General features: G+C 38.5%; 43 protein-coding genes, 4 long non-coding RNA genes, 2 other non-coding genes and 3 pseudogenes across 81 annotated transcripts in view; 26 read left to right on the forward strand and 26 right to left on the reverse strand.

Moving 5' to 3' along the window:
* Nucleotides 1–3,083: 3,083 nt before the first annotated feature.
* On the forward strand, nt 3,084–6,323 carry LOC137748226 (putative protein phosphatase 2C 27). The gene is made up of 4 exons (XM_068488340.2): nt 3,084–3,528; nt 4,475–4,672; nt 4,800–5,011; nt 5,359–6,323. The coding sequence occupies exons 1-4, from the start codon at nt 3,331–3,333 to the stop codon at nt 5,918–5,920; spliced, it is 1,170 nt and encodes a 389-aa protein (XP_068344441.2). The 5' UTR covers nt 3,084–3,330; the 3' UTR covers nt 5,921–6,323.
* A 273-nt stretch (nt 6,324–6,596) lies between these two features.
* LOC148698883 (protein ROLLING AND ERECT LEAF 2-like) lies at nt 6,597–7,872 on the reverse strand. Its single transcript, XM_088679320.1, has 2 exons — nt 7,713–7,872; nt 6,597–7,600 (listed from the first exon to the last, which is right to left on the reverse strand). Exons 1-2 carry the CDS (start codon nt 7,870–7,872, stop codon nt 6,597–6,599), a joined length of 1,164 nt encoding a protein of 387 aa, XP_088535446.1.
* A 1,737-nt stretch (nt 7,873–9,609) lies between these two features.
* LOC137749092 (U6 spliceosomal RNA) lies at nt 9,610–9,714 on the forward strand. The gene has a single exon (XR_015960266.1). It is a non-coding gene; the product is annotated as a U6 spliceosomal RNA (small nuclear RNA).
* A 2,060-nt stretch (nt 9,715–11,774) lies between these two features.
* Nucleotides 11,775–15,217, forward strand: LOC137746509 (uncharacterized). Of its 4 annotated transcripts, none has more exons than XR_015960211.1 (4): nt 11,775–13,445; nt 13,544–13,677; nt 14,414–14,545; nt 14,723–15,217. It is a non-coding gene; the product is annotated as an uncharacterized LOC137746509 (long non-coding RNA). The 4 variants fall into 4 exon arrangements; XR_015960213.1 differs by having other exon boundaries at nt 11,775–13,134; nt 13,400–13,445; nt 13,544–14,545; XR_015960212.1 differs by having other exon boundaries at nt 11,775–12,789; nt 12,936–13,445; nt 13,544–14,545.
* A 528-nt stretch (nt 15,218–15,745) lies between these two features.
* LOC137748904 (EG45-like domain containing protein) lies at nt 15,746–17,585 on the reverse strand. Its single transcript, XM_068489097.2, has 3 exons — nt 17,371–17,585; nt 16,098–16,374; nt 15,746–15,942 (listed from the first exon to the last, which is right to left on the reverse strand). The coding sequence occupies exons 1-3, from the start codon at nt 17,486–17,488 to the stop codon at nt 15,936–15,938; spliced, it is 402 nt and encodes a 133-aa protein (XP_068345198.2). The 5' UTR covers nt 17,489–17,585; the 3' UTR covers nt 15,746–15,935.
* Nucleotides 17,586–26,852: 9,267 nt separating this feature from the next.
* On the reverse strand, nt 26,853–30,850 carry G3PP5 (Major facilitator superfamily protein). 2 transcript variants are annotated; one of them, XM_088690103.1, is made up of 3 exons: nt 29,482–30,850; nt 28,747–29,331; nt 26,853–28,608 (listed from the first exon to the last, which is right to left on the reverse strand). In XM_088690103.1, exons 1-2 carry the CDS (start codon nt 30,467–30,469, stop codon nt 28,781–28,783), a joined length of 1,539 nt encoding a protein of 512 aa, XP_088546229.1. In that variant the 5' UTR covers nt 30,470–30,850; the 3' UTR covers nt 26,853–28,608; nt 28,747–28,780. The 2 variants fall into 2 exon arrangements, with proteins under 2 accessions (XP_088546229.1, XP_068305573.2); XM_068449472.2 differs by lacking the exon at nt 26,853–28,608 and having other exon boundaries at nt 28,670–29,331; nt 29,482–30,607.
* A 214-nt stretch (nt 30,851–31,064) lies between these two features.
* LOC137747321 (110 kDa U5 small nuclear ribonucleoprotein component CLO-like) lies at nt 31,065–36,143 on the reverse strand. The gene is made up of 11 exons (XM_068487414.2): nt 35,990–36,143; nt 34,846–35,596; nt 34,612–34,680; nt 33,323–34,519; nt 33,106–33,204; nt 32,864–33,022; nt 32,504–32,589; nt 32,227–32,425; nt 31,953–32,063; nt 31,616–31,822; nt 31,065–31,482 (listed from the first exon to the last, which is right to left on the reverse strand). Exons 2-11 carry the CDS (start codon nt 35,584–35,586, stop codon nt 31,384–31,386), a joined length of 2,967 nt encoding a protein of 988 aa, XP_068343515.2. The 5' UTR covers nt 35,587–35,596; nt 35,990–36,143; the 3' UTR covers nt 31,065–31,383.
* Nucleotides 36,144–44,217: 8,074 nt separating this feature from the next.
* Nucleotides 44,218–48,613, forward strand: LOC137747366 (uncharacterized). 2 transcript variants are annotated; one of them, XM_068487463.2, is made up of 6 exons: nt 44,218–44,554; nt 46,079–47,059; nt 47,358–47,531; nt 47,809–47,951; nt 48,068–48,178; nt 48,285–48,613. In XM_068487463.2, the coding sequence occupies exons 1-6, from the start codon at nt 44,432–44,434 to the stop codon at nt 48,364–48,366; spliced, it is 1,614 nt and encodes a 537-aa protein (XP_068343564.2). In that variant the 5' UTR covers nt 44,218–44,431; the 3' UTR covers nt 48,367–48,613. The 2 variants fall into 2 exon arrangements, with proteins under 2 accessions (XP_068343564.2, XP_068343565.2); XM_068487464.2 differs by lacking the exon at nt 47,358–47,531.
* A 606-nt stretch (nt 48,614–49,219) lies between these two features.
* Nucleotides 49,220–52,045, reverse strand: LOC137747478 (uncharacterized). The gene is made up of 5 exons (XM_068487593.2): nt 51,061–52,045; nt 50,184–50,963; nt 50,004–50,083; nt 49,832–49,903; nt 49,220–49,749 (listed from the first exon to the last, which is right to left on the reverse strand). Exons 1-5 carry the CDS (start codon nt 51,385–51,387, stop codon nt 49,401–49,403), a joined length of 1,608 nt encoding a protein of 535 aa, XP_068343694.2. The 5' UTR covers nt 51,388–52,045; the 3' UTR covers nt 49,220–49,400.
* Nucleotides 52,046–53,982: 1,937 nt separating this feature from the next.
* On the reverse strand, nt 53,983–55,759 carry LOC137748213 (uncharacterized). The gene is made up of 4 exons (XM_068488325.2): nt 55,532–55,759; nt 55,148–55,433; nt 54,747–54,862; nt 53,983–54,462 (listed from the first exon to the last, which is right to left on the reverse strand). The coding sequence occupies exons 2-4, from the start codon at nt 55,307–55,309 to the stop codon at nt 54,138–54,140; spliced, it is 603 nt and encodes a 200-aa protein (XP_068344426.2). The 5' UTR covers nt 55,310–55,433; nt 55,532–55,759; the 3' UTR covers nt 53,983–54,137.
* Nucleotides 55,760–57,502: 1,743 nt separating this feature from the next.
* LOC137746852 (uncharacterized) lies at nt 57,503–58,407 on the forward strand. Its single transcript, XM_068486863.2, has one exon. The coding sequence runs from the start codon at nt 57,511–57,513 to the stop codon at nt 58,039–58,041; it is 531 nt and encodes a 176-aa protein (XP_068342964.2). The 5' UTR covers nt 57,503–57,510; the 3' UTR covers nt 58,042–58,407.
* Nucleotides 58,408–65,205: 6,798 nt separating this feature from the next.
* LOC137748475 (RAF-like serine/threonine-protein kinase 20) lies at nt 65,206–71,327 on the forward strand. 2 transcript variants are annotated; one of them, XM_068488633.2, is made up of 11 exons: nt 65,206–65,573; nt 65,893–67,775; nt 67,866–69,009; nt 69,098–69,285; nt 69,411–69,482; nt 69,560–69,712; nt 69,812–69,975; nt 70,043–70,190; nt 70,417–70,539; nt 70,654–70,741; nt 70,852–71,327. In XM_068488633.2, the coding sequence occupies exons 2-11, from the start codon at nt 65,895–65,897 to the stop codon at nt 71,049–71,051; spliced, it is 4,161 nt and encodes a 1,386-aa protein (XP_068344734.2). In that variant the 5' UTR covers nt 65,206–65,573; nt 65,893–65,894; the 3' UTR covers nt 71,052–71,327. The 2 variants fall into 2 exon arrangements, with proteins under 2 accessions (XP_068344734.2, XP_068344733.2); XM_068488632.2 differs by having other exon boundaries at nt 65,277–65,573; nt 65,893–69,009.
* Nucleotides 71,328–73,752: 2,425 nt separating this feature from the next.
* On the reverse strand, nt 73,753–76,938 carry LOC137747076 (homeobox protein knotted-1-like 3). 2 transcript variants are annotated; one of them, XM_068487084.2, is made up of 6 exons: nt 76,107–76,938; nt 75,449–75,569; nt 74,655–74,845; nt 74,444–74,575; nt 74,212–74,348; nt 73,753–74,105 (listed from the first exon to the last, which is right to left on the reverse strand). In XM_068487084.2, exons 1-6 carry the CDS (start codon nt 76,602–76,604, stop codon nt 74,102–74,104), a joined length of 1,083 nt encoding a protein of 360 aa, XP_068343185.2. In that variant the 5' UTR covers nt 76,605–76,938; the 3' UTR covers nt 73,753–74,101. The 2 variants fall into 2 exon arrangements, with proteins under 2 accessions (XP_068343185.2, XP_068343184.2); XM_068487083.2 differs by having other exon boundaries at nt 73,753–74,113; nt 76,107–76,804.
* A 3,741-nt stretch (nt 76,939–80,679) lies between these two features.
* Nucleotides 80,680–81,715, reverse strand: LOC137748518 (peptidyl-prolyl cis-trans isomerase CYP28, chloroplastic pseudogene; annotated as a pseudogene).
* Nucleotides 81,716–82,315: 600 nt separating this feature from the next.
* On the reverse strand, nt 82,316–84,570 carry LOC148698884 (uncharacterized). 2 transcript variants are annotated; one of them, XR_015960215.1, is made up of 3 exons: nt 84,029–84,570; nt 83,127–83,250; nt 82,316–82,877 (listed from the first exon to the last, which is right to left on the reverse strand). It is a non-coding gene; the product is annotated as an uncharacterized LOC148698884 (long non-coding RNA). The 2 variants fall into 2 exon arrangements; XR_015960214.1 differs by having other exon boundaries at nt 83,127–83,255.
* Nucleotides 82,829–84,799, forward strand: LOC148698885 (uncharacterized). Its single transcript, XR_015960216.1, has 2 exons — nt 82,829–82,966; nt 83,100–84,799. It is a non-coding gene; the product is annotated as an uncharacterized LOC148698885 (long non-coding RNA).
* Nucleotides 84,800–89,563: 4,764 nt separating this feature from the next.
* LOC137746850 (uncharacterized) lies at nt 89,564–90,515 on the reverse strand. Its single transcript, XM_088690106.1, has one exon. The coding sequence runs from the start codon at nt 90,124–90,126 to the stop codon at nt 89,725–89,727; it is 402 nt and encodes a 133-aa protein (XP_088546232.1). The 5' UTR covers nt 90,127–90,515; the 3' UTR covers nt 89,564–89,724.
* A 4,218-nt stretch (nt 90,516–94,733) lies between these two features.
* LOC137747198 (uncharacterized) lies at nt 94,734–99,032 on the forward strand. 2 transcript variants are annotated; one of them, XM_068487255.2, is made up of 8 exons: nt 94,734–95,124; nt 95,320–95,450; nt 96,034–96,991; nt 97,429–97,520; nt 97,637–97,711; nt 97,856–97,917; nt 97,989–98,058; nt 98,240–99,032. In XM_068487255.2, the coding sequence occupies exons 1-8, from the start codon at nt 94,935–94,937 to the stop codon at nt 98,954–98,956; spliced, it is 2,295 nt and encodes a 764-aa protein (XP_068343356.2). In that variant the 5' UTR covers nt 94,734–94,934; the 3' UTR covers nt 98,957–99,032. The 2 variants fall into 2 exon arrangements, with proteins under 2 accessions (XP_068343356.2, XP_088546233.1); XM_088690107.1 differs by having other exon boundaries at nt 94,763–95,124; nt 96,034–96,964.
* An 824-nt stretch (nt 99,033–99,856) lies between these two features.
* On the forward strand, nt 99,857–102,627 carry LOC137747087 (transmembrane 9 superfamily member 11 pseudogene; annotated as a pseudogene). Its single transcript, XR_015960217.1, has 2 exons — nt 99,857–100,245; nt 100,461–102,627. The product of XR_015960217.1 is annotated as a transmembrane 9 superfamily member 11 pseudogene (transcript).
* Nucleotides 102,628–103,633: 1,006 nt separating this feature from the next.
* Nucleotides 103,634–108,402, forward strand: LOC137747071 (adenylate kinase family protein). Its single transcript, XM_068487077.2, has 19 exons — nt 103,634–103,933; nt 104,029–104,130; nt 104,397–104,525; nt 104,611–104,745; nt 105,093–105,239; nt 105,366–105,440; nt 105,546–105,639; nt 105,914–105,951; nt 106,063–106,191; nt 106,296–106,331; nt 106,399–106,479; nt 106,562–106,700; nt 106,863–106,942; nt 107,068–107,133; nt 107,261–107,290; nt 107,365–107,474; nt 107,743–107,880; nt 107,982–108,011; nt 108,099–108,402. The coding sequence occupies exons 1-19, from the start codon at nt 103,745–103,747 to the stop codon at nt 108,121–108,123; spliced, it is 1,773 nt and encodes a 590-aa protein (XP_068343178.2). The 5' UTR covers nt 103,634–103,744; the 3' UTR covers nt 108,124–108,402.
* Nucleotides 108,403–111,516: 3,114 nt separating this feature from the next.
* LOC137747072 (sugar transport protein 7) lies at nt 111,517–114,452 on the forward strand. Its single transcript, XM_068487078.2, has 4 exons — nt 111,517–112,127; nt 112,759–113,078; nt 113,169–113,795; nt 113,889–114,452. The coding sequence occupies exons 1-4, from the start codon at nt 111,983–111,985 to the stop codon at nt 114,351–114,353; spliced, it is 1,557 nt and encodes a 518-aa protein (XP_068343179.2). The 5' UTR covers nt 111,517–111,982; the 3' UTR covers nt 114,354–114,452.
* Nucleotides 114,453–116,261: 1,809 nt separating this feature from the next.
* Nucleotides 116,262–117,381, reverse strand: LOC137747073 (uncharacterized). The gene has a single exon (XM_068487079.2). It carries the CDS (start codon nt 117,262–117,264, stop codon nt 116,641–116,643), a length of 624 nt encoding a protein of 207 aa, XP_068343180.2. The 5' UTR covers nt 117,265–117,381; the 3' UTR covers nt 116,262–116,640.
* Nucleotides 117,382–118,424: 1,043 nt separating this feature from the next.
* Nucleotides 118,425–120,696, forward strand: LOC137748544 (small ribosomal subunit protein bS6m). 2 transcript variants are annotated; one of them, XM_068488712.2, is made up of 3 exons: nt 118,425–118,648; nt 118,877–119,080; nt 120,108–120,696. In XM_068488712.2, the coding sequence occupies exons 2-3, from the start codon at nt 118,898–118,900 to the stop codon at nt 120,375–120,377; spliced, it is 453 nt and encodes a 150-aa protein (XP_068344813.2). In that variant the 5' UTR covers nt 118,425–118,648; nt 118,877–118,897; the 3' UTR covers nt 120,378–120,696. The 2 variants fall into 2 exon arrangements, with proteins under 2 accessions (XP_068344813.2, XP_088546235.1); XM_088690109.1 differs by having other exon boundaries at nt 118,607–118,739.
* Nucleotides 120,697–124,924: 4,228 nt separating this feature from the next.
* On the forward strand, nt 124,925–128,435 carry LOC137748691 (uncharacterized). Its single transcript, XM_068488866.2, has 2 exons — nt 124,925–127,637; nt 127,860–128,435. Exons 1-2 carry the CDS (start codon nt 125,084–125,086, stop codon nt 128,192–128,194), a joined length of 2,889 nt encoding a protein of 962 aa, XP_068344967.2. The 5' UTR covers nt 124,925–125,083; the 3' UTR covers nt 128,195–128,435.
* Nucleotides 128,436–128,817: 382 nt separating this feature from the next.
* Nucleotides 128,818–133,826, forward strand: LOC137748915 (DNA replication licensing factor MCM5). The gene is made up of 18 exons (XM_068489107.2): nt 128,818–129,283; nt 129,388–129,531; nt 129,733–129,912; nt 130,016–130,114; nt 130,203–130,339; nt 130,437–130,542; nt 130,747–130,878; nt 130,950–131,027; nt 131,213–131,317; nt 131,461–131,552; nt 131,634–131,766; nt 131,859–131,954; nt 132,138–132,232; nt 132,331–132,421; nt 132,618–132,727; nt 132,842–132,971; nt 133,122–133,223; nt 133,502–133,826. The coding sequence occupies exons 1-18, from the start codon at nt 128,996–128,998 to the stop codon at nt 133,583–133,585; spliced, it is 2,202 nt and encodes a 733-aa protein (XP_068345208.2). The 5' UTR covers nt 128,818–128,995; the 3' UTR covers nt 133,586–133,826.
* LOC137748916 (uncharacterized) lies at nt 132,263–132,610 on the reverse strand. Its single transcript, XR_011070128.2, has 2 exons — nt 132,470–132,610; nt 132,263–132,391 (listed from the first exon to the last, which is right to left on the reverse strand). It is a non-coding gene; the product is annotated as an uncharacterized LOC137748916 (long non-coding RNA).
* A 323-nt stretch (nt 133,827–134,149) lies between the features above and the next one.
* Nucleotides 134,150–136,728, forward strand: LOC137748914 (FAD-dependent oxidoreductase family protein). Its single transcript, XM_068489106.2, has 6 exons — nt 134,150–134,605; nt 135,142–135,193; nt 135,288–135,434; nt 135,541–135,652; nt 136,016–136,142; nt 136,242–136,728. The coding sequence occupies exons 1-6, from the start codon at nt 134,220–134,222 to the stop codon at nt 136,696–136,698; spliced, it is 1,281 nt and encodes a 426-aa protein (XP_068345207.2). The 5' UTR covers nt 134,150–134,219; the 3' UTR covers nt 136,699–136,728.
* An 81-nt stretch (nt 136,729–136,809) lies between these two features.
* LOC137748913 (DNA damage-binding protein cmr1) lies at nt 136,810–139,303 on the reverse strand. The gene is made up of 5 exons (XM_068489105.2): nt 139,097–139,303; nt 138,235–138,943; nt 137,503–137,903; nt 137,267–137,365; nt 136,810–137,163 (listed from the first exon to the last, which is right to left on the reverse strand). Exons 1-5 carry the CDS (start codon nt 139,225–139,227, stop codon nt 136,950–136,952), a joined length of 1,554 nt encoding a protein of 517 aa, XP_068345206.2. The 5' UTR covers nt 139,228–139,303; the 3' UTR covers nt 136,810–136,949.
* Nucleotides 139,304–150,920: 11,617 nt separating this feature from the next.
* On the reverse strand, nt 150,921–155,916 carry LOC137748910 (ATPase 8, plasma membrane-type). Of its 2 annotated transcripts, none has more exons than XM_068489103.2 (13): nt 155,648–155,916; nt 155,303–155,521; nt 154,723–155,175; nt 154,229–154,555; nt 153,953–154,072; nt 153,739–153,861; nt 153,511–153,615; nt 153,096–153,405; nt 152,490–153,004; nt 152,217–152,390; nt 151,881–152,063; nt 151,609–151,778; nt 150,921–151,240 (listed from the first exon to the last, which is right to left on the reverse strand). In XM_068489103.2, the coding sequence occupies exons 1-13, from the start codon at nt 155,693–155,695 to the stop codon at nt 151,144–151,146; spliced, it is 2,844 nt and encodes a 947-aa protein (XP_068345204.1). In that variant the 5' UTR covers nt 155,696–155,916; the 3' UTR covers nt 150,921–151,143. The 2 variants fall into 2 exon arrangements, 1 of the variants encoding a protein (XP_068345204.1); XR_011070127.2 differs by having other exon boundaries at nt 151,100–151,240; nt 151,486–151,778.
* A 2,137-nt stretch (nt 155,917–158,053) lies between these two features.
* Nucleotides 158,054–158,738, reverse strand: LOC137747585 (large ribosomal subunit protein eL39z/eL39x). The gene is made up of 3 exons (XM_068487717.2): nt 158,619–158,738; nt 158,430–158,533; nt 158,054–158,313 (listed from the first exon to the last, which is right to left on the reverse strand). The coding sequence occupies exons 1-3, from the start codon at nt 158,619–158,621 to the stop codon at nt 158,265–158,267; spliced, it is 156 nt and encodes a 51-aa protein (XP_068343818.1). The 5' UTR covers nt 158,622–158,738; the 3' UTR covers nt 158,054–158,264.
* A 1,173-nt stretch (nt 158,739–159,911) lies between these two features.
* On the forward strand, nt 159,912–168,606 carry LOC137748911 (uncharacterized). Its single transcript, XR_015960218.1, has 9 exons — nt 159,912–160,023; nt 160,276–161,490; nt 166,295–166,446; nt 166,573–166,704; nt 166,823–166,962; nt 167,108–167,318; nt 167,482–167,719; nt 167,797–167,947; nt 168,024–168,606. It is a non-coding gene; the product is annotated as an uncharacterized LOC137748911 (transcript).
* On the forward strand, nt 168,407–173,731 carry LOC137746849 (class V chitinase-like; annotated as a pseudogene).
* On the reverse strand, nt 173,459–177,975 carry LOC137748337 (cysteine-rich receptor-like protein kinase 7). 3 transcript variants are annotated; one of them, XM_068488479.2, is made up of 8 exons: nt 176,749–177,974; nt 176,492–176,623; nt 176,275–176,414; nt 175,929–176,139; nt 175,547–175,784; nt 175,319–175,469; nt 174,912–175,241; nt 173,459–174,047 (listed from the first exon to the last, which is right to left on the reverse strand). In XM_068488479.2, the coding sequence occupies exons 1-7, from the start codon at nt 177,899–177,901 to the stop codon at nt 174,933–174,935; spliced, it is 2,334 nt and encodes a 777-aa protein (XP_068344580.2). In that variant the 5' UTR covers nt 177,902–177,974; the 3' UTR covers nt 173,459–174,047; nt 174,912–174,932. The 3 variants fall into 3 exon arrangements, with proteins under 3 accessions (XP_068344580.2, XP_068344578.2, XP_088546237.1); XM_068488477.2 differs by having other exon boundaries at nt 174,884–175,241; XM_088690111.1 differs by lacking the exon at nt 173,459–174,047 and having other exon boundaries at nt 174,774–175,241; nt 176,749–177,975.
* Nucleotides 177,976–179,453: 1,478 nt separating this feature from the next.
* LOC137748735 (class V chitinase) lies at nt 179,454–181,159 on the reverse strand. Its single transcript, XM_068488914.2, has 2 exons — nt 179,969–181,159; nt 179,454–179,638 (listed from the first exon to the last, which is right to left on the reverse strand). The coding sequence occupies exons 1-2, from the start codon at nt 181,053–181,055 to the stop codon at nt 179,619–179,621; spliced, it is 1,107 nt and encodes a 368-aa protein (XP_068345015.2). The 5' UTR covers nt 181,056–181,159; the 3' UTR covers nt 179,454–179,618.
* Nucleotides 181,160–184,921: 3,762 nt separating this feature from the next.
* On the forward strand, nt 184,922–187,724 carry LOC137748621 (Calcineurin-like metallo-phosphoesterase superfamily protein). 4 transcript variants are annotated; one of them, XM_068488788.2, is made up of 9 exons: nt 184,924–185,096; nt 185,201–185,251; nt 185,460–185,481; nt 185,795–185,909; nt 186,157–186,189; nt 186,341–186,466; nt 186,710–186,816; nt 186,912–186,983; nt 187,206–187,724. In XM_068488788.2, exons 1-9 carry the CDS (start codon nt 185,043–185,045, stop codon nt 187,547–187,549), a joined length of 924 nt encoding a protein of 307 aa, XP_068344889.2. In that variant the 5' UTR covers nt 184,924–185,042; the 3' UTR covers nt 187,550–187,724. The 4 variants fall into 4 exon arrangements, with proteins under 4 accessions (XP_068344891.2, XP_068344889.2, XP_088546239.1 ...); XM_068488790.2 differs by lacking the exon at nt 186,157–186,189 and having other exon boundaries at nt 184,922–185,096; XM_088690112.1 differs by lacking the exons at nt 184,924–185,096; nt 185,201–185,251; nt 185,460–185,481 and having other exon boundaries at nt 185,525–185,909.
* Nucleotides 187,725–191,318: 3,594 nt separating this feature from the next.
* Nucleotides 191,319–194,697, forward strand: LOC137747570 (uncharacterized). Its single transcript, XM_068487699.2, has 5 exons — nt 191,319–192,121; nt 193,026–193,062; nt 193,187–193,423; nt 193,517–193,564; nt 194,075–194,697. Exons 1-5 carry the CDS (start codon nt 191,823–191,825, stop codon nt 194,339–194,341), a joined length of 888 nt encoding a protein of 295 aa, XP_068343800.2. The 5' UTR covers nt 191,319–191,822; the 3' UTR covers nt 194,342–194,697.
* A 307-nt stretch (nt 194,698–195,004) lies between these two features.
* LOC137747569 (calmodulin-binding protein 60 E) lies at nt 195,005–198,938 on the reverse strand. The gene is made up of 7 exons (XM_068487698.2): nt 198,391–198,938; nt 197,577–197,652; nt 197,330–197,388; nt 196,639–197,132; nt 196,313–196,473; nt 196,027–196,230; nt 195,005–195,942 (listed from the first exon to the last, which is right to left on the reverse strand). The coding sequence occupies exons 1-7, from the start codon at nt 198,498–198,500 to the stop codon at nt 195,211–195,213; spliced, it is 1,836 nt and encodes a 611-aa protein (XP_068343799.2). The 5' UTR covers nt 198,501–198,938; the 3' UTR covers nt 195,005–195,210.
* Nucleotides 198,939–200,231: 1,293 nt separating this feature from the next.
* LOC137748221 (uncharacterized) lies at nt 200,232–202,243 on the reverse strand. The gene is made up of 3 exons (XM_068488333.2): nt 201,984–202,243; nt 200,926–200,949; nt 200,232–200,807 (listed from the first exon to the last, which is right to left on the reverse strand). Exons 1-3 carry the CDS (start codon nt 202,174–202,176, stop codon nt 200,506–200,508), a joined length of 519 nt encoding a protein of 172 aa, XP_068344434.2. The 5' UTR covers nt 202,177–202,243; the 3' UTR covers nt 200,232–200,505.
* Nucleotides 202,244–205,165: 2,922 nt separating this feature from the next.
* LOC137746987 (temperature-induced lipocalin-1-like) lies at nt 205,166–206,601 on the forward strand. The gene is made up of 2 exons (XM_068486990.2): nt 205,166–205,686; nt 206,154–206,601. The coding sequence occupies exons 1-2, from the start codon at nt 205,309–205,311 to the stop codon at nt 206,325–206,327; spliced, it is 552 nt and encodes a 183-aa protein (XP_068343091.2). The 5' UTR covers nt 205,166–205,308; the 3' UTR covers nt 206,328–206,601.
* Nucleotides 206,602–207,167: 566 nt separating this feature from the next.
* LOC137746986 (VAMP-like protein YKT61) lies at nt 207,168–210,111 on the reverse strand. Its single transcript, XM_068486989.2, has 6 exons — nt 209,723–210,111; nt 209,229–209,326; nt 208,612–208,716; nt 208,383–208,448; nt 207,956–208,042; nt 207,168–207,503 (listed from the first exon to the last, which is right to left on the reverse strand). The coding sequence occupies exons 1-6, from the start codon at nt 209,913–209,915 to the stop codon at nt 207,453–207,455; spliced, it is 600 nt and encodes a 199-aa protein (XP_068343090.1). The 5' UTR covers nt 209,916–210,111; the 3' UTR covers nt 207,168–207,452.
* A 2,157-nt stretch (nt 210,112–212,268) lies between these two features.
* LOC137748962 (glycerophosphodiester phosphodiesterase GDPDL7-like) lies at nt 212,269–216,246 on the forward strand. The gene is made up of 10 exons (XM_088690114.1): nt 212,269–212,462; nt 212,721–212,860; nt 212,998–213,294; nt 213,382–213,491; nt 213,599–214,100; nt 214,188–214,229; nt 214,333–214,614; nt 214,807–214,949; nt 215,059–215,542; nt 215,763–216,246. Exons 2-10 carry the CDS (start codon nt 212,731–212,733, stop codon nt 216,116–216,118), a joined length of 2,346 nt encoding a protein of 781 aa, XP_088546240.1. The 5' UTR covers nt 212,269–212,462; nt 212,721–212,730; the 3' UTR covers nt 216,119–216,246.
* A 1,555-nt stretch (nt 216,247–217,801) lies between these two features.
* Nucleotides 217,802–219,734, reverse strand: LOC137748731 (ABC transporter I family member 1). 6 transcript variants are annotated; one of them, XM_068488906.2, is made up of 2 exons: nt 219,583–219,734; nt 217,802–218,777 (listed from the first exon to the last, which is right to left on the reverse strand). In XM_068488906.2, the coding sequence occupies exon 2, from the start codon at nt 218,611–218,613 to the stop codon at nt 217,927–217,929; it is 687 nt and encodes a 228-aa protein (XP_068345007.1). In that variant the 5' UTR covers nt 218,614–218,777; nt 219,583–219,734; the 3' UTR covers nt 217,802–217,926. The 6 variants fall into 6 exon arrangements, with proteins under 6 accessions (XP_068345007.1, XP_068345010.1, XP_088546242.1 ...); XM_068488909.2 differs by having other exon boundaries at nt 217,802–218,760; nt 219,583–219,729; XM_088690116.1 differs by having other exon boundaries at nt 217,802–218,760; nt 219,561–219,721.
* Nucleotides 219,735–220,656: 922 nt separating this feature from the next.
* On the reverse strand, nt 220,657–223,812 carry LOC137748248 (uncharacterized). Its single transcript, XM_068488368.2, has 9 exons — nt 223,321–223,812; nt 222,377–222,460; nt 222,116–222,150; nt 221,892–222,003; nt 221,687–221,772; nt 221,337–221,448; nt 221,094–221,224; nt 220,969–221,017; nt 220,657–220,881 (listed from the first exon to the last, which is right to left on the reverse strand). The coding sequence occupies exons 1-9, from the start codon at nt 223,519–223,521 to the stop codon at nt 220,804–220,806; spliced, it is 888 nt and encodes a 295-aa protein (XP_068344469.2). The 5' UTR covers nt 223,522–223,812; the 3' UTR covers nt 220,657–220,803.
* An 810-nt stretch (nt 223,813–224,622) lies between these two features.
* LOC137747242 (FIP1[V]-like protein) lies at nt 224,623–232,771 on the reverse strand. 2 transcript variants are annotated; one of them, XM_068487314.2, is made up of 10 exons: nt 231,785–232,771; nt 230,182–230,438; nt 229,819–229,945; nt 229,675–229,743; nt 229,408–229,548; nt 229,080–229,181; nt 228,688–228,974; nt 226,651–228,298; nt 225,283–225,940; nt 224,623–225,015 (listed from the first exon to the last, which is right to left on the reverse strand). In XM_068487314.2, exons 1-9 carry the CDS (start codon nt 232,631–232,633, stop codon nt 225,305–225,307), a joined length of 4,116 nt encoding a protein of 1,371 aa, XP_068343415.2. In that variant the 5' UTR covers nt 232,634–232,771; the 3' UTR covers nt 224,623–225,015; nt 225,283–225,304. The 2 variants fall into 2 exon arrangements, with proteins under 2 accessions (XP_068343415.2, XP_068343414.2); XM_068487313.2 differs by having other exon boundaries at nt 224,623–225,940.
* A 1,760-nt stretch (nt 232,772–234,531) lies between these two features.
* LOC137747653 (uncharacterized) lies at nt 234,532–237,248 on the forward strand. Its single transcript, XM_068487795.2, has 8 exons — nt 234,532–234,748; nt 235,091–235,179; nt 235,564–235,627; nt 236,112–236,189; nt 236,310–236,386; nt 236,493–236,559; nt 236,644–236,751; nt 236,831–237,248. The coding sequence occupies exons 1-8, from the start codon at nt 234,677–234,679 to the stop codon at nt 236,858–236,860; spliced, it is 585 nt and encodes a 194-aa protein (XP_068343896.1). The 5' UTR covers nt 234,532–234,676; the 3' UTR covers nt 236,861–237,248.
* Nucleotides 237,249–237,775: 527 nt separating this feature from the next.
* Nucleotides 237,776–239,189, reverse strand: LOC137747651 (putative CCR4-associated factor 1 homolog 7). The gene is made up of 2 exons (XM_068487794.2): nt 238,855–239,189; nt 237,776–238,714 (listed from the first exon to the last, which is right to left on the reverse strand). The coding sequence occupies exon 2, from the start codon at nt 238,707–238,709 to the stop codon at nt 237,822–237,824; it is 888 nt and encodes a 295-aa protein (XP_068343895.1). The 5' UTR covers nt 238,710–238,714; nt 238,855–239,189; the 3' UTR covers nt 237,776–237,821.
* An 842-nt stretch (nt 239,190–240,031) lies between these two features.
* LOC137747596 (uncharacterized) lies at nt 240,032–242,038 on the reverse strand. 8 transcript variants are annotated; one of them, XR_015960221.1, is made up of 3 exons: nt 240,890–242,038; nt 240,644–240,709; nt 240,032–240,464 (listed from the first exon to the last, which is right to left on the reverse strand). XR_015960221.1 is itself a non-coding variant. In XM_068487733.2 (3 exons), the coding sequence occupies exon 1, from the start codon at nt 242,036–242,038 to the stop codon at nt 240,896–240,898; it is 1,143 nt and encodes a 380-aa protein (XP_068343834.2). In that variant the 3' UTR covers nt 240,032–240,464; nt 240,679–240,709; nt 240,890–240,895. The 8 variants fall into 8 exon arrangements, 5 of the variants coding, with proteins under 5 accessions (XP_068343834.2, XP_088546243.1, XP_088546246.1 ...); XR_015960223.1 differs by having other exon boundaries at nt 240,032–240,467; XR_015960222.1 differs by having other exon boundaries at nt 240,597–240,709.
* A 188-nt stretch (nt 242,039–242,226) lies between these two features.
* On the forward strand, nt 242,227–244,347 carry LOC137747597 (small ribosomal subunit protein eS12). The gene is made up of 5 exons (XM_068487734.2): nt 242,227–242,359; nt 242,685–242,720; nt 243,328–243,628; nt 243,766–243,831; nt 244,129–244,347. Exons 2-5 carry the CDS (start codon nt 242,713–242,715, stop codon nt 244,186–244,188), a joined length of 435 nt encoding a protein of 144 aa, XP_068343835.1. The 5' UTR covers nt 242,227–242,359; nt 242,685–242,712; the 3' UTR covers nt 244,189–244,347.
* A 724-nt stretch (nt 244,348–245,071) lies between these two features.
* Nucleotides 245,072–247,670, forward strand: LOC137747389 (small ribosomal subunit protein eS12). Its single transcript, XM_068487494.2, has 5 exons — nt 245,072–245,207; nt 245,642–245,676; nt 246,320–246,620; nt 247,073–247,138; nt 247,384–247,670. The coding sequence occupies exons 2-5, from the start codon at nt 245,669–245,671 to the stop codon at nt 247,441–247,443; spliced, it is 435 nt and encodes a 144-aa protein (XP_068343595.1). The 5' UTR covers nt 245,072–245,207; nt 245,642–245,668; the 3' UTR covers nt 247,444–247,670.
* Nucleotides 247,671–251,851: 4,181 nt separating this feature from the next.
* On the forward strand, nt 251,852–255,576 carry LOC137747556 (NADP-dependent glyceraldehyde-3-phosphate dehydrogenase). Its single transcript, XM_068487686.2, has 9 exons — nt 251,852–252,325; nt 252,751–252,944; nt 253,251–253,379; nt 253,487–253,606; nt 253,903–254,039; nt 254,125–254,280; nt 254,384–254,762; nt 254,843–254,959; nt 255,127–255,576. Exons 1-9 carry the CDS (start codon nt 252,181–252,183, stop codon nt 255,238–255,240), a joined length of 1,491 nt encoding a protein of 496 aa, XP_068343787.1. The 5' UTR covers nt 251,852–252,180; the 3' UTR covers nt 255,241–255,576.
* A 4,956-nt stretch (nt 255,577–260,532) lies between these two features.
* Nucleotides 260,533–265,201, forward strand: LOC137747273 (bHLH transcription factor RHL1). The gene is made up of 7 exons (XM_088690121.1): nt 260,533–261,274; nt 261,384–261,485; nt 261,575–261,730; nt 262,008–262,073; nt 263,166–263,231; nt 263,445–263,513; nt 264,335–265,201. The coding sequence occupies exons 1-7, from the start codon at nt 260,732–260,734 to the stop codon at nt 264,737–264,739; spliced, it is 1,407 nt and encodes a 468-aa protein (XP_088546247.1). The 5' UTR covers nt 260,533–260,731; the 3' UTR covers nt 264,740–265,201.
* Nucleotides 265,202–269,476: 4,275 nt separating this feature from the next.
* The window catches only part of LOC137748945 (uncharacterized), a 1,617-nt gene continuing 450 nt past the window's right edge, over nt 269,477–270,643 (reverse strand). The window contains exons 3-4 of one of the 3 annotated variants that reach the window (XM_068489134.2): nt 270,461–270,536; nt 269,477–270,076 (exon numbers count right to left, since the gene is read on the reverse strand). In XM_068489134.2, the coding sequence (XP_068345235.1) occupies nt 270,069–270,076; nt 270,461–270,536 (84 nt within the window). In that variant the 3' untranslated portion in view covers nt 269,477–270,068. Of the gene's footprint in view, nt 270,077–270,182; nt 270,537–270,643 lie in introns of those variants that run through there. The other 2 variants (XM_088690122.1, XM_068489133.2) reach the window with 2 other exon arrangements.

Consider the following 270,643-nt stretch of genomic DNA (forward strand, 5'->3'; position numbering starts at 1 on the left):
AGAAAAAACTGGGAAAAGTGGGAAGAATAACAAGAAGAAGAAGAAGACGGGATGGGTGTCAGTAATTTTTGTTGTCTCACCATCAATGAATGTAAAAGTTTTCGGTTTAGGGTTTAGGGAAGTCAAAAATTTAAAACCAAATTATTATTTTATAATAAAAATTAATAAAATTTTAATAAAATTGACTAGGCTATTTTTTATTAGGGGTGGAGATGTTTTGGTCTATTACTGTTCACTGCGGTCTATTACTGTTTACTTGAGTGAATAAATAAGCTGGGTGTTAATGCAAAGTCTTTAGGAGTGGAATTACTCTTAGCAATAGCTTGTTTGAGGGACTGGAAATAATTGACAGTGAATTTACACCCGCAGTGTAATTATTGTGAAAAAGGAAATTACTTTAAAATGTAAAAAATATGGTGATGGTGGATAAGTTGTACAGAAGTGGATGGTATTGTCGCAACTAGCAAGCAACCCTTCGTAGAGGCAAAAGGCAAAAGCACGAAAGACTTCTACAGCCGGATGCTATGGTTAGCGGTATTTCAAGTTAATTATTTATTATTATGTGAAAAATTGTTAAAATGTATCATGATTTGTGAATGCTCTAATTGTGTAGTTCTCACTTCTAAATGCATGTAAGTTTCACTTCGTTTCTATATAGTTCTACATACAACTGTGATTACTTTTTTCTCGATATATATCAGTTCTCGTGATGAGAAATATATAAAGAATCTGTATATCCCGATTACATTCAAAAATCTATAATTTAAGCCTTACCAATTTGCCATGGTGAAAGTGGAAAGCAGAAGAAAAAAAATCCATTGTCATTGTCTGGCATTATCATTTCCTTTTAATGAATATGTCCTTTAGTTTCACTTTCAAACTTTTTTGGAGCAATTGTTGTCAAATTAAATTAAACTACCTTCCTAATATAACTTGTCTTTTAACTTATTAGGCCTCACATAACTTGCCATTTAACTTATTAGGCTTTGGACAAATCTTATGGATTTGAAAATAATTGTTGGGGCAGTAGAATTCCTCCCTCATATTCTAAGGCTTGATGGACAAGTGTAGGAAAATTCAGGTGGAAGATTAAATATTTTTTGGTTAAGTATATATGTGTTAACTTAATCAAGCCGACTACTCTTTTATCTTATGTGTTATGGAAAGTTATGCAATGAAACAAAACTCAACATAGGTGGTGCTATCTACAAACCTTTTTTTACCTTCTGCACATTTCTCTTAATTTTCAGCTATCAGATTTAATGAATTGAAGAGAATTAAATGACAGAAACTAACAAGGAGGGTGTAGAAGGTAAAAAGGATGAAACAAAACCCATCATATATAAGAGGTGGTGCCATCCACACACCTCATTTACCTTCAACATATTTCTTTCAATTTTTAGCCGTTAGATTTAATAAATTGAAGATAATAAAATGACATAAATTAACATAATGTGTGTTGAAAGTAAAAAAAGAAGTGTGTGGATAACATCATCATGTATATAAGAGGTGGTGCTATCCACACACCTCATTTACCTTCAGCACATTTCTTTCAATTTTTAGCCGTTAGATTTAATAAATTGAAGAGAATAAAATGACATAAATTAACATAACATAATGTGTGTTGAAAGAAAAAAAAGAAGTGTGTGGATAACATCATCATGTATAGTTGCTTATATCTTGTAAGTCTATTCCAAATCCCATACTTGGAGATTTTTTGTTCTATTTTTGCCCAAACATTTCTTTCATTTTTAACTTCTTTTCTCGTTTAGTCACTTAGTTTAAATTTAGTTATACTTTTTTGTATTTGTAAGCATGTGGTTTTGACTTCAACTTCTGTAGATAATAACTTTAATTACAAAATTATAGATGGTTTATTGTGTAGCTTATCTATTTATTACCGCGGTCAATGGTAATTTTTTTTTAATTCTAACAAGAAACAAAACTTCCTTTTTTTAGTGTATAAATAAGGAAATTGTCTACCGACCAAAACAACAAGGAATTTGTCTTATTTTTTATATTCTGATATATGTTTTTTTATCAAAAATATCCCACAGCTGTGCGTGATGTAAGCATAATTCTTTTTAATGTTTTATATTTATTTTTTATCATCCATTGTGAAATATATTTGGTCATTGCACTTAAAATTGTATATTCTCACGCATCTAATAATATATTGTCAAAAAGGGACGATTAAGACTGTGATTTTTGGCTAATGGTGGTTACGACCAAATTAATTAATTAATTAGTTATTAGTGGTTAAGACATTTTCAATTGGGGCATTTAATCAAATGACAATTTAGATTTAATAAAAGCAAAATAAAGGCAGCTTTTAGATATTTTCAAGGACATTTCTTCTGGGAAATTTGAGCATAGTTTTAGGTCTCTCTAAAATATCGAGGAAAAAAAATGGTATCTTTAAATTTTTGAGATTTTATAAAATAAAAATGTTGATTTTAACAAAGCTATTAAAAAACAAAAATGCATGAAATACAATGGCATTTTAGAGTGCCTTGGTCAACATCTGTTCACTCTTTCAGAGTCTCGAAGACTTCCTAAAATATTTTAGCCTCTCTTTGGCCCTTATTGTATGATTTATCAACACTAGGAATTGAATTCATGACGTGTCTTGTGGAAGATGAACTTGTAATTCGTCCCCAACCTAAAAACATTTTAATAATAAAATGTGCACCGAAAAACTTCAAAAAATTTAACGAGTGTACCAACTAATTGAAGATAACTCATAATATTTGATACTGTATAGTAAAATCAGTTGAACGCCTATTATTATTGTAATTATTAATTTTAAGGGAATAATTCATTTTAACTCCAAATCTAGATAGCTTTTGGACCGCTTGAAGTTTCGAATTGAAACTTTCCTCACTTTACATGGTTTAGATAAATTTCTATATATTATTCAATTATTTGTTAAAAAAAATAAAAAGAATGAAATGCAATGTAATTTTTTAAAATAAAATGAAAATTTTTATTTACCAATAAAAAAAATATAAACATAAAACATTTGAACAATGAAAATAGGAAAAGGATATAATAATATCACAAGAACCCAACAAACTGGTTTCCAGCCACGCTTTCACAGAAAAATCTGGTATTCCTCTCTCTCTCTCTCTCTCTCTCTCTCTCTCTCTCCTCTCTGAGACTACAACAACTACCATAACCAGAGGCCCCTATTTGCCACTCACATATTCTCAGAATCTTCTCACCAGTCACCCACAAATCTATATTTTTCTTCCCTCTCTGTTTCTTACTACTTTCGGATTCCCTCAGCAACTCAGCAACACCGCCATTAACAATTTCATCAGCAGCATCATGTGCCTGATAGACGCAGAACAGCTCGGTCAAGAAATGGGGAACATGGAGAATAATAACAACATCGATTCCAATGACAATAACAACAAGCAGTGGTCTCAGCAATTCGACCACCGGACGGAGGAGGAGAATTTGGACCGGGAAACTCCTGCTGTGATGAGCTCAAGTCCTCAGAAGAACATGATAAATTCGTTTCAAGTAAGAATTCTTGTCCTTTGGCTGCTTAAATATATTGGGCTTGTCTCAAGTTTGAAACTTTTAGGACCCCTTTGGCTAAGCTTGAGTGTTGAATTGATTTGAAGTATAAACTTTTGTCCTTTGACTGGTTGGTTTTATTGGGTTCGTCTCAATTTTGTAACTTTTTAGGACCCATTTGGTAAAATTTGAGTCCAGTATTCAGAAAACCCTGTTGAATTCATTTGAAAGTGAAGCTTCTTGTTCGTTGACTGCTTTTCTCTGTTGGGTTTGTCTCAATTTTGAAACTTTTTAGGACCTTTTGTTTGAAATTGAGTTCTGGATCTTTGTTTTCTTATGGGATTGATGATTGGAAGTAATTTTTACCCTTGATTATTTACTTAAGCTTTCAGTTAATTTTTTTTATCCTTGCATTGCTCCCATTAATTTTCCTGTAGTCATTAGTTTGTACTGCTGCTGTGCTGCATCTTAAACGAAATTTTTGTGCCTGAAGCCTTGAACCAACCCAATTTAGTAAATTTCACATCTGTGTTTCGCTTTCATTGATCCTGAGGCGATTCCTTTGCAGAAGTTATGTATTTCCTTATTGTGCTCTGTGCAGCTGAATGCTTATGATTAAAGCTCTTCCTTTCAAAGATTCCTTGGATTGTGGAATATGGAGGGGAATTGATGCTTGTTATGTGTTGACAGAATTTATATTTCACAGCCTTAGACTTTGCTTTAGTAGATTTTCATTTCCCATCCTTTTGTTGGCATCCCGTCGGCGTTGATGTTTAGGTGCTATGTCAACTTTTGTGCATTGATTTTGTGGTTGGAGAGCATTTTCCATGTGAAACTGTGCATATGATACTTGGTGAAACTTTAGTTTCCAAAAATTTGTTTCCTTAATCTTTTTACTTGCATTCCTTCACATTCTGATTTGAGTTCGTTCACGTTGGCTGCCTTTTAGCTTGAAAGCATAGGCGAGGATACAGTGATTGCAGACAGAAAGCAGAGCCTGTTCAACTTTGTTCCTGCCCTTAGGTCAGGAGAGTGGTCTGATATTGGGGGTCGAACCCATATGGAGGATACTCATATATGCATTGGTGACTTAGCTAAGCAGTTTGGTTATAATCTACTCGGTGGGGAAGCTATCTCTTTCTATGGTGTAAGTTTTTCTCGCTCCCTTCCTTTTACAACAATTCAAACCATCCCAATGAAAGCTCATACAGAACGGTTCTGACTTCTGTTTTTTCTCCAATCTTAATGATGTAAATGGAAATTTGAATAAACAGGTATTTGATGGCCATGGAGGAAAGGATGCAGCACACTTTGTTCGTGACAATTTACCAAGAGTCATTGTTGAGGATGCTGACTTTCCTTTAGAACTTGAAAAGGTGATAACAAGGTCATTTATGGAGACAGATGCTGCGTTTGCAAAGACGTGTTCTCTTGAGGCTTCCCGTGCTTCTGGCACAACTGCACTCACTGCAATGATATTTGGGAGGTAAGGAACTCTTTCTTGCGGTATAGGTTGGTTATTATTTATAATCATGGTGTTATATTACAAGTGGTGTCTTGGATAATCTGTCACTGCAAGTCTTGGTCATCAGGTTAAAGAGTAAGAGAAAAAACTTCATAGGCCCATTCATTCGGTGTTATGTGGAAAAATGAATTGTGTCTGTTGAATGAGCAAAACATAAAATAAAAATAGTATCCATGCCCTATATCTCCCCACTCGAGTTCTGGTATTACCCTGTCAAGCCCCGTTCTTGAGACCGCTTAGTTTTTTATCTATTAGACCTTTTGCGTGCCAATTAGCCTGTTTCACAGTGATATTATTATTTTGAACAGATCTTTGCTTGTGGCAAATGCGGGAGATTGCCGGGCTGTATTATCGCGATGTGGAGTGGCTGTAGAAATGTCAAGGGATCATAGGCCATGTTGTACAAAAGAAAGAACGCGGGTTGAGTCCTTGGGTGGATATATTGATGATGGTTTTCTAAATGGTGAGTTAGGTGTGACCCGTGCATTAGGTAATTGGCATCTTGAAGGACTGAAGGACATGGGTGAAAGTGGCGGACCCTTGAGCGCTGAGCCAGAACTTAAACTGATGACACTGAGCAAAGACGATGAGTTTTTGATAATTGGCAGTGATGGGATATGGGAAATGTTCACCAGCCAAAACGCTGTTGATTTCGCTCGAAGGAGACTGCAAGAGCACAATGATGTGAAGTTGTGCTGCAAGCAAATAGTAGAGGAGGCAATAAAGCGGGGAGCAACGGACAATTTGACGCTTGTCATGGTAAGTTTCCACTTGGAGCCACCTCCACATGTGGTGGTAGAGAGACCTCGAGTCAGACGAAGCATTTCTGCCGAGGGACTTCAGAATCTCAAATTCTTCTTAGACAGATAGAATCACTCGTTTATTTGTCGATAATTCCCTGATGGGCAACCGGTCAGCAATAATACAGCCAATGGACCAGAGTTCGCCCTATGTATATACATTCATCCAAAATCCGGTGCTCGAATCTGTTCCAGAGAACAAGGATACAGAAGATGTTTGTATTATCGAGTTTTGGAATAAATACTTGTACCCTATTGGCGAACGATAGAGTTCGAAAGCTTATTCAAGGAAAGAACGCATTGAATATCCGAGGTATTCAGGCTTGTCGGATATTCGGAGAGATTGTTCTGTTATTGTACCTTTAGTTTTTCAAGTCGTGTACATAAATTTTATCTGTTAGAACTCAAAATTTGTAATTGTTAAGGTTACTGTTATTCGAACAAGAGTACATAATTATGTACTTTAAAAGAAACCCAACATTCCTGAAGTTGCCTAACATTCTGAAAACCTAGTACGCATCCTTTTCATCTGTCGATCGCCTTCACCTGAGTCCTGCTTGCATTTTTGCTTGGACGACCAGACTTTTTTTGTAGCAGGCTCTGAAAACAAATCGGCCATGGGGTCGAAAAACTCAGCCATGGAACCGAAAACTTTAGAAAACCGTGTCTGAAATCCATTCACAGCGATATCCCGCGTCTTCTGCGTAATAGTATGAAGTTTCTTCTTCTCAATCCGCATCTGTTCCTTAAGGTCTGTTTCCTGCCAAAAAACTCTCCCTCCCGAGTCTTCTGGCAAGCTTGTCAACCTCCCTCTTTTGTCGGCGCTCCTTATGTTGTTGATCCCTCAGGGCCCGGACATCTTTCACGAAGCTTTTGATGGCACAAGTCACTGCTTGATATGGCAGCTTATCTAGGCCATTTGACCAATGCCGACAGATTGCAAGCGATGACAGGTTAACCCCCTTCGATTTTAACTTGCTTTCAGTTTCAACATCATCCAACTTAGCTAGCCAGCGGTCTAGAGCTTTGACGTACGCCTTTTGCGAATAAACATACGAAGCAAAGCGTGTACGCCAATTTAGAAGTTCCTTTTCGAGCTTCCGAGTAGCAACCTGGTTCGAGTCATTGCAGAGCGTTCTATTGGACGGACATTTGAGAAAGTTCACTTCGGACATTATTCTCTTTTGGGTTTCCAGAAATTCAGACATTTTCTTCGAGTTGCTCATTATGCTGCTGCAATACAAGATTTCAATCTCGTATATTTTGGTGTCTAGTTCTTCCGATTTTCGGTTATAAATTCTCTCGGCTTCCTCTATTACCTTCTGCTCGCTGTAGAGGTTTTTCTCCAAAGCATATAGCTTTCCTAGCGTTAACGAATGGCTTGGAGTTCCATTGTCATCGAGGAAACTAATATCTAAACGAGCCCGTGTTGAAGAACTTCTTAAGCTAGATTCACGTAGACTTTTATGAGAAGAAGACCAAGACAATGTAGATGAGATGGAGCGCCTCCGCGTCATTGAACGGAGATTACCTTTAATTTCCTCGGCTGCAGATTCCACCTGAGCCATGCCGGTCTCTAACATCCTCGAAACGTGCAAACTAGAATCATACGCCAGACGGGAGTAGTCTTCTACATCTTTCAATGCTTCCAACAGTTCTTTCTCTCTACCCTTTTCATTACTTATCTTCACCTCCTCTTTTCTATCACCGTCACCATCGGAGCAATCGGAATCTCCCCGTGGTGACTGCACTGTTTGATCCACCTCCTCTTATTCCTCATCTGTCTCAGCACAGTGTGAATTTTCCTGCAGCTCATTTCCTCTGGCTGCATTTTTAAGAGTGCGTAGAAACTTCGAAAGAACGGCTTTCTATAAACAACTTTATAGCCTCCGCTACTTCAAGGAGCGCGAGAATATGCTCGCGCTGTGTATCCGCAAACGCGTACCTGTTCATCTTCACTGATTTCATCAAGTCCTTTCTATTCGCATTGTCTTGCTTACTCTTCGAGCCAGCCGAACCCATGTCTCGACTTACAAGTTGAATTCCTCTCGACTTGCAAGTTTTTCGCGGCCGGGAAATTAAGAGCTCGAGAAACTGTTGGTGTTGTTTGTGTTTGTTCATGGTGGCGGGAGGGAGGGTGTTGATTTATAGTAGTGCGTAGAAATCCATGTCTAAACAGGTAATTGACATGGTTTTCCCATCAAAAAGGGTAATTTCTTACTCTTTTTTAGTAATCCCACGGCAAGTAGGGAAACTATTTCCCTTTTCTTTTTTTTTTTCCTTGGCCTGAAGGGAAAAGTGCTTGCGCGGGCAAAGAACAGGAAACGGGGGCCGAAACCATGTCATTTTACCGTCACTAAAAAGAAATTGACGACATGCCATGTTTGTGCTCGGTTTTAAATCACTCAACATAGAAGACCGAGAAGGTCTCACACTCCAACATTCTTAAATCTTCAAACTTTGAAAGAGTCATTTGGAGTTTAAGATCCTTCACTTGTTTGTCATGTAGAATTCTGAGTTTGTCCCATACTTGTTTTGTGGTGGTGCAATAACGCATATGTGCAAACTGATTTGGTGAGATGGCCAAGACAATAGTATTATGTGCCTTTCTATTAGCCATGGCTGAAGAAATCTCCCCTTGAGTCCAATTGCTTTTAGCCCTAATCACAAATTCTCCATCAACAATCCTCGAATGAGCTTATCAACAACATTCAGATCATGTGCTTCCATAAAGATTTGAAACTTCTCACTCCCCGAAGCATAGTTTGTTCCATCAAAGAACAGAGGAGAGTTGCAAGATCCAGCAACGCGGTCACGGTCCATGGTGAGACTTCACCCAATATTAGTAACACCGAGAGACCACTCTACGTATATCTAGAGCAAGGTTCTGATAACACTTGAAATTGGTATCAGGTGGAATATCCTGCAATTAAAAATCTATATATGTGCTTGTCTAACTAGTCAACAACACCAGTCAACTAAGATCAGATATGTTAGTTTACTAACAGCAAAAGTAGTTAGATATGTTAGTTTACCAACACCAGAAGTAGTCAATTTAAAGTTTGGTTTACTGAAGTGTTCCTGGTTAACTAAGATCCAGTTTAATGCACATTTTAACTCTAACAAGCTTAGTTTCATGGACTTATATATTTGCAAATAACGATGAACATATATCACATGTAAAGAGTAAGATATGTAAACTAGAAAAGCAATAAACTGCATAAGGAGTTTTTGGCTAGAAAAACCCACCTCTGGCTTAAAAAACTGAGGACTCTCAATTAAGTCTAATTCACTATTGCAAATAAGGTTCTTACAAAGTACAACACAAAGCTCAATTCCAAGACTAATCTACGAAGCAACTTTACCTTTATGCAACCTTACTTTGCTCGAGAAGAGGATTCCTTCGGTCTTCAAGAAGTAAAGCTTCTCTTGAGCTCTTCATCTTGTGGTACCAAAATCAAATCAACCAAAATGCAAATGATGTTATGATGGGGCTGATGTAGATCTGGATTCATTGACCAGTTAATTTCTTCAGTTAAATACTTGAAGGAAGAAACTGACATGAATAAAAAAGAGGTTAGTTTAAATATTTGAAAATTGAAAAACTTGACCACAAACTTAAAACAAAATCACAAAGACAATGCTACCCTAATATGCAACAATTTGGGTATTTAGTGCATGAATGTGATTTTATGGCTAAGGTTTCTAATGAAGAACACAAGAGGCAGCTCAAAGCTAAAACACACTATCTTCTGGAAATGCAAATCACCTAGCCAAAAAGAAAAATTGGAACGATGCAGAGAAGATTAGCACGGCCCCTGCGCAAGGATGACACACATGAATCCAAAAATGGTCCAAATTTTAGCTAATCTAACAAAATCTATCGTTTGACAAAAAAAAAACCCTAGATTTAGCTTTTAAAGAGGGTTGAGTTTCAAACAAGAAAGGGGACCAAACAACCACATGTTATGTGCAAAAGCAATCTGGAAAGATCTAGGGTCAAAAATCCACTCTCGGGAAAAAGTTGACAGATGGTCCATGTGGGTTGTCTTAAAGTGTTTGCCCATTTCGTGTGAAAGCAGCGAGAAGTATTGACGAGATAGAACCACTAGACATAATGAATTGGAAATATTAGCATGAAATGCATATGTATGAACAAACCTTTGATGTAAAAGTTAAGCTCTTGAGAAAAATATTTCCAACGGTAATATCCCAAAAATGACATTTGAACCCTAAATCTATCTAGAGTATGTGTAGTACAACTTACAAGATTTGACAAGAAAAGCCAAACAATAATTCTAGACTTCACAATAAGACTCTTTACAAATTAAAAAGGAAAGAGATTGAGTTTCATTACCCTTGAAGCTCATCCTTGATTACACAAGGCATTCACCCAAGTAGAAGGCCTTCAAGTTCACTCCAAGATACTGATGCTTCATGTGTTTGTGTTATTCTCTTCTTGGATGGTTTCTTCTTTACTTCCCCTGACTTCTTGAGGATGTGAGGAAAGGATCTCCAAAAGCACCAAAAGTTTGGTGCCTTTAAGTCTCCACACCAAGAATATATGATGAAGAAAAGATAGATGAACTAAGGAATGATCTGATGCTAGTAAACCATCCTAAGTATGGGCGACCTCTTTGTAGAGAGAGAGAGAGAGACAGAGAGAGAGAATGTTTCACTTTTTGCCTTAAAGAAACCTTAAAGAGGATATGGCTATAAAGTTGTTTTTATACCATCTCACAAGTCAATGGAAAACTTGTAATAAGCCAACTATCATCCTCGGTTTTAGCTTAGTTATTGGGTTAATTTCCATTTAATTTTTAGTTGTCAAACAACTTAAACTCAATATGACTTGTGGACCAAAACCCTTTTAGGCCATGAACCCCAAAACTAACATAAAGCCCAATACAAAAGTTTTCATATGATTAATTAACAAATTAATTAATCATGACCATGCTCAAATAAACTATTTAATTGTTTATCCATTTCATTTATATTTCCTCACATTCATCCTTACCCAGTGTAGATCCATTGGGTTCCAATTATCGAGGCATTAGGCGATTGTTACTCTTAACGATCGATTGTGAATTGCAACCACATTTCAATTCTCTCTTTGAAGAAGATTAGTGATTGCTAATCTTCAGGACTTCCACAAACCATAAATGACACCTAATAGTATGTTGCGGCTACCCAAGCTAAGTAAAAATGGTTGGAGAACCTATCCAGTTACAACTATAAAGCTATACAGTTATTCTCTAATTCAATACTCTTGATCACATTGTTTAAATGATAGATTGTTTCAAGTCTACTATCAAATGTGATACTTCTCTATAAGGTTATCTTGAATATGATTTGGAATATACTTCCTACGTCATATTCATATGTTTTGGCCAAAGACTCTTTAATCATATCTTAGAGTATTCCCCTTCCACCATGGAATGTTAGAGATCCCTTGTCATACATTCACATATCTACATGACTAGGTAGCTGGACCTCAACAATGTCGTGGATACCCTCAGTGGAATGCCTTTGACATAGTCAAATGTCAAGGACCTAACCACTAGTAAACTATGATCCATCAAGTCAAATGACTAATTTTCATTATTGTAACTTATGAGTTCTTACATGATATGTATTTTAGAGCTCGCTTTTGATCATTGTTCAGTGGACTCAACAACCTTTTGAGCACCTATGTATTTGCCTCAATGTCCAACATTAAATGACTTGAGATTAGTCATACTCCTGCTTGAGTTAACATTACACATACTAACCTAAGCAGATTGCCAATGCCTAATTGACAATTCTATGGCTAGGAACGTTTTAAGAATGAACATAAGAGAAAGGTCTTGTTGATCTAACTTACTTAGATCACTTATTTCTTAAGTTGATTACATTCCTTGGATTCTATTATTGATTGTACACATGATACTATAAATAGTGATTAGGAGGCCGAAGGAGTAAACCTCCCTCGGTGGCTTTATGGGTTAGGAGGTTGAATGAGTAAACTTCCCTCATTGGCTTTATGGGTTAGGAGGTCAAAAGAGTAAACTTCCTCTACAATGACGCCCTGGTTATCTCTTCCAATTGGCTCATGCCATAGTCAATAGAAGAATGGTGGACATTGGCAGTGTAGTCAACATTCTTCAAACTTAATGTACCACGACCAAGTTTAACTTGTGGTAAAAACTATTCAATTACCACAACCAAGTTTAACTCATGGTAGATAACATTAATGTATCACGGTCAAATTTTGAACCGTTATTAAAAGCGAATAATCTACAACGGACATTTAAATCCGTGATAGAATATCATAATTACCATGATATATGCTTGTAGTGGTTACTTCAAACTACCGCATCGTCTTTTGTGAATTCACCACACCTTTGGCCCGTAGTGGATGTTTTTATGTTCATAATTGAAAACATTTGGAAGAGGTGGGAGACTAAAAATTTAGAGGTCTGCCAAAATTTTGGCATAGCGCCCAAAATCTCAACTCCCTATTTTCAAAGAGAGCGCGTTAGCTCTCCCTCCTTTTCATTTCTCTCTCGCAGCTTCTCTGCTTTTCCTCTTCAGAAATTTCCAAACGCCTCCACCTCTGCATACCCAATCCGATTTGGGTTCGGATTCATATGGGAATTGGTATGATGCAGGTCTCGATGCGGGTATGGTGACGGTGTTTATGCTTACGAAGGTGATAAGGTGGAGCCATATGGAGCTCGCGGCACCGCACCTAAGTCGTCAAGTTCGACTTTGTTCGATGATTACGGGAGGTCGATCAGTGTCCCATCTGGGAAAACTACACCGGCAAGCTCGAACAAGATCGTCCGCGCAGTACCCAAGGCCGATACGCAAGAAGACGCGAAGAGTGGGGTGCAAAAGTTTCGGGTCAAGCTGTTGGCTGAAAGTGGAGGGCAGAGCGCTGTGGATGTCCTTTGCCAGGTATGAACAAGGAGATACTGTGTTCTATATAAGTAAAATTTTAACTTTAATTAGAAGCATATAACTTGTTAGTTTCTATTGTGTTTATTGTGATTGGATTTTCACATTGTTAATTTTCACTTGTGATTGTGTTGTTGTGGGAACAGATTAGTTCTGCTATGTCGTTCACTGTGATTTCAACAACTTAAGTTTGTAGCTTAGGTTACAACTGTAATTGGGAGCCTTGGCAGAAGAGATCATGTTTTCACATAACTGTTACTCTAAAGAAATGGCAAATAGGGACTCGATGCTACTTAGAATTAGAGCACTATGGCCTCTTAGTCTATGTTGGAATGGATTACCAAGGTAAGAGTTATAAAAACACCGCCTTGGACTCACCTATTTTTGAAATGCATATTATCATGCAGCTGTTTCTGGTATTCCTCGAGATGATCATCTTTATGTTGGTTTAAAGTATGGATAGTGTTTAGAATGCCATCCATTGCTCTTGTTTAGTTCCTTCCCCCTGCTTTCTTTCAAATCTTTCCTATTGATTTGTTAAGATTTGCCGATACTAAATTCTATATCATATTGGTTTGGATGATATTCGTATGCTTGATCCTGCTACCAGTCGGACGTTGAGAATATATCCCCTTGACAACGTTACAAGATGTGATGTAAGTTCATTTTACTTTAGCATCAAGTTCGTTAAGGAACTTTTAATTTATGTATTGAGGTAAAAGTAATTTGTATGTTTATTTTTCTTCTCATGCAGAAAACTGACTCATCTACCTTCGCCTTTTGGTCAAAGAGCTCTGTGGATATTGAGCCAAGGCGTATTAGATTGCAGTCAAATACTTACACTGCCAACACCTTTGGGATACAGTGACTGCTACAACTGTACAACAGGTTGGAAACTTGGGAATTCTGCCTTTCCCCTTGTCCTAAAAAAAATAATGGTCCCCCTTATTTATTGACAACATGTGATTAATTAGGGCCTAGGTGATGTTTTCCTTATTTCTGCTCCTGTTATTTGACATGTTGTCATGTAGTAAGTATAAACATTGATACTTGTTTTGAGATGTATGTGATGCTTTGGTTCTATGTGAAAATTACTGAAGGTGGGCTAGATTAATCATTTTGTGTTTCAGTTATATTTGTGTTCATTTTGAGTAGGGTGCTAAACTACAGGGATTGACTTATGTGTCTGAACTTTTAAACTCAGGCCTGTATTTCATATTGATCAAATAGGCATGAGTAGTGTGCTTACATGAGGGGTAGTGTTTTGTTGTGAAGGAACGCCATCTGATTTCTCTGTGCAAAAGGGCATGAATATAAAATGTATTCCTTCAATGCATAATCTCTAATGAACTCTCTATCATTCATTTTGCGAACTTACTGACATTTGTTATCAACGTTTGTTTGGCCCTCTTATTTTGAAAATAGAACTATGAGCTTACCGTGTGTTTATGCTGACATTATGATTGGATGGTTATGTCTTTATTAAATTATATGCTTTTATTGAAGATCTGAATGATGCATAATATGGTCATGTTTATGTCCACAAGACTGTTTAATCTTATCACAAAGATTTTGAATGTTGATTATTTTTAGTGATGTATTGTTCTTACCCCTTGTTACTCAGCTTAAGGAAATGGGTGGATGAATCAGGCCAACGGAATTGGTAAGGCCAAGCGAACAGTCTACAGAGAGAAAGAAAGGATTAACCGATTGGATGAACATTATAAAACCGGGAAATGTGGAGAAATATCATTGGGTAATATTAACTTGCCTTCCACTTTTGTTCATTTCAATAGAATGATATAAACGTGGTAGTGCTCTATATGTCTCCATGTACACCTTTCAATAGAGGATATGGTTGTTGCAGTTCTTTTGGGAAATAATAAAATAATCTTGTTCTACTCTTTCTTATTTTGTTACTGTTGTTTTTTAGGTCCCCGATGAGGCAGTTACAAAATGCACAGCCTATGGGTCAGATTTTGGGGCTTTATGTCCACAAAACTAATTTTGTTTAACTTGTCTCGATGTCTTCAACTGAAGAAATAGAATCAACAAATCCTGAGGTGAAAGTTCATCACATGATGTTTGGTCTTGATTGTTGGAAAGTTTGGGTAAATGTTGTCAGAGTAGAGAATATATCTTTGTACCGCCCTACAAGTGAATTTTGTGTCCTGGAGGATGCTATATCTAGTACAATTGCTTGGCCATCAAATTACGTCCGCGTTGGAGAGTAATTTTAGTTCGTACTTAATTAGACTAGAAAATGGTACTTTGGCACTACATGGATAGTACTTTATGACTTCTGTTGTTTATGTATTCATTAGGCACTACATGGATAGTACTTTATGACTTCCATTGTTTATATATTCATTTGGAAACTCAAGTATTTTTAAATTATGTTATAATATTATCAAGTATTTTTTATGTAGTTATTATATTTTAGTAAATATGCAATTTTGTACTAAAATATATAAATACAAATATATTTGTTAAATAGTTTTATTTTTTTTTAATTTTGGAAAATAATTTATAATGGGCATTAGCTGTGGTCAATTAGTAATCGACAACGGCCATAGCATGTGGTGTTAGATCTCAATCTATCACGGGTACAATCCGTGGTTATTTTGCATTTGACAACGGGCATAGCCCGTGGTAGAAGCTGAGACTTTTTGTCACATCTAGAATACTAGCGGGACATAATATTCATGGTGGATTGCAATTAATTACAGGCATTCACCGTGCAAGACGAGCTTTTTTCTTCTAATGAAGTAAAAAAATTAAGTATAAGGAGCTAAAGTCATATTTTAATTATCAAATACATATATTTAAATAATGCTATACATACAACCGAAAAGTGAAAATGGTATATCACAATTAAAAATGCATGTGTGGGTAGTTCTACTTTATATATATATATATATATATATTCGAGAAAGTGCATGTAGATGTTGTACAATAAAAAACAATATTTAAACTCTTTATTTGAATATATAAACACGCATTTATTCATAACATCAGCTCATCACGACTGAAATTGTGAAACACAATTACTTAATAGGTTTTATTACAAGTGGTCCTTGGAGCATATGATATAACCTTCTTAGTCTACATGACTACTTTATTCATTCTTGGATAGCGTGCTTGCTTCAAACCCTGCATACTCACCACAAAACCGAGACGAAATAAAATTTCAATTCATACTCTGAGGTTAATTATGATGAATTTTATTAACTAAAGGGAAAAAAAAAAATTATATAGATTGGTGTGTGTATATATATATACACACACACACGTGTGCGCACGCTTACTGGGTATAACGAATCTTGATTTTTCCGGCGTTGGGGTCAGCAATTGCAGCAAAGGCTTCTTGAAAGAGATCCATGGTTCCTCGGCATCCGGGAGGACAGTAATCCACAATTTTAACGACAACGCTATTCCCCTTGCAAGGCTGTGGCACACCTTGGTTGGTGGCTCCGATGCATGTCACACTGTAGCGTCTTCCACACGCAGCTCTGTTGCCCCAAATGGCATCGCTTGCTGCCGCTATCATCACTCCATCATTTTGGTATCCGTTGCACGAGGATGCTGCACGTCCACCAAACAATACATGCATAATTAAGGGCATGCATATATGTTGCCAGTTTTGGCATATAAAAATGAATATGAAATGATCTCCTAAGCACAATCAATAATAAACGAGTTGGGTTAGTGCCAAACTCGGTAACCCAAATTTTGACACGATCAACACGTTTACTAGTATTATATGCAGAACCTGATTCACTTCTCCAAATATTAGTATGCAATGTATGACATTTATGTAATTATGAAGCTAAATTTTTTAATGGTTTTTTTAAGGGTTCTTGATCAAGTTAAATGTGATTTTAGAATTAACATGAATAAGTAGATTTAGATAAATAAAAATAAAGATACAGAAAATTAGTCATAGGTTTACATGTCACAAGACAAGATATATGGGTAAGGTTAACCTAAACATCACAACATATTTACAAACGAGTTGAGTCCTTCGACACGAGTAGTTGAATAAGCCGGGTTAATTAACATTGATTATTTATTTACACGATTACAAAATGATATGACTACATATACACAAAAGGTAAATTATTCTTACCATCTATTTCTATCATCTCTCTAAATGTGATGGGATCTACATTTGTTAATGCGGCCTACCTCTATTAGAGTAATACAAATAGATTGTAAATGTAGCACTACTCAAAATTTGAACTCTTCTATACATACATATATCTATGTACCAAAATGTTTGTTGAGCATAAGATGTTTATGGTTCTAGACAGACTAGAATATAATTTTATCTTATTCTTAGACCCTAAAAATTGTACGTTATTTCAGATTGATCGGTTTAAAGATAAGAACGAGCTCCGAAGGCCAACTGGTACATACATAAGAATTAATACCAATAGGAGCATCGACATCGTAAGTTATGTACGAGCCACCAATTCTCCTCACCATGGCAAAACTAGCAGTGTACAGAACACCAATTTCTCAATGAGGAACTAATTTAGATTGTGATCATACATTGAAAATGGTAAAATATATACTTACGAACATAAGGAGGTGTATAATAAGTGGCTGTTCCCTCGTCTGCGTATGCTGCGAAGGGAAGGCATATAAACATAGCCACCACGGCCACCACAATGAGAACTCGCGTCTCCATTCCCATTTTGTCTCCTATAAAACAACTTGCTAGTATACTTTGTTTCCAGTGCAGTACTTTGTAGGGCAAAATTAAAGGCGTCTGATCTGGTTTCTGTGGGAAAAAACGCAAATGCTTTTCTCCATTTTATAGTGGAAACATGGAAAGTCAATCGTCATATGCATCAGTCAATCGATTCGATCGAGAATGTCGCTCATTTTCCTCGTTCCCATTGAAATAGGCCACGTCAAGGCCCTCTCTTCCTCCAAATTTCCAGAGAGAAAAAGTTGGCTGGCGGTGGGAAGGCGGTTGCCATCGAATTGGGTCGGGTGATGTGGTTTTGAATTTCATTTTTTGTTTTCTGTAGGAAAATAGTTGAAAAAAAATGTATCAAGGACATTCTAGGAATAATCGTGGGTGTAAAAAGAGTATTATGTGTTTTTAACTTTTTTATGATGGATGAGAATACGAGGTGGGTGAAAAGATAGCATTGAGGGGTGGGTGTAGTAGCACTCAAAATAAAACCCAAATTTGAAATAAACTGTCATGTAAACAAATAAATACTTATATATTTTCAAAAAGTTTATAATTGTGCCACAACACCCTAATTATGTTGATGAATTTAATTATTCACCATAATTATAACAAATAAGTGCTTTATTATTACAAAAGTATCTACTTTATACTTGTCTTACCATCATCTGTTTCATTTCTTATATTTGTTTGACAATCATTGTAGGTAAATTATTTTGCATGTATACATTAGGAATATTTTGTTGTTATTATATATGTGTGAAATAAATTACCTATATTTTTAAGTAGAATATAGGTAATTAATTAACTTTGAATCAATTGACTAAAAACATCCTTTTATTTTGTGGGTAAATAATTTTGCATATATTATTACATGTACTAGGCACATTTGTTATTATTATGTGCTGTTTGCAATCAATCAACATTCATTTATTTTGTAGGTAAATTACAAAAGTATCTACTTTATACTTGTCTTATCATCATTTGTTCCATTTCTTATATTTCTTTGACAATCATTGTAGGTAAATTATTTTGCATGTATACATTAGGCACATTTTGTTATTATTATATCTGTGTGAAATAAATTACCTATATTTTTAAGTAGAATATAGGTAATTAATTAACTTTGAATCAATTGACTAAAACATCCTTTTATTTTGTAGGTAAATTATTTTGCATGTATTATTACATATACTAGGCACATTTGTTATTATTATGTGTTGTTTGCAATCAATCAGCATTCATTTATTCTGTAGGTAAATTATTTTGCATGTATTATTACATATGTTAGGCACATTTTGATATTATTATATATATATATATATATATATGTATGCAAATAACTTAATTAACTTTTGAATCAAACAATATTTATTTATTCTGTAGGTAAATTATTTTGCACGTATTATTTTACCTAGAACTTATATTGTTATTTTATATATGTAAAACATTGGTAATTTTGAATAAAATAACATTTGTGTATTTGTGAAAAATACTAATTTACCTGTTACAATTATTTGAAAAGGAAAAATAATGCTCATTTTTACATAAATGTGAAAACAACTAAATAAGGAATCGAAACTCTAATATCATGTAATTTTTGTTATTAATATGCATTGAAATCATGACACTAAAATTTTTCTTTTCCAAATCTGCATAAACATTTCAAAACATTTAATTGTATGAAATAATATAAAACAAATGTAGATAACAGGTAATAGACCCAAAGTCAATGATATTAGGGGTAATTTAGACATCCAAAAATACCAATTTTTGCCAAGTCATACTTAATTATGGATATTTCTTAGTTGGAGCCTAGCCATTGGATTTTTTTAGAAAAATTTATAATTATGGATTTTAGTTAATGAAAATTGAATTCTAAGAGGTATACTCATATTTTCAGTTGATTGTTTGATACACCAAAATTGTAGTATGAAAGGTCTGCAAGGGCTCATAACATGAACAATGCTTGCATCTCCACACTACCTTTTCCACCCGCTTAACAACTAAACAATTTCAAATTTGATTGTTTTTTCTACACATACACACGATATTTAATAAACGATTATGAAAATAAATAGTATAATTATGAAATTTCTACCGTGTAAATATACATGTATCACAAGTAGGCAAATAAGGTGGTGCATCCATACGATGTACGCAAATATTATCTCCGTGACACTTCTCATATAAAAAAATTATAAACGGTAATTTTCCGCTTAATATTGTTATTTGTATCAAATTAATCAATTATATTTTTACTGTTGCACAGAGGTGAGATTCAACTAAAATTGGTTACGAATAAACACATATTTTTTCCTCTCAATACTCATTTAGTAACTATATATGTTTGCCCGTAGTTTAATATTCGTTTCAATTGAGGCATAGCAATTAAATAAGATAAATGAAGAAGAAATGTTTCACACAGGTGTTAACTGCTGGTTGCAACCATAAGTGGTGGAGAGTTTTTTTGTCAAACCACTGATTTTTGGGTTCAAACTTCTCTCCCTTTAAAGTCTAACTTAGTGTCGTAACATTAATTGTAGTAAAACTAAAAATAAAAAATAAACCATTAATTGCAAGCGGACCAAATTGGTGAATAATTTCTTTCTAATAATAATCTACTTTAAATTAATTTGAATGGTCAAGAGGAGACTCAAACTCAATATATAAGAAGAGTATTCCAACTTTTGGTGATGTGGCTACGTACCCTAACTTCTACTGTAATATAATAGCTAACACTGCATTGGACATAACTTGGCTGCTAAAAAAATCAGCAGCAGCTCTTGCTACTCACCAATAGTAGATGGACAAGTGTCCAATTTATGATTTAAAAATTAATTACTTAAACACGTGTCTATCTATGATTGGTGAGCAGCAGAAGCTCTGTTCCACTGCACTAGCATTGCGTGTGAATTTTATGACCAGAAGTTTGTCAGGATTATCCTCAATACAAGTGGACTTGTTGATTTGAACTATTCTTATCTTTATATATAAAGTCAATGGCCTAATAAATAGTGTTTTGTTGTGTCACAAGCTTCATTAAAAATAATTGGACAAAAATGTCTCTCAAACAAAAAATTTGAAAAGCAACCCAAAATAATGCGTCAAATGTGGTAGGAGTATTTTCGTCATTTTAACAGTGTTTTTTAATAATTAATTTTTTTGTGCAGTTTTTTTTTTAGTAATTGGTACCTCACAATAGGCTAGCAATAATATGATTTAATCAGTTGTTCATTAAATATTATTTTCTCTATTTTCAAACACGTTCAAAATATTTTAAGAGGTGTGTAATGCCGGTTATAAAAAAAGGTCTTTCGCACACAGATAATAATGTGACTAAATTAGTTGTCAAATGATTGTTTTTTTTTTTTTTGAACAAATGATATTATCTACACTAAGAGAGATAGGGGTGGGCTTAGCCTTACAATGGGCTAACAATAATGTGATTCAATCAATTGTTTACTAAATATTATTTTCTCTATTCTTAATATAAATTCAATAGAGATCAATTTTATTATGTGGATTCAGTTGCTTTAATTGGTTTATAAGGGGTTTCTTCTAGCATGATCTAAGATTATTCATTTACTTCAAATATTTGACTTTTCTTTTGTCAATTTACTCATGTAAATACATTTAAAATATGTAAGTCACACGTAGCACTCCGTAATTCAAAAAATATCTTCTGCATGAGCATATGCGCGTGCATAAATGCCAGTGGGTTATATAAAGCAGTTGCTACTGCTCGTACGTAGCGCACTGTTTGGAAACCGACGTGTTTGTTCAGTAAACAAAGCAACTTATCTTCATTAGACACAACCCAATTGAAATGGTACTTTGATATTATTTCCTCTTAAAAACTAACTTGGAGGATAACTTGAAAAATTAAATACAGTCTTTAAATCTCACCATGTATGCTATCTTCAGTTCTCCAACACTGATATTTTTTTTTTCTTTTAGGAGAAGAAAGACAATGAGATTTAAAAGAAAAAAAAACCTTGATCATCAACTCATTGTCTTTCTTCTCCTAAAAGAAAAAAAAAAAATATCAGTGTTGGAGAACTGAAGATAGCATACATGATGAGACTTAAAGATTGTATTTAATTTTTCAAGTTATCCTCCAAGTTAGTTTTTAAGAGGAAATAATATCAAAGTACCATTTCAATTGGGTTGTGTCTAATGAAGATAAGTTGCTTTGTTTACTGAACAAACACGTCGGTTTCCAAACAGTGCGCGTCTCTTCTTTACCAAAGGTAGGCCACCCTCTCTAGAATGTTAAATACAACTCATTAGTAAATGCTAACACCCAGATATCATTTAGGGAAATTTATTAATAATAGTGTATTAAATGTACTGAAATTTCTCTTATATATTATTATAATAACGAAAAAAATAGTTTATTCATCTTCATTAGTATGTGAAGTTCTATTTTCGAATATCTTGAATGATGAGTTCGATACTGAATTATTCTTTCATTTTATTTGTTAATAGAATTATAGTATTAGTGGGTTAGATAATTAGTAATTATTTGCCCACCCTTTAATTATATAATACCATTGTATAAAAAATATCTAAATAAATAAACACCGGAAAGCAAGACTGATTAGAGAGTCAAATTTGCATCACTCGGTCATTTACCTGGAATCCGCTTGCTACTTAGTTATATATTAAAGGAAAAATTAGTATCCGGTCTCTAGTTATTAATGCTCATTGACTAAAACCTTATTAGTTTTCAAATTTTGATCCAAGTTCCTAGCATTAAAGTAATAATGAATTTACATGTCAGTTACATAATTTTTTAAAATAAAAATTAATAATTAATTTAGAATTTTAATACTTACACATTTATTAAACGTCTAACTAATTTGCAATTCAAAACATTTCCAAAATAAATAAATAAAATTAGAATAAGTTTATACCCATTAGCTTTTTTAAAAAAATGTTTTCAATTTTTTAATCTTATATGTACTCATTCATGTAATTTTTTCAAAATTTTAATCTTAAAATGTACTCATTTTTAAATATTTTATATTTTAATATTTTTAATCCCACAAATTATGATTTTTTATTTAAAATCTCACTAATATAAACAACTATAAATTTCATTTTTCAATTTAAAAAATACAGTAACATACATAGAAATAAATTATCACCGTAATTTCAAGGACTTCAATTAAAAGTTGAAAACCAACAAGATTTCAGTCAAAAAATATTCATAGTTAGGAACCGCATTCAAAGTCTCCTTATATTAAACATCATTCAGCATGTGAGGGAGACTTTGATTTCTTTTGGTGTTCGTCCTTTATCTCCAAATCTGCTCACCACCACTGATTTTGTTTGCCCATTTGAATTTTCTAGGGAAGAAAAGGGCACTAGAGGGAGACTTGAGGTGACTGCTCTACAAGAGAACGCCATAGCTAAGCACATCCCATTAGAGATCCACCTTTTTCTGATTAATTAACTAGCAATACTGAAACTCATCTAAAAGTGATAGATTGGGTGATAAGCATCACCATCACTTAGTCTGTCCTTTCCTTTGGATCTATAGCGGGATGTCCTTATCTATGGCGTTTTCTACTAGAGCAGTCACCTCAAATCTCCCTCCAGTGCCCTTTTCTTCCCCAGAAAATGGGCAAACAAAACCAGTGTTTTCCTTTGGATCTATAGCGGGATGTCCTTAGCTATGGTGTTCTCTACTAGAGTAGTCACCTCAAGTCAAGTCTCCCTCCAGTGCCCTTTTCTTCCCTAGAAAATGGGCAAACAAAACCAGTGCCCTTTTCTTCCCTAGAAAATGGGCAAACAAAACCAGTGGTGGTGAGCAAATTTTGGAGATAAAGGACGAACACCAAAAGAAAACAAAGTCTCCCTCACATGCTGAATGATGTTTAATATATAATTAAGTAGCAAGTGGATTCCAGGTAAATGACTGAGTGATGCAAATTTGACTCTCTCATCAGTCTTCCTTGCCGGTGTTTATTTATTTAGATATTTTATATACAATGGTATTATATAATTAAAAGGTGAGACATAATTACCAACTATCTAACCTTCTAATGCTATAATTCTATTAAAAAATAAAATGAAAAAATAATTCGAACTTATCGTTCACGATATTCGAAACTGGAACTTCACATACTAATGAAGATGAATAAACTATGTTTTCGTTCTCTGTAATAATATATAGGGTAAAGTACAAAAAACTATCTCAACTATTGGCGTCACGACACTTTCATACCTCATCTTTTAAAATTGACAATGTCATATCTCATCTTACGAATTTGTTTCAATGTCATACCTTCCGTTAGCTTGGCCGTTTATTTCTCAGTTAAATGCTGATGTGTTTTGATCCGGGACCCATTTTTTATTAAAAAATTATTAAAAACTAAAAAAAATCATTTAATATTTTTTAAATATTAAAATAAAAAAAAAGTTATTTGAAAAAAAAAAAAAAAAAAAAAAAAATACCAACATCACAACATCAGTCGTCCCCTTCCCCCCTTCTTTCTCTTCTCCCATCTTCATCTTCTTCCCTCTTTCTGCAATTGCAACCCAGAAAAAAAGAAGAGAGAAAAAAAAAATCAATTTGTTTTCCCCGTTCTCCACCCCCTCTTCTACCCACACCCACTAAAAAAAATCATTTAATATTTTTTAAATATTAAAATAAAAAAAAAAGTTATTTGAAAAAAAAAAAAAAAAAAAAACCAACATCACAACATCAGTCGTCCCTTTCCCCCCTTCTTTCTCTTCCCTCATCTTCATCTTCTTCCCTCTTTCTGCAATTGCAACCCAGAAAAAAAGAAGAGATAAAAAAAAAAAATCAATTTGTTTTCCCCGTTCCCCACCCCCTCTTCTACCCACACCCACTCTCCGCACCCAACCTCTCCACCTTCGCACCCAACCTCACACCCATTACCTACAACCCATAAAAAAAAAAAAAAAAAAAACCAGATCCGAACAAACTGGGTTTTGTTTTTTTGTTTTTTTTTCTTTCTTCCTTCTCTCTTCTTCTTCTTGTTTTTCTTTTGCGTAGGGTGGGTGGGTTTTTTTGTTTGGGGGGGGGGGGGGAGAGTTTCCCTTTTTTTTGTTTTTTTGGTTTTTTCCTTCTTCTTCTTCTTCCTCCTTCGGGTTGGGTTGGGGTTGGTTTTTTTTTTTTTTTTTTCGCTTCCTTCTCTCTTCTTCTTCTTCTTTTCTTTTTTGCAGATGGGTTTTTTTTTTTTTTTTGGGGGGGGGGGGGAGAGTTTCCCTTTTTTTTGTTTTTTTTGTTTTTTCCTTCTTCTTCCTCCTTCGGGTTGGGTTGGGGTTGGTTTTTTTTTTTTTTTTCGCTTCCTTCTCTCTTCTTCTTCTTCTTTTCTTTTTTGCAGATGAGTTTTTTTTTTTTTTGGGGGGGGGGGGGGGAGAGGATGAGAGTTTCTCAATTTTTTTTTTTTTTTTTCCTTCTTCTTCTTCCTCCTCCTTCTTTTTGGGTTGCAGGGGGTTGGGTTTGTGGTGGGGGAGAGGGGACGAACTGGGTTTGGTTTGGGGTTTTTTTTTTTTTTTTTTTCCTCTTCTTCTTCCTCTTCTTCCTGGATTGCAGGAAGATGGTGAAGAGAGAGAGGAGGGAGGGACGAAAAGGAGAGGTTTATTTTTTATTTTTGTATGTACTTTTTTTTTATTATTTTACTATTTAAACAATATTAAATGATTTTTTTTGTTTTTAATAATATTTTATTAGTTTTTTAATAAAAAAAATGGGTCCCGGATCAAGCCACGTCATCATTTAACTGAAAAATAAACGGCCAAACTAACGGAAGCTATAACATTGACACAATTTCTAAAGATAAGGTATGACATTGTCAATTTTAAAAGATGAGGTATGAAAGTATCGTGACACCAATAGTTGAGGTAGTTTTTTGTACTTTATCCTAATATATAAGAGAAATTTCAGTACATTTAATAAACTATTATCAGTTAATTTCCTTACCTGGGAGTTTGCATTTACTAATGAATTGTATTTAATTTTCTAGAGAGGGTGGCCTACCTCCTTTTTTTTTTTTTTTTTTTTTTTTAAAGTACAATATATATTAAGCAACAAAGAATACGTACATATTGAGGATAGTGTGCTCAATGAGCCTCGATAAAAACCTTAACGGGGCTTTCAACCTAATCTAAAGAAAAGAACGTCCCACACAAACTAGAAACCTATCCTCACATGAACAATAACCAAACAAAATTACAAACCCTTCTCAACTAAAATGTCCTGTATCAAATCCGATGGCTCCTCGAACCACACCACCTCCTAAGGACTACTAAGGCCCATCCGAGCAAGTGGATGCGCTGCCGTGTTTCCTTCTCGCTGAACATGACTGACCATCGAGTTTGACAATCCTGCAAGAAAACACCGCAAATCGTTGACTATAGGCCCTAAGGGGGAAGAATCATCCCCTTGTCCCTTCAAAGCAGCCATCACCAAGCTAGCATCACCTTCAAAAATAATTTGACAAACCTCCGGCCAACAATGATGTACCAGCAACACCGCCTGACGTGCAGCCAAGAACTCCGTGTGAATTGCAGAGGCTGGTCTCGCAATGGGACCTGCACCGCTGCCATGAAGTCCCCCAAATGATTTCATATCACAATCCCGAATCCCTCCCCCTCCCCCCTCCCACCTGGCCCCCCAACCCCACACCACCCCCCCGGGGGCCGGGGACCATTCTGATTCCAAGCCCCATCAAAGTTACATTTGAGCCAACCCTCCCGAGGTTTGCGCCACTTCTGAATCTCTCGATTAACCTTCTGCCCACCAGTCTTATTCCACTTGTGAAACTTATGCATCCATCCCTCGGTTCTAATCACAATATCATGAGGTGGTAACAAAATGGGTTATTACAAAGATTTACCTTCAAGCAAAATTACATTTGATTTACAAGAGGAGATCTTTGAAAATGAGGTCTTAGCCGGCCATGATTCGTCGTTATCTTAAGAAGAATGGACGCACTGACATATTTCTTAAACAATAATGTGTGACTTTTAAGTGGACAATTTCACCTTTTGTTTTCATGTCAAACCAACTTGCCTCACATATATGGTTCCGCTGTTAAACGTATTTTCTTCCATTGGTTCTCAACAATGCTTTTAGGTTGCACCAGGGAAAATCTATTTAACGATGGGAATCATCTGAATCAGTTCTTGGATGATGATCCAACAATATCTCATTCATGATTTGGATAGTTATTAAGATAATGGGATAACCGAGTTGAGTTCATGAATTAAACGAGGTCGGGTTAATTACACTTTAACAGATACCTTTTTGACTTAATGAATCTATTAACAATTCCCGCTGCATGTGCTATATCAGCACGAATACACACCAAAGCATACATTAATCCTCCAACCAAATTAGCATATGGAATACCATCCATCTTTATCTTTTCTTCATTAGTTTTGGGACATTGTTGACTGCTCAACTTGAAGTGAGCACATAATGGAGCTCCTACAGGCTTAGTGTCTTTTGTTACTCCAAACTTTTGTAACAACTTCTCAAGATATTGCTTTTGAGACAAACACACCAAACCTTTTTGTCTATCCCTTGTGATCTTCATTCCCAATATTTTCTTAGCTTCACCGAGATCCTTCATTTCGAACTCCCTCCTCATTTGCTCCTTCAACCCTTCTATCTTTGAAATATTGCTTGAGGCTATGAGCATGTCATCCACATAGATTAACAAGTACACGAATGAACCATCTTTCAACTTCTTGTGGTAAACACAATGATCATAATGATTTCTTGTATAGTCTTGACCCTTCATAAACTTGTCAAATTTTAAATACCACTGCCTGGGCAACTGTTTTAAACCATTAAGAGATTTTCTGAGCTTACAAACTAATCTTTCTTTGCCCTTCACTTGATACCTCTCGAGTTGTCTCATATAAATCTCTTCATCCAAATTACCATGAAGTAATGCAGTCTTCACGTCTAGTTGTATCGATTCAAGGTTGATGCTTCAAACCATAAAGAGATTTTCTGAGCTTACAAACCAATCTTTCTTTGCCCTTCACTTGATACCCTTCAGATTGTCTCATATAAATCTCTTCATCCAAATTACCATGAAGGAATGTAGTCTTCACGTCTAGTTGTACAAATTCAAGGTTGAATTGTGCAATTAGGGCAATCAATATTCGAATGGAGAAGTGCTTAACCACATGAGAAAAAATCTCATTATAATATATTCCCTCTTTCTGAGCATATCCTCTAGCCACTAGCCTAGCTTTAAATCTTATCAAGCTCTTGTCATTCACTCCATCCTTCTTTGCATAAACCCATTTGCAGCCAATTGCTTTCCTTCCTCTAGGCAGCTCCACCAATTCCCAAGTCTTATTCTTGTGAAGGGAGAGCATTTCATCGTCCATTGCATCATGCCATTTACTCTCTTCTTCACTATTTACTGCTTCTTCAAAATTAGTGGGAATTTCGGCCTCCATTACTGGCAATGCATATACCATGCAGGCCATACAATCTTTACATCTCGCAGGTAAGGATGTCTCTTTTTCCCTTCCTTTTGGCTATGCAATCATCTTGTTTCTTTAATTCTTCTGATGGTGTTTCTTCTTCGTGATCACTCTCTTCATATTCAAGTTGATCACCTTGCCTTTCTTCTTCCACAGCTTCCTTACTTGGCTGTGAATTCACAATTACTTGTTCCCCAAACTCCACCATCTGAACATCTTCCTTCAATTTCATATGACTTTCATCGAATGTCACATCTCTACTTACTATAATCTTGTTCAACTCGGGACACCAAAGTCTGAAGCCTTTCTCACCACTATTAAGTCCCATAAAGACAACTTTCTTGGCTTATAGATCCAGTTTGTTTTCCTTCACATGAAAGTAGGCATTGCATCCAAACACTCGTAGCTTATTGTAGTCCCGAGCTGGTTCTCTAGACCACACTTCAATGGGTGTTATACCCTCCAATGCTGTCGATGGTAGTCGATTAAGCACATGACATGCATAGCTCAAAGCTTCTGCCCAAAATCTCTTTGGCAGCTTAGCTTGAGATAGCATGCAATGAACTTTCTCGAGCAAGGTCCTATTTAGTCTCTCTGCAATCCTATTCTGCTGTGGAGTATGTCTAACACTGAAATGCCGAGTAGCTAATCAAACATCTAATCTAACAAAATTTATCGTTTGACAAAAAAAAAGAAAAGAATAATGAATGTGGAACAAAATAATGAGATACAAAAAACGTAGAGAAATGGATCTGCCTAAAATCTACTTCGGTGGTATGACAAGAAATTAGAAAATCTCAATCACTGTGTGCCTCCTATGCGGCTATATAAAGACCATTTTCCCTCATTCAATTTCCCTTTAATCTCGGTTCTCGCAATCCGAATCAAAAACAAAGTTGCACAGAAAATAGCAAGAATCAGCATAACAAACACGTTGTTCCACCCCGTCGTGGAGATATACCCGGCCAAAAGCGGGCCAAGAGCTGCCCCAACAGAACCTGTTCCGTCTATGATTGCAGTTACAGTGGCTAATGCTCGGGAATTTCCTTTGATCGTGGTCTGCGTACCAAGATCAGCAGCAACGGCTGTTGTAATGAGTGAGTAAGGGCCATTCACCAGCAATCCCGAAAGAAACATCAAAACAATGTTGGCGACCATCGATAGGCTTCCATAAAGCCGGTAGAGTACAAGGGCTGGAACCGAAAGTAACAAAAACGCGATTGAGGTTACAGCTCTAGCTTCGATCATATCAGATATCAATCCTGCTAAAATTCCACCAAAGACTCCTCCAATATCAAATATGGCTGAAAGGTTCCCGGCAGTTTTGTGTGACAAATGCACGCCGGCAACAGCTGCAAGGTGAAACAAAACTCATAATGAATACAAGAAGATTAACGAAGGTGGTCGCTTAAAACTAAAGCATGAAACCCTACAATAATCACAAGACTACCCCAAGAATTCAATTGCAAAATCATGTATACAAATCTAAAAGGAGGAAGTACCTGTGTGCCTTATGTAAAAGGGCAACCAGTAAAGGAAAGTGTAAGACACAAGCTTTGAAAAGAAGAGGCAGAAAGCAAATGGCGCCACACCCGGTAACCTCCATGCCTCTAGAAACCCAACTGCAGCCAAAGAACCTATGTCTGCATCGGCATCTGCATTCTCTGTTCCAAAATCTGCAGTCTCTGATCCAAGAAGCCCTGCTTCCTCTGATTCAACTTTCCTCTCCAAATTCTCCACGCCATTAACTTCCACATTCATCTGAATCTCCTTCACCGGAGACTCAAACCCCAAGTCTTCTGGACACGCAGGAAGAAACAAAAACACTACAATCCCAACCAAAATCACCAAAACCCCGGGCACCACAAAGGACCAACCCCATCCGAATTCCAAGACCCCGGATGCCACAACCGACCCAATGATGTTTCCAACTGAGGTATGCGAGCTCCAGACCCCCATGATCAACCCCCTCTTCCCTTTCTCAAACCAGTTTCCCACTATAGCCACCACACAGGGCCACCCAATCGACTGAACCAATCCACAAAGAAGTTGAACCGCCATAAAGTACCCCAATACATGAACATCAAACCAATATCCTAACCCGAAAAATATCGTTAAAATGCCACTACACATCATCCCAAACACAAGAAACAACCTCAAATCAATCCGATCACCGACATGCCCTGCAAAGTACATTCCAATCGAATACGCGGAAAGAAACGCAAGATCAAGCTCTCCTAGCCGGTGGGTGCCCCGGGGACCATCAAAGGGAGCCCACCCCGTGTCGACAGAGCTCGAATTGGCCTGAACTGTGGGCCCAAGCACGCTCTTGACAATGCTTGGGGGCTTTCTGGAGGCATGGAAGGAAGCATAGGCGAGGAAGGTGATGATTAGGACTGAAATTTGGTGGAAAGCTAGAGTTTTGTGTGGGGGTTTGAGATTTGGTAAAAAATTGAGAGCTGGAGCTAGGGTTAGGGTTTCGGATCGCATTTTGTATCTGATCCCAAAATATTGCTCCACAGAAATGCTCAGATTATACAGTAACTATACTTATAAAAAAAAATGGTGGATCCATAAAGATGGAATCTTTAATGCACGGAAAATTCAGTGGCTGCAAAGAATGGAAAAATGTATAAAACCCCTAATTTTACCTGATTTTTCCGATCAAATCTCTGTTTGTGCAGAGGGGGAAATGGGGACGAAGCTAGGGTTAGGGTTTTGGGATTGCCTCTGTGAGATCCGGTATCGAAATTTGTAAAGAAATCTCTGTACAAAATCATAAAGAGTAAAATAATAAGGATTTCGGATTTGTGTTGAAATTTGAAGGAGGAAGGCCTGAGATTCAAAGATCGGGGCTTTCCTGGGGACGTCAGGTCTAAGAAAACCCCAAGTTTACCTAATAAATTATTAAATTAAATTTTGAATTAAAAAATTAAATGGAGTGAAAGAGAAAAGTCAAAATCGTGGAAATGGAAGATCTTGATGACAATGTCAGTACTCGAAGTTAGTCGCACATTATCATACGTAAACATAAAAACACGTAATAATACATAATTAGCTTAAAACGCATGATGATGTAAACAAGTTTCTTTCGTAGAAAAACGGGATAAAACATGTATAAATTAGAGAGAACAATATCATCAGATAACATTACAATTTAGAAATTCTCACACCAATTTTTGTATGAAGTTAGGAAGGATTTGACGAATATCGGATACAACGGTCGCAAGGGTATTGGACATCAAAAAGTTACAACAGCTAAATTTACTCTTGCATTCAAAATTGTAACTTGTAAGCTCAACACTACAACTACTTCTACTGGTTTTCATCCAAATAAAATCGCGTACAATTTCGTTCCTCAACTTTGGACATGTGGACAAGGTATTGTGAAGACCCCGCCACGATCATATCATTTGCAGATGAAGATCAGCTGCCTGCTGAGCCAGCTCCACCATCATAGCCTCGTCGAAGAATTTGTTGATGCTCACATCCTCGCTCATTCCCTGCAAAATTCAACAAAACAAAACTCAGCCATGTAACGAGGCAGCAGCGCATAGTTTGGAAAAAATTTAGCACGTGATTCAAACTATTCTCGAGGTACCAAAAGTGGAAGGGAGAGCAGACGGAATGTTTTACCTTTCTACGTCTTGTCTTGACCATAAACTCGCGGGCCAGATGCTGAATCGGGGCAGGTTCAAGGGGTCGCAGAATGATGCTCTTATCAAGTGGATCCCCAGGGACTATAGCCCAGTGATCGAACACAGAGAGGCAGAAAGCCTGTCCTTGGGTATGGTACCTCAAATCAGTTTCAAAGCCAAAAGATTCGATCACCGGTAAGAATGCCTGAAATTCAATGGACGAGAAAAATAAATGAAATCAATATTATGACTGCACAGTCTTCACTCCCATGATAAAAACCAAGACCAGTATAATGCAATTGAAACTCCACAAAAATAAAGTTAATCCAACAAACCTTGACGATATAAGCAGGGGTCCCAGGTTGAGGAACATCAGCTGTAACGTGTCCACGCCTGCGAGATAGAACAGTGTAGATCGCAGAAATACAGTCGATAGGTGTTTGTATCTGAAACAACAGCATCAGACATAAATTAGAAAATCAAAGTGCAGAGCCACTCATTGAAGTGAGGGGATTCATTCATAAAGCAATCTAAGTTCCTGAGGACTTGTATACAACCCTTATTGAAAATCAATCTCATTATGTGTTAAGTGAAGGAGCAAGGATTTACCTCCACATAATATACTGGCTCCATAAGACGCGGTGTTGCCATCAGGAAAGATGAATAGGCCACACGTCGAGATGTGGGAATGATCTGGCCAGATCCACGATGCAGTGGCTCTTGGGCAATCCTTGCATCCACAATTTTGAACTTGACATTTCTGATTGGTTCATCACAAAGGGGTCCTTCTCGAGCACCCCACTGAAACCTGGGCAAAATAACATTATAGTGAGCAGTAAACTGAAACAACAAATAGGGGAAAAGGACAAGAATTCAAATAAAATACCCTTGAACAATTGAATCCTTCACAGCATTCAGCAAGCTTTTGTCGACTTCAGTGGAAAGTGTGTCATCTAATAGAATGTTAGGTCCCTGCAAATATACCTTTTTGTCAAACAAAAGCACTAGGTCTGGAACGTATAGCTAAAATTTGAAGAAAGGCAGAGGGAGGGAGAGATGAATAAAAGAAAGTTATATAGAAGATATATAAAGCTATGTTTTGATTTCGCAATGTGATTTGCAATCCGCTGGTTGGGGCGGGGCTAGATGAAGTTATGTTTATACTATATTAGGATTAAAACAGAACCAAGGACAGCAAAAACACTTCGTAAACAAAACAACGTGCTGCCTGTAGCAGGTGTATTACCTGCTTATCAGGGCCAAATGCCCATATGGACCGTGCAGCAAGAACATCCCACTCATATCTAGTCTGGAAAAAATTGCCAATATCCTTCCGAGACCAATCAATGCTTACAACACCATTCTCAATGTCCTCAGCAAGTCCTCTCTCCAATGGCTCTGCAATCTACAAAAGGACAAAGGTTTTTAGCACGTCATAATTTAAAAACTGAATCACATAAAATTTCTGAAAATTAGGTTGCTTCTTACCATAGTTATTTTATTCTTCTTATTGGGTGTTTCAGCAAAACATTTCATTGACGACGACTCCACCACTGTTTCACAAAATGAAACAACAGGATCCGCAACCTACAAACAAACGCATATCCATCAAGAAAAAAAATTCTTGACATCCCTAAGAGGTGGAAAAATTGCGTTGAAAGAAAAAATTGTGAAGAGAGGATGAGAACTTGGAGCAATCAATTACCTTGACTTCTACTTCCGAATATAACTCTCTAAGATCCTTCATTATTGAATCCAAGTAGAGTTCTCCTGTACCTAATATCGTGTGCTCCCCAGACTCCTCAACTTTAGTGATTGCAAGAGGATAACTCTTGCTTATCTTTCTTAGTCCCTCCACCATCTTTGGCAGCTCACTTGGATTTAGTGGCTCAGTTGCTGTTTTCACAACTGGCAGAGTATTGAACTGAAGAGGACGGAAGATGTACACATCCTCATCGTAACATTCATTACAGATGGTGGCAGTTTTCATTATAGAAGCATCCACACCTTCAATAAGAACCCAAGTACCAGGAGGAGCCTCGGCTATTGGTATCCTGTCTCGAGCTTGATAAAGCCATAACTTAGTCACCTCTTTTACTGTCATGTCCTCCTCATCCTCCGGTGAATAGCCTTCTCCCAATACCCGTACAGTCTGCCCTGTCTGAATCTTGCCACTATAAACCCTACCAAATGCATCAAACACACTACAGTCGGACTTGGGATACAATTTTGTCACATTGACCATCAAAGGACCATCAGGATCACAATCTTTCATCGCCTTGTAAATCAAAGAGTCTTTTGGTCCAGTATATATATGGTCTACTTTCCTTGTTGCGGCACCTTTAGGAGAAGGTATATGTTGAACCAGCATATCAGTAAAGCCTGAGGCATATCCAAAAACTGAGCTACAAGCCAACCTCAGCAGAGGTCTAACATTCAACTTGTAAGCTGCATTGCTGAGGGTGACACCAAATTCAGCAAGAGTTGCCTCCACACTCTTTTTATGTTCCCCAATCACCTGGCTATAAATTTTATACAGGGGTTCGAGCACAAACTCGACAAATGACCTTTCGCCTCCACTGGCAGGGGGTTTTTTCCTAAAACTCCTGTCATCTGGATGATAGTACATATCTCCCCAAAGACGAGAGGCAAACTTATCTACATCCGTATTATCAGCCCCATGGAGTTTAAGATATAGCTTTGCAAACGATTGCAATGTGAATGACCATCCTGCGGTAGCACTTGCAAAGCAAACATTTCCTGCAACAGGGTCAATAATTTGTACACTGCCAGCAGTTGATGAGGCCGCAGTTATGTTGGTATTAATGACGTCCAAAGTATGCCTTATCTTGAAGTACGCATCTCTTGGGGGCAATTTGAGTTCAGTTATCAATCTGTCAACCTTTGACATGAAAATTCATGTTGGTACTAATAACAATATAATTAATGGGTTCATGAGAAATAAAGAAGCCCTGAAATAAGAGGAAATCTTACCTTGTTGATTACAACCACAATTGGTAGGCGCTCTTGGATTGCATGGCGTATAGCCCTCTCGGTATTTACCTGCCAATCAAAATCATAAAATTTTCTAAGCAAGGGGAATATCATACCCATTCTGACATTCTTCTACAGATGAGGCAGTGATACATGACAATATCAAGTATAACAAAGGGCACAACATCATATTGCATATTCATTATTCAATGAAACAAAAGATGAGTTGCTCACCATCATTCCTTCGGCAGCATCCACAATCAAGACAACACCATCGGCAAGCCTAAGGGCTGCAGTCATTTCATCAGAGAAATTGACATGACCAGGCGTATCCATGATGTTGCACAAATACGATTTACACTTGCTATCCTCGAGTACAAGGGACATAGGAACTGTCTTAATGGATATCCTCCTCTCTTGTTCATCAATCCTTGTATCCGTGTACCTCATGTGCTTATCGCTATTTGAATCAAAAGTAGACATATGGTGAGTCTGCTCCACCAACATATCCATGAACACTGTCTTCCCGTGCTGCAAGTGCCCCACAAGTGCTACATTCCTAACCAGAGAAGGGTTCGACATAAGTCCCAAAAGGAACTGGTTCGACACGTAGGTGGAAGAATCCTTGACACCAACCTCAAACTTGACATTCCTAACAGGCTTAATAATGGGTTGTTCCAGAGGCTGTGCATCTTCATCCATAACCAATGTCTCAACATCTTCACCATAGACCTCTTCTGCGGTTGGATAATACTTTTTATCCTCAGCAAGGACAACCTGGTTGTCCATATCGACATCATTGGAGGCAGTCAGCCACCCATTGGGACCAGCAGCTGCATCATCGCCGTCCGATGCATCCCTATCCTCTTGCCTATCGGGCAGCTCCTCATCCTCGTCCTCTCTATCACTCTCTTGATCAGACTCGATTTCCGGGCCTATGTAATTCCCAAACTCATCGTACAGACTGTCATCCATCCTACCAAATCTGCTATTTCAAAAAATCTATTACTTCACTAAAACACTAACTAATTCACTTAAATCAAGTGGATTCCAACTAAATTCGATACAGGAACAAGTTGGTCATGTTAGTTTTCTCAAAGTAACACAAAAATCAAAACTTCGTTCAAATTTTGGATATCTGGCAACAAGGTTTAAACTTTGAATGCAATTTAACACTAATTAAGCCACTGAAATGAAATGGGTTCCAACCAAAACCCGAAAAGAAACAAATGGTCGATGCTCTCGATTTTCTCTAAGTTACAAAGAATTAAATTTGTTTCCAGATTTTGAAAATCTTGCAGCAGGGTTTGAATATAACTACACAAAAATATACACATATTCGTAAGTGAAAGATGCGAAGCAGAGAAAGGACCGTTACCTATAACGCTTCAAGGGCAGAGCCCAGAGAGAGAGAGAGAGAGAGAGAGAGAGAGAGGGGTTTATCGAGGGGTTTCTGGGCGGTGTGCGAATAGCGGAACTTCGTCTCTTTTATTTCACTTCTGTGTTTTGTTGGTGCTTTGGTCTTTTAACTGGACTGGGCCCTATTTTGTGATGATATGATTTGGGCTTCATTGTTTTGGGCTCTTTTTTATTTAGGCCTTTTTGGGACTAGGTCGATAGAGAGAGATCAAAGTCCAAGTCAATAGAATTGTTAATTTAAGGATATTAAAATTTGGGCGCCCGAATGGTTCATTTACGCGAAACCGATTTGGTTAGTCAAAAATACTTGAAAGTGTTTTTTGATCATATAAGTGTTTGTTAAAGGTTAATGCTTTCGGAAATGAATTATCTCCAAATCCCTTCCATTTAATCATTCTCATCAAATAATATGGGTCATTAAAATTTGATATAACGGCTAAAAATATAGATCCACTATAAAAGTTATAATAACTTTAACCGTTAGATCAAATTTCAAGGGTCCAGATTGTTTGATGATGGGATTAGGTGAAAGGGATTCGGAGAGAATTTATTTCCAATGCTTTCGATAGAAGCTACACTTAATATTACAGTTTAATGGTATTATTCTTTACTTTGAAGTAGAGATTTTAGCTTCGATTCTCGTCAAATGCGAATTTGAATTACATTATTGCTAGTCGATTATGAAACTTAACTCATTCTTCCATTCCTTATTATAGATATTAAGGTTTGTTCAAATAAAAAGAAAATGCTTTCTATAGAAGCAGTTCGAAACCGAAATTGGAGTTGAACTTTGAGTAACATGAAAAGAACTTACATGCCATGCCACTAAGCTGCGAAATTGACGTTATATCAAACTATTCATGCAATGTTATATGACCAAGTTAAAATATATAATGGTGCATCTTAGGATTGAAATAACATCTTCTTATTATTTGATTGCATGTAAATTTCTCTCCTCAAATACGAGTGGATATTCTTAGTGCATCAAATTGTTTCGAGTAATTTTTACCTATCAATATAATCCAATCAATTCATTAAGAATGATCAAAGATGTATTATTATAATATGGAGCTGCATTTTATTGATATCATAATACGCAGCATATTCAACATAGTACCATTACGGACAGATACATGATCCTCTCCAGCTGAGCTGAGCTAGTCTGGTGGTGATCTTGAACATGATTAGTAAACTAATTAACTAGAAAACATGATTAGCACATATTAAACCACAAGTAGTACACCAGAAAGTTCTTGGTCAAGATCATTAGTTAGCACTTAGCAGCGACCACCCGGTCCACCTCCACACCCGTGTCCGTGATGCCCTGGTCCTCCCGGACCGCCTGGAGGTCCATGGCCGTGAGGGCCGGGACCTGGAGGGCCGCCAGGTGGTGGCGGACCATGGTGAGGTGGCCCGTGGTGCGGTGGTCCGTGGTCATGCGGTGGCGGAGGGCCTGGAGGTTGGTGCATCTTCGACAATCTTCTTAATTTGCAGCAGTTACACAGATACTTGTAATTCTTCGATCTAGCTACTCTCTTGTTTTTAATTGATGCGGCGAATCTGTTGAAGAAAGTAGTGGGATTTTATAGTGCAATGGTGTCGGTGCAAAAAGCAAAAGATCAACGTCCACGTACATTATCTTCACTTTCTTGCTGGTAGCCACATTTCTTCGTCGCGACAGGCGCCACAAAAAAAATAAAAGATCTTTCATATTTTATATGAAATGTTATCCATCTAAAAGAACAATGATAAAAGTGGTGGGATCGATATTCTTTTTTATTTTCTGGTCGGTGATATGTTGCAAGTTAAACATGTGTATCACGCAGAGAAGATTTTTGTTTCTGTCTTGTTTCATTCTGTGTGGTCATTCTTCTGAATTAGGGCAACCACAAGATTCATAAGCCCACATCAACAAGTCGAGAAACAGATTTTATGTTACGAGTTTGTGGTTAGGCCATATTTGAATTTTTTGTTCTTTTGGACGAATTTAAAAAAAAAAAATCTAATTTTTTTTTTCTACAAATACCTACACCATTCCTACAACATTGAAAGCTGAAGATAAAAAGTGTCACGTAGATAAGAATTCTATCTAAAATTTGCACAACCAATTATATCTCCACACGTGGCACTCGACATCTTATCCGAAAAATTATTAAGTTTACGTAAAGATAAGAAATTTGGATAGTTACTCACTTTAGCGACACGTGTCACTCGAAATCTATCTGAAAAATTATTGAGATTACATAAAAATAAGAAATCTGGAGAGTCACTTACGCTAGTGACACATGTCACTCGAAATTCTATCAAAAAAAATTATTGAGATTAGAAATCCGGAGGCTTATTCATTTTGCGACAAGTGACTGAAAATATGTCCGAAAACCTTATTTTAATATGGTAGTTTAATTTAATTAACCATATTAATTTAATTAAAATAATAAATTATGTTTGACCTATGACCTTTGGCCCCTTTTGTTGGAGATGGTTTTTTTTTCAAAAGGGCCTATGGCCCTTTGGCTCTCTTTGTTGGAGATGATATAATATATGGTCTAATATGATTTATTAAAATATTATTTATTGCAAGGCTATAGGGCTAAAGGGAGCCATTTGGCCATGTGGCGTTATATTCATATAATACAATAAGAGTGATGTTATTCCTACCCCAATGTCTTGTCTTTCCACCCACCTTTTAATGATTTTTTTAATTACAAATTTGTCCATTTACAAAAAGACTGATAAGGATATTAATTATCTTGTTTTGCTTAATTAAAAAAAAAAAAAAAAGTTGGGTATGAGAGACGATTTGTCTACCTTAAACCCTAACTCATATTTTCATCTCCTTTCATTCAGAGAAAGTAAATAAATAGCAATGGACTTAGAAGATAACTTTTTCATTGAACAGGCGGAAGATAATGCTTCTACAGAAGAGGTAGAAGATTATGTTTCTATTGAAAATGTCGAAAAATAATTTGTGTGTAGGTCATTTGAATTTATCCATCGTATTTTAAAATTTTTCGTTGTCGAATTCTTTTGAATTTGGATACCTTTGTGGTTTCCATGTGAATTTGCAGACCTTAGTAATTTTCATTTACATATTATTTGTTATATATTTTAAGAGACAATTTTATAATTTCATATGTATGTATATGTCACATCCCCGCCCGGGCTGGACCACTTCCCGGGCCCGACTCCACTACCGTAGCACGATATTGTCCGCTTTGGGCTTACCATTCTCTCACGGTTTTGTTTTTGGGAACTCACGAGCAACTTCCCAGTGGGTCACCCATCATGGGATTGCTCTAGCCTCCTTCTCGCTTAACTTCGGAGTTCCTACGGAATCCGAAGCCAGTGAGCTCCCAAAAGGCCTCGTGCTAGGTAAGGATGAAAATATACATATAAGGATCACACCCCTGGGCGATGTAGGATGTCACAATCCACCCCCCTTAGGGCCCCGACGTCATCGTCGGCACACTTCCGGCCAGGGATTGGCTTTGATACCAATTGTCACATCCCCGCCCGGGCTGGACCACTTCCCAGGCCCGACTCCACTACCGTAGCACGATATTGTCCGCTTTGGGCTTACCATTCCCTCACGGTTTTGTTTTTGGGAACTCACGAGCAACTTCCCCCCTTAGGGGCCCGACGTCCTCGTCGGCACACTTCCGGCCAGGGATTGGCTCTGATACCAAATGTCACATCCCGGCCCGGGACGCACCACTTCCCGGGCCCGCTCCACCACCGTAGCACGATATTGTCCGCTTTGGGCCCCGACCACGCCATCACGGTTTTGTTTCTGGGAACTCACACGAGAACTTCCCGATGGGTCACCCATCCTGGGAATGCTCTCGCGCGCTACTCGCTTAACTTCGGAGTTCCCATGGAACCCGAAGCCAGTGAACTCCCAAAAGGCCTCGTGCTAGGTAGGGATGGGAATATACATTTAAGGATCACACCCCTGGGCGATGTGGGATGTCACATATATATTAAAGGTTATTTTGGGAATAATAGTAGGTGAAAAAATAGCATTTAATTTTTAAACTTTTTAAAGTGGGTGAGATTATAATATGAGTGGAAAAATAAGACAATGAAATGAATCTAATAGTTTTCTACATACATTTTTTATTTAACGTTGTATTATTAGCGCGGTTGTATTATTAGTGTGGATTACGCACTGACGATATGCGCATATTTCATTTGTTCTCCTACATCAGAAAAGTTAATTGTAGTGATGATGTATATGTTAATTTTATTTGTTTCTTTACACTGATCATACTTCAGAAGCTAGCTTTTGCAGCAATTAAATTAGACATTTCTCAATTAACAGATCGAATTAAAGACCAAAAATTATCCATGACCTGCTGCACGTCGGGTTTTTAGTTAGTTGCAGCATATTTGTTTGTAATTAGATTTGCATCTTAATTCAAACATGAAAGGAATGGAAATTTTGCATCTTAAACCACACTTTGATCAGCAGCTCAGTGCGTGCCAAATTAACTAATTAATTAAGAGGAAATTAAAACCACAAACCCATCTTATTAATTTACATAATCATGCATACTTTTTGGGTACACGAAGTCATCATTCATTAAAAATGCATGATCATGAGAGGACTCACCGACTTAGGTAAAACTAGAAATTACATTACAATACACCATACATCTACATACATGCATGCAAGCATATATATTCATCATACGATGGATGATGATTCATGGGTGGTGATGACCAGGACCATGATGGGGATCATGATGTGGCTTGTGTGGTTCAGGAGGGCCATGGGGAGGGCCAGGGGGAGGTGCGTGAGGTCCACCGCCTGGCTGAGGAGGAGGAGGAGCATGGGGTTGCGGCGGAGGAGGCTCAGGATGAGGTGGTCCGTGACCATGGCCCGGTGGTGGTGGATGGTCAGGCATGTTTCTCAGTCGATCTTCTTTTTTTTCTTAGTTCCCTGCAACCATAAAAGTAGAAATATTGTTCTGAAGTGTGTCAGAACTCGACGATTATGTAGATTTTATAGGAGTGGATAAAGCATTAAAGTTAGTTCTGTAACTTTTGTATAATATATTTTAATTGGCCTTTTTGTTAATGGGGTGCAGAACTACGTGGAGAAAGGATAGAAAGCTATGTAGATACAGACATGGTGTTTCTTCTGTACAGGTAAAACGTGTCCATCATATGCACCAACTGCTAGTCACACCCGTCGATCCATGGTTGTCTTGCTGGTAGTTGAATACCTACAATTCAACTCAATATTTATCTGCCGATACCTTGATCAAGTATTCAAACACACCACAATTAAAGGGACTTGTATTGTCTATTCTCTTCATCTCATACATTTCTCTTCCTCTCTTATTTATGATTATGGTTAAGTTATGTTAACATTTTATATTGATTTTTTATAGAAATAATAAAACAAAAAACGATGAGAATATAAAATGTTAATGTGGCTTAACCGCGACCACAGAAATAGGAGGAAATAGAAATAGTATGAGATGAAAAGGGCCGACAATCCAGGTCCCAATTAAAATGCTGCCATTTTTCTCTACCTCCAATTTATAATTAAATAGAGATAATCATGTCTTGACACATTTGAAATTATCGATTTTCTCTGTCAAATGAGAAGAACTTTCCCAAAACATGTATAGCTTTTTGTATATCTTTCTAGTAAATTGTAGTTAATATGTCAAATTTTAGTAGAATATAAGGGCCATGTTCCATAATTATCCTCGTGATGGGAATAATTTTGTCTTTCACATCTTAGTTAAAAAAACTATGTTGCATTCCTTGTCAGATAAAAAAAAACTTTCATGAAACGTATACGATCTTTCTCTAAGTTTCACATATGGAAGATGGAGGTCAATTTTTAGTAAAATATAAGGCCCATAAGTTTCATAATTATCTTTGTGATGATAATAACTTTGCCTCACATCTCAAGTATACCAATGTAACCAATCACCACTACAAATTTCATGGCTTCATTGTACTCGTATATATACCAAACACGTAACCCTATCTTATCATAGGAGTAAATACTATATTTATCAAATTTTTTTTATACAATAGTGTCATCTACATACTCATTCTTTCTTCTCACACACTCCTCTTAATTTTCGGTCGGAAACGATATGAATTGAAGAAGACGAGTGACTAAAAATTAACAAGAATATGTGAGAGATAAAAATGAGTGTGCGAATAACACTGTAGATCCCATATTTATTAAAAATATTATACACATGTAGATAAAAAATATGATAAGCCTAACATTTTTCCTATTAGAGCATTTCCATCCCTAATAAATTTGCTAGCCCAAAGCATTTCCATCCCTAACAAATGTGCTAGTCCAAAATCTATTTTTAAGTTCACCCACCCCACCCCCCCCCCCCCCCCCCCCCAAAAAAAAAACCCACTTCACCCACCCAATAGGCTAGCCCAAAGTGGAGGCCATCTTTGAGGCCACACATAATGGACTGAGCAATAGACCGGCCTACATGACGCCAGACTGATGTCAGACATGTGAATTTCTTTTTTTTGACTGCTGGCGTGTGGGATACACAGGCGCGCGTTCCAGCATTAAAAAAATGTCAGAATCTTACCATGGGCCATGTGTCCACTTCTGGGCTATTGGATTTCCTTTTTTTTTTTGAGATCCAACAGTCCAGATTAATTAACTTAATAAAAAATTATAAAAAAATTGTTTAAAAATAGAGAAAAAAATAAAAGATTACACACACACACACACACAACTAACCATCTTTCAAAATTGTACTTTCGAAAAATGACACGAAATGTGACAAGATTGGTTTAAAATTATATCCGAAATTAAAAATAAAACTATTTTTTATTTTTTTATAAAAAAATAATAATAATATTTTAATACGAATTGACTAAATTATTGCCCAGCTCATTTTTTAGGATGGATGCACTTGACTAATTACTGTTCATTGGAGTAAGTTACTATTCATTTAGGTGGATTAAATGAACTTTAAGTCAGCTCATTTTTTAAAGGTGGAGTTGCTCTTAACTTTGTTTTATACTAAATACATTGGGCCGAAACTTGATGATCCAGGCCCATATATTTGATGGGTCGGTCAAGCCTGGTCCAATGTAGAAACTAGGGATGGGCAATGGTTATGGCGGACGGGTAATTGCGATTATTTACCCATAACTGCTTATACTCATACATGCATAACCATTTACCTGTTGAGTAATTGCCTGAACGGTTATACCCATACCTATAACCGTTTATAAACGGTTAACCATACTCATAACCGCGTACGCATTTAGCCGTAACCGTATACTCGTTTATCCATACCTGTTTACCTGTTTGTCCATTTTTTAACCCATTTACCCCTTTTTGCGCCTATTTACATTTTTTTTTATAACTGTAACTGTATACAACTACAATAATTGAAATAATAAAGCCAAACAACAGTTGTAATCAATCAAGGTAATATAATATATTTGCTAAAATTCATGTAGGTTCGACATATTTTTCTTCTATACTCAAGCAAGTATTCAATTATGACATCCATATGATTACAAAGTAAAGCTTCTAAAAACTCATGGTAGTCATTATCTTGAATACTAGATGATCAAAGCACCAAAATATTTCAAAACTATACACTTACGAACACTAATGCTTTAAGCACATTCAATCACAAAATCTCATCGACTCGTTCTCACCAAAAAAGGCCTACAAAAGAAATGTATAAATTGAATTAGTATCCCAAAAGAAATGTTTTTAACCAGAGGTGTTGGCATGTAGGAGGAAATATGTATGAAGGATAAAAAAGGACATCTAGAAGAGAACGCATTAAGGTATAACTAGTGAATGTGACCTCAGATTATACATCGTATTCGTACCACAGGTCCAATACCGGTTCCCATGGCAGCAATGTAAAAGTGAATTAAACATACCAGTCAGATTCATCACGTAGCTACTATGATGCACATCACCATTATACGAACAGGTTACAGTCTTACAAATTAGGTTTTTTGTTTTTTATTTTATTTTATATATCTATTAAAATAAACGAGTAAATGGGTAATTGTTATAACCGAGGTTCATACCTATAACCGTTTATTTAAATTTTACGGATAAACGATTATACTCATAACCATTTAATTATCTAAACAGTTACCTATAACCGTTATCGTGAACTTTAAATAAATGGATAACTGCGGTTACCTATAACTAATGGGTATTTGCCCATACCAGGAGAAACCACTTGTTCACAAAGAAAATTGAATTTGAAATAAAAAAGGAAAAATGGAAAGCCCTCTCTCTCTCAGCTGGTTTGCTTCAATTATCATCATTCATCACCAACTCTGAAGCGCTCTCTCTCCTCTCTCTTTCTCTCTCTCTCTCTCTCTCTCTCTCTCTCTCTCCCCTCTCTCTCTCTCTAAAATGGGTTCGAGCAGCAGTCGACTGGGCTCGCGCCCATCTCGGGCCCGAGTCGATCGCACCGCCAGTCGTTCCATACTCTCCTCTTTCGTCTGTGGTGGCTCCTCTGCACGTGCTACTCACGAGGTACCCTTTTCTTCATCGTCCTCCACTAAAATCGATGCCTTCAATTCAATCGTCAATGCCCATTTTTGTATTTCTCATACTTTTTACATTTTTGGATGCAAAATTCGATTTTTACTGGTTTTGGATGATTTGGGATTTGATCATTTGGTGCAAATTAGAAGAATTTTAAGCTTTTTTCATTAAATTAATTTTCTTTTGGGTTTGATTTTCCTCAATTCAAGTTACAATCCAATAAAAATCTATGGGATTTGTCCAGCTGATGCAGAAAATTGGCCCTGTGCTCGGTAATATCATAATGATTCAGTTACTTTGAATTTTCGTTATAATTTCCCTGCAATTGTGAATATTGTATTCGTATTTTAAAACTGCTAATTATGTGACCGTGTTGTTGAAAAAAGTTTGGGGATTTAATTAATGGGGACATTGAATTGACAGTTCGAGTTATGTTTGTTTTAATGTATACATTTGTTCAAGTCCAGTATAACAATCGTGAATGAGGAAAAAGGATTTAACTTTGTTTTTGGGGTCTGAACTATGTTGTTTGATTTTTTAATGTTTTTGAATGTGAACTTTAATGATGATCCCCGATGAGTGGTTGGTAGGATGCTCAGGGAAATGGTTGGATAGAGTTTGATTACTATCGTAGAACTTGAAGGTCAAGGTTCTTAATGGTGCGGAGAAATGATCACATAGTCTTTAGCGCAACTTATGTTCTTGAGCTGGGAATCAGTCATGATGCTGATGTAGTAGTGTGAAGTGGTTGGTAAAAATGTTTCTGTGTATATATACACCCATTCTCGGGAGACAGAGAAGATTTAGAAAAGTTTGGATGAGTAACGATATTTTGCTAGAGTATAAGAATATAATTGTGTGCAAGTCTATTATTGTTCATGGGAGTCCTCATGATGAACGTATTAGGAATCTTCTGGAGAAGTCGAGACAACCTTAATATATTATTTCCATGAAGTCATGAAGCAGAAATTTTGCTTGGTGTTGGTTTGAAGTTGAGATACCTAGCATTAGTCTATTTAGCATATAACTGAAATTATTTATTCCTGTGTTACTTGTGTTCATTTGGGAGTAAATGCACATCTCTTCTGATGGACAGTATAGAAAAGTAAGTTTAATACTTTTTTGGTGGCCAAAGAACTGTGGTGGTACGTAGTTGTATTGATGCCTTGATAGTGTATTTTGACCTTTTCTACCAATACCCTACAAATTTCGTGAATCATTTTTTACTTGGTAGTTATAGTCATATAGATTACATAAGGAGACTGATTTGCTTCATGCCTTGATAGTGTATTTTGACCTTTTCTACCAATACCCTTCATCGTGAATCATTTTGTACTTGGTAGTTATAGTCATATAGATTGCATAAGGAGACTGATTTGCTTCATGCCTTGATAGTGTATTTTGACCTTTTCTACCAATACCCTTCAAATTTCATGAATCATTTTGTACTTGGTAGTTATAGTCATATAGATTACATAAGGAGACTGATTTGCTTCAGTACTCTTCCTGCAGATGGAAGATCACGCACCTGAGTGTCTTGTGAAATATGCAGAGCAATCTGATCTTAATATCAATCAAGTCCGGAACTCTGGAGAAGGAACCTCGTTAGTCTCCAGTAGTGGACAACAGTTCACCTGCCCCATTATTGAAATTGGATCATCATCTGAGAGCACTGTTGAAGAAGGATTAAGCAGTGTTGACACAAGTAACCAGGGGAAGTGCTTGTCCAAAAGTAAAGAACTAATACCTCATCAGGTAAGTGCCGATTATACTCACGATCAGTCTTGTAGGGATAATAGTACTACCGCTAGTACTTTGTTTAGACAAGAACAATCTTCAGAAACAGTCTCTTTGAATGGTTCTGCTAATGTGGATTCAGTCAATGGCATTGACATTTCAGCAGACAAGAATGTATCTGAGAGCTGTCCCGAGGTTATGCGTCCAAGTAGTTCATCTCCACAAGGGATTTGGAATTCCCGTTCTCAGGAAGTGTCTGTTGAGAATCATGTGGCTGACGTAAGGGGTGTACAGGGTTTTAATGCTGATACTGATTCTGCTAATGTTTCTGAAACTCCGTCATCTTTCGACTCACTTGGAAATGATTCCCTTCGGGAGGCAATGCCTTCTGGTTTAGGATTCCTTGTGTCCAATAGGGAACAAGGCCAGGAAGATGGAAGCGTACTTCATGTTGATGTTATGAGCATTTCTTCCAACTTATTGAGGAGTAGCAATGCTGATGCAAGTAATCGTGAGGCTAGAAGGAATGGTAGGCGACTGTTCTGGGATGCATTTTCAAGGCGCAGCCCCAGGAGGTTTATTGATTCACCAACCATTCTTTTCTCTACTGATGATACTGAGGATATGGGATTTCATGACAGATGGCTGCTTGGTTTGAGTGGTGATTTCTTTGATGATGAAATTGGAGTTGATTCTGGTCACCGGGCCAATAGAATTCCCAACTCGAGTGAACGACGGCGACATTCTAGATCTGAGGTGATAGTTTTTAATATTAAGAAATATTATGATGTTTCAGTTACATGGCTTAACTTGGATCTTAAAAAATGAGTTTTTTCATTTGGGAGAGTATGGGGGGGCTTAACCTTATTTTGGATATACGTATGTTCATTTACATGGTTTACAAATATATCATTCATCAAAGGTACTTTTATACTTTATGAAGTGTTATATCCAGATGTTTTACGGGCCAGAGAAATCCGTAAACTGTAGCAGCTTTATTTTTTGAGTCCCACTAGTAATTTTCATTGATTTGCATCTGTATGACCCTTTGTAGGTCTGGGAAAGACTTCGTGTTGGCCTTGATGATAATGGCCAGCGTAATACCTCTTGTCCCACAGGAATCCACCCTCGTGGCATGTGCTCATGTGGCTCATTCTTGATGGCTGAAGAGTCTAGTACTCGGGCAAGTATATCAAGAATTGTCATGCTCGCAGAAGCTCTATTTGAGGTCATTTTCTTTCTGAACTCTTGCATATGTCTTAAGTTAGGAGGGTATTTATGCAACTTAATTAAATCAGGGATGATTTTAGTATATTCTTCTTCTTGAGGTCTCTTTGAGGGCTTTGGCTGCATGTTTACCAATCTAGGTTGAACGGCTGTGATTTGGTTTCCGCAGTTTTTATCTATGTTTGAGGGTTAAGCTTAGGGGCAGATATTACACAACAGATTACTGTGTACCTTATGAATGTATCAAACCTAATTTTGTTGTAATGTGCGATGTGCAGGTTTTGGATGAAATTCACCGCCAACCTGTGTCACTTTCACTATCGATGGTCTCAGCTCCTGCTCCAGCATCTCTTGTTGATGGTTTTCCTCTTAAAAGTCACACAAAGGTTGACAAATCAAAGTCCAGGGATGACGTTGAACAGTAAGTTTTACTTAATTTAAGTCATGCGTCATGCCTGCTTTCTCATGGCCTTAAATGATTTCATCATTAGGGAGCATAATGAATTTGTTTGATCATGGTGAGTTAATAATTGATAGGTGTTACATATGCCTCGCTGAGTACGAGGAAGGGGACAAAATTCGAGTTCTTCCCTGCCATCACGAGTATCACATGTCATGCGTTGATAAGTGGCTCAAAGAGATACACGGGTATTGTCATTGCCATCCTCTGTTTCCCCCCACCCTTCATGATTGTCCTTCATTTCCCCATGTATTTTTTCTCACCGAAAATCTCTCTGTTCATTCCTACTTACAGAGTTTGCCCGCTTTGCCGAGGAGATGTTCGTGAGGGTTTCACCGACTGTTCTGTCTCTAACTCGGAGATATCTTCTCTGTGATTTAATTGTACATACTACACAGTAATGTATATAGTTAAAGACGGTTCTTCGCGTCTACCACGACATGTTTTGGTCCCCCAATACTAACTTGTATCTGAATTTTTCCGAATCCACGATATTGTAGCGTCTGCCGTCCTTGCTGCGGATTTATAGTACTCTTATAGGGATTGAAAAAACGAGATACTTACATATCAATGTGCATGTATTGGCATCTTCATCTCAACAAAGAGGCTTCAAATATAGCAAACCCTAGAATTTTCGTTTTTGTTGGTTATGTGTTTTTTCTTTTTTTATTTGACAAACGCCAGCGTTAGGAAGTTACATTGTTAATTGTTAAGGGCGAGGGGGATCGGTGGGGATTGAAACCCAATGATAGCTATAATGTCTTGAAGTTCTTCTTTAATCCGCACCAAGGTGTATAAGCATGATTGCTTTTCACCATTGCGGTGAAGCGTCATCTGCTTTTTCTTTTATCTTTTTCAAATAGTGGGTTTCTTGCTGGAATTATTGGTAACGGACCTCCCATTATTGCTCAAAAGCTTGCAGATTCCTTTGCCTTTACTTGAACGTCTTTAAGAAATCTTGCTAGTTTTGTTGTCAAAGTATAGTATCTTGTTAGAAAGACGACTCAGGTTCAGGTTTCTACAAAAGATTCCTCCCGCTGCCGAATTTTCGATTTTTAACTTGATTTCCAATCCAATTCCGCCACTTCGCCTGCATCGCAAGTAACCCTAACTCCTGATGATCATGTTGTATGTTTCGATTGATTTGTCTCTTGTATTACACGCATGTTGGATGTTTGCATGAAAGCCCTTAGAGGATTTCAAATAGTGAGTGAGAAGAACTAAGAAAATAAAAAACAAGGAGCGAATCGAATTTCGAAACATTGAAGGAGATAACACATTGCCTACATTTACAAATCAAACATAAAGTTTGAATGCTTGGAAGAACAGAGTTCTTCTCTCATAGTTCATACAACATATTAAGCGATCTCTCAATCAAAATACATATTAAGCAATTACTCAAAAAATGCATTAGTAGCCGTGCCCCGGGATCCAAAAGGGATTCTGGTTCTGGTTCTGCTCTTGTGTATAAGCTGCCGGTTTCGATCTCAGCTTCCTAGGGGTGGTTTGAATGTGATCATCACAGAATGGATTGGTTTCATGGAACTTTGAAGTATAATTGTGGTTGTTGTCTCGCGGCGGAGCAAAGAGATTCGGGTGACAATTCTCCTCGTCATCTTGGAATGCAGTCCATCGCGCTGAGTGGATACCGTGTTTCTCTCTTGCCGCATTTCTCAAGCTCTCCATCTCCCCAACATGCTCCTTGAACTCTTTCCTCACCACATCTAGAACAACTTCTCCATACCGATCGCACCACGACCTAAAAACGAAACAAAAATCAATGACAAATAAGAGAGAAAATACGTAGAGGCGATGGTTTTAGGTAGAGAAGATTTGCTCACTTGGGAAAGAACTTCTTCAGATCAGCCTTGTCCACTGGAAGCCTCGTCGAAATTGCTTCAATTTGTTCATTCCTGAGCAAATTACAAGAATCAAACTCATATATTTTCGATACAAAAAGATTGCTTTTCGATACCAATGTACATGTTAAGAAAGTCTCATCGAAAGGCCTACGTAAATCGAAGATTTGGATTTGAAGCGCAAAGCTCTGACTGAATTCTTGACAGCTCCTTCTTTATCTTCTCCCCTAGAACCTTCAGATCATACACAAAGAAAAAAAAACAACCTTCAATTTCGGATCAAGCTTCAAATATTAGCCAGCAAATTACGAAATTAAATCAAACAGTTTTGAACCTTGTCAATGAAGAAATCGGAAGGAGAACCATCCGAAAGCAGCCTCCTTTTTATGAGCTTAGTGTCTGGCCCTTCACCCATGGGGATTGGAACAAGCTTCAAGTGAGCCTCACTATTCGATCTTTCGTGTAGCGGCAGCGGAGTTGTCTCGTCCTCCGAGTCATTCCTCTTCCATTTCTTGAATCCATCAAAACCCCATTGTTTTTTCGCCGATTTCGAAGGTGTTTGTTCATTTTCGTGGGCATGATCCCCCTGACCCTCTTTCTGTTCTCTCTGAAACAGACTCCTAAACGGTTTCCTCCTTGTTCGATCTGCGCTGCCGCTCTCTTTCACTGGCAACTGTGGCAAGCTTTCCGGCATAAGAATCGACGATTGATCTCCTCCTTGATGCTTAGAAGAGCTGGAAGAAGAGAATTTTGACGAATCAGGCAAATCGAATATGCTTTTTTCTCCCCTGTTTTTCCCATGTTTGTAAGGTGATACAAATCCCAACACCGAAGCTGCCCCTTTGATTTGTTTCACTGCCGAGCTGTGTTTCAATTTGTTCCTCGAATTCGAACCCTCTTTTTCCTTCGTTAGCAAGCATTTCTCATCCTTCAAGTCAATTTCCGACCACTGCTCTTGATCTGTATTCTCTTTCGGTTCCTTCGCTGGCAGCGACCCTGAAGCGATTATATCTTTGGCCTCGATCTCAGCTCCCTGTGCCTCTAATCGCTGCAGCAACGGCCTTTTCGAAGAATGGTACTCGTCTTCCGATATGCATTTCGCATACAAGAGCTCCTAAACATTGTTGGTTACTCAGAAAACCAAGAAACAAAATCCAATCGAAATAAAAAAAAAACAGGGAAAGAGCTGAGATTGCAGACTGGTATTTTACCTGCAAGAACAGCAACTTGTCTCTCAGAATAACCGGCTGTTCATGCTCCGCCACCTGAGAGGCAATGAGGGTTTCGAGCAAATGCAATCGGAAAGCGGACACCTCGGTCTCAGCCAAGATGCCTTCTTTGTGAAGACCCATCAAGTTCAGAATCTGGTGGAAAGAGTCCTGCTGCCACTTGAGGTTATCCGACTGCAGCTTCGAAAGCCTCTGCTCCGCCGCAGGCAACCGCCGCTTCTTGAAGCTGAAGGGAAGAATGGACTTGCACAGGGAGGTCATGGAGTCGTGGATTGTGGAGTAGTATGCGGGCGCGTATGAATATACCATTTTTTAAATTCTGGGTCCTTGATTTGAATTGCCAAGTGGGTTTAACAGAGATCGAATTCGAGAAGTTGCCAGAGCTTTGGATTTGGATTTGGTTTTGTGGGTGTTTTTCGAAAAGTGAAGGGAGATTTCTGGGAGTTGCGGTATGTGAAGAAGATTAATGGTGGGTTGAAGGTCGATTGCAGATTTGAAATTTGGGAGACGGGAAAACGGTCACTAGGAAACTAGCCGTTGCGGGAAGAGTCTAAAATGGTAAAATTCGCAAGGTGCCAAAACAATGAAAATAATTGGTCCACCGAACGGCGTCGTTCGCTGCCTTCCCCTTGGCAATTTTTTTTTTTTCGATTTATTTTATGAACCTATTTATACATACGCGAATGCTAGAGCATAGATAAATAGTCAAGAACTAAGGCTAAATTCTCATCCCACACAAGATGGATATTTATAAAATAAAGAAATATGAATTCCCACATTGTGTTAAAATCGTCAAAACCGTCTCAAGCTCTTATCGCATCAGGAAACATGTACTAAAACATGAAGGGGCACAAAATAGTAATCGGGAGTGGGCTGAAAAATTAAGTTTTATAGAACCATGTTTTTTTTTTTCACACAGTAACCTTTCGCTGTAAAACTTGTATAGTTTTCAAAATTCATAATGCTCGTAATTTCGGGTCAATTTCAATCACGATATTATCTTAACCTTAACATAAAGAATCCTTATTCGTGTCACTCATCCTTTCCGAGTTATGTCTTAGTCACATGTCACATTGAAAACTTTGAAACGTTTTGGACCCTTGCGTCACTCGCTTCAATCGATCAACGAATAATTAATCAGTTTATCTTGATCCTTGCCTAATCATCTCTCGATCTATATAATCAAGACAGAGATAAATTAGCTAAATTGGATCCACTCTTTAGTGACCTCCAGCTAGCCTGAAGTGACACAAAAACAAGGATTAGGGTAGGAAAAAAAATGAAAAAGAAGATTTCTCCTAAATTAGGATAAAATCCAAGTTAGCATGCTTCATCTTTTATAGGGGAAAATGACATTCCATCTTCAAGGATAAAATCCAAGAAGATTTCAGTCATGTTGGAGAGAACCGAATCTTTTATTTGATTTATTCTTAACTTATTACTCCATTTTTATGGCAGACTTGTTTAATGAAAATGACTCGGATTTTGTCCACCCAACAGCTAATCAAAACAGGATGAAGTAAGGCTACAAGTCTCATTTTCGATTCTTAGGTTTACGTTTGTATCCCATTTACTACGCTCGCACTGCGTCAAACAAGCTGTCATTTTTTGCCCTTATCCTCTATTTCACCCAAACTCACTAACTTCACTCAACTTCCATCCTCGTTCTTCAATCTCTGAAGGCTCAAGCACCACCATCGATAAGACCCACCCACCAAAAAAAAAAACTTAAGCAAGAACACCACACCAAACTTATATAACCTCACTTAGTAACAAAAAAACTCATGGATCCGCCACTGCCTATCTTTTTCGCGACTTAAGTTGTTATGATCTCACCATGATCTCCCTTAATTGGAATCGAGATTGGTATTAACATTTGATTAGTGCAAGAACAAATGATTTCCGCTAAACAAGAAAAAGGTCGACCAAGACAGCAAAGACTGTCCTATAATTCACCTGTTCTTGTCCCACCCGTCACATGAGTGGAGCCTTTTCTCTCATGTGGTATTCAATTTCAAGGTGGGGAGGTTGGATGGATAGATAGTGATATGTAGTGCAATTACATTCATTCACAAAAGGGATTGCACCTCTTAAAAATTTGTATTGGAGATCACATGTTGGTTCAATTATTTGGAAATCATTGTAAATTTTGGAATAATGCTCAACTCTTTACCGTAATTAAAGAGTTATTCCTTATGTAGACTATGACATATACTAAAGTGACTTGTAAGAATAAAAACTGAAAAAGTTCGTTTATAAAAGTCAGACTGTGATTTGTTTGCTATGAGAAACGCTACACATAACGAGTCAAGCATTTTTTCGAAAGATTTGTGGAAGAGATTTGACGCAACACGAGCATATAAAGATTACAAACGTAAATCCTGAAGAACAAAGGTTTTTGGAAACCATCATAGATGGACAAAATTGAAAGGTTGTTTGATTATTTCTTGAATTGATACGTTACATTGGGAGCCAAATGGCTTAAAAAGACACAAACACAACCCCTTAGGAAGCTCAGGGTCTTAGTAAATTAAACGACATGAATGAATCCGGACAAAATTTGAAAAGTTTGACATTTATTAGACTTTAAAAATGTTGTTCGGGGAGTTTAAACAACCTTGAATGGCCTTAAACACTACGGGCTCATATTATAACCATAAGTCTTGTTCTTCTTGCGATTCTCCTCAAAAATCACACATTACGCTCAATTCTAGCACGAAAATATTTTTTGTTACTTTTTATGTTGCCATGTTGATATAGCCCGACTTTAATTCTTCCTTCCAAACTCCTCAACATTTTATTTTCTTGATATTTTTTCGTCGGAATTCTTGTCCTACATCAAGATTAATGTGTGGAATTATAATCTCCCACTAATTTGCATAAACTATTTACTCACACAAAGACTACTTGGCAACTATTCACTTTAACAAAAACATATGGTAACCAAACAATTAATACCACAAAGTTAATTGTTCAAACTTCAAACCAACTCTACAACTGCAACTGCAAGCTCAATCTGTATTTTTCAATTTGCATTTACCAAATTACCAATACAATTACTAGGAGATAATCTCCGTTCTGCAACATGGGCAATGGGCATTGTTGTGAAGCCATGGAACCATGCAACCAGAGTGGAACCTATGGGCACAGGGCAGGTGCACCAGGGCCTCACCTGGCCTGAGTCTCTCCAGGCAGACTGCACATTCATCCTGGTCCGATGACTTCCAGGTCAGCTTTGACCAGCTAAACTTCTTTGACCCACTTGTACTACTACTACTACTCTTGTTTGATCCGTAAACTTCTTTCTGCAACTCCCCAAGCACCACAGATGATCTTCCTCCTCCATCCACACATTTCAGTCCCTTGTTACCACCATTAGTATGCCTAAATTTATCACAAATATAACAAAACACATAGTTAAAACATATCGAAAATCGAGAGACAAAAATAAACAGGTATTGCAGAAGGAGAAAGAGTGAGAGGAAATTTATTCTCCTCGCGTATGTTAATGCAAGAACCATTATTGTTAAGAAATTTTATGTGCATGAAGGAACAATTGTTTCTTCGATATTGTCAAGAACGCATCAATAACATGGATATCGAGGCATTATTGATGTGTCAGCAACAATTTGTTTCATAGCCGGACCACATATTGGTAAATTAATTACCTTTTGGGTTGTGGTTTTCTTTGTGTTCTCAGTCTTTCATCTAATCTCCCCTTGGCTTCTCTGGCTTCCACTCCCAGCTTCTCATCCATGTGTGCTTGGTTCAGTATGCTTCTTTGCTATTGTGTCCAATAAATTAATACTGTTATTAATGATTCGAACATGCAAATTGAAACAATGATCATGAAAAATAATCCATACAACAGGAGAAAATTATATTTGCTTGTAATTTAATCGGTAGGATAGCGATTTTCACACTCCAGTTTCTCGTTTCTCCTTCTGTGCTCTCTTCTTCTTTTCCTCGATTGATTCTTGTTTGATTCATTCATTTTCGAGGGTAAGAAAAATCGGATGCTTCCAAGAAAATAAGAGCGCGAAAAACACTTAGAGAGCGGTAGAATTACCAGTGAAGAGGTGGAGGTGTGGTGAGAATCATGGTTGCTAGCATACAAACAGAAAGAAGACCGCCTGGTGCTGCCATGGATGCCGCCGACACACGGTGACTCTCCGCTCTGATGGACTCGTCTCCTCCGAGCGCATTCCACACCAGGAAGCATTCCAGCCATTAATTTCAACCTCCAAATTACAACAACTCAAAACCCGACAAAGAAAACGAGTGTAGCTCTATATACATGTATATATTTCTCTTATAAATGATCCAGTTTTTCCACCATGAAAAGCTGCTTGGTCCTGAAATTTTTTCCAAAGAAATGAAGAAGAAGAAGAAGATGGAAGTTAAACAATAAGATGGAAACAAAATATGGTGGCAGACAAACAGGGGTCCATACCATTGATGGTTGTATATACAATCTGCATCAATCATCTTCATCTCTCTCCTCTCAATTATGTATGAGTGAAAACCGTTAAAGTTTCAAAGACGGTTCAACGGCTTACTACTGGTAAAACAAAAATAAGTAGTGTTTACTGCAGTCAGGTTTTCGATGTGGGACTATATTCTTCGACGAAAATGAGCAAAAGAAAAGTAAAAGATGAGGAGACAAAACAAAACAAAGAAAAGGTGGGATGGAAAGGTTGAGGGAGTTTCAGTGCTACTTAACCGAAAGGTTCAACCAAGTACAATAGGTGTGCGTCGAATGAGACAGTGGTGCTGCGTGTTGCTAAGAACTGAAAACCTGGCACTTATTAAGGGACAAGGGTGAGCCACGTGATCAACCAAATCTCTTCTTGTAATATTTCCTTGGGCTTTCTAGTAACTAAAATGTCTTTTCTTGGCTGCACCAAGTGAATCGTTTTGTTGAGTACTTCACTTCTTCTGTGTTTTTGTTTAGGTAAGGAGAAGGGTAGTGAATTTGCACTTTCTTTTATGCACTCTTTCAATGAATCAAGTAGAATTTTGGGGGGGGGGGGGGGGGGGGGGGGCGGCGGGGGAGGTGGGGTGTGTGAAGTTTGGCTTCAATGAAACAGGTGTTTTAACTATTAAATTTTATTTCATAAATGTGAGTAGAGCCTCTCACAAGTAAACGGGCTGCATTATATGAAGCTACTAAATTTTATTTCATAAATGTGAGCAAAGCAGTCTGATCAGCTAGATGGTCAGACACTCTCACAAGTGAACGAGCTGCATTATATAAAGGTATTATCGGGTCTCATGTAAGTCCAAACCCTAATTCACGTGGTTTCATTCATTGTGATAGTGAAACGTCTTTGTCCTCATAACCTGAAAGTCAATTCGATTGTACACACAAATAACGTCTTACCCCACATATAAAATCGACTCTTTAAAGAAATTATATCATAAATGATCAAATTTATCAATAAATAATATCAAAATTGAATAGAAGTGAATCTTTTTCAAAGTTAAAAACAAGACATAATGTGTAGAGAATCACAAATGTCAGGAGTGAGTATATTTTCTCTCAATAAACAAAACAAACGTATCAACCCCAACCCCAATTCTACAATATTTTATTACACAAAGGATATGGACAAAGATCTTATCATGTGAGGAGGAACACACCAAGGGTTCTATGGATCATACAAACTAATATTAAAAGACACTTATTTTTATCTTTCTTATGCTTTTTTTAACCTTCAGCTATCAGATCGAATGAATTAAAGAAGATTAATGAGCAAAAATTCAAATGGATTGCATATACTCAAATCTTCCTTTTTTTGGTCCAGCAGTGTGATATTCTAAACTAATCTTAACTTATAATAACGAAAATTCGAACTCAAGTACCAAAAAAAAAAAAAACATTGTCCTAATCAACTCGCTTAACGCAAGTGGCCCTTTACCACAATAATAAAAATGTGTTGAGCCCTTACATGACGGCATGTATTTGAACCCCGTCAATAAATAATCTAACAAAATCTATCATTTAACAAAAAAAAAAACAAAATCAACTCGCTTAACCACATTGGCACCAAATCTCATCTCATAATCACGTAGTTTTCTTGATTGGGCAACAAGAAAAACTAATCACATCACCATAAAATCTATGCTATGTTCAAGCCCACATTCCAATTTTGTATTCGAGCCCAGCCCATATGTCATGCAAACGGACCACAATATTAACCTTCAAATTCTGGCCCAACATGGTTTTCAGAAATATCGAAAGAAAAAAAAAGACCCTAAAAAGCGATAATCTCTGAACAAAGTCAAATGACCAGAAACCCCAAAAGCATCCCATGAAATCTGGAAACCTACGTGTCCTCATCCGTCATTGCACCTTCCGCACGGGGCCTCCTAAATAAAAGCACAAATACCACCACCACGGCCCCTCACCTCTCCACACGAATCAAAATAATGGAGAACCACCACGAACCCTGCTCCCCAAACTCCCTCAAACAAAAGCTCCGCTCCTCCCTCTGCATCATCCCATGCTTCCCTACTCCTAAAGCTCACCACCACCGCGCCCTCACGGCGCCTCCCACTCCGCATGAGGCTGATAATGTCAGCCTCGTGCAAACCTCCTCATTCTCCCCTAATCCTCGGTCCTCGCGGTCTAGGCATCATCACCACCCCCAACACCATTACAACCACCACCACCACAACAATCATTACGAGTTTGCAGAATTGAAAGACAAGTGCAGAAATTGGATTGGGCGCATGCATGGACGTGGCAATGGCCATGGCCGCGCGGGGCGGAGGCATCATTCAGCCGATTTCAAATATGACGCACTCAGCTACGCCCTCAACTTTGATCACGAGGAGTCCAACCTCGAGGATGACCCGCTCTTGGGATTCTCCTCCCGATTGCCGCATTCGCCGCCTCGAACATCGCAGGACTCTGTGGCTTCTCCGCCTGCGTCCAAGGAGATAACTGCCTACAGCTAGCTTATGATCCAAAGGCAACACCTCAGCAATTAATCGGTTCTTAATAATTAATTAATCATTAGGCTTCGTAATACACATAAACGTAAATATGGTTTGTTAATTAATTTTCATGGGGGTGTACATATATATTGGCACGGTTACTAATGTTGCTATGTTTTTTTAACTTCAATTTATTTTTCTGCAAACTTTTTTCTTTTGCGAACGATCAGTTCTGAATTAGGTTAAATCTGTAGTTTATATTTTGACTGGGAAATTTGGGAATGAATGCTTGCTGTCAAGTGTGTGTGTATATATATTGGGAATAACTTAATTATATATCACTGGATCATCACAAAATTTCAAATCATAAAGAAATTTAATAGAATCTGAATGAGTTTGCATGATTAATTTCGTCCCATCAATTCGATTTGCAGAAGTTCCCAGCTTGTATAGTTAATTACAATTGCAATTCGCATGTACCTTCTGTATTGCTCAATTTTAACGCATTAATGCATGCATGCACGCGTACGTAGTCGACCCAGGCCCAGTTTTGATACGGTAAATAGTGAATGAAGAAGACGACCACACTACGAGGGGGCGTAAGTAGTGAATGAAGATGACGATGCCCATACTACAAGGGGCAAATCCAATGAAGGAGAGGGGGCACATGAGTAGTTTAAATGGCTAATTCCCATACTGTAAATTATTACATGGCATATGGCGGGTCCAAAAATGTTAAATGGTTCATGCCCATACTCTAAATTGTCTTGTATTTAAAATAAATAATAAATAATAAATAAAGAAAAAAAGAAGAAGAAGATGGCCTTTCCTGGATGGTTAACAACATTGTAAAGAAATAAAGCAATGGTTTTTATGGGATCGATATGTTATTTTAAACTAATTTAAATTGTGAGGATAAATATATTTAACTTAAGTGCCTAACATCATAGGAGAGCACATCCGTTCTTGTTAATGTTGCTACTCTCTCACGTCTGCAAGAACTCGTGATACTTTGACAGCAAATAATTAAGCAATTCCTGCAGCTGTAAAACAAGAAGCACGCACCATGAGGTAGATGATGTCAAACAACTAAAGAGCTAGCTAGTAGCTACTTCGATTTTGTCCCGGCCAAATATGTGGCAGTTCATTAGATCATGACCTTCCTAAATATTCCTAACCTAGTAATTAAACATGAAAAATGCTAAGGAGATTTTCTCTCAAAGTGGGATTAATTCTTGATGAAATCTCTGTCATTTCACGGTTAACAATTTAATTAACTTTAATTTTTATGCTAACATTATAAAACATTGTATCAAAAACATGAGATGACATATAGTTAACAGAGAATTTCACTTTTGAGAGTTTCCTTAGCATTTCTCATTAAACATATAAATAGCAATTAGTTAATTAAATTAAACATATAAATAGCAATTAGTTAATTAAATGCACTTGCACTTTGTTGATCCTTCTTCTACGTTTGTTGTAATATTGAACATCATCGGATTCATCAACATGAGATTAACTAGATAGCTAGGAGCCTAGGATTGGTCAAATGTACAGATTAGGAGAAATCTATGCTAGCTTAATTACTGTTTACACTACTGATTAGTTTGCTAATTATGTTCTGAATTCTCCCACAGAGGAACAATATGATACTCTCTACGCTGCAGCCAATAGGGCATATTGCGCGCGCGCGCACACATGTTATAAATAAAACAATGCAAGTTGAGGTCTACTTTCCATCTCACGCAATCCCACAATTAATCAATTATTTTCTCAAGAACTGTTAGAATTAGTCGCGTTTAATTATCCGTCTTTATAAACATGAATGACAAGAATCAATCTGCATAAAACCGACAAAGCATGGCCGACCAGGACCAATTAGCCCATGCAAACACGACTGATTCTGGAACTCATTTTCTTCGCTACGTACATATCGTTGTCACACCTCTATTATCTATAGCAAAATGATTAGGGTGTTCAATGTTGGATAATGGCCAAATGTTTCCTTGTTTTGTGGCTTGTTTTGTAGCTTAAATTGCTCCATGTTTTGTGGCTTTTTCAAAGCCATGTTTTGTGGTTTTTTCAAAGCCATGTTTTGTGGCTTTTTCAAAGCCATGTTTTGTGGGAGAAAGCTTGGATTAAGAAAAACATAAAAAGAGAGCATTTGGCAAAACAAGGATACGGATGAGAGAAGGAGAGCATCCAAAGAGATGGTGTGAGCATTTGGCTCTACCATGGACATGGGTTGAGAGAAAATCAAGAGAGCTAGAGTGAAAAGTATTCTAGTGAAAGAACTCTTGGGGTAGAGTGAGGCTCTTGGGAAAATTCTGTGAGTGGGTGTACAAGGGTTATGGGATTGGGTTATGTCGATTTAACTCATGTGTAACTTGTACTGTTTTTCTCATAGTGAAGAGCAATATCTCTCTGAGGACGTAGGCAGGTTTTTGCCGAACCTCGTAAATTTCTCGGTGTCTTTATTTCTTGTATTTTAAACTATTCAACTGTGTGTGATTTTGGTGAGGTTGTAATCTGAATCTCGGTTCCGCACTAACGAACGGGCCAAGGCACAACAATTGGTATCAGAGCATCGTTGGGGGCTTTGGTTCGTGGGAGGTCCAGATTTGTTGTTCACCATGGAATTTTCAGTTGAGCAGTTTAAAGGGAGAGGCGGTTTTGCTCTTGGTAAAGGAGAGTAATGGAAGCCTGAAGAAATGGAAGCCGTGTTTATGGATGCTTGGATCAACTGCGAAAGTTGATGTTGAGGAAGAAGACAAAGGCCTCTTTCTTCTTACCTCACTTTCATATTTGTACGAGAACCTTGTGAAACTTTACTGCAAGGAAAGAAACAGTAAGTTTGGAGCAGGTGCAAGCTTCTTTGGTGTGGAATGATACACACAAGAGACCATGGATGATGGTGGGCACAAGACTGCTTAAGCTATTCAAGGTTGAAATCGTGGAAGAAAATTGGAAAGAGGATCTGAGAGAGACAGCAGGTTCGAATCCGGTTCCGGAGGCAAGGGTCCACAGTGCTACGGGTGCAAGGCCGGGTTAGCAAGTTTGTGGTGGAAGACTTTGAGTATGCCCTCTAGGTACTCGAAGAAACACTTCTCTTGGTGATGTTTAGTCTCAAGTGTTGCAGGGGTTTTGCAGCAGGTGGAGCTATGGGATTCACAGGGGATGAGAAGGTCCTGAGGTAGGAGGAAGTGTGAGGAATGTTTGTCTGGCTCGACGGTTGTTGCTGGAAATGGGTGCACTGACAAGTTTCCAGGTTGCAGACAATGAAGAGGAGGAAAACCTGCTGGAGGAGATGAGGATGTGTTGAGATCCTGTCTGAAGCTAAATGGTGATTTTTAGCTTGCAACAGCTGCACATGCATTGGCAGTAACTGAATCGGAACAGGACCAACGAGGTTGATTCAGAGTGTGCATGCTGGTACATAAGGCCAATGGACTTTGGTACAATTTGGCCAAGGTGGAGATTGTTGGATAATGGCCAAATGTTTCCTTGTTTTGTGGCTTAAATTGCTCCATGTTTTGTGGCTTTTTCAAAGCCATGTTTTGTGGTTTTTTCAAAGTCATGTTTTGTGGCTTTTTCAAAGCCATGTTTTGTGGGAGAAGGCTTGGATTAAGAAAAACATAAAAAGAGAGCATTTGGCAAAACAAGGATACGGATGAGAGAAGGAGAGCATCCAAAGAGATGGTGTGAGCATTTGGCTCTACCATGGACATGGGTTGAGAGAAAATCAAGAGAGCTAGAGTGAAAAGTATTCTAGTGAAAGAACTCTTGGGGTAGAGTGAGGCTCTTGGGAAAATTCTGTGAGTGGGTGTACAAGGGTTATGGGATTGGGTTATGTCGATTTAACTCATGTGTAACTTGTACTGTTTTTCTCATAGTGAAGAGTAATATCTCTCCGAGGACGTAGGCAGGTTTTTGCCGAACCTCGTAAATTTCTCGGTGTCTTTATTTCTTGTATTTTAAACTATTCAACTGTGTGTGATTTTGGTGAGGTTGTAATCTGAATCTCGGTTCCGCACTAACGAACGGGCCAAGGCACAACATTTCAAACATGGAAGGATACAAATACTCAAAAATGTAGGGTTTCACGTCCTTGTTGCTTATTGGAGCAACGACAACTTAACAGGTGTAGGATTATCTACTTGCTAAAGACGAACGATCGAGCCAAGTACTATACAGATCTCTTTCTTTTACCTGACTTTCAGTGCGCATAGATATACTAGAATCACATAAGCATGATGTAATATCGATTGGTTAGTCGGTGTACTTTTATAATACCGACATGAATTTGTTTGACTAATATCGTTAATTTGGTGCTGAGCCTTTCGGTGTAAAGTACTTAGATGAAAAATGTCTAGGTCCAGAATAATAAGGCTACGTTGCGCGAAAAGTTACCAACGCATACTGCCGCTTGATAGGTTTGGAATATCGTTACATCGGTGCTCATGTTGTTAGAAAAGTTAATTTGGTTTTTTATTAATATGTAAGGGTATATTCAATGGATTCAATGGCGGATTTAAGATTCTAACTTCGGGTGGTCCTAATCAATGAACATTAGGCGCTAGTCTAGAGGTGGGCCAAGACCTCCTATGCGCTTAGATGGAGTATAGGCAAAGACATAGGTAGTTTAGGTGGATTTAAGTAAAATTACAACATATTATACAAGTGCCTATTTACACTTAAAAAATATGTACTTGTGTTGAGAATTTAAGGTTTATTATTCAATATATAACATACAAAATATCAGAATTTTTGCTTTAGTAATGAATTTGATGGTAAGAGATGAAAGTGATAGGGACTACGAGTTCATAGTACATTACAAAATACTTTTCAAAAGTTGTATGAATTTATAGAGAACTTTTAAAAGTAACGGTGTTAAAGATATGATATAAAAATATTTGTTGAGTGATGCACCATCCGTTTGCTAATTAAAATGCTAGGGTTGCACAACTTGATGGGACAACAATTAAAAAAAAATGAATGTTGGTCACTTGGGAAATGGAGAGAAAATTCATTCTTCTTCATTGTAACCAAGGTCCAAGCAGAGCCACCGTGGTCTTCTGTTTTTCACTACACGCTCACACCGTTGGGTAGTCTTTAGAGATTCTCATAGGCACTTTTTTGGACGTTCGGGTGGTCTCAGGACCACCCGGGTCCAAGAGTGGATCCGTCCTTATATTTAATATTTTATTAATTCTTGAAACCTGTTTGGTGTAAGTTTCTTCAGTTTCATAGAAATTGCCTTCCTTCCAATCAAACCACATAACACTCAATATGGTAAACAAGTTTGTGAGTTGTGAGACACAAAGCCGTAACTCAAAATGCTTAACTTTTTCACATTCATTATTTACCCAAAATATATCTTACTTTCTTGAATTTTAGTCAACCTTAAAAAGAATAATGAAACCGCGTATGGAAGTTTAATTCACTTTTTGTTTTAATATCAAGCAAAGGATTTGGCGGATCTCATCCAAACAAGTAAAAGACTTGCTGATGTTAGTTTCCATATTATTCTCTCTTTCCTTTTCTTATAAAGATTTATTCCTCTTTGATGTCGAACTTTTTATACCTTTAAAAAATTATAAAAAACAAGGAAAATATATCTCATATCCTCCCAGTTTTGAGAATTGAAAATCTCTCGGAATCTTTGCGTTAGAAAGCCAAGGATTAAGAGATTTGGGTTGTTAGTATTAGACATTCAGACGCTTTATTTGTGTGCAGAGTTAATTTGATGAGTTAATAAGGGTTTAAAATGATTAGTTCTATTTCTTAGAATTTATACTCTCGGACAGAGAAATTCAGAGGATCGCAATTCCAGTTTTGATCATGTGTCATCACCCACCGATTCGGTGAAAGTCGAAAATGTCCTTCAAACGGTCGATATGAATCCAGAAAAATATAGTGAACCAAGAATAATCCAATTATTGTGAAGTTGCCCTATTCAGACCAGGAAAGAAGTTAGCAATTTCGGGATAAATACAAAAGTTACGGTAAGTTATAGTATACAACAATATGGCATGCATTAACTTAATTATTTCTTACTGTAAATACTTTAGTTCATAAGCATTACGGTAAGTTCTATCGTCCAATGTAGACGTACATTTTTTCTTTTAATAATTTACTCTTAAGTATGAATAGTTACTTAAACAAGTCTAGGCATTTTTTTCATAATTTTCAACCGTCTATGAATCATTAGAATAATGGCTTGTCATCCAGAGCCTAGACAAGACCTTGATAGCACTAGGCGGAATTTTTAAAACTGTGGTAATGCTTTAACATAAACTCATAACTTATGTTTATCTTTTTTTAATTTTCTGATGGCATGTGTTTAATATTCATTACTTTTTGTATTAACAAAAAATTAAATAAAATTGAACGATTGAGACCTAATTAGTAAAACAATCATGATTTATATTGACCATGATCATGCGATCAAAGTAATTAAAGATTGATCACGAACAAAAATAAGAAGTTAAGGCTTTAATTAAGTTGTGATTAAAATAGCATGAGCAGTTAAAAAAGTAAAGTAGATACGAAATTACTACCAACAATTCTATCATAAAGTATTACTTAAATAATATTTTGCATAATATAATTTAATGTAGTATTTGAAGGACCTTCCAGTATTTTAGTTTTGTATTTGTCTTCTCCTACCTTGCCACAATGTCGAGAAATTTTTCGGTCTACCGAATACATAGTTTGGTACATCAAGTCTTATTATATTAGTAGTTAAATTATTTTTAAATATTTAATTATTTGTATTATAATACTTGATATACCAGTTTATATTCTTGACATATTAAAAAATTCTTGACAAGGCCATTAAATTCAAAATATCGAGATAATATATAGAAAAAAAAAAAAATATATATATATATATATATATATAAGTCTTTAACGGAAGGATTCCCATGACATTCTCTTAACCGTTAGATTTGGCTTTAATGAAACTTGTGATTGAGGTTATGTGGTCTGTGATTTAATCTCAACCACATAATTTCATTAAAATCAAATCTAATAGTCAAGAGGATATTCCCATTTTTTTTTTTTAAATGAGAATCCCTACCCTTAAAGGGTCTATATATTATTTGTATATGTCACTATCTCAAACAAAGTACTCCTATGTTCCCAACAACACATAATACTACACTTTTTTACTGATAGATCATAATCTTGCATGAAACATTCCACGTGGCTTCCCCCGTCACCTTCTCTCTTCTCCCTTCTCCAAAGACTTCAAACCAAAAACCAAAAATTTTCTCTTACGCCACTCTGCCATTTTATTCACAAACACATCATTTTCCCGAGAAAATATTCAACGATGGATGGAACAATAAAAAGACCAGATTTTTGGAGCGAGAAAGTGCCAAGGAGCTCTTGAGGGGACGCTTGTCACTGTGAGCTTTGATTCCTTCGGAGTTTGGAAACTGCACTCCACCGACTAGGACTCTCTCTCTCTCTCTCTGTTTTTTCTTCTTCCCCACCTTATCTCTTCCACACTCTCTCTCTCCTCGAAACGCCAACGCTTCAATCTGGTACTTAATCTCTGTGTGTGTGTGTTTTTTTTCTTTCAATTATCTGTGTTTATTGCCCCCTGTTTTGGATATAAGGCTGTAAAATTTTGTTATAGTTTGGTGCAATCTGGCTAGGGTTTATAGCAGATGATTAGAAAAGCTTCAGTACATGAATTAGAATTAATAAAATGAAAATCCCAGATGAAAAGACCTTAGCTTTATTGCAATCCAGATGAAAATATTTTAGCTTTATCGAATTTTGATCGTGGGTTTTCTTATTTACGGTTGATTTTGCAGACCCTTGATTGAATTTTGAATTTTATTTATTTATTAATTGTAGATATGGCGTTTGATCAAAATTCGTTTCCCAAGGAACTGAGACAGTTAAATGTAGCTCGAACTGTGGCCGAAGAACCCCGCATTGCGCAGGCTACTACAGCTGCTCGAAACCCTGATGGATTTTTCCCTAGCCACCTGGTTCGTGAAGTTAATAGCCCTCGTTCAATACCTGTTTTTTACCAAGCACCGGTTGCCTCGGAGGCTGGGCATGTTGGCCTAGGGTATGGAAATGCCGTGTCGGGGGTGCCCCCGTGGTGCGCTGGCCCCCGCATTGCTGTGCCGGTGGAGCATCCAGGTGTGAACCCTGCCGTTGGTGTTGGAATTGGTTACAGTCCTAATTTGGGCAGTCGGGTCGGCGGAAATGATGTTGATCTTGTAAGCTGTGCTACTACAACAACTGCTTCTGGGCCTTCTGACTGTAGTTCAAATATGTTTAATAGGAGTGCTGGCAGTGGTTTAGATCATGGAGTTAATGATATGGCAGCTAGGATTGGTTATAATCCCAATTTAGGCAATAAGGTCAGTGGCAATGTTGCTGATCAGACTGGGAATGATTCGACATCGGGGTATGGTTGTAATGCCAATTTGGGCAATCGTGGCAACGGGACTGAACAAGCAAGTGATGACGGTGGAGAAGATTCTGTGTCTGGGAAGAAAATAAAGCTTCTGTGCAGCTTTGGCGGAAAGATTTTGCCCAGACCAAGTGATGGAATGTTGAGGTATGTTGGAGGGCAGACAAGGATTATTAGTGTTCGGAGAGATGTGAGCTTCAATGAGCTAGTGCAGAAGATTGTGGATACATTTGGGCAACCTGTGGTCATTAAATACCAGCTCCCCGATGAGGATCTCGATGCACTGGTGTCGGTTTCATGTGCTGATGATCTTGACAATATGAAGGATGAATATGGGAAGTTGGTCGAGAGATCTCCAGATGGTTCAGCAAAGTTGAGGGTATTTTTGTTTTCTGCTTCTGAAGTTGATCCATCTGGTGTCGTACAAATTGGGGATTTACATAACAGTGAGCAGAGATATGTCGATGCTGTCAATGGGATTACGGATGGGGTGAGTGTTGGTATTGTGAGGAAGGAGAGCAATGCAAGTGCAACTTCAACTCAAAATTCTGATTTTAGTGGAACTGATGTTGTTGATAACTCAGTTCCTGGTCAGGGGGACAATACTGGACTTCCATCACCGGGCAAGTTATCACCGAAAGGGGATTCAGCTACTTCTCATGATGCTAGTACAAGGCTGGTATTTGTGGATCCTAAGCCTGCAATTTATTCTGAAGTTTCTACACTTCCATTGGTCATTCCTGTGGTTAAGTCTGGGCCTCCCCAAACACCATCTTCTCATCCGGAAGGTGAGTTAGAAAGATCTGTGCCTGTTACAGTATCACAGCAGCAACCTGGAATTGGCATTTCATCTACTGCTCCTTATCTGCAAACTTATGTTGGTCCTCGCCAAGAGGTTATGACACGGGCAGACCGTATCCAGCTTCCTCCTCAGATGGGTTTCCCAAGTCCTCACCTATTGGGGACTGCTGGTCCTGTATTCACCAAACAGCAATACGGTGATAGTATTGCTGGCATCACCCCGCATCACTTCATTCCTGCAGCACACATGACAATGACTCCCTCGTCTTCTCATGTTAATATAAGACCAAGTGTGCTTCAGCCATTGATCCATCCACAACAGACTCGGTCGGATAAGTATGCAGGCGAGAGTACCTATGTTCCCAATGTCGTCCAGCTTCCTGCTGAACAAAGCTATAATTCCTATCAGGTTCAAGTACCCTCAACAACAGCAGGAGGTGCTTATGGATGGCATCAAGTTCAACCACCGGAGCATGTGATTTACCATGATGCATTGGTATCTCACCAACAGGTAGTGTATCCCGAGAAGTCCACAAAGTTCCAGGACTGTTATATGTGTCAGATAGCATTGCCTCATGCACATTCTGATACTGTGGTACAGGTTCAGAGAGACATTGGCGGAAGCCCGGTATCTGATTCATGTCCAACTTATTATAGTCCTCGGCTGGAGGAGAATTTGCGAGCTCAGCCGATGAACAGGGGAGAAGGTAATTTTGGCCAAGGAGTTGAGGCTCGACCTAGGGTTCAAATTCCAGTAGATCCTCGTCTCATAACATCTCATTCAGATGTGACTGGCCTCTCTCAGATTTCATCTCCACAGGGCGTTATCCAGAGAGGAGGTGATGTGCAATCACCAAATGGTGCATTCATGGTCGGTATTCCTCAGCGTTGTCAAGACGATGTTGTTCAACAACATCCAATGCCATTTCATTACCAGGTTAAACAGGAAAATTTACGTAACGATCCTTTTAATCAAGATGTACCTCTTGTTGGAGGCGCACCTGTTGAAACTTCAGAATGCCTGGTTCGTGAATCTCCAACTGCATATGATAATCTGAGACAAATCGACGGGAGGATGGAAACACTCAGGATAAATCCCACTGAGCTTTATGTTAATAAGGAGCATGGTAAATCACCTTGGGATATACCTAGAATGGAAGACGACGTTGATCACAAAACACCACAAGTTGGGGGTAGAGAGGTGGCTGTAGATAACATCGTTGACAAATTTGGCAGGAATCACTTTAACTCAACCGAAGTACTAGCTTCTCCCCCTGCCGAAGTCTCACATGGGTATAGTTCACAGCCAGCAGAATTCTATGATTTAGGACAACAATCTATATGGGGAAATCCTGAATCTTATCTGCAATCAAGAGTTGGAATATATCCTTGTGATTCTTACCAATCTAATTATGGAACCCCTGTTGTTTCTACCCATCTCACTGATGGAATTCAACCTTTTCCTGAATGGAATGATGAGAATATGAGATTGCAGCCCAAGATGGTACCTAACGAGAGGGAAATTAATACCTCGAATGGTTTCGGTGCCCAGGACTCCTCAAACTCACTGTTCAGCAATCAAGATCCTTGGAGTTTGTGCCAGGATACTCAATTGCCTCCTAAGCCAACCAAAATACAATTGAGAAAAGAACCATATACAGAAATGCGAATGGACGATGGAGGTCAACAGCCACCAGGCAATTTGAACAGGGATCTTAGTTCAGAGCATGCTCCGTCGTCCAAAGGTTAGTTACGTGATGATTTGCCTTTACTTTCTAGATAAGTTAATTATTTCATATGAACTTTTCTTAATATTTTGCTTCTTTGTCGTAGGATCAGCAGAAGAACAAATAAAGCAAGAACTTCAAGCTGTTGCCGAGGGAGTAGCTGCTCGTGTTTTTCAGTCATCTACGCCATCAGATTCTTACTTGCATGATAAAAATGAGTCTGCTTATGAATCCAATCGAGATGAAGAGGTTCAAAACAATGCTGCATGGATGCAAATCAGATCAGAAAGTGAGGTATTTAAGAATTCATATATGTACGTGTGTGAAATTTTTTTATTATTTGTATGTGTTCTCGCCCTCTCAGAAAAAAATATTCCAGGCTCTCCTGTTGTTCTTCTAACTTCCGCTTTCTATTTTAGGATGTCAAATCCAACTTTGCAGATAAGCCAAATCTTGGTTTTCCAGTAGCAGATGGCCTAGGCCGGTTGCAGGTGAAAAATTGGTTTCCATTAATATGTATTGTGATGCTGTGATATTAACATTGACCGATTTCTTATTCTGTTGGCAGATTATAAAGAACAGTGACCTTGAAGAGATGAGAGAATTAGGTTCTGGAACTTTTGGTACCGTTTATCATGGAAAATGGAGGGGCACTGACGTTGCAATCAAAAGAATCAATGATAGGTGTTTTTTCGGGAAGCCTTCAGAACAAGACCGCATGGTTTGTCTTTTTGTCGCACTAGTTTCTAAAACTTTTAGCTTTCATTCATTCATACCTCTTTTACTTAATCCGTATGTTGTGGTTTATGTATTCAAACAGAGAGATGATTTCTGGAATGAGGCCATCAAGCTTGCTGACTTGCACCACCCCAATGTGGTAGCTTTCTATGGCGTTGTGCTTGACGGACCAGGAGGTTCTGTGGCAACAGTGACAGAATATATGGTTAACGGCTCTCTGAGAAATGCCTTGCAGAAAAATGAGAAGTAATGTATTTGCTTGTTTGTAATTTTCAATTGGGATAAAAATCTGACACAGATTTAATTTTTTCAGGATTCTGGACAAGCGCAAGCGCCTCTTGATTGCAATGGATGTGGCGTTCGGAATGGAGTACCTGCATGAAAAGAAGATAGTACACTTTGATTTGAAAAGTGACAACTTACTTGTCAATCTTCGAGATCCACACCGCCCAATATGCAAGGTAGTGCCTTTATTTTGCTCCTTGCATTCTCATATTCTGGTTCATTTTGTGGTAGATGTGATCTTTCGTTTCTTATAATAAGCCACATGCTTGTTTAAAATGCAGCATCTTTCTCAAAAACGCACATTTTTCATTGACATGCTTTATAAGATGCTTCTTGTGTAACATACTGTAATTCGTTTACGTGTTTAGAATATTGTGTTCACCGGTTTCTTTCTGATGCCAGGTCGGTGATTTGGGCCTATCTAAGGTGAAATGTCATACGCTGATCTCCGGTGGTGTGCGGGGAACACTTCCATGGATGGCACCGGAACTGTTGAATGGTAGCAGTAGCCTTGTTTCTGAGAAGGTTTGTGTTTTCTTATTTAATTTATTCTAAATCGTCTCAAATGATTGCCACTCACTTCTTAGACCTGTTTTTATTGCTTAGCTATTTACCCTCCTCTTTTGTTGCATGCAATAGGTCGATGTGTTTTCTTTCGGTATCGTGTTGTGGGAGCTGCTCACTGGAGACGAACCATATGCGGATTTGCACTATGGTGCTATCATAGGTATCTTCTACTGCTCAATACAACTTCGCACTTGTTAACAATGCTCGGCTCCTTGAGGTTTTACTCAGATTCGGAGAAGCTGATATCCTGCTGTTCATATGTTAATGCAGGTGGTATTGTGAGCAACACATTGCGGCCACCAATACCGGACTCTTGCGATCCCGAATGGAAATCACTGATGGAGAGATGCTGGTCATCGGAGCCATCCGAGAGGCTGAGTTTCACTGAAATTGCGAACGGATTACGCTCTATGGCAGCAAAGGTTCCTCCTAAAGGACAGACCCAACCGCAGCAACCCTCGGCAACATAGCCTCAGGTTCGAAAACGGTCTTAGTCAAGTTGCTTCATCGTCGATGTCTCGCCGGCGCCGGTACCCGTGTGTTTCTAGCCCTTGGAAAATAAACTTAATATTTGCCTTGCTTTATAGTGATGGGAAAGTTGTTTTATTGTTTTATAGAAACATTTAGGTGTTATATAAGTCTCAACTCGTATAGGTATTACCTTTGAATCAACTTCAATACAAGCACTATCATTGGATTGTATCGAAGCTTAATCTTTGTCAGGATAAGGCTTTGTTGTTGTTTCATCACTCTGTACACTGGCAAAATATTAGGGTTAAACGAAACATGTTCGATTGCCCTGAGTCGTAATCGAAACAAAGATTAAACCTTGTTAAAGTCTTAAGGAAAATCTATCCACGAACATGAGTGTTGTGGAGTTATTTGGCTATTTGCAGTTGCACTGAAAAATGAGATCCATGTATAATTGTCTAATGAAGAGTCTAAATTGAACTTCAGAATTGGACATCAAGATCACCTAGATTCTCAGTAACATCTACCATGCCAAAGCTTAATAGATGCGTTTCGGTTTCGGTTATAAAATTTTGAGAAAAACTTACCTATAACGGAAATGTCACTGTAACAATATTTTAAGTCAATTACATGAGAATATAGGTTCACTCCTTTTGTATTTTGGGCCCACTCATCCCCTTCTCGTCCCATCCGATGAGTATTTGGCCGGTCAACCACATGGTCCAAACAGAAGAACTCCTCTAATCATATATTATGTGCAGTTTTCTTTTCACGTAACGTTTTATGATTGATTTAAGATATTTGTCAATATTGATTACTTCTTATGAAGGATACGGATACTTCCCTATATTTGTTTACGCCATCGTGACATTCCAAACTAATGATGTCATTACAACAAATTAAAATACCATAATATTACATTATTGATCCAAAATACCACGAGGGCACTCCACATGTTCAGGTTCTGTCTTCGTTTCTTTTGTTTTGATCAATAGCAAGTCGTCCTTTCTTAGGGCGTGTGGGTTGTGGCGGGGAATGTTTACGGCACCGCATTAGGGCGCGTATCAACTATGGCGGGAAATGTTGAAGGTTTGGAGAGATTTATCAATGTGCTTGGAACACAAAGCGAATATACCACATTTTATTATATAATTGGACAAAGTTTTTTCAAGTATCATTCCAATTGTATAATGAGAAGTAGTGTTCTGTTATGTGTTTCCAGCATTTTGAAATCCCTCTAAGATTTGCATTAGGAATTCCTTGTTTTGTTTCCACCAAATCTTTCCTCTGAAAATCTATAAATCCTAAATATTGACAACTCTTTCTTTCCATATGTGTGTGTATATACATATCTCCTATTTCCTTTTTCTCTCTTTCTATCCCTTTCCCTTCCCATCCCTTCCCCTCCCCTACAAATTAACACCCTTCCACTCCAAGTGCAACACAGATTCTCTCTCTCTCTCTCTCTCTCTCTCTCTCTCTCTCTCGACCAACCGTGCTCATGTCAAACCACGGTTCACTTCGCGAACACAAAACAGATATGGATGTTTCTACTTCTTCTACGTCTTCTTGCGGTTTTCGTGGTTGTATTAGGACTTCCCGATCACGCAACAACAATGGTCACGAACGCCAACACTTGGTGCAGCAAGAAGGCGGAGGAAGGCTCAAGGAGAACATGGTGGAAGAAGAAGCTGAACGAGGCTAAGAATAGGTTGTGCTCTCAATTTCGACGAAGGTGTTGGCAGGGGAGCCGATGCTGCTCTTGGCTTCGCAGCAAGGTTCGCTGACCCTTTTACCAATGAAGATGGTTCCATAGGCAGAGAGGTTCGCAGTGTGGGATAAATATCAACCATCAATGATAATTTTATATATGCTAATAAATGATGAATGCGAACGACTAACTTAACAAAATATGAACACGAAATAATATTAAACAGAAAAACTAAAGATTGAGGCTTGCGTACCGCAATATCTTTGAAACAGATATTTCGCCCCTACTTAGTGTTTGTAGTTCTACAGACGTCTGCTTCATCAGGATTCAATGATCAAGTTAAAATTTCAGCACCGGAAAACTTAACTTCTGACGAATTTCATTGTGGATCTCTCAGTAAGAATGCTTTGGATTGTAGAAGAAGAATTATGTTTTTCTATGTTCTAAATGTCATGTAGATGAATGTATATATAATAAGATTATGCATCTTCGCAACAAGTATGAAAAAGGATTGCATCTTTTGGAAGACATCTCCTCAAAAGAATGTTTGCTCTCTGCGTTGGTAAAAAATAATTAAATAATTAAATTCAAAATTAATTTTCAAAGCCCAAGAAGGCCCAAGGCCCATCTTTTGATAATTAATTATATATTAATTACTAATTAATTAGTACACTCCAAAACTCAACCTCAAGAGTGAGTCCAATTTCATTCTCCATGGTCTATCACTCCAATCACTATCCGTAAAAAACAAATCCTTATAAAGTGAGAAAACCTTTTGAAAATAACCAATGTGGAACAATGAAATTTTTACTCAAAATTTCCAACACGCAGAACTGATGAACCACCTTTCGTAGAATGCAGAGGTTAGATTCAGTGTCGTGTCTGCTGTCTTGTTTCCTTTTTCGATAGGTTTTCTTGCGCTGTAAGAAACAGAACAATCTGTATTCTTTTTTCAGTTGTATTTTTTGCCTTAAAATTACAGATTCACATTCTTCATAGACATTCTCATTCATAAAAATATGTATAGAAAGCAAGCGTTTTATTTAATATGCGATCAGTATACAAAAAATCTATCTAGATCCACCGATACGTGGTCCATTAAGGCTACCTGGTTCGAGTTTTTCGTGTTACATGCTTAGAGTTTGATGATATTATGGTACTATAAGACATGGATAGTGTCGGGGTGCCTCGGACTCGAAGCGATCGATCCAAAGATGGGCAGCATACCATTTGAAGGCTTGAAGCTTTTACTGTACGAGAAATATTAAATTCCTTGCTCTCTGTTGCTAGATTTTCGACTAAAAGCATGACATTTACTTCAATCGCTGGTTGTTCATGTCACCTGCATTACTTTTTTTTTCCAAATTACAAGTTGAAACAAGTTTATATGAAGTTTACAAAACAAATTAACTCGAAAAACAACCATATTATGTTAATCGTAATCCTACCTCTTGCGTTTGCTCTTCAGAACGGAAGTCGATGAAATGTTGCTGTGCCAATTCCTTTTTCTTTGATTAATAAACCAGTTATTGATCTGTTTCAACTGCAAGCCTGTTTCCTGCACCAATCTGGCCTTGTCTTCCTCCTATAGAAGCGAAAGAGCGTCTTAATTAGTAGCTATTACAGAAGAATCTGCTAAACTGAAAGCTTCAAGGGGATTATAACAAAGTTTGAACTCACTGTCGGGTAAGGCCACTTGGAATGCGATTGCCACCAAGATTTTAAGACAGAAGTTGTGTCGCCTGGCAGTTTCCCCGCTCTTCTCTTGCGCAGAATTTCCTCTCTAATGTCGACGATCTTTTCCTTGTAACCCTAATAAGCAGAGGTTATCAGCTACACTAATTGTCCACACCGAAAATGTATATATACGCTGTAAGTCTATAGTTCATACCTGTTTCAGTTCATGCTTCAGTTCCTGCCTTACGCGCTCCATCAAGGACCTCTCACTTTCAGTCGGAACAAGAGGGCCAAATCCCATGGTGTCTGGCCCGTCCAGACTTCCATCATAGGAGTTGATGTCGCTATCTACCTGGTCATCATCATCGGACATGGTAGCACCCGTTCCTTCACCCGTGGATACACCTGTGAATGCAGCTTAAAATGTTATAATGTAAACCATCCCATAAACAAATGTGGATCACGATCAGCAACCAAAAAACAAGCAAGAACAACTCACAACACTACAGATGATGTTTTATCCTATATCTGAATTTTCAGAGGCAGGCAATCCAAAGTGATGACACTAATCAAAGCTAAAAGACTCAACGAAAATAGAAACTTCGAGTCACTGCAATTGCCGCCCGCGTCTTTCCTCTTCATACCGATGGAGTCTTTAACAGCGCCAGACTGACATCAACCTCAAACTCAAAACCTCAGGATTCACGATAACAATGGAAACAATGTCGATGGTTTCGCTATTGCAAAATCCCTCTTTTCGCAGATAACTAAACACATAGAGTTAAACATAGTTTTTTCGAGGGAGGGCAGTAAAAGAACAACTATTAGGAAGCTTTATACAAACGAAGCGCACATTTAGGACACACCAAAAACAGTTTAGCACATGGGAAGTAACATTCATGTTCTTGTCCTTTTTCCCTGTCTCCTACTTTTCGTACAAAGGAAACGAAATGGGGAGGAAAGGATCGAGATTTATGGGGCGATCGAAACTAAAGAAACAAAAATTACCTGTTAAGCTTTGCAGAGACTGATCAAGCTCCCAACACGCCATCACTGCTTCCATGGCGTGAACTCGGACATGCTGCTGCAGTTGTTCTTTGAAGGAACAAAGCAAAAGAACATAATTCGTCTACAAAATCACAACGAGCAAAAGATCAGATGACGAAAACCGAAAGTTTAACAAATTTATGAACATCTCGATATGTTAGACCCTCAACCAACATCGTAACCAAAGTATTTTGTTACATGATTACAATGTGACTTGTATAAAGTACATAAATTTATTTAGAGAAGAAAGAGAACAACAAAGTAAGAACTAGGCGTGAGCGGATTAGGCGAGCAGAACTACGCACCAGGATTCGATTGTCTGGATACATACCTAAACGTTTAGACTTAATATTATAGTAGAAATTATAAAGAAATTGGAGAGATCGATTTGCAGAACAAATTCTAATTCCAAGACATGCCACTAATCAAACTACTAATTAAAGGGTTAAGATTCTCCAAAGCACTTGTAAAGTGGAATAATTAGAGAATTAAGCAACATGATTCTTCACTGCCACCTCAACTAATTACACGACACTCTAAAAATATCCAGAAATTAAAAATGTTTTAAACTTTCAATAATATGGAATTAAAAATTAATTAAGATTTAATTAGTGCTAACCATGAACAAATCAAGTTCTTTCTCATCCATGACTCCAACATCCCCATTGGCTCGGAGCGCCGAGTAGTTGTCGACCACGCGCTGCGACTGCACGAGCTTCTCGTCTATCCTCGGCAGCTGATCGACCGGCGTCGCGATCCTCAAGCACGACACGTGCGCCGACACAAGCTGCTCATACAGCGGATGTCCCACGATGTCGGCCTTGAACCTCGCGCTCTCGCACTCCAGCTCGTCTTCCCCCTCCTCCTCTTCTCCGCCGTCGTACCCGCTTATATCCCTCCGGTTCCGATCGCTGCAGCTGCTGCTCTTCCCGGACGGCGATATGACCACGTCGTCGTTTCTCCCCGCGTCGTGAAGGCCGCTGAAGCTGGTGTTCTGCTGGCGGAAAGCTGCGTTGTTGAGCCACGTCAGAGCTCCGGAGAGCGGCGGCTGGTCCTCCGCGAAGGAGTGGAACGCCATTTCGTGAGGGGTCTGCTGCTGGTGGTGATGAAACGCCATTTTTTCGAGTTGAATTGTGAGAAATCAGAGAGAAGAGCTTAAAGCTTAAGGCTTTTTCAGTGCATATAGGAAAAGCGCAGTTTGGAAAAACCAAAAGTGGCTTTTGAGTCAAGAAAGAAGGTGGGGTTTGTTGAAAGTTTGAAACTTGAATGTGTTATTAAGCAATTAAGGAAGGAGTCGTCCTACAGTCTGCAGAGAGTGACGGAGAAGACGACTTTTGGTTGCGTGAGGACCGAGGAAGACAATTGGACGGCCAGATTGATAGACACGTGTCGAAGTAGACAAAGATTTATTGTTGATGATTGTAATAAGTACTCTAGACTAGTAGATTTGCAGCAAGTAGCTGTAGCCTGTAGCTATATATGTGGATAAAGGATGCACGGGCGCATACTAGGCACATTCTAAAACCAAGTACCTAACACTTTTATTAGTATATATATTATCGTGTGACTCGTACTCAAAAGTTTTTGTGATCCTCGCGCACAAGTTACTTGATGTTATTGTTCTACTTGAATTATAGTACATCTGTACATGTATCAATTAACTAATCTTATGAGAATTGGTCCCCAAAAAAAAAAAAAAAAAAAAAAAAAAAAAAAACTAATCTTATGAGAAAGTGTTCAAAGGTCCATTTGATTAGTTGGTCGGGTCACCTATATATTACACGTGAATGCTTTCATTGCAAGTTACATATGCGTCGGGTCGAATTGTAGCCAACTATTTTAGAGTATGTTTCATTGTGAGAGCATGACTGTCCAGTTGATCAAGTTGTCTCGCATAACGTTTGTCTGAATTTATTTAGTTTTTATTACTGGGAGAAGTGAGGAACATAGAATGGTTGAGTAACAGTGTGAGAAAGGTATAGAAGCATTACAATAAAATCTCAATAAATGAATGTTCGCGGTCATCATCAAATCTTTCAGCCCCAACTTGGGTCAATGTACAAAGGTTATAACCTCGGTTAAATAATAAAATATTTCAATTCATTCTAGTGGTTTTTTTTTTTTTACTTATAAATGAGAAGTTTTAGGTTTGATTATGCCAAAAGTAAATTTGAATCATATTATTGCTAACCTATTATGAGACTTAGCTTGTTTTTTCACTCTCTTAGTGTCGACAGTAACGTTTGCTAAAAAACAAAAACAAAACATAGAGTGGTGAAATGGACATAGGATGTGTTGATTCATTTATTTTAGTTTGGAGTGTTTGGACCGTTTGGTAGCATTGTGGGGTATAATTGCTTCCTACTTCAACCTTTGGGGCTTTCCCTCTTGTCTCTTCCACTAAACTATTTGCCTTGCCCTAACAAAATAGTATCTAAATAAGATATTTAAACAATTACCAATCTCTTGGAGCCATATATAGATACGCACAAACACATAGATTTTGTATTGTTGCAGGAAGTTTCTAATATGATTTCGACAGAAGGTGGAGCTGTTGGCATGGTGGGAGGACTATAGACATTGAAATTATACGTGTCTATATTTTAAAAAGACTTGGCAGCGATTCATTATTAACTACATAGATACTATTCCTCAACTCGCATCTTACAATTTTCAGGTGTGTAAGAAGTTTCTTAAATGACTTTGGTAGAAGTTCCAGCTGTTGATATGGTGGAGGGAATATAGACATTGAAATTATACATGTCTATATTTTAAAAAGAAGTGTTAGCAATTACTTACTAACTACACTGATATTGTTCCTCAACTCGTATTTTATCATCTTCAGGTGTGAATTTTTTATCATTAAAAACTTGATGTAACGAGAAATAAACCACGCTCATCATATTTAATTTGTTAATTTTCTGATTCGAGATGTTTAATATTTTCAACAATATATGTTTTAAAAAGACATAAAAATGAAAAGGTTGGTCGACAAGAAAGTAAAAGGAAAGTATGGAAAGGAAGGAGCAACGTTTCTTTTCTTGTGCTTTAATCCTTGAGATACGCTTGACCAATGGAAGTTTTTAAGGTCAAGACAAAATACCAAGATGTCACTCAATGAAATATTCAATCACAACAAATCTTATGGCAATATCTTGGATAGTTTTCTGACTATATTCGGAATACGAGCCGGAACATTACAGGTCATTACATAATTAGAAAAAAGTGTTTTTTTTCTTTTTCTTTTTCAAGCGTCCAACTATTTATATAATGATATGTGATGTTTCATCTCGTGCTCCGAACATATTGAAAAATATTTCCAATATCTACCAATCTATTTAATAAATTCACATGATGAGTTCATGGTTTAGCACATATATTAGAGTAATTCGTGTGAACTCAAACGATAAGATTGTGGTGGGGCAATTGTGTCTATACTTGAGATTATGTGTTTGACTTGATGCAAGTATATGTTTTTCAAGATGTTAATAATTTCGGACCGAATTAAACTTAGATTTATATGATCTAATCTACCCACATAGGTGGTGAGTGGATTTCAGCCCAATTAGGTTGATCTTGGTAAGGATTTTTTGAACCGTATGAATGTAGGCATAATTACTAAATGGATAATGATTAGGCACTAATACGATTCTAATTTATTGTGAAAAAGGTGATAAGCACATTGAACACATTCAGAAAATATCACAATGACGTAACTATTGTGTAGGGTAACTAATGTCTAATTATTTAGTAAAGATGGAACATGTGATCATAAATTTAAGATTATGAAGACACTTTTTTATGCAATAATTAGCAAGATTCATCATTAGTCGTAAAATACATACAACGGTTATGCACTCTCAATTTATCTATCGGTTCTTGAAGTCATTTATTTGATAAGTTATTTACCATAACCATTAGAGTTTTAGGATGAAATATTAAGTACGAAAGTATGATTAGCCAACTTATCAAATCAAACTAAAAGAAATGAGATGGGTGGTTTAAAGGTCGCACCTTATATGGAGCCAGATAGTATCGAGATGCTGTAGAACTTTGTTCTTTTGCGATAGTGCTTAACCGTTAAACTGGTTTAAGTTGTCATGCTCAAATTTTTCTCATCGATCCGAAACTAGGTTCAAGGAGAGGATAACATAATAAATCAAAATTCAAGGAGCGTGCAAATGGGGCTATGGTTGACAGATGTGGGGGAGGTCGTTAGATTTGATCGGTCCATGTAACGACACTGATTACACGGGAGGGACAGTATACCAAACTCCCCAATCAATGACGTTCGCTTTTCGGACGTCCTTGTCAGAGGGTAGTCAGTTGGTCCTTACCCTTGCGCACAGTGACCTCAAACCCGTACGAGCACACGTGTCGTCCCTAGGTTTCATGGACCACCTGGGAATACACGCTCCATCGTATTCGAATCCTGTTCGTACAGCTGTACAAAAAAAAAGCAGCAGCAGAAGGGGGTGGTGGGGACCGCCTGCAGGAGGAGAAACATAAGTGATAGCTGATCGGCCGTAGGATTGAATTTGGCGCTAGCGGATGAAGGCACTGCAGGACCCCTTCACGCCCAGCTGTTCGTGGTCCCCACCCTCTCTATTTGCTTGCGCCCTATTGGGCCGAAAGAGAGAAGGGCTACATCTTCGTCGTTTTCCAATGGGCCTTGCGACTGCGGTGCCCAAGGTGTCCTTTCCATTGAGACAGAAGAATTCGTAGAAGTTTGAGATGGGTCCACCCAATCCAGACCGTACGTTTGTTTGTCTTTGGATCTTGTCCGACCAATTCATCTACCTTCATAAACATCATTTGTTTCTTTTTTCACTTTTTATTTTTTATTTTTTTTCTAAATTATTTTGCCAATTGACGAACTGATTCCTTATCCTTGGAAGGGCCAAGCACAACTTTGATGAAGCCTCCCCTTCTATTTGCTGCAATGGACCGGGTTGAGGCCCAAAAACAGATCCAATTCCAAGTTCAATATTTCTAGCATTTGCAAAAAGAGAAAACGGAAGTGCAAACACCACTCCCAATTGGGAAGTAATGTTTTTGTATGTAGGTGCATTTCATGCATACATACATACATACATTTTGTACATACAATTGGCGTTGCGCTATCCAGTTAATTCTTACACACCCCTTATTAATTTATGTCATTTAATCTTTTTCATTTCACTCAATTCGACAATGGAAAATTGAGGGGAATGTGTGGAAGATAAAAAGGATATGTGGATATCACAACTGTACAACTAACCAGTATGAAGTTGGTTTAAACAATAGCATCTAAGATATCTTCAAACTATAGCATATACCAATGCTTCTTAGTTCTTATCAGTAATGTTCGTTATGCTATGTTGCCTGACTAGGTAGGATGGGATGGTATCTTAAGCCAATCACGCATCTTCACAATGAAATGTTAAAATACACAACATTGGGTCCAGTGGACCGGTGGTGATGAAGAATTCGACATTTGGTATTCCGGGTTGAGTTGATGTCGTCCTCATCGTCGTTCTCGAAGAGGCTGATGGAGAGGAGGCCGGGCGCTAGTGGGTGAGAGCGAAGGATTTTGAATCAACAGTTCGTGCAAGGCTGGATGGGCGTCGGATTTTGCCAGGCTTGTCGCCCTGGTAGCCGGCGAGGAAGAATTGGCTGGGGAAAAACTTGTGGATGATAGTGCCCTTGTAGGCGTAGGAAGTGCACATGGACTTGAAATTGGCGACGATGAAGGGGACGAGGTGGCCGTAGAGGCCGAGGACAAGGCGGCCGAGGGGGATGGAGTCCGGGCAAAGGTTGGGTTTCGGGTCGGGCGAGGATAAGGGGCGGAAGTAGGTGGCATAAAGGCTGAAGTCCATGAAGATGCGGTCGGTGATGGTGGTGTCAGGCGGCGGGGGAAAGGGGGGAGAGGCGTAGGAGGGCGGGGGCTTCAGGGCTAGGGAGAGAGGGGTGGAGAGGAAATTGGAGCGTCGTGTTAGGTGAGCAATGGGGTTCGGGTTTTGGCGATGGTGGCGGGAGAGAAGAGGTGGTGGACCTGGCGGAGGAGTTACAGAGCAGCCCATTAGGTTGGATTGGGCATGTTTTTTTCTTCTCGTTCTAATTTGGGGCTTTGGGAGGAAACCGAGAGAAGCCACGGAGGGGATAGTGGGCCCTACTTTTGGATAATTAATCTGGAATTTTTATTAATATTTATTAGCATTTACCTACCCACTTTGTATGCATAAATACATTTTTAAGAAAATGAGAAGGAGAGAAGGAAAGAGAGAACTTGGGGGGAGTGAGAGGTTTAAGTTTTTGGTTTTTTTTTTTATTTTTATTTTTTAAATATTGGAAGTATTTTAACATCACATGTAGGTGAAACCTCAATAAAAAAAAGTAAAATTTGAACCTGTGAAATTACATTATTGCCCATCATTTTTTTTGTGATATAGAAGACTAAGTAGTCTTTTCCCCCTCTTTTGGTTGACAAAGAGAATTTCATTAATTAATAGGGATTTCATTGTAATTCGCGGTTAACCGAGTGAAAATTAACCTTTTATATATTATTTCGAAACCATTTCTTGATAAATTTTAATAACCCGTCAATTTCATCTCATAAGATGTAAGTAGCCATTTACTAGTGATGGAAAGATGCTGAACGCTTACATGGAAAGATGTTGAGCCCTTACATGACGGTATGAGTTTAAATTACGTGACTTTTTTTTCTTTAGGAAGTACGTGACTTGCAAAAGTAGATTTAAGGACTTATTTTTTGAAAAAAAAAAAAAAAGGGTCAAGAAAGTTAAATTTGAAGAGCAAATTAACATATAGATTTAAAGGCTATATGCAATATTAGGTGTTTAACTGTTTATAGGTGAGAAAACTAAAGATATTACGCTGGAGATTTCCAAACGCCTCGTAGAGGTTCGGTGAAAATTTACAAACCCCTCAAAGGCGCCTTCGAGTTATTGACTGGTCCAAGCTGCATTCATGAATCGTCCGTTTAAATTATCATCTTGATAAAGATGGTTTTACTTCGTCAGATATTCATTCTAGTATTTGAAGGATGGAGTAAATTATTTTCTTAATCCAACAGAGTCAAAATTCCTTTCCGTTTTTAGATTTTCAACAACTCCTTACTTCAATTTTTTAACCCATAAAATTTCACGTTCTTACATTCGGGAATAGAGAATTAGAAATATCCTATTGATTGAAGCTTTCTCTCCGAACTCCTTTTTATGTAGTCAAAGCAAAGGCTTGCTAGGGTTTTGAGTCAAGGCTTGTTAGGTCTGCTGGCATGACAAAGTAGGAGAAGTTCTGCTTCCACCATTGGGACGGTTCTCTTCCCTTACCAATTGAACTCTCGCACTTTGACCCAATGAAACGAAAAGAATTCTTCCAATGACGAAACCTGTAAGACATAAGTTACTACCTTCAACTCGAAACTACGAAGAATCCACTTCATATATTTAGTTCAGCTTCTTCTGTTTAACTTAAAAGGTTTGTGATATGTCAGATATTCATGTCTTCTTTATAATTCATATCTTGCTTGTGTATGTGCTTAAGTTTCTTTGCCTTTGCCAATTGTATCACACTGGTATGAATCCAAACTAAATATCTTGTACATGACCAGGAAAGTTTCAGAGAAATAAGCACTTACCAAAAAAGCCAGAAGGTTGCCCTTGTCAGGTGAGCTTTTAGCTTGCAGATGACGTTTTGCAACTCCAGTCTGTCGCCCCAGCCTACCCGTCGTTAGTTGCTCAACTGTCACAGCTTACTTAGCGCTGAACTAAATGTATAATTATTTCTTTGAGTGATGCACTAAATGTATGATTATATTTTCTAGTGATGAACTAATGTTTCATGCACTAATTAGTGACACAGTACTGCCGCAGATTAGAGGAAGATATGAATCGGCAGTCAGGGGCGTGGCTACAATTTATGTTTTCATTTTTTTATCATGCGTTGGTGATTCAATTAGGTACCGAAACACTCATCCCATCGCTCCCACTCTGGGGTAGAAGGACGAAGAATGAGCTTAGCTTCCATGGCTCCTCGGGAGAAGAATTTTTCGATATCAAGACAGGTGCGTTTGTTTTTCTTGTACTAAATTTATAATCTGTTTGTTTTGATATCATGACTTACCAACTTGGTGTAGAGTCTATAGAGTTTAGCTGTATAAACGGAGTACTTGTAGCTAATGGAAGACTCATAAAGAGATTATAAGAAAAGATATGGAGTACTTGTAGCTAACGAAAAACTTGGCGCAAGACCGAGTGCAGTGGCATTCTACGATTCATTCAGCTAACTCCACTTAGTGAAATAAGGCTAGGTTGTTGTACAAGTAGTATTCTTTGTGTGCAATTTGTGGCGTAAATGAAAGTCTGACATGATACGAGAAAAGAAAGGTGTTTCTTTGGGGTGGGGGGTTTGGAATTGGGAGGATTCAAACAAACAAATGCCTCTTTCCAGACGATTTTATCTCAAGCTCTCCAGGTGACCTGGATGTCTAGACATAGAGCGAAACAAATAAATGAAAGATGTTACTTCTCAGTTGCTGACCTTTTCCTTGTTGCTCTCAGTGTCAAGCTCTCTAAATCTTGTCCGTGACATGATACAGCACCTTTGGGTCTTCTTTGTTCCATATTGATGAGCCACCGAGAACAACAAGGCTGTTTCTTGGGGAATGAAACAATCGTTTTTGGAGGGCAAGAGCAAATACCCTTCAAGTTGTGCAGCGCGCAGCTGCAATTGCGGTGGTATGGCCTGTTCTCAATCTCCATGTCCTGAATTGATAAACTGACTTCAATCACGCATTGAAGCATCATTGCCGCTATCCCAAGGATCATCCCTCCCACCTCTCCTCTCCTAAGTTTTAGTGAAAACGCAAGTGTAAGTATGTATGTGCCAATTAAATTTTTAAAAAAGTGTGCTTCCTTTTTCTACATATGTGTGTCTTTGAAGTGCTTCTGTTACATGTTTATATAGAACGCGGAGGGGTGTTTCTTCACGGAAGTGTAGGAGTAACCAAGAGTAGAAGTTTTGTTACTTTCGTTACCCCGTTGAACTCAAGAGAAACTTAGCAATGGTGGTGGTTCTTGGGAAAGCATTATTCTTTTTCAGCTTTTGTTTTTCATGAGGCCTTGTCAAAGTAGTTATTCAACAAGGCAGCTTTTGGTTTTTCTTGAAAAAATCAGCTTCTCGAACACATGCTCTAGAGAGAGAGGGAGAGTTTAGACAAAACGATTTTCTTACTTAAGCTTAGTTGACTGTTTCTACGACTTTAACATAGTTTTCTCCATAATGACGTCTTTTAACTAATCTTGTTACCAATCCTATTGTTATGAGTGTGAGTTAGTTGATTGTTTCTACGCGACAAATTCTCCGTTTTATCACGGCGTCACCGTCCTCTCTTTCTCTCGTCCTTGTAGAATAGTAACTTTAGGACGTAAAATATGGTGTCACTGTCTCCCTCCTCTCTCGCTCTCGCGTTTTTGCCTCAACTTTACCTTATCGGAGTTGTCATTACTTGAAAATAACTAATAACCACTATCAGTAAGGTAGCAAACACTAGCTGCTTCAATCCGTTTTACTGCTTCAATCCTTTTCATGGTCATTTTTGTATATCCCGGCCTTGTAATCTCGAATCTTGACTGCCTGGTTCCATTTATTTTGAGAAACAATGTTCTGATATGGTATTGGCAATTCATTCTGTGGATCGAGACTCCATGTCGTGTTGTTGCTTTGTGCGATAAGAATTTGAAAATTCGATCGTGACTTTATCTTTTGTAATAAATTGATAACATAATGCATCTATCTTATAACTTAAATCTGTAAGTGAACTTCTCACAGTAACTTTCGATATCACATATCTGTAGAAACGTAAATTCTTTACGGAGTTGAAACTTGAAATGCACTCGTACAATTACTATTCACTAACGGAATAACTGCTTTGGCCCAATTGATGGGGCAATTATTGCCTTAATGGGATGGACATGGACTCACCCTTAAAGTTATTAGAAACTTCGCCTGGATGTTGGAATTTTACACGAAAATTACACATTTAGTAATCTCAAAAGTTTTTAATCCTACTTTAATTCAAACTTTCCTTCTAATTCTGATCTATTTTCCTCGTGTTTTCGGGTCATGTGAAAAGGTGAAAAGATATGGGGAGTAACTCAACTTATGTATAAGTTCATGTAAGGTCTCTTCTTCCATTAATGTGTAATTCATTCTCAACAGAATATAGACAGAAACTTTGGTAGTCCTTTGTGTTCTCCACCTCTCTGTGTAAAATCTCATACTTGACGCTTTTGCCTATGATATGTTTCCTCGTAGCACCACTTTGAGTTTTAGTTTTGGCAAGGCCTGTGAGCTTTGGAACCAAGGCATGCGTATTGGCAGCTTATAGTTTGTACTTCGCACTAACAAATTGAAAATGTACACTTTTCTTGGTTGAGTTGCTTATAAACACCTGCAAGCGAGCAAAGACTTCGCTATTACCAGACATGCCTCGGTCACGTGATAAATGTTATACTAAACAAATGAATATACCCACCGTAAAAAGCAATTATCTCCTCTGCAATTGGAGGAGATAATGTATGATGATGGATTTTTTTTTTGTTGTAACTTGTTGTCTCATTTGGAGTGTGTACGGTGTACAACCACAAAACTATCTCTTTTCGTGTCATATTGTTGATCCTAAAAATTACAAAGCCTACGTGATGCGCAGGCTAAGTAACTAATGAGCTAACTACGTCCTTCAATTGTATGCAGGGCATGCCAACTCGTCAGCTGAGCTCAGCCGAGGAGTAAAATTTTTTGATGTTGCGTTGAGCGCGTTGCTGACTTCTTTATCTTGCGACTGCAACTAAGTAGGAACACGTCTCAGTCTTTGGGTTCTCGAGCCTGAAGACAAGGCTGCCAGTTCTGCAAAGTTCAATATCAAATTTGGTTTTCAATGTGCCGAATGTAATAACCAGTAACACCTCATTTCGCCGAGATGGCTAATGAGATGACCTCTGCCAATAAGGATTCAAAAATCCTTCTCGACCGAGACTTGGATAGATAATCAGTCGGCCTCGATGCAGTGCTGTTTATCCAAACTAAAGGTGCTCCTCGGTCGGCTGATTCTACAGCAACAATGTTGTTTATCCAAACTGAAGATGTTCGCCGGTTGCCTTCACAATGCTGTTTATCCAAACTGAAGATGTGTTGGCGGAAAAAGAAAATAAAAAAATCTCAAGATGTTTGAGAGGTTTGCGCAGGGTAGTTGTGTGTTGAATTGGAGGTCATTTTTCCGTTGCCATTGCATCTGTATTTATAGGGCTAAAATACTTGCTTGGCACGACTAGATAATCGTGTAGAGTCCCTTTGCAACTCAAACTCTGTCGAACATCACTTCAGAACTGGTGTCTAATCATCTTGGCTATCAAATATCTCTAATATATGATAAAGGCTATCTCTTAATTTCCCTTGAAAAAATAAATATATATTTTCGCATACGTAACCTCACCAAATGAAAGCATTATATTCCAACTGAAACTTCTCTTTTTCCACCATATTAGTCCAGGTGCAACCGTGTATGCATACTAAATTGCATTTTATCTGCAACACAACCTGATCACTTTAAGAGACCATTCTCTATCAAAATCCATCTGACAAAATCTCAAGGTCCTTTATCATTATCCATGACTTTTCAACCAAAACAGCACCTAGGCTTGTCACATCCACAAGCCTATCACCTTGTCGCATTAACTCACACATACATTCATCCAATTGTGGTTGTATGCATGCACAATCCCATCCTTGCATGCTTCATTGCCGTGTGTATCCCAATATCACATATGTTCAAATCAATGGGGATTTAGACAAATATTAGGTTTAAATAATTTAATATATTATTAAGAGATAATATCATGATTAAAATCACAATATTATTTTCTGATAATAATTGAAAACTATTTCAACCACTTTATCATTCAACGGTCTCGATTACTCGGACCGATAGTATAAAATCAGATCCAAACACATATTCTTATGTGGTAGCCATCTTCAATGTCGACAGTGAATATTCCTAATACTTATATTCATTCGGCAAGAACAAGATAACATTTTCTAAATGGAAAATGATTTCTAAACTCCCCTTTTGTTCTTTGGATCTTCCTTTTATTTTATTTTTATTACAATTGATATTACTATTCTAAGTTACATTAAAGATCGGTTTGGGTTGTTGTGCTTTTATTATTATTATTATTATTTTAAATTGCTTATGCTTTGCTGTGAGACTAAACAGCTGTGAAAAAAAAAGTGCTTTTAGTGGAAAAAAAAGTGCTTTTAGTGGAAAAAAAGTGCTTTTAGTGAAAAAAAAAAATTCAAGGTAGAATTGTCAATATGAAATTTAATATTGTTCACCTGCCTATGTTTTTTTAGAAGCATGTATAGAGCTGCTTCTGCGTTATGTTGTTTTGGACTCATAATTTTTAAGAAGCTGCTCTCACTTACCAAACACAAATAAGACCCCAACTTTTTTAAGAAGTTACTTTTAAAAAAATTTAAGCAACCCCAACCATTCCTAAGAAGATAGTTAAATTTGAACTCGAAAAACAGTGGATTGAGAAAAATACCTCATTCATCAATATTATTTCTTTATTTAGGTGCCTTGTATCTTTCGATGAATCAATTTATTTAATTTAACGACTAAAAAAACAAAAAAAAGAGTACAGAGAGAAAACCTAGAGTGCGGAAATTATTTTCCTCTTTCTAATTAGGTATATTAAAATGACAGATTGGGAAGCATAGATGGAGGAACATGAGAACATGGAAGGTATTTCACTTTGTGCGTCATTTATTCTGTTTGTTCGTTTTCTTTTTCCTATTTTTGTTATCTCTATTAATTAATGAAATCATCTTTGTCAACCAAAATACGATGAAAAGACAACTTAATCTTCTATCATACAAAAAAAATGATGGGCAATAATGTAATTTCACATGTCCAAATTTTACTGTTTTTATTGAAACCTCGCCTACAGGTGATGTTAAAATATCTTTAATATTTAAAATAAAAAAACCAAAAACCAAAAACAAAACCCTCCAACTCCTCTCACGTTCCCTCTCCCTCTCTCCATCTTTCCTTCTCATTTTCTAAAAAAATGTGTTCATACACACAAGGTGTGTAGGCAAATGCTAATAATATTTAATAAAAGTTGTTTTAGAATTTGTTGAACATGGTGGTGCAGCCGACTAAACATCCCATCCAGCTTAGAGAGATTTTTAGTGTGCAGGGTTATTGCAATCGGTACACTAACTGTAATATTATAATTGATGAGAAATTAAAAAAAAAAATCAAATTAATTATATTATGATATTTAGTGTACTGAATAATGTTCTTGGCACATTAAAAAATTTCTCTTAAAATACGTCAGTTGGTGTTTGGATTGTATTGTATAATGTATTGGTTTTATTAACTATTTGGTAATTAAACACACTCAAAGACTGATAATTACAGGTTTAATCTTTCGTTATGTTAACGGCTCTCCAAATTCCAATGCATTGTTTAATCTAGATCGAAGAATCTCCAAATGTATCTGAAAAAGTTTTATCTGCAGGTCACAGTTTAATACATATGTAAGTATATTATACAGAGATGTCCCCTTACGATTTATTTGTTGAACTGAATGTTATAAGTAAGAAGTCAAAAAAAATTCCATATACTTGTATGCTTTTGGCACCGGCTCCAATTATCAACATCTTGAGAAGGTTTACCCAGCAATGTTATTTGTCTGACACCATCTAACAAAAACATGTGACCTGTTATGTTATATTTTGATCACTCTTGATCCCACGTTGATTCCCTCCAATATAAAAGACAGCTCTGCCAAAGTTCTTCTTCAATAGCTCAACCCACAATCTAGCTAGATCAAATTGGGTATTGAAGGAGAGTAAGGAAGAAGGTGATCCAAGATTTCATATTTGCAGTCTAAAACTGCAAATTTGGAGTGAAATTGACAAGGCTGGATAGAAACAAATTAGAATCCAATATTCTGTTTAGTGAGTTCAAAACAGAAAGAGTGCATGTTCTTAACCAAAATACGATGATTACCAGATAAAAAAAATGGCATTGATATGATGATGATCAGAAAAACTTACAAACCTCTCTGAGTAAACTCAAAATTAGATTTAATTACAAAACTTGATTATCCCATAATTATTGATCAAACAAAGTACACTTACTGTACTGATCAAATCACAAACATACGTCAAACCTTGAAGAGAACAATCTCCTCCTCATCCTCCTCCTCCTCCTCCTCCTCCTCATCGCACAAAGTATCCAATTGTTGATGCGACTGCCGCCGCTGATGTAGCCGCCCGATCACATGGTGGTGCTTAGCCGGCGACGAAGACGGCGAGGAGTGCACAGAAGAACCGGCTGAAGCCACCAAAGCCAAGTTCCCTTCGCTCCAAGCCCGCCTCAGCGGATAGGACACTTTCTTACTCTTAGGCCCTCCGTGGGAACATTGCTTGTTACGTGACTTGTTGTGTAGGGCACAGCCACAGTTGCGGTGGTACGGGCGCCGCTCCACACCAATATCCAATTCTGATAAGCAACCCTCGTACACGCACCGGAACAGCCCGTCCGCGGCAGCTCCTGCAGCGGCCATACGACAAGTTTAGGTGTTCGTATTGAATACGTGTTACAGGTCACAAATAAACACAAACGACGTGTTTATGCACCACCGCCCTCTATAAATGAAAAGTTACGCGTTAAGGGACAAAGGGGGGCATTTATAGGAAATGGGGTTGTTGGTTGTTATATAGTGAAAAACGACGAGGGGTGGGGGGTGGGGGGAAGACGAGAGAGAGAGAGAGAGAGAGAGAAGTTGGTTGTCAGCTAGCTGGGTTGCTGGGTTGCTGCGTGTGATGTGTGAGAGCATATGAGGCAGTAATTCAAGGGTTGAAGGCGTGTGATGTGGGTCGGTCGTAGACTGAGTTAATTTTTGGCATGCTTGTACATGTGGGCGTGTTTGAGTGGAAATATAGCTATGAGTTAGGAGAGAAATTAGGGAGTGAAGTTAACACCAAGAAATTAATTAGATACTCGCAATTAGTTAGCTATACTTTTCTGAGTGATTTTACACAGTTGTATGATGTTATTAATCTATTTATATGACCATAAAAGAGTATATATAGGCCATTTATGCAAAGAGATTTTTATTTTTTTGAAAAAAAAGAAGGGGATTAGGTGTGGAACCCACTCCACATCAAATCACAACGGTCCGAACCGTCCATTTTGTAAGTTTTGATTCATAGATCATTATTACAAAAATTCAATTCAATCTGAAACCATTTGCCTATAAAATCATCAACATCATATTTCATTATTTCTTATATAACAAAATATTCGTTCATTTCTTTGAACCTAATTAGATGTCTTAAATATTTCCAATTTGGCTATATTTTGCAAGGATGATCTATGAGGTACAACTTGATAAATAAACGGTTCAGATCGTTAAACTTCGATATGATGTGGACCCCACAACTAATCTCCATTTTTATAAAAAAAAAAATGAGGATCCTTTCTCTTAAGGGCTTCCTATACATACACACACACACACACACACACACATACACATGCATACATGCATATATATATGTATATATAATTATTTATATTGCTCATACATATTATAGCACGTGAATTAACGTGTATTTATATTGTTTTTTAAATGACTAAAAGTGTTTTATGACATTCGAAAGTATTTTTATTTGCACTTGGCAAAAAAAGTTTTAATTTGTTTTTGCTAAAAATGTTCATGAACGTATATGCATTTTTAAAGACCCGGTCTCAAACGCGCTCCTACTAACACCATATGATAATGTGATTGTACGCATTCTGGAAAACTAGAATTCTGATTAGGTCACTTTAAATCCAAACTAATTATATATATGAGGTTAGGATTAGCTTAGCAATTATCCATCTTTGTACTTGTTTGTGGGTGTGTTTGGTATATTGTAGCTGCCGCCTATAAAATATCTTGTTCACCAATCATGCTAAAGAACTATTTTTTGGGCAATTTGTGGGATTAACTAGCCAACTAGCTAGCAAGATTACTTCTCAAAACGAAAGATCAACTTTCGTGGGGCTACTGACTTACTTGTGTCGATGAGAATTTTTGTGGCTTGAATTTGACACATTAGGGTTACTTTATGAGCGATCAACAAATTTATAATATGAATGAGCAATATGCATTACGTAAATGAGAGAGTAAATTTTAAAATATCAGCTATATTAATTTTCATGTTATAATATGAGCGGTCAATAAATAAGTATACCAAACATAAATGATTAAAACACCACCTTACAAATGTCTTTAAACATTTATAACGAATGAATTGATACAACAAAATAAAAACATTTGTAGTGGGAACTAATTGACTTCACTGCTGCTTACACCCAATTCTAGCTGGACACGTGTCTGAGTTTTGATTAAAAAAATCAAAACTTGAACATGTGTTCAACCATAATTGGATATAAGCAGCAGCTATTGCTGAATTTGCAGCAGTTAAATTCAGTTTTGTGTAGTGTACGTAAGATGCATTTTGAAAATTGTTGAACAAAACAAAGAAAAAAGGATGCTTGTAGAAGATTAAAGCACATGCATATGCGTTTTGAGTCCTCTGGTTTCAACACCAACACCACCAAAAGTATTGTACTGTTGCTTGGGATTAAGAGCTAGCTTTGATTAATCATAGATGCAAATGAATATTTATATTAGCTTAATTAAAGTACGGCTTTTTGGTCAAAATTTTGAGATTGACGTAGTTCCTCATTTTGATTTTCTAATAATGAAAATCGATAGAAGTGATTCTTAATTGTGACAAATTCAAAAATCACTTTTATCGATCGGACATTCAATAATCACTTCTATTGATTTTCAATATTAGAAATCAAAAGAAAAGTTATGTATGTCAACATCAAACAACTATTTTAGCTAAAAAGAAATAATAATCAACGGTTGAGATTTTATGTTGTCAGAAGGGAGGTAGCATTTTGGGAATCTGGGATCGGGTCTGGGAACCAAAGTAGCATGCAGCGACAACTGGACGGATACTTCTGCACCGCACTATCATGTGAGCTAAGCAACCCATGTGAGTCTTGGTAAGGGATGCCAAAACTTCACCATCGATCGCAGTAGTAAAAGAGTAAATGCAATCTACTGAAGGGGAGAAAGAAAAGGGCACAGAGAGAGAGAGAGAGAGAGAGAGAGAGAGAGAGAGAGAGAGAGAGAGAGAGAGAGAGAGAGAGAGTAATTGGGCATGCCAATGCCATACCTACGTGCTATGCTTGGACTTGGAGATTCACGTAGTCGTATACTAGAATTACTTCGTGTTACCAACTCATTTATCGTAATGTTATTATGTGTTGTTATTATTAGTAGCTAAGGAGTTCATAATTTATCAAATTAACGATGTTCATTAAAGATTATATATCAAAGACATATACATATCCAAATATCAACATAATGGTAAAAACAACAATTTCGAAAACATCAAACTAAAATGAACAAAAGTCGCGCAAACTACTAAAAAACTCACTTCACCAAAATCTTGCATTGCATAAACCGTATCCAAGCTCGTCACCGAAAACAATCAAATCCTATACCCCTAAATAGTTTATATTTTAAATATAGAATTAATGGAATAAATATACTGTGTATTTATATGTACTACGTTCCACAGTTATAGTCAGAAAAATGCATGTAAGAACTTCCCCTACCCTAAACCCCGAAAGTCAACATACAGATTCCAGTTGCACAACTAGTCACGAGAATGAGAGATTTTTCAATGTGATCGGAACACAGAATAGTACACCACATATCACTATACAAATGGTGGGATATGTGTGTTAAAAAATTAATAACTTAAAAAATAAAATTTCTCACCACTTATATAAAAATATATGATGTACCACTTGTATTCCGATCACAATAAAAAATTTCTCTACGAGAAGAGGAAAAACAAACTTTCCAGTTAATAAAGTTGGCAAAATCTAAGCTAATATGCCCACCTGTGGTCACATCTATTTAAATCATGGGAGGTAGGTTCTTTCTATTTCTTCCAACTGCCTTTGCTTGTAAATATTAATTAAAAAATTTCACCATTAAATGGGAACCAAAGCCAGCCAAGAAAAAGATTCAAACAAACAACCTTCAAACCCTAACCACCATATATGTAACCAACTAATTAGTATAGGTAAGACCCTCAGTAATCTTTATTAATTTCCATCTCAGAAGTATCAAATTTGATTTGATTGTGCTAGAAATAAAATATGATATAAAAGCGAAAGTGAAGAATAGAGAGAGACGAGAGAGAGATTGGGAGAAGAAAATCAAAGTGTATACTTTCATTACCATTCGACGCCTTTATATAGGTAACAGTAACTTGAAGGAAAAACCCCAGTATCTCTAATTTACATCAATGATCGATAAGATTAACTAATATTACACAATTGGTTACGAATATGGACAACCACATAGACATAAATATTTACAACAGTACTCCCCTTTGGATGTCCATGCGTTAATGAAGTTATGTCCATTTTAAATGATAGTTACCTCAATAAAACCTTGCTTGGAAAACCCAATGGGACAAACCTAAGTAAAGGAGAGAAATCGAGCACAATTTTGGAAACACTGGTAAGGTGTTGGACGCACATAATGTTGCCTCGCTAAAACCTTGCCCAAAAAAAAAAAAAAAACTCAGTAGGATAAAAACCTGGTCGAAGAGAAAAGAGCACAATGCGCTTATATGTACATTATACCACATTGTCAAAAACTCCCCATCATAAATAACTCCGCTAGATAAGTGACTCCCCATGATGATTGTAAGCCTTGATTTGATTGATCATCATTGTCGATTTTGAAGTAATGTGAAGAAATTGAACTTGAGTAGAACTTGACTCTTGAAAGCGTGAAAGTTTATCAAGAATTGACAACAGCCGTTTGTACTCCTTCAAAGAACAAATAAATACAAAATAAAATATAGGATTCAAAATAAATTAGAAGTAGTTTATTAAACTCCATAGTAAATATAAATAGACCATATATACAAATAGCCTCATAGGGCTTTCAATAATCTTATAAAAACATGAATTCCATCCAGAGTATGTTGTAACAATATAACTTTAGTTCGAACTAACAAGAATACTCGTTAAGACAATTTATACCAAACTTATATAGAATAGGCATTGACTGTATGCTTTGAGCTTTGGGCTCGAATCACTTTTGGTTTGGGCTTGAGCCTTTTGCATCATGTCCATCATTTTAATCTAAAGCATATTCCTACTGCATCCTCCTCAACAGTCCGCGTAGAACCGCGCACGCTTCCGTTGGTTTGCGGATCCAAAACTCTGATATCGGACCTTCCGTCTCTCTGTGGCGGCGACAGCGCAAAAGCTAACAGGGCAGCCATGGCCGGAGGAAGAGGAAGAGGCAGAGGAAGAAGAAGACCCAACATCAACGACAGCAGCAACATAAACGGTAGCAGCGGCAGAAGAAGAGCGTCGTCGTCCTCCTCCTCAAAGTCCAAATTTCGAGGAGGTCTGTTCGTGGAAGGCGGCATTTTATCCGATTGGTCGGCCCCTCAAACCGATCAGCGAGGTTGTTCCTATATCCCTGTCGAAGGATCATACTTTGCTAATTTTTTGTTTGGTTTCCGGGAAAATAATGGGAACTGGGATTCGGAACGGATGTTTTGATTCAGTTATAACTTATAACTGCTGAGATAGCCAATATGTTTCCAGATTGAAAAGATTCAAACTTTTTCTGTATTTAGTTTTGGGTTTTGAATTTCAGGGAAAACTCCGAGTTCTAGCAACAAATCTACGTCAAAATCAGTAGCAAAAGCAGCTTCTGGGTCGAAAAGTGATTCTCGGAGATCAAATGTTACCGCTATAGGATACCAATACCCTTCTGTTGAATTTCAGGTGTGTCCTTTTGGCTCAAAAGCTTCTTCCTGCAGTTAATTTTTTTCAATAAAAGCGAAAAAGTTTCTAATTTTCCTTTGTACTCTGTCTTGCTAAATGCAGTTTTAGCTGTCTAAGATGAGATTTAAATTAAGTTTCTGAAAATTTATTTAATTTAATGGATTGGGTTCTAAGTTGTGATGAAATTGTAGTTACTAGCATTTTGTGCTTGTAGTGAAGAAAATATTACTAGAGCTACGCAGTTAACTATATCGTCATGCTCTTGTTTAGGTAAATTATAGTTCATCGGAAGGTTTTATTCTTTGTTTGAACAGTAGTTAGTTCGTGGGGAAGTTTTTAGTATGCTTTTAATTTAAGTTGCTGCAAGCAATGTTTGAAGCATAATGTATGCACTTGTCAAATGGCTACAGGCAGAGGGTCTTTGAGGTTCCCTTTTTTCTTTTTCTTTACTGGTGAACTTGGAGAATGTTTATGGAGATAATATGTGAATTAATTGATGCACTGGCTATTCTTTTTTGTTAACAATTAAGTAGCAGCGTTGGTTCTACATTCATGTAGTTTGGATATGCTTTGGTTTGGACAGGAGGGTTTCTATTCAGAATTACGCGAAGGCAATGATGCAGAAAAAGAAATGGACGAGTCGTGCCCTTTGGTTTTAGTTGATTACGAGGATACCCAAATTTCAGCTCACGCGTTCCAAACACAACCGTCAAGTCCCAATGAAGTGGAATTTACTTATCACTATGGCTCAAGTTTTGTGTTAGGTGAAAGCTCTCATAGAGGGCTAGGGTTCTCTGAGGAACTTGGGGAAACCCCAAGTGGCGTTGAAGATTCCTCAAAGCAAATGGAAGAGCCAGAAGATTCATGTTTTGACTTGGAGTCTTCTGAGAAAGATGTGGAAGCCAATGACAGAATGGATTGTGAAGTTGGCGATGAGATGGCTGAAGAGATGCCAACAGAGATGTTGTCGCCCAAGAAGAACTCAGGCTTTTTGTCAATTGGTGGCATGAGATTGTACACCCAAGATATTTCTGATGAAGAAAGTGAAGAAGAAGAAGAAAATGGAGAGTCACTGTATGAGGGAAGCTCAGGCTCTTCTGAGTCTGGAGAACGACTTGGATCCTCTGAAAGTGAAGACTCTGAAGAAATGTCTGATGGTGATTCAGATATAGACGATGATGTTGCAGAAGATTATTTAGTGGGAATTGGTGGGAGTTACAACATTTTAAGTTCCAAATTTTTGGTAGAACAGGATTTGGATGAGCCGGATAAGAATAGCTCTCGGAGGAGTGGCTTTCATGAAACTTTACAGAAGTTGGGCGGAATTGCTCTTCAGGATGCATCTAGGGAATATGGTATGAAGAAGGGCCAGTCACAGAAGAAATATAATGTGAATGAAAGACGTGCTCGGTCTTTGGCTATAGATGACCTAATGCTTGTAAAGGATCCAAGAAAGCATACAAAAAAGAAGCCCGTTGCTAGGTTTCCTCAGTCCTGGCCTGCAAAAGCTCAAAGTAGTAAATTTTCAAGAAATTTTCCTGGTATAAGATTGCTAATATATGCTTTTCTTTCTCAGTTTTGCTTCATACGTTTAGCTTGGTTAACATGTGTCTGTTCCATGAAAGGGATGTGATCTGGCTCTGGCTGATTCAAGTTCATAATGAATATCAGCGGATTAAAAACTTATTACTTTTATGTGCTTTGTCTTTTCAGTTGGAGAAAAGCAAATGAGCTTTCTCATATTTTTCATAGTTTCTAGTATTCCTTGTATCCTTTAGATGAATATGATGAGAAGTGGATAGTTATGAACTTAGATCTCAAGGGTATATTTTCCCACTTATCATGGGTTAATAAATGTTTGAGGACTGTTTGTATATCTGAGACAGGATTCCTGTATGATATTCTAATAATTTTCAGTTGATTGTCATTCATGCCTTTGTTTCATGCTAGTTATTGTTCTGACTGACTTTCCATTCAGGAGAAAAAAAGAAACACCGTAAAGAAATGATGGCTGGGAAGCGCAGGGAGAGAATGCTGCGCCGAGGTGTTGATCTTGAGCGCATAAATTTGGTAAACTTCTTTATTGTTTTCAGTGAAGTTGTGGGCTGATCAGTAACTCATGGAGGATATATTGTGCAATGCATTATAGTTGGATTGTATTACAGCTCTATTCTCTTCTATTTTAGAAAATGGAGCAAATTGTTTCGGATGGAGTAGATATGTTTTCTTTTCAGCCTATGCATTCCCGGGATTGTTCCCAGGTATGGAATTTTGATTTATCTCCTTAATTTGACATTTATAATTTATTCGATCCTTGTAGTTTTACCTTTTGCGCTTTCTGTGGGCACTTCATGTTCGTCAAGTGTTAGCCTTTGTTTGATAGTTGGTACTTTTGAATATTTTAGGTGCAGCGATTAGCCGGAATCTATCGCCTAAGGAGTTCCTGCCAAGGATCTGGCAAGAAGAGGTAAGTCAGTTTGTTTCGTTAATAATGGTTATACAAAGAAAACATGGAGTTGATGTTTTTTCTTTTCCCAGGTTTGTGACTGTGGTGCAGACACAACACACGGGCATGCCATCGGCAAGTGATAGACTTCGTCTTGAAAAGGTTAATCACATTTCATGGTTACAAGTTACAATTAGTGTACTGCATGGTCTGGCTCTGCGTTTTTCATATTTTGTGTTTCTCATTGCCCTTCTGATTCTGCTCTGAAAAATAATCACTATATACTTCGAATTTCTACATACGCAAGTGCAGCAAAATTCAGTGATTCTTTTCTATATTTCAGCTGATTGGAGCTGACATGGAGGATGCCGATTTCTCTGTCGTTGAGCCTGGTAGAGACAAAAGCAGGTCAAGGAAAACTGGAAAAGGAACTGATTTTAAGACACCGGAATGTAAACAACCCAGCCAAAGAGAGCCGAAGGCCTCAGCCAAACGTGGCAGTGGAAAAATTGATTCATATGCTAATACACCAGTATCATTTGTGTCAAGTGGTGTAATGCAATCAGCGACTGAAGATGTAACTGTTGACTCAATAGACGCAAGTTGCAAGGGCAAGGCTGTTGCTGAGTCAACTGAATATCGTTCGTTTGAGGTACACACTAAGGGTTTTGGATCGAAAATGCTGGCTAAAATGGGATATATCGAAGGTGGTGGATTAGGAAAAGATGGACAGGGCATGGCTGCGCCCATTGAAGTGATCCAGCGACCTAAATCACTTGGGTTGGGTGTGGAGTTCTCCAGCCCCATTGAGATCCCAGTCAGTAGAACACCCCCAGTCAAGAATAACGCAGTAAAGAGTAACCCGGTAAGAAGCAGGTCTCAAACTCAGAGTCAAAGAGTCGGAGCTTTTGAAAGGCATACCAAAGGATTTGGCTCGAAGATAATGGCGAAGATGGGATTTGTTGAAGGCACGGGGTTGGGGAAAGATTCACAAGGCATTGTCAACCCTCTATCTGCAGTCAGGCTGCCAAAGTCGAGGGGATTAGGTGCCTCAGGTTAAGTTATTTTTAATTTATATTTGCTTACTTGTAGAACTTTCGTCATTGAAAATAAAACGTGGTAGGGTTACCATCAAAGGCCGCAAAGTTTTAAATGTCTTCTTTACGAGAAAACCTTTTCTGCCCCGGTTTTACTGTCCCTGGTTCGCCGTCTTTCCATCTCTCTCCTCACGTGATAGGCCAAATGAGGAGACACGAAGGGCTGTTGAAACCGGGGCAGGGAAGTATCTGTCCGGTTCCTTCTTCGGGGCTGGTTTCAAGAGCCGTGGTCCGCGCAAGTACTCGTCATCCATTTGCATCTGAATTATCTTGCAAGCAATCATATGGTGCACCAAATTTGTGATTCCATTAGATGGCACTGGAAACTGGAATTGCCTCTCCACCTTCATTTTGTTTATTATTAGTTGAATAGGACTTATCATATGCACATGAAAGAATAACATCAACTTTTCTAATTCGACACAATCTGAGGACAAATTGTTTAAAATATGGCCAATGACACATATGCTCGCTTGGGGCGGTTGTTAAAGTCTGCTCGTTCTTTTGCATCTGAATTTAAATAATCTTGTATCGTCTTCTCGTTTTATGGATTCAAATTTGAATCCTCTGTTATCGAAAAGTGAAAACGATTAATTTACAGGCTATGTATGATATCTTACATGGTCTACTAGTTTTATGTTTTTCGACCAGGAGGAGAAATCCGTTGACTAACTCATGAATCCTAGTGTTTGATTCTTGGTAGTTTTAATATTGAAGTTTATACCGATTGGACAAAGTCACATCAGAATATTAAATTGACTTCATGACTTAAATAACGTAACATCTTGTCAATTATTCAATAATGTGCTTTCTTTGTTCAGAAGATAAAAACAATATAGGTAAGTCTCACTAGTGAACGGTTTATCGCAAATTTTACAAAAATCATATGCAACATGACCTGTTTCTTTATTTGATTTCTAATCTCTCTAACCGACGTGTTAATGACTTAACAACAACGTTCTCAAATAAATAAATGTGACAAAATATAAAATAAGTCTCACTGGGGAAAAATTAGGCAAAATGGCAATTCTAGGAAAATGACATAAATTTAATTAATTAAAATGGTAAATGGAGAGCCGAGATCTGTCCAGAAAAAGGCCAAAAGTTTGGCAATCTTTTGAAAATCCAACCTTATAAAACTTGCACCCCAAACTCCTCTCACACGCATCTGCGGAGCTTCGAGATCTCGCTCGGCTGCTCCACTTCTCAGAACGCGCTCTTCAGGTCGTCCATGTCTGATGCTCCAATAAAGGTCAGTGCAGATCCTTCCTCATTTCATTTGGGTAAAAACAAAAAGATGGAGTTTTTATATCCTTTGCTGCTTATTTGGTTGTGTATAGATCTTTACTGATGTGCAAGTTGTTGATTAGCTTTTGTGATTGAATTTTGGTTGAATTTGAAAACCCATGTGGAAATTGTGCTGATTTTTTGTTTTTGTTGCGTATTTTCACTTCTGGGTTCTCCCAGATCTGACTCAAACATTGAAGAATGGACGTTTCTCATCGATTCACGATCTGTGCTTTTACCATTTTGTTGATTTTTGAATCCGGATATGGGTTTTACCTTCCGGGTAGTTATCCTCACAAGTACCTTGTTGGGAGCAACTTAGGGGTGAAGGTGAATTCTCTGACTTCCATCGATACCGAGCTGCCCTATAGCTATTACAGTCTCCCCTTTTGTCAGCCCCCAGATGGTGTTAAGGACAGTGCCGAGAATCTCGGTGAGTTCCTTATGGGGGACCGCATTGAGAGCTCTCCGTATCGGTTTAAGATGCACACCAATGAGACTGAGATCTTCTTGTGTGAGACGGGTCCGTTGTCGGCAGATAAGTTCAGTCTCTTGAAGCAGAGGATTGATGAGATGTATCAGGTCAATCTGATTCTTGATAATTTGCCTGCGATCCGGTATACCAAGAAGGAGGGATTTTTGTTGCGGTGGACAGGGTATCCTGTGGGAATTAAGGTTAAGGATGTGTACTATGTGTTTAACCATTTAAAGTTTAAGGTGCTTGTTCATAAATATGAAGAGCCCAACGTAGCACGTGTGATGGGTACTGGCGATGGGTCGGAGGTGATCCCAGCAGTTGCTAAATCAGATTCAGATGAGCCTGGTTATATCATTGTTGGGTTTGAGGTGATACCTTGCAGTTTCATGCACAATGTGGATTCTGTGAAGAAGTTGAAAATGTATGAAAAGTACCCTGCAAAGGTACAGTGTGATCCCACCACTGTGGCAATGCCGATTAATGAAAAGCAGTCGGTCGTGTTCACATATGAGGTTGAATTCGAGGAGAGTGACATCAAGTGGCCCTCACGGTGGGATGCTTATTTGAAGATGGAGGGATCCAAAGTCCATTGGTTCTCTATTCTCAATTCTCTGATGGTGATTACTTTCCTTGCTGGTATTGTCCTTGTGATCTTCTTGAGAACTGTTCGGCGGGATCTTACTCGTTATGAAGAGCTTGACAAAGAGGCGCAAGCACAGATGAATGAGGAGCTGTCTGGCTGGAAGCTTGTTGTAGGGGATGTTTTCCGTGCTCCAAGCAATCCTGCCCTGTTGTGTATAATGGTTGGTGATGGTGTTCAGATCCTTGGGATGGCAGTGGTGACCATACTTTTTGCTGCTTTGGGGTTCATGTCGCCTGCTTCTCGTGGAACACTTGTTACAGGTATGCTGTTTTTCTTTATGATCCTTGGTGGTGCAGCTGGTTATGTTGCTGTTCGTCTTTGGAGGACAATTGGCTGTGGAGATCACAAGGGATGGGTTTCGGTCTCATGGAAGGTTGCTTGTTTCTTCCCCGGAATTGCCTTTTTGATTCTGACCACCTTGAATTTCCTGTTGTGGGGTAGTCACAGCACAGGAGCCATTCCCTTTTCTATCTTTGTTATTCTCCTTTTGCTGTGGTTCTGCATTTCTGTTCCCCTTACTCTTGTTGGTGGATACCTTGGGGCCAAGGCACCTCACATAGAGTACCCAGTTCGAACCAATCAAATTCCTAGGGAAATCCCTGCGCAGAAATACCCGTCCTGGCTGTTGGTTCTTGGGGCTGGCACTCTCCCCTTTGGCACCCTATTCATTGAGCTCTTCTTTATCATGTCTAGCATTTGGATGGGCCGTGTCTATTACGTGTTTGGGTTTCTCTTCATCGTATTGATCCTTCTCGTTGTGGTCTGTGCTGAGGTATCTCTGGTTCTAACCTACATGCATCTTTGTGTGGAGGACTGGAAATGGTGGTGGAAGTCATTCTTTGCTTCTGGTTCGGTTGCCATATACATTTTCCTGTACTCCGTAAACTACCTTGTATTCGATCTCAAGAGCCTGAGCGGACCTGTCTCTGCAACTCTTTACTTGGGGTATTCGCTCCTCATGGTTGTGGCGATCATGCTTGCGACAGGCACAGTCGGGTTCCTCTCTTCATTCTGGTTCGTGCACTACCTGTTCTCTTCGGTGAAGCTGGACTGAAGAATGTTTAGCAACTCAAAAGATCGGCACGTAAAGAAGAGTTACCGGCGATCAATCGTGGAAGACAGAGTGCAAACTTTTACAGATGTTCTATCCTGTGTTACTTTTCATTTTTATCGTGTTAGGGAACTTAGTTCGTTCTAATAACAACGTTTCGTCCAGTTTTGCTAAATTCTTTAATAGATGAACATCACACCATCGATTGTAGCTCGATACGGACGTTACTGTTTATTTGCAGTAAGTGTGTTTGAAATCTAAAAATATTTTCTTTGAAAGCGGTTTCAGTCATTTAAAAGCACTTTCAAACGAGTTTGTAGTTTTCAAAGAGGGAGAATCCGATTCGAATCTTATACCTTAAAAACATACATATTCCAAATTGAGACTGGTTAAAAATTTTGCATTGAGAAAGGTTTGTCCGGGCGCACGGTAGTACCCGATTTTGTTTTGGGACTATTTGTTTTCATCGTCGTCTATTCATCGAGAGTGAAGATTGATATCTAACTCTTTAATGTTTTTCTCAACTGCAAAATTCGATCATTTGTCAACTATAAAACTTAAAATCTCTCGCTTAATGTAGTACTAAATGACTGATATAGCACTTTTAGCCCATAACTTTTCACTAGGACATTCAAATGTTGTTAGCATTTTTTTTTAATAAAAAACAGAGTAATTGTTTTTTCGTCAAACGTTATTAGAAACACTTTTATGCATCTGAACTCTTCCTAAGAATTTATTTTCTTGATGGAAATAAATTAACGTTGTCATCATTAGCATCCAACTTTTCTAATTCATCCAATACTAAATAAATTTAATAGACCTTGAATAGTAATGTTTTTCAACGTAAAGGCAATACGACATGATACACAAAGTATTATAATACAAGTGGTTGGATACTTAAAAAAAATTTTGAACCACTTGTATTATAACGTTTGGTGTACCTAATCATATTCCCGTTACATTAAAACAACTTGAATAGGGTATCTAATTCCACCGCTAAAATTTCCAATCCAAACTAAATTTTTTTGGAATTTGAATATTTTTTCGAAAAATATTAAATGCATTTATAGATTACGAGAATTCCAGAGTTTCGGCTCCCAATCGTACATAAATGGCTCGGAGGACAAAAATGTCAATCCAACTCAAAGAGTAGAGCCTTTTTCAACAGAGAAAACCAGAACTAGTGGTGTCAGTTTTTCCGTTAGCTTCAGCCGCTTATACTTCTTAGCCTCCTCCTTCCCTCTCCCTCTCTCCCTCTCCCTCTCATTCACACACAGAGCGAAGAACAAAGAATGTTGCTCCACTCTCTCTCTCCTCTTCACTCCTCCAATGTCTACTCTCCCTCTGTCTTCCCTTTCTCTCCCTCTCCCTCTCTCTCCTCTTATTCTTCTTCCTCTCTCTCCCTCGAAACGTCTTCGAACCGTATCTGCTCTCTGCGATTCTACAGCAATGCCCATTTGAGGATCACCTACAAATCCAACGTAGAGAAATAAAAAAAACTTTATGTTTATGTCAAATTTCTCTTCTTCTTAATCAACAATGTTTGTTGTGTATTTTGTGCTCCGTTTTTTGGCAGGGACTGAAGCTCAACTGTTCTCTGAAAGAGCCTCTGAAGGTGATGATATCCGGTGCACCGGCGTCCGGCAAAGGCACTCAATGTGAATTGATTGTCAACAAGGTAACCATTTCAGGATCCGTTCGGGGTTGCTTCTTTAGAAAACACTTGTTTTATGCTAGAAGTGCTTTTATTATTAACACATTGAAATCTTTATTAAAAATCCATGTGCTTTCCCAGAAGGTGCTTCTATGACCCTTGAACGCTTTTAAGTTTTTCTGCTAAACATAGGCAGCGCTTTTGATGTCAAAATGTACTTTTAGCCTCTTTTAGCCGTTACAGAAGTAGTCCCAAACGGGCTATAATATAGAAGGCCTTGCATTCTTCAGTTTGGATTGGTACACATATCAACGGGGGACCTTCTCAGAGCTGAAGTGTCATCCGGGACAGAAATTGGAAACAAGGCCAAAGAGTTCATGAATGCCGGTCGTCTGGTCCCCGATGAAGTCGTGACAGCGGTATTATTCCATCAACTCATCATGACTGAAAAATCTCACATTATTCGTAATCATATCATAGATTCATAATCACTCTCTTTTGTAGATGGTGACAGCACGGTTATCACGCGATGATGCAAAGGAAAAAGGGTGGCTTCTTGATGGGTATCCGCGGAGTTTTAACCAAGCGCACAGTCTGCAAAAATTGAAGATTATACCAGATGTGTACATTGTGTTAGATGTATGCGAGTCTCATATATAACGAGTGTTATCTGCTTAACCAATTGCCATCAAAACTTTATCCACAAGTAACCTAGTTTCACATTCAATTCTTTCTTTCGAGAAGCATTTAAGTCATTGTTTTTGCTTAATTTTCGATGATGTATGTTAGCTGTTTCGTTTGATTCAAACTCATAAAATCGTAGTTTTGTGAGCGACATTTGAGTAGAAAATCATTCATTTCTAAAACAAGTAGTTTTGTATGTGTAATATATAGAAGTTATTTCGATTTGTCACCTCAATTCCTTCTGTATGAACTTTGTACAAATAGAATTGATCTTTACATAGTTTTTATTCCGTAATACTCAGGTTCCTGATGAAACTCTAATCGACAGATGTGTTGGAAGAAGGCTAGACCCAGTTACAGGGAAGATCTACCATATAAAAAATTTCCCTCCGGAGACTGAGGAGATTAAAGCAAGACTTATTACTCGTCCTGATGACACCGAGGAAAAAGTATGATTTGAACATCTTGAATGTCTAATTTTGAATTTCCGGTAACTTGTATGTGGCAAAACTTTGGAGCAGTTAAACTCAATTAGTGCCTCAAAATCTTTTGAGCTTATTCTGTTTGCCGTCTAGGTGAAGTCGCGTCTTGAAATATACAAGAAAAATGCAGATTCAATCTCAGCCACATACTCGAATATCATGAAAAAGGTGTTTGTTAATTGACATCTTGTATATCATTTTTCCTTTTACCATTGTTGTATATGAATCTGTGTAAACAACTTTATGCTTTACACTATATCGTTTGAAACACAGATCGATGGAAACCATTCGAAGGATGTTGTTTTCGAAGTAATAGACTCTATACTATCGCAAGTGCTGAAAGATAAAGAAACCAAGATCAAATTAGGTAACTCTTTTCGGAATCTGAAGCACATTGTATGAGTTTCGCTGACTTAAATGATTAATACCTGGAACCGAGTCTTATTCTGTTTTCGGTCACGTTACTTTTCCCTAAATGAGTTTTCAAATTTCAATCTTGCATGATGATTTTTATATGCATCTAAAGTTTGAAGAGAGCAGTGACCTAGTAAAATCATACTGAAATTCGAAATTTTCCGTTCTCCACGGATTAACTTAACGTTTGTGGTTTGTCAAATTCCATCTCTCTCTCTCTGCACTAGGAAAAAGTTGGAGTGGCTCAAATCCGTCTTCAGTTGAGGTATATGTTTAGTTAATTCAGCGTGACTGTTTAGCTATCGAATCAGCCATCGTTAATCCAGATAAGTAACATGCTATGGTTCCGTTTAATTTTTCTTTCACAATTTTACAGGATAACTGGAGGGGAATTCCTACTAAATTGAATAACGTTCCACATTCTCGAGAAATCAGGAAATATTTCTATGAGGATGTGCTGCAGTCCACAAAAAGATCAATAAATGATGGAAGAACTCGACTAAAGGTTTCTTACCGGTCATTTCTACTTACGGTGCATCTATGATCATATATAAAACCATTGGTCTCGAAAGGCATGTTAAAGTACACATCTTATTTCCAAATTGGCAGGTAGAGATCAATATTCCGGAGCTGAACCCAGAAATGGTAAGGGGGGCATATACCTTAGTTTTCTCAAATCTGTTTGGAGTTGACTATATCTTATGATCAACAGGATGTTTATCGAATAGGAACCTTAACGGAACTTGTTCGAACTATTGCTCTTTCATTTGCCGATGATGGGAAACATGTCAAGGTAATTTGATCCTGGTGGTTTAGATTAGTGACCAATGATGATTTAAGCTTTGCTTGCATTCATTCAAAATTTTCCTTGTCAGGTTTGTGTTCAAGGCTCGATGGGGGAAGGCGCTCTTGCTGGAATGCCATTACAGCTTGCTGGTACTCGAAAAATCTTGGAGTTCATGGACTGGGGTGAATACGAAGCTATGGGGACGTTCATCAACATTGGTTCTATAGGTACAGAAATGTTACGCATCCGTCTGCTAAACAGTCGATGTTCATTTTACTTCAGTATATTACATTATCCGACTTACCTTGAGACATTAGATTCATGATCTTCCATTATAAATTCACGAAAAATGTATACATCAACGCAACATTTCTACATATCAAGTGCAGGTGGCAAAGAGGTAGAAGAGCAAGATGACCTGTTTATCTTAGTAGCTCCTCAAAATGCTGTTGGGAATTGTATTATTGATGTAAGTATATATATCTCGAGGGTCGAAGACTCCATGACTATATTCATAGGGAGCAAAATTGTACTTGACATGGCTTTCTTTCTACCCTTCTGTTGTTATTAAGAGCCCTTTGCTTAAATTTACAGGATCTAAGAGCCATGACTGATGCTGCCGGGAACCGACCAGTAATTCTTATCAATCCTAGGCTCAAGGTTTAGTTTCTATGCTACATCTGATGAATGATTTGTGCTCGGGATTGCTTAGAGCTGCAAGTGTTAAGCAACGCTAAGAAATTTCTTCTCTTTAAGTGGACATACTGATGACATTTTTAAATTTCAGGATTTACCCGGTTCGAGTGGAATCATGCAAGTAAGTGAAGAACTCTCAACTTGAATTAAATTCTTAGAAACCGATCAGTTTCTTGACTATGTCTCGTTCTATAGACCATGGGACGCGATAAGAGATTGGAGTATGCTTCATCATTCGAAAATTGCTATTTCTTTCGGCTTCTCTATTATGCAGGAACCCAGTATCCAATTATGGGTGCTCTCCGGTAAGCTTAGCGCAACTTTCTAACTCCACTACCTCCATTTACTTCTCTCGCACACTCATAAATGCATGTGTTTGAGGTCGTGAAGAATTGTCTCACATCGGAAAGTTAAAAAAAACTTGCATCCAGGGTATCTACAAATGTACTAGCTTGCAACGCAAGAAAATGGGTCAATTATGTTATTTGTCTCCTGCAATGTGCCTGAAACGTTACGATCTTATGTTGGTTGACATGTTTAAGTGTTCTCATCATTTGTCACCTCGTGTTTTAGGTTTTCTTACCCGTATCGCTATGAACTGTACAAGAGGGTGGAAGATCCTTACGGGAAAGAGAAGTACGTAATATTGTCTACATTCCCCGGAAAGCCGAGTATTGATGAAGTGAACGATGCATTTGAAGGAAAGCCTAGGTAACTCTCTCGTTAAAGATTATATGTCCGTTGATTTCGTTTAATTTGAAAGACCGGCATTTCCCTGACCTAACGTTTTCATTTCGATCAAACTTTTGCAGAAATGAAAGCAAGAAAGCCGTAGGATTTTGGTAAGAAATTTAACGTTCAAATACTTGCAGAAGTTTGTAGGTACAATGTTCTGCTATGCTGTTTTAACTGTTTTCTTTGCCTTGTAGGGGATTCTTGAGTGGTATATTTTGAGGTGGAATCTTTAGGAAGGTGATCGGGGACTGAAGAAAAAACATGTAAAATATGTCTCATCAGCAAGTTCTCACATAAGAGCCGCGATCTAAGCATACGGGGGGTAAAGAGTGAATGTTGTTAACCAATTCAGCTACGTCTGAGTCGCTTGCAACATGTTTTCTTTTTGTATTTATGCTCTATGCATTCATTGCGTGTGTATATATGTATATGCATGATATATTCATACGACCATTAGACACAAAATTAGTTATTTATAATTTTATATCGAACTTGTCATTGATGAGAGTTGAACTTAAAGGACTTTCCTTTCACAAATTAACAAAAAAGAAAAAATAAATAAAGAACCTCAATTTGCAGAAGCCAGACAACTTACCAAGTGATCAATATGTGGCTCACACACAGCTCAACATATCATATATGGCATGAACCACTGGATAAGACCAAGAGTAAGGATATTAAATAATTAGAAATTCGTTTTTTTTTTTTTTTTTTATTAAAAAATGATAATGGATTAAGCGAGTCGAGCTATGCATAAGGTTTAGTTGTTAGACTATAATAGTAGAAGACTTACTTTCTACACAAGGCAGAAAGAATAACTAAGATCCTGAGATTAGCTATCAACTACAAACAAGCTACTTCTTTTCCACTAAGAACGAGTAGAAAATTTTAACTCCTTGAGTAAGGGTTTTTTTTTTTTTTTTTTTTTTTTGTTTAAGGGAGATTGGACCTCATAGATTATCACACCAGCACGCAACATTATGCATATATACTTCCTGCTAATTAATTATGGAAAAGACTTGGCTGCTGAAGAATTCAGCAGCAAGTCCAGTTCATTAATTATAATATTGAGTAAAAACCTAACCTTCTCATATTTGGAAACCTAATCAACTAACACAAATCATTCTTCAACAGTCAAGTTTAGTTCATTAATTATAATATTGAGTAAAAACCTAACCTTCTCATATTTGGAAACCTAATCAACTAACACAAATCAAATGAGATGGTGAATGCTTTTCTTTTTCTTGGTTTTCTTGATAAGTAAGAATATGTGACAAATTTGCAAGTATCATTTTATTTTTATCATCCACTCACACTGAAGTTCAGTAAAAGCAAAAAAACATCTCAAATTCTTGAATGGATCGTCACAGTATGAACCAGGTGAATAAAAAATTAGGTGTATAATTAAGGATATGACGAACAAGAATTCTTGTATACTATACTTGGGTCTAATATTCTGAAAAATAAAAAAAGTTGTTGTGAGTTATAACATGCTCTATGTTTACAAATATAATTTTATAAACAAGTTAAACCCCTCTAATAAAAGTTACAACTGGTCGCAATTCAGTATCCAAATCATTACAACTATATATTATTTTTGCATATCCATGAGCAAACTTGAAAACTTCTGTAATCAAATGAAGATCAGATACCATTAAATCAACTAATCACATGTTTAGGAAATTCAACTTTCAAAACTTTTCTACGGTACTTGCATATATATATTTAATACATTAAACATTTAACGATCAGGTATGCGACCTAAAAAGGATAATATCATATATATATATATATATAAACGTATCTAATTGTTAAATAACAAATATATTAAATATATGCATGTATCCTAAACAGTTTTCAAAATAAGAGAATTAAAGAAAACCTTTGCAGTTGCTTTTAAAGATTGCCTAATATTTTCATGCATCATTTTGCTTCATTTTTTTTTTTTCCTACCACTTATGATTGCCTTGCAATACTAGGACCAAAATGACCGGGATATTCCACAAGAATCAATCAACACGCAAACAAGACTAACTCCGGCGTCCTCACGTTTTCTACCCACTACCACTTTTTTTTTTTTCCAAACCCACTACCACATTTCAGCTTCCTTAATGATTCCGGATTCTCGTTGAATCCTCTTTGTGAGAATTTCGAAGATCTATAAATCGTGTCGTTCATCGTATATCGTACGATCAAAAATTATTTTAAAATATTTTATTTAAAATTAAAAATAAATAATACTTGACAAAAATTAATCATACGATATATAATAAACAGACAGATTCATGAATTCTTAATATTCTTACAAAAATGATCCGGGAACCTGTTGGCACCTTAATCTCTCTCTGTTTTAAGTGTCAATCATACACACGTTGCCCTTACAGTGGATGTTGAATTGACCCTATAAAGCAAATAAAGTATAATATTATGTCACTCCCACAACAATCATTCAATGGTCGTACTCACCAACAACAATCATTCAAGCCCGCAACCGTCGGCAGGACGAGAAATTGTTGAATTGTATTGATAGGATCATTTAGTATAATTGATGCAAGTGGTATAATATGTGAAGTGGATATGGGATCCTGGATTTAATATGTATGGTACTGAAATATGACTATCTAATTTAACCAATTCAAATGTTATAATATGTGAATTGACTATAAGACGTGAATTTATATAAGAAGTTATAAGATTTTGTTTCAAATAGAAAAATATTAGTTGAGGTTAGTTCTTCGGCAATGGTCGCGTACAAGGCACTTACTCTCTTTCAAAGATGTGAGGACCTTTACATCCAAAAACTCCCTTCCCGTCCCTTCTCCAACAATTTTTTTGATAACAAATGAAAGTAAATGAAAATGATAAAGATGGGGGATTATGCCAAGACCGCAAAGATAGAAACGATCAACAAAAACGATAATAAGAACAAAACCAAATGTCACGAGCATGAGCAAAGGCTACAAAATTTGGAATCGTAAATCACCATATAAGCATAATTATCTGCCACCAAAGAAGTTAAAATATCTGCAACTTAATTTCTTTATCTATAACTATGTATACACATAAATCGTATTTGACAAAATCGTTATAGAAATTCTTCCAATCCATTGTAAAAAATCACGGAACCGCACTGGAAGCTTTAAAAAATAAAAAAAGCACACTGCTATAGTATTAGTGTATCACTAAATATACCTATTATGTAACATATGAACTGCGTATACGATGTTATCGCGCTCCACTACCCAAAAAAGAAGCCCTCTCTGTCGTACATCTTTCTTATCTTTTCCTTTTTCATGTATTACGTGTAATCCAAAGCACCATACTTTAGTACAACCAAATTCCAAACAGAGAAGACAATATTTGAGAACCCGCATCAAAGATCTTCTCCGGATCTCTTTCATTTAATCTTTTTCATTAAACAATTTAAGCTCTTGAAATTTAATCTAACTATTAAAATTATTATAACTTTTAGAGTTGGTTTTTGTTTGTAACCGTTTGATCTAATTTGAAAGATCCAAATTATTTGATGGGAAAGATTATGTGAAAGGGATCCGGAGAGGATCCCCTTTCCCAAATATGAAACCAAAAACATGCAACAAAGTCAGTTCAAGTGGAAAATTGCAAAGCAAGAAAAGTTGGACATCATTGACTCATCATAAATGTGAAGGGAGACCTGTCTCTATCTGATCAAGTTTCAGCCTGGTTGATATGAATTTATCAGTCGAAATCCTTGGATCTCTGTGTCTGAAATCGATATATTCCAAAATTCAGACCATTCAAGAGAAAAAAAAAATCTAAACAAAGAGGGGCATAGCAGTACAAGGAGGATCCATAATATGGATTAAATCTCCTTTTTATAATTTAGATTAAATTAATGTATAACATTGTGGTTTCAAAGATAAATTTAAGGTTAGATATGTCACCAATTTCACTTTGCAAAGAAACAAAGAGCAGCTATAAAAATATGGATGTAGATCCTCCTTCTTTCCCAGAAAGTTGAGAGTTCTCTTTTTTTTTCTTTTTTTTTCTCTCTCTTTCTTGTGTGTCATAGCAGGAGCTAGCTCCTCTCTGCTTGGAAATGGCGGGAGGGTCGTTCGCGCCGACCGGTGTGGCCAAGGAGAGGGCACAGCAGTACCAAGGGAGGCTCACCCCTTATGTCATCGTTGCCTGCATTGTTGCCGCCGTCGGCGGCTCGCTTTTCGGTTATGATATCGGAATTTCAGGTAACCTTTCACATTTTTGTTGGCTAGCTCTTTGGTCTTTTGCCTTTTTCAGGGTTTCATGAGGTTATCTACCGAGTCGTTGAACGAAAGAATTAGGGAATTATGACATGAAAGCAAAGTTAGTGGTGAAAAGTTCAGCTTTCTTACATGGCATCATAAATTTTGGGTAGCTGAAAATGGAAAAAAAATATGGGTGCAACAGGGTGTATATCTGCTTGTGCTTATCTCTCTCCTCACGGGTGAGAAGAAGGGTTGAGGAGAGAGATAAGCACAAAAAATGGATATACAACTAGTTGCACTTAAGTTTATTTTCTTAAAAAAAAAGAGAAGTAAAGGGAGAACACATTCTTATTGTAACTTACAAATGTCAGAATGATATTGTGACGGTATCTTAAGTCAATCACGTAATGTCATGTATTTTTAACTTTCCCACATAACAGTGTGTGATTGATTTAAGGTACGATCATAGTGTCGTTGGAATACCGCCACGGTGTCATCACCATTGTAGGGAAGTTTTCGGACGGTCATAAAATCGGTAACATGTATGATTGTGCCTGTATGTGTGTGAAATATGGAAGCAGAAATCTTACTGAAGAATCTCTTCTAAATGTTCGGTTTTAACTGTCATTAGGCGGGGTTACGTCGATGGACGGATTTCTTAAGAAATTCTTCAAGACAGTGTACAAAAACAAGACGCATGCCCGGGAAAATAACTACTGCAAGTATGATAACCAGGGTCTTGCAGCGTTTACCTCTTCGCTGTACCTCGCCGGTTTAGTTGCATCTTTTGTGGCTTCTCCGGTCACAAGAAATTATGGACGCCGAGGAAGTATAATCTGTGGCGGAGTCAGTTTCCTCGTTGGAGCAACTCTAAACGCTTCAGCTGAGAATTTGGCCATGCTTCTCTTAGGTCGGATCATGCTTGGCGTTGGTATCGGATTTGGAAATCAGGTAACTAATTCACAGAAGGCAATGACTGACTTCTGTCAACAAAATGTTCGAATACAACTGATTTCTTCTGCTTGCTTATTTGTCTTGAAGGCCATTCCGCTATATCTTTCAGAAATAGCGCCAACGCATCTTCGAGGAGCCTTAAACATGATGTTTCAGTTAGCAACTACGCTTGGGATCTTCACAGCAAACATGATAAACTACGGAACTCAAAAACTCGAGCCATGGGGGTGGAGGCTCTCGCTAGGGCTGGCTCTAGTACCAGCTGCAGCAATGACAGTCGGAGGAATATTTCTACCCGAGACACCAAATAGCTTGATCGAACGAGGATGTAAAGACGAAGGAAGAAAAGTTTTGGAGAGAATTAGAGGAACCAAAAATGTCAGTGCGGAGTTTCAGGACATGATGGATGCAAGCGAGTTTGCCAATGCAATAAAGCACCCGTTCAGAAACATCCTCGAGCGAAGGAACAGGCCTCAACTCGTTATGGCAATCTTCATGCCGACATTCCAGATCCTCACGGGGATAAATTCGATTCTGTTCTACGCTCCCGTGTTGTTTCAAAGTATGGGGTTCGGGGGAAATGCTGCTCTGTACTCCTCTGCTTTAACCGGAGCTGTTCTTGTCACGTCTACGCTGCTATCTATCGCAGCAGTTGACAAACTGGGACGAAGAGTTCTGCTCATTACTGGTGGAATACAAATGATTGTATGCCAGGTAAACTTCATTACAATTCAATTAGAAAAACTAATTGAAAGTTCTAAAAACGCTTTATAAACGCTTAGTATTCTCCTCTTCAACGTGAAACAGGTCATAGTCGCGGTAATCTTGGGGCTCAAGTTCGGGGACAATCAAGAACTATCGAAAGGATTCTCAGTACTGGTGGTGGCGGTGATTTGCCTCTTCGTGATAGCTTTCGGGTATTCATGGGGTCCTCTTGGGTGGACAGTGCCGAGCGAGATCTTCCCTCTAGAAACCCGATCAGCTGGACAAAGCATTACAGTGTCTGTGAACCTTCTGTTCACCTTCATCATCGCCCAGTCGTTTCTCTCCCTCCTGTGCGCGCTCAAATTCGGGATCTTCCTCTTCTTCGCGGGATGGATTACTATCATGAGCGTGTTTGTTTACGTGTTTCTTCCCGAAACCAAGGGGATTCCGATTGAAGAGATGATACTGATGTGGAGAAAGCACTGGTTCTGGAAGAGGATAATGCCGGAAGAGTATCCTGAAGCTGACGATTCCGTTAATGTCAGGCAAAACGATTCAACAGTCTGAGATATTTTAGAGCTTAATGATGTGTAAATAAAGCAGATGATCTTTACAATTCAGTTTTAAAATAACTGTAAGCGTTTAATAAAAATATTTTTGAATTAATCCTCAGTAATAATGCACGGGGTGTTTGTTGCGCCGGACTATCTCGGACTGGATTAGCTTCAAGGATTAAGCTGGACTGGCTTAGACTAAACTAAACTGGACTAACTTAGTGAAGCGTTTAGTGCAGTATTGGACTAAGAAGCTAGATAATAACAAATTCTAATATTATTTTATTTAATATATAAATTATTAATATTTTATTATGATCTTATCTTTTTCTCCATATTTTCCTACCATTTCCGTCCCACTCTTTTCCTCTTCTCTCATCGTCCCACCCTCTCCCTCTTTTTTTCCTCTCAGACCTCTCAATTCATGTCTCTTTCTCATTCTTGATCAAACTCCTTATTGATTTCAGTCTCTATTTCTCTGTCCTCCCTCCCTATCTAGTTATGCGTTGTTCGAACGAAACCTCACGGCTCCAATTTTCCCGACGAGTTGCAGGTTTTCCGATGTGTTTTTTGGCCAACCCTCATTAAATTGGATGAAGTTAGCACCGCCAAAAAATTCATCACCATCCCTGGACCGAGATCTTAGCTTTGCATGCTCGAATTTGTCATGGATTTGAAGAAACCCAAACAGGCCGAGATTTCCAGGCCATTTTCCGGCCACATTTTGGCCTTGATTCAAGTAAAATCGTAATCTTGTCACTCCCAGCTTCAATTTGGTATATTTTATATGAAAGTTGGTTGTGAAATGGATCTGAAAGAGAGTCGGGAAGTTAATGATTGATCTAGGTGACCGGCGATGACGAGGAGTCTGTCGAGAGTGGTCGTTGAGCATGACAAGGACGAGAAATAGAGGATAATCTTAGCTAATCCCATGGTTATTGGGGGGTCTCACTAAGACCTCTTAGTGAAGGGTTTTGTCCATGCTAGTCCCCTTTAGTCTCATTAATGTTAGTCCCAGCATGGAACAAACACAGTATTGGACTAATAGCTAATCCAGTCCAGTCCAGTCCAGTCCGAGTTAGTGAGGGCAAACAAACGCCCCCCAAGTGAATAAACCCAACTTTTGTCCTTAAAAGCAGTTTTAATCATTTTAAATGCACTTTCAAACCAACCTAAAATATATTGAGTAGAAGTAGCCAACTAGCCTATTTCCCTTGAATCAATGTCTATACATATGAAATTTCAGGGCACCTACATTACTCCCAAAGGGGTTTTCTCCATTGCAAGGAAATTACGAGATGTGAGTAGCCGGTAGATCTGCCCAAGGCGGACAACCAGCTACTCACATCTGCTACGGGATTTAAGTAGCCGAACAATCTGTATTGGGATGAGTATAGCCCGTCGATCTGCCTACAGTGGAAACTGTCTACTCACATATCAGTTGTGGGATTTGAGTAGCGGAAAATCAGCCCAATACTGGCGGGCAGTTGTCGCAGGCCGGTTGACGCAGGCAACCAGCTCCTCACATGTTGCGGGTTGCAAGTAGTCGGTCTATCTGCCCAATAGACGGCGGAGAATTGCTACCCAACTATCAGGATGAGTAGCTGAACATTCTCCCCGATACATGGGGACAACCGGCTGAACATTCTCCCCGATACATGGGGACAACCGGCTGAACATTCTCCCCGATACATGGGGACAACCGGTTATATCCGGTTTGCCGGGCTGCCCAATACAGGCAGACAACCGGTTTGCCGGGCTGCCCAACACAGGCAGACAACCGGCTACTTATATCCAGTTTGCCGGGCTGCCCAATACAGGCAGACAACCAATACAGGCAAACAACCGGCTACTCGCATATTTCGACACCATTTCTAACCAGAAAAACTCGTGCAAATCCAGATAAAGAACACAGAATGACTGGCAAGAGATTAAGCACAACATTTTATTCTTTGATGATTACTACTGCATCATATAATATTTCTCTCTACATACTTCTCTTTTCATCCAACCTCGTAAACATTTCTTGCACACTAAGTAAACTATACAAGGCACCAAACACACAAACTTTCCTACTAATCTTCTTCCTTTAATTTGCACAAACCCTAGCAAGATATTTGCCCTAATCTTATCATCATTTGCTCGCACTCAATCAACTTTCCTCTTGAAAAAATAAAGGAAGCAAAGCGAACAATCATTACCAACTAATAGAACAACCTTCAACGATTTTCGGAATTTCGGATTCATTTAACTTTTCGATCAAACGATTCAAGCAGGCAGCCTTGCTAAATCACCATCGCTCACACCAAATCGAGCCGCAGCAGCCGGCGGAGATCGCTCGTTGCGGTGCCGTTCCTTCCCAAAAAAGCAGGCAGCGGCACCGAGCTCGGAGGAGGAGACGCGTAGAAAACGCTCGATCCAGCATAAATCGCGTCCATGACCTTGAACTCCGCAGCCTTAATCTGCTTCTGCACGGTCTCCGGGTCGGGTCCCAAACGGTCCGTGGATCCCAAAACCAAATCCGGATCGTTTTCCTTCTTCGCCTTCTGCTTGCAATCGTCGCTAGCAACCACTCTTAGCCCTCGGTTGCTCTTCTCCGGGTTCAAAACCTCACCGCGCCTCAGGATCTTGACCTGTCCCGTCACAAGGTTTTTAACCGGCGCCTTCGCAACAACGGAGTGATCATCGTACCGATCGCGAGGTCGGTCGTGCTGATTGGACTGAACCGCCATCGGACTCCTCTTCCGGCGGCGAGATTGATGAATATTGGCGGTGGAGCCATGGTTGGGGGTGGAATTAGGGTTCGGGTTAGAGAAATTGGGGATCCGTCGTGATCCGGAGCGGGGGGAGAGGGTTAGGGTTAGAGCTTCGTTGCGGAACCTACCTCGAAGGCAATCCTGCGATCGGAGAATCGCCGTCACCATTTTTTTCCCTCAGAAAAAGAAAGAGAAGGAGAAGATTGAAAATTGTGAAAGAAAAAAAAAATATTTAATTTCTTGATTTTCTGAAAATTTTGTTATCGGAGAAGAAATGCTATATTTTGCAAAGCAAGGGGGAGCGTGTATTTATAGAGAGGTTCCGGTACGTCACGTGACGTCGCGTGAGGTTTGGAACCATCTGAGGCGCGTGGGCGGGTTGAGATTTTGACCGACGTGGATTTGCAGTTATACCGGGGTTGAATTTACTGTATTGCACTGGTGTTTCACAAATTTACGAAGGCGACCAAGCAAGGTCTGCGCTGGCTTTTTTAATTTTGGAGTAAGAGAGGGGCAATGATGTGTGGTTCGATGCTTTGGTTGCCGTGAAGGGGACCGGAGAGCCACGCGTTCAAAAGTGAACGGGTGGAGTGGTTGGTCTTATCGACACGTGTTGACCGGGGAAACTGAGTTTTCCGTTTGGGCAGGTTTAGACTGGAATCGCGGTTTCGTGGAAGCTACGGCCTACGGAACACGGGAAACAGTGGATCCGGGCTCCGGTGAGTGGGCTCTGGGTCTGTGTGTACCAACCACGTGTCTGGGCTAGGCAGATTATTGACCCATCAATGAATTGGACTGGATGTGTAAACCGAAGGAAATTTAATTTGATTGGGTCCACTTTGGGTTGAACATAGTTTGGTCTACCTACATCCCGTGAAGTAAAAGTTCGTTTAAAAGTAATTTAAAAAAAAAAAACAAAACGTTTTAATGATAACGCTTTTAGATCCAGTTCATAGGAAAATGCAATTGAATTCTGAAAAAACATTTAAAGTTCTTGTGAAATACAAAAATATTTTTTTTCTAAAAATGCTTTCAATTATTTTAAAAGCACTCACTACAAGCTGTAAAAACTTGGATCTATAGTATGCTATTCAAAACTAATAACATATGAGACCCATCTATAAGCTTTGTAAAGAGCTTCATCTTCTTTTCGGGTTCAAGCCCTTCCTTTCATTACAGTTGTGGCCATTTGAAAATTATTGAAAAAATTAAAGGATTATTGAAAGATTATTGAAAAAATTAAAGGGCCCATAAGCCCTTTGGCCTAGTTCTCGGTTGGAGATAATTTTTGTGTCATTTCGAGCTATTTTTAGCCATATGGCCGAGTCGGTTGGTGATGGCTTTATTTTTCATTCGAGATTTGTGTAGTATATGATCAGAGCCCTTATAAGTTGTATACGTGGTATACTTCCATTCGTTCATTTCTAAACTGATAGACGGCCCAGATTTAAAGCTCAAAAATAATGATCTTCTCCACTTCTCTTCCGCCTCCATCGCCGTCTTTCCTCCGTCTGGGATCTGATCTTCGCACTCCTCTAAAATACACTCCAAGGTACTGGGCAGCTCCCTCAAATCCTTTCTAATATATCCTTCGAATTCAAATCTTGGTTGCAATCGTTCCAGTTCTGGATTTTGAATCATAAGTTCATTTTTTTATTTTTTAATTTCATGCTTTTCTTCCTGTAAATTCTTGATAACCAACTTCTTTTTTTCTCACAGCATCTGGATAGGTTTAGATTGATGAAAAAAAATGAAATTTCATTGCTTTTGGTGTTTACAGGTGAAAGAAAAGCCGGAAGAAATGCCGCTGTACGATTGTATGCTGCTGCTGAAGCCCCATGTGAGGAAGGAGTCTCTGATGGACTTGGTTGCTCGAGTGAGCAAACACGTTTGCAGAAGAAATGGAGTTATTACTGACATGAAGTCGTTCGGCACTGTTCAGCTCGGTTATGGTATTAAGAAGCTTGATGGAAGGTACTATCAGGTGGGTTTCTTTTTATCTTTCTGCAATCTTATAGTGCATTTGAATTATTACAGATTGTAGTATTCTTCGTCGTTGCGTTTGAATCGTCCTATTTTTGCAATGAGAGCGTCTTGTGTAATTCGTTGCGTTTGTGGATGTTTTTTAGTTGAACTTGTTAATGCTACATTTTCGATAAGTTGAGGGCCAACGTGATGCCGCTGCAGTTTCCCATTCTCTTTGTTGATACGTAATGAAAAGTGTGTGAAATTTCTATAAGCTTCTTTTAATATGGAGGTTCGAGAAATGAACGAGGATTTGAATTGGGTTAAAAGTGCTGCTTTCTTTGTTTGTCTTAAGAACTTGAATTAGAGGATTTCAAATGTAAGGATGGAACCTCTAGGGGATGGCATAAAGTTGAAAGCTTCCCTCAGAATTCTCAGGATGCTTAATTTGAACTATCTTAGGTTGTAGATTCTGTTACGCCCTCAGCAGGGGACGACGGACTCTGCTTGTAAGATTGTAACAATATCTGAATTCAAAGTTCTTTGCAAGCTTTATAGCAAGACGGATGGTTTTCTGTCATACCTTGCCAATCCCTAAACTTAGGAAAAATGACAACAAAAAAACGAAAAAGGTTGGCATTCTATCACAGTTTTAGAGTGCAACCGTATCTTTACTGTTTGATAGTTCTTTAGACGTTTTGTCATCCCAAAGAGAGACAATTTTCACTGTCTTAGCACTCTTGAACATCTCCATTAGGATGCTGGTGCCTTTTATCCTGAAGGGTGAGGGCGATCTCCTTTGTCGGTTATTGGGTTTCCAGGGTTTCTGCTTCCTGGGTGGAAATGTAGATTTCACCAGATTTAGCACTTCTCGGAATATTCTAAAACCTTTGAGAGTTCTTGACCATCTTAATCTCATCAGATGCAGAAATACATTTGTACACTTTTGATCATTTTCTATTTCCATATGTTGTCTCGTTGGTATTTCTAACTGTTGACGAGTTATTATGATTTTATTTATAACTCAAAGTTTCCATATGGTATAGGGCCAACTAATGCAAATGACAATGATGACTACACCCAACATCAACAAGGAGCTGCACTACTTGAACAAGGAAGATCGGTTGCTGCGCTGGCTGTTGGTTAAACACCGAGAAACAAAGTATGGACAGGAATTTCTAAGTGAAGAGGATTCGAAAAGTGAATTCAATAGGCTTCAGCGGAGCAGCATATATAATATGGAGGAGTCTGAGACTGAGGATGATGACGACGATGATGAGGAATATGATGTGGAACAAGAAGGAAAACGTACCTGAAGGGTAGTGGAATACTGTTTCAGGCATGATCCTTAGCATTTTGTTGAAGTTCCTTGATTTACGTTTGTCATAAGGTACGGCATCAGTAAGTGTTATGAACTATGTTGGGTGAATTAGCTTATCGATGAATTAGATGTAGTGAGCTTTTAGTTTTGATACAGATGGTGCACTCAAATTCCGTTTTTCTCTTGGCCAGTGTACAAAACCATTGAAGATGAACTTAATCAGCCGATGTTGGGATTATTTCTCTAGACCGAAAACATCTTGAATATCTTCTGAGCGTTAAAAGGATCAATGTAGTAGTTTAAATTTCTTTGTTTCTCGTGATGATGTATGTGTTAGGTTGATGTTGAGTTGTCGCGGGAGGACCTAAGGCATGGTGCGGGTGCTTCTAGTTCGGTTACGTGAACTACAAGTAACCATGCTTTGGAGCTTCCTTCTACGATTCTAACCTTATGTTTGGATGGAGACGGCTGCCTTTTGCACATGAATTGCTTTGTTCTTGCCCTTTAATTTCCAAATGGTTCCACTTTCTATATAGCAAACATGCCTTGCATTAACCACAGGAGGAAGGAAACATCCCATGCATTGAAAAACAATAAAACGGTAGCGTCTATATTTTACACGCGGAATGTCGTTTGGCATTTAGGAAAGGCATGATATCGAGAGAATCTGTCGAATATTATCGGCGCAATCTGTCGAGATATGTTAGCAGATATTACATCAAACACTTGGTGGACACAAAAGTGACCCATACCACCTATTTGGAGAGTTTTCATAAGACATTCACATGTATATTTTATGAGATCCTGCGACCACCTTGGTCTTAATGTATATCCGTCTCTGATTATGCTATAACGTTTAAATTAGACATGGATTTCAATTTATATTTATACTTCCATCTTTTTTTAGCTCTTCTTTCTCTTTATTTGAGTTTCTTGACGCATACAAACGTTCGCTTTTGTAATGTTTGGTATACTCATACTAGTGAGGACCGAAGTATTTTCATTAACAAAATGTATCTTAATCATTGAAAAATGTTATACTGTTATTTTGCCATAGATTTAGCTGTTACAGTAACAAGGACAAAAGGGGGTGCCTTTCTTTAATCACTTTATTAATCCTATTCTTGCTTTATTGAACATATTATGCATGATTAACGTCTTTTTTTTTGCAAATTGTTAATCCTATTCTTGCTTATTAGTTTCCGCACCACTAATATTTTGACTATATGTTCCCCCAATTGCATGTCTTTTGACCCTCCACTAATCTAAATCAGTGGATTAACTTTTACGGCATGGATACACAGTTGTTTTAACATTTTATGTTATTGATACAAATACTATGTGAATAAAAACTTACATATTTATTTGTATCATTAACACAATATCAGAGCATCTTCAATGTAGACAATTGAGTAGGCAAATCCATTTTGATGAGCCGCGTCGGCAAAAACAGCTTCAACAGTAGAGGCGATTAATTTTTTTGCAAATTTTGCCTACTCTCCCAAAGTAGACAATGTTGCCTACAATATCATGTGTAGGCAATATGACCCTACATCTCCTTTTATAGTAAAATAGTCAAGAAAGATAACAAACCTAAAAAGTGAAAGTATATACTATAGATGAAAGATAATAATAAAATATATTTTAGTCTACTCACGATAATTATATACCTGAACCACGAAATTCCTTCGAACCAAATAACAAGTTGACCCACGTAAAAAGAATGTGGTGAAAAGAATTTACAAGATAATGTAAAATATAAATAATTGTACTTGTTATATGATTAGATGATAGAGGCAGAGGCATCAAATCAAAGCATAAGCTAAAGTTCCTCCTACTGTTTTGAGACTCTAATGGGAATCCAAGTCAGGTAAATTATTTTCCTAAAAAGCTGTGTTGTTCTCAGCTGCACACGGGCAAATCCGTTTCAAATCAAATGCCCGTTGAAGTGTCCGTCCCTTTCAATTTCAAACCTGTCGTTGGGAAACTTCTCTAGTAATTTACTAATTTCTCTTATCAACATATTCCCGGCTCGATGTTGAGTCGAGAACAGAGATTCTTACATGTAACTAAAGTTGTATCTCTATACGTAAACAAGATGAAGAGAAGAGGGATGCATAATCGATTGTACTCAAGTTTTTCTCACTTCCTGTGAACAACCTATTCAAAATATAACAATCTTTTTATGTCAAGAGTGTCAACTTTTTCAAGGGGATTTTCTATGGTACAATAGTTTTGATGTATGCGAGGAGGTATTTATAACCAGTTGGATATTTGTATAAAAAAAAAAAAATCAAGATTAAACAGTTAAAATGATCAAAGTATCACAAAATCTTACTCCGGAATCATGGGTGGATGTACATTGAGACCAAGGTGGTCCCAATACCATTCAGAGTCCGAGAAATATATATATTCGTCAAGATCTTCCAAAGGCTTTCTGAATGTTTGGTACAAGTCATTTTTGTGCTTATCAAGTGTTTGATGTAATACTTATTCGGCATACTCGACAAGTTGTGGCGACATCATTCAACAAATTCTCTCAATATCACTCATCAGATTGTTTCGGCATGTGTGCAACATAGTTTGGCTAAAGATAAGAAACTCACCAAATGTTCGATGAATGTCTCAGTAGAAAAACTGATTTTTTTTTTTAAATTTGTTTGCACACTTTGCTCTTTGTTTATCTAAAAAACTTATACTTTAATACTAAGACACCTCCAAAATTCAAATCCTAAATCTCCCATGTCCGAAGCACCCTAAAATTTTTGCTTTTTAAGCACTGCAATAATAGAAGAAAGTCACGAAATTCCTGAGGGTTTTTATAGTCACGCTATACCTGCGAGAACCACTGCGTGGGAGGGTCCCTCTCGTGAGTGGTGATGCCAAACCCAAAACTCGAACAGCTTGACACTGTTTCCTTTGAATCAAATCAAGACAACCGCATGACATGTATAAGTAGAATTTACATGCAACTTGAACGTCAAAATTAAAATACTGCAAACTTATTTAAAACACCGTTAAAATAACATCTCAGATATATGTTTCTTTCCAAAAACATGTATCACACGTTCAGGAGCTCGCATTCTCGGTAATTCACTCACTGAGTTACTGTTAAGGTCAAGGTTCAAGCATGGGGGTTGTCAAATAGTAATTACCCTTTTTAACGTCCTCGAGGGACACAAAAAGCTGTGGCTCATCACATATTAAGAAAAAGGTTACTTCTTTTATCAGCAACTTGTCTTTTACTCTTTCATCTTTCCTGCACTGCACGGTCTGCATCGGCTGCTCGAGAAGGACCATATGGAACAAAATGGTTGTTAATGTCACGTCTCGTTTTAATAAAATAATAATATATGTAAATTTTATAACATATTATTTTGTATTATTGGATTGAAACGTTATTTGTAAGTTTTCATACAACTCTCTAAGTAGAGTTATGAAAGAACAACGAATCAATTTTTACATTCTCATTTTCTCATTTTACTGTAATACCTTGAAGCTTCATGTAGCTCTCTACGAGGCTACAATATTGTGGAGTATTGAATATTCTGCTATTTAAAGTTTTTAAATTCAATTCAATGATTGCTTTTTTTGTCAACCGTTGGATTGGCTCTAAGAGAACTTTAGTTGTTAGTAAAAAAGAGATAATGAGAGAATTTTCACACTGTAATTTTCATTTTAAGAAAATAAAGATCAAACTTAAGCGCACAGTTTTGCATACTGATTCGGCCGACTGACTTAACCTACTCTTCATCTCACATTTTCTATTCACAATACCAATTTAGAAATTCATTCAGTCCCCTACTTTTTACTTGATCTACCCTATCTTTTGATTGGATTCTTTCCAATAAAAAGGCATAAAAGAGATGCTTTGTGAACTTTTGATTATTTTTTGTTAAAAAATAAATAAAAATTTCACAAAGCATCTATTTTTTTCCTAAATGATCAGCACCAGTCAAATAAACAAACACCCTCAAGGGTCCCCTCTTGCTCCCAAAAGCAATCCAAATTATATTCCCATTTCAACTAATCATGTTCCTTATTTGGACTTACGTCAGAATGTTTTTGCAATAGTATTTTAGGTCAATTACACTTAAAAACACATATATTTTAATTTTTTAGATCGTAGTACGTAATTAGCTTAAAATACTGTTAAACATACTTCTTTGAACAAAAAAGTCTTACTAATTGATACAAATAGCGATGCTCTCAAGTCAATGCCAAAAATTCTTAGAAAACGCTACAGGTGGCGATATTTCCTTGAACAATTTTTTTTATTTTTTTTTTATAGAATCTTTGAACGTCATTATACTTAGTTTTGCGTCAGATTTTTCGTTACCTCTAAATACCCTATGTATTTTTTTAAAGTCTCTTTTTAGATATTTCTATCCATTTTGTCGTGCGCATCTGTCTAATAAACATATTTTTTAACCGAAATATTTGTAGATTTTCGATTTACATGTTCGAAGAAGTCCGCCTACTTTATGTCGATATGTTGCACCAAAGAAAGAAAAAGAAATTCAATAAAAAAAAAAGAGAAAGAAAAAGAAATTATTCCTCCTTTCCCTCTTTTGCTAGTTCCCATGCAGTTCTCACTCGACTCTCACACAAAAACAGATTTCCATAATATCTGACACATTTTTCTTCCAATCGGGCATCCAAAATTGTCTGTTCTCTCAGTCATCCCAACTGCAAGTTCCAATGGAGATTTTCCATTCCTCCTTCTACTTAATCCTTCTCCACCTCTTCGCGGCGGTTTCCGCCGCCGATATCTACTCAGACACCCTTCTCAGCTTAAAATCCGAGCTCACAGACGCCAATGGCAGCTTGAAAGATTGGATTCTCCCTTCTACAGAAAACCCACCTGGCAAAATCCACGCATGTTCTTGGTCCGGCGTCAAATGCAACACCAACAACTCCGCCGTCACTGGCTTAGACCTCTCAATAAAGAGTCTCGCCGGTGAAATTTCCGGCGATCAATTCGCCGTCTTCGCCGACCTTGTATCACTCAATCTCAGTCACAACTCGTTCTCCGGTCACCTCCCCGCTGGAATCTTCAACCTCACCAACCTCACAACATTAGACATCAGCAGAAACAACTTCTCCGGCCACTTCCCCACCGGCGTCTCCGCCCTCCAAAACCTCATTGTACTCGACGCATTCAGCAACAGCTTTTCCGGGTCGCTCCCCGCCGAAATTTCAGACCTTCAGAACCTCAAAATCCTCAATTTAGCCGGAAGCTACTTCCGGGGACCGATCCCGTCGGAATACGGGGCTTTTCGCCGGCTCGAGTTTATTCATCTCGCCGGGAATATGATCACCGGAAGCATTCCGCCGGAACTGGGGAAGCTCAAAACAGTGACCCACATGGAGATTGGCTACAATTTTTACCACGGAAGCATTCCGTGGCAATTGGGGAACATGACGGAGCTCCAGTATCTCGACATTGCCTATGCAAATCTCTCCGGCGCCGTCCCAAAATCCCTCGGCGATCTCGACAATCTCGAATCCCTCTTCCTGTTCAGAAACCAGCTTTCTGGGTCAATTCCGCCTGAGCTCAGCAACATCAGAGCTCTCCAAAGCTTGGATCTTTCCGACAATCTGATTTCTGGGTGGATCCCAGAAACCTTTTCGGAGCTGAAAAACCTTAGACTCCTCAGTCTTTTTTACAACGAGATGAGCGGCGAAGTTCCTGACGGAATTGCAGAGCTTCCGTCTTTGGAGACGCTGCTTTTGTGGAACAATTTCTTCTCCGGCAACCTTCCCCGGAGCTTGGGGAGGAACTCGAAGCTCGGATGGGTGGACGTCTCCACAAACAACTTCAACGGCAGCGTTCCGCCGGATATCTGTGCGAATGGTCAGCTCCTTAAGCTGATGCTGTTTTCGAACAATTTCTCCGGCGATCTCTCCACTTCTCTGTCAAACTGTTCGTCTCTGGTTCGTCTTCGACTCGAAGATAACAAGTTTTCAGGTGAGATTCCATTGAAATTCAGCACTCTGACTGACATCACATATGTTGATTTATCTGGGAACAATTTTAGTGGTGGGATTCCAATGGATATTTCAAAAGCTCAAAAGCTTGAGTACTTCAATGTCTCTAGAAATCCAGAATTAGGGGGCACAGTTCCTGCAGAAATGTTGGAATTGCCAAATCTTCACAATTTTTCGGCTTCCTCGTGTGGCTTGATTGGCAATGTTCCTTCGTTCGAAAACTGCAAATCAATATCTGTTGTTGAATTGAGCAAGAACAGCTTGGAAGGAACTGTCCCAAAGAGTATTTCTAGCTGCCGGGTTCTTGAGAGGATTGATTTAGGTAGCAATAATATATCCGGTCGTATACCCAAGGAGCTTGCAAGTCTCCCTGCTCTTCTTGTTCTTGACCTGTCACATAACAGCTTCAATGGACCAATACCTAAAACTTTTGGTTCTTCTTCGAGTTTAGTACTTCTAAATGTGTCTTACAATGATGTTTCCGGGAGTATTCCATCCGAAAAGGTATTTAGAATGATGGAACGAAGCGCTTTTGATGGGAATCCAAAGCTGTGTGGAGAGCCTCTCAGATCATGTCCTGGCTCAGTGTCTATATTTGGAAGCAGAGTTGCCGGGAAGCTTCTGTGGATCGCACTACTCTGCATCGGAGTAGTTATGTTCGTTACTCTATCAGTTATGGGGATATTTTACTACCATAAAGGCAGCAAAGGCCAGTGGAAGATGATCTCATTTGCTGGACTTCCTCAATTCACAAAAAATGATTTATTGAAGAGCTTCAGTTCGACAGAATCCATGGATGCATTGCCACCTTTGTCAGCTTCAGTGCGGAAAGCAGTTCTGCCAATGGGAATTGCAGTTTCGGTAAAGAAGATTGAATGGGGAGCAAAGAGAATGAGAGTTATGCTGGAATTTGTAACACAAATAGGAAATGCAAGGCATAAGAATTTAATTCGATTGCTTGGAGTTTGCTACAACAACCATCTGGCGTATCTCTTATACGATTACTTGCCCAACGGAAACTTGGCTGAAATGATAAGTGTGAAAAGCGAATGGGCAGCCAAGTACAAAATTATCATCGACATTGCAAAGGGATTATGCTTCCTTCACCATGAATGTTATCCTGCAATAGCACATGGAGATCTGAGATCAAGTAATATAGTGTTTGACGAAAATATGGAACCTCATTTGACAGAATTCGGGTTCAAGCATCTGCTCGAGTTGAACAAGGGTTCGTTTACAGCAGCAACTTCCACCTGGGATGCAGGTATGCATAATAAGATATGTTCTTTCATGTAGTAGAGATGATTATGTGGTGGTTGTTTTGAAAAGTTTTAATCCCTTACACCACCACTTCTGAAATCTTGCGAAAATTACGGAATTCCAGTAAAACTCAAGGATATGATTAGAAACAGAATTATAAACAATTTGATATCGTTCGTGTATTAGCATTGACCATTTCCCTGAGTGCTCTTCTTTTGTTGGACAGGTGATAACATCAGTGGCACAAAAGAGGAGCTATGCAGGGATGTATACAACTTTGGGGAGATCATGCTGGAGATTCTAAGCAACGGCAGGTTGACAAATTCTGGCGCAAGCATACAGAGCAAGTCGAGGGAAGTTGTTCTGCGGGAAATTTACAATGAGAACGAAGCTGGTTCTGACATTTCAATGCAAGAGGAGATAAAACTGGCAATTGAGGTTGCTATGCTTTGCACCAGGAGTAGGCCATCCGATCGACCATCCATGGAAAATGCATTGAAGCTTTTATCCGAGTCGAAACTCCAGATGAAAAATAACCCAACTTTTGAAACTGCAGGGTGATGAATTTAGATGCAGAAACCGAAGATATATACACAAGATGAAGTGAGTGAGCTGTTTGTAGCCAGTTAATTTGTTTTATAGTTTGTTTGTATTGTAAGCATAATAAATGTTTTGCTGTATAATAGTGCCATGTAATGTAAGTTTGTGTACCATTGCGTCGGTTGTCTAGGTTAATCATGTACTTACTACTATGCGTTTTAACGTTATTGGCTTGAGATACCGTCATGGTGACCTTTGGTAATTTTACTCCTCTTGAATGTGAACAAAATGGATACACTACATATGTACGTGTGAGTGATATACCACTGTACAACTAAAATATGTGTATTTTACAAAATTTCTTAATGAAAGTACAATACAATGATTAAAAAAAACAAATTATTGGATTTCTACTCATGCATTCCGGGTATAAAATTCTTCCTTAATTATTGTAATTGATCCTCCCCTTTCTTTAATAACAATAAATAATATAAAAAAACAATAAAAAGAAGGAAAAAGAGAGTCTATTCACATTCAACTGCCCGGTGAGCATTGGGCCTTTACACCTCAGAAATGGGCCGGCTTGTCTGTCCCGGCCCAATTCACAAGTCCATTATTAACCATGGAGTCACGTGCTACTGCCAGATATTATCAACCTCTTCCTCTTTCCCGCCAAATCATTCCCGCCAAAACGGCGCGCTCCTCTTCCGCGCGGTGCCCTACCATTTGACCTACAGCGAGGGAGCATTTTAGAAAGAGAAAGTGGGAGTTAACACTGTAATTGTAGAGAGAGAGAGAGAGAAAGAGAGAGAGAGCAGAGACATGTCAGGGTGGGACGAAGGAGCGATCTACTACAGCGACCAAGCGCAGTCGCTTGGCGGCGACGGCGGAGACGCCGGAAGCAACGCCGCAGCCGCCACCCGCCACTCGGTTCTTCAGAAATTCAAGGAATTCATCCGTAGCTTCGAGACACAGAAAAATGTGTTTTCGTACAGGGAGAGCCTCCTCCACAACGCTAAGTACCTTCTCGTCGACATCGAAGACCTCGACTCCTTCGACGCCGACCTCGTCGCAAAGCTCCGCTCTGCCCCATCCGATTACTTGCCTCTGGTTAGCACTTGACCTATCTGCTAATTATCCCCTTTAATTTTCAATTAATCATTGTTTTGAGTTGTTAATTAATTTTGATTGTTTTAATTGTGAGGGTTTTGTAGTTTGAAAACGCCGCCGGTCAGGTTTTGGCGAATTTAAAGACGAAAGTGCCCGGAAATGAAGGGAAATTGGAGGAGCGGGTGCCGGAGGATGTTCAGATCTTGCTGACGTCCAAAGAAGACCCGGCGTCTATGCGCCAGCTTGGGGTTGGTTTTTTTTTTTTGATTTTTTTTCTTGGTGTTTGTATTTCCTGTTTGGTTGATGAGAAAGTTTGGGAGAATGATAAAACCTTTATTTCAGCTGAACATAAAAAGTTAATTATGTGAGCAATGAGAATTTGGGGAATGGTGTATTAGGATTTTATGGTTAGGTTATGCTACATAATTTAGTTTTTTAAATTATTGTAGGCACAATGTATATCGAAACTCATCAAGGTTTCTGGGATCACTATAGCTGCTTCGAGGGTCAAGGCGAAGGCAACTTATGTGATTGTCATGTGTAAGAACTGTAAAAATGTGCAAAGGGTACCTTGCCGGCCAGGCCTTGGTGGCGCAATTGTCCCTCGCTCTTGCAACCATATTCCTCAGGTTTGTTATATTCCTTGTTCTTATGTTCCTTTCTTTCGGTGTTTTCTTGCATTGTCTTTCTTTTCTAGTTTGGAATCTTATACAAGGGATTGCAAATGTTTAGCCTGGAGAAGAACCTTGTCCGCTTGATCCGTGGGTTGTGGTTCCTGATAAGAGCAAGTATGTTGATCAACAAACCTTGAAATTGCAAGAGAATCCAGAGGTGATGATCTTAATTTATAAGGAAAAGAATTTTAAGTTGAATTATGGAATCTGGATATAATTAGTTGTTTTTCCCTTGGTTTATGAAGGATGTACCTACCGGAGAGCTTCCAAGAAATATGCTTCTATCCGTGGATCGTCATCTCGTTCAGACAATTGTGCCTGGCACAAGATTAACCATCATGGGCATTTATAGCATCTATCAAGCTTCCAATTCTGCCACATCGTGAGGATTGTTATAACTTTAGATGAATGTTTTAATGTCTTTGTATACTGCTCTTCACTGCTGAACTTTGATGTTTACTCTATTCGGTTCTACGTAGCCATAAAGGAGCAGTTGCTGTTAGGCAGCCTTACATCAGAGTGGTAGGAATAGAAGAAGCAACTGATGCCAACTCTCGGGGTCCTGCTGCTTTTACACAAGATGAGGTATTGGTTGAACTCAATATTTGGGAGTATCTTTAACATCTTATTTTGGTGTGGTGGATAATTGTTTACTCTAATACAAGCCTTAGCTGTATATGATCATAAATTCATCTTTTTTATTTTATTTTTTGGTCATATTTTAATCGAAGTAAGCTTTGTTATAGAACTAGTAATATGACTTTTCAACCATTTTTCATATGTTTGCAGATAGAAGAGTTCAAGAAGTTTGCTTCGGAAGATGCATATAAAAATATATGCTTGAAAATTGCTCCCTCTATATTTGGTCATGCAGATGTAAAGAAGGCTGTGGCCTGTCTTCTGTTCGGGGGATCTAGAAAGGTATATCCTGAATTTTTGTCTTTAGTACTTGTGTGGTTATTGATGGTAACAACCCATTCTCCTGCAAGCAGCATTTGCCTGATGGTGTGAAGCTAAGAGGTGATATTAATGTCTTACTTTTGGGGGATCCATCTACTGCTAAATCACAGGTTTGTTCTTGTATATTTGTTTTATGGGCTCACAGTCTAAGTGGCAGTATACAATTTTTAGCAGAAAAATATCTCTGCTCTGTTTAAGACCTATTTTCCTAGCCATGTGAGAATAAGACAGTTTATGCTCTTCTTCCATTGCTACACATGGCACATGCTGATTTGATTTCAACTCATCTGTAAAGTTTCTCAAGTTTGTCGAGAAGACAGCTCCCGTGGCTGTGTATACTTCAGGAAAAGGGTCATCAGCTGCTGGTCTTACAGCTTCTGTGATCAGGGATAGCAGTTCTGTAAGTTCCTGATCTTCTTTTGATTTTAATTTAACGATACTTGTTGTCTCTAGTTTTGTAATGCCTTTCACAAAATATTAGCGAGGTAGTTGTCCCTTTCCTTCGGAAAATGTCTCTAATTTCAATTTCATGGTGCAACCCAGCGTGAGTTTTATCTTGAAGGAGGAGCCATGGTTTTGGCGGATGGAGGTGTTGTCTGTATTGACGAGTTTGACAAAATGAGATCAGAGGATAGGTAATGCAAGCTGGATAGATCTTGATGTGCTTAACTTTAGTTTTTCATAGAGTTCTAATAGACTACATTGTTGTGGCTTAGGGTTGCTATTCATGAAGCCATGGAGCAGCAAACCATATCCATTGCCAAAGCAGGAATAACAACTGTTCTTAATTCTAGAACATCTGTGCTTGCAGCTGCTAACCCTCCATCTGGACGTTATGATGATCTGAAGGTACACTGCCATTCTAGTTGATCTAATTTAAGAGTCTTAGATGCAACTTGTGACTTCTTTGAATATTAACTGACACAATTGCTTTCTTTCAGACTGCTCAGGATAACATCGATCTGCAGACGACAATTCTTTCGAGATTTGACTTGATCTTCATTGTTAAAGATATCAGAATGTACAGTCAGGATAAGGTATTTTTAAGATTGCTAATTCGAAGTGTTTTGCTCAAGTACTTTGGGAGTACAATTCTTCTTGTTTTCTTTTAGGTGGCATTTCAACACCTAACATGTACTATATCTTTGAGTCTCACTGCTGGTCCACTTTGAGTGTACTTCCTTTTTCATCGGTAGCTTGACTCGGCTTTTCAATGACAGACTATAGCGAGTCATATCATAAAGGTTCATGCGTCTGCTGGTGCAGCACTGGGTGACGGTAGAGTAGTTTCTAAAGAAGAGAATTGGCTGAAGAGGTATACCACTTTGAAACACAAGTTCATACATTCGTTATAAAATGATGCCATTGGAATATCAATGAGATGTTGAATTCTTTTTCTTTGCGACATTGTAGGTACATACAATATTGTCGAACTGAATGTCACCCCCGCTTATCAGAAACTGCATCGAGAGAGCTGCAGAGTAATTATGTGAAAATCAGACAGGTATTCTTGCTGTTAACTTATTATAGTGAGGATTGAGCAGATGCCTACCCAAAAATTCTCATATGGTCCTCAAAGAAGTTGATCATGCTACAAGTTCTATGGGAGTCCCATTTGGTTTCTCTGTTAACTGGATCCACATATTGGTATGTGGTTCTCAAGGATCCAATTGACATCATCTTCATGAATTTTGTTATAGGACATGAGACAGCTAGCGAATGAAACAGGGGAGGCCGCAGCAGTGCCAATCACCGTAAGGCAGCTTGAAGCTATAGTGAGGTTGAGTGAGGCCCTTGCAAAAATGCAACTGTAAGTATTAGTGATATTGATTGATGCTTCGGAGTTAGGACTTCCAGTTGTAATGTTTATTAACATGAACGTGGACTAGAACATCACTATTGAAAACCACAATGTCAAATTCAGGCGCCACGAAGCTACTGAGGAGCATGTTCGTGAAGCAATAAGACTATTCAATGCGGCCACAATGGACGCGGCAAAGTCTGGAATACAACAGCAGGTCAATCTTACCGGTGAGATGGCTAAGGAAGTTAAGGTTAGTAGAAACTATGTTATTGTCGTCTTTTCCTACAAGAAAACAAAAGAAGCGACTAGATCAGAGATAAAACATCATTTTCATTCTCTCTTATCTTTCTCATACTCTTTATCTTTTCCAACGCGCTCTTAATTTTTCTCCCTTAAACAGCAAGCTGAAACTCAGATAAGGAGAAGAGTAGGCATTGGGAACCACATATCAGAGAGAAAGCTGATCGATGAGCTCACAAGAATGGGGATGAATGAATCTACTGTAAGTACGAATTTGATTAAATATCCATCATAGTTGCCTCCGCACATAAGCAACTAATCTGGAAAAGTACGATTATTTGGATTTGATGCCTCTCGGGTTGAATTGTCTTCCAAATATTGATAATATCACATACAATAGTGTGATTTTGGGACAAATGAACATCTGAAAAAGGACTATTTCAACTTAGCGGACCATTAGAAACTAGTTGGCGATTGCTTCCGCCAACATCTTTTCGGTCTGTTGGTGCTTTGATTGATATCACTGCTACTAATTTGCAGGTGAGAAGAGCTCTGATAATTATGCACCAGAGGGATGAAGTCGAATACAAGCGAGAAAGGCGCGTAATTTTACGCAAAGCATAAACAGTTGTTACCAACACATTTACAGGGCAGTTATCTATTGTTTCTGTAATCTTACCTTAGTGACAAATGAGCCTAAGCTGTGCATTAGTTTGTATTTCGTCCAATTTTTTCCATGTGAAATGGAATGAGCACTTTGTGTATGAAATTGTGAAACAATGTTTTCTCCAACTTTACCCTTCCATGTGCCTTGCACGTGACAATTTCGTACGAGAAATTAATGATAGTTGGACGTCTTTGGATACGTACTCCTTACAAAACTGTAGAGATTTGTATGAAACGGAAATGCTAAGAAGGTGATGTTTGAATTTGAACGTGTGTGGAAATTTAAAACACGTGACGTTTTGTTTTTGGTTCAGAATGTCATTATGGCATCTCAGAATAATGGAGTAGGATTTTCTCCATTCTTTTTTTTTTTTTCCCCTTCCCTTTCCTCCTCTCCTATTTGAACGGTTGCGGTTACATCACGTCAACATCTTACAAAGAAGGAAAGAAAATCCAAGTCCCAGAATAATATGCAAGTCCTAACCTACAAACATGAGGACGAAACTGAAATTTTGCGAAAACTTAAATGGACTTGTTTTGAATAAGGGGAAACAAAAGAAGGGAAGAGGGGATAGGTGGCGGCAGGGGGAGGATGGCGTCTTCTTCTTCTTCTTGTTCTGTTGGGTCACCGAGTTCTCTGACTCAGCGCCACCGTCCTCTTCCGAGTCTGAGTCCGAGTTGTGTGAGGTACGCAGTGCTCGGGGCTGGCTTCGCCGGCCTCTCCGTCGCGTGGCACTTGCTAAAGCAGAGTCCGAAAGACTCCAACATCCGCGTCGACATATACGATGAAGCTGGAATCGGTGGCGGCGCGTCCGGGGTTTCGGGTGGGCTTCTTCACCCTTATTCCCCTAAAGCGAAGCTTCTATGGCGTGCTGCCGACTGCTGGAGTGAGTCCTTGAACCTTTTGAGCGCTGCTGAAGCCGCCGTGGCTTCCGTTGCTCAAAATTCTGACGGCCCAACGCCAATTGTTAGAAGAAGGTTCGCTTTTTTTTTTTTTTTTTTTTAATTTCTTTATTTTAATTTCAAGTCGATTAAAGTTGAAATATTTGTGTTCTAGATTACTACATCATTCGTGCATTGCAGCATTTGTGCGCATTTTAGTGTATCTTGAAGGGGTTTTGATGACCTGGATTAGGTCAATTGGTCACGGTGTTCTCTACTAGTGTGTGAATTCTTTACAGTAGATTAGAGTAGTTTAGAATACCGCTTTGTGAAAAGGTTTCTTTTACTCTTTATCTTTAAGGTTGAAATCTTTTTTTGTGCTCAATTGAGTGTGTAACATCTTAAAAGTGTTTGATTTTCGGATTTTTCACACTGGGAAAACAATTCAAGCTCAATACTGTAGAAAACCACCTTGCTAACAAGAGAACGGGAACAAGAAATTTCGCTCTAATAATCGGTTATTAAATGACTAGTGACAACCGGATAGTTGAGAGTTTTTCTACCCGATTTTGCTTGTGTTTTTGTATAAAACTTAGCTAATAGGCATGAGATTTTGGATTTCTTGTCTTCAGGGGCATCTTGAGACCAGCCCTGAGCATGAAGAACTTGGTATTGTTGAAAGACGTAATTCTCCTTGTCATTCTACTAGCACAACAGCTTCAGATACGTAGTTTTCAACCTCATTGTAATGTTAGTGTTTCTCAATTTATGTCAGTAGAATGCCCAGAGTTGCCTTGCTAGTTGCCGAATAGAAACCCTTGACAAGGATGCTGCCCAAAATCTCGTACCCGGCATATCTCCACCTCTTGATGCCTCCTTTTATATGCCTGAAGCTGTTAATGTTCATCCTCAACGCTATTTACAGGTTCAGATAATTTAGCCCCTGACCCCTCTTTCCCCCGTATCTCTTTAGTAGATACGTTTTTCCTTTTGTTTTTGTTGATTTCTTGTTGTCATGGTTATTTTTCCAGGCACTGTTCTTAGCATGTCAAAATTTGGTGAAGGAACTTTGTGCTTCTGGCTTAGGAGTCAAAGAATTGCATTTGCACAAGAGTTCTGTCCACAAACTCTTAGACCTAGAAGGTAATGACCAACGCCATTGTTTCAAGCTTTGTTAAGGCTCATGTCGTGGACTTCTTTGGCTCTCTCCAATAAGTTGTTTGTATGTATTCTGTTTCGTGCTCCGTATTTCTTATCGTTAGCCTTGCAAAGTAACCTGTGAAATTCAGTTAACATCTGTGTAAGTTTGGATTTTGTTGATAGATTCGATGTTTCAAATCGGATGTTTTACTTTCCATGCAGCTTCTGTCATTTCAGAAGGTTATAACTGATAGGTTCAACATTTTTTCTGAAAATGTTGGCTTTTATTTAGTAATGCTAAGGTTTCGGTAAATTCATTGCACTTATCCTTTTTCATATTTAGTGTCTGATTATATTTGATGTTAGGGGAGTACCAGGCAGTAATAGTATGCCTTGGTGCCAAAGCAGACATGCTTCCTGAACTCTGCGGGAGGCTTCCGTTGAGGACGTGCAGAGGTGTCGTTGCACATCTTCAGCTTCCTGATGATATAGGGTAAATTTTCTTCTCTGCCTTGTATCGGTATCTGAATTGCCCTAATTTTTGTGCTGTATGTATGAAACAAAACTCATCTTATGAATTTCTGTGTTTAAGAGAGGAGTATCCAAGCCTCGGCCCCTCGATATTGTCAGATGCTTGGCTTGCTGTCCAAGGCCCTCGGAGTTTATACATGGGCTCGACATGGGAATGGAAATCAAGAAATTCATCACCGGATGTTTCCGCAGAAGAAGCTGGGGAAGCCCTTAAAGAGCTTCTGCCAAAGGCACGTGCCGTTTACCCTGTCCTAAAGGATTGGAAGTTTGCCGGAGCCAGGGCTGGCCTGAGGGCAATGCCGCCGCTCACTCCTCACGGCTCACTCCCCCTTTTGGGCTGTGTCGATGACATCATAGGCAAAAACCAAAGCTCCAACTACTGGTTATTTGGAGGGCTTGGTTCAAGGGGATTGTTGTACCATGGTTGGCTTGGGAAGTTGATGGCGCAGGCTGTGCTTTCATGTAATGAAGAATTAATCCCAGATGAATTAACCTCTTGGAAGAAATTAAAACAATAATTAATGCATAATTTCTCGTTCATTTTTCAAGTTCTTTGAACCGAGGTGCTTCGTTCGATGTGTTCATGGACATGCTCGTGCCACAATATACGTGGGTTAGGCTAGTTAACCAGAGAAGTTCAAATCCGCCTCCACATAACTTGTTGAAAATACAAAATAGCTTGCGTCACACGACGTCACTGGATTAAAGTTCAAGATACAAAACTTGTCATGTTTTCACTAACTACGTGCAAGCAGAGAAGCAGAATTTCCTAGCCCAATGTCCATACATAAACTTGGCCTCCGGCTGTGGATCCTGCTAGCATCCCAACGTTGTAAGGGTGAGCATCAAATCGACACGGAATCGCAGTCATGTGCGGGCTCTCTAAAGTGAGCACTGCTCTTCTTGCAGCTGGGGAGATCACATCTACTCCTCTTTTCACATTGCCAATGAAGACATAGGCATCGTCCCACCCCCATATTCCCCTGTTTCCAGTTTCAAAAGTCAGGTGCAAAGTGAAAGCGATCCCGTTCTAGCAAAAGGAAGTCACAAACATATCCAAATTTCAAAATCTGGTAAAAATCATACCTGAACTTAGAAATCCATCTGTTGGTATTATTGTTATGGTATATCATTGACGTGTCCTCGAAATTAGCTCCACTCGATATACCAACTGTATCGTCAATACTACATGAACACAGAGAGAAATTAGTCACGCCGCAGCAGGCGAGATCAATGCAAATTCATTCATTAATCACCTCCTAAGAACGTTACTATTATGGAACAACAATGCAGCGGGAAGAAAAAAGGCGCAAGTTGGATACCTTGTCGTTGCAAGAAACCCTCCAGAAGGTGAGAAGTAAGCAGAATGCACAGCCCTATTGTGGCTAACTGTTCGTAAAGTCTTATCTGCATCAATACTTCTCAAATCCCAAATGCAGGCAGTTCCGTCTGAGGAACTAGTGGCCATGAGGTTAGGGTTTGCTGAGCTAAAGTCAATGCTATTGATTCGGTATTCATGCAAAGACCACTGGTTTGAGAAGCTTCCAGTTCTCTGATCCCAGACACTTAAACCTCCATTGCCCTCGGCAAAATATAAGCAGTTCGGACCCTTCGATTGTTGGGACATAGAGTATATAGGCTCTCCACTGGAATGTACTAGATCAAACACCTCTTTCTCGGCATCCATCAACCGGATATAGCCATCATAACAACTGGTAAAGATCTGCAATTTAACTCAACAATCATATGTTAGCATATATCGCAAGAGTTACTCGAACTCATTCCAGTGATTGCTCACATAAAAGCATGCGGCAAAGCAGTGCCAACTTTCGTGAAGATGAGTTTCCGCCTTATTGTTACCAAACTCAATTTCTTATGTTGCTACTCAGAAGTTGAGCAGGACAAAGTATATTAGTGACAGTGTGTGAAACATAACTCAGAATTTAACAGAACTTAAACCTACATTTTTGAATCGGAAACATAAACGTCTCTCTCTCTCTCTCTCTCTAGTATCAACACTGTTATCATACAAGAACCATTTGGATAGAAATTACCTTTGACATGCAATGTTGCTGAATCAAAATCCCCGAAATAGGACCACTGTGTGGATGATACAAATATATTCCGCTTTCTTCATCATCCTTAGAATCAATATGCCAAAATCCAACATTCCCAAACTTATTTCCAACCGCAATCAAATTCGAACTAGTACAAGGAAAAAACTTCACATTCATAATCCTGCCGGGCACAACTCTCGCTACATTCTCCGGTTTTAGAGTCAAAGACTCTAACTTTAAACTACTCCACACTTCATTTTCTTCCTTCTTAACCAAACCACAAGTAAACCCACCAATTCCCTCACTCAAAGGCTCTGTCTTCTCACCAATTTCAACTTCATTTTCTTCCTTAATCGAAAAGCTCTCACCTTTGCCACCCTCAAATCCGCCATTTTCGCCTTTAATTTCACCTTTCACTGAAGCATCCAATTGGGGCTTCTTCGAAATATCCAGAATTGCTTCCATTAGAGCTCGATCTGACACTCCGCTGTAAGCATCTTTCATGCTAAGAGGACCCAAATAGCGAGGCAACCCCTTCGATGGGCTCGAAGATTTCGGGGTTTTGGCCATGGATTCCAGAGCCTCATGGCTTAGGCCCTTCGCATCCGGCGGTAACCCGCGCGTGCGTAAAGACCGCCTCATGACAATTGGGGTCTGGGTTTTGGGTTGTTTCTTCGGACTAACTTTGTACGATTTGGTCTCGACCCTACAATTATAACCAGATATTAGAAACGGGGTTTTCGAGAAAATCATGATTTTACCATAGATGTACATACACACACACACACACACACATATATATATATATATAGAGAGAGAGAGAGAGAGAGAGAGAGAGAGAGAGAGAGATAGAAAGAACCTTGGGCGTTTGGTGGAGGCAGAGACATGGGCTTTGATGGATTGGAGCTTGAGGGAAGACATCATTTCGTCGTTCCGTAGGATGTTCTCGAGCCTCTTGCGCTCGTACTCTGTGAGTTTCTCAGTCGCCATTAGAGGGGAATGCTTAGAAGCAGAGAGAAAGTCTCAGAGAGGAAAGGAAAGGAGAAGAGAGAGGGGGCTTGCAAGTGAATGCGGTGGGCCGGTGGGCCGGTGGGCGGGTTATATATGTCATTCGCGGATTCGTGCAAAGTGGCGGGAAAAGAAATTGGCGGGAACGGAATTAGGCCAATCGACATGTGGCCGCATCAGCTTCTACCATCTGTCTTGGTTTTTATCCAAGAGACCCGAAGATTTAAATTATGAGAAAAATATCTATTAGAGCCATTGACGGGAGAGTAATGCTACCACATTTTTCATATTATATTTGTACAGAAGAGATTTTTTTTTGGGCTCCCGAATAAAGGGCTCAAGTTCGGATCATTCAAAATAAAATTGACAGACTACATTAACTTACTCTATTGGTTTACTTCATACAAACCAAGAGCTCAAATTCTATAGTCTTTAGGCTCCTGATTAGGGATGGACAAAATACCCATAGATTTGGGTAATCGTGGTTATCCGTTCATTTAAAATTCACGGTTACGGTTATGGATAACCGTTTAGACGACCAAACGATTATGAGTATAATCGTTTATCTGTGAAATTTAAATGGGCAATCATAGATATTACCCGCAGTTATAATGAGTATCCATTGATTATGGATATCATCTGCGATTATAACGGGTAACCATTTACCCATTTAATTTATATATATATATATATATATATATATATATTGTACACTCATAAAGAAAATAGATGATATTGTGTACCACTGTGATGCGACTTGGACGATTATCAGGACCCTTCATTTGTAGGTGCTATATATATATATATATGTATATTAGATAGGAGGAGGACTAAGGATTGCTTTTATTTGCTTTTTTTTATTTTTTTTATGATAACTGAATGTACAATGTAAATCTTATGTGATTACTTACCCCTATTGAATTCATGCTAATTGGTATCGGTGTTCCTAAATGGGATACTAATTCAATTTATACATTTCTTTTGTAAGCCTCTTTTGGTGACAACGAGTCGATGAGACTTTGTGATTGAACGTGCTAAAGCATTTGTGTTCAAAAGTGTAGTTTTGAAATATTTTGGAGCTTTGAATCATCTAGTATTCAAGATAATGACTACTTTTTGTTTTTAGAAGCTTTACTTTGTAATCATATGGATTATAATTAAAGACTTGCTTGGGTGTAGCAGAAAAATATCGTTCGTAAACTATTATTTCAATTATTAGAATTGTATGAGGACTTAAATGATTAAAATAGGGAAATGCATACTAAAATATACATACAATGGTGTTTAATTGTTAAAAAATAAAAATTATGACAAATTTTTTTTTTGTAAATTTCAAGTTGTTAAAAAAAACATTTAGACGGGTGAAAGAATGAGTAAATGGGTAAAAAAATGATAAACTGGTTCAAAAACAGGTAAATGGGTAAACATTTATGATTAAATGGGTACACGGTTATGGGTATGGCTAACCGTTTATAAACGGTTATGTGTATGAATATAACCGTTTATGCAATTATCCAAAGGATAAACTGTTATGCGGGAATGAACATAAATAGTTATGGGTAAATAATCATTGTTATCCGCCTGTTATAACCGTTGCCTATCCCTACTTCTGACTGTCAAAGCAAATGAATTTGTTTAGGAGGCTCTTGACTATCTGAAGCGAATGAATTTTTTTTTTTTTTTTGGAAAATGCGAATGAATTTTATTTGTAGGCTCTTGACTGTATTCCATTTGTACACCTCTTGAGGCTACTTCGCCAATCCATCTCTCTCTCTAACGACCTTTTTTTTCTAAGAAAAATTTGAAATAAGTCCAATTTTTAGTGATTTTTAACTTTTAAAATATATCCAATTTTTAGTTATTTGAACCATTTCAAAAAACCTCTTTTTTTTATTCTCACTCTCTCACGACCTCATTCTTTCTCTACTCTCGCTCTAAGAACCTTTTATTTCCTTTCTTCTAAGAACCATTATTTTTCTTTATTATTCTTGTTATTAATAGGTCAAAGTTAGAGAGATAACCTTTTTAACGGTAGGTGCAAAGTAGATGTTAAATGTCACACTAAAAATATAGCACAAGAGGATAACAAATGAAAGGCAGAGAAATAGATGATGTTACTGATAATTTTCTCTCGTTCACTTCTTCTTATATTTTCTGTAACTTGAAAACATGCGGAGTGCTCTATTTATAGAGCAACTCCAAACTAATGCATTAACTGTATGTTGAAACTTATAACACGTCCTCTGACAATACAATTCATATTTCACTTTTACTTTGCATGGGCATTGAAAACTTCTGCCCATGCTGAAGACTTTTGCTAACATACTGTGTGGGCATTCAATACCCACCAGACTTTTCAACACTCCCCCTTGGATGCCTACATATCAACATGAGTTGGCTCGTTAAAACCTTGCTTGGAAAAACCCAGTGGGAAAAAACCATAGCGAAGGAAAAAGAGTACAACTTTTCCTGGATCGTTGATATAGTGTCAAGTATGCTTATGTTGCATCGTTAAAACCTTGATAGGAAAAACCCAGTGGGAAAAATCCTAATCGAAGGAAAAAGAGTACAACAAGCATGTATCATGGATACTCCCCCTGATATGTATCTTGTGACATCCCACATCGTCCAGGGGAGTGATCCTTAAATGTATATTCCCATCTCTACTTAGCACGAGGCCTTTTGGGAGCTCACTGGCTTCGGGTTCCGTAGGAACTCCGAAGTTAAGCGACAAGGGGCTAGAGCAATCCCATGATGGGTGACCCACTGGGAAGTTGCTCATGAGTTCCCAAAAACAAAACCGTGAGGGAATGGTAAACCCAAAGAGGACAATATCGTGCTACGGTGGTGGAGCGGGCCCTGGAAGTGATCCGCCCCGGGCCGGGATGTGACATATCTCCCCCTGATTCCGCATTCTCCAAATTTAGCTGTTTGGTAAGTCGACGTAATCCGATGCCTTGCACTAACTTCTGAAATGTGCACTTTGGTAGAGATTTGGTGAACAAGTCTGCCAGATTTTCATTTGAACGGATTTGTCTAACTTCAATAACTTTAGCCTTCTGAAGCTCATGAGCACTAAAAAACTTTGGAGATATGTGTTTAGTCTTATCGCCCTTGATGAATCATTCCTTCATTTGGGCAACACTGGCTGCATTATCTTCATAGATGACAGTTGGGTTGTCTGTCTTCGAAGTTAGACCACATGAATTCCGAATATAATGGATCATTGATCTTAACCAAGAACATTCACGGCTTGCTTCATGTAAAACAAGTATTTCTGAATGATTTGAAGATGTAGCAACTAATGTTTGCTTGGTTGAGCGCCATGAGATTGCTGTATCTCCATTCTTAAACACATATCCAGTTTGTGAGTGGGCCTTATGCGGATCAGAGAGGAAACCAGCATCTGCATATCCAACAAGGACCTGGTCATTTGTAGAGTTCTTTGAGTAGAAGAGACTCATGTCTGTTGTCCCACGAAGGTATCGCAATACATCTTTGATACCCTTCCAATGGCAAATTGTTGGAGCAGAGCTATACCTTGCTAACAAGTTAACTGAAAAAGCTATATCTGGTCTAGTACATTGTGCTAAATACAACAAAGCACCTACTGCACTTAGATATGGTACTTCTGGACCAATGACCAGTTCATCATCTTCTTTTGGACGAAATGTATCTTTCTTAATGTCCAAAGAACGAACGACCATTGGCGTGCTTAGTGGATAAGCCTTGTCCATATCAAATCGCTTCAGAATTTTTTCAATGTAAGCTGATTGGTGGACCAAAATTCTACTAGCACAATGCTCGATCTGCAGGCCGAGACAATATTTTGTTTTTCCAAGGTCTTTCATTTCAAATTCGCTTTTCAGATATTCAGCAGTTTTATTGAGCTCTTCAGGAGTTCCAACTAGATTCATATCATTAACATATACTGCCACTATAGCGAATCCAGAATTGGATTTCTTAATGAACACACAAGGGCAAATAACATTGTTGATATACCCTTCTTTGATCAAATACTCAATGAGACGATTATACCACATTCGTCCAGATTGTTTCATTCCATACAATGATCGCCTTAATTTGATCGAGAGCATACCTCGTGGTTTGTTACTTGTTTTAGGCAACTTAAGTCCTTTTGGGACTTTCATATAGATGTCAGTATCTAATTCTCCATATAGATACGTAATGATGACATCCATAAGTCGCATGTCAAGTCTTTCTGAAACCACTAAACTTATTAAGTAACGGAACGTAATTGCGTCCATTACAGGAGAGTATGTCTCCTCATAATCAATTACAGGTCTTTGAGAAAAACCTTGTGCAACGAGTCGTGCTTTGTATTTTGCGATCTCGTTTTTCTCATTGCGTTTCCTTGTGAATACCCATTTGTAACCCACGGGGTTTACACTAGGCGGGGTTTGGACTACTGGTCCAAAAACATTCCGCCTTTCCAAGGAATTTAATTCTGCCTGGATTGCATCTTTCCACTTAGGCCAATCCTGTCTCTGTTTGCATTCATCAACAGAGCGGGGCTCAATATCATCACTTAAGATGATTTCAGTGGCTACTGCGAATGCAAACATATCATCGATGATTATTTCATTCCGATCCCACAATTCATTTGTACATGCATAATTTATAGAGATTTCTTTGCTTTCATAGACTTCTGTCTCTTCAGGGACATATGTCTCATCAAGGATATTTTCTTTTTCTGGAAGTCCAGAATCATGAATTGTGGATGTATCATTCATTTTCTCTTCCAGAATGATTTCATTTTGATTCAGTTGTGCCCTCGACTTTCTCTTTCGAGGGGCTGAATCTTTTGAATCTTGGGGTCTACCACGCTTTAGGCGTGCACCAGATGAATCATTCGCTGCCACTTTATTTTGTCTAACAGGGACATCAATTCTTGCAGGTGCATTTGCAGCTGGTATATGTGATTTTGTCACTTTCATAGCATTATTAAATGCATCTGGCATTTGATTGGCAATGCTTTGAAGATGAACAATCCTTCTCACTTCATTTTCACATTGAATGCTGCGAGGATCAAAATGAGACAAGGTGGGAACAACTCATGTCAGCTCTTTCCGTTCTTCTGGAAATGTCTTTTCTCCTCCTAACAACGGGAAAATTGTCTCATCAAAGTGACAATCAGCAAAACGAGCTGTAAACATATCACCTGTCAAGGGTTCCAAATATCTAATGATAGATGGTGAATCAAAACCCACGTAAATTCCCAGTCTACGCTGAGGTCCCATTTTAGTGTGTTGTGGCGGTGCAATAGGCACATAAACAGTACAACCAAAAACTCGTAAATGGGAAATGTTTGGCTGATGTCCAAACACGAGTTGTACTGAAGAGTATTGATGGTTGGCTATAGGGCTCAATCGAACCAATGATGTAGCATGTAAGATGGCATGTCCCCATGCAGAAACTGGCAATTTGGTTTTCATAAGCAGAGTGCGAGCTATTAACTGGAGTCGCTTGATCAATACTTCTGCTAAACCATTTTGAGTATGGACATGAGGAACAGGGTGTTCAAAATCAATGCCCAATGTCATGCAATAATCATCAAAGTTTTGAGACGTAAATTCACCAGCATTATCAAGTCGGATTGACTTAATGGGATAATCTGGGAACTGTGCTCGTAACTTAATTATCTGAGCAAGAAGTCTCGCAAAGGCTACATTCCGAGTAGACAAGAGACCAACATGTGACCATCGGGTAGATGCATCAAACAAAACCATAAAATATCGAAATGATCCACATGATGGTTGAATAGGCCCACAAATATCCCCTTGAATTCTTTGCAGAAATGATGGGGATTCAGCATCAACCTTTAGTTGAGATGGTCTAATTACCAACTTCCCTTAAGAACAAACTTTGCAAGGGTTATCATTAAGGCAGCAATGTGTCTGCTCATTAATGGATGTCCATTAGAGTTGGTAATGATCCTACGCATAATGGTAGATCCTGGATGACCCAGACGGTCATGCCAAAGCATGTAAACTTTTGAATCAATGAACTTCTAGTTCATGACAGTATGTGATTCAATTGTCCTTATGTATGTATAATACAATCCACTCGACATACCACGCAACTTCTCCAATAAACGCTTCTGGGTATCATTGGAGGTAATGCATAGATACTCCACATTTTCTGCATTTTTTGTTTCAATGTGGTATCTATTTAAACGTATGTCTTTGAAACTCAACAAATTTCGAGTAGATCAAGTGGCATACAATGCATTCTGTATGGACAATATTGTTCCATTTGGTAACATAATATGGGCTTTCCCTGAACCTTGAATTACATCTGAAGGTCCTGATATTGTTGTTACCCCTATTCTTGTAAGTATTAAGCTTGAGAAATACTTTCGATCACGAAGTATTGTATGTGTGGTTGCACTGTCTGCAAGACAAATATCTCCGCCATTTCTCATGTTCTGAGAATAATCACAGTTTTTATCCATGCTATCTGAGTAAGAGAATCAGAGTTAAAAGCAAGTTATAACAAGAAATTTACATGCCACTTTTATTGAATCTGAAATACTACAAGTTCAACATAATAAAAGTACATCAATGATTCAATCGGACCGGTATACTTCATTTTCCTTTTCCACAATAAAGTCTGGAACATCTAGATGAGTTGTGTTCAACTGCCCTGATAAGTCAAACACCGGATCAGGTATATCCATTGGTCTAGCCTGGTCGAGAAAATTGGTCTCGACACCCTTCTTCTTGATGGAGGCTTGATACAGATCCACTAGATGTTTTGGGGTACGACAAGTACGCGCCCAATGCCCATTGCCATCACACCTATGGTAGACTCCTTCAGAGTTCCTGGGAGCATTGTTCATATGAGCTTTGCCTTTGTGGCGATTCACATTTTTGAAGTTCGGGCCTGAATTATGCTTCGGAACCTGGTTGTGAAACTGAACTCCATGGTTCTTGCCTTTCCTATTCCATCGACCTCGCTTGTGGCCACGTCCTCGTTTATGATTATCACCACCAGAGGATGTGGCGTTCACTTCGAGGGAAGCAGCATTCATTTATGGGAATGGTGCAGATCCAGTAGGTCGGGAATGATGGTTTTTCATCAGGAGCTCATTATTCTGTTCAGCTACTAAGAGCACAGATATCAACTGGTTGTACTCAGTGTAGCCTCGCGCTCTATATTGCTGCTGCAGGAGCACGTTGGAGGCATGAAATGTGCTGAGAGTCTTTTCCAGCATATGCTCCTCAGTAATAATGTCCCCACAGAGTTTCATCTAAGAGGTAATTTTGAACAATGCAGAATTGTACTCTGCCACTGACTTGAAGTCTTAGATCCTCAAATGAGTCCACTCATAGCGGGTCCTTGGAAGAATCACCGTTGTCTGGTGATTGTATCTGTTTCTCAAGGCATTCCAGAGAGCTAACGGATCTTCAACCGTTAAGTACTCGCTCTTTAGCGCCTCATCAAGATGGCGGCGAATGAAAATCATGGCCTTTGCCCGATCTTGAGAGGATGAGTTGCTCTCTTCCCTGATGGTATCTCCAAGATTCCCTGCTTCCAGATGGATCTTGGTATCCAGTACCTAGGTCAGGTAATTCTTACCAGTAATATCCAGGGCAGCAAATTCAAGCTTCGCCAAGTTCGCCATTTTCTTTTCTGAAAGAAAATGAGATGTGTAAGAACTTGCAATAATATGTATTCCTGGAGGAATATGATATTTGAACTTCTGGTTCTTACAAATTTTTCATTTTGATCTTCAGGCCAAAATGATAAACACTCGAAATTTCTGGCTCGAGATTTTCAGGGTGGATGAGGAGGGCGATTGTACCGCATCATTCTCATTGAAATAATGTAATATAGAATGGGCGATTATTCTGCACCACTCAAGTAACAGGAAAATTAAATATGCAGAGCAGTGTGGGCGATTATACCGCACCACCTAAAATTGCAATAAAATTAAACAGCAGGTAAATTTATATATGCAGGGTAGGGTGGGCGATTATACCGCTCCACCTAAAATTTGCAGTAAAATTAAATCTGCAGTCCAAGATAGGCGATGATACCGCACCGTCTTGGATCGCAGTAAGAATAAATTTGCAGTTCAAGATGGGCGATTGTACCGCACCAGCTTGGATTGCAGTAAAATTAACATAAATAAATACTGGGTTAGTAATCAATCTCTACACCAAACAAGTAATCAAAGATGTATGTAACCGTTAGATTGAGAACTAAGAGCATGCATGGAGCAAACAGTTCGTCGCGAAGGTATACCGCGCAGTTGAGGCAGAGGAAGAAGATGAACAGTAAAAACCTTAAAGGAAACATTTTTCTTTCTTTCGTTTGTTCGGCAAAGAGAGATGAGAGAATAATTATATTTAGAGACTCGTGCTGATAACGTGTTATAAATAGGTCAAAGTTAGAGAGATAACCTTTTTAACGGTAGGTGCAAGGTAGATGTTAAATGTCACACTAAAAATATAGCACAAGAGGATAACAAATGAAATGCAGAGGAATAGATGATGTTACTGATAATTTTCTCTCGTTCACTTCTTCTTATATTTTCTGTAACTTGAAAACATGCGGAGTGCTCTATTTATAGAGCAACTCCAAACTGATGCATTAACTGCATGTTGAAACTTATAACACGTCTTCTGACAATACAATTCATATTTCACTTTTACTTTGCATATGCATTAAAAACTTCTGTCGATGCTGAAAACTTTTGCTAACATACTGTGTGGGCATTCAATACCCACCAAACTTTTCAACAATTCTCCCGTTATTCTGTCATTCTCTCTCTCTCTCTCTCTCTGAGTACCTCTGTCTGTCTCTCTCAGTACCTTTTTTCTATTCACTCTCTCTGAGTACCTCTGTCTCTCTCTCTCAGTACATTTTTTCTATTCACTCTCTCTGAGTACCTTTGTCTCTCTCTCTCAGTACATTTTTTCTATTCACTCTCTCTGAGTACCTCTGTCTCTCTCTCTCAGTACATTTTTTCTATTCACTCTCTCTGATTACCTTTTTTGTATTCACTCTCTCTGAGTACCTTTGTCTGTCTCTCTCAGTACATTTTTTCTATTCACTCTCTCTGAGTACCTCTGTCTCTCTCTCTTAGTACCTTTTTTCTATTCACTCTCTCTGAGGTACTTCACTCTCTCTGAGTACCTCTGTCTCTCTCTCAGTACCTTTTTTCTATTCACTCTCTCTGAGTACCTCTGTCTGTCTCTCTCAGTACATTTTTTCTATTCACTCTCTCTGAGTACCCACCCAGGTGCTTGGGTGGCTGCGTGCCCAATCCAAGTAGGTTAGCAGGGAGAATATGCTTGGGAAATATGGTTTCTAAAGTCAACCAGTTCTCACTATACAAATGCATACCTGTAGATGTAGGGTAGGACTCTCTCTCAGTACCTTTTTTCTATTCACTCTCTCTCACGGCCTTATTCTACTTCGCTAATCCATCTCTCTCTCTCTTCTACTTCGCCAATCCATCTCTCTCTCTCTTCTACTTCGCCAGTCCATCTCTCTCTCTCTGTAACGATCCTTTTCTATTCTCACTCTCTCACGACCTTTCTCTACTTGTACGCGTAAAGCTCTGCCCGAGGTGTATAAAATCCACCATGAATTCTCTCATGGAACTAAGAATTTAACCATCAGTTTCCCTCGATCCACAGCTGTGTAGGGTTATACTTATCAGGTACAAGTATGAACTACTATATTGCTAGTGCTTATCAGTGCCTTCAGGCATTTTTGCAGCAACTACTCAACAAGATCTTCATCAGCACATTGGACAATGATCTTGACCCAGAAGCAATAGTACCGGCGACTGATCAACCACCATCACCACTACCACCATCACCGCTGCTGCCAGCCGCCGCTGCCAGCTCTAGGACTAGAAAGCACAACTTTGACTGGGCGAAGATTATCGTGGCATATTGCTTGTCGACAGCCATTGGAATGGCTCTCATTCCCATCCAACTTCACTCCAACCAGCTCCCTCTAACCTTTTGCTTTATCGGTCTCGCAATCCTACTTGCCTTTACTTGTATCATGGTTAGCAAATTTATCCAACACTCCAACTCTCCACGGATAATAGTTCATCTCTTCCATTATTTCGGGGTCTTCTTCGGAATCACCGCCTTCTTCATTTCCGTCACAATCCCATTTCCTGTCTGGTTCAAATGTACGGCCTCTCTCATCTATGTGGCCTCAGGCATTGTAGTACTACTTTGTCACCACTACTATCCATAAGGCTATAGCAAGCAAAGAGAAAACCTCATAAACAAAATGTTCGATTGGGGAAACACAGTTGTAATCTACTAGCTACATATCTGCATAAGACTACATGCACATGCAATGATCGAGTTAAACTGTATTAGATAATGTCTTAGCAAGTGTATCAATTTTATACAAATAACATTATTGTCTTGCTTTTCGTTTTGGCCGGTATTTTACTTTTTAAAAAAGATTTTCACCCTAATATCTATAAATATTAAATGTTTGTTTTTGTTATTTTGTTTTTCTAGTAGCACCGACTTCACAAGATCAATAAAATCTCCCTATTTTAGTTTTACTTGGCTCTAACGACTCTGCCCATTATTGCTTGTAACCTAAAAAATAATAATAAATAGTGTCTTGGAAAGTGAAGGGGAAACAAATCGATTGATAAAATGGTGAAGAAATGTGTTTTTATGAAGAATTTTGTTTTGTCAGAAATTAGATTGCAGCAACAACATGTTAATATGACCTATTTCCCTTCCACCCATATATATATATATATATATATATATATATAGGCTTAGGCTTACTAACACATGGGAGTTCTCTCTCTATTAAAAATGTAGTACAAATATAATAAGAATAGCATGATGAGGACAGTTCTTACAACAAGTAACATGGTGTAGAGTCAAAATGAAAATGTTTTTACGTTTTTGTGAGAGTTGTCATATAAATAAAGTGGTCAAAACACAGTTCACAAGTTTTTGTTTTTCCAAGATGAAGGCTATTTTCTTTCTTAAATCAATGGGAAAGGATTTGAACTAAACAAATAACTAGTTAGTAAACAAATCCGAAGTTGGTATAATATATATCATATATGCACACGAAGGCTATTTTGATTTTATCATTGTTGGGCATAATCTCGTGTCATTTTATAACAAGGTTAACGCTTGCTTCTCATTTCCTTTCATATTCAATAAAACATGAAAAATTTCATACGTTAACTTGTTAGGTTAGTCAATTAGAATATTGTGTCTGTCCTCGAGCATCTAAGTACGGATTTATAGTAAAAAGATTTATAATACACTTGTAACAAACCCATGTTGAGATGAAATCAAATATTTTGTACTTATTTTTGTGTGTGACCTCTATCAGCGATTGACGCGTGCTAAATTTATGATCATAAAGTTAAGGACGTGTCAATTAATGATAGAAGCCACATACAAAATAAATACAGAAAATTTGAACTCGGTTGAGATTTCGTTAATCATGCATAATAATTAATCTTGGAATAATTTCACTGTGAACCACTAAATTCTTCTTGCACTATTGATTCCTAGGCAATACAATCCCTCATTCTTATAAAAATAAAAAAATAAAAAATAAAATAAAAAGGTGAGAGGATAGTGTGCCTTAAACACATGAATTTTTTAGCCTATCTTAAAAAAAAAAGTAGAAAATAACCCCAATAATTCATCTTCATTCCATCCCAAAGAGGTTTAGTTTTTTCCAATATCTAATATAAAGACAAATCCATTCAGCTGGCTTTCCCAGCATTTACCATCTCTACTTTCATAACATAAAATATATATAAATACTATATATTTGTAAATATATATATATATCGTTGTAGCTTCCCTCTGAGCACTCCTTGCGTCCACCTTTGCCTTTTCAGCAAGTGTTCTAAACAGTGTAGTGTTGTTGGATGGTGTCAATGTCTAGCCCCTTCAGCTTAACCACTGATTCGACGTGTCCCTTTAACGTGTGCAGTTCCCTCAGCCTGCGTGCATAACATAGAACATCAGACGCAAACATTCAAATAATTTTTATTATTTTATTCGCGTATACGTGTATGGATTTGTTCAAAACATATGAACCAAGAATAGGCCTCGAACGAACCAACATAGAGGAGATTTTTCAATGTAATCGTCACATGAGACGGTACACCACGTGTCCTTATATAAATGGTGGGATATGTGTGTTAAAAGATTAATAACTTAAAAATTAAAATTTTCCACCACTTACATAAAAACACGTGGTGTACCATCCATATTCCAGTCACAACTAAAAATTTCTCCAACGTAGGAAGCATGCTGCTGTTTTTTGAGTGCCCATTTTTTGTTTTTGTACAAGGAAGCATCATTTTACCTAGCGACTTCCGCGCGCCTCTTGGCCTGCTCAGCTAGCTCCGCCTGCTCCCCGTGGTTGCCGTGGAACAATGCTTCCGGAGGCTGGAGACCGCTGAGCGAACGCTGAGCTGACGCCCATTGCGCTTCTCTTGCCCCCTTTCCGTAGTCATTGTTCGATGTGAATGCGGTCTTTGTGCGTAAACAAAACATTAGCAAGCAAGATTAGGTCGGGAAACGAGTGAAAAGAGTAAAAGGAGTAACGTTTTTTTTGGTAGAGCGTGAAAAACAAACCTTGTTCTGGACAATGTTATCCCAGGCCTTCCCGGTCAATGCGTAGCGGATAATGAACTTGAAGATATCGAGGGGGAAGTAGGTGACGATGCTGTAGATCCAGATGACACCGGCCCATCCCCATCCAACGCCTTCGATTCTGGCAAAGCCCCAGCTGCAGTACACAGCGATGAGCGTGGCCACCTGAAGAAAAAGGTACCCCAAATTAGCAAGGTAAGTTATGGTGAAAAGCGAAAAATACTACCAACTGTATCGGAAGTACTTATTTTTTAGAATCTAAGTGGCACATAAAGTGAGACGGAAATTGAGTTTCAAATGGTAAAATGATATACTAACCAACTGAGCTGCAAGAAAGGCGACCATAAGCATGAGACCAGGGCGTTCCACGAAGGACCAGCTCCTTGATCGAGTCACGAAGATGAGCGCTTGGCTGATGATGCTCACTTGTAGGTAGATAGCCGAGTTAAGCTGTTTCGGGTTGTCTGAAATATTGTGCACTCCAAAATGTTTCTGTAAAAAGTAGAGATCTTTTTAGCATTTGTATTAGACTTAAATCATCAGTTGAGTGTTGGCATTTGATTTTTGATCTCTAAGAGTTTGTTTACATACTCCGAAGAAGTTGGTGCTATTTGCAAGCCAAAAGAAGACCACGGTCATGACAGCCATGTAGGTTCCAAGGACAACGCCAGTGGCGAAGATTTCCTTGAGCTTCCATGAGTCAGGGAGAGGAGACGGCTTCACTCTGTCCTTGGAGATGGTCATGATGGTCCCATCGTTCAGGACAGCGATAACCAAGACCATGAAAGGCGAGAAGTCGAACTTCCAGATGAGAGCAACGAGCATGAATCCCACCACAATACGGATTGTGATGGAAACAGCGTAGATTGTGTAGTTCTTCATCCTCTGGAAGATGGCCCTGCTTGTCAAGACGGCACTCACAATCACACTTAGCCCAGGCTCTGTCAGGACAATGTCCGACGCGCTCCTGGCTGCGTCAGTTGCATCTGCCACGGCAATACCAATGTCCGCCCTCTTGAGCGCCGGGGCATCATTCACACCATCTCCAGTCATCCCGCAGATGTGCTTCCTCTCCTGTAGCTTCTTTACAATCTCGTACTTGTGCTCTGTATGCCACAAATATATGTGCATTAGTTTTAAGTTTAAAACCACTAACGGGAGTTGCTATTGGCACTCGAAAAAAAGTGTTTTAGTTACCAGGAAAGACTCCGGCGAATCCATCAGCCTTTTCGATGAGCTCATCAACAGGCATGGAGGCAATGGACTCGTCCTTGCTCTGTCCTAGAAGGGTGGATGACGGATACATGTTAGTTCCCATGCCAAGCCTGCGACCAGTCTCTTTCCCAATGGCAAGTTGGTCACCAGTGATCATCTTAACATTTACACCGAGCTCAAGAGCACGGCGGATAGTCTCAGCACTGTCGTGCCTGGGAGGATCAAAGAGAGGCAGTAAACCGACAAACTCCCATGGATTGCCGGCGCTCTCCTTTGTCTTCTCAGGAACTGTCTGTAAAATCATAGAGAATGGAATCGAATTTATGTCAGGAAATTCATCTTTCTGGGGTTAGAAACAGAACAAACACCATTGAGGCATTTCGTCGTGGTTATTCACCTGTCGAGAAACTCCCAATGAGCGGAGACCGCGTTCTGCATAGTTGTCAATGACAGCATGGGCCTTCTTCCTTGCTTCTCCCTTGAGATCGCAAAGGTCAATGATCTGGTAGACAAGTAAAATAGTTGGTTATCAATATTTTTTCCTTCCCTCAAAATATTTACGTTTGGAGTTTTCATGGGATCCGATGCATAAAATGTGCTCGGTAGTATTGGTACAAGGGCTTACTTGCTCAGGTGCACCCTTGCTGCATCTGTGCCAGTCGCCATTGGCATCGATGTAGGTGATTGCTGTGCGCTTGTCGACGGGATTGAAGGGCAGGAAATGCACCTCAGTGATTCCTGCTCTTGCCTACAAAAACATCAACAAATCAGAATAAGGATGAGCTGCTTCAATCAGGCATGCTGCTGCAGGAGAAGTAAAAATGGATTGAATTGTGTACCTCCTTAGGGTCGGCCAACATATTAACAATCGAGGCATCAATGGCGTCCTGGTTTTCAACCCTGGAGGCCCTAGCAGAGAGCAACACCACGCCGTCCTTATCCACGTTCTTCGGGAACACCTGAATTATAATCACACCCAAAATAAGTACTGATCATATAACGAGAATCATAGGCAAATAATCATATCTACTATCTTGGTTACTGACTGTCACGCCTCCGAATTTAAGGTCAATATTATACTGACATATGGCACGTATTCGGGTTATTACACTAACCTCAATTAGACTCTTATCGACGGTAAGCTTGTTGAGGGTGAGGGTACCGGTCTTATCACTGCAAAGGACGTCCATCCCAGCCATCTCTTCAATGGCTGTCATCCTCTTGGTGATGGCGCCTTGCTGTGAAAGGCGGTGAGACCCAATAGCCATGGTCACGGACAAGACCGTGGGCATGGCAATGGGGATACCTCCGATCAGAAGCACCAGCAGGTTGTCAATACCATCTCTGTATGCCCTGTGCTGAATTGGATACATCACCAGGATCTCAATTACCATTCCCACAGCAATGGAGCATATGCAGAAGTTTCCGATGGATGTCAACACCTTCCAAGACAATACAAAATTAGTAAAACGCCCTGAACTAAAAGAGAAAAACTTCCATGGAACCGAGATGTCATTGTCACTTTTATATGATTGGATTGAGATACCACACAATAGTTTACATAAAATTCGATGACTGACAATGAAGAGAAACGCGTCAATGCGCTTACCTTTTGGAAGTGACCCACTTGGTTGGTGCTATCCACAAGGTGAGCAGCCTTTCCGAAGAAGGTATGGACACCGGTGGCAATGACAACAGCTTCGATCTCACCCTGCTTGCAGGTAGAGCCAGAGAATACCTCATCTCCTGGGTTCCTGGTAACGGGAAGGGACTCACCGGTGAGAGCAGCCTGGTCAATCTTGAGAGGATCACCTTCCAAGAGACGCGCATCAGCTGGGACGATATCTCCCAACTTGATGCTGATCACATCTCCAGGCACCAGGATTTCTGCCTCTTGCTCCCCCCACTTTCCATCCCTCAAGACCTTAGTCTTGGGGGCAAGACTAGCCATCAGAGCTGCCGCGGCATTGCCGGCATTGTTTTCCTCGATGAAACTGATGGTTGAGTTGATGAGCAACAACACCATAATACCGACGAAGTCTGGCCAGTCAGTTGGCTTGCCCTGCATTGTTCATGACATTCTTCCTTATTTAATCCAACGACCAGAAAAAAGTTGTGCATGGGAAGAAAAAGGAAGTGCCGAAATCATTTTTCTTTCGTTTGATCAAATTGATTAACATTAATATTACCCCTCCATTGGCCAAAACCAGGGCCATGATAGCAGCGCACTCCATGACCCATGATAGAGGATTCCACATAAATCCCAGGAACTTGAGGACCTTGCACTCCTTCTTCTCCTCAAGCTTGTTCGGGCCGAAGATCTGAAGCCGCTTTTGGCCTTCCTCGGCCGTCAATCCACCTTTCGTGCATTTCAGCTGCTCGAACACTTCCTCAACGGGGATTCGCTCCTATGAAAAACACACAAACAAATCAAACACATTTCCACTACCATACAATTGCATGAAACTTTGAAAAAAAAAAAAAAAAAAAAAAAAAAAGACACCACGTAAAATCATGCAAACTCAAATACGTACAAGGTCGACGTTCTCGTTCTTGACGTCTTCTAAGGAGATGTTGGCCATGATTGACCGATGGCACAACACTGCCTTCTTAGGCTCTCAGGCCCGAAAGAGCTCCGCTGTTTCTCTGCTTCCCCACCACGAAATGCGCCACAAGGAGTGCTCTCAACCTCTGGGCCTCCTCGTTGGAAGAGACACGAGGAAGAGAGAAACTGAAAGTAAAAGAAAGTACGAATAGGATTTGTCGGCAGCCTAACTCTGTCCCTTTTTCCCCTGATGGCCTAAGTTGTGCCCCTCAGCCGCCTCGAAATTTATAGGAGATGTGGGAGGGGGGCAACGCAGGGCTGCCCGTCGATTGCTGCTCTTGTTTTGGAGTTTCGTTTCGCCGTTTCGGTTTCCACGGATAAGTTGGTTAGACATTTTTGTGGCTTTCCAAACTGCACGGCCATATTTGGCTCCTTTTAGATATATTTACAACTCATTCATCGCAAGTTACGGGGTACTCCTACTTGGAACAACATAGCAAAACTGATCTTTCTAGAGAGAGAAACTGGGAGATAAGGAGAGAGACAACAAATCCGGGGGAAGGAGAGAGGAGGTGGGAGGGAGAAGGAAAAAACTCGTAGAAATAAAATCCTTCAAAGATTTGATCCCAAAAAAAAATGGGACCAAATGGACTTGGTCTTGCTGACAAGTCCTTCAAGGTTAACGGGGAGAGAGAGTGTATACAGCGACTGATGACGGATGACGGCCGGAGCCAGTTGCTGCCATGGTGGACGAAGTTCGCCGGTCGGGTGACTTGTTGAACCAGTGGCTTTATTTGTTAATGTGAATTTCGTTTTCAGTTTCCTAATTGTAATTAAAAAAGAAAGTCCGTGTCACAAAAGTTTAAAGTTGAGCATGTAAAGATAATTACCGAGTTTAAATTAAAAAAAAAAATTATTTTCTTTTGCAATCAGGACTAAAATGGAAGTCTGTTCATTGTTTTTTTTTCTTTCTTGGAACAAACGATATTATTTACACTACAAAAATGTAGGAGTGGACTAAGCCTCGCAATAGGCCAACCACAATAATATGGTTCATATTCTTGACGAAAATCGAACGTAAAATCTCTCATTTACAGATGAAAAAGAATATCACTAAACCGTAATTAGATTAACTTAAAACGATGCAAACATATTTGTAAGAAATTAGCTAAACCAATTACATAATGCACACTAACTTTTGATTTTTGGTTTTTTTTGTTTACACAGCTAAAACTTACATAGAACGAATCCATCATCACGTGGCATCCCGATCCAATAATATACATTGCCATGTGGAGGAAAACATCCACATAGCAATGCATTATTGTATAGGAGACAACACGTAGTAATGAACTTGTTCCATATAAATTATTCTCGTCGTGCACATATAGTACACATTGAAGCATAGGTGTACGGTAATTAATTTTAGAATCACAGTGACTATGCTGGGATCCGCGACACGCATGAGCAGAGCAAACATAAATTTTAGCATGTGCATATCCGCATACTCGAAATAGCGTATGTGCCAAAGGAAATAAAAGGCCAACAGCAACACAAACTTCCTGTCCCAGTACATGCTAAGAAATCACGACAATCTTACAGCAATCATAAATCGACAGTTAAAGCAAGAGTTGTAACATGAACCAACCTAGAAAATCAGATGAACGGTAGCAAACACGAGAAGTTGAGAACCTAGCATGAAAACCAAGTAATCCTTCGTGCAACTTTCCTCTAAAACAGGAGCTGCTCAATCAGCCCGGGAAAATAACGCTGAATTTCACCTTGGAAAGCAATTTGACATCCACGCAAGAAACTAGAAAATCCCTCCATAGTAGTAACTGGACATCATCAGACATATATCTACTGTAAATGACACCTCCATTTGAATCCCTCTAAAGGGCAATTCCTTTCTCACCTCAAATTGTTCAGTAAACCGACAAGATACTTCCGCTAACTATATGTCAAATTTCATTACGTAGAGTGAACAACGAGCTACCTAAACAGAAAGAAAATAATTTTCCCACAATTCCATGGCTCAACATCAACATGCCTATCTATGCAATGCATCCAAAATCCAAACAAAACACTGAAATATTTTGACCAGAACATCTTAGCAACGCACTAATCAGCGTAACCAAACCCTTATGGATTACAAAGGCTGGACAGAATCATTGCTACTGTGTTCAAAATTCTATATCAATCACAGTAAGTACAAAATGAACGATGAACTACCCATCACCTCATAAAGATTTACGAGGCAAATAAAACATGCCAAATCAGTCCTCCAAACAAGTATATCACTAATCTGATGGTACAGGCAATCCGCAATCGAATTAAATTAAGAAAGACCAGCATGCCATCACCAACAAATATCGAAAACAGCATAAACAAGGCATTGAGAAGTCATGATTCAAATTAACTCATCTAAATTCAAAAATTGGTCCAACATTACTGGAAATACACTTAAACTACAAACCAAATACCAATTTCATATGGCAATCTCCGCTTCGGGACTCCATGGAAGTTCCCACTTTGATTAAACATAAAACGCTTCCAACTGTTTCTCAGAATTAAAATATTGACCACCACATAGTGGGTGATCCACCTCAAAACCCGAGCTTGGTGCGGCGCCAGTGCCTGCGCTTAGCGTTGTACCTGAAGCAGCATGACGCCGTATTAGAGCAGGCGGGAGAAATTTCCAAGAGCAAAAAAGATAAATCGAATGTAAAAAATAAAAAAAAGAAATCAAATGGGGTCTCTTAGATCCGAACCTGATGGTGTTGTCGGTCCTCATGCGGATCCAGTGAGGAATGGGTCGGTTCTGCCTCATCTTCTTCGCCAGCTTCTTCTTGATCATGAAGGACTTGTGTGACGGCTGCAAATCCAACGGCCGATATCAAATATCAGAACAAGAAGAAAGAAGTCGACGAGTAGAAGATGCAGTTAGAGAGAGAGCTTACCATCTTCGCTGCTGGAGCTCGGAACGGAGGAGCGACTTGCAGACAAAATCCTAGCAGTAGGAAACCCTAATTGCTGAGTTTTGCAATTTATAGCTTTATAGCCATGGGTTTTACTGAACATTTGGGCCTGTTTAAGATTATGGGTTTATGGACTTTTGGACCGTATTTGAGAAAGCGTGGGAATTTTGTAGGCCCATTTCTTGAAGTGGCTTACATGATCCATTTAAACATTACAATTAAAATCGTTGATTCTCTTTATCATCTAAAGATAATATATGTAAAAAAAAAAAAAATTAAATTTAGAGATCGTTTAGTCATCTATACGTGTTAAACCAATCAACGATTTTGGTAATAAGTAGCATCATCATGATGAACCGTCCATTTGTTTTATGTAGATGAATGGCTAAAAGATTTATAAATTGAATAATTTTTCAGATATGATCTTTAGGTGATGATAATGAATGAACGATTCCAATTATAATATTCGAACAGTAAAGATTTGTTAATCCCCCATAGAAGGACACAAGCAGCATCCCTTTTATCTTTTTCACCATGCAACCTGTAACGTCCAAACAAAAACTAAGGCACCTAACTCAATATAATAAAGATAACTTTAACGAAAAGCTCTCATTAATGTTCACTTTAACGAAAAACCACATTTTTACACTAAAAAGTCAATCTTGGTACTATTCATTTTACCCTTTATTTTATCTTTATCGTTAAAACTTAAAGTTTTCAAACATTTTTCATTAGTTTTCGTTATAATAAATGCAAAGACTTTTCAACATGGTAATAGTTCATACTACATAGTATGGAAGTTGGATTTGGGGACTCAATATTTTTATTATATGGAGACGAATTTCACCATTGAGATTGACATTAATGTTTTCTTTTTGGTAAAGAGAGTGACCTTAATGTTATTTCATTGATACAGCAGGTTTTCTATACTGAATATTTGCTCGTTATGCATGCATCAGGTGACGAAGCATCTCTCCCAACACCGACCGAAGGACTTTAGCTGTCCTTCAATATTTCAATACCCACTTAACGCCGGCACATATTTAACGGTTGACTTTGATCTAACGGTCATTTTCACTCGGTTTAAGCAGTTGGATCAAATCCAAGCAGCACGTGTCCACGTCCTCTACAGAAATCGCCAATAATGCACTGTTGCAGTGACCATTGAATTATTTAGGAACGTTAACGTCAATTCAGGTGTTTTGACATTTCCAAGGACTTCATAAATATCTGCTTTCTGATCCCTTTCAGAAGTATATGATACGAGGTTATGTATGAGAACTGAAGTAGCCATTTCCATGGAATTCAGAAATATACGTCGCTGACGCATAAGAAGGTCTTCGTATTTACTGTATGCAGCGGAAGGGCTGTTCAATTTAAGGCAAAGGTACAAGATTTCAACCACTTTATGTATACGACACTTCGTAGATTATGTAAAAGAAAAACTTGTATAAGGGCAATTAAACCACGCATACTTTTTGACTGCTCTTGTAAGAACACAATCCAGTATATTTTGGTGATCTTATATCTTCAAAAGTGACGTTCTATGCCAATAATATAAATTTTTGTTCACATAATTTGTTTGCTCTCCTTTGAAAAAGGTACCCTACTGAATATTTCCTCCTTACGAATGTCTCAGGTAATTAAGCGTCTGTCCCACCAGCCAAAGAGTTTTATTGAAGCTGTCCTTGAATCCTAAACGGTATGTGTCCACGTACTCTAGAAAAATCGCCAATAGTACGTGCATTGTTGCAAGCATTGAATTAGTTAGAAACGTTAACGTCACTTGGGGTGTTTTGACATTTCCATGGAATCCAGAAATATCTCCTATCTGATCCCTTTCAGAAATATATGATATGAGGTTATGTATGAGAACTGAATTAGCTATTTCCATGGAATTCAGAAATATCTCCTATCTGATCATCCCCTTCATCTTCCTTGTTTCTTGTTCCTCTGCACAAAGTTGGATAAGAGCCGGTTACTGGTACGCTGGCAGCGAGTCTCCTATACCGGAGATAAATTCTGCCTTGTTCACTCATCTTATCTGTGGTTTTGCTGATGTGAATTCCTCCACCTACCAGCTCTCCATCCCTTCTGCTCATGTCCAATACTTTTCGAGCTTCACCGATATTGTCAAGCGAAAGAACCCGTCCACCATCACACTCCTATCCATCTGGAATGGACAGGCTGAAACAGGACGAGCGATTTTGGGTGAGAACGCTAACTTTTCAGTCTTGTCCTCAATGCTCGAAAACCCTTCTAATAGAAAGTCTTTCATTGAGTCCTCCATCAAAATGGCAAGGCGTTATGGATTTCAGGGTATAGACTTATTCTGGCTGTGGCCTAACGAAGCCCCCGATATGATTAACATGGGTAAGCTGTTGGACGAGTGGCGAGCTGCTCTGACTTATGAGTCAAGAAACTCAAGTCAGTCACGATTAATGCTGACAATGGCCGTTCGTTACTTGCCTGCTTTTGAATCATTGAGTTACCCTGTTGATTCTATGAAGAGGAATTTGGACTGGGCACATGTCGTGGCGTATGACTATCATCTGCCTTCGAAGGAGAATGTTACCGGTGCTCATGCAGCTTTATACAATCCTTCGAGCCATGTTAACACCGACTATGGTATAAGGCAATGGTTAAACTACTCATTTCCGGCTGGCAAACTGGTTTTGGGTTTGCCTTACCCCGGATATGCATGGACACTTGTGAAACCCGAAGAAAATAATGGAATTGGGGCACCAGCATCTGGCATTGCTGTGACAAAAGATGGATCCATGAGCTATAAGTACATCAAGTGGTACACACGAAGCTACCGAGCTCCCATAGTGTATAATGCTACTTATGTTGTCAATTACTGTAGAAAAAGGTATGTAGGCTAAAAAATATATTTGTTATTGATACGTGAATGTAGAAAAATGGAAGAGAATGCAAATGGAAGAGAATGCTTATGGAAGAGAATGCAAATGGAAGAGAATGCTTATTTTTTCATTATGTTTCTCTACAAGATTACAAGGATATATATACATGATACAAGTGTGTAGGTAGGACAAGGTAGCTGTCCTAGTGTGTAGGTAGGACGGCTGTAGAGGACAAGGTAGCCGTCCTAGTGTGTAGGTAGGACAAGGTAGGACGGCTTGACGACTGTAGGACGGCTTGACGGCTGTAGGACGACTTGACGGCTATAGGACGGCTGTAGGACGGCTTGACGGCTGTAGGACGGCTAATGTGTAGGTAGGACAAGGTAGGACGGCTTGACGGCTGTAGGACGGCTTATTCTTCCAATAATAATATTATATACAATTACACAAGGACTCCAATCATATTCCTTATTTGTCTAACACTCCCCCTCAAGTTGGAGAGTGGATGTCAAGAACTCCCAACTTGCGTAACATACTCGAAAACTTTTCTTTCCCAAGAGGTTTGGTAAACAAGTCTGCCAACTGTTGTGCCGTACCCACATGCTTGGTCTCTATTGTGCCATCTACAATCTTATCTCGTATAAAGTGACAATCCATCTCAATGTGACGAGTTCGTTCATGAAAAACAGGATTGGCAGCTATATGTAACGCTGCTTGATTATCACAAAATAAAATGGAAGGACCATCCAAAGGAATGTTCAAATCCTTCAACAAAAAACGAAGCCAAACTATCTCGCAACAAGCACCTGCCATGGCCCTATATTCCGCCTCTGCTGAAGAGAGCGAAACGGTTTTCTGTCGTTTCGTCCGCCAAGAAATCAAAGAACCGCCCAAGAATACACAATACCCAGTAGTCGAACGGCGAGTGATAGGGCAACCTGCCCAATCAGAATCACAAAACGCAGTTAACTTGGTCTGGTTGTCAGAACGAAATAATAAACCTTGACCTGGAGTAGCCTTCAAATAACGAACAATACGAAGCGCAGCATCCATATGAGATATCCTTGGCTCGTGCATAAAACGGCTTAGAACATGCACAGAATAGGTGATATCCGGCCGAGTGATAGTGAGATATATTAACCGACCTACTAATCGTCGATACTTTTCAGGATCCTTGAGAAGTTCTCCTTTATCAGATAATTTTGTGTCATCCATAGGAAAAGCAATGGGTCGTGCTCCCAAAAAACCATAGTCCTTGAGAATCTCTAATGCATACTTGCGTTGAGAAATATAAATCCCTTGTTTGGAACGAGAAACCTCAATACCCAAAAAATATTTTAAATCACCAAGGTCTTTTATCCGAAAATGATCACGGAGAAAAGACTTCAGAGAATTAATGGCACTAGCATCATTGCCTGTAATCACAATATCATCCACATAAATGAGCAAAGCTGTGAAAGAAATACCAGACTTTTTAGTGAACAATGAATAGTCAGCTTTGGATTGTTGAAAACCGGCAGAAATGATGGCACTAGTGAATTTGGCAAACCATTGGCGAGAAGCCTGCTTAAGACCATAAAGTGACTTGTGAAGGCGACACACAAGATTCTCCCCCTGTCGCCGAAGACCAGGAGGAGGAGACATATAGATTTCTTCATGTAAGTCACCATGTAAGAAAGCATTGTTAACATCAAGCTGATGAAGAGACCAAGACTGACTAGCAGCAAGAGCAAGAAGACAACGCACCGTAATCATCTTAGCAGTAGGAGAAAAAGTGTCATGATAATCAATACCTTCAGCCTGAGTGAAACCTTTAGCAACCAAACGAGCTTTGTAGCGGTCAATAGAGCCATCGGAATTGTGCTTGAGTTTGTACACCCACTTACAACCAATGGGAATTTTGCCAGGGGGCAAGGAAGTTAAAGTCCAAGTATCATTAGCATGTAAAGCTTGAAGCTCCTCAGTCATAGCACGTTGCCAATTGGGGTCAGTGGCAGCCTCGGCAAAGGAGGAAGGCTCCACAGTCCGACTGACAGAGTTAATGTAAGAAAAATGCCTGGGAGAGTAACGGTGATAAGAGAGAAAATTACAAAGTGGATATCTCGTACCTTGTGTAGAACCGGGTTGCGAAGTCGAAGATGGGTGGGATGGCAGAATCACCTGCGAGCAAACGTAGTCTTTTAAATAGGGTGGAGGTTTATGGGCACGGGAAGAGGTGCGGGGAAGGGGAGGATTGGTAGGTAGTGGGGGGGTAGGGATGTCCGTGGGTAAAAGGGTGAAAGGTAAGGAAGTAGCGGAGGGGGAAGGAGGGGATACCGAGAGGGCAGGGGCATGGGGAAGAACGGGTAATGGGGCAGCAAGGGAATCTGTGGGAGGCGTGGAAGGGGAGGAAGGTGGAGGAGGGTGAGGCGTCGGGGCAGGAAGGGGTGGGTTATATGTAAAGTCCAGAGGGGGTGGGATGGGTAGGGTAGGCGAAGAGGATGGGATAGGAGGGTGAGAAACGGCATAAGGGAAAGTAGTTTCATGAAAGATGACGTCTCGACTAGTGAAAATGCGGTGATTGTCGAGATCGTAAAGGGTATAGGCTTTTTGTCCATGAGGATAACCGAGAAAAATGCAACGATGAGCCCGAGGGGAAAATTTGGTGGTGGGAGTGACAGAGGTGGCATATGCCAGACAACCAAAGACGCGGAAGTGGTCATAAGATGGGGTTTTCGAAAAGAGAACCTCAAATGGGGATTTATGATGGAGAAGACGGGTAGGGAGACGATTGATGAGATAAGTAGCGGTAAGAACACATTCCCCCCAAAACTTGATAGGAAGATGGGATTGAAAACGAAGGGCGCGAGCGGTTTCAAGAAGATGACGATGTTTTCTTTCAACAACGCCATTTTGTTGGGGGGTATAAACACAAGAAGTTTGTAAAAGCACCCCATGATCAGAGAAAAAACTACGAAGAGATAAAAATTCACCACCATTGTCAGTACGAATGCATTGGATGGTAGTGCGGAATTGGGTAGTGACATAAGCAAAAAAATCCTTAATTAATTGTTGAGTGTCGGATTTATGTTTCATGAGGAAGACCCACGTAAAGCGAGAAAAATCATCCACAATGGTTAAGAAATAATGAGCACCAGAAAGAGAAGAGGATTGACGATTCGGGCCCCAAATATCACAATGAATTAAAGCAAAAGGGAAAGTGGATGAAATTGAACTCAAAAGAAAAGGTTGACGAGTTTGTTTTGCCAACGGACAAACATCACAAATATGACTAGAATCAAAAGTGCAATTAAGAGAACTAGATGCTAAAGCTTGCAAACGAGTGGAGGAGGGGTGACCAAGACGCCTATGCCAGAGGGAGGAGGGGATGGTAATGATGTTGCAGAGAGGTTGACGGGTGGGGAGAGAAGAGGTAAGGGCCACAAGGTAATACAGATCGCCACGTCGCTTACCCACACCAATCATCGCCTTCGAAACCAAGTCCTGCAAAACACACCAAGAAGGAAAGAAGGTTATGGAACACGATAATCCATCTGTAAGTTTACCAACCGATAAAAGGTCCACTCGGAAATTAGGGACACATAAAACATCCTTCAAAGTAACTGATGAATTTAAAGGAAGAGTGCCGGTAAAAGTAATGGGAGCAGAAGCACCACTAGGCAAAGAAACAGGCGGCAAATGTGAAGGAGAGCGATTAACCAAACATGAAGCGGAAGAAGTAATATGATCCGTAGCACCACTGTCAAGAATCCATTGACCATGACGAGAGGTGACAGGTAACAAACCTTGGGCAAAATCAGTAGTGAGCACGGCATTGGCCTGAGGAGGGGTGGTGGTGTCACGTAGAGCAGCTAGAACACGGGAGTGCTGCTCGGCAGAGAGGTCAAGCATGGCAAGCTGCAAGTCATGCAAAGTGGGCTGGGCCCCGTGCACTTGGTGGGTCGCTGGAGTAGAAGAGGAGGCGGGGGCCTGGGTGCCTTGCACGTGATGGGCTTGGGTGAAATTATGGGGCCGGGAAGCAGAAAACCGTGGCTGCCAGGGAGGACTGGAAGGTGCATGACTGCGGGAAGAACTGGAAGCAGTGGCACGGCGCGGTGGTCGCCACGGTTGGCCATGGAGGGGATGGCCAACGGGATAGCCATGAAGTTTATGGCAGGTGTCTCGGGTATGATAATCAAAATTGCAGTAGGTGCAGTGGAGGGGAGGACGAGCAAAGGAGGGACGGGACGGGCCACGAACAGCCATGGGAACGGCAGAGAAAGCTGCCGAAAAAAAATTAGGGCTAGGGTTATAAACCTGCTCTGTATACCATGTAGAAAAAGGTATGTAGGCTAAAAAATATATTTGTTATTGATACGTGAATGTAGAAAAATGGAAGAGAATGCAAATGGAAGAGAATGCTTATGGAAGAGAATGCAAATGGAAGAGAATGCTTATTTTTTCATTATGTTTCTCTACAAGATTACAAGGATATATATACATGATACAAGTGTGTAGGTAGGACAAGGTAGCTGTCCTAGTGTGTAGGTAGGACGGCTGTAGAGGACAAGGTAGCCGTCCTAGTGTGTAGGTAGGACAAGGTAGGACGGCTTGACGACTGTAGGACGGCTTGACGGCTGTAGGACGACTTGACGGCTATAGGACGGCTGTAGGACGGCTTGACGGCTGTAGGACGGCTAATGTGTAGGTAGGACAAGGTAGGACGGCTTGACGGCTGTAGGACGGCTTATTCTTCCAATAATAATATTATATACAATTACACAAGGACTCCAATCATATTCCTTATTTGTCTAACAATTACTGCATCATAGGATCGAGTTGGATTGGTTTCGATGATGTGGAAGCTATCAGAGCTAAGATTGCATATGCCAAGGAGAAGAAACTACTCGGTACCAATGTGTTTCTAGTCACCAATGACGATGACAATTGGGCGCTTTCTCGGGCAGGTACGCAATACTTATCCCACGATACAGGTTACTTACCGATGCTATGTTTTTGACAGAAGGCTATTTTCAGACATCAAATTGTTATCTAATGACTAATATAGATCCAACTGTTTTAACGATTCGCAGCTCAAGAGGAAGGAAATGGTCATGAAAACAAGCGGCGATTATTGCTTATAATTTTGCTTCCAGTTACTTCGATCGTAATTCTTATAGCCTTTGTGGTGTGTTACTTGCAGAGAAAACTCTTGATGACAAGAGGTTGTTTTTCTCAATATTGAGGGTTTGTTTAACAACTAGATGACGAGAATTTATCTTTTTGTACCATAACGTCAACAGAATTTGTGTTTTCACTTTTTCTTTTCCCTTCTGGTTTCAGGGAGAATAATTCTAGGCAATTCAAGAGCATCAGATCCTTCAAATCTGTAAGTGTTCAGCTTTTCTGAGATCAAGGCAGCAACAAACAAGTTTTCAAGCGAAAATAAGCTTGGAGAGGGCGGGTTTGGTCCCGTATACAAGGTAAGATTTCGTATATTATCTACATGTTGTACAAACTCTGGTGAACAGTGAGTGTTGCAACTTTTTGAATTCATCTTTGGATCGGTTATAGATGTCTATTTCTTTTCATCAACCATGTTAGCTATATTTTCTTAAAAACTTCTAGGGTAAACTGCGGACAGGACAGGAAATAGCTGTGAAAAGACTTTCGAAAACGTCAACTCAGGGACTTGAGGAATTTGGAAACGAGGTTACACTTACCGCGAGACTACAACACGTAAATTTAGTTAGGGTTCTTGGATTCTGCAGTGAGAAGGAAGAAAAAATGCTGATCTACGAGTACATGCCAAACAGAAGCTTGGACTTCTACCTTTTCGGTCAGCAATTTTTCATGCTTTCTGCTAAAGTTGAGAATGCATGCTAGAATAGCACAAACACTGCAATCTAATTTAAAGTTGTGAAATCTGTGTTCGTAATTTTTTTTTTTTTTTCTCTTGCTCCTTTGCGTACCTCATCGGTCCTGAGTTTGTTATCTCGCAGATCCTACCAGAAAGCACCTCCTAGACTGGAGAAAGCGTGTGCACATCATTGAAGGGGTTACTCAGGGACTCCTATATCTTCAAGAATACTCAAACGTTACTATCATTCACCGAGATCTAAAAGCTAGCAACATTTTGCTTGACAATGAGATGAATGCTAAAATTTCAGATTTTGGAATGGCCAAACTTTTCGGAAAAGATGAACTTGAAGGAAACACAAGCCGGATTGTTGGAACATAGTAAGTAAACTGCCTCTCATCGGTTATTCTTATTCATGCATGATCATATCCTTTAGTACTTACTGAATGCAATGCAGCGGCTATGTTCCTCCTGAATATGTAAAAAAGGGCATATACTCTATGAAGTACGATGTCTATAGCTTTGGCGTTCTACTTTTGCAACTGATTAGCGGAAGGAAGAATACACGTTACTATGGTCCAAACGAAAGTTTGCACCTCTTGGAATATGTAAGTTCCATAGCTTTCTTTGACTACTGTAACAACTACAATTTTGATCTGAACTTCAGCATTAAAACTATTTCAGGCGTATATATCATGGAAAGAGGATAAAGGGCTAGAATTTATTGATCCATCACTTGACGATTCTTCTACTTCTTTTAAACTGTTGAGATGCTTGCAAGTAGCTCTACTATGTGTGCAGGAAAATCCCGACGATAGGCCTACAATGTTGGAAGTCTATTCCCTACTCAAAACTGACACAGAAGCCATTCCAATTCCTACAACGACAGCTTTCTCCGGAAAAAGTGATAGAAATATTGAAGGCGTATCTACATCACAGAAAGGAAGCTGTTCAGTCAATGATGCTGAGATTTCCGAACTGAAACCCCGATGATAATGCAGGCTCTGTTTATGCGAGATATTGCTTTATTTATTTATATAGGGGTAGTTGTGTTCTTAGGCTGAAGAATGTGGTAGTAGACAAGTTTGTAACAACTTTTTTTTTTCCTTCTCTATATAAAACAAGCTGAAATTAATACGTGCTGTTTAATCTGAACTCTTTATGGATTCGGGACTAGGCCGAAAAAAGGGTTCCAGGTAAAGTTTCTCTAGCCATTGCTTTCATGGCAGATAAACTTTTCTCAATATAATTCAATATTGTTCTTTCATACATTTCTCAAAAGGTCATCTTCCTTATTTCTTGTAATTTTTCGTGCTCTGCACAAACTTGGATTCGAGCTGGTCACTGGTACGCCAGCAGCAAGTCTCACATACCGGAGATAAACTCTGCCTTGTTCACACATCTTATTTGTGCTTTTGTGAATGTGAATTCGTCCATCTACCTGCTCTCCATCCCTTCTGCCCATGAGCAATACTTCTTGAGCTTCACCGATATTGTCAAGAGCAAAAACCCATCAATCAAAACACTCCTATCCATATGGAACAAAGAAGCAGCAGCTTCTCAGCTAATTTAGGGTCAGAAAGCTCACTTTTCAGCCTTGTCTAAAATGCTCGAACGTCCTTCGAATAGAAAGTCTTTCATTGAGTCTTCCATCGAATTAGCAAGACGTTACTTACAAGGTATAGACTTGCTCTGGCCTTGGCTTAACACAGCCTTGGATATGATCAATATGGAAAAGCTATTGGACGAGTGGCGAGCTGCTGTGACTTCTGAGGCAAGAAACTATTGGAAGAAGCATGGGTGCTGTTGCAGACAGCATGGCAAGCATGTGCTGTTACAGACAGCACACAGCAAGACAGCTTGGAAGCAGCATGGACAGCACGTTACAGACAGCATGGCAGCACACAGCAAGACAGCAAGGGTGTGCATGTGATTGCTGACTCATGGACAGCAGGGAGGTTGCTGCATGTGAGCTGTTGTATCCGAAGTTTTCTTCCAATTGTGTATAAGTTTGCCTTCCCATAAGGCTTTCTCATGATGAAATACATTAAAATTCAAATCAGAAAAACAACATGGTATCAGAGCAGGAAAAATAACCTGCTTCTGCTGCAACAGGAGAAGCTGCTGTATTAAATGTTAATACACGTCCTTGTGCCTGATCGCCAACCTGGACTCTGATGGAAGAGAGCTTGCCCTTGGAAGCCGTATAGCACGAATCGGAGCAGCAGCTATCTGCGGCGCCTTTTGGGTTTCTTGAAGCCTCAAGACCCTGGCCTCCGTGGAGGACCGGTCGAGAGGGTTTTGGTTGGAATTATCGGTGTAAATCCCGCTGAGAGAGATTTCCAGGTTGAGGTCCGGGATTTGGGAATCGACGGTGTTGTTTTTCTGATTTGAATTTTAATGTATTTCATCATGAGAAAGCCTTATGGGAAGGCAAACTTATACACAATTGGAAGAAAACTTCGGATACAACAGTTCACATGCAGCAACCTCCCTGCTGTCCATGAGTCAGCAATCACATGCACACCCTTGCTGTCTTGCTGTGTGCTGCCATGCTGTCTGTAACGGGCTGTCCATGCTGCTTCCAAGCTGTCTTGCTGTGTGCTGTCTATAACAGCACATGCTTGCCATGCTGTCTGCAACAGCACCCATGTCATTATATTTGAGCAAGCATGGTATCATGCATCAAACAAGTTGTGTCGGCACACCTCAACAAAATGGTGTAGCTGAAAGGAAAAATCGTGACATTCTGGAAAAAACGAGAGCATTAATGTTACAAATGAACGTACCAAAGAGATTTTGGTCACAAGGAGTCATGGCGGCTGTGTACATCATCAATAGACTTCCTAGCCGAGTCTTGGGGTTTAAATCTCCACTTGAAGTCATGAAAGGAAGAAAAATCGACCTTTCACATCTTAGAGTCTTTGGCTGTGTCTGTTTTGTTCATATACAGTCACACAATCGAGATAAGTTGGACCCTAGAGCTCTCAAATGTATTTTTCTTGGTTATTCATCAACACAAAAAGGATATAAGTGCTATGATCATCAACTAAGAAAAATAATTGTATCTAAAGATGTACGATTCCATGAAGCTAACCCTTTTTTCAGCAAATCACATGAAGCCACAAGTCAGGGGGAGTGCATCTTAGACCTAATTCCTCTACCAAGAATCTATACTTCTACACCTCCCATTGAAGTCAATAATGAAGGTACTCATCCTGATAATTCTGTGCATGATGATGACTCGGTGCATGATGATAACAACGGCAACATAGAAAATCCTCAAGGAGTGGATGACAATTTGAATGAGGATGAGACAAACCTCCTAGTACCTCGACGCAATCCTCGGCGTGATAGACAACCTCCCACAAGGTTTCAAGATTTTGTCACATATAAACCGAGGCATCCAATTTCAAATTGCGTGTCGTATCAAAAGGTAACTCCATCTCATGCTGCCTTTCTTAACAACATTTCAAGTCACAGTGAGCCTCAAAACTTTTATGAGGCTAATAATCAAGTTGTGTGGAAAGAAGCAATGAGAGATGAACTCAAAGCACTAGACCAACACAAAACCTGGAGCATCACCAAACTTCCACAAGGAAAAAAGGCAGTGGGCTGTAAGTGGATCTATAAGATCAAGTTTAATTCTGATGGTTCGATTGAGAGGCATAAAGCCAGGCTGGTGGCTCGAGGATTCACTCAAACATTTGAGGTGGATTACAAGGAAACATTTGCTCCTGTTGCAAAAATGAACTCAGTAAGGGTTCTATTGTCTGTTGCCGTCAATAAAGGTTGGTCTATGTATCAAATGGACGTGAAGAACGCCTTTCTACATGGTGATCTTGAAGAAGAAGTCTATATGAGATTGTCACTAGGACACCCTCAAAGCCAAGAGCCTAATTTGGTGTGTAAGTTACATAAGTCAATTTATGGACTGAAGCAATCACCACGTGCTTGGTATGCAAAACTAAGTACCGTTCTTCATAGCATTGGTTTCAAAAGGAGTAATGCAGATTCATCATTATTTGTTCGCACAAGAGCTGCAAGCAAATTAGTTGTGTTGATATATGTGGATGACTTAATAATTACAGGTGATAATGCTGCTGAAATCACCACACTCAAACAGTCACTTCAACAACAATTTGCGGTTAAAGATCTTGGCGTGTTGAAGTATTTTCTTGGAATCGAAATGGCATCTTCTTACAAGGGACTATTTCTTAATCAACGAAAGTACGTCATGGATCTACTTAAAGATGCCAATATGAGTGATGCCAAGCCTGCACTTACCCCTCTTGATAACAAGCTCAAGCTTGACTTGGGAGGCACGCCACTCTCGGATATCAGCTTATATCAGAGGCTTGTCGGCAAGCTGATCTACCTAACGATCACCAGACCAGACATCTCACATTCAGTAAGTATTGCCAGTCAGTTCATGCACTCTCCCACCATCGAGCATCTGAACCTTGTCAAAAGAATCTTACGTTACTTAAAAGGGTCTGTTGGTCATGGCATCCTCATGACAAAGAATGACAACACTCAAATCATGGGGTACTGTGATGCTGATTGGGCAGGAAACGTAATTGATCGCAAGTCCACCACTGGTTATTGTACCTTTGTTGGTGGAAACCTGGTCACGTGGAAGAGCAAGAAACAAACTGTCATCGCAAGATCAAGTGCCGAAGCTGAATATCGTGCACTGGCCTCAACCGCGTGTGAGCTGATATGGCTAAAAGGACTTTTATGTGACTTAGGTGTGTTCACAGCTCAACCAATGACCTTATTTTGTGACAATCAGGCTGCCATGCACATAGCATCAAACCCCGTCTTTCACGAGAGGACAAAGCATATTGAAGTCGACTGTCACTATGTCCGTGAACAAGTACAGTCGCAGGTGATTTAGACACATTATGTAAAAAGCCTCGATCAGCTGGCTGATATATTCACCAAACCTCTGGCTTCTCATCAGTTTCAAAGACTCCTCTCCAAGCTTGGATCCATCAACCTACTGGATCCAGCTTGAGGGGGAGTATTGGAAGAAGCATGGGTGCTGTTGCAGACAGCATGGCAAGCATGTGCTGTTACAGATAGCACACAGCAAGACAGCTTGGAAGCAGCATGGACAGCACGTTACAGACAGCATGGCAGCACACAGCAAGATAGCAAGACAGCAAGGGTGTGCATGTGATTGCTGACTCATGGACAGCAGGGAGGTTGCTGCATGTGAGCTGTTGTATCCGAAGTTTTCTTCCAATTGTGTATAAGTTTGCCTTCCCATAAGGCTTTCTCATGATGAAATACATTAAAATTCAAATCAGAAAAACAACAGAAACACTAGCCAGTCACGATTAAAATTGACAATTGCTGTTAGGTATTTTCCTATTTTAATCTTTGATTTATCCAATCGAATCTATGAAGAGGAATTTGGACTGGGCGCATGTTAAGGCATATGACTATCATCTGCCTTTGAAGAGAATGTTACCGGTGCTCATGCTGCTTTATACGATCCCTTGAGTTATCTTAACACCAACTATGGTATAAGGCAATGGTTAAACTACTCGTTTCCTGCTAGCAAACTTGTTTTGGGTTTGCCTTACCACAGCTATGCATGGATACTTGCGAAAACCTCAAGACCCTGCATCTGGCATTGCTGTGACAAACGGCGGATCCATGAGCTATAAGTACATCAAGGGGTACACTCGAAGCTATCTCCCATGATGTATAATGCTACTTGTGTACTGTGTGATATGATCGAGTTAGGTTGGTTTCGATGATGTGGAAGTTATTAAAGCTAAGATTGCATATGCCAAGCAGAAGAAGCTACTCGGTACCAATGTGTTTCATCAAGTCAGCAATGACAATCAAAATTGGGCGCTTTCTTGGGCACGTAGGCATTACTTATCCCACACGGAAGTTCGATTGTGACAGCAAGCTATTTGAAGGCATCAAATTGTTTTACTTCGAACTTCATTAAAGATTGACAGCTCAGTAGGAAGGAAATAGTCACGAAAATAAACCCCGGTTATTGTTTGTAATTTGCTTCCAGTTTCATCAATCGTAATTGTAATTCTCATCGCTTTCATTGTGTGTTACTCGCAGAGAGAATTGTTGAAGACAAAAGGTTATATACCCAACTGTGATGGTTATTTTCTAATAGCAATTAAATGAAGAGAAATTCTCTTGTAGCGGTCGACATCAACACATACAGATTTGCATTTGAATTTTTTACTCCTGGTTTCAGGGATGATTGTTCTAGGCAAATGTCTACTAGTACATCAGCTGTTGACAGTGATGGCCCAAATCTGAACGTATGCCACTTTTCCAGTCTCAAAGCGGCTACAAATAACTTCTCAAGTGAAGATAAACTTGGAGAGGGTGGGTTTGGTCCCGTTTAGAAGGTAAGATTTGTTACATTTTCTAAATATACTTTTTACGCTGTGGGAACTGGGATTAAAACTTGTGTAATCTGCCTGAACAATTTCAGTGATTTCAACATATAGTTCACGTCGAAGTAATAGTTCATGATAGAAATTTGAATCGTGGAAATTTTATGGAACTTACATATTCCAAGAGGTGCAGACTTTCATTCAGACCATAGTAACATGTACTCTTTGTCTACTAATCATTTGCAAAAGTTGAACTCTGAAGCTGTAGACATTGTACTTCATAGTGTATATGCCTTTTCGTACGTATTCAGGAGGTACCTAGCCACTGCATTGCATATAACAAGTACAAGGATATGGTCATTTGTGAATAACCGATGAGAGGCAGTTTATCACTTAATATGTGTTAACAATCCGCCTTATGTTCGCTTTGAGTTCATCTTTTCTGAAAAGTTTGGCCATTCGAAAATCGGAAATCTTAGCATTCATCTCAACCACATAATTACTTTCCGTATACTTAATTGTGGTTTGGGCTCAGAGAGAAAGGGTGGAGGAAGACCTAGGAAGACTTGAAAATAGACTTTGAGAAAAAAACATGGAGTACTTGGAGTTAGAGGAAAAAATGGCGCAAAACCAAGCGCAATGATGTTCTAGGATTCATACAGCCAAAAGCACTTAGTAAATTAAGACTTTTTTGTTGTTGTTGTATACGTAATTTTGTTTTGGAAGGGTCGCTCTAAGTAAGAGTTATACTGCCTGGTGACCCTAGATTGACCTACCTTTGCCTTAAGTTGGACAGCCTGGAGTTGGTCTACATTTGCTGCATATAGCAAGAACATGGACCTTTCTATGTTTGTCAACGATGACGAAATTGCAGGGGCAACAACTTAAGTTAAACATGTAGCACTGAAAACTTTTGCCACCAAACTTTTTGTGAAATGTATGAAAGAACTATCGAGTTATACCGAGAAAAATTTATCTGCCATGAAAGCAATGGCAAGAGAAATTTCACCTGGAACCCTTTTTTCTGCCTAGTTTCAGAATCCACAGAGAGTTTAGATTAAATAGCGCGTATTACTTTCAGCTTGTTGTATATAGAGACAGAAAAAAAAATTTGCTACAAACTTGTCCAGAAAATAGCTAGAAAGAAGAACAAGAACTGACCACATTCTTGAGCCAAAGAATACACCACCTCTCATTCGAGCCTGCATTTTCATCGGGGTTGCAGTTCGGAAATCTGAGCGTCATTGACTGAACAGTTTCCTTTCTGTGATGTAGATACTCTTTCCTTATCTCCATCACTTTTTCCACAGAAAGCTGTCTTTGAAGGAATAGGAACGGCTTGAGTGTCAGTTTTGATCATGGAATAGACTTCCAACATTGTAGGCCTATCGTCGGGATTTTCCTGGACGCATAGTAGAGCTACTTGCAAGCACCTCAACAGTTTCAAAGAAGTAGAAGAATCGTCAAGTGATGGATCAATAAATTCCGGTCCTTTATCCTCTTTCCACGATGTGTATGCCTGAAATAATTTTAATGCTGAAGTTCAGGACAAAATTGTAGTTATTTACGGTAGTCAAAGAAAGCCATGGAGCTTACATATTCCAAGAGGTGCTGACTTTCGTTCGGACCATAGTAACATGTACTCTTCCGTCCGCTAATCATTTGCAAAAGTAGAACTCCAAAGCTGTAGACATCGTACTTCATAGAGTATATGCCCTTTTTTACATATTCGGGAGGAACATAGCCGCTGCATTGCATTCAATAAGTACTAAAGGATATGATCATGCGTGAATAAGAATAACCGATGAGCGGCAGTTTACTTACTATGTTCCAACAATCCGGCTTGTGTTTCCTTCAAGTTCATCTTTTCCGAAAAGTTTGGCCATTCCAAAATCTGAAATTTTAGCATTCATCTCATTGTCAAGCAAAATATTGCTAGCCTTTAGATCTCGGTGAATGATTGTAAAGTTCGAGTATTCTTGAAGATATAGTAGTCCTTGAGTAACGCCTTCGATGATGTGCACACGCTTTCTCCAGTCTAGGAGATACCGTCTGGTAGGATCTGCAAGATAACAAATTCAGGACCGATGAGGAGCAAGAGAAACAAAAATTAAAATCACAGATCTCACAACTTTAAAAATTGCAGAGTTTGTGTTATTCTAGCATGCATTCTCTTTTATAGCAGAAAACATGAAAAATTGCAGACCGAAAAGGTAGAAGTCCAAGCTTTTGTTTGGCATGTACTCGTAGATCAGCATTTTTTCTTCCTTCTCACTGCAGAATCCAAGAACCCGAACTAGATTCACATGTTGTAGTCTCGCAGTAAGTGTAACCTCGTTTCCAAATTCCTCAAGTCCTTGAGTTGATGTTTTCGAAAGTCTTTTCACCGCTATTTCTTGTCCTGTCCGCAGTATACCCTAGAAATTTAAATGAAAATATAGTTAACGTGGTTGATGAAAATCGAGATCTATAGCCGATACAAAGATGAATTCCAAAAATTGCAACACTCGCTTTCAGAGTTTGTACAACATATGTAATATGCAAAATGTTACCTTGTATACGGGACCAAACCCACCCTCTCCAAGCTTGTTTTCGCTTGAAAATTTATTTGTTGCTGCTTTGATCTTGGAAAAGCTGAACACTTGCAGATTTGGAGGATCTGATACTCTTGAATTGCCTAGAATCATTGTCCCTGAAACCGGAAGGGAAAAGAAAAGGTGAATACATCATCTAGTTGCTAAACAAACCCTCAATGTTGAAGAAAACAACCTCTTGTCTTCAATGGTTTTCTCTGCAAGTAACAGACCACAAAGGCTATAAGAATTACGATCAAAGTAATTGGAAGCAAAATTATAAGCAATAATCTCCGCTTGTTTTCATGACCATTTCCTTCCTCTTGAGCTGTGAATCATTAAAACAGTAGGATCTATATTAGTCATTAGATAACAATTTGATGTCTGAAAATAGCCTTCTGTCAAAACATAGCATCGATAATTAACCTGTATCGTGGGATAAGTATTGCGTACCTGCCCGAGAAAGTGCCCAATTTTCATCGTCATTGTTGACTTGAAACACAATGGTACCGAGTAACTTCTTCTCCTTGGCATAAGCAATCTTAGCTCTGATAGCTTCCACATCATCGAAACCAACCCAACTCGATCCTATGACGCAGTAATTAACGACATAAGTAGCATTATACACTATGGGAGCTCGGTAGCTTCGTGCGTACCACTTGATGTACTTATAGCTCATGGATCCATCTTGTGTCACAGCAATGCCAGATGCAGGTGCCCCGATGCCATTATTGTCTTTGGGGTTCGCAAGTGTCCATGCATAGCCGTGGTAAGGCAAACCTAAAACAAGTTTGCTAGCAGGAAACGAGTAGTTAAACCATTGCCTTATGCCATAATCTGTGTTAACATGGCTGAAAGGGTCGTATAAAGCAGCATGAGCACCGGTAACATTCTCCTTCGAAGACAGATGATAGTCATACGACAAAACATGCGCCCAGTCCAAATTCCTCTTCATAGATTCGAGTGGATAAATCAACGATTCAAAAGCAGGCAAGTAGCGAACGGCCATTGTCAGCATTAACCGTGACTGACTTGAGTTTCTCGACTCATAAGTCACAGCAGCTCGCCACTCATCCAACAGCTTACCCATGTTGATCATATCGGAGGCTTCGTTAGGCCACATCCAGTCTAAGTCTATACCCTGAAATCCATAACGCCTTGCCATTTTGATGGAAGACTCAATGAAAGACTTTCTATTAGAAGGCTTTTCGAGCATTGAGGACATGACAGAAAAGTTAGCGTTCTCGCCGCCCAAAGTCGCTCGTCTTATTTCAGCCAGTCCATTCCAGATGGATAGGAGTGTGATGGTGGACGGGTTCTTTCGCTTGACAATATCTGTGAAGCTCGAAAAGTATTGGACATGAGCAGAAGGGATGGAGAGCTGGTAGGTGGAGGAATTCACCTCAGCAAAACCACAGATAAGATGAGTGAACAAGGCAGAATTTATCTCCGGTATGGGAGACTCGCTGCCGGCGTACCAGTAACCGGCTCTTATCCAAGTTTGTGCAGAGGAACAAGAAACAAGGAAGATGAAGGGGATGATCAGATAGGAGATATTTCTGAATTCCATGGAAATAGCTAATTCAGTTCTCATACATAACCTCATATCATATATTTCTGAAAGGGATCAGATAGGAGATATTTCTGGATTCCATGGAAATGTCGAAACACCTCAAGTGACGTTAACGTTTCTAACTAATTCAATGCTTGCAACAAGGCACGTACTATTGGCGATTTTTCTAGAGTACGTGGACACATACTGTTTAAGATTCACGGACAGCTTCAATAAAATCCTTTGGCTGGTGGGACAGACGCTTAATTACCTGAGACATTCGTAACGAGAAAATATTGAGTGGGGCATCTTTTTTAAAGGAGAGCGAGCAAATTGTATGAGCACAAATTTACAAATTTATATTATTGGCATTGGACATCACCTTTGGGTATATAAGATCACCAAAATATACTGGATTGTGTTTTTATAAGAGCAGTCAAAAAGTATGAATGGTTTAATTGCCCTTACACAAGTTTTTATCTTATATAATCTGCGGAGTGTTGTATACGTAAGGTGACTGAAAGCTTGTACCTTTGCCTTAAATTGAACAGCCCGTCCGCTGCATATAGTACATATGAAGACCTTCGTATGCGTCAGCGACGTTGCAAAAAATATGTGGACAACTCTACTATCACAAGGATTAACAATTTAAGTTAAACACGTTGCATTGAAATTGTTTGTCACCTAACATTTTGTGAAATGTATAAAAGAAAAAAAATCAAATTATCGAGGAAAGTTTGTCTGCCATGAAAGCGATGGCTAAGGGAAACTTTCCCTGACTCAATAGATTAACAGCCCTATAACCTATAGGGCGGTTAATCAAGTTACAAATTTAAGATATTATCAAGTCGTAAATTCAATAAATTTTGAGCAGTGAAGTGAGATTAATTTCTTTGTCTTTGTTCCTTCTTCGATTGATTACGTACGTAACATTTGCGGTTGAGATAACGCGAAAATTCCGAGTTTAAACAAAAAATTTGAAATGTGATCGTGGATGGCGTTTGGACATGGTAAACCAAATGACTTTAGTTGCGTTCGGTTGCCAAATGCCGGAATTTTCAAATTTTTGGTCTACGTCTGCCTAACAAATACAGTTCTGCTGACCTTATCGTTAGCATTCGGTGCGCAACAGGGTTAGTCAAGCCAAATGTGGAGCATCGACAAAGAAAGTTTCTTTGACCCAGCGTCCTGAAGGCCGCATTAGCTTAGGCCTCGTGCTTTATTTTGCTTTAGCAAACAAATATTAAAATATTGAACACGTGTGTAGGAGATAAAATAAAATGCGTGAAAATCACCGCTCATTCATATATTCGCCCCACGACCATCTGTCTATATGTGATAAGTTTACCAATTGACCTCGTATATTTGCTTCAATGCCCTTTTAGACATGTCTGAATATTATGAAGATTGCTTCAAAGGTTTTAGTGGCATATATTTTTTGACTAGAATAACAATGTTAGTGGGTTAGATAGTTAATTGTTAGGGGAAAAAGAATCGGTGGGAATTGAACTTTCACTCATGGTTCATAAGCATAATTGCGGTAAAACGATATATGCTAATAGCATACATTTTTGAAATAGGAAGGCTACATATCAATAATTGAATATTAAACAGAAATTGAAAATATTATTTCTTATTACCTGGCAGCAAATTAACATTTAACATTTTCATTGGAGATACTCTTAGCCTTATTGGAAGTAGTTAACTACTATACTACATATTGTGGGCTTGTTTTGGATAATTTACCAACTTTAAACTGTGATCTTTATGTTCATCCCCATGTACTTGCAGCTGCATGAAAAATGAAATTATAGAGTTGAATAATCAACAATAATTGAATCCTAAACAAAACTAAACAACTACATTTTGTATTCTTTAATTTAGAAGAACTAATATTTCATATATGCAATAGAAATTAATCCAAAAAATATGGGTTATTATCAGAGAAACAGTCTTAACGGTTCACTACTAATAAACGTCAAAATTTTCTCAAATTTAATCACTTGTACGATCCATTTAGTGTATCATTTTAGATAAAAGTTTCGATGGATGCAACTAGCAATGAAATCGTTCAATATCCAATATAATGTAAAATTTTTGCAACGTGATTCAACAAAATACCTGCTTGGGAAAGAGCCCAATTACTGCTGTCAGCGCCGACATGCCATGCAAAGTAGCCAAGAAGTCCCTTCGTTGTCTTAGCATACGAAACCTTGGCGGAGATACTCTGCGTATCGTCGTAACCAATCCACGTCTTCCATGAGTAGCAGTAGTTCGTAACAACGGTGGCGTTGTACACCGTCTGAGCTGCGTTTTGGCTTATGAAATCCTTTATTTGGCTGTAACCTTGGTCACCATACGTTCCTATACCGGATCCATTAGCTGGGGCAAAAATGCCGTGGTTATTCGCGTTCAACAAACGCCACGCATATCCGTAAAATGGAAGACCTAGCACTATCTTTTTGGGAGGCAAACCTGCCTGAATCCACGACGTGATTCCGGCAGCCCCGTTAACGGAAGTCGCAGACAACGCCGCGGGTGGCGCAGTGTTGTTTGGGAACCAACCGGGGCCGTAGAAGTCGTAAGCCATTACGTTGATCCAGTCCAAACTGTTTGATATGGACTGGAAGGGGTAGTTTATGGTGTAGTAATCCGCAGAGCGGAAAACAGCCGCGGCTAGAAGTAAAGCGGTCTTGCCCGTGGTTTTTGACTCATTTGCCACGGCAGTTCGCCACTCCGTGAGAAGGGTACCGAAGTTAGTCATCTCCGTGGTGGAGGATGGGTATTCCCAGTCAAGGTCAAGGCCATGGAAGTTGTAACTCCGCGCTAACGTGATGGAGGAGTTAATGAACGCTTTACGCCGGGTAGCCTGGCTAGCCATTGCGGCAAAGGTGGCGGGGTTGGAATTTCCGCCACCGATGGACAGCAGGGTTTTTACAGAAGGGTTTTTTTGCTGGACTGTTTGTGTAAAGCTTGAGAACGGGGCGGAGTTGGAGGACGAAACTGTGACTTGGTAGGTGGTGGGATTGAGATCGGCAAATGCACAAAAGAGATGAGTGAAAAGGCTGGAGTTTATGCTGGCGGCCGGGAAGCCACTGTCGGGAAACCAGTAAGCGGCTTTAACGACGGTTTGGCCGGATGAGAAGTTGAGGTGGATGAGGAAGATGAGAGCGGAAAAGATAAACGGAAGTGTTAGCTTGGAAGACATTGCAGCAAGTTATTAGTTCTTGCTTGCTCGTTCGTCTCTTGTGTGTCTATATATTTATAGCGTTTTGATCCAATGACTTTTTCCTGCATGTAGATAGGAAGACCGAATTTGCGTTTAAGTAATTGTGTTAGGATTGGGACTTTGCATAGACTCTTAAAGACACTTGTGCTGTGCGCGGTCTATTGGCATAGAGTGGACCATAACAAAATTAATGTCTTGCTCTTGGCTTTTACGCATACGGATAGATATTTATAGATAGTTGATATCTTGTTACCAAATTTATGGCATGTAGGTTCTGTATTTTCTTCGTATTGCTAACACATGAGTACTGAAATTATTTCTCTTCACATTATTTATGCGTTTACAAATCCATGTGGAGTAAAAAAGTTGGTTTCGTATAAGAATATGTAACCCAATACTCGAAAATTCGAGATAAGATGGTTTGGGGGAAGAGGCTAGCTGATCTCACAACTAGTTATTCTCTCTCCTAATCTTGATTTCCTTGATTCATGAATTATTTGAAAGCTGTGTAAACACAAGGGGAATGAACGAAAGTTAGCTATTTCAAAAGTTGCAAAACTAGCATAGCTAAGTTGGACTTTAGATGAGCAAGTGGCATCCCTTCTCGTTAGGGAAGTCCAGAAACTGAATACATGGTCCCATATGGTATCAGACTTTATAATCCTAGTGGTACAGTGCTTACCCTTATACTTACTATTAGACTTTAATATTAAAACACATTAATATTTTAGGGTGGCATTAATAAACAGGTAGTATTATCTATACACATTTTTTACTTTTTGACACACCTCTTAATTTTCGACAGTCGAATAGAATGAGTTAAAAAAGATCAAATGACAAAACTTAACAGAAAATCTGTGTGATGTAAGCATATGTGTGTGAATACCACCACCTTTAATAACCATGTACTTGTAATAGTATGAAACTGATGATGGTATGTCACGTACTAGCTTTGTGCATGATGGATTGAGAAGGAATATATTACAGACTTGTTGACCCTAAAAATTACCAAGTCTACGTGGCGCGTAGGCCGAGTAACTAATGAGCTAACTACGTCCTTAGATTATGTGCAGGGCTTGCCAACTCGTCGGCCGAGCTAGGCCGGGGAGTAAAATATATTGATGTGGTGTTGGGCACACTATTGACTTCTTGATCTTGCGACTGTGGCCGATGAAGGAATACGTCTCGGCCTTCGGGTCCTAAAGCCTGAAGACAATGTTGTTAGTTCTACAAAGTTCAATATCAAATTCGACTTTCAATGTGCCGAATGTAGTAACATGTAACACCTCACTTCGCTGAGAAGGCTGATGAGATGACCTCTACCAACAAGGACTCGAAAATCCTTGTCGACCGAGACTTGGATAAATAACCAATCGATCTCGAAGCAGTGCTGTTTATCCAAACTGAAGGTGCTCCTTGATCGGTTGATTCTACGGCTTCAGTACTATTTATCCAAACAGAAGATGTCGCTAGTTGCCTTCACAGTACTGTTTGTCTTGGCAAAAGAAAGGGGAGAAGGATAAAATCTCAGGTTGTTGAGAAGCTTTGCGCAGGGTAATTTGTGTGTTGAATTGGGGGGGCTCAGCATGTTGCACATCGCTTTATATTTATAACATGTATTAACCTCGGCACGGCCAAATAATTTTATAGAGTTCATCTACAACTCAAACTAGCGAAGCTGATCCGTGCCATAGGCTAAGGTCTATCCCCCTATCCGAAACTTATCACGTCACCATAAATAAACAAGTTTATCTCCATGACATCACTTCAACGATCGAATCCATCATATATATTTCCCCTGATAAAGACCATGTGCATGCATGATGATTCCTTCACCAAACTAAACTCTGAAAAATAATTCTAATTGATGAAATATAATCACCATATCTCAAGATAAAGCCACGTGCTACAATGATGTCTACGACACTGTATTTATAGAAGCAAATGTTGTGTGGCGTCGCTTCACACTAGTGTATAATTTTTTCAATTCAAACTCGTCAGCTAGAACTTCAGTCAAAGATGCCATCATCTTCTGACTCTGCTTCACCCTTATTCAAAAAGCCCATGTTTTCCTTCCAAAAAACCGTGATCGTGTCTCCTAGTCCATCTAGAACTCTATTTCCACCACATGGATCCAGGTGTTGCCATGCATGCATAATAAGATGAAATATAATCACAATATTATTTCTCAATAATAATTAAAAATCATTTCAACCACTTTATCATTCAATGGTCTAAAATTCTGCTCGTTCAACGATCTCGATTACTCGGGCAGATAATGTAAAATCGGGTCCGAACAAGACTATATTTTATAAACCACATATAAATCATCTCTCTAATAAAGGTAAAACCTACTTGTTTTATGGACTTTACCTTTATTAGCGAGAGATTTTAGATGTGAAAATATGATCTCCTTAGCATTATCGAATTGATAAACCTTCATTTTCAATATTCTTGAAACTTTTTAATTAACATAATAGATTGTTCTTGAATGTATTATATTGGTCAAATTGATGGTGATTAAGAAACCAACCAAACGTGAAAAATAAAAAGATGTACAATTTTCATTTAGAGCTTAGATTTCTAGTCTCAATTGGAGAGAAATTTTGTAACAACTCATCTCGGGATTTACGGAATAAAAATGGTGTTTTTGTATTTTTACTAAGTTTGGACATCCCGGCCCGAGGTCCACCACATCCCGGGCCAACTCCACCATCGTAGCACAATATTGTCTGCTTTGGGCCCTTACCACGCCCTTAAGATTTTGTTTCTAGGAACTCACACGAGAACTTCCCAGTGGGTCACCAATTATGGGATTGCTCTCGCGCTCTACTCACTTAACTTCGGAGTTCCGATGGAACCCGAAGCCAATGAGCTCCCAAAAGGTCTCGTGCTAGGTAGAGATGAGAATATATACATATAAGGATCACTCCCTTGGGTGATGTGGGATCCTACAATCCACCCCCTTAGGGGCCCGACGTCCTCGTCGGCACACCACAGCCAGGGTTAGGCTCTGATACCAAATTGTCACATTCCGGCTCGGGGTCCACCACATCTCGGGCCCGCTCCACCATTGTAGCACAATATTGTCCACTTTGAGCCCCGAACATGCCCTCACGGTTTTGTTTTTGGAAACTCACACGAGAACTTCCCAGTGGGTCACCCATCATGGGATTGCTCTCGCCTGCTACTCGCTTAACTTCGGAGTTCCAATGGAACCCGAAGCCAATGAGCTCCCAAAAAGCCTCGTACTAGGTAGAGATGAGAATATACATATAAGGATCACTCTCCTGGGTGATGTGGGATCTTACAAATTCACATTAAACAAATTTATTGATATTTTTTCATTTTGGTTCAATACTGCATCGTTGAGTGGAAAAATATTTATATACAACAATAAATTATTAAATCAAAACATCATAAGTAATCAACCTTGTCGGTTTTGAATAAAAAAAAATCAAACTTTTAAGATCAATGGTCAAATTTGAAGAAAAGCTGAGTAAAAAAAAAAAAAAAAGCATTACAACGATGGGAGGAGTTGTTAGATTATTCGGTACACCAAATGTAATAATATAATTAGTTAAAATTTTAATTAAAAAATTTCAATCAATTGGATTACGACATTTTGAGTATCGTTGATGGCTCGTCAAATGAAAGTGAACTTGGTTTCGATATTGTTCTGATAACATTATCTGACCAGAGCATAATCTCGACACTAGAATTTTTTTTCAATGGGAGGACGGGCGATACATGCTCCAAATCGGTAGGACCCACAATTAAATCCAACGGTGGGAAAAACCACACCTGATGCCACGTTAACGTCGTTGGTTCTTCACCAACCAGTAGAGCAGCGCGCGCGAGCGAGATAGACTGATAGGGTGACTAGAGTAAGTCACCAACCCCGTGTTTCATCTCCGGTTCGCCTCCCCCCACCCTCGTTCCGACCACATCGCCGCGCGCTCTTCCATGGCTTCCTCCGTAGCTCGGAGCTCAGCTCGTATAGCCGTTGTCGGTGACGTCGTAAGTCCCTCTCTGTGAATTTCCGAAACCGTGACCGGTTGATTAAATTAAATTTCGTACCTTTCTCCTCTAAATTTCAAATTTTTTGTCTTGGGTTTGTGAAGCATGATCAATGGAATCTAGAAGAAGATAGGAAAGCACTTCAACTGCTGCAGGTATTTACATTTTCCCCCTCTTCACTATTTTCTTTTAACTTAAAAAAACAAGTTAAAATCTTTGATTATTTGGGATTATGTGGTAAAATTTGAGTTAATTAGCAAAAACCCTTTTGTCCAAATGCTTTTTCTTTTTAAATCTTCCAACTTTTGTGTATGTCCTGCAAAGAAATCTAATAAAAGTTTGTAACTTCATATTGCAATGCAGCCGGATTTGGTTCTTTTTACAGGCAGGTTCCATTCTCCCTGACTATTTCATGTACCGTATGTTTTTCGGTGCTTCCCGACTGCTGGTCAAAGTAACTAGTAACTTTGGATGTTTGATAAATTCATGGCATGTCCCTAATTGCTGTAAATTTTAAGATAAGTTCGTTCTCAGAATATAGCTCAAAAATTTTTAGAGACTTAGAGCTATGTGTGATCTGAATTTAAGTTGTGGCTCCGCACTAACGAGGCCGTTGAGTTTTATTTGTTTTGTGAAATCGATAGTTTACCTTCCTTTTGTGTATTTTTGGCCTTTCCTTCCTCCTCCATTTTGTTCAGGTGATTTTGGTGAAGAGAATGTTGAACTCGTTAAGAGCGTTGCAGATCTCGATCTTGCTAAAGCAATTATTTTAGGAAACCATGACGCCTGGCATACAACACAGTTTTCTCGAAAGTAAGTTGTTTTTCTCGATATTGCTAAAGAAATTATTTTAGGAAACCATGATGCATTGATGCCTGGCATACAACACATTTTTCTGGGAAGTAAGTTGTTTCGTTTCTATTTGTATTTTTCTTAAGTACTTCCAGATGTTTAAAGTGAAGGCTTCGTTAGAAACGCTGCATAGTATCCAGTTCAATATGTAACTATCAATGCGGTTAGTCCATGGTAATCTGGTTAATTTAATCATTTCTAATATCAGGAAAAAAGACAGCGTTCAACTTCAGCTAGAATGGTGAGTTTGTCTTATCTTGTTGATTGTCAAAGATGCTGAAATTGCCATATCTATTGCATTTTGATGTACCAATTATTACTTAACGTTCCATTGAAATATGATATATTTGCTGTTCTAGTGTCATTCTTACATAAATACTTGTAATATTCAGTCTCGGTGAGGAGCATGTGGGTTATCGGCGTTTGGACTATCCTGCTGTGAAGCTGAGCGTTGTTGGTGGGCGACCTTTTTCTTGTGGGGGAAATGAGTTTTTTCGACAAAAGCTTCTGTCTGCAAGGTGCGTAATGTTTCTAGCAGCTCTTGATGAAACACGAAACTAAAATTTTATCAATTTGTTTGCTTTCTTATTCAAAAATACAAAAATAGTTGGCCCCGATACAAAGTAGCATCCAAGAATGTGTACCCGCTTTTTATAAAACTATGCATGAATCACATTTATCACGCAAATTCTTTTGAGAAAGTGTTTTCCACAATGGTAGCTTAAATACTGACTGAATGTGCTGAAACAACTGCCTCTTAGGTATGGGGTCCAAGACATGGAAGGAAGTGCGAAGAGAATATGCGAAGCAACTTTGGGTGCTCCTGAGGACCATTTGATCGTATTTCTTGCACATAATGGACCCACAGGTTTATCAGTCTGCTGAAACAAATAATAATCAGGCATTTTGAGCCAAACTAGCTGCTTCATTTGAACGCAGATTTCTGATTCGCTCCTTGTGTAGGTCTTGGGTCTAACGTGGATGACATATGTGGAAAAGATTGGGTGTTTGGAGCTGGGGATCATGGTGACCCAGGTAATAACCATTCGAACCTCTTCACTGAAGCACTGAAATGGCTTTTTGTTATCCTTTTAAACTTAGTGTTACCCGTTGAATCAATGTCACTCTCCTACTCAGCCTTTTGGGTTGCTGCGTGTTGCTTGTGTCCTGATGAATCTAAGAGGCTGGTCATGGAAAAGAAGCAAGTTGATCTAACTTAAGATGTACCAACATAAACACTTCGTTTTTTCGGTACAGATCTTGCACAAGCCCTGTCCCTCTTAAAAGAGACTGCAACAATCTGTGCTCCACTGGTGGTGTTTGGTCACATGCATAAAGAGCTAGCGCATGGAAATGGTCTTCGGAAAATGATTGTGGTTGGAGACGACAACACTATATACCTCAATGGTGCTATTGTTCCTAGAGTTAAGAGACTGAACGTTGAGCAAGGAACACCGGAGTCCTGTGGTACCGTGCGCGCCTTCACTTTAGTGGAGATCTTGGACGGAACAGTTGATAAAATCGTTGAAAGTTGGGTTTCAGTTGCCGGCGATAGGATCACATTGGAAGAGGAGCACATTTTGTTCAAAAATGGCGGTTAGAATTCTCCGAAATTGGATGTTAGTTGAGCCATATTGTATGTATCCACGATTGTGTTATGAGATATCGACTCCTATGCAAAGGGAACATAGTTGTTTAACCTGTTGAATGTATATGCTATTAGGGTTTCCAAAACAAATCATGTTTGTACGAGGAAGATGAAACTCTTTTCTTTCATTTCCATGAACTCTTATTTAACCAAATAATCTATTTGCTTGAGTGATGATCTTTTCGACGATATTTAAACTCCATGTACAAGAAGGTTTTGAGTACTCTGTTCCAGCCAACAGGCTTAATTTACGTTTGCATTTCACTAGTTTTCTCACTTTTGCAATTATGTCAACCTTGTTTTTCGAGAAATGCTAAGAAGACTCTCTCAAAATAGAACTCTTCTTAAACTCTGTCTTATATTTTAAACACAATATTATAATATTGACACAAAAATTATACATAAACATGAGTAGCAGAGACGCATATACTCACAAAATTACAAAAATTTGAGGTGTCGGAGAGAACGGATAGACTCACTTTTGTGCGAGTTAACTCAGCATCTCTCTTCTTTTTCTTTCCTTTTGTTTCCCCCACAGATTCCAAGGAAGTCTATGGCCTTTTTGACTCAATTCTTTTACTTGGTTAGTGCACAGAATTATCTAAAGGAGAAGGATTGTCCGCCTTTCCCTTCCTATATCCTCTTCATACCCTCCTATTTTATACGTTAACGGTTAAACCATGTTAAAATTTATTTTTTGTCTTATTATTTTTATAAAAAAATAAATTTAAAATATTAACATGATTTAACCATGATCACACAAAATAAAAGGACAATGTATGGAAAGGGGAGGGTAGATAATCCATCTCCTTATCCAAATACCTACCCTCTCCTTAATGACTTATGAAATGTCGATCTAGTCACCTATTGGTCCAAATCACAAAAAAAAAAAGTTAATGTGCCAGAAACATGATCTGTGCAGTAATATATAATCATAGAGGTTTAATTGAGATTATGATCATGGTAGATGTTTTAATGTGTCTGAAATATATGGCGGTACGTCTTATGTTATTATATAATTAGAAAGAGATTTTTTTTTAAATGTTCCTCTACTTGTATCCGTATTTCTAGCACACTCAAAAATCTCTCCATAGTTATGAGTGCAGCCCAAATTTGTACAAAGAAGTCCATACTATTGCGTGACAACATACATATTTCATCAAACAAATGATGAATATCATCATCTTTGTTCTATTGAGCTTTTCATGTTCATTGATTTGGTCCCCATCTTAAAGCACAAAAGTCCCCTACTCTAGTCCTAAAGCCTACTCAATTAATTTCATTGTTGATGACATCCTTATCTCTTTTACGTTCAATTGCACGTTATTCGGAGAATGCACGATGTAACAGATGTTATTTAAGGATCCCTGAAATCCTCACAAAAAGAACCAAATGAGGATCCGCACTCTATTTATTTTTTTGCATAATAAAATGACAGATGTGACATATGCTACTTTTTATTTTATATATAATTCTGCAAACATCACTTTGTTTAGCTTTTTATCATAATTCCTTAATGAAAACTAGATGATTTGGATTTTTGAACTAATAAGTTTGGAATTAACTTGGCTTCTTTACGTAGCTGATTCATGAAAGTTCATACTTATTATCAAAATCGTTTATATCATAAATCATTATATAGAGATTATTTCTGCCAAAAGTCTATTACATATGAAACCATTTTTGTTATCGAAGGATATAATAAATGAATTATGAACCGTTTATTTATTTACTACAATTGATTAACGAAACACCTTTAATTTTAATTCTTTTTCATAAAAATTTCAAAATAATTTATAGTATGAACAGTCCCGACCATTAAATGAATTAAAGTGAAACTCCTAAATCTTGAAGAACTAAACCTTTCTCAATAAGTTTTATCAAAAAGAGCCCTTTGTTGATTTTATCTAATTTTTTATTTTTTTCGAGTTATCAAAATTGGGGGTTATGTACGTAGTTTTGGTCAAAGCACTGACTGAAGGAGGAAAGTCATTGGCAGGCAAACCAAGTGTCGTCTTTTGGTAAAACATTGGCTTAAGCAAAAGCAATGGAAGAGGATCCTCCGGATTGTGAGAATTCTACAAATCTTAATATTAGTTATTCATTGTACATCGTGCGATCAGTTTTTGTTAATTTTTTTTTAATTTTAAATAAAAAATAAAATAATTTTTAATCGTATAATGTAAGATGAATAATTAAAATATAAAAATTGTTAGAATTTCAATAATTTAGATTCAGAAGGAATCCAAATCCAAAAGAATGAGGAATGTCTGACTCTGACGTCTCTGCCGCTCTTCTCCCTTTCTTCCAAGATCCTCCCATGGTCTTTGACTGAATCTCGTCCGTCCATTTGTCCATCCACTTCTTTGCCCTTTTTCACTTACTGCTTCCTTCCCCTTTTGGTTATAAAATAGTAACTAGTAAATTTTACCCGCGATACTGCAGGTTTTAAAACTGTTTAAGATGATATATTTTATTATATATAGCTTCATGTTCAACCGATTGCTTTCCACTGCTTTTTTTTATTGAACTATTTCCTGCAATAATTAGTAATTAGTAATTACTACACTTCGTTTTACTGAACTATTCCCTGCGATAATTAGTAGCTTCATGGTCATGTCCGAGTAATTAGTAATTACCAATCTTCTTTTGCAGCTGAAGTATTGTTATGTTATAAAAGAAATGTAAAGTGGGATGCTTCATAGAAAGTCTGACACTTCATAATTTAATGTTAATTCTCGTGTTATCATTATAGAACCGTTGACAGAATTTCCTTAGAGCATCTCCAAAGAAGATGTTAAAAATAGTATGTCAAAATTATATTTGATGGTTGATGTGACAAATTAAATACAAGTGCTAAATCATCTTCTTTTCCAATAGATGTGTCAAATATGTATTTTATTGGGCTCAGAGTTACAATAACTATTAAAAAATAATCAAAATTAATTTTAGTTTTTATTCTATTGGTTGTTAATGGGATACATGAATTAAAAAAATTAAATTAAAAATATTTGACTCCACTGTTTGCTGTCAAAAAAGACAACTAGAAAATAAGAAGTCAAATGATTCAGCTGCCACATCATATTTGACATATCTATTAGAGAACATCTAAATGTCTTTTAATCTTATTTGATAGTGATCAAATCTATCAAACATTAAACCGTTGCTAATGACAATTATTTAATATCTTGAAAGTGGTGAACTCAACCATTTTTATCAGTTTTAAGCCAGCAAAATTTAGTGCCTCAATTATTAATCTAATCACAAACAAAATTTTCAAAATATCTCTCCGTTTATACACCGACTTATGACACGTGCCCATATTTTGAGCACACTGAAATGCACCATGTGGTCAAACTTGCAACACCCTTAAATAAAAAGTTATAACGTTGTGGGGCCAGTTTAACTATAAATACGAAAATTCGCTTTCCAGATATTTATTCCAACAATCGATAGGAAGAGCAAACATAGGAGGAGGATTCTCTACCATTTTAATCTCTCTATCTTTTCATGTCCTCCTATTTATACGGTCATGGTTAAATCACGTCAACATCTTATATTAATTTTTGATTTTTTTATGAAGATAATAAGATAAAAAGTAATGTATAAAAGGAGGGGAAGGAAGAAGATGTGAATATGAGAGCAGAGAATTTTCCTCCCCAAATACACTCTTGAAAAAAAACAAGGGGCCGTCACGTCAACTGATATAAATATACCAAGTCTGCATCGTCATCAACCTACTCTTGTTGTTTACAACAACAACAAAAAAAGCATCCTTATTATTACACAAAAACAAAAGACAATGAACAATGTTGTCATAATTTTAACGTAAGATTTCTGTTTTTTCAGCTTCTGAATTTGTTTCTCCCCCTCTCCTCCAGCAGCAATCCGTAATTTCCAGCTCACCCGCCAAGATCGGATCTATCTTCTGCCACCACCACCTTTGGCCTTTAATTTCATCTGACGCCACCTCCCACCTGGTTTTTTTCTGTCTTTCCATCATCCCCAGTAAAAAAAAATTCACGCAATCCAAAACCCCCCACCCTCAAAAAATTAAATCTTTATTTTTTCCTTCTTTTCTTCTGAAAAACGGAGAAAAAGAAGAACAAATAATAAAGATTTAATCTTTTTTTTCCTTCTATTTATTGGAGTTTTAATTTTCTCACGATGAACAAGGAAAGCAAGGATTGGTAGAACTCGATTTGTCTGCAGCTGGGTCTGCGTTAATGGGCAACGTGACGGCGGGCGTGGCGGCCAAGTTTGCGTTTTTCCCGCCGGACCCGCCGACGTACGACGTGTACAAGGATGAGGGCGGGAAGCTGGTGTTTTCCGGCGTGACGGCGGACAAGAACATGGAGGTGCATTTGCTGGACACGAAGGGCGGGAACAAGATCGTGGCGACGTTTTGGCGGCACCCGTTCGCGCGGTTCACGCTGCTATACTCGCATGGGAATGCGGCGGACTTGGGGCAGATGCACGAGCTCTTCATTGAGCTCAGGGCTCACCTGCGTGTCAATATTATGAGGTATTCTTGCATTTAAATTCTCCCCCTTTTTTCTATTTTATTTTATTTCATGATAGGAGAGGTATTAAGATACGGGATTCGAACTAAAAACCTCTAGAGGTGAAAAGGATAAACGCTCTTAACCGCTTGAGCTTCAAATCGCTTTGTTTTTTTGCTTGTTTTGGATTCTGTTCTGGATTTTGATTGATGGATTGGCTTTGTTTTTTAAATTAATAAACATCAAATGTTATTTTTTTTGCTCCTTTATTTTTCTCTCTGTGGTTTGTTTCTGTTTTTTGCTTTGAGAAATGTTCATGGAACACCTATTCAGCTTTTTAATTTTATTTTGGTATTGGTTTCTTTTTTTTTTTTCCGTTTTATTGATTGTTTTCTGCCTTATTTGAAATAAATTTTCTGAATTTGGTGTTTGATTTTTCAAATATGGATGCTCCTCTGCTTCCACGTTTGATATGTTTCGTTTGTTTCTTCGACAAGATTATCTGTTCATGCTAGTATTCTTTGAAATTTCAACGTTTGATTGTTCCAGTAAACAACGGCGGCCAATACGCATGCTAATTTTTCTTTATATTTTGTTGTTCTAACGTTGTTGGTCTTTATATTCTTTGAAATTTCAACATTTGATTGTTCCGGTAAACAACAGTATAAGCTAAAACTGTTTGATTGATCGTGTAGCTTTCTTATTTTAATGCTTTTTGGCGGGGTTGGCATGGAATGGATGCGTAGGATGAGAGCGATCCTCGTCATAGAAATTCCTCGGCCGCCATTTGTTAAGCACTTGAGAGTTCATTAATGTACTTCGAATGTAAAATGCAGATGATATGCTGTAATTTTTTTTCTAATTTACTGTGTTTCAGTGATGTGAAGGCCTTCCCGGATTTACTTAACATAGTTTTCTTTGTCGCAGTTATGACTATTCGGGATATGGAGCATCCACTGGTAAGGTAAGTATTGAGTATCGATGGAGTTAGTTTGCGTTTATAGTCGTTAGTGCAGAATTATATCGATCTATTGACTGTCATAGCTAAAATCTACGACTGAAATGTGTTAATGTTGGTGATTGTTTAGCCATCTGAGTTCAACACATACTATGACATAGAAGCCGTGTACAATTGTTTAAAGAGCGACTATGAAATTAGACAAGAGGATTTGATAGTGTATGGCCAATCTGTTGGAAGCGGACCAACACTGCACTTGGCTTCTCGCTTGAAAAAACTCAGAGCCGTTGTTCTTCACAGTGCCATCCTTTCAGGCATACGAGTCTTGTATCCTGTCAAGTTGACATTTTGGTTCGACATTTTCAAAGTAAGTTCGACTTGTCTTCTTTGAATTGCTTAATTCTGCTGCAAGGCTCGGTTACTTGAATTTGTATTGACAAGCCCTGTGCAATGTTTTCAGAATATAGACAAAATACGGCATGTCAGCTGTCCGGTTTTAGTTATTCATGTAAGTACCTATTTCCTTCATTCATTTAAAACTATTTTGTTTGAGTATCATTCTTTAGAATTCAAAGAGTTTGTGCTGTGGTTCTAATGTCGTTAATCTTCCCGCCCTTGTGTAGTATATCTTGTCTGATGAAAACCATCAAAAAGTCGTAACTTAAGAATGAAGAACATTAAATTACAGCTCAACGTTAAAAACCTCGTTTGTTATCAGCTAAATTGAGAAGAGAAATTGTCATAACAAGTGAAAAAATGGTAATCATATTATCAGAAGAGAAAGAGGATTTCATATCAACGTCAAGAAGCAACTGACGAAAGGAAGAATTACTCTTAGACACCTCTATTGGGTTGAACTTCCGACAAAAATGCTTTAACTTCAGAAATTACGGCAAGATTCTGAATTTTGTAAATATGTAATTGAAGCATTTGTGACACTTCTGGTTTGATTCAGTCCGATTGTTCTCATATTAATGGGTGCGTCTAATTTGATTCATTGATACGCTACTATTTGCAGGGAACGGAGGATGAAATTGTTGACTTGTCCCACGGAAAGCGTTTGTGGGAACTATCCAAGGAAAAGTATGATCCATTATGGGTGAAGGGTGGAGGCCACTGCAACCTCGAAACATTTCCGGAGTACATAAAGCACTTGCGCAAGTTCATAAACGCAATGGAGAAACTCGCGCTCACAAAACCACAAAAGGCGAAGAAACAACTCACTTCTGATGGAAGCATCACAGAAGTAAAACACAATAAGTGCTTGAGATTTAGAAAGAAGTAGCTGGTTTTTATAGTACATGATTTGAGAAGTAGAAAATGGAGACAGATAGTTCCGCGAATAGCTGTGATTGCTTACATGATGGACTGACTACCCAGTGTTTGGCAGACAAGGTTAGCTATGCATTCAGCTCGGTAGTTTTCTTGGTAAGCGAAGGGATCGAATTAGGAGTCATATGTAGAGTGTTTGATCCAGATCAAGTTCAGAGTCAAATGACGATTTTTCGAGATAGAAAATGAACTTGCATCTAAAATTCATGAGGTTGGTTTGCTTTCCCTTGTATCTGGATTTCATGTATAATATTCATAGAACTGAGCTTTTCAGAAGAGAACTTACATGGGTTGCTATGCTTTGATTTACTTTCTTGGCCCAACAAATATAATTTTTTATACGAGCGATACTGGGGGAGGGAGTTCGGAGAACTCATGTGAAAGAAAAAGTCTTAATCAACTGAGCTACAAGTCGTTTTAATCCATTCATTCAGTCAGTCGTCAAGTACTTGCAGTAGCAGGCTGGAACAGTAAGACTGCCTCCTCGCAGGCAGGTCCAACCTGATCACGTAACGCAGGACTTTTTTGTAACCGGGAATATACATCGTCGCCCTATTTTACAAGTCACATGATGAGTCAAACACGGTGATGACATATATTCCTGGTTACTTCCAAGTTTTCCCCACAAAACGCCGTCACGAAAATTATCATATATGCCGGGTGTTTCATGCCTCGTACAGCATCAAACAAATTCTGGACACACAAGGATAAAAGAACGCTGAAATATTTCAACACAAGATTAAATTCCTAATTTTCGTTCTCTTTTTCGTGGTCTCGTCTCTGCAAAGCAAACGGAATTAAACAATCACCCTAGCATTTGATTTAGTCTAGCTCTGTAAGCTGAGCTCTCCTTTCTGCAGCTCTCTTCCTAATAAAAATCCCCCACCTTAAAGCCGCCTTGAGCTTAAGCCACCCGACAACAGCCTTCCCTGAGCTCTTCGCGGGCTCCTTCCTGAACGGCTGGCCTATCTGAGGCTCGTATTGTACACTGTAATTGTAACAAGACTCATCAGAAGCACCAAAACCAGTTCCTCCTGCTCCTACGCCGGCTCCCATACTAAACGTCTTGAGCAGTCTTTGCATGTCATCACTCTCCAACATCTCTGAACTCCTGATCCGGATTTCATCAGCAACGAAATCGTCCAATCCATTCCCGTAGTTTGGCCGTGTCCAATCTCCTGAAAAATCTGAACCGCCAACAGATGGCATGTAACCCGTGCTGCTAGGCAATGCTGCTGGTTCTGGGTTATTAAATTTGATCAACGCTGTTTGGTTGGACCTCACAAATGGAAATTCAATGAACTGAGAGACGGATGGGTGGTTATTTTCGGGTTGGAACTGTTGGCTGAATTGAGGGGGGTACTGCTGCTGGCTATTCTGAGTAGATGCAGAATGGTGATCCATTATAGCATAGTTGTTGTAGTCAGCCACGGGTGCAGGTGAGGCTCTCGTGACCTTTTTATTTCCGGCGAGAGCATGTAAGACTTTGCCGTCATATTCTATTACTTGTTGCCAATTATCGTACGCTCTCTTAACCAGAGAATCCACTGAAACCTGCATATAGGGCTCCAATTGAGTGAGCCGAGTTGAAAGAGGCAAAATTATCATAATGTTTCTAAATAATAAAAATCATCTGACCTTTTGAGTGTGGGTGAGTGACTCCAAGGGAAGAAATTGCCCATCAGCGATAAGTCCCCTGAGCTCGTAAATGTGATTGAAAACAACACCCGTGCCATGAGCCTGATCAGTGTAGTAAACATAGAGCTTTCCACCCAAGACACAAGTTTTGGCATGCTCCACTGTGTTTTCCCACATCCTGTTGGACATCCCGCTCCCAAGCATCTATATTCCGAAATACAGAAATAAGAATACCCGAAAAAGAAAGAGAAAAGGATGTTCAGAAACAAGTGCAAGGGATACTTACACTTCTTAGTTTCTGCGGGTCCTTGACAAGAAGGCGAAGGAAGTCTTCAACGGTTATGATCTCAGCCTTCATCAGTTTTTTGTGCAGAGCTCCATCCTTTGCTATCCTATCCAATCTCCAGACTTCATCATGCAAAGCCGGTGGGTAGTGTTTCTTGTACACTTAAAATTATAGAAACAGAAACTTGATTTAGATAAGCTTTGCAGGTATCTTGTCGAAAAGGGAAATCGAGGGTGAAGTGACCTTTTTATACCAAAATTTTCCTAAAGCCTAAAGTGTGATGCATATTAAGTGAAGGGTAAAATAGCACGTTTCAGACAACTCACATTCTCCCCTGTGATCTTTAACAGAAAAGGCATCCGTTTTGGCCTCACAAATACGAATTCCTTCACAATATCCAGGGGAAATCTTAACACCGAGCCTGAATTTCCTGCTCCTCGTCCAGCTAGAATTGTCGGTGAAGGTAAGATCTCCGAGAGTACCTACCCCTTCCTTGAGAACAACCTGTAGATCCCCTGTCAGAAGAGGCCTTTTCCCCTCACGTTCCTTTACTTCATGGTTTTCAAAGTGTTCTTTCGTCCAATTATCCTCAGATTCCTCATTGAAGTCGCCTTCCAGCACCACAACATTCAGTTTTGCAGCAGATTCGGGTCCTGTTTGCATAACACTGCCTGTGCTGAGGTCGACCAAGACAACATGAATCGCTGCTCCTTGCTCTCCTTCAACCTTTGCACCTGTGAATAGGTGAGGTGGCATTCTTGGTTTAAATTGTAGTTGCAGGGTTTTTCCTTCTGGACCCTGTATTCTCGGTGGTGGAGACCTGCAGTATTTCCGAAAATGCAAACAATAAATTCACTGATACGGGCTTCCCACCCCAACCTCAACCAAATACACAGTTTGAAGAAAATAAAGACAAAAACACGAAAACTGATGAAAATACGAAGAAGAAAGCATAGTTTAGGACTCGAAAGGAACAAGGAGAGTCGGAGACATCTAAATACTATGGTTGGAACAAACCTTCCAGCCAGTTCAGCATGGTCTAACTTTGTCAAAGCACGCTCCACTTCTTCACTAACCTGTTACTCAAAGAAAGTTCAGAATGATCAAAAGGGTGAGATCTTGCTGCAAACAATACATGTTTTGAGCAAAATGCAGCAGGGGAAATACTATGCAGCAGCAGCACAAGTTGGAAAAGCGAAAAAGCGCAGTTAGTTTCAACATTTGACTCAAATTCTAAGATGCAAAGAGTGACAACCCGACTCACAATTCGGCGAAGAAGAGGCTCCAAAGATGAGCAAAGTCTTTGCAAGCTATCTACCTTCAAAGATTCCACAATTACACTGCATATAGCATTCAACTGTATAAACAATAACATTTCGAAAAAAGAATATCGAATACTTGCATACAGATCATTCAACGATAAGATTAAACTTATAGACTCGATCGCACTTAACATACTTAACAACAATTTTGGATGAAATACCAGGAAACTTTCAGCCACAGGAACACAAAAATCACTAGATAATTCAATATGAGGACATGAATTTACAACTTTTAATCAAATTCTTGATGTTGTGAAGTTAAACTTAACACGAAAGTTCGAAGTTTGAAACAACTGCTATTACTGAGCACTAGTTTGAACTTGTTTCTTTAGAGAAATACCGCTAGACCGAAGCTAGTCAGGTGAACAGATTATCAGCTTCAATAGCACAAAATTACATTCATCGACTTATTACATATGACTGCAGTTTCAATGGCACAAAACTACATTCATCGCTTATTACATATGACTGCATTAGTCAACAGCTTACGATCTTCATATTACTTTCAGAGTATTTTGATACAAAGACATTGGGAGTCGGAGATTTGAGCCAAGTCACATCGAACTCTTCACGAACCTCGGACCTCTCACTTACAAATTCGCTAAGTTCAATAGGATTAATCGATCAACCCAAAAACCAACACTAATCCAGAAGATTAAACCCTTTAAACAACCAAATTAGCACCTATTAACAAAATAAAAAATAATAAAGCATAAAATCAAGTGAAAAAAAAAAAAGGAAAGAAAGAATAAAAACCTTGCCAAAGTGGGCAATCTCTGCTTCTTCGGCTCGGGGGGATGACCATCTGCATCGGCATCCAATTCGTACCCTCTCTTCTCCACCCTCGTACTCCCCGAACCTTCCATTTTCAGAAACTTATCCAAAAATCCCCGCTGCCAAAAGCACTTCCCAAACTTAAGAAACTTAACAGAACACACAACAAATTTAACTCCAAAACAACGAGCGGAACCGCAAAGTTTCCAGCTTTTGAGATCCCAAAAACAAAAAAGTTGCTTCTGCGTTCTTTTGTGATCTGGGTATTTGCTTGGATAGATCTTTTTGTTGAGTTTTTGATGGATCTATATCGATTTTTTTATATTATATTTGATCCGAAACACAGTATATTATTGGGTTCTTGCGTGTTATAATACTTTTGTGTATATAATTCAACGTCAGAGGCTCACAGCTGGGATTGACGGTGCCGTCTCTCTCCTCTGCTTGCTCCCTCTCTCTCTCTCTCTCTGCTCTGGCTGTGAGTACATGAACGTTGAAAGTCCGAACCGCGTCTTTCGGTGCAACTTTTGAATTTGGTAATATTATATTTGTGCGTAAGTGTGTAAGGAAGTCAATGGCTTATCACATCCGCCGACAGAAATGACCATTTTTATAAGTTGTAATTGTATTCGTTTCCTTCTTTTATTACTCAAGAAAATATAATTATTCGAAAACTAAATTTTTACATCAAATTATAAACTAAATGATATGTTTTATGATAAAAATATGAGATGAATGCAAATAGCTTTCTTAAAAGTGAGACTTATGGATTCTTGCACTTTATATTTTTAACACAATATTTATAAAATGGTACGAAAATTGATGTTAAACTATAAAGCGACAGAGAATTTATGAAGAATCTCATTTTTTTTTAAAAGTTCCATTAACATTTCTCATATTATATTTAATATTTTGACCTCATTTGGATGGTGTGAGATCTAATATAATCAGGTTTAAAAAAATTAAGTAGAATAAGGTTCTTCTAATAGAACAACTCTCGTACTAGATAAGATATGTGTAAGATTAATATCAAGAATTTTATGCTTTAGTGAGAATTAAAGATGACGCTGTCGACAATCCATGATTTGTGTGTCTTTAGTAATCATAACACGTGATGCTAACATGTGCAAGCAATAAATTAATAGAAAATACAGTTGATATATATAATATAAATAAATATATATATATATATGAATTAAGATCTGAGGACACATCTTTTTTTTTTTACACCCATTTGTAATATTCACTTTGTAATATATTTTAACAATCAAATCGTTTGTATTTAGAATATCATTTACGGATCATCTTTGTATTAAACGTATCCAAAATCATTAAAGGCTCATTTGGATGTGCTTTTAAAATGATTGAAAGTGCTTTTAGAGAAAATGTTATTGGGTTCCAAAAGCACTTTAAGTGCTTTCTACAAGAAGCACCAGTTAAGTGCTTCTTCCATGAAGCACTTTAAGTGTTTTTCCAAGATTTGTTAACATTTTTACTAAGGATTGTTCCCGAAAAGATTTTCACCAAATGCGCTTTCAATCATTTTCAAAACACATCCAAACGAGCTCTAAGACATTCATTTATAGTATAGTGAAAAAAATTGACAAATACGGTTCTACAAAGAAATATGCATTTATCCAACGGTCATATGGTTTTAATTTGAGTGATTTTTGATTGACATAATCTTTGATGTAAGACAAAAAATAGATGGTTGTATCATTGAAATACATTGTAAAGTGAACTCCACAGAAACGTGTATCAAAAGCATATGTCCTCGAATTCTATCGCGCCCATTATATGTAAGTATTACATGTAGATATAAATATTTTCAATCACACTTCTACCGTGGCATAAATTAATTTACTAGCAGTAAAATGGGCCAAGGGATCCATAACATTTTGTTCATAGGTTAAAAATCTGGTAACTATGCCATTTGTGGGCAGTACAAGTACAACTAAAATTGCAAGAGAGCGAGAGAGCAATTATGCTGTAACAGGGGAAGAAACAGACCATGCAATTTGCATGGTTTTGTATGTATAAATATTGCGAAGAGAGACGAATCAGTAGTTAAACCGAACGAGAACTTGAAATCGAAGTTTACAAACTATCCCAACCCATTTGACGGGCTCGTCTTTCCCACAAGAAAGTCACCCTTCTCTCCTTGATGAGCAATGCCTCAGCGCGCTCCCTCGCCTCCTCGCATGTTTCTGTTGCAGCATTGCACTTTTCTGCTTCCTTCTGGTACTGAGAAGCCACCCTCTTTGCTTCAGCAAATGTGATGTTCATGTGACGGGTGTGCTCTGCGGCAACAGCCTCTTGCAGCTTCAATTCCTCTGTCAAAAGGTCCACGAACTGCTTCTCCATCTCCTGCTTCAGATCTGGGTCATTACTTCCACAATCTGTTCGTCAACAAAATACTCATTACATCCATGTACCCGTATATATAGATCACAAGACATACCAGGAATGCAGAAAAAGAAATAACGCAAGACGTTGAATGGTAGGAGGCATTCTAACCTGTGACTGTGAGATTGGCCAATCCTGCAAAGGAACAAAAACCAAAAACATGACCTTTGTCATTATACAGATGAAAATAAACTCCCAGATTACATTAGTTTTAAAGAAGATAGGGAAATCAAAAGCGAAGTCTCAATATGCACAAATCAAGACTCCATTAAAATACCACGACAAATGCTCAATCTAAATTAAAAGCCCTAAATTGTTGTAGCTCTAGTTCTTCTACGGGTAGTAAAACAATTCATCAAATATGTGAACAACCACTTATGACAAGATAGTTAAAACAACCACCCGCACCCCCTCTTCCCTCAGTTCGACCCAGTTCGAGTAACTGCACACTAAGAATATTCAACAGTCGTTGTATGATCAAACAAGATTTCCAGGAACCCATGGATTAAAATCACAAACATGGTTAACTAAACCTGAGTGCAGAACTAGTGCAATGTTATGTTTCCAAAAAAGGAGCACATCGCGGATCCATAAACTCAGATCAGAAAAACTTCATACAGCCCTCGGTAATTTTAAACAGTTCATATATGATATGCAGGTAGATGCTGTATCTACATTTCAAGAACCATAGTTTGCACAATGTGTATATAGCAAGTCAAAGCTACAATGGCCAAGATCTCAACTTTACTTGAAACTCAATCGAATTATGATTCAAAACCATGAACTGGGTTCAATGCCACAAATCTATCATCAGGGAAATCCCAATTTCACTCTGTTCAGCTTAAAATCAGACACAATTAAGTGGAAAATTAAATCTAAACCTGAATTGTAATAGCAATTTCTCTCTGTTCAGCTTAATCTGAACAAGAGGAAAAGCAAATCTAAATCTGAATTGGGTTCCATTTGTCACACATAATCCAATACATTAGCAGCTCCAAATCCAAAATTAGCAAAAATAAAGATCAAAACCCCAAATTGATGACATGGGTAAGCATTAATTTCATTCCAATCAATAAAAATCCATAATTTCAGAAGAACCCAGAACAAAAACATAAGAAATCGGATCCAAAACAACAAAAAACCCATATTTTAGAGAGAGAGAGGATTACCAGGAGCAATCTTGAGGAGAGACAAAGGAGGAGGGCAATCGCAGTTGCAAGAAGGGCAAGAGATTTTAGAATCCCCCAACTTTATGGTCTTCTTGAACCGCCAATACAAGGCCGGCCCGCAAACCCCCAATGCAGAAACCACAGCAAACACCACCAAACAGCACCTCAAACAGGTAGCAGATCGCCTTGACATCTCTCTCTTCTCTCTCTCTCTCTCTCTCTCTCTCTCTCTCTCTCTCTAGGTGTGGGTGTGTTAGTGTATTTTGGGGAAAGTGCGATCTAACTGTGAAATCGGAGATTTTTCAATGTGATCGGATGAAATATCACGTGTCATTATACAAATGATAAGATATGTGTGCTAAAACGTTAATAATTTAAAAAAATAAAAATTTTCACCACTCCTACTAATCTACTAATACACATGATGTAGCACTTGTGTTCCTATCGTAATTAAAAATTCTCCTGCAAAAGAGAGAGAGAGAAACTGAGTTATGAATCTTGATTAGGGGAGAGAGAGAGAGAAAGAGGGAAACTGAGTTAAACTGTCTTTGAAGAAGTCTCAGTGGCACTACTCCACATCCACATTATTGTGCTGTAATCATGCAAAATACTAATGCTACCCAGCCAGAATTTTGTTGTGGTTTGGTTTAGCTGGTAAAGCGGTTTTTCTAGCATGCACCGAAGTATAAATTAAAATCTTTATTAAAGTATAAATATGATCGCAAATTCAACCGGTTTATTTTTTATTTTTTTATTAAAAAAATGATAACTGGTAATAAGTTACGGTTATCTATCATTTTCAGAGGTTGGGAAAACTCACAGAGACATTTCAGCATTCTTCTAATCACAAGTTTGACTTTCACACCAGCAGCGGATTTTAAACCGAAAACCTTCAGTTTTTAGTTCTAAAGAAATCTCATAATCCGCTTTTTACTATTGAGTCACCAGCTTGTGGTTAATTCAGCCGGTTCATTTACCTGACTCATGTGCTGGTTCATTTTAAAATGGGCGTGCGAGTTTATGTCTGTGTTCGGGCGGGCCTGTTGTAAGATTTTACCTCTCACCTTGTGGCGGGCTGTTGGTTTCTCGGGGTTTCTTAATTTCAGTCCAACAAAGATGGGCTTGAATAGGCCCGTATGAAAAGCAGTAAACTCTAGCCAAAAATGGGCTACAAGGCCCGATATCCATGTTTATGTTTTTGTTTTTTTTACAAAGCATAATTTTTTAGGAGGATAATTCAAACATTTTTCTTATACGAGTGATACTAGTTGTGCAGAATCAGACTTACCTATGTAACTGTTTTCATAGATTGGATAATGCTATTTAATTATTAACCAGCTGAATTACAAGTTATATGCAATATGTTCGAACTTGAATGCAAGTAAGTGAACACAATTATTCAGATCAACTAACGTAACTTAGTTATGAGCCTAGTTCACAATATGAATTTAAGGATAGAGATCAAAATTGAACAACCTATGCAATTTAACTCCTCTAGAAACAAATAGTACAACTAATTAGCTATGAATAAAGAAAATGAATAAAATATATTTGTGCTTTTAAATCAATAATCAATTAAAACATTGATTTCCTCTCTAATTTCGATTTTTTCCCTTTAAAAAGAGGACCAGCCGGTGGCTTCGCTGCGGCAGTCAACTCTTTCGAGGATTGAGAAAACGCACATAGGCATTTCAGTCTTTCCCTAGCCACCATCGTGTGATTCACATGCGCTAGGAATCGAACCTAGGACGTCCCGTGTGAAATACGAACCTTAAATTGTCCTCCAATTATTGGGCCACCATGTGACGGTTCTCTAATTTAGCTTGTTCATTTCTATATTTATGTTGTCTTAACTCACAAGAAATATCCTGTTTTATACTTGTACGATTGATCTTATCAGTTATCATCCATATGTGGATGTGGTCCATGAATAATTTTGACACATTTAGACCTTGGTAGACCCTTGATTTTGATATATGATCATAGAATTCTTGGTTTCATAAGGCAATGGGAGTGACATGCCTAATGCTTCCGACCAAGTTTGCTTTTCTTTCAAGTTTCAAGCTATCATCACAACTTGCTTTTTCTTCCTCCCTAAGGTTCGATACTCTTCAAATCAAAACAAAAAATAAAAAAATAAAAAATTTTGACATGGAAAGTTTTGAATCATATTTCCCAAATCTGATGAAGTTAAATGTCCATTATATTGAATGGTTATCCTATTAATTTTATCGATGCTTTTTGGTACAAAGTTGATCCTTCAAATAATTAATTTGAAAACAACATCGATGTAATTAGCAGTGGATTGGTGAAACACTTTTGAAATTTTAACATAATGTGATATATATAAAACATAGAGTGCAATATAAGAAAAATGAGCATACCAAATTTTAAAAATTAAGGAGAAAACAACATAGAGAAATTTACCTACAACAAATGTTACTATACTAGTATTTTAGACTAACAACAAACATTTATGTGTTTCAACTTTCTCACATATTAGCGCGATCAACATAAACTACCTCTAGAGTAATTTCTCGAATTCTCAGTATTAATGTTACACTTACCATATTTTTTTTATACCACATTTGTATTTCTCTAATAGAGATAGGACTCACCAACACATGTGGGTCTAATAGAAGTAAGACTTATCGATACATATGAGTCTCATCTCTAATAAGGAGTGTAGGATTCTCTTTCCTCTAAATTCTCCTGCCATCGAGGAGGGAAGGGAGGACAGAGAATTTGAAGAGAAGAAAATCATACTCCTTGTTTTAGAAATGTGGTATAAATATGGTATAAAAAATATAGTACGAATAGCAGTTTTGCTAAAACAAATGCAATTGTAAAAACATGGATATTGAGAGAGAGGATATTCGTTGGATCCTCTTTGTGAGAATCTTGGGAACCCTCAAATCACATCCATTTATCGTATATTATGTAGTCAGAAATTATTGTAAATTTTTTTATTTAAAATTAAATATAAATAGTATCTAACAAACATTGACTGTATGATGCGCGACAATGAAAAGATTCCAAGATTCTCACAAAAAGATTCTGCGACCATCCTCTCTCGGATTTTGAAACCTTGCCATATATCTCTGGCAAGTTCAACGATTCACACCTTCCACGTGTAAGGCCCAGAAACCCCCACGTCCCCGTCCTTTCACTTTACCTTTTGCCTCAAGCAAAAAACCCATTAAAACTCCGCCACCTCCACACACCTTATCCTCACAAAAGCCCCCACCCAAAATTCACGAACTCCCGCACCAATTTCCTCGCACACTCTCGCACAAACCAAAACACAAACACTTCATCTGCAACAATGGCGACGAAGAAGGAGATGGAAGTCGTGAAGGGCCTGGATGTGCAGCGCTACATGGGGCGGTGGTACGAGATTGCCTCCTTTCCGTCGCTGTTTCAGCCCAAGAACGGCGAGAACACGCGGGCGACGTACACTCTGAAAGAAGACGGTGCCACCGTGAACGTTTTGAATGAGACTTGGACCGACGGGAAGAGGGGATCCATCGAGGGCACCGCCTACAAGGCTGACCCGGCGAGCGACGAGGCGAAGCTGAAGGTGAAGTTTTATGTGCCTCCATTTCTGCCGATCATCCCCGTCGTGGGGGATTACTGGGTCTTGTTCATCGATGAGGATTATCAGTATGCGCTGATTGGCCAGCCTAGCAGGAAATACCTTTGGGTATGCATGCATTTCGTATTTACGTTTAAATTTAGCATTAAAATTTAGTATATTATGTTAATTTTATTTTGTGACTTAAAAATCACTGTTCAAGTCATGAAAACAGTCTTTTTACGAGCAAAATAAAGTTTCGTATGATAGATGTTCTCTCGCAGAGCAAAAAGCCTTGTTGAGTAGCCATTTATATTAATTTATTCTAGTTTTTGTAGATTTTTGATAAATTTAGTGTTGTCGGTTGGAAAATAAGCGGAAATAGAACTTGTTACAAGCTTTTAATAGCAAAATGAGAAGTGCCCCTTTATAGTTCGGTTACTGCTGATCATCTGTGTTTATATTCATGTTTAAAATTTGATTAAAGTTAGTAATTCGTTTGAAAAGTTGATTAAAAGTTAGTAATTTTTTTGTGCTTTGTCTAAGTCCGTATGTAAAAATTTGATTTTTGGTGGGGGTGGGGGAATTGGATGCAGATATTGAGCAGGCAGCCTCATCTGGATGAAGAAATATACAACCTTCTGTTTCAGAAGGCGATGGACGAGGGTTACGACGTGAGCAAACTCCACATGACGCCGCAGAGCGATACTCCGCCGGAAGGAGAAGACACCAAGGGCATCTGGTGGCTCAAATCCCTCCTCGGAAGATAGAGAAAATCTGATAGCACCAGTGCTACTCCGGTAGAAGTAACATGTATGGGGGTTTTGGGATGTCTCTGTGTATTTGAAATAAGAAATATTTAAGACCCCGTTTGCGACATGTAGACAGATTTACTCTAGCAGCGACGTCGTTTTGTTAATTATGTTCTTGTACTGTTATTAAGCACTAAAGTTTCCTTCGGGTTGGTTTTATTATGCATCGTGTGTGTGTGAATTTTGATCGCATTTTCTGGAAGATATTTTGAGATGATTTGTTAGTAAGAAATGTCTTCAAGGACCACTGTTGAATTGATCGGATGTGGTGTCAACATCGCCTGGGCTCTACGGCGGTCGAGAAACTTGCGTGTAACGGCTGCAACCTTCTCGCTCTCTCATCACGTGGAGATTCTTGCATGTCACCAGTTGTATATCCATGCGAGCATGCACTCACTTGTCACGCCATCGTATCATTTAGCGTCATTCACGTGCTTCTTTATTGCGTGATGGCACCAGCAGGTGTCTTGCAACATAGCAATCACATGGACGGATGTTCAATTAAAGTTGAACAGGCAAAGCATGATGATTTCACGCACAGCCCTGTCTAATTCTGGCCCTTGGATTAAACCAAAGGAAATCGAGGTACAAAAATAAAAGAGTAGAAGAACAATGATGTACGGAAATCATTTCCCGCTCCTAAAATGGACGGAATTCATGCAATTTGAGTGAAAAAAAAATCTAACATGTAGAATCAGACGGTAGCATAACAATCTTGGACCTTTCATACGTGTCTATGATAGAACTCTACATGCCCTACATATGCTCAACAATCTGAGAGATGAAAGATGACCCGGCTTCGGAAGAATAAGCAATGGCATATATTTCATAAATCATAATGCGAATATCACGTACATGCAAGCGGAGGCGTAAAATCATGTTACGAAACAGAAACAGTAACATACTATAATAGCAGGGGACCTCGATGAATATTTGGTTTCCGTTTCTTTGAGACGGAAGAAAGGAGGGAACTTCACACAATTCTGCCAAGCAAACAACTGACAAATGACATCAACATATTACAATCATCAATTTGTCATCCACCAACTTCGACATTACAGGATTGCTGCTCGCATTACGAGCTTACAATATGGTACAACACTGATTGGTCTGTTTCGCCTGCTTGTAGAACATCTGTTTCAAACAAACACCGTTGTCATGTACTCACATCAGAAACAAACTAAAGGTATTTAAACACTGGTTGGCACGTTGAACTTTCCAAACTTCAACGGGCACATACAGTGTGTTTTAACATATATTTATTTGCAGAAGGAATGTCCATTCCTTTCCTTCAACCAAGTATTTAAAACAAGAGGCGAAAAAAGATCTCAATAATCCATACGCACAACTTGAAATACAACCCTAATATCTTTGGTACAGTACAATCGGCGATGATATGTAAAAGAGATTGCCAAAAATAAAAATTATGATCACACTAAGATAAACTTAGACCTTGATGTTCAAATGCAGCCCTTGATGTCACACTTGAAATTATAGGTAATTAACATGACATCGGCTGATATATACTATATGAGTGTGTGCAGCGGCAAACGTGTAAATGTATCACAAGAGTATTATGTATGTACCTGCGATGCTGCACTAAGATCTGAACTCTTCTCAACTAAACTGTCCAGTCTCTCACCTCGTGCAAGCACACTATCAATAGTCTTATGCTGTACCAAGGAAATAAACAAAAAAAATAAGCCGCATGAGAAATGAGGTCACCAACATGAACTGGGATATGGCAGGTAAAGATTATATCATTAAAGATATCTACAACTTATTTCAGGCAAAGAATTCAGCATATATGATATTAAGTTGAAGATTTATTTTAGCCATTACTATTCATAGGTAAACATGTCAAATTGGAGGTCGACATTAAATAAATATTTAAAATAAAATAAAGATATAGGACAGACAGATGTACATAATCTACTAATAAAAAGATCATATAAAAACGAGCTACAACAATACGTTGATCAAAATCTAACTGAAGTAAGGCATTATACTCACAAGTATAATTTTTGTTTCATCCAATTCCCTTTGAATTTTCAACAACTTATCAGCCTCTGCAGGATCCTGAAATTTGAAAATATAGAAAGAAAGAAGAAAATAGCTTCAGTTATAACTCTATAAAACTTATCTGTTTCGTAAGAACAGAAAACATAATCTTGATTAACCCATCTGTTGCCTTATGAGTCCAGCTAAACAAACGAGGTAGAAAACAGATTAACAGGCACACCTGGAATTTCGTCAGAGCCTCACTCAAATAAGGCCATGGTTGTGTGCCATCCTGTTTTGCAGTCCTCCAAGAATCACCAAAATTTTTCTGATATTCATCTAGCACCTGAAAATCATACCAATCAATCACTTATTTGATAACACAAGCAAGGAGCACCATATTAGTGGTCCATGAAACAAAGTATGCAACTATGCAAAAACCTCCGACACAAACAATTCAAAGTCAATTGGATCTAAAATTCTGCTAGGGAGCCACTTAAGCTGACAAACCTATCCATCGCCAAAATACGATAATGCGAAACCCGGTAGCTTCAATAATTGGTTAGTAGTAAAGACCATGGGAGACATGATTGACATTAGCAGATAATTCACCAGTGTCAGCCAATGCTAGCATTTTAGTAATTCCATCTACTAGAAGCCACTCCGATATACCTAATCACATAACAGATAACACTAACATTCCTACCACGAGAATCATATCTAACATAACATAGTCCAAACTACCAAGGAAATCTTAGGTAACTAGTAACCTGGGAAGCAAGGCATGGCAAATGAAGGTACATAACTAAATATTGACCAGAACAGTAAAATGCAATGCCTAAATGAACATTGTGTTACCTGGTTGAGCAGAGAAAATGCACTTCGAACGGGATAGTGATCATCCATAAAGCCCAGCGCACAGAGACCATTGCTGTTGTAAGCATGTACTTTATACTCTGAAGAAACATAAAAAAAAAAAAGAAATTCAGGTTTCATATAAGCATATTGAAATGCTTACATTTGTAAACGTAAACGGTAAACCTGCGAGCTAGACAATCTGTGCCGCAAACTCGGGCATCGATATTGCATCTGATGCCCAAGGAAATCTAGGCATCGAAATACCAATTGAAGCTTCAAATTTCTAGAAGTTCCAACCAAATTCACGAGCCACAAATCCCAAATCAAATCAGCTTAATCAGCTAGCAGTTTGTAACACGAATTGGAACGATCATAGATTTCATCAAATTGCGAAAATTTTCATGAATTCACATAATCGCAATGAACAATTGTATTTGAAAACAAAAACTAATGAAAAAAGGGGTCCCTGAAAATTGAGGGTGTCAAGAACGGACCTTCGTGCTTGACGGACTGGCGTTGGCCGGGCGGGGTGCGTCTGGCGACGGTGCGACCGACGAAGACGATGAACTCCTTGACGCTGGACCTCTGGAAGTAGCCGAAGTGACTGGTATCGGAGGCGTTGGCCAAGATGATCGGGTCGGATTCGTCTGGATTGCACTTGAGGACCAGCAAAGCCGTGATCTTCATCTTCCTTCTCTGATTTTTCTGTCCGCACGATCTGAACGCAGAGTTTGTGGGCTGGTGTTCGATTTAGGGATTTAAAGATTTGGGGATTTGAAGATTGAGATCGTGGAGAGGTGAAGAAAGCGAGAGTAAGAATTGTGTTCTGGCAATTGGCGGGTGGGGTGGGATCTCGTGCGGTTTAAGATCCTTGCGATATTGTGCACTTGCCTTGTTCCCTCCACCATTAAATCAAAATTCCTTTAAAAAAAAATAATAATAATAATTAAAAAATAATAATATAAATATAAATCGAAATCAAATTTGGACCGACTGCCTTTAAATCAAAATTCTTTATTCTTTTTCTATGGCATACAAAATTAATTCCTTATGCTTTCCCAAAATAATAATAATAATAAAAATATTGAATTACGACATTATAAGGGAATTTTATTTTAAAGCAACGAAAACACAAGACATTCACTATGTAGATAAATGTTGTTAACTACTTGAGGTACAAGTATCATGTAACATTTATAATTACTTAAGGATCTTACCTGAAGGTCTTGCAACATATTAGCTTTCATGCAAAATATTTCTTAAAACTAAAAATTTTAATTATTTCACAAAAACTATGAGCTATAACCTAGGTTTTTAAAATCGATTTTGAGAATTTTTACAAGATTAATTATAAGTGAAAATTCAAGTCATTCTAGTCGTACCACATGTTTTCTAAAATTAACTTAAGAAATTTTGAAGATTTTTTGCACCAAAAAAAATAAAAAAAAACTTGGGGCCCTCTATTAATTTATATTATTTTTCTATTTTACAAATTTAAAAAGCAATAAAAAAATAGTTTCATGACCTAATAAATGGTAGGATCACATCCAAATGTCTTGCAACATTTTTCTTAGTTCTCAAGCAAAATATTTCTAAAAACTAAAAATTTCTTTTTTTTTTTCACAAAAAATGTTAGTTATAAGCAAACTTATATCCCACTTTTTGCAATCGACTATGGGAATTTTTACAAGATTAATTATAAGTGAAAATTTTAGTCATTTTCGTCACACCATATGTTTCTTAAAAAAACTTAGGACATTTCGAAGATTTCCGAGACATAAAAAAATATGTGGGGCCCACTATTAATTTATCATTTTTTCTCTGCTTTCAGATTTAAAAAATAGTTTATGGACCTAATAAATGGTATAATCACATCCAAATGTCTTGCAAACATTTTCCTTAACTCTCAACCAAAATATTTCTGAAAACTAAAAATTTCATTTTTTTACAAAAAACTGTGAGTTATAACCCACGTTTTCAAATTTATCTTGGAAATTTTTACAAGATTCACTATAAGCCAAAACTTGAGCTTTCTCGTCGCACCACATGTTTCCTAAGATAAATTTAGGACACTTTGAAGGTTTTTTTCAACACGAACAAAATAATTTGGAGGCCCACTATTAATTTATTATTTTTTTCTATTTTTCAAAATAAATAAATAAAAAGAGTTCTTTACCATTAACTGATATAACCCACGTTTGTAGTTTTTTGTCTATTTTAAGTAAAAAATGGAAATCCATGCAACTTTACAATGATCTGTTTAAATAATGACATTCATGTGCATGGTTGTACTTAGCATAAGTTATAAATTTGACCAAGCTACCATAGTGACATGTTCTAAAGAACACAAAAATTTGAACCCCCACCATTAAGCACTTGATTTTGACTAATGGTTATATTTGGTGTTATGAGTAGAAAGTTACTGTTCGGCCATGTAATATAATACACCTTATCTTTGTATTAGCCGGTTAATTACGTGTGGCTCACGTGATGAGATAGTTATGAAAGTAAAACGTTATATGAAGATTACTTGTGTTAAACTTAAACCCTTTAAGCCTTAGAGCATTATTATGTCATTAGCATTCAATTAATAAAAATATCGAAATGAATGATTCGAGAAACGTCCACAACAATAAAGTTTTATCTAACTGAGGTCGGATCGGTTGTATGAATCCTAGTACGTCATTGCGAAGCTCCAAGTACTCCATGTTTTCTTAAAATATATTTCCAAATCTTCCTTGGTCTTCCTCTACCTCTTTTATCCTGAACCTCTGTTACATGCTCACACTTTCTAATCGAAGATCTATACATCTTCGGTTCATGCATCTAATACCATATGGATTCCAGAACAGTCTAAATTAAAAAACGTAGGGGTTTCAAAAAACCGTTGAAACTTCAAAGTGAAAGAATACATAGGCCTTGCTTCCCATGAAACAAAAACGACAGCGATCCAACTCAGCCACTCCCCAAAAATAGTAAATACAGTTAAAAGAAAAACTGGCTTCTCCTTTAATAGTGATTCCTGGGCTGGTATTAATGCGAGAAATGTGTGCAAAGTAAATGGTAAAAAATGAAACCAAAAAACCTATTTGGGGGTAAATTTTTGGTAGGTAAAACTGGGTGTAAATTTAATTCATAACCTCTCACTTTTCTACCCCCTTCTTTTATCTCTTCCACCGCATTCCCTCGATAGTTTTGCACAAGCTTGACGGGGAGTGTTTGATTCCTCTACGAGTAAGTTCTATTTGTTTTTTCATTCGATGCTTTTTATGTTTAGAATGGATCATTTGTTTGATGATTCGATCAATCCCCATATGGAGGATCACATTTTGGAATGTAAACCGATGATTTTGGCAATAAATCTGAATCATATAGTGTTTTTGTCCGATTAATGATAATTATATGAAAAATGAGAACATTGTAGCGTAATAGTTCGGATGTGAAAAAGTACTGTCATGTTATCGATACATTTTTTTTTTAAATCGGCGACAGGTCGCAAGACATGATCAGGTGTTTGCTTTTCGTTTCCTTGTTGATCTACTCGTCTTTAGCAGCGAAACCACCAAATGAAGGACAGAAAGCAGCACCTCAAGCTCAGGGGCCTCCCTCGAAAAAATGGCAGACTTTAACCGGTAATAACAATTTTTCGGTTACAATTTGGACCTTAGGAATTCAACATCTCAAGAAACCAAGTTCAAAATTCATGTTAACAGAACAAGATTGTAACAGATATGAACAACAAAAGCTATTTTTTGTTCAACATTTGCAGGTCAACAGCCTCTTGTTATAGCGCGTGGCGGGTTTTCAGGGCTTTTCCCGGAAGCCAGCACCTACGCGAATAATATGGGAAAGTCTCTGAGTTTGCAGGGCTCTGCCTTCTTCTGCAATCTGCAGTTAACGAAAGATAGCGTCGGAATATGCCTGTCGAACATTCTGCTTGATAATACAACAACTATATCTATGTTCTACCCTAAGGGCCAAAAAACTTACAAAGTGAACGGGAAGGATATTCGCGGCTGGTTTGCGTTGGATTTCACAGCTGATCAGGTGTTAAACAATGTGTCACGTAAGTCCTTGAAACGAAGATTTTGTGGTTTAAGGACTAATCATGCTTTGTTGTTTTTAATTTTATGTTCTTCAATTCCTTTTGCAGTGACTCAAAACATTTATTCGCGACCAAGTCAGTTCGATGGTATTTTGCCAATCGCTACTGTCGAAGATGCTTTGGGAGCTAAACCAGATAAATTTTGGTTGAATGTGCAAGTATCTCTCTTGATCTATACTGTCCTTTGGTTAATTTGTAGAGCTATGTTCTCCACTAGTTACGAATCATTATTTTCGGTGTTCTGTATGCTCTGTGTCGCGTGCAGTATGATGCATTTTACAACGAGCACAAGATCAGCATGGCATCATTTGTCGAAAAGGCAGCCAAATTCGCACCCATACCTTACATCTCATCTCCTGAGATCAGATTCTTGAAAGCCATCGGTGGAAAAGTGAACAAAATGAGGACAAAGCTCATCTTCCAGTTCCTTGACCCCGAAGAAACAGAACCGACAACCAAGCAAAAGTACAGTGCACTGGTGAAGCAGCTCGGAATGATCAAGTCAGTTGCAGCTGGAATCCTTGTCCCGAAAGAATACATATGGCCTGTAAACAAAAACAATTACGTGGAGAAAGCCACGACACTCGTGAATGACGCTCACAAAGAAGGGCTAGAAGTGCATGCTTCCGGTTTTGCCAATGACGTTATTCTCCCTTATAACTACAGTTTTGATCCCACAGCTGAGTACCTGCAGTTTGTCGATAACTCTCAGTTTTCGGTTGATGGTTTGCTGACCGATTTCCCTCCTACAGCATCAGAAGCAATCGGTGAGATATCATATCAGACATTCGTAATTTTACAAGCAAATGTTTCATTTATAACCTAGTTAACCTGCCAATGCCTTCATGCTGCAGCATGCTTTGTGCAGAACAAGAACGGAACCAAGCCTAAGACAGGTAATTAATTAGATTCTACTAGCTTAATATAAATGACGGACCGCATTGTGAATCGCGTGATGTGGTTGTTAAGAAGTTGCTGAGAAAATTTTCGAACTTGCAGGATTTCCTTTGATCATAACTAGAAATGGAGCTAGTGGAATCTATCCCGGCAGCACAGACCTTGCTTACAAGCAAGCAGTAGAGGATGGGGCTGACATAATCGATTGCTCGGTTCAAATGTCAAGCGATGGTGTTGCCTTCTGCTTAGACACTCCAGACCTCAACTCGGGCACTAACGCATTGAGCCAATTCATGACCAAGAGTGAGACTATCCCAGAACTTCAAGCAGAAGCCGGAGTCTTCTCCTTCCAACTCTCGTGGAGCGATATTAAGAGCTTGAAACGTAAGCCTCTATAATTCAAAATTTGTTATTGCTACTTGCTAGTAAATAGTAAGCTTCTGAAATTACAAAACTTAAGAGTACGTCCTACATTACTAAATTTAATGGTTAGATGTACGCTAAAGAATCCAAACGAATTTAGCGACAGGCCGCTTAAGTGTACTAATGGCTTTTCAACTTGGCTATTTATTTCAGCACAAATGCAGAGCCCCTACGGAACCAAGGAAAAAATAGTCAGAAACCTGGCTAACAAGCACGCGGGCAAACTGGTGACCCTCAATGAATTCCTGGAGTTTGCAAAGAAAAATGCAGTTACTGGAATTCTGATCAACATTGAGGTAACATTTATTTCCAGAAATTTCATTTGTTTTCTACTTTCGATGCCCAAACTCTTCCTACTTCTATCGTTCATGCGCGAGAACTGATGACACGCGAACATATTCTCAGTATGCTGCATACCTAGCATCAAAGGCAGGACTAGACGTTGTGGGAACTGTATCCTCTGCCTTGAGCAATGCGACATTCGACAAGCAATCCACTCAGCAAGTGTTGATCGAGTCAGATGACACTTCCGTGCTGGCCAAGTTTAAAGACACGAAAAACTACAAGCGAGTGCTCAACATCAAGGAGAAGATAAGCGATGCAACCAAGGAATCTGTGGCGGAGATCAAGAAGTACGCAGATGCAGTAACCATCACCAAGGATTCAATCGTCAAGATCACCGATTACTTCATTTCTGGCACGACCAACGTTGTCCAGGAAATGAAGGCCGCGAACATCACTGTGTACGCCCACTGGCTGAGGAACGAGTTTGTCAGTCTCATGTTCGATTATTTCTCAGACCCCATCACTGAGATTGCTTCATACGTTCAAGGGTTCGAAGTTGATGGCATTGTCACCGATTTCCCCGGAACTGCCAGCAAATATATGAGTAAGTGGACTACTACTTCCGCAGCGGAATTTTAACCTACTGAACACGAACACCTGAAAATAACATCGAGGCCTATTGACCGGTGTCGCGCCATATGAACGGTCAAAATACTCTATCTAATGAGTCGTTTGTAGGTGTTCGTACTCAGTATGCGTTAACGTAACCTAGACAAACCGAGTTACAAAAACCGCTCACAACAATTTTCGACATGAATTTGCAGGATCCCCATGCAGTGATACGGACCCCAAGGCCAGCGTCCCGTATGCAATCTTGCCAGTTGAACCAGGTGCACTGTCGGGTCTGATCGGCCCCGAGGCATTGTCTCCGGCAGAAGCCCCAAGCCCGGCTCTTCAGATCTCGAATGTGGTTGACCCACCGCTCCCCGGAGTGGCGAAGAAGAACGATTCCAGCTCCAGCCCCGGCTCCGGCTCCGGCTCCAACTCGGGTTCATCTGATTCAGGCTCCAAATCTCCACCTGCCCCTGCACCTTCTGATGAAAAGTCAAGTGCTTTTGCAAAGGGGGCCAGTTGGTGTGCTTCTCTAGTTGCTGTAATGGTGCTTTCGCTGGCGAATTAAGTGCTTCTGAGAATTAATCTAATATTACGTGAGTGTTATACACACAACATCATCTCATACAGTATAGTAAACATTGGAAAATTAGACAGATTTATTTATGACTGGTTAATTGTTTTGGTTCTTCATTATATTTTGTTCATCCTACATTTTCATTCAATTTTTTTCCCACTAATCATCAATCAACTCGAACCGATTTCGATTGAAAAATCTCTAAAATTCGAACCTATTGAACCGGTTCGATCGATTTGTTTGATCAATCATGTCCCATAATTTAGTACTAATCAGAGTTTTATCACTTATTAAGATCAACTTATTTAATTGGAAGGTACGTTCATACCCTTCACAATTTCATACCGAGTAAATGTCAAACTTTTAATCCTTTAGAAGTTCGATGATCGTTTTTTTTTTTTCCTCTAATTTTTAAAGCAAGAGATTAACACTACTTTCTATGAGATTCGGTCAAAATCGAGCACAATGATGTTATAAAAAGCTTTGTCGTTGTAATGTTTTTAATTTTTTTTAAAACATGGGAAGAAATATTTTTATAATTATTCAAAGAAAATATGGAAATTCAGCAAAACAAAAGAAAAAAAAGAAAATAGAAACAAAAGAAATTTAAGAAAGGGAGAGGACGAGGCTCAGATTCGCCTTTGTTCAGACAAAGGAGGGAAGGAAACGCAACGTTCCATGGCTGCGAATACGGCACCTGTCGGCGGATGGAAGGACAACAAGTATAGTCATTTCCACCGCCAAACAAAGCAACCGGGTCGCCCCGCCAAGGAAACCGGTTCCGCATTCCCGCCGCCTGGTTTTACAGTCGCTCATCACCGCCTCGTTCCGAGAGAGAGAGAGAGAGAGAGAGATACAGAGAGACAGAAACAGAAGCAGAAAATTTGATGATGATGATGTTGATAATGAATACGAAGAAGAAGAGGAAGGAGGAGGAGCGAGGGTTGTTTGGGTGCGAGTAACATAAGGTCGGGTGTGGTGAAATCATCGGCTCCACCGTCATTCAGAGAGGGCGGCAACCACCCTCAGGGACACCCGGAACGGCCTCTCTGAGAGCAGAGCCTCATTCTTAAACTAATGAGCCTTTAAACCCTAGACGCTGAGGCCTAAGCCCCTCTTTTATACTTGCTCCGAACGGAGTGAGGGTATTTTGGTCAATCTCGTATCGTGGGGCAGTATAGGACCCCGATGGTTATATCTTGAAAAGATGGGGGCATTATGGGAATGTGAATGACCACACTCCTTGGACATTGCATTTCTGAATTTTGGCCCAGCAGACCAGTCCACCTCACAAAACTCGAAAATTTTGAACGGCTTAGATTCTTTCTTTCTTTTGACCGGTCATAATTTCGAGATTTTTCAAGCTCCTAACACAGGGATTCAGAGATAATCTTTTTCAGTTTCCTTCGTCTTTGGACTTATCAATTTGCATTGAATCTCCCTAAACTTTAATTCATGTAAATATCCTAAATTTCTAGAGAAATTTTTTAGGTGCCCGATATTCAATTTGGAGCACTCCAGCTGTGATAATATAAGTGAATAGACATAAAAAAATATATAATTTCCTTCACTTGTATAATAATATAAAGTACCGTTTAAATACCCAGCACTTGAAAAATCTCTCCAATTTTTGTCGCAATTTTCCGTTAATTTCGTATGCTTATGCAATTTGGCTAGATTGAAGACAATAGCAGCCATCAAAAAATTGATAAGCAAATCAAACGTTCACAGCATGAATAACAAACATGTAAAATAGTTGCATACGTGCATTTTTCAATGACAAAGAAATAGGTATAAATTCAAAAATCCGAACGATCGAGCATATCTACGAGAGTCATCCTCCTCGGGAACCTCGGAGGCAGCCTCAAATACGTTGCATCTTCAATGTCAATAGGCAGATGTGTTGCCACAATCACAATGCCACCTTTCTTCCTATGCTCTGCGATGATATACTCGAGCAGCTTTGTCCCTTCAGTGTCCAACGCAACCGAAGGCTCATCAAGCAACCAAATTGGCCTATCGATTGCCAGAAGCCTTGCGAGCTGCAGCCTTTTCCGCTGCCCCATTGACAGCATTCTCGCTTTGTCCTTTGCCAGTCTCCCGAGCCCCATCAGCTCCAAAGCCGGCAGTGAATTCCCTTCCTTGCCTTCGAGAACTTCAAACCACTGAACGTTGTCGAGAACTGTGAACTTCTCTTTCACCGCATCTTTAAGGGAGAGCCAGTTAAGTTGAAGCTTGTACTGGTGGAAAACTCCCGAATCTGTGATGTCGTGTCCATTCCACAGGACCTGACCAGCAGAAGGACGAGAAAATCCTGCTAACATGCGTAGGAAGGTAGACTTGCCCGAGCCATTAGTGCCCATCAGCACAAGTGCTCCACCATCGTGAACTGAGGCATTTACGTGTCTCAAGATTTGTTGTGCATTCCTCATGCAAGAGACATTGTTGAGAAGGAGACGGGGAAGCGGAGGCTTTCTGAGAGACATCAATGGGGTCTATCAAACAGAGAAACTACAATTAATTTGGGACTACGAAGAGGCCTTCTGAAGTGTGTATTATCTTCGGTCGATGTTCAAAATCCTGTCATCCAAACCAAGTCCCAACTAGTAGACGATGCAGGACGTAACAGGTAACTGTCATACAAAAATTCCTGTTACAAAAAGTTTGAAAAAAAAATAAAAAATGAGACTCCAATCAGCTCATAAAACAAAAGCAAACATGATTACTTTCTGAGATCAAGGTGTTTTCTTTTGCATTGGATGTTAACGAAAAAAAGAAAAAAGGATCAAGTAACCTATAGCATAAGTTTCATGGATGATTTGATTTCGTCTGTCACAAAGCGAAAATTGACAACAAGTAAGCTTATTTTTCTTCCTATTCATATCAAATGATACGAAGATAACCATTTATTCATAACAAATTAGTATTCATCCCCATAGTTTCGATAGCATCTGAATAATACGCGGAACTATCAAGAACAAAGTGCATTTCGCATACGATTAGCAACTCTAGCATGAAAAAACACAAGCATTATTCAGAATATTATGCATTATCACAAACATATCAAAAGTTATGGAGTACTTGGAGCTAACGGAAGACTTGGCCCAAAATCGAGCGCAGTGGCGTTCTAGTATTTATACAGCCGACCCCAATTAATGAGATAAGGCCTGGTTGTTGTTTATCACAAACACATCAAAAGTTCTCACTGAATCATACACAATTCAAAGCAAAATTACATAAAAGTCACAGAATTTCATAAATTCAAATCAATAAATAGTTAAGTGAACAAATAAATTTCATAAATTCACAAAATTTTGTTAAGTTAAACAGATAAGAAATTGGGTTCAAAGATCAAGGGGAATAAGCAGAAAAGCAAATAAAAGAAAGACCATGAAAAATTGGAGAAATAAAGAGGCAGCAGATTTACTAGCACCAGAAAAGAACGGATGTCTAACCGGCGGTAGCTGAGTCGGTGCCGGCGTTGCTGGCGGAGTTCGCGGCCGTGGTTGTTGCTCGTGGTTCGAAGGTCGCATACCGTGAGTTGTTCACGAAGCAAAGAGAGGTCTATTCTCGGCGCCTGTGTTTTCCTTTGGTTAGATTTGTTGAAAAGTCTTTTATGCCCTTTTAAAATTGGCAATTTTTTTCCTCTCTAAATTTCTTTTTGGATAAAATTTTCAATGTGACAGATACACGACATTGTAGATCACATGTTATTATACATTGGAGAGATGCTAAAAAAATTCTTCTTTCCAATTATATAATGACATTCGGCGTACCACCCAAGTTTCAATCTGAAAAATCTTTACTCCCTACCGTCAATTTGATAATCTTTTTTGGTGCTCTTAAGGTATCAATTTGCTTCCTACCTTCAAGTTGATAATCTTTTCTTTTGAGCGTCTGGCCACACTTGAATAGATGAAAAATAACGCTCAATTTGGACGGATTATTTGACACATCTGATGGTGAATGCAAAATTAAAAGACTTGGGCTCATAACCAAATTAAAAGACGAGAGGCGAATCGAAATAAGATATTAAGTTTAAAGCAAGGTTCTAAAAAACGTTAGGCACTAGTCGGACAACGGGTTGAGACCTAGCGTCTAAGCGGGGACTAGGCAAGCGTCTAGACGGATTTAAGTAAATATATTATATTTCATGTACATATGCGTCTGTTTATACTTAAAATATGTATATTTCATCATAAACTACAAAAAAGAATGACACATATATTATGAAGTATTGGAACATAATGAAGATACGGGGAACAAGCATATAATCTGTGTTCATTTAAATATTCAACAAGCCTTACATTTTTTTGAAAAAAATAAAATGCAAAATGAAAGTTATCTATTTTTTATCCAACTGAGTCGTAATCTAGGTGGGTGCCTAGGCGGTCTAGGCAGGCGCCTCAGCAGGTCTAGGCGTCATTTCTTAATTTTCAAATACCTAGGCATTAATCAGGACGATGACCAACCATCCAGTGCCTAGACGGCGCTAGACGGCGATTTTTAGAACAATGATTCAAAGCACATTGCCAAAACTTGCCCTTCTCCTGGTGGAACTCAATATTTTGCCTTTTGGTTTTACATGAAGCATTGAAAGGAAGGAAAGCAACACTGAGTGATGCAATCCAATTGTCAAAAGAAATATGAAGTCTTTGACAAAAGAATGTTACAATTTACATGATCTCCTTTCCTCTCTGATGGAGTACAGATCTATGCACAACTTCTCCAGCTGATGTAACAAAGCAGGTTTCCTGCAACCCGAAACAATGGAAGAATGAATATGTCAAACTCGATGGACAAATTGCCAAGGATTAACAGCAGAAGAGATGAATGCTCACAATCTCTAATGAGCCGACTCTATGAAGAAAAAACCCGTCTTCCAATTTTCTGCGCAACCGGGCAAAAGGAGTCAATAAAGGGTTGCGTGTATGGGGGCACATTGTGCATCAACCAAGAGACTCACCTTCTAGATGCTGATGTTTCATTTACGGAAGCAAGATAAGCACCCGCTGCCATTTTGCCCGGGTTCCTGATGTAGCTCAGACTACTTAATCGGGGGCTGCTAACGCAACCCTGCCCGCTTAAGTATGCGTTCTGGAGAATACAAGACATGAACGGGTGAGGACTTAGGAGACGGATTTTGCATTTACTTGGAACTGGTGCGGAAACAAGGTATCAGTGAATACATAGAACTCTTAGTTCCTACCACTTCAAATTTCGTGAAAGTACTTTGTAGAGACTCGAAAACTTGCGTTGCTTCCATTCTCTCCTCACCATCTTCACAAATAGCCAGTGAATGGAATCCAACGACTACGCGCCTATATGGAAATACACTGAGTTAGCAATTGGACGATTAGTTATGGAAAATTAAAATTTTAGAGCTACATTGCGAGTGCAGCAGTAACTTCTAAACATAAACGATACAACTCTTGAACATTCACAATTTCTTCAAGCTTCGTTGTGTTTCTAAAATATCGCTAGCACGTAAGAAACAGAAACTAAAGAACAGAAGAAGTTAATCACAAATAGCAGGGCCATACAACTAATTAAGCTTACCAGTTACTACGGGTTGACTCTAGTGTCCTTCTCAGCCAATGTAACTGATCGTTTCCAACTTCGCTTAATGATCCCGTGGTCAAATTCTTCACGTTAAAAAATTCAAAATCAAGGAACAGTGAGTTAGTAGGCAGGCAAACAACATCGAAAGCTAAAAGTGAAACATGATCGCATAGATCAAATCGAAAAACAAATTAGAACATACCTGAAATAATCCAGTATCCACCACAATGACATCCAAGGTTTTCTCGTAAGGTAACTTAATCTTCTTTTGGAAGTAACCTCCTCCTTTTCCTTCCGAAACTCTGGTTGTGTACCTGCAAGTGCAATTTAACCAGAAAACTGAAAACAATGGTGCCAACAGCACAGCTGAATCTGAGATGTAGTAATAGCAAAATTACGTAAATTATTGCCTGGAGGACAGCATACCAGGGAACTTTCAGTGTCGAGAAATGCAGGGTGCCCTGTAAAGCGAATATATCCAGCATTGTTACCAACAGTTAAAGCCGAAGAAAGGAACAAATTCTTACCCATTTTAGCAATCGCTACACAATGTCAATCTATCAACTTTATCCATTCGTGTAACAGTTTCCTACGAGATCTTTCATTCACGTTAACAGTTTCAAACTTCTATAATTCCGAAAAAGGCTTTGCAGAACAGAAATCATGTGAAGAGAAAAACAACCTTACATTTTGCATGAGCGGATCATCTTCCCCAAGATCGCTAACGTCCACCACAAACTCTGCCTTGTACTTGTTTGCCACCTTCTCCATCTTCACCAACAGGAAGAACCACAATTAAACACAAAACCAAAACCAAAGGTTAATACTAAGAATCAAACCCGACAACTCATTTCTAAAGAAAGCCTTAAATTCTTTTCACCATCAATCCCCTAGTCTTTTCGCTTAAAGAAACACAAAACCAAAGGTTAATACTAAGGACCAAACCCGACAACTTATTTCTACCGAAAGCCTTAAATCTTGGACCCCATCGGCACATAGCAAACGAAAAATTAGAACCGGTAAGCCACTGCCTGCACATGAACAAGTAGATGTGCTTCTAGCATTTGACAGATGGATAGTGGCATTAGACCAAAGAGAAAGGTGAAAACAAGATTCCTCAGCAAATAATAACAAAGTATTTAATGTAAAACAAAAAACAACATAGTATCTACTCCCACAGAAACAGATTAAACATTCTTCTACTTTTGGTTGCTGAACAAACACAGTTTTGAATCACATACATCAATACTTAGCCAAACTATTCAACAACAACAATAAAGAATTATCCCACTATGTGGGGTTAGCTGTATGAATCATAGAACATCACTAAAGATTTCCTTCCAAATATCCTCATATTTTCTAACAATTAGAAAAAGATCCTTGCTTCATAAAAATATAGTCCAAAAGTAGTGACCAATGAAATCGAATTATAATATACGCAGATAGAACTTTTTACAAATCTTCAATAAAAAATGACAATTTTTTCACTAAAAGGACATCAATAAAACACGTTTTAGTGATCCTTTATCGAAAAAGTTCTGATTTTTATTTGCGACTCGTAAAAAGTTCGATTTATGCGTATCTCCCAACAACGAGCGTTGAAATTCCAATAGGCATAGTGAGAAAGTCACCTGTTTGAGAAGATGGGTCTGTCGGGTGGGAGGCCGGAATCCTCCTCCGACGCTGATGAAGTAAAGATCCAGCGGCCTCCTCTCACTTCTGCCATGGCGGACAGAGCTCCGAGGCTGACCCAGCTGAAAAGCAAGGTAGAGACAAAAGCATAGACTCACCTGCGTCACCAGTGTAAGAACCCATGTGGGTTTTTTCTCCATTGTTTACAGAGAGAGTGGTACAAAATCTCAATGCGCCTATCAGTGATATCTCTCAGCTTGTATATCTGAGTCTGAGTGACTCCACCCACCCATTTTTACCATACAAAAAAAAAAAAAAAATGTACGTAAAAAATAAAAATAAGCGCATGCTATATAAATTGCAGCATAAAAAATTCTACGGTGTTTTGGAGTGTCAGATATTTTTACTCTGTGTTACGCGGAGTAAAATATTGTCTGATGAGGGTGCTGACCGCCGTGCAGATGCTACTGTTTGAGTTTGTCGATTGCTAGTCCATGTGAGCACGTCTGGTATTACTCATTATCATTCATCGTCCTCAAGCTTTCCAATTTCGAATCTGAACGTGGGATCATGCTTTGGTGGACACCGCCATCAAATCGTACAACACCCAGAGGATACTCGTCCGATCCTTCTCCAATCACATCCGTTCATTGTACATCGTACGGTCATAAATCATTGTAAATTTTTTTGTTTAAAATTGAATATAAACAGCTCTTGACAAAAATTGACCGCACGATGTACAATGAATGGATGTGAAGGGAGGATCTACGGGATCCTTACAAAAAGAATCTGGCGAGGATCCTCTCTCGTACAACGCCACCATGTATAACATATGCCTTCATGTTGTTTTTTGACCAAATTTTTTTATTTTTAAGATCTGAATTTAGTTACGCTCGTGAGAATAACATATTTTTAAAGTAACGCGTTTTTTTTCTTTGTACTCAACTTTGAATTTCACTCGTAATTTGTTAGATTAGAAATTTAGGATAGCACAAAGGAATTTACCATTTTGTTGTTGTCAAGTTGGGTCAATATACTTTGGTGAATTTTGTGGCTGTACTCTGTTCAAGTGTTTGAGAGCAATTTGTCGAGGCCAAATGGGCCACTATAATTTGAAAGGCAATACATGAAAGTCCACCCTCCACTCCATTGTTGATTGAAATGCCATCACAATAAAGTTTCGAGGGTAGCTAAATTCACAAGATCTCAGTGCAGACAAATGATTTTATTCACTTGAGCTACAACCCGCTTACCGTTATCTTCAATATATATGTTAGTTGGAATGGATGAAGAGATCTATGGAACAACTAATAAAACAGTACTATTCCATCTTTGTGTTGTTACATTCAACTTTCTAGTAATCCGATGTTTCTAACTCTCGTTCCAAAATTACCCCCAGTTTTCTTATCTTTAAACCAAAAAGAAAGGTAAAAAAGGGTAAAAATAAGAACTCGATCAAGAACTCAAGATACGCTAATCAAGTTCCAGTATATATAGATATAAGTTCTAACATCTCCAACGATGGTGGAAATCCTTCTCTTTTCGCTCATCAGTTCTTCGATCTTGTTTATCTTCATCCGTGAAGCTCCACCAGTACTCTTGCATTGCTTCCAGTGGCACCCGGCTTCTTCACAGATCCCATAAACAGCATTTTCAGGTCCGGTAGACGACCCTCAAAGCATGCCACATCAAACCTGAGCAACAAAATTACAAATAGTTGCTAAAAGCAATCCTGCGCCACCATCAATGGCCAGTTCAATGTTACAATCGCCAGCATATACAAACGAAAACATTATAAGTAAGCTGGGGCAGCATGGTTACAAAATTATATAACTACTGCAGAGCAGAGGTATATGGTATTCTACGATTGCAAAAACACGTTGAATGATTGCACCGCCCTGAAGTTTCAATTTAATAATTAGGCCGAGCATAACTCTCCCAAAGAGATACAGCCAGCTAACCTTAAGTTCCGTATTTTCAGATTCAGTTGCTGATCCACCTTCTTTTCCTAGCTGGCCGTTCTGGTTTGATCTCCGACTCCACAGGAGTCTGAGTCTGATTCTGAGTTTCGCTACTGGTGGAAGGCGGCACATCACTCTCCACCTTTTTGATTGCCACTGGCTCTTTTTCACTTGGCATCGGACGCTTGAAACGCTCACTTCTTTTCTTTAACTTCTCGACTGTGTCCAGGTGTCGCTCCTCCAATGGTTTTGTGTCGGCATCCTTGATATCCTGATCACCGGCATCTTTCTCCTCAGCCATTGAATGTTGATTATCAACAGCCTCAACTGGCTTGGAAGATTCCTCTGGAACTTTATTGGCATCCGCGGATCCTCTGTTGTTGATCCTATCAAGCTCTTTGAGTTCCTCTGGAACTTTCTTGGCATCTGAGGATCCTCGGTTGTTGATCCTATCAAGCTCTTTGAGCTTCAAAGATGATTTACTGTTGATACTGAAATCCCTCTCCTTATGGCTTGTCCAGCGCTCCAATTTGGAGCGCCCCCTTTTCAAATCCTCTTGTTCATCATCAGAGGAAACATCTTCCTTATGCCTTTTGGAAGAGTGACGCTGTGGTGGGATTTCCTCACCAGTTCCTTGCACACGGGTGCCTTTCAAGCCCTAGAGGGGCAAAAGAGAGGAAACATTCTACATTAATCAGCTAGGGTCAAGTACAAAGGACAAAATAGTGATGACGAATAACAAGAACAATTCTGCATCAAAATTCCAGGATTAAGGGATACATTGTCAACTAATAACTATAAATGTCGTTCTATTTGTTAGTGCTTTAATCTAACTGCAGAATGCCGCATGATACGTGTAAGCCATATTCCTCCATATGACTGCGACCCTACACTGATTGAAGCAAAAACTTCAAAGCATGGGGCTAACCCAAATACAGATAAAACATTACTACTGGTCTCAGCAAAGTGTACCAAATCATTGAATATGCGATCATTCCTGACCGTGCCAATACCCATTATTCGTGTGAAAATACAGCCCACAGAGGCTGCCACTAATAGGAGAAGATATGAACACAATCTTCTGATTTTAGCTCTTGCAAGGAAAAGAGGAAATGGAAAGATGAATCCACAATCCAGAAACATGAAAGAGAACGGAACCAAACCAGTGAAAGTCAAGTTTACAAGTGCTCATAATCAAAAATCTATTTAATTTTATTGGTATAACAAAGAAAAAGAAATGGAATTTGACAAAAACTCCAAAATCAAGCTTGCATTGCACCCTATATACATTATTTTTCAAGGGAAGATAAACAATACAAGAATTAAAAGGGAAAAACAAGACCAAGAGAACTGATGTCAAGAACATACCATCTCCTTATTATAACCACTTTGATCTTCTTGATGTCTCTTGGAAGTGGTGCTGTTATTAGCAATCTCAGATTCTTTAGTCTTCCTTGAATTTTCTTTATGTTTTCTGTCATGGACCTTTTGGTTGTCAGCACGCTCATTATGAGTACTTGATCTCTCCTTTCCAGATCTTTTCTCATCATTATTTATTTGATTTCCACGTCCATGAACATCTTCACGTCCCCTACGATGTGAGCTTTCTTCCTCAACCCTATCTCTCCTTTTAGATGGTTCGCTATGCCGTGCAGTCTCTTTATATTGGTGCTCCTTATCAGAGCCTTTGTTCTCATCCTTTGCCCTAGTATGGCCTACCCATGCTTTGTCTTCTGCACCACGCCCACCCCTTATAGCAACTCGTCCTTCATCTCGTTCACGCTTGGGTATATTTTCCTCATGGGATTGTTTGACCCTATGCCACTCCTCCTTCTCTCTTTGCCTGTCACCTCTCTCCCTCTGCGACCAGCCATCATCTTTGTGCCTAACAGGGTGCAGATCATCAAGATTTTCTCTAACTCTTTGTTGCTCATCTCTCTTACGCTGATCCAGAATTTCATCCCTTTCACGCTTTCGGCGAGTGCTATTGTCTCTGCGGCCATGCAAAAAATCTTCTTTATCTATATGGTCTCTCTTCATATATTCCTCATCTTTCCTTCTCTTGCCATGGTAATCTTCCACATGTTCATACCTCGCCTTCAAACTACCTTCCCTTTCCCTGGGTCGTGAACCGACATCCTTATCATGATAAACCCTATAGCTACCATTGTCCACCTGTTTTCTTGACTGCAGATGTTCGTCTTTGTCGCTCCTGTCACTTTCTCGAACCTTACTCCTGTGCCTAGATCCCATTTCATCACTACGTTCTCTCTTCCTTGTTTCTTCAGGCCTGATCCTTTTGCTATAAGGATCATTTTCTCTCCGTTGCCATGGTCCATCAAGATTGTCCCTCTCCTTTCGCCTATGAAGGCCATCATTTTTCAACTGCAACTGATGTGCAGAGCTAGGATCCCAGTCCCTATAAGGATAAGAGCCCTCCCTCCCTTTAACCACCATGTGACTTCTATCTGGTTCCTGTCTACCATCATGGTTTTTCCTCTGGAACCCCTTTTCATTTTCATTAAGGTGCCTCTTGATGCCCCCCATATGTGTTGAACGTCCTTGAATGACTTCCTCTTCAACCCCGTCCCTCCACTTCAGATAATCCCTGCTGCTTCCTGATCTTGCTTTGCTGTTGTCACTACTTCTTGCAGCTTTCGAGTCCTCACCATCATCAAGTTCTTCGTCAGCAGACTGTTCAACTCTTGAAACTAACTGTTTATGCTTTGGAGCCCCATCTTGCAGGGCATCATTTTCAGCAACCATAGACGTTTCCCTCTTTCCCATTTCAGAGCTTCCATCAGCCAGAACAGGCTCATCTTGGTCACTATCTCTATACTCAGCACTTGACTCCTGTGCAGCCCTATTTGTGACGGGTGATGATATCCCTGGACTACGTTTACCATCCATGCTTTCAATCGATTCTTCCTTCTGATTTTCAAGGAATTTCTTATCCCTTGTATTTTGACTAGGAGTCACATGAGGAGATCTGTCACGTGCTCTTCGTTGTGTTTTCCTGTATCCATAAGGACAGAGTTAAAAGCCATTCATGGAGTTGGACTCGAAAGCTGTTATAAATCAATTTTGTATGGCTCTCAAGCCCATAAAATCTTATAATATGAAGTAGTGCATCCATGTATTTCCAAGAATATATTGTTATTTGGGTCCCAGACTTGACTACAAATGGAGAGAACGTCCTATTGATTATAAATACTTTAATTTTGTGACCATAATAAAAGGTGATAGGTGCTCTTATAGTTGGTGGCAGAATTGGTATTCTCTGGTCCAGAATACTCAGTAATTCAGTATGTTGCAAGGTCATCTTATTCTCAAAAATAATCCTATCGCAGAATTCTATACGGGTGCTAATGTTCAACATGACAAACCAAAAATATATCTTATTACCTTTCCTGATAACTAGGAGTCTCACCCCCAGAACCAGTATATGGGACTGCCACTTCAGGAGGGGAGGGTAAGTTTCCTTCTTCTGGTATGTTATCATGGAAAGGCATTTTTCTTCCAACCTTTTGATCGTTATTAGCCTGGGGAAAACCATCAAAATACTCGCTCTCAACCTTTGCGAGGTCTCCTTCACCTCTACCAAAACCCTCTCTTGGGCGATCATTTTCAGCTCCGTCTGGGATACCATTTCCTGCAGAGGAATCATCATCTAAAGAGTCCTGCAAGACAATCTGTTTACAGAATAGCAAGAAGTTAACATATATTGCATATCCAAAAACAAGATAAGAACACCCAACAATAGGATCAGCACGGCAAAGGATGGCTTTGATTAGTACCTCAATTATTGCATCTGAATCACGAACTCGAGGTGGTCGGGTATCAATCGAGGGGAGACGCTCACCAAAACCACCTTCCACCTGAATTGCTCTTCCAGTTGGCTGGCAAGAAATTAAATTAATCACTGAACTGGGAAACCAACTTTTCTTTTATTGCAATTTATTTAGCCAATGAGTTTGGAAACTAACATATCCTTTTGTCAGGTCAACAAGAGCTAGCATTATTATGGAAATTGTAAAAGAGGCACAGATCAAGAGGATGTAAAACAAGAAATAAAAGGCAAGACATCATTTATAGGTATAATAAAAAAGTACAGTTATTACGTACTATAGGAGGACGCAGACGAGCAGATCCTTTTGCTAAATCACTTTGGACAACATCCGACTTCCCAGGATTTGCATTTTCAGCAGGAAAATCATGAATACCAGTTGCTGCTGCAAGCTCTGGAGGCAGATCTGGATCATACTCCTGTGATGAAGAAAGTAAAAGGCAAACGTAAACTTTCACTTTTTACCAATATATGGTTGACAAGAATAAATATTAAAAACTGAAAAAGCCAATAAACTTTCTAAAGGTACAGAATCACTTCATTACCTGTTCTGCTCGTCCACTTTCATAAACACGAATCTTACTTTGCATGGTGGACTCCAAGCGAAGCTGTTCCTGCGAATTAACATAGGTACACTTATAGCCTTACCAAACATACAATAGACAAAAAGCTTTAAGGTTTATTCTTACCAGCTGTTTGCAATAATCTCTCCAGCTATCTTCATTTAAGCCAAAATTGAAAAAGTCCGATGTATCAACACCAGCATACTTCCAAGGTTTTTCCTCAAAACCATCAATGTCAATATCAAATATGGTCCTGGAATACATAAGCAGATTCAGAAAACAATAGAGAACAAACCAACTTGGCTGTTACCAAATGATTACACTTAAATTAATAGAACCCTGACGTCAGTGCTATAGAGCATACGCAAATTGCACTGCCTAGCAACTCATTAATAATGAAGAAACACAACAGTATGGCACTATCGTAGAAGTAAAAAAACAACGCCAGTTCACCATGTATATTGATAACTTAAAAAGGAAAAAGATTACTTGTGTGAAGGAAGTGTGAACTCCAGTCCACCACCGAAACCACGACCACCCATATTGTTGCTCCAGCCAGGCGTGCCAAAGCCTGGATGAGAGTTCTTCTGCAGTGGAGTGCCATTTTTCATTCCTGTTGGTCTCCAGTCACCTCTACCTCGACCAGCTCCAGGACCCATGTTTACAAGTGGACGAACTTGACCTGGGACTCCTCCAGGGCCAGATGTAGTTGGTCCAGGCATTGGCACAGCACCAGGTCTTACATACTGCATAAGAAGAAACCATTTTTAGGCATAGAAATAGAGCATTAAAACCGTTCACAAACTACTAACATGCAAGCTATTCCTTATGTTGCAGATGAGACAGAAAATCACAAAATGGCATATGCTAGTCTATAAGAAAAGAGTAGTAGGAACGGGGAGCAATCATGCTGGGGTTCTACAAATTAAAGCAGTAAAGCCAGCAGTTTCCAGATTGCTACAATTGACTCTTAAGGCATCTAGAATAAAAGAAGTACGAATGTTCTTCTTCACTAAGAATGCATTCAAAGAACAACTCTAGAAACAAATATTATTCACTAAACGTGGTCTGAACAATATGCAGTGTACAAGGCTGCTAGCATCGTCCAGATTTTCAAGCAATAGGTACTTTTGTCTATGGGAAGGTTTCACTATCTACTTGTTCGTAGAATATATATAACGTGCAAAATAGCTTAATAACTGCACCGTTTACTGAAGCAAGATTGCAAAGGCCAGACATTTGAGAGCAATAAGGCATACTACGTCTAGCTTTCTTGGGGTATAAAACAAACCTCATAAATTGCAAGAATTTCACAGTGAGTAAATTTTCTTACGAAAATTCAGAAACCCGTTAATGATGTCTCCCTAGTTAACTATCAAAGTAACGCCTCAATCGTTAAGCTCAGTAATAAATGAGCCACAGTCCACTCTGTAGTTAACGTGCCTCAGCAAGACAACGCTACTGAATCCACCACGTGGAACCTAAATTCTTCATATCAGCATTAAAGTGGCCGCACGTGACAGTTAAAGATTGATAATGGTGAAGAAATCTGAGGACTGGAGTTGCAAAGGTTTGTTAGACAAAAAGAGTTCATCAATGAATTGCCTATTGGAGCAATATTTCTCGAAAAGAATATACGTAAACAACATGTTTTAACAACTTTTCTAAGAAAAATTAATTTATAAAGGAGGGTATCACTGCAGTTGTCCCCCACAGCTAAGCCTATGTAGAAAATAATACCCAGCTAATTCATCTAGAAGGTAATACCCAGCTAATTAAAACTCAATCTTTCGACAAAGACAATCCGAGAAAATCGAACAGATTTGGTTCTGTTTTGAGTAGTTACTCTCAACCGCAGGACTTCCTCAAATTTTCAAGCATCGTCTACCGGGGTAAATACCAGAATTCTGAAAACATATTCAAATTATAAATTTTCACTTCACTGATAAATCAACTATACATTCACATTGTACAGATCATTACAAAGCATAAGTTACAATTCTAATCTCTCATCATAAGAAGGGGACTTTACAAAGACCCCAATACAAAAAGTTCCCTACTTTAATCAACATATTAACAAAACTAAACTAACCTTAAACTGAGAATGAAATGGATGATACCCATGACTGCTATACCCAACTTTTGGGGGCACAACCACACCGCCAGCAGTCTTCACGGCTTCAGACATCTCCTTCCTCTCACCTTCCGCCGCCTGTGCGCTCTCTTCCACCCACTCTTGGTCGTCCATTGGCTGGTTCGGCTCACTATCAGCCACAATAACGAGGCCGTCATCGTCATCGTCATCTTCGCCGCCCATTCCGCCTCTCTCCATATCCATAGGCCCGTGGTTGTTATCATTCAATACTATCTGCAAATCGTCCTCGCTATCGTCGCTGTCCCAGTTATCTTCGCTTCTCTCACCATCTCTTCTTGTAACTTCCGGGTTTCCGAAATTCGCTGCGGAATCATTCACCGGAAAGGTATCCGAAAGCCCGGGAATCACCGGACCCAAACCCATAGCATCAGCTCCATTGTTAGCCTCCTCGATGTCGAAATTCACATCCTTGTCCATCAAATCCAAATCTTTACCACCAATATTCAAATCCACGGAATTGACTTTCGGCAATTCGACATCTTTAGCCTCCAAAACCCTAGACGCACCAACTGGAGCAGCATCTCTAGCGGAATTGGTTGGAACAGAGGCGGCGGGAGCTAGGGTTTGGGAATTGGACGGGTGAGAAACAGAAGGATTAGAGTGCGGAGCTGCAAAAAGGATCTTGTCCTCTTCGTCGAGGACGTTGAGATCGATCGGACGGTGGAGAGATTGGGGTGCGGCGGAGTATTGGTGGGGCTGCGGCGCAGATGATGACGATGGTTCGGACGATTCAAAGGGTCGAAGAACGTCGGTGTAGAGATCTCCGAATTCGTCGTCGTCTTCCATCGGAAAGGAGGGAGCTTTGGAGAGAGAAAGTGTGTTCTAGAGAGAGAGGGGGAGGAGAAGGTTTTGAGGTCTGTAAAGAGCCCAAAAGAGTGAGAAGCAATGGCCAATGTGTTTAAAACTCGAAGCATTGCATTTTATGTGTTTTCCATTTTTTTTGTTTGTTTTGTTTTTGTTTTTTTGGGTCTGATTTCCCAATTTGTTTTGCATTCCAAATCTGAAAAGGTTATTATTTATTTTATTAGGGAAATTAATAAAAATAGTTTGAAATTTTTTAGTTTTAGTGTAAAGTGAATAGTACTAGCATTGATTTTTTTAGTGTAAAAATGTAATTTTTCGTTAAAATAAACAATACTATAAGCTTTTCGTTAAAGTTTTCTATTTTGTTTTAGAGAGCCTTAATAATTAAAAACGGTTTCACACGATCTTTTAATTTTGTTAAAATTTTCAATATACAAGATAAACCATTTTTGTACATTCTTGTTATCACCATGAATATCTTTGTTTATTTATACACCTCGATTTACATATAAATATCAAGAATTGCTATTTTGAAAATTGTTTGGAGATTTTATTTCCTCTTTTAAAAAATGACAACGGTGACAAAGACAGGATCGATATGTGATAGATTGTAACGAAATGTGAGGAAAAATGACGATGAGAGAGAATAACGAAGATGCGGGAAAAAGGACAATGTGGGAGTATAACGAATGTGCAGAAATTATCAAATTATTATGACTATCTCATTATAAGGTTTAACTCATTCTTAATGCAGATAATATCGAATAAATTTAAAATAAAATATTAGAAATTTTCTTAAAAATCAATGATGTTGACGACAGGCTTGTTGTGCACCTTGGCCACAATAACGAGCCCATCTTCAGAGTCGTCCTCTTTTGATTTACTTTCTTTAAAAAAAAAATATGATAATGATTAAGGCGAGAGAGCATAAGCAGAATAAAGATGTGCTAAAATTAGTTTCTTAAAAAAATTGTTCGGAGATTTTTTTTTCTCTTTTAAATTTTTGGTTGAATAATGCTATTTATACATTTATTTTTACTTTTCACACGTTCCTTTTAATTTTGGATCACCAAATGAATTGAAAAAAATTAATACCCAAAATTTAAAAGTGTTTAAAGAATCAAATGTGAATATCATAATTTTTTTTGGTTACGGGACTGACTGAGTAATATGGGGACTGCCAATGGCCCGATTGGGATGTCATTCGGTTGTTGATAGGTCAAACAATAGACGTGTTGTGTCGTGGAACTTTTGGAAGCGTAGTGTACTTTTGTTGTCTGGCATTTTTTTGGGTTGGTTTGAAAATCTTTTGGTGGTGTGATGGGTTATAAGTAATCCTCTTCCTTTTTCTTTCAAAACTTCACATATCGACATAACTGGTTGAATTCTACGTTATCAATTAAAATTGAGATCGTTTTTATTTTTGAGTTTTTTATGCTTACAAAATATGAACATTTGGTTAAAAATTTATAACTTTGTACTTGAAAATTAAGAATTAAATCAATTAAAGATGACTAGTCAAATTGATTTATTTTCCTTTCTTTGTTTATCCCTAAATTTCTAGATTCCTTACTTTGAATGTATTCATGTAGGATTATAAGTCGGCATATTATCACTGTTCCAAAATGGCCTAGGAGCTGGACGGTGTAGAACCGATCCAATTTAGTGTTACTTGTTTTGAGCTTTTGAAAGAATATTTATCATATAATTTTTCAAAAAAATAAAAATGGAAAAATTATTTTCACACATTTATTAGCTTCTTAAACATCATTGATTTCTTTTAATTTATTTAATCTTATGATCATAAAAAAAAAGGACGTATGATAAAATAAAAAAATACGTGAAAATCATTTATTGGATACTTGAAAGCTGCCGGTCCAGACCGGCACAAATAAAGGAGCGAGTCGATGGAATACACAGAAGTAGCGAGTGTTCTGTGCTTCCGAAAATCTGATCCGCAACACCACCAACTCTGCTTCTTCGAATTTCTTCAAATCCAGAAGAAAAAAGAAGAGTTGGGGAAGAATGATTGGAGCAGGGAAGATCAAGCAGTACTCCAATGTCCTCGACAAGCCTCTCAGCAAGGGCAAACAAGAGGTCCTCTCTCTCTCTCTCTTTCTCTAGTTTATGCTACATGCTTGATCGGATTACCTCAATCTTCAACAAATGGCAGCATTTTATTAGATTTCTGGGTGTTGGGTACTGTGATTTGGGGGAAGAAGAATTGCAATCTCTAATAAAGTTTTTAAATTTCATTCATTTCGAACTGTTATGCTGCAAATTTATGCTCGATTGACCTCGAATCCGAGTTCTGAACACATGGGTCGTTTTCATTTGTCTAATTCTACGTTAATTGTGATATGGGCAATTTGATTCAGGCTATTCACTTACTTGGGTTTGTTGTTTTTTTGCTGATTTTGGCATTTGATGTTTTTTCAGGTCAGTTTGAGTGCGTTTGCGTTCTTGTTTTCGGAGCTTGTGCAGTACAACCAGACGCAGGTTGACAACATAGCTGAGCTAGAACGAAGGTGATTGAAATTACTACCATTTCGATGACATTGTTACGTGCTCATCATGCGCATTCAAATTTGTTTCCTAAGGAAAAGGGGAAATCATAGTACAATATGAATAGAAATGGTTATTTGATATGTTATAAGGACAATTTACTCTTTCGTCCGAATATGAATCACCTAGGATCGTTTGTTCGCTTGATATTCCAAATTTCTTCTGCAACCTAGCAAAATCACAGAGGTGGTTTGGAAAATTGAAGCGAGTTTGAACAAAAAAGGGGTCTCGAGGTGTTGTGGCAGAATAATTAATTCTATTATTCTAATATGTGACTTATATTGAAATTCTAATATGTGAGTGTTAGAAACCAAAGTTTCAGTAATATTTAATGTAAACTGGAGCAGGCTGGAGGATGCAGGATATGCTGTTGGGGCTCGTGTTCTGGAGCTTCTTTGCCATCGGGAAAAGGTATGCCTTGTTGAGCAGGAATATCCCTAACTATTATTTTTGTAATCACGATATTTAGATACTGTTGCTTCATTTGGCAGTAAGTGAGAAGTAAAAAACAGATATCAGTATCTTTGGATTATAACATATTCTCTATCTATAAGTTGGCAGGTGCGAGGAGCTAACGATTACTGAATATGTAGTTTTAGTCTTTGTAAACAATTGATTCTTTGAGTGTAAACTACATTGTTACTACGTAGTTGCAAACCAAACTTATGCAACATATGTTTTCAGTTGTGGTTTATAAACTAATCCCTAGGCAGGAGAAGAAATTACACATAACAATGCACTGTGCTCATTATATTGGAATTTTGATAAAATGTTATCCTAATGGTCGAAATTCTAACAAGTTATACGTGCTGGTGGGTTTGGATCTATCTCATGCTGTAGTGGGTGAGACTGCATGTATGCTTACTGCTATATTAATGGTTCTTTGATGCCACAGGGAAACAGAAGGGAAACGCGGTTGTTGGGAATCCTGTCTTTTGTGCATAGCACTGTTTGGAAGGTGTTATTTGGAAAGGTGAGTGCTTTTGCTTTGGCTTCTTTATCATTTTGCATGTTTAGGGCTTAATGGCTGAATAGAGCACAATGTACTGAAATTAGGAACTATGTTAACTGCTTCTTGGTGCCTGAAAATTAGGTAGCTGATTCCCTTGAGAAAGGCACTGAACATGAAGATGAGTACATGATTAGTGAGAAGGAGCTCCTTGTGAACCGGTAACAGTTTCTGCGTTAATGATAGTTTACTTCCCCTACTGTTTCAATTAGCTGGATCCGTCGGGTTTGGTTGATGGCCAACTAATACACCATTTTTGGATTGTAGATTTATTTCGATTCCAAAAGACATGGGAACCTTTAATTGTGGAGCATTTGTTGCCGGAATTGTAAGGGTAAGTGCGACGACACTTTCTTGCTTGTTAATTGAAACATCTGGTGCTTCTATTGTCTGATTGGCCTTTCATTTCCCAATGAAGGGTGTTTTGGACGGTGCTGGTTTTCCAGCTGTGGTAACAGCTCATTTTGTACCAGTGGAGGGACAGCAACGACCTCGAACAACCATCTTGATAAAATTTGCTGAAGAGGTGACTATCTTTTGTTTTCCGCTATGATGTTTCATTTGTCTTGGTATTCTAATCTTGTCGTTTTTCTTTCCTCTGCAAGGTACTACGAAGAGAAGCAAGGTTAGGTTGATGTTCGTGGCACGGTCATCTCATTGTTAGTTTTCCCAGCGCTTCTCCGTAATCCAATGAAGAAGGCGGGGACTTACAGATGGATTGTTGAGCTAATGAAATTCGCACCTCTAAACTTGCGGGAATTCGAAGTCCCACATTGGTTAATTCACTGTGTAAGCTATGGCACAATGATGATTTGAAAGTAGCTACAATTGTTAAGTGTGGTTTTATCTAGACGAGGAGAGAAGTAGAAAAAATGAACAAAACTTAATTACCGCAAATTATGTTGTTTATAGAAACTCGAAAGAACGACTGGCTTGTGCTTAAAAAAGCCTCATTTTATCCCCTCGTGAGCCTTTGAGACATTCTTTTTGTCAAATAAGATACACTATCGTAAATTTGGGTTATGTCATTTGGGTTATGTCAGTTGGTTATGTCGTGTGGCAGGGTCCTTACTTAAAGTTGACCTAATTGCATAGGAGAAACAATTACCGGTACCAGTGATCTTGAGAAGGAACCACGAAGTGCCACAAAGGAAAATCAAATGACCTGAAAGAAACTTATGTTTTGAGGTTGCAAGAGACCCATGAAGCGAGTTGCAGAAACCACAGAACATAATAGTGCAGGGCTTCATCTGATTCTTAAAAACTAGAAGGAAAAGGGAAACCAGTCGGCGAAAACAAGGTTCATGAGCACTAAAAGTACCAATCGTCTTCGTTTTCATCACAAAAAAAGGATTGTGTAAAGTTGAAGGGAAGATATTGAGGAAAACAGAGGCAGCATGAAGCCGACCAGCAGAATGTGCAAACCTAGCAATGAACGATAAATCGTAATTCAATCACAACGGCAGCAGTTCAATATCTTGAAGAGGAAGAAGAAGAAGTAAAACGATAAAAGATGAGCATACGAAGAGATAGAAACAGGCACCGAGATGTAGTCTACCAAATCTTTTTTATTTTTATTGATATTTCTTTTTCTTTTCAAGGAGAATTAGGTCCGTTCTCAACACCAAGACCATATAAAACACCAGCATACTTGTCAGGAGACCCGTCAAAGTAAGTCTCTTTCAGTTTCATGAACGTACTGCATGTTAGCAAACTATCCGAACCAGCTTGGTGGGAGATGCCAATTCTCTCAACATCTAACAGCTCTGCGAGTTTGTTCAACCCACCATGAAGGCTGTTGCAGAACCTCATCAGATGCTTGATATCATAAACTGTAGGAAAATACATCTTGATCATTTTAAAGAACCCCGCCTGTGTGTTCGGGAGGCTTTGGCCTGTAAGCAGCTTGAGCAAGTACCCAAAATCATACCCACTATGGAATGTCACCCAAACCACATTATCAGACAGCACAACTCCGGATGTCATTAGTAGCTCCGTGAACTTACTAGCATCGACACCCTTCTCATTGTTCTTCACAAAATCCATACCGCTCTGGGACAGTAACTCTATCGAGTCACTAGCATACACATCCTCGTTGGGGTTGAAGTCGCGGAAATTGAATTGCCACACACAGTGCTTGTCGGTTCCACAGGTCGGAAGGTTCCCTTTCTCATCAGAAAATGTGAGACCCAACTGTATCAACTTCAAGAGGTCCACATTGGCCTTAAGGGTTTGATAGTGATAATCAAAACTGTCCTTGAAAGTCCCTACAGGCCTCAAAACAATACCGGGAAACTCTGTGTCCATCGCTACATATCGGTATTCCTCTACAACACTGCGAATCAATTTAAACTCCTCCTCAAGATTATCGCTCCAAACTTCCCTAATGTGAATCGAATCTCTATTCGGAAAACTAGACATTTTCTTCGGGCAATAACAACACAAATTGAAGCAAATAACAAGACCCAAAAGAGCAAAAACCATAGAATCTGCAAAACCAAGAAACCCACAACCCATATCAGGAAACAAGAACAACCCACATCTCAAAATTCATACTTTATCAAAACCCATGTATCCAATCATCCAATACCTATAAATCATACGAGAAATCAAAGGTACGATAACTCACCTCAAGAATCAACGACTCCGGAATTCTCTTCTCGTTTTCGGATTGAGAAATGACGGGTTGGACGGGCGGGCAACAAGATGGAGGGGGGATTTTCTCCGAGAAATCGATGATTTTCTCGGGAAAATTGGGGGTTTTGGGGGAGAAAAAACGAGGGTTTTGACGGAAAAGGGAGATGGTTATTTTATTTTATTTTATAGAAAAAGAGGATGGAAAGCTAAAAATAAAATGGTTTTGTTTTTAACGTCGTTTTGGTGAGGTGAGAGAAGGCGCTGTAAGCCTTCCTTGCTTACATTGTAACAGCAAGGAATAGCTAGTGAGGTTGGTGACGATGGACTGGTAATCCCTCGTGAGGTGGGTTCTTATATACACAACATTTCTCAGAGTCTTTTTTCTTTTTCTATTTTTTTTTGGGAATTTTAACGAAATGTTTTTGTTACCGTTCATTTTAATGAAAAATTATATTTTTACATTAAAAAGTGAATTATGTTACTATTCACTTTACTCTTTATTTTGTCCTTATCGTTAAAATTCAAAATTTTCAAAGCATTTTCATTAGTTTATTTTTTTTTTATTTTTTTTTTCACCTGTTTTGCCCTCTACTTTTTCATTTCTGTTGCCCTTTGGTATTTATGCCCGTCTTTAAATCTCATTTTAACAATGTCCTGTGAGTTGCGGACCTCGTTTTTCTTTGCCCTCCGATGAGATGCTCAATCGCCCCTTTACAACAATGTCCCATGAGTTGTGGACCTTATTTCATTTTCCCTCCGATGAGATGCTCAATCGCGCCCTTTGTTTGTGCTCGTGATGCACTATGGAATCTCAACCGTGCTGATGGACGAAAAAAGCTCGTGGTGTAGGTTCTACTCGAGTCCCATTAACCTCTCAATTCGTGTCAATGTCCTTCAAGCCCTTGATTTTTTTTACAATTTTAGTAGTAACTTGTATTATTGCACACGAGTAAACTAAAGTCAAGGGACATTGGCACGAATTAAGAGTACATGAAGTTCGGAATAAAATTAAAAAATTTGAGCGCACCGCTTTCTATGAAAATTTGAGCATGTAACCCGCAGTCAACGGCATGTAATCCGTGGATGGGGAAGAAAATTTGGTTCTGAGATGGTGATTGAAAGGCCGATAGACCGACCTTTCTTTTTGTTCTGTGTTTTGAAAAGCCAAATAAAACAACAGACTACTTCATTAATCATTAGTAATTGAAATTCGCATATTTTCTCACTCATCTGAAACGAAAATTTGGCAACAAAAGATAACACTTGGCTGACATGCTCACAATCTCAAGTAAAACCCCACCCTGTTTAAGGAAGAACTGATACTTTTATCCTCTGCAAACTAAACCAGAAGGTCGGCTCTCGTGTTACTTTCTTCTCAGGGGTCACTAAAAAGAGTTGTTATTAACAAGCCAACGAATGTTCACTCAGTGCGGAAGACAGACCGCTACAAGTTTTGCAGCTGAGACACTATAATGAACTTCATTCCAGGCTCCTCCCAAGTTCCATCAGCCCAAATGGCCAACAATTGATTGCATTTCGTATGGGAAGCAAGGGTGCACAGTGGTGCGGCATGGAACAGCTCAGGAACTCTTCAATTTCTAACTGCTTCGTTTCCAAAACAGAACACAATTTGGGTTCAGGTAGATCACACTATTTGAACATACAAATCTTTACATACAACAGCCACAGGAATAACAAAAGCATAGCACGATCCTACCAATATCGGAATCCTACCAATATAAGAACAAAGGTTCCGAAAAGTAATAATGTGAAGAATGGACCTTGATGTTAGCATCTGTAAAATTTGAACCATTACCAAATTTCGATTCTGCCCACTAGTGGTATTGCTGCAAAGTAAAGGTTGTTTAGTTAAAGCAGCCACATCAAAAACACCATCTTCACAAACGTTATTGTACATCAAGGAAATAATGTTCGCTATCAAGTAACAAGATACCAAACGAGAGTATATTAATGATATGTTTGTTCACATTACAAATAAGACAGTATTCCTTTCTCTTAGACCTTACCATCAATCAGTTTCTACCAAGTGGGAGGGATCTGCAAGAAAATGTTTCCTTGAAGTCCTTCTTCCTTGACGACGTGAAGATGGACGCATACACTTCCTTAGTAGCATTAGCTGGGGCCATATCCACCGCCTTGAACCTCTTCGCCCCACCATTGTTCGCATCCTTCACATTGGCCCCACCATTCACACCCTTCCCATTTACCTCTACCTTTACTGAAGCCTTCTCCACAGCCTTAGCATCAATGCCATGCTTGGTTCCACTCAACCGGGAGGCCTCCAAACCCTCTTCCTTTCCACCATTCACATCAGAATCCCCGTTTTTGGACTTCTTCACCTTCTTCACTCTCCCTTTTGCCTTCTCGGCCTCCATCCTCTCCCTCAACTCCGCAACTTCCTCTTCATTCCCATTAATCACAATCTTATCCACCTCCGAAAATCCCACATGACAAACAAGGCAAGTCGACGACTTTATCTCCTTCATAGCCTTTGAACTCAACACATGCCCACAAGTTCTTAATCCCACAAACTTACATTTACCATTGAACTCGACCCCAGTAATGGGGCACTGAAACCGCGGCCCGGCAACCGACTGGCGATTGAATTCAGCCCCGGTAATTGGGGTAAGATGAATACTGATCATGTCCTTCAACCCCTTTATATGCCCAAACGCCTTGGGCACCTTCTTCCCCAGCAACGCCTCCACAAGAGCCTCCTTGTTAAACACATTCCCCAGAAAATCCATCACGCACGGCTGCTTCAATGGCTCGTTCGACAGCGCGCAATTGAGCCACTTCGAAAGCCTCTGCTCGTTCGGGTCGACCTTATCAGGCTTCTTCTCCGCGTACATTTTGAGATAGCAGTCGCGAGACTCCGCCCCCGTCGCGCCGCCATCGCCGCCGCCTCCAAGAGCTCTAATCCGTAAAATTAGAGTAGAAAGCGGGGTAATTTGAGAATCGAGAAGCGGACTGGAGTCGTTTAGAGGCCTACCATTAAGGGTGAAGTAAAGCGATGGCAGGGCATGGGGGAAAATTGAGAGCTTGAGGTGGCGGAGAGTTGGGGTCTGAATTGGGGATAGGGTTAGCGTTTGGGTTGGGATTTGGAGATCGGGAGATTCGAGGAAGATTTGGAAATTTTGAAGTTTGGGATGCATCGTGACCTTGCGGGTGGAAATGATTTGCGGATTGGAAAATTAGGGTTTCAAGATTGAAGATTTCGGAGGGAAAATTGCAGGAACTGGGAAACAAACCTGTCGAATTTGGGGATTTATAAGTTTGGAAAGAGAGAGAGATCGGAGGGCGTTGGAGTCGGTGATGAAGTCCTCAAATGAGGGGTAGAATAGTAACTTCAGCGTAGGGCTTTTAGGGTTCTTTCGATATAAAGCTCAGAACTTTGAACGCTCGCCGTCGTCTTCCATACACTTATCTTGCTGCCTCCCTCGCATCTGTACGTCTCCGCCACCTCCATTATCAAGGTTAGTGTTTATCTCTCTATGTTTCCGATCACATTTCATCCCTAAGTGAATGGAAATCCCTAAAATCTCTAAAATCTGAGATCTGAAAATCCCCTGATGGGCACTTTGAGTTCTCTGTTTTTTCACGAAAGCAACAAATTTATCCCCCAATTCGAAGTAACATTTTCATATCTTAGGGTTTGTGATATTGTTTTGCAGGTTTTTACCGCCATTGTAATGAGATTTGTATAGATTTCAGTGATAGAGCTTGTAAATTTGGTAATTGTATGTTTTACTGAAATATTTTATCTGGCTGACATCGCTTTTGTTGATTTCATATTACCAGGGTTTGTAATTTCAATCGGCCCCAAAAAATGTCAGGGTATGTAGTTATTTGTATTTCCGATTCTCTGTACTTGATTTTCGCTGTAAATATCGAATGTATGCATTAATGGAGGATGCAAATACTTTTAGAGATCAAAGTTGGTTTCCGATTGCTTGTCCTGAGCACTAGCGTAGATTTATTAAAATGTAGGATGCAAAGGTTGTTAGAGATCAAAGCTTGTTCCCGATTGCTTGGCCCGAGCAGTAGTGTAGATTGATCTATTCTACTGGTGAACTTCCTTTCACTAATTTGTTGCGAGAGGGCATGATATTAGTCTAGCTATGTGAGAGCTGTGGGGTTAGGAATCCAGATTTTCAGAACGCATAGCGAACTTTTGAATTCTAGTTAATGTCTATAGCAGCCTTTCTGTTTCGACAGTGGGAATGTCATGGATGAGTGTGTGAAGGCTTAATTTAGTTGTATGTTTTAGATTTTGTGTTTCTACTCCATGCTTGTTTTCACTTACTGGACATTCCGATAGTGGGACATGGCAGTCTAACATACGCATTCTTTATTTCTCAGTTTGATATACTTGATATATTTTGGTGTGTCATATGTGGTATGGCAGCGTGTTTAATGTTACTTCATTTTATTGATTGTACAGAGAAGAAGAGGTTGTTGTTCCAGCTGCCGAGCCTGTTGCTGCTGCTGCAGCTCTAGGCGAACCCATGGACCTTCTGACCGCACTGCAACTTGTGCTGAGGAAGTCATTGGCTCATGGTGGGCTCACACGTGGACTCCACGAAGGTGCAAAGGTCATCGAGAAGCACGCTGCACAGCTCTGTGTTGTAGCTGAGGACTGTGACCAGGCTGATTACGTTAAGCTTGTCAAGGCTCTATGTGCTGACCATAACGTTAAACTGATGTCAATTCCTAGTGCTAAAACTCTTGGAGAATGGGCTGGTGTAAGTGAAAATCAATTGACATAGAAGTTTTGTTAGTTTTAGCTCTTACCGCAAAGTAACTATTTTCCTGTGTTAAACATTTAGTTTGTTTGTATTTTTTCTTCAACTTTTGTTATTTTTATACCATCTGCACGCAGCTTTGCAAGATTGATTCAGAAGGAAAGGCAAGAAAGGTGGTTGGCTGCTCTTGCGTCGTTGTGAAGGTATTTATAACATTCATTTGAGTGCATACATTACTACATTTCCGGTGTTATGTCTTGAAGCTAAATCTCCGAAATATTTTGTATCTGGTAGAAAAACATCCATCCGAAAATTTGGTGTTCCACTAACTACATAACTGCATTTTTTTCAAGATTTTCTGAATAACTTTATAATTGTGCAGGCTAATACATGCTAATCGGGAAGTTTTTGTATTTCTCTACCATACGTTCTTATGGCACCACCAAATTTGATTATTCCTTGTATTCGGTTTGTTTACTTTATGGCATTTTATTTCGCAGGATTTTGGCGAAGAATCGGAAGGCCTTCATGTTGTTCAGGAGCACATTAAGTCCCATTAAATTAGAAAAAAAGTTAGCCCAATTTCGATTTGGGTGTGATGTTCTTTAGGTAGAAGTGGAATTGAGTAACTTTCCTATCAGATTATCGAAACATATGATGTTTTGTCCGTCTTTACCTCTCTGTCCGGAATTGAAGAAGTTTTCTGTGTCGTTTCTTTATTTGATCTGCGTTTTTAGTGCTCGTAGATCATGCTATCGGTTTTGAGTACCTTGTGGGTCACCATACAGGTTTTACATTTTGTAGCATCCGTTTTACAAACGAAAAAGGATCATCGACGGTGAAACATGCTTACGTGAGACAATTGAAACCAACCGAACCGAACCAAATCATTTCTTTGTTCTACAGTTTTTCTTGTAAGTGAGAGAGGTTTTAAGTTCGATTCTCGTTAAATGCGAGTTTGAATCATATTGTTATTAGTTCATTATAAGGTAAAGCCTACTCTCCTGCTCCTTTAGTGCAAAAATATCGTTTGCTCAAAAAGAAAAAAAAGAAAAAAAAAACAAACCCTAATGGGAAACATAGTTTATCTTTTAAGTATTGGTTTACGAGGAATCGGGATTTTGAGTCCAATTTTCTCCAATTTCGCATTTATAAAAGAAAAAAAATATGGATATTTGATACTAGCTGACCCAGTTGCGCTAATGGGTGGCCGGATCTCCAAATGCCATGGGCTATTATTATAAAGTCGGTATCGAACTCGTTGAGTGAAAACGTTAGAAGTCTCACCTGTGAATCGAGAAAAATATCATTAAAACGTATTAATAACCGAAGAGAAGCGAAGCATCAAAATTTAAAGGAAGTGATTAATCTTGGGCTTGGGCCCGACATTGTAATAAAAACGAAAGCAAATAAATTATTAAAGCCCAAGGGTACTATAGTAATTTGGGTTAAGTGTTTTAGGGTTTATGCAGATTCCATGTGAGTTATAAGCTCGGCTCCTGCCTCATTAGCCTTCTCCTGCAGGATACAGTGGTGCCGCTTTCAGGATTTCGATCTCCGCCTCCCAACCACCGTCGAGGTCAGCGCTGCGTTCAGTTGCATTCTCTTCTGATTTAAACTTTACAATTATATTTCGGTTAAGAATTGTGTGTGAAAGCCTGGGAATTTTAGCCGAAAATTGAAAGAATAAAAAAAGATCATTAGGGTTTAAAGATTATCAAAAATCTGATATTTATTCGAAGGAGGATTTGAGTTCTTTTTTTTTCACGAAATCTATAAAATTTCTGGGGAAATTGGAAGTTAAAATCTCATGTCCGAGCATTTGGACACTAAATGTAGCAGCTTCAAATTTCCTTAGCAAGTTTGAAGGGTTGTGGTCTTTTTTGGCAGGTTTTATTGCTCTAAGCTTGTTTAGATTTCAGTATTTGAGCTTGGAAGTCTTGTAATTGTTGTATCTCTCACTGAATTTTCTTTAATCTGGCTGATATATCATCTGTTTTCTCATGTCATCAGGGCTTTTCGTTTCAACCGACCCGAAACATGTCAGGGTATGTGGACATTTTGTTTTCTGATTCTCTACTTATGGAATATTTGTTATATAAAAGATGCAAATAGTTTTAGAGATCAATGGGTGATCCTGATTGGTTGTCCTGAGCAGTTGTTTAAATTTATTTGTTGTATCGATGAAGTGTTTTCACCGGTTTGTTACATATCGTGATGATGGGACACGGTATTAGTTTAGTTTGAGAAGAGCAGTGGGGTTAGGATTCCAGAATCTCAGATTTCCGGGGAACTTCTGAGTTGTAGATATTTGCCTGTAGGGGCCATTTGGTTTCGACTGTGGGTGCATGTCATGGATGAGTGAGTGAAGGCTTGTTTTAGTTATGTTTGAACTTGTGTGTTTCCGATACAATTGTTCTCAATTTAATGTTGTATGTTCTCCCATGAAAGATATATAAGAAGCTTTTGTAAGCTGTACCAAGTCTTTTTTCATTGCTAGTCACCTTAGGAATTGAGGTTGCACTCTCGAATTCTGATTTCTTCATTGATCCTTTAATCTAGGACTTTACTGGCTGGATAGTGCTAACATACTTCGGTCTATCGTAGGCATTTTTTTTTCTCAGTTATGACATCCTTTATATATATTCGGTGCGGTATGTCTAACGTTACTTCAATATATTGGTTGTACAGAGATGAAGAAGTTGCTGTTCCTGTTGCTGAGCCTGTTGCAGTTCCTGCAGCTCTAGGTGAACCAATGGACCTTTTGACAGCCTTGCAACTTGTGTTGAGGAAGTCATTAGCTCATGGTGGGCTCACTCGTGGACTCCACGAGGGTGCAAAGGTCATTGAGAAGCATGCTGCACAGCTCTGCGTTGTAGCTGAGGACTGTGACCAGGCTGATTATGTTAAGCTGGTCAAGGCACTATGTGCAGACCATAATGTTAAACTGATGTCAATTCCTAGTGCTAAAACTCTTGGAGAATGGGCTGGTGTAAGTAAAAATCAATTGAAATATAGAAATTTCGTTAGTTTTTGTTTTTTCATCAAAGTATTTATTATCATTTGTTTGTCATTTTAGTTTGCTCCGATATGTTCACCTATCTTTCACTCCATTTTGTTGCTTTTCCCAATATTTTTCAATTGTTCCACAATTATCTTAACTTTGTAGCAATACTTTAGAGTGGTTTTACATCCCACTTAACTAAAATGTCTCTGTCAATTTGCTTATGATCTGATGACTTCCATTGTGGGCGGGGCAACTGGATTTTTCTAATATTCAATGTTTTCTAAGATTCAAACATGAGACGGTCTTTAAATGGTTTCTAATGTTCAAGCTCTATTTCATTGTTTCCATTTTCCGATCAACATATTAATTTTTCTCTTGTTGCCCATATTTATGGATCTTTCTGAACCAGTTGTTAATTCTATACTGTCTGCTCACAGCTTTGCAAGATTGATTCAGAAGGAAAGGCAAGAAAGGTTGTCGGTTGCTCTTGTGTTGTTGTGAAGGTATTGAGAACAGTCGGTTGAGTGCATGAGATTTACTGCATTTCCGGTGTTATATATGGAAGCTGTGTCCCAAAAATAAATTTATACCTACATTTCTGGGACTTTCTTAAACTACATAACTGTACTAGTACACACTCTTAGGGAATCTTTGTACTTATTTACCGTACTTCCTCTTAGCACTTGCCAAATTTAATTATTCCTCGCGTGCTGTTTGTTCACTTGCCTTGTTGCATATCGTTTTTCAGGATTTCGGTGAAGAATCAGAAGGCCTTCATGTTGTTCAAGAGCACCTCAAGTCCCATTAAGTTGTTAAAGTTCTGCTTTCGGGCCGATGTTCCCTAGATAGTCTTAAGACCTCTTTAATATCCGGTTATGATATCAGTGGTATGTCCAATCTTGTATTACTGTGGCTTTGTTATAAGATTTTGATTCGAGCACGTTATTTAAGTATTGACTTGAGCATCGCCCGAAGGAGTTTTACAATTTTGTAACTGTTTTTGACTTCGAATGAAAAACTATCGTCAATTTGGCATGCTTGAATGGATTATTGATGTTGAGGTTGAAAGCAAAATCTTGGCTGCCGTTTTATGCTAGAACGCGGTGTTTCTTTTGTGGACCATGTAGAATTTGAAGCTCATCAGCCTCAGGCTTGTTATCTTGATGGTTTTTTTCGTCCCCATCCCAATTATATCTCAATCCTTGCCACAAAATGTATGGGAAAATAGACCTCCATGAGATTTATGGGATTAAGTAATGTTATCCTGGAGTGGTCAGACTAGTGGCTATCAGGCATGCCTGATGCCCGTGTGTGAACCACATTTGCATTCAAGATTCAACCGTCATCTCCATAGACTCTGGGTATGACTCATCATTCCTAGAGATGCGAGTTTTTTTACAAGAAGCGATAGCGAGAGGCTTGAGTTTTTTTGTAGTGCGTGTATTGGTAAATATGGGTCTCGTGTGTAGGATTAGATTGGAAGGAAAAACCGTTATATTCAAAGGAAAATTAACGGAAAGTTAAAAAGAAAAACTTTAGTTTTAATAAAAAATGATAAATAAAGGTGTAGTAAATAGTATCAAAGAAAGGTAAAAATATGATTTTTTGTTAAAAGTGAACAATACTGAAAGTGTTTCGTTAAAACTTCTTATATTCAAAATGTGTAAAGGAAGACATGAAGGAAAAAAAAGTCGTTTGACTTGAAGGGAGAAGGTGTATGCACGTTAAGCAAACTTATCCTTTCTAACTGTTTCAAAAAGATAACATAAAATAAGAAGAAATAAGTTTCTTTTATGACTAATTCATTTGTGAAAAATCGTTCACTAGCTTTTTGTTCAGTCGATACTATTGCCTTGAAAAGCTTTTTAAATAATTCTTAACAAGCGGTTTTGCCTAAACACGTTTGTTAGAATGAAATTTTCCTTAAAAATTGAAGTGTTTCATAAAATAGCGGTTTTTTAGAGAAGCACCCGACACTTCCAAACATACCCATAAGTTCATAAATAAAAAAATGAATGACAATAACCCCTGATCGAGATTCTATCTGGATCTTTGTGTTCAGAGCCCAAGGACTTGGATGTTCAAGCTGTTGAAGTTTGAGAGAGAGATTCGGACTGTTGGTTTGTGTGAAGTGGGCCAATGAGATAAGCTAATAAGAACCGTAAGATTTAAAATGAGTTATCTAGATCTCTGGATTCGTCTGCTTCGAACACAGAAGTTCGGAGAGGATCCCAACTCCATAAGCCTATCCCTTCAAAGATGGTGTAGAAACTTTCACATATCCAATGGGGACACAGAAGTTCGGAGAGGATCCCAATTCCATAAGCCTATCCCTTCAAACATGGTGTAGAAACTTTTACATATCCAATGGAAAAAGAAAAGGGGTTTTGCTTTTTGCAAGTTGCCACAACCAATAACGAAAGTGTGGCCTAAAACTAAACCACTTGGGTCTTGGAGTTGGGGATATAACTGAAAAAAAAAACGTTTCGGTTTCGGCCATGCTTTCTGACAAACCCATTCGTTTCTGGAGTCACCACCACTGGTTGTTACGTCCAATAAGAAACCCTAGCCAACTGCAAATGAGCAGTGAATGAGACCCGCATAAAGAAAAGATAATGGGATAAACTTTGGATGTGAAAGAGGTTGCTAACAGTAAAGGAGCACATATTTTGTTGGGTTTTTCACTCATAATATAACACAACAAAACAAAAGATATCAAACGATAACCAAATATGTATGAAAATATGGAATCTATCAGGAAACATAGAAAAATGTCAAAGGTTAATAATTGGAAAATATGAAGACAACCTCCCTAATTGATAACAAAATTAGAAAATACCCCCAAAACTTACCGCGAAGTTTTGACCTAGTAAATGATAGATTTGGAGCTTGTAGCTTAAAACTTGAGTTTTGTTGCTTAATAAGGTGCAAAACTTACTGCGCAGTTTTGGCCTAATAAACGATAGAATTTGGAGTTTGGTGCCTAAATTTACAAAACTTGAATTGTTGTTTCTTGGCTTTACGTCTGTCAAGCTATTGTTAGCTGCGAATGTATTTGCCAAAAATAATGTGACCGAGCTTATTTACTTATTTATTTTACACAAGTCATAGCAAGAGACTCAGAATCAAACCATTGATTCACGGACTTAAAGCACTGGTCCTAAATGCCGCTTGCAGATTCTTATTAAACTTGTTAATCTATCTTATCTATGAAGAATTAGACTCGACCGCGGTTTAACGTTGTTAGATTGATTAATTAATTTGTACATATATAATTAAGATCCCATGCATACTTCAAACAATAAGACGCTGCATACACATGTAGCTATACTTTTGCAGGAGGAGCCTGCAAAAAGATTCGATGGAGAGATGATCCCAATTGTGGAACACGTTGAAAACATGCAAGAACCATTGATGATGCCAAATTTGCCAATGCAATGTCAAGCAGCCCTCTCTATCGGAGGACAAAATTAGCATTGTGATTATCGATCCTCCTTAATAACTGGTAGTTGGTTTATCTACTAAATCCAAGCTAATCCCTCCGTAATACTCGTAACATCTTACAAGTTTATGTTTTAATCACCAGATTAGTTATATATATAATGCGGCCATTTAGAACTAATCTTATTAGACAAATATTAATTTCTTTTTATTTTTATTTTTAATTTGTTCTAGATTTAGCTAGAAGAAAAAGAATGGCTCAACTTTTCTCCAGTTTTCATGTTTTAGCTGATACAAATGGCATCATTAAACTCAGCTTTCAGCAGGTTTCAGTACTCCTTATACTCTCTCTACCTCTCTCCCTCTCTCTCTCTACTTATCTCTTTCTAGTTTTGCCTAATTAATTAGCTCCTCCTCCAATCACTGATTAATTAGAGTGCCCTTGTTCATGTATGCACAAATGCAGTTTAATTTGTTAATTACTGTTCTGCAATTTCTTCACGTTGATTTGTTTTCGGTTTTTTGTTTTTAATTTATAGTTTTTCCTTTACATAATTATTTAAACCATATCACTTCCAATACAGGTAGGTGGCAACCGTGGTGTATCTACTTCTTCTTATTTGCCTAACCGCAGTGTCCTTCGAATGCGCTCATACAAAACCAGTTCTGATTCAGGTAGGGCTTGAAGGTCCTAATCATTTTTATATAATATATGCATAATGTATATGTATATGTATGTATATACATGTTCAACAACTTCATGCAGGCGTGCATGCAGGAGTAGTAGATGTAACAGCTCTTCCTTCTCCTTCGTTTTCTTTACACAACTATATATAAACTCTAATTTAGAATTCCAAACTCCTTGATTGCCTTCTTAAACTAAAACCCTTATATATAATCTTTCTCCGTTAAGGTTCAAGTTTATTAACAACTACACAAATCGAATATCAACAACCGTATGATAGATGTATCGAAAATATCAATAACATTGATCTACTTTTAAATTAGTTACAAATTCAAAACACCCCATTTTAGCATCGTGGTACAAGTGAAGATGGTAACCGGTAGTTACCTAACCTTGACAGGATAGCGTGCATAAACTGTGGTAGTTGCCTAACCTTGATAGGATAGTGTGCCTTGCCCATCTTCTTGCCCTAATCTATGATTTTTAATTGTATCACACTTTAGGCATGTATCACGTTAAATGGAAACTTTTAAAATTGAAAATTATTATACACTAAGCGGAACATTATTGTCACGTAATATGATCAGTTCACAAGTTTAAAATAGGTAGTCAGATAATATATTTATACTTCAAGGTATACTAAAAATGATTATTGATTCATAATATTAGCACAAAAACAGGCTTTATTATCTTGGATGACTCCGGTTGTGCTTCTGGTTTCCATTCCCTTCATCATATTGATGATAAATCACCTCGCGCTTTGTAATTAAGAATTTGGAGTCCGTATCATGTCCAAGGTAAGGTAACGCTATGATTCTTGTTCAAAAAAAAAAAAAAAAAAAAAAAAAAACCAAACCCATTCGAGTTATAGGCTCGTCCAACCCGGCTGCATTCATCAATCGCCCGTTTAACTAAACTGATTATACCATGTAATTGTATTTTAATAACACAATAATTACCCTATAAGTGTGAAAAATAAAAATTGTTGGCCCAAAAAATTCAACAGCAGTTAAAAGCCGCGGAGAGCACGAGGCTAACTAATTTTCGAAATTTCGTGTATATTTTCAACTGTCTGAAACAAGAAAAACATAGAGCTGCCACAGAAGAAAAAAACCAAAAATTGAAGAGCAGTAAAAAGCTTACTTGTCAAACCTTAAAACCACCTAACAAAAATCCGTCCCAATTCACAGAACAAAGCGTGGCTCACCTTCCCCTTACATAAAACCCCACCAAACCACAGCCCATAAACCAGCAAACTCCATATTACCACACACTCACTTCTCACTCCTCATCCTTTCATAAAAACCAGAGTGATATTGTTATATTCTCTCAAGTTTTCTGATAACTTAGACGAAGAAATCGTGTTGGTTTTCTGGGCTTTTTGGGAGATTTGATATTTGAATCTTTGAGAAAAGAGTAATGGCTGGGAGTGGATTGTTTGCAGAGATTGTTGATGGAGAAGCATACAAGTATTATGCTGATGGAGAGTGGAAGAAATCATCTTCTGGTAAACTTGTTCCCATCATCAACCCTACCACAAGAAAGGTCCACTACAAGGTTCAAGGTAATGTTCATCTTCTTTCATGGTTTTCATTCGGGTAGCGATTTTCGCGCTTCAATTTTAGTTATCTGCACTTCAAACTGAATATTTTACAGTTTTATGTGTGCTTTAAATTGAATATTTTACTATTTTTCTTTGTATATGCGCGTCAGTGTGATGTTAAACGAGGAGTGTTAAAATCATTAGTCGTTAAATTTTGAGTTGTTGGTCTGTTTTTATTCTGGTTTTGGCGCTCTAGCTAGGTTTGGTCATATGCACTTCAAATTGAATATTTTATAAGTTTTCCTCCTTTCCCGCACAAGAAGTGTAGATGCTAAACGAGGAGTGCTATAATCATTGTCCTTTCAATTTGAATGGTTGCTCTGGTTTTTGTTATGTTTTTCATTTTTACAGCTATTTAACAATTACCCTTTGTTTGGATGTGGCAGCTTGTACACAGGAAGAGGTTAACAAGGTCATGGAGACCGCAAAAATCGCACAGAAGACATGGGCTAAGACCCCGCTTTGGAAGCGGGCCGAGCTCCTTCACAAGGCTGCTTCTATCCTCAAAGAACACAAAGCTCCAATTGGGGAGTCACTGGTTAAAGAAATTGCTAAACCTGCTAAAGATGCTATCACAGAGGTTGATAACTTGTTCTCTGTCTTCTTAGCAAATTAAAAAAACACTCCGACAACTATAAGTTTATACAAAAACACTTGTCATGTTCTAATTCGGTTTTAGTCGCGAAATTTCTTTGATGACTTCGTTAATAAGTCGGCAAGTTGTTTTTCTAAAGCATTGAATTGAAGGTTTTTATCTTAAAGTGTAACATTATCAAGAGCTTATATGTGAAAAATAATTTTTGTTATATGTTCATGTTTGATTTCGATGAAAAAGTGTAATTTACTCGAATTGGAAACTGATATGGAAATTTTGGGTTCTGTGAAGGTTGTGAGGTCTGGAGATTTGGTGTCTTACTGCGCCGAAGAAGGGGTTAGGATTCTCGGGGAAGGGAAGTTCTTGGTGTCTGATAGTTTCCCAGGAAATGACAGAACAAAATATTGCTTAACTTCCAAGGTATCTTTATTTTTCAAGTACTTTTTAGTTTTAGTTTATCTTTCTACTCTTTACTGATGAGTTTTTGCAATATCTTTTGTGTGACTGTTGCTGCAATATGATTGCAGATTCCGCTCGGTGTGGTTCTAGCCATTCCACCATTTAACTATCCTGTCAACCTTGCTGTCTCAAAAATTGCTCCTGCGCTGATCGCTGGAAACGCCCTTGTGCTCAAGCCCCCAACTCAGGTATTAGTTACCAAACTTCAAAATTATACACTGGTTCAGAAGTTCTTACTAGATAGTAAGACATTGTGTTCGAGACTCAGTAATTCCCCCGCTGTTTGATTCCACACATCTTTTGCACTGACCTGAGTATAACTTCTCAGTAGATCATTGCCACTATGTAAATTCATGCAAAAATGTATTTTGAATGACAGAACTGCATTACAAAATTCTTTCAAAAACACTTTACAAAAGATTTATGTTCGATGATCTCTTTAACTTCGCGGAAGACTAAATTGTACCTGTAAGTTTCCTTCTAGGGTGCTGTTTCTTGCCTTCATATGGTGCATTGCTTCCACTTGGCTGGATTTCCCAAAGGCCTTATTAGCTGTGTCACTGGGAAAGGATCTGAGATCGGCGACTTCCTTACCATGCATCCTGGAGTGGACTGCATTAGGTAATCCCAGATTGATTTCTTCGATACCACAATAGGCTCCCTTTCCTTGTCTATCGTTACTCAAAGATGAATCCCGGTTTTTCAGCTTCACTGGTGGTGACACCGGCATTGCAATTTCGAAGAAGGCAGGCATGATCCCTCTTCAGATGGAGTTGGGAGGAAAAGATGCATGCATTGTGCTTGAAGATGCCGACCTAGATTTGGTCGCGGCAAATATAATAAAGGGAGGCTTTTCATACAGGTGAAGAAATTAATTGTGTTAGTCTCATTCTTTCTGCTGCAATCCATAATACTTGACTAACAATATATTTTCAAATTTGCTTGACAACGCACATTTTAAACAGTGGTCAAAGATGTACTGCTGTTAAGGTTGTCTTGGTGATGGAATCCGTCGCTGATGCCCTCGTCGCGAAAGTGAATGCACGAGTGGCAAAATTAACCGTTGGTCCACCAGAGGAGAACAGTGACATCACTCCTGTTGTCTCGGAATCATCTGCAAATTTTATTGAAGGTTTGGTTGTGGATGCAAAACAGAAAGGAGCAACATTTTGCCAAGAGTACAAGAGAGAGGGCAACCTTATCTGGCCTTTGTTGTTAGATAATGTCAGACCGGATATGAGAATTGCGTGGGAAGAGCCATTCGGCCCAGTCTTGCCCGTTATTAGGATTACTACGGTAGAAGAAGGAATCCACCATTGTAATGCCAGTAATTTCGGACTCCAGGTAACATTGATTTCCTTCGGAATCCACCATTTCATGCTTGCTTTAACTCAAAAAATATTAACCCGTGTAAAAAAATACAGGGCTGTGTGTTCACAAAGGACATCAACAAGGCCATTTTGATTGGTGATGCAATGGAGACAGGAACTGTTCAAATAAACTCCGCACCTGCTCGTGGACCAGATCATTTTCCGTTCCAGGTAACCCTTTAAAAGTCCAGAAAATTAGTTTTGGACTGATTTCCACCCTCTTTTTTTATCCTTCTACACAATTGTTTATTTTGTCCTTTGATTCTTCCTTATCGACAGCCCGAATTTCGTTCCAAGACCGTCATGTTCACAATTTTTATGAATGACTTATTTGACAGGGCATAAAGGACAGTGGAATTGGGTCACAAGGAATCACCAACAGCATCAACATGATGACCAAGATCAAGACCACTGTAATCAACTTGCCAACCCCTTCTTACACCATGGGTTAGTGACCGTGTTAATAACGAATCGGGTGATAATATAGTAATCGACGCTACTTAACGTCGTTGTAGTAGCGGATTTAGTAGAACGTGTAAGTGATTTTTTAGGCTGCAGACTATAAAAATGTGTCATCGTCGGATAAATGGAGTTGAGAAAAAGAGAATAATGGGCAATACCCTTATCGAAAGGCTGCATCACGTGATTATTACATGATGTTTTAAGCTCCTGCAATAACTTTAGGCTTCTCTTCTGTACCTGATGAAGTTGGAGACTTGGTCAATAAGAACTGAGAGACTTGTATTACTTTCTGGTTTTATAAGCAGATCATCACATCTATTAGCTAAGTACTGGACTGCTTTGATCCTTGGTGTCTTGGGCATGATTTGAGGTTCACAACACTTTAGTTTGGGCCTTCTTCTGTGATGGTCTCAAACCTTTAGCACACTTTTGGGCTGGTTACAGAAGAAACCACACACACAACTTTCATCTAACCGTTTTTAAGTAATTGAGCTACAAACGATTTGTGATGATCGGTGATTTTGTAATTACTTGGGACTTACCGTCTTTTTCTTAAGGTGCTTTTAAGCCTTATCCTTGAGCTTCACTAATACTAATTAGTAATTCTAGGGTAAGTACGTAATGTGGACGCAAAAATGCACTTAGGTGCACTGAGGTTGGTTAGTGAAAAGCATGCTTAGAGTGTTTGGTGACTAATTAACGAAAAGATGAAATGCATGCCTATTGCTTAGGTGGGTTTTTCTTTTACAAAAACCCTTTTTGGTTTAACATAGCAATATTCTAATCTGCGAGGATGAGGATTCAAAATTAATTGCAAGGGGATGTGTACATTGTCCTGATCAACGTCTACGCAAATTGGGTAGCTGTGAATACTGGAGTGGAATATGCTGGTTTAGGCTCCCAAATAAAGCTCTCTAGACATGTTCTTGTTCTTTAATTTGACATCCAAAAGTTTGACAAAAATTTCAGTGTATCAGTAATACGGTCTGGTACATTAAGTGTCATATTACAAGTGGTTCAAATTTTTTTTTTCAAGTATCCAACCACTTATATTATGAAACTTGATGTATCAGATCGTGTTCCAGCATACTAAAAAATCTCTCCAAAGTTTCTTCAAAATATTTTAAGCGGAACTTCCGAGAGTTGAAAACTGATCTGAATCCAGCCAATGCTGCATAATTCATCTTTACCGAAAAAAAAAAAAAAAAATTGCTGCATAATTCATGTACAGTCCAAAATATAAAAATGAAACGAATAAGAAAGTTTCTGATGAGGATGTGATTGCAGTTGAAATTTTTAGATGTCAAATCAAATTCTTATATCTGGCGGATCAAAGTTGGCTTGAAATGTGATTGATTGATGCAACAGCGTTGGAATGTATCAGATAAGCACTTACTATTTTCATCAAACTTTTCGAGAAGCACTTGAATTTTTAATATAAAAAGCACTTCTAAAATAAGTGATTTTTTTTATAAATATCTCCAAACAAGTAGACAACGTAATTATTAATTTAGGCATAAGGATTATTAGTTGGCTCAAAAGTGTTTAGAGTGGATATCCCTTAGGGAATGATATCATGCTTGTATAGAGGGAAATTATAAAGTTCGACTGTCTGACCATATTATCTGTACGATGTAGCATGCCTCACAAAAAAAATCTGAAAATACATATATATTCACGCTCTTACAGCGCGGTGAAACACATAAACAATAAAGGGAATATAATCTTCCTGTTTATAACACTAGTTAAGTGACCTAATTCTTGACTAAGCAAACATGATAATCATGTTTAATGATTTGGTTTAGGGATTGCGTTAACATATAATATGTAACATGTATGGCAATGTATGAGGTGTAAAGACTAAAGAGCATAGAAAAGTGGGGTTGTGATTGGTACAGGACAAGGACGTCTACCTACATCTTTTGGGAGCATTTTACTAACCAAACCCATTCGAATTTTTGGTGTCTCCGGATTTCAAATAATCTTGTTAATTAAGGTTAAGTAGGAGATCACATATATGCTTATCTGTATTTAAAAACTTTTCAGCTGATTAATCACTAAAATTAATGTTGACCAATGAGTGTGGATGAGAATTAAGGTGTAGAGGCGATGAGAATGTTTTATTGGACGTGTGAGCACACGAGAAATGATAAGATTAAGAACGAGGAAATTTGAGGTAAAGTAGGAGTGGTCACAATTGAAGATAAGATGAGAGAAATTTAGTTAAGGTGATTTGGACACGTATGTGAATCAAAGACCTTTGTTGCTCCGGTTAGAATATGCAACTATGAAATGGAGACTTAGCTCAAAATGGGTAGAGAAAAACCTAAAAAGACGTGAAAAGACACTGTAAGAAAATATACAGAGTACCTGGAGCTAACGAAAGACTTGGCGCAAAATCAAGCGCAGTGACATTCTATGATTCATACAACCAACCTGACTGAGTAGAATAAAACTTAATTATTATTGTTGTTGTATGAGTCAGATTTCGGTTTGATTAAAAATTATATATTCATACTTCACAGCTCAATCCATCGCCAAGAAGGTTGAAACTAATGAATATACTATTTTATACTTGTTTAATTAATCAATTAATTAGGAGCAGGATATGGTTTATTAAGATCCTAGTGCATGAACTGTCTAAAAGAGTATATGCGTTTTTACGTACAATATGAATCAGTCAATGGTGATCATTTCCATTTGTGACTCGATCATTTCAAAACAAAGAATTTTTATTAGTTGTAGCAAAGAAATAAACTTCATAAACGTCAAAGTATGAACATAAAAAAAAATAGGTATACCAAGATGCTTTATTCTACGGATAAAAGCATTTAATTGATAAAAGTGTTGTAAAAGATCAATTTGCGAGACTTTGGTCCGATGCCATAAGAACTATTTAGTGCATGTGGAAACAAAAAACATAGAGTTCGAAAATCACTATCCATTGTTAATAAACTAACAAATCAATTAAATGAATGAGAAAATGAATTTCTTAACCTAATAATATTCGATATTTGGATGCAATGAATATGGTTTGGAAATTGGAATTGCAACTAAGATTGCATCCCAAATGAGAGGCCACAACAATCACAACGCTGCTGAATTTTAACATAACAAGATTATAATCCCACTGGTCGTGCTTTTAGCAAACAAAGCTTGAGCATTTTAGTGGTTGAAATTCCAAAACCCTAATTAAAAATGTATGTACCCATTTTTTAATCTTTGCACATTGATGCTCTTGTATAAAAAAATGCAATGTAAATCTTGAACAAATCATATGGTGAATTATTTGTATTCTAAAAGGTACTAGTTAGACGGTAAGTTGAGACCTAACGCTTAAGCGTCTAGACGAAGACTAGACGGATGCAAATACGAGTTTTTTAAATTGAAGTTAAAAAGCGAGGCTATGAGCTAAGAATTCATTTTTCTTAAGAAGAAAAGACTATATATGATTGAACATGTTGAACTTTGATGTGAATGCCAAGCCCAAAGAAAAATGGTTAATTCCTACTTACGAACCCACCACGCAACGAAGTTGCCGAAATAAGAGAAAAACGTTGCGATAGAGATGGGTTGGATAAATGAGAGAAACAAACGTGTGGGATTCTCACCCTCCATTTTTCCCTCCTTTCATTTCTTTCCCTTCTATTTTTATTTTTTAGAAGATAAAACAAAATAATATCATAGTTTATTCTTGAGCGTTCAAATAGGAGGAAAATTTAGATCCGAGAGTAACTAGCACACTTGAGTTATGTACATTATGAAAATTATTAAAACAAAAATTACAATAACACGCACAATATTAGATTCAAGTTACAAAATATGTGGGAGTAAAGGAGTTGGATTCTCACCCCTTTATTTTTCCCTCCTCTCCTTTTTTTTCTTTTTCTTTTTGTTTCTTAGAAGATAAAAACAAAATGATGTCGTGGCTTAATCTTGAACGTTCAAATAGGAGGAGAATTTAGATCTGAGAGTAACTAGCACAATTGAGTTATCTACACTAAGAAAAATATTAAAACAAAAATTACAATAACACGCACAATATTAGATTCAAGTTACAATTGAGGATGGACGCGATTTGGTTTTACTTGTTTTAGAGTCCATAATGTAATTGGAATAATGTTTTCAAGAGTTCAATTTGATTCGGTTTAGACCCTAAACTAGTAATGTAGAAGACATGAACGGAAATAAATCAATTCATTTAGTGATTGGCTTACGTTTGGTTTAATTAATTTTCCTTTGTAAGAAATTAAGAGAATCAAAGTGGACTTCATATGGTAATTTTAGTAGTCACTGACAAAACCGAATCGAACCATCAACTTGGTTCGATTTGCTTGTTTTGAACAGTTTGAGCGAATCTTTTACCCAACGTTAAATACATTGAGTTAGGATTCAATTGTTCATGAAAAACAACATATCTTGGAGTGGCTTGTTTGATAGGCTAGGTGGGACATATTGTGATCAATTAAAATGGACTTGAGCCAAGTTTTTTGTTTGTTATGTCATAATGTTAGACGAATAAGACTTAGACATGATGTGTTATGAATTTATAATAAAGTGGGTTATCTAATCATTATACATAGATTATAAGTCATGTCTTACAAGTCCATTTCAATCCAATTCTATCTCTAAGGCGCAACCACATCCAACCCACCAAACAAGAGTTTTTAAGCACGTTCACTAACAAGCCAGTTTAAGCTAGTTTTTAGTGGCAAGTTCTATAGCGCATGAACTTCTAAACACATTGTGTATTGGTCACATAACTAATCAATTTGGTTGTTTCCATGGTAACCGTTTATTGAAAAGTGGAATTCTCCATTGACTCTTTAACACATCATATTTTTTGCACAATATTTTATAATGTCAGCACGATAATTTAAGTTAAACTGTAAGATGACAGATGGTACATAGAAAGTCTCACTATTAAAAAATTATACTTAAACATTTCTTAGTTCAAATTCAAGTGAAAAAAGACGAACACGATGCTTGAGTTAAACCCGTTCTTAAGAGATTTCCCTTAACTTTTCTCAATTCAAATTCAAGTAAAATGAGACGGACGTGCGGCCATGAGCTAAACGCATAAAACGCATACAGGACAGTACTAATGTGGATGTGGTACTCTCAGGTATCTCTACTCTAGTGTCTGACCAAAAGAGTATGCTAAACGCGTTTGACGGGTGAGAATGGGCCCCACCCACGCAAAACACACACACTCACACTCGTCACCGTTATTTTTTTTTTCTTTTCCTATTTATAATTTCCTCACCCCCCCTCCCCCCTCCCTCCACCAAAAACCGCCATTCCCAAACGCTTTCGCCCTTCCCTCCTCCTCCAATAATTCCACTATAAACCCCCCAAATCTAATTAATTAATCCTCCCCAAATTTGATTAATCTCCACCTAATCATCTCTAGTCATCTGTCTATATAGTATTTATATATATATATATATATATATATTGATTGTATGTGTGTGTATATATATGCAGCCTTGTAGCAGAGAAATGCAGGAAATGAACTCCTTATTGAACTCCTCAGCCTCCTCCTCCCAACTCTCCCTCCAAGACCACCACCACCTCCAACAACAACCACACTCGCACTCCCAGATGCATCATCAAATTCCAACCCCCTCCGCATCCCACTTCGACTCCGCCACCCACGATGACTTCCTCGAGCAAATGCTCTCCACCCTCGGCCCCTCCTGGGCCTCTGCCGCCGACGATGCCCCGCCTCCGCTCTCCTCCAACCCCGACAATGTCGTCTTCTCCTACGACGACTCCGCCACCCTCGCCGCCAAGTTTCGCAGCCAGCAGATCAGCGCCGGTTCCGGCGCTAACAAGTCCGCCTCCGCATCAGCCGCAGCTGCTGCCGCCATGATGCTCCAGCACCAGCTCATGATGTCCAGATCAGGCGCCGCCGACTCCGGCTTTGGTCCCAGGGGATTGTCTTTGGGAAACAACGGCGACTTTGAGCGCTCCAACAACGACGTCGGCGACGGCTCCTCCTTCAAATCCCCCAATCAAGTGGTGAGTATCTCTCTCCATCTCTCTGCGTCTGGAGTAACTGACGGCATAAATGTAAATTTACAATGGCGAACTAATGGAGTGGCATAAATGTAAATACGTTATTTTACAGGGCGGTGATGGGGCTTCTTCTGTTCAATCCCTGTTCAATGGCTTCGGTGCATCACTGCATGGAGCTGCTAATTCTCGGTCTCCAAATTTTCACCACCCTCAGGCACGCCCATGCTCTTAATTTTATTTAATTATTATTCTTAATTTAATTAAGCACGATTTGTTTTAATTCGGATTGATAATTATGCACAGGGAGGTCAGCTACAAGCGCAGAACTACGGAGGTGCAGGGGCGGCGGTGAACCTAGCTCCGGCGGGTGGCTCGGCTGGGGCAGCGCCGGCCCAACCCAGGCCTAGAGTCAGGGCGAGAAGAGGTCAAGCCACTGACCCACACAGCATAGCCGAAAGAGTGCGTTTCAGTCAATGTTGTTTTTTTGTTGTTATCTGCGCAACGAAACAGAAACGGCTGCAATTCTTTGTTTGTTTCTTAAAAAAAAAAAAACTAATGAAATTGGTTTGAAAACTTTGAGTTTTAATGATAAAAATAAAATAAAGAGGAAAATAAATAATATCATGATTGATCTTTTAATATAAAAATATAATTTTTCGTTAACGTTTGGTTAAAATTCCCTTGTTTCTATTCGTCAGTTATTCTGTGTCTGACTGAAATGGGGTTGCACTTGCAGTTACGGAGAGAGAGAATTGCAGAGAGAATGAAGGCTCTGCAAGAGCTCGTTCCCAATGCCAACAAGGTAATTTAGTTCAATTAATTAATTAACCAATTAATTACTTCTCAATCATAGTCTGTTAATCCAGATTAAACAGTGTAATTATTTGCGTTTCATTGTTAGCAATTTTTCTTTAATGCTAAGTAGCATTAAGTGATACGAAAAAAATAAACAATTGAGATTGAGTATAAAATATCTAACGCATAACAAATCGTTAATATGTCACTATGTCGGTCTATCAAAGTAATTATACGGTGAAAAAAGTAAAAATATATTATAGACCTATAGTGTGTTATTAGCTTAGAATATCGTCATGCTTAAAAAGCGAGTGTAGGTAAATTTCTCGTCCGGTAGACAGGCGTTCGTCTTCCATTCAGTATGGAGGTTTTGTTTTGAAAAAAAAAAATTGGTAATTAATCCTTCCGTGTGCAAAAAGAAAGGAGAAAAAGGGGTACTCCAGACGACCCAGATGCCGATTGGTTAGGCTAATAATGGACTAATGGAGTATTGGAAACTTTACTAGTTAGTTAGACTTGCATTCTTGTATTATTTAATATTGACTCAAGAAAATATTAGTATTAATAATTTTTTAATCTAATTAATCTAATGATTTAAGTAAAACCGCCGTGGGACGATTTAGTGGTTTGGGATGAATTCCATGCTTGTGTTCCATGCGGCACGTCCTGGGTTTGATTTCTGATGCTGTTGAATCACGTAATGGTGAACAAGTAAAGCTGAAATGTCCTTTTGAGCCTTCCCAACCTCCAAAACGGTAGACTGTCATGGCGAAGCCTATATTCTTGTAGCTTAACCATATACTTATTGGGTCGCAAGTAACTACTTTTAAGTATGTGTAAAACCAGTTTAGGGTGCATATGGTGCTTTACCGCAAAGACGGAAGTTAATCATGCTTATGTACTCTGGTTCGGATTCGATCCCCACGAGTCCCCTCCCTTCCTAACAACTAACAATTTAAACCACTCGCGCTATCGGTTGTTTAAAACTAGTATAGTATATTTCTATATGCCATGTGTGTGTATATGTATACATATATGTTTTCCATATGAGATGGGATCTAATAATTTAATGAATTGGATGTGGGTTTTGGAATGACAGACAGACAAGGCTTCAATGCTGGATGAGATAATCGATTATGTAAAATTCCTCCAGCTCCAAGTCAAGGTACTGCTCTCATCTTTTAAGTAACTTATTATTTTATGTGCTCATAAGTGTATAATTATTGATTAATTAAAGCAAAAAAGAGAGATTCCCTGGTGGTTGACTTGATATTGTTTGCTAGATTAGAATCTGGATATGATAATTAAGTAATTAATTTGTTAATTAGTTATGTTTACTGACTGGCATTGAGCTTTTTGGGCACACCACAATATGTAGGTTCTGAGCATGAGCAGGTTGGGCGGTGCAGGTGCTGTTGCTCCCCTTGTTGCTGATATGTCCTCTGAGGTAAATTCAATTCAAAATAAACCCACCCATAATATACCATTATATATATTTTTGAAATCTCGACTTATCTACACCAAATACACTTCTGTGATGTATTCTAAACTAATAACGCACAGCTGTTATATGAGAAAACTTAAACATATGACATTGCGTTATTGACTTAGGTAGTAGACAAAGACGTACCTATGTGAATTAAGTCTTTTGCCATTTTCGTTTCTATATTTTCAATTGCATTGATTTGAGATATTGTAGTTTGCAAATTGCAAGACGAGGACATTCGTTGCTCTTAACACTTTCATGTACGAAATCCATCAAATTTTCACAATGTGTTATGGGAGTGTCGATTTCGTGCAAAATATTAATGAAAATTGACGAATGTCCTTGGATTAGAACATTTTGCAAACTGCTAGGATACATGTCTTGGCCAAGCAGAAACCCACCAACACCACCACATTTTTGAGAAATTTTTTATAGCGACGAAAACACAAGTGGTATACCACGTGTTTTAATAAAAGTCGTGAAATTTTTTATTTTTTAAGTTATTAACTTTTTAGCACGCATATCTCATAATTTGTATAGAGACACGTAATGTACCATCCGTATACAGGTCACATTAAAAAATCTCTCTACATTTTCACCCACCCTACACCCAGCAGTGTACCCAGCCAACCCCCGAATTATCCTTCGTACAAAACGACAAAAGAAAAGAAGCACGCGTGCCACTTTATCAGATTCCTCTTTCTCCTTTCGCCTTTGTCCTTCCTTTTCACACCCTTAAGAAAAAAATCAACTAATATTTTAATTTTTGGTCGTCGCTGTAGGGTGGCGATGATTGTATCCAAGCCAGTGCCAACGGCGGGACGCGCGGACGGAGCTCAAACGGCAACCAAACGGCCTCCTCATCTAACGACAACAGCATGACGGTGACGGAACACCAAGTCGCCAAGCTCATGAAGGAAGACATGGGCTCCGCCATGCAGTACCTCCAGGGAAAAGGCCTCTGCCTCATGCCGATTTCGTTGGCCACCGCCATCTCCAGCGCCACATGTCACTCCAGGAACCCCCTCCTCCACAACAACAGCAACAACCACCAAGTTGTCCCGTCCAACGGTGGTGACGGGCCCTCCTCTCCCAGCATGTCCGTGCTGACCGTCCAGTCAGCCACCATGGGTAACGGTGGGGTTGACGGTTCCGTCAAGGACGCCACCTCCGTCTCCAAGCCCTGACTGACGACGCCGTCGTCGATCGTCGACTGACCTTTACACACATAGTGACGTGGACTCCAAGGCCTTCTAAAGTCTACGAAAATAAGGCATCAAGGATGGTGCTTTTCCAACGACGCCGTATTTGCGTAGACTTTGGCTAAAAGCTAACTCAACCACACCACCAGATCCCCTATAAAACCCCTTTTTAACAAAAAGATGTTTTTGGGGTCTCTTTGTTTTTTACCCTGGATTTAATCTTTTCTTTTGTTGTTATATCTGAAGAAAATTATTATTTTCTAGTGTAATTTGGTTCGCAATGAATTGAGATTCTCTCAGGGTTTTTGTGTCCGAAGTTCAAAGACTATGAGATATGAACTACTCATCACATTAGCTTACCTTGCATAAACCAAAGGTCTGGATCTCGATTCTCCTCCAATGTACTTGTGAATTTCTGGTATGTTTCGAGATATTTCATATTTCAAAGTTATCGAGCATGTTTATCTTGAAAAATCATGATTATAGGTTGGTAATGAAATGATTAGGGTTTAATAATGATGAGAGAATTATTAAGGAGGAGTATTTTATAGAAAAGGAGTAGGCAGCAGTTAGGCTAAGCTTTGATGACTTTTTCTTTTTCGGGTTTTGTTTGTTGAAACTTCTTTTAGATTTTAGGTCAACTGAGTGTTATATTTTTCCTCCATTTTACGACAAAGACATTTCACTTGGTAAGCCTAAACACTTTGTGTATGACAATTTAAAGAAAAGCTTGGCAAGAGGTGTGTATACGTTTTACAAAAGTATGAGAGTTTTGTTTTACATGACTTTACGTTCTTGTTTAATGTGAAAGTTGACTTAATACACTAGTTGTACCTAAAATTGATTGGACAACATGACCAAAATTATGGTTTGCTCTTTTATATGTTAGAGAAAATTTCTCTAGCTACATATTAAACTGTGATTTGCCTATAAAAAAATATACAATTTGCCATTAAAAAATCATCAATGCAACTTACCCACCCATGAACTCTAATTTTGTTTTTAGTTATTGGAACTTGGAAGGATCCATCAGTCTCTTGGATGTTAGGTTTAAGTGGTACCTAACTCTGGTTGTTTCATCCCATCTTTCTAATCCCTTCAAATTTGAATAGTCATTATACACAAAATTTGATCTCCTTCAATCGTTGCGATGATGATTGCTTGACAACTTGGACTCAGATTTTACCCTTCTTTTGCATGTATGAATTTTTCTTCTCTTCTCTTGAGTAAACAATTTTCTCCTTATTTATGTGGATGATTTTTAACTCGAAACGTAAATGATAAGTTATTATAGGAGTCCGAACATTCTTTATGATTTTAACAATATTTGACTATCTGAACGTAATGTTTCAATAGAATAGTCTGATTACATGATTGGTCAAATACTCATTCAACATGTGAAATTATGTACATTGATAAATTGTACTCTTACTTACTAAATCGTGCTTAAATACAAAAAAGTTTCATTCCTTTATAAGGATAGTCTGACGACGCATATAATTAGGTTAAAATACTGAAGTTTTTCTCCATGTCAACTCTCTAGTACTTGGAGCATAAGAAATTTAACAAACAAACAAAACAAACTTAATGAACCACTGCACATATAATTAGGGGTGGGCATAAAAACCGCCAAACCGTAAAACCGCATCGAACCGTAAGAAAAAAAATCGAAAAAAACCGTGTTGACCGGAAAAGTCAACTTTGAGTGAAAAACCGAACCGAACCGTTCAAACCGGTTCCGGTTCCGGTTTCGAATGACCAAGAACCGGCCGAACCGAACCGAACCGTTTTATTAATAATAAATAAATTATATATACACACACATGTCATGGTATAATAGGTTGAAAAATAGGTTGAAAAATTGTGTACAGGAGCTGCTGCTTCTTGCTTGCTCTCTGAAGTCTGAAAACTTGCAATTTGTTTCATCATTTTTTTGTTTGTTGACTGATTGACCAGTGCATATGTATTTTAGTTTTCTCTTTTTGTTGACTTGATGCCACTACCAAAGACATTTGCATTAAAAAAGATGTGTTGTATGCAACTTTATGTAATCAGTTTTAGAAGATGTATTTGAATGCATAATGATTTAGTGTTCAAATAATTTATTATTAGGAACCGTAAACCGGCAAGAACCGAATCGGAACCGGTGTAGACCGAACCGTAATGTTCTAGTCATAAATTTAAGTGGAACCGCACCGAATCGAACCGTTAATATATTTCGGTTCCGGTTCCAATTTAGGGGTGGAACCGCACCGAACCGCACCGTGCCCACCCCTACATATAATTACTTGACGGTTCAAAACCAAATCGATTCGTAATCATGTTATCATATGTGATTAGAAAGAGTTGCGTTCGGGTGATTCGTAGAGTTGAGGTGGTATACATTGTTGACAAAAGGCAAGGGACAACACACATTATATTAACCATCACATGGCGGTTTAATAATTGGGACGAATTTGAGGCCTATGTTTCACACGGGACATCTTGAATTTGATATCTGACACTAGTGAATAACACGATAGTAGTCAGAAAAAGAGTCAAATATTTATGTGAGTCCTCCCGACTCTCGAAAAAATAGATTATTGTGGCGAAGCCACGTCCCCTTCTTATTAAAAAAACACATATTATATTACCCTTTACTTACTTCTTTATTCTATTATCCTATGTTAGTTAAATCAAAATTCAAAAGACTTGTATTGATTATTTATTAATTATCGTTAGGTTAGAAGGCACCATGACTAATGAAACAAAACTAATATTAAAAAAAAAAAAAAAAAAAAAAAAAAAGAAGAGGTTCAAGATAACATGTTCTTTTATACCACTTTATCAATTCGTCTTGATTCAGTATAATTTGTTTACATGTAGTTGGAAGTGATATGAAGTTTGACTCGTATGACGAGAGCATCATATATTTTTTATGACTTTGATACTTAGTTATGACTAATCTAGTTATTCAAAAATTATTGAGTATATAATTTTATTTCATTATCGTTCATCATGTCTAGTCATAATTTATAAATCTTCCTCCAAACGTAAGAATCTCTCAAGTTGTAAGGACTCATTGCTCTCACATCAAGCTCTTTAAAAAAGAATAGTAATTTTCATGCTCTCGTTTTCATCTTCTATCTTTTTTTTATTTTTTTTATTAATATGACGAGACCGAGAGCGACAGAGATGCATGCCCACAGCCGGCATATTGATTTGGAGGTTGATATTGGTATCAAAGAGTTTTCACGCTTGATCTTCCGAGATCTGCCCAAAATATTCAATTTACAAATTCTTCTTCGCATTATTTTTTCAATATTTCATACATGAATGATGCACATGGGAATATTAAGAGACATGTAGTCCACTACTTTTTGTCAATTCTTCACCACCCCATCATTCACCCATTGACCCTCCATTTCTAAATCCCTAATATTTTTTTAGGGTTTATTTAAATTTTTTTTAAAAAAATGATAGTGACTTCACCACGACAATCTATCTTTTCGGAAGAAAAATTCAAAGAAGCATTTCATCTCACTGCCATCATCGTGTGATTCATTAGAGTCAACAATCAAACCCAAAACTTACCGCATGAAATACAATCTTGAAATTTGTCTTCAACAATTGAACCACCTCACTGTGGTTTAGGGTTTATAAGTATTATTACATTGTTTTTGTTATTATTGATCTATTTTTGCCCATAACTCCACTGAGCTAGTCAAAGAGATTGCACACTAATGATTTCAGGATGATTATACAGTTCATAAATATAACTAATAAGAAGGATTTGGATCCTCTCCGAGGCAACTGGTCGGGATCCTCTGACCAGTGTTCGTGGACCGTTAGATTTTTATCTAACGGCTAAAATTATTATGACATACCGCTGCGTGTTCTGGGTACATTGAGAAATTTCTCAATATTTTTATTTGCACTTAATGAAGATTAATGGTTCCTTTTCAAGACTAAAAAACTCAGAAACGATTTTCCCTGAATTGTTCTATTCAGAAAATGCGATTGCAGTGCATAGAGATATGACAGCCAAGGCAAAGGACAAAGATTATAAAAATTTGATAGGGTACCCGACCACATCATCTGTAAAGTATTTTTCACAGAAGCGTAAAACCTCATGTATTTTAATCACGTCCGACCTTTTGGTGGTTCCACTTACTATGAGAGCTTTCCTAATTGCGCAACCTTACCGACGTTTTTCTTATACTTAGAAAAGAGAAAAACTGAGATGAAATTCCTTCATATAAAGAAAGGTGGCACTCATCTGCAAGTGCAGCCTTCATCAGATCGCGGATATCATATCTGAACAAAACTGCTCCGAATTCAATTCAATCCCAGAACCAATTGATTTTGATTAGTTCAAATTCAACAAGTTACTAAACGACCTAATCGTGTTGGTTTTGCGATTTTTTTCACAAAATTGTGTCCAAATTTGAGGGGAACAATACAAGCAAACTCTCTGAACTTGCAGGATTCTTCAAACCTATGAAATGTGGTTCCAGAGCTAAAAAGAACATGTCAGGAACCTACAACACTGAATTCGATATGCTTGTATCAACTGTCGCTAACAAGAAGCACGATCTGCAGTTTCACAAACTCATTCCAAATGCAGATGTAAAAAATATCACATTCAATAGGTAAGAATCGAATCCATCAAGCACATGATCTCTAGCTCGAGAAATCGAGATCTAAACCCTGTCATGCAAAAAACCGGAAAAACAGAAGGAATGTATCAAGGATTTTCTACTGCATTCCTAATCACATCATCCAGTTTCCCTACTGAGAAACTAAGCAAAGCATCTCCACTCCAGTTTCAAGTCTCAAAAACCTGTAAACAAATTGAAGTTTTCTTATCATAACCAGTTTACTGACTGTTTTGGCTCCGAAAATCCTCAGCTTCTCATATTGACTAAGCTCTGGAATTCTCTACATTCTCTCCATGGCTACCATCGATCAGAACACCGGGATTGACCACATGCTACCTATTTCATTCTTCCGATTGCCTAGATGTCTTAGGTGTGTAAAGAACACCAAACTTAAGAACCACAGGGAAGTATTACAACTACGTAAGCATTCAAATTAATACAAAATAAAATTGTGCGAAAAGCACATTTCGGCAGGTATAGACACCTTTCTTCTCCAATGTTTCTTATTCAAACATAAATGGACACCAAAAACTGACAACTTCCAAAAGTGGTACCACCCCTCTGCAAGCCTCAAAACCAGTATAGATCTCCGCCTCCCACCGGATAATGAATTGAACAAGAACCCAGGAACCGATCAGGATGATTCCTTCAGTCTTCAGGGGCCAAGTCAAGCTTTATACCCCTGCCAAAATGGATAAACGTTCCATTCACTGCAATTATAGGTATGCTAAGTTTTATGTAAAACGTAAACCCATTCCCGCCAAAGTATGAGTCGAAACAAAGCAGAGTATCATAGCAGTATCGTTATAAAACATAAGTGCAGATGTACGTAAATGTATTCAGTAAGCATTTGACATGTGATCCACGAAAATGGAGTCAGAAACCGATACTCATTTTCTTCATACGAATCTTTTACCCGTAAGAAGCAAGCTCTAGGCATTAATCCCACATTACTATTGCTGTACAACAACACATTAAACTGATTTATTCAACCAAAATTGACATGAAAAGTTTTAACTAGTGGCGGTAGGCTTGAAAGTGTAAGGCTGTGGAAGTGACAACGGACCTCTCCTCGAATCCTTATCATCCAAAAGCCTCTTCAGACTCTTGTTCTTGCAGTAGAGCGCATCAAAATGCTTCACCTAAACCATTTCCAAAACCCCTCAAGAGATTAAAACTAAATATATAACAAAAATTCAATAAATAAAAACAAAAACTTTGAGCTCCATGAAACCCAAAATCCCACAAT

This window comes from Pyrus communis, chromosome 2 (genome assembly GCF_041283825.1).
Source record: "Pyrus communis isolate YQ-2024b chromosome 2, ASM4128382v1, whole genome shotgun sequence".
Classification (NCBI taxonomy): domain Eukaryota; kingdom Viridiplantae; phylum Streptophyta; class Magnoliopsida; order Rosales; family Rosaceae; genus Pyrus; species Pyrus communis.

Bases quoted from the DNA above. Each gene is read 5' to 3' on its own strand.
- LOC137748226 (XM_068488340.2), top strand. From the start codon at position 3,331: ATGTGCCTGATAGACGCAGAACAGCTCGGTCAAGAAATGGGGAACATG. The intron at 4,673-4,799 runs GTAAGTTTTTCT...TTGAATAAACAG, and splicing joins AAGCTATCTCTTTCTATGGT to GTATTTGATGGCCATGGAGG. The intron at 5,012-5,358 runs GTAAGGAACTCT...TATTTTGAACAG, and splicing joins ACTGCAATGATATTTGGGAG to ATCTTTGCTTGTGGCAAATG.
- LOC148698883 (XM_088679320.1), bottom strand. From the start codon at position 7,872: ATGGGTTCGGCTGGCTCGAAGAGTAAGCAAGACAATGCGAATAGAAAG. The intron at 7,601-7,712 runs GTTCTTTCGAAG...TGGATCAAACAG, and splicing joins AAAGTTGTTTATAGAAAGCC to TGCAGTCACCACGGGGAGAT.
- LOC137748904 (XM_068489097.2), bottom strand. From the start codon at position 17,488: ATGGGAATGGAGACGCGAGTTCTCATTGTGGTGGCCGTGGTGGCTATG. The intron at 16,375-17,370 runs GTAAGTATATAT...GTGGACGTGCAG, and splicing joins TTATACACCTCCTTATGTTC to CATCCTCGTGCAACGGATAC.
- G3PP5 (XM_088690103.1), bottom strand. From the start codon at position 30,469: ATGCGATCCGAAACCCTAACCCTAGCTCCAGCTCTCAATTTTTTACCA. The intron at 29,332-29,481 runs GTACTTCCTCCT...TTCACCTTGCAG, and splicing joins CTTTTACATAAGGCACACAG to CTGTTGCCGGCGTGCATTTG.
- LOC137747321 (XM_068487414.2), bottom strand. From the start codon at position 35,586: ATGGATGACAGTCTGTACGATGAGTTTGGGAATTACATAGGCCCGGAA. The intron at 34,681-34,845 runs GTGAGCAACTCA...TTTGATTGGCAG, and splicing joins ATGCTGCCGAAGGAATGATG to GTAAATACCGAGAGGGCTAT. The intron at 33,205-33,322 runs GTAATTGATTGC...GTTTGTTTGTAG, and splicing joins ATTCGGAAGTAGAAGTCAAG to GTTGCGGATCCTGTTGTTTC.
- LOC137747366 (XM_068487463.2), top strand. From the start codon at position 44,432: ATGGGTTCGAGCAGCAGTCGACTGGGCTCGCGCCCATCTCGGGCCCGA. The intron at 44,555-46,078 runs GTACCCTTTTCT...CTCTTCCTGCAG, and splicing joins CTGCACGTGCTACTCACGAG to ATGGAAGATCACGCACCTGA. The intron at 47,060-47,357 runs GTGATAGTTTTT...GACCCTTTGTAG, and splicing joins GGCGACATTCTAGATCTGAG to GTCTGGGAAAGACTTCGTGT.
- LOC137747478 (XM_068487593.2), bottom strand. From the start codon at position 51,387: ATGGTATATTCATACGCGCCCGCATACTACTCCACAATCCACGACTCC. The intron at 50,084-50,183 runs GTTCAAAACTGT...TATGATCTGAAG, and splicing joins CCGATTTCTTCATTGACAAG to GTTCTAGGGGAGAAGATAAA. The intron at 49,750-49,831 runs GTGAGCAAATCT...TTTCGTTTTTAG, and splicing joins CTGAAGAAGTTCTTTCCCAA to GTCGTGGTGCGATCGGTATG.
- LOC137748213 (XM_068488325.2), bottom strand. From the start codon at position 55,309: ATGGCTGGAATGCTTCCTGGTGTGGAATGCGCTCGGAGGAGACGAGTC. The intron at 54,863-55,147 runs GTAATTCTACCG...TGGACACAATAG, and splicing joins ACACCTCCACCTCTTCACTG to CAAAGAAGCATACTGAACCA. The intron at 54,463-54,746 runs GTAATTAATTTA...TGATAAATTTAG, and splicing joins AGAAAACCACAACCCAAAAG to GCATACTAATGGTGGTAACA.
- LOC137746852 (XM_068486863.2), top strand. From the start codon at position 57,511: ATGGAGAACCACCACGAACCCTGCTCCCCAAACTCCCTCAAACAAAAG.
- LOC137748475 (XM_068488632.2), top strand. From the start codon at position 65,895: ATGGCGTTTGATCAAAATTCGTTTCCCAAGGAACTGAGACAGTTAAAT. The intron at 69,483-69,559 runs GTGAAAAATTGG...TTCTGTTGGCAG, and splicing joins ATGGCCTAGGCCGGTTGCAG to ATTATAAAGAACAGTGACCT. The intron at 70,540-70,653 runs GTTTGTGTTTTC...TGCATGCAATAG, and splicing joins GTAGCCTTGTTTCTGAGAAG to GTCGATGTGTTTTCTTTCGG.
- LOC137747076 (XM_068487083.2), bottom strand. From the start codon at position 76,604: ATGGCGTTTCATCACCACCAGCAGCAGACCCCTCACGAAATGGCGTTC. The intron at 75,570-76,106 runs GTTAGCACTAAT...GTGATTTTGTAG, and splicing joins AAGAACTTGATTTGTTCATG to ACGAATTATGTTCTTTTGCT. The intron at 74,846-75,448 runs GTAATTTTTGTT...CTGCATTCACAG, and splicing joins GTCTCTGCAAAGCTTAACAG to GTGTATCCACGGGTGAAGGA.
- LOC137746850 (XM_088690106.1), bottom strand. From the start codon at position 90,126: ATGGCCGCTGCAGGAGCTGCCGCGGACGGGCTGTTCCGGTGCGTGTAC.
- LOC137747198 (XM_068487255.2), top strand. From the start codon at position 94,935: ATGGCCGGAGGAAGAGGAAGAGGCAGAGGAAGAAGAAGACCCAACATC. The intron at 95,451-96,033 runs GTGTGTCCTTTT...TGGTTTGGACAG, and splicing joins ACCCTTCTGTTGAATTTCAG to GAGGGTTTCTATTCAGAATT. The intron at 96,992-97,428 runs GTATAAGATTGC...CTTTCCATTCAG, and splicing joins ATTTTCAAGAAATTTTCCTG to GAGAAAAAAAGAAACACCGT.
- LOC137747071 (XM_068487077.2), top strand. From the start codon at position 103,745: ATGTTGCTCCACTCTCTCTCTCCTCTTCACTCCTCCAATGTCTACTCT. The intron at 105,640-105,913 runs GTAACTCTTTTC...TCTCTGCACTAG, and splicing joins AGAAACCAAGATCAAATTAG to GAAAAAGTTGGAGTGGCTCA. The intron at 107,134-107,260 runs GTTTAGTTTCTA...TTTAAATTTCAG, and splicing joins TTATCAATCCTAGGCTCAAG to GATTTACCCGGTTCGAGTGG.
- LOC137747072 (XM_068487078.2), top strand. From the start codon at position 111,983: ATGGCGGGAGGGTCGTTCGCGCCGACCGGTGTGGCCAAGGAGAGGGCA. The intron at 113,079-113,168 runs GTAACTAATTCA...TTTGTCTTGAAG, and splicing joins GTATCGGATTTGGAAATCAG to GCCATTCCGCTATATCTTTC. The intron at 113,796-113,888 runs GTAAACTTCATT...AACGTGAAACAG, and splicing joins TACAAATGATTGTATGCCAG to GTCATAGTCGCGGTAATCTT.
- LOC137747073 (XM_068487079.2), bottom strand. From the start codon at position 117,264: ATGGTGACGGCGATTCTCCGATCGCAGGATTGCCTTCGAGGTAGGTTC.
- LOC137748544 (XM_068488712.2), top strand. From the start codon at position 118,898: ATGCCGCTGTACGATTGTATGCTGCTGCTGAAGCCCCATGTGAGGAAG. The intron at 119,081-120,107 runs GTGGGTTTCTTT...CATATGGTATAG, and splicing joins TTGATGGAAGGTACTATCAG to GGCCAACTAATGCAAATGAC.
- LOC137748691 (XM_068488866.2), top strand. From the start codon at position 125,084: ATGGAGATTTTCCATTCCTCCTTCTACTTAATCCTTCTCCACCTCTTC. The intron at 127,638-127,859 runs GTATGCATAATA...TTTGTTGGACAG, and splicing joins AACTTCCACCTGGGATGCAG to GTGATAACATCAGTGGCACA.
- LOC137748915 (XM_068489107.2), top strand. From the start codon at position 128,996: ATGTCAGGGTGGGACGAAGGAGCGATCTACTACAGCGACCAAGCGCAG. The intron at 131,955-132,137 runs GTATTTTTAAGA...TTTCAATGACAG, and splicing joins GAATGTACAGTCAGGATAAG to ACTATAGCGAGTCATATCAT. The intron at 132,972-133,121 runs GTTAGTAGAAAC...TCCCTTAAACAG, and splicing joins AGATGGCTAAGGAAGTTAAG to CAAGCTGAAACTCAGATAAG.
- LOC137748914 (XM_068489106.2), top strand. From the start codon at position 134,220: ATGGCGTCTTCTTCTTCTTCTTGTTCTGTTGGGTCACCGAGTTCTCTG. The intron at 135,435-135,540 runs GTTCAGATAATT...TTATTTTTCCAG, and splicing joins ATCCTCAACGCTATTTACAG to GCACTGTTCTTAGCATGTCA. The intron at 136,143-136,241 runs GTAAATTTTCTT...TCTGTGTTTAAG, and splicing joins CAGCTTCCTGATGATATAGG to AGAGGAGTATCCAAGCCTCG.
- LOC137748913 (XM_068489105.2), bottom strand. From the start codon at position 139,227: ATGGCGACTGAGAAACTCACAGAGTACGAGCGCAAGAGGCTCGAGAAC. The intron at 138,944-139,096 runs GTTCTTTCTATC...TTATAATTGTAG, and splicing joins GCCTCCACCAAACGCCCAAG to GGTCGAGACCAAATCGTACA. The intron at 137,904-138,234 runs GTAATTTCTATC...GTTAAATTGCAG, and splicing joins AGCAACATTGCATGTCAAAG to ATCTTTACCAGTTGTTATGA.
- LOC137748910 (XM_068489103.2), bottom strand. From the start codon at position 155,695: ATGGCCAACATCTCCTTAGAAGACGTCAAGAACGAGAACGTCGACCTT. The intron at 153,616-153,738 runs GTAAGCCCTTGT...CTTGTCTACCAG, and splicing joins GCAAGGGTGCACCTGAGCAA to ATCATTGACCTTTGCGATCT. The intron at 152,391-152,489 runs GTATGTAAACAA...TACTTTTTACAG, and splicing joins ATAGCACCAACTTCTTCGGA to AAACATTTTGGAGTGCACAA.
- LOC137747585 (XM_068487717.2), bottom strand. The intron at 158,314-158,429 runs GTTCGGATCTAA...ATGCTGCTTCAG, and splicing joins AGGACCGACAACACCATCAG to GTACAACGCTAAGCGCAGGC.
- LOC137748337 (XM_068488479.2), bottom strand. From the start codon at position 177,901: ATGAGGTTATGTATGAGAACTGAATTAGCTATTTCCATGGAATTCAGA. The intron at 176,415-176,491 runs GTTGTTTTCTTC...TTCCGGTTTCAG, and splicing joins AAAACCATTGAAGACAAGAG to GGACAATGATTCTAGGCAAT. The intron at 176,140-176,274 runs GTAACATTTTGC...TTAAATTTCTAG, and splicing joins GGTTTGGTCCCGTATACAAG to GGTATACTGCGGACAGGACA.
- LOC137748735 (XM_068488914.2), bottom strand. From the start codon at position 181,055: ATGTCTTCCAAGCTAACACTTCCGTTTATCTTTTCCGCTCTCATCTTC. The intron at 179,639-179,968 runs GTATTTTGTTGA...TTTTTCATGCAG, and splicing joins TTGGGCTCTTTCCCAAGCAG to CTGCAAGTACATGGGGATGA.
- LOC137748621 (XM_088690112.1), top strand. From the start codon at position 185,665: ATGTGTGATCTGAATTTAAGTTGTGGCTCCGCACTAACGAGGCCGTTG. The intron at 186,817-186,911 runs GTTTATCAGTCT...CTCCTTGTGTAG, and splicing joins TGCACATAATGGACCCACAG to GTCTTGGGTCTAACGTGGAT. The intron at 186,984-187,205 runs GTAATAACCATT...TTTTCGGTACAG, and splicing joins TGGGGATCATGGTGACCCAG to ATCTTGCACAAGCCCTGTCC.
- LOC137747570 (XM_068487699.2), top strand. From the start codon at position 191,823: ATGGGCAACGTGACGGCGGGCGTGGCGGCCAAGTTTGCGTTTTTCCCG. The intron at 192,122-193,025 runs GTATTCTTGCAT...TCTTTGTCGCAG, and splicing joins CTGCGTGTCAATATTATGAG to TTATGACTATTCGGGATATG. The intron at 193,063-193,186 runs GTAAGTATTGAG...GTGATTGTTTAG, and splicing joins ATGGAGCATCCACTGGTAAG to CCATCTGAGTTCAACACATA.
- LOC137747569 (XM_068487698.2), bottom strand. From the start codon at position 198,500: ATGGAAGGTTCGGGGAGTACGAGGGTGGAGAAGAGAGGGTACGAATTG. The intron at 197,653-198,390 runs GTTTTTATTCTT...TGCTATATGCAG, and splicing joins AGATTGCCCACTTTGGCAAG to TGTAATTGTGGAATCTTTGA. The intron at 195,943-196,026 runs GTCAGATGATTT...CCCTATATGCAG, and splicing joins CACTCACCCACACTCAAAAG to GTTTCAGTGGATTCTCTGGT.
- LOC137748221 (XM_068488333.2), bottom strand. From the start codon at position 202,176: ATGTCAAGGCGATCTGCTACCTGTTTGAGGTGCTGTTTGGTGGTGTTT. The intron at 200,950-201,983 runs GTAATCCTCTCT...GTTCCTTTGCAG, and splicing joins TCTCCTCAAGATTGCTCCTG to GATTGGCCAATCTCACAGTC. The intron at 200,808-200,925 runs GTTAGAATGCCT...GTTGACGAACAG, and splicing joins GGCCAATCTCACAGTCACAG to ATTGTGGAAGTAATGACCCA.
- LOC137746987 (XM_068486990.2), top strand. From the start codon at position 205,309: ATGGCGACGAAGAAGGAGATGGAAGTCGTGAAGGGCCTGGATGTGCAG. The intron at 205,687-206,153 runs GTATGCATGCAT...AATTGGATGCAG, and splicing joins CTAGCAGGAAATACCTTTGG to ATATTGAGCAGGCAGCCTCA.
- LOC137746986 (XM_068486989.2), bottom strand. From the start codon at position 209,915: ATGAAGATCACGGCTTTGCTGGTCCTCAAGTGCAATCCAGACGAATCC. The intron at 209,327-209,722 runs GTCCGTTCTTGA...ATGTTTCTTCAG, and splicing joins CCAGTCCGTCAAGCACGAAG to AGTATAAAGTACATGCTTAC. The intron at 208,717-209,228 runs GTAACACAATGT...TATGATTTTCAG, and splicing joins CATTTTCTCTGCTCAACCAG to GTGCTAGATGAATATCAGAA.
- LOC137748962 (XM_088690114.1), top strand. From the start codon at position 212,731: ATGATCAGGTGTTTGCTTTTCGTTTCCTTGTTGATCTACTCGTCTTTA. The intron at 213,295-213,381 runs GTAAGTCCTTGA...TTCCTTTTGCAG, and splicing joins GGTGTTAAACAATGTGTCAC to TGACTCAAAACATTTATTCG. The intron at 215,543-215,762 runs GTAAGTGGACTA...ATGAATTTGCAG, and splicing joins AACTGCCAGCAAATATATGA to GATCCCCATGCAGTGATACG.
- LOC137748731 (XM_068488906.2), bottom strand. From the start codon at position 218,613: ATGTCTCTCAGAAAGCCTCCGCTTCCCCGTCTCCTTCTCAACAATGTC.
- LOC137748248 (XM_068488368.2), bottom strand. From the start codon at position 223,521: ATGGAGAAAAAACCCACATGGGTTCTTACACTGGTGACGCAGGTGAGT. The intron at 221,449-221,686 runs GTAAGCTTAATT...ATTTCCATATAG, and splicing joins GAGTCAACCCGTAGTAACTG to GCGCGTAGTCGTTGGATTCC. The intron at 221,225-221,336 runs GTAGGAACTAAG...TGTATTCTCCAG, and splicing joins CTTTCACGAAATTTGAAGTG to AACGCATACTTAAGCGGGCA.
- LOC137747242 (XM_068487314.2), bottom strand. From the start codon at position 232,633: ATGGAAGACGACGACGAATTCGGAGATCTCTACACCGACGTTCTTCGA. The intron at 229,549-229,674 runs GTAATGAAGTGA...TCTTCATCACAG, and splicing joins AAAGTGGACGAGCAGAACAG to GAGTATGATCCAGATCTGCC. The intron at 225,941-226,650 runs GTATGTTCTTGA...TTGCCCCTCTAG, and splicing joins GTGGTTATAATAAGGAGATG to GGCTTGAAAGGCACCCGTGT.
- LOC137747653 (XM_068487795.2), top strand. From the start codon at position 234,677: ATGATTGGAGCAGGGAAGATCAAGCAGTACTCCAATGTCCTCGACAAG. The intron at 234,749-235,090 runs GTCCTCTCTCTC...ATGTTTTTTCAG, and splicing joins TCAGCAAGGGCAAACAAGAG to GTCAGTTTGAGTGCGTTTGC. The intron at 235,628-236,111 runs GTATGCCTTGTT...TTGATGCCACAG, and splicing joins TTCTTTGCCATCGGGAAAAG to GGAAACAGAAGGGAAACGCG.
- LOC137747651 (XM_068487794.2), bottom strand. From the start codon at position 238,709: ATGGTTTTTGCTCTTTTGGGTCTTGTTATTTGCTTCAATTTGTGTTGT.
- LOC137747596 (XM_088690120.1), bottom strand. From the start codon at position 242,038: ATGCATCCCAAACTTCAAAATTTCCAAATCTTCCTCGAATCTCCCGAT.
- LOC137747597 (XM_068487734.2), top strand. The intron at 243,629-243,765 runs GTAAGTGAAAAT...ATCTGCACGCAG, and splicing joins CTCTTGGAGAATGGGCTGGT to CTTTGCAAGATTGATTCAGA. The intron at 243,832-244,128 runs GTATTTATAACA...TTTATTTCGCAG, and splicing joins GCTCTTGCGTCGTTGTGAAG to GATTTTGGCGAAGAATCGGA.
- LOC137747389 (XM_068487494.2), top strand. The intron at 246,621-247,072 runs GTAAGTAAAAAT...GTCTGCTCACAG, and splicing joins CTCTTGGAGAATGGGCTGGT to CTTTGCAAGATTGATTCAGA. The intron at 247,139-247,383 runs GTATTGAGAACA...ATCGTTTTTCAG, and splicing joins GCTCTTGTGTTGTTGTGAAG to GATTTCGGTGAAGAATCAGA.
- LOC137747556 (XM_068487686.2), top strand. From the start codon at position 252,181: ATGGCTGGGAGTGGATTGTTTGCAGAGATTGTTGATGGAGAAGCATAC. The intron at 254,040-254,124 runs GTAATCCCAGAT...CCGGTTTTTCAG, and splicing joins CCTGGAGTGGACTGCATTAG to CTTCACTGGTGGTGACACCG. The intron at 254,960-255,126 runs GTAACCCTTTAA...CTTATTTGACAG, and splicing joins CAGATCATTTTCCGTTCCAG to GGCATAAAGGACAGTGGAAT.
- LOC137747273 (XM_088690121.1), top strand. From the start codon at position 260,732: ATGCAGCCTTGTAGCAGAGAAATGCAGGAAATGAACTCCTTATTGAAC. The intron at 261,275-261,383 runs GTGAGTATCTCT...GTTATTTTACAG, and splicing joins TCAAATCCCCCAATCAAGTG to GGCGGTGATGGGGCTTCTTC. The intron at 262,074-263,165 runs GTAATTTAGTTC...TTGGAATGACAG, and splicing joins TCGTTCCCAATGCCAACAAG to ACAGACAAGGCTTCAATGCT.